The sequence below is a fragment of the Bicyclus anynana genome, chromosome 11 (assembly GCF_947172395.1).
Source record: "Bicyclus anynana chromosome 11, ilBicAnyn1.1, whole genome shotgun sequence".
NCBI classification, from domain to species: Eukaryota; Metazoa; Arthropoda; class Insecta; order Lepidoptera; family Nymphalidae; genus Bicyclus; species Bicyclus anynana.
The window spans coordinates 7,073,217-7,345,127 of record NC_069093.1 but is presented as its reverse complement, the minus strand read 5'-3'; the positions used below and the strand labels follow the sequence as shown (position 1 = coordinate 7,345,127).

Sequence of the window (271,911 nt, the reverse complement as noted above, 5' to 3'; positions counted from 1 at the left end):
TACTCTATATTTGTTATTTTGTTTATGGTCACTTTAATTTTTTTTTGATATAAGGCAAAGGTTTGATGAAGTACAGCATAATTATTAAGATTTTATAAAAAAAAATATTAATCTGTGATTATAAAAAAAATACATAATTTATTTGACATAATTTATTACGTTCACATAAAAAATACAATTTTTAGGGTTACGTGTAGGGTCCATAAGACTGTTTGTCCGTCCGTTACTGTAATTTTTTTTGAATCTACTAAACCGATTAGTTGAAATATGGTACATTGAATATGTTAGTGGATAAAGAAAAACTATTGAATGATGGATTAAAAGTCCAGTTTATTTCATGATTTATAACAGGTCTTTTTCTATAATCTTTCGTGAACTGAAAGCGAATTTTCTCTAAAAACGATTTGTAGATGAGCTGAACCAACTAATTTTACCAATTTAAACTATCTAACACTTTCGTAGTTTTGACATGATTAGAGTCCAAGCAACATAAATAATCGTAAGCTAAAAGACAGTTAGCAATTTGATTTCCTTAATTAAACATGAAATTTTAATTTCAAGTGAAAGTTTTAAGAGACATTGTTTTGAAGCAAACCCCACAGTCTGTTTAATCATGTTCGTGGTAGTTGTAGTTTTTTATCTTGTGACAAAAGTGATTGCTCAGGACCAATCTCTGAGCATGGCCACTCCACAACCAACTCTGCCTTTTCTTGATTTATTTACCGGTGCCTCAAATTATCCTGAACCCATAAGAAAGACGTACTCCGATAGCTATACATCGTGTTCAAAACATGATGCCTTGTCGTCATTGGCCAGCGTGTTAGGCAGCGTTGCAAAGATCATGCTGTCAGTGATGATTATTGTACTTTTGAAGATACTTGGTGGAAAACTTTTGTTGTTACCCATAACAGTGATGGTGCTTCTGAAAATGGGTTTGAAAGCGTTTTTGTTATGGCCGGTGATTTCTAAGATAGCGAAATATGTCAAGAAAAAGAAGAAAAATAAATCGAGAGCTATCACGGATTGTTCGGATAGACTTGCGTGTGTATTGCAGAGGTCTATGGATATCGGATGGGGAGGCAACTTTGGATCGGCTTTGACGTTGTCTATGGTAGATGACGTTGAAGACGGCTTTGTTGCTAAGGGTCTATTGAGCATCCTTGCTGGAGACAAGGTCGCGGAATGTATGTCACTGGATTGCAACTCGGGGAGTGGTATTAGCTGACATCGATAGTTCATGGCACTATAATCTTCGCCTGTGACTTCCGATTTTTTTTTATTTTAAAGTATTTAAGAATAGAACAGACGTACTATATTTTTTTCATTATAAGATTTAGGTCTTTTTAATTTTTTGTGATAGGTTATATAAAAGATTTTTTAATATAAACAAGTATACCATTTTTTTTAGGAAATCGATTTGGCTCTGGTTGTATTGATAAGATGTAATAGTGAGTTTGTTTGTAAACTGAAGGACAGCAAAACAAGAACATGTTTAAAGATTACTTATCGTACGTGTGTCAGTGTTTGCTAAGCACTTTTTTTGCAAACACCTCTATAAACACACAAATAATTTAAAGACACACACACATTTTGATATCTCTTTTCTATTGTGCTGACGTTCTCTTCGTTTACGTACACAAACTTCTTTGTGCTGTCATCTTCCTACTACATCCAAAGTTAAGCCGTGTTCTGAAAATACAATATCTATAATAATATATGTGATATTTTTTGCTCTGATTTTCCTTAAAACTAAAATTGTCATTTAAACAACTTCACAAGTGTGAAATTTTTATTCTCTTGCTAAGCTTGCTTGCTTATCGTGGTATGTACCCGTTTAAATAATATTCGAAGCATTTCAATCATTAAGAAAAAAAATAGTAATACAGACAGACGCATATCCGCATTTATTTATACTCTTAATGCGGATTCAATAACGACGAGAAATGTACGAAATATACGCAGCATTTCACAATATAATTGCACCATTGCAAACATTCTGTAAGCATTTTTCATGTAGGTCAATTAAAATTCTCGTACGTGCAAATTCATCAATCTCCCTTCTTACGTTGTACAAATAAATCAGATCATAATTAACTGTATCTTTATACAAGCAACATGAAAATATACAAGTTGCAAGTTATACTCATGTATTGTTATCTGTGCTTATATTTAAGCGCGGGAGACCCAGTTCTGTATCCGCCTTTTGAATTTCGAAGAGAGCCACGTGAAATGGGAGCGAATAAATTATCGTTTCCAAATTCAAATTTTCCTCCGCGCGCGTATCATGTGCCTCAGCAACAGATAATTCACACTGGCGCGATGCAATCACAACCGGTGCCAAATGCAGAAAAAGTTCAAACGGAAAATACCAGCTTCTCATACAATAGATTCCTCGATGCGGTGAACGATATTTCTGGCAAGAATGGAGAGGAATACCAAATGCGGTCGGCCAATCAAGTCGATGATGTTAGTAAGTATAAAATTCCGCCTACTGATGGTTATGCTCGACCAAATTTTGATTCCTGGGTGCCGACGATTCATGATACAGCTTCCATCTACACACCGATTCAACATCAATCAAGCAAAGCTTCGCCAAAATTCAGTTTATTGGAGCCCGTTTCAAAAATGTCAGGTAAAATGAGTGGGTTAATGGAGTTAATATTCGCACTGCTAGGTTCTAGTTCTAATAATTTACTAACGAAAGACTTTAAGGATATCCTCATTGAAGGTATAATAAAGCCGATGTTTGTGGTTAAAGGCGGTATTAAAGTATTGATTAGCAAGTTATCGATACCGCTGGTTGCATTGGTTTTGATTAATGTGGAGGTGTTGGTAACCGTCTGGTGGTTGTGGGACGACTGCCAGAAACAGCAACCACAACCGTATCAACCATATTATCCGCAACCAGTGACAGATAACTACAGTTATAATACTACTTATTAATAAATATGTTATACGATATTTTTGTTAGTGAAATCTAATGTAATTTTCACTTTCCAGTGTGAAAGTTCTTTCGTGGTGTTTAATTTTTTTATAAATGTTTATTATATAAATAGTTATCCAGTTTTATTCTGTCTAATTAATATTAATAAGTGTAATCATTGTAATTTTCAGAAAATTAGGTATATTAAAAATGTCGGTTTATGTAATAAAGATTGTTAATTGTGTGGTTTGCATTTTATTCCAAAATACCTATTTAATCGATAATTTAGATTATACATATACAAAGCAGAGGCGTTTGCCCATCAATGGTTTGGCATATTCATCATCATCATCATCATATCAGCCGATGGACGTCCACTGCAGGACATAGGCCTTTTGTAGGGACTTCCAAACATCACGATACTGAGCCGCCTGCATCCAGCGAATCCCTGCGACTCGCTTGATGTCGTCAGTCTACCTGGTGGGGGGTCGGCCAACACTGCGCTTAGCGGAATCTCTGCCGGAGATTCTTAACACCCCTTGCCCCGCCGTTACCGTAACCGCTGCCAGAGCCAGGAATAGCGGGGCTGCCGGGGACTAGGGGCTGTGCAGCGCCGGACCGAGGTAAATTTTAGAATGGAGCGAGATCCAATTATGGCGCCTTTCGCGCACGTAAATTCATCACATAAATTTCTTTTCGATCTTGTCTTTACCATTTCGGCGCCCCCTAGGGTTTGGCGCCTGGAGCGACCGCTCCGTTCGCCGTATGGACGGTCCGGCCCTGGGGCTGTGTTTTAGTTTGTTGGTCCATCTACAAAGGTTTGCCCGATACTGACCACGCTGGGCATGCGGGTTGGTCAGCGCAGGACCAGATTTCTCGCACCGGTGTCGCTGCTGCCCGACACCGGCCTGTGCCATTTGAAAATCTAGCCATTGTGAATGGATATACCGCCATTTGTCGGTCGCCAGAGCCTCGTCGGTCTCTGCAGGGTGCACCACGAGCAGGTGAGGTTGGCAGTTGGGGAGACTGATTGGTACTAGTCTCCCCCTTACACCCCTTTGGCATATTATTATCATCAAATTTTTTTTAACTCCAGGCTTCTGTTAAGATTTTTTTTTCAATCCCAATAACGTATTTTTGTTGGCTTGACCTGGGATTCGAACCCTCGACCTCATTATCCGTAGCTGAACCATCGAACCACAGGACAATGAGGCAGTTTGATCAGTAGTAAATAACTACTGTACCACGGTTGATATTTACTAATATTAATTTTCATTTCATTTTAAGGAGATAGAAACGCAAGAATTGGAAAATCATAAAGTTCATTTTGTTGGATTATATATTTTTATTGGCAATGGCGTGCATAAGGGGTTTCACAGGGGTAAGCACTAGTTTTACAGGTGATTTTAAATTGAAAATTCGTGCCGGTAGTCGATATATCTATAGTTATGAACATATAACATGAGTAAAATGAAGTTAAAAAAGGTCGGAAATAGCTAGATGAGGAAGGAAGCTGCTGCTGCTGCTTCTTTATTTATTTATACTTTATTGCACAAAACAAAAACAATAACAAGGAAAACATAGAAAACATGTATGTGCATAGGCGGTCTTATTGCTTATTGCAATATCTACCAGACAACCTTTGGATAAAGGAATTGATGAAATTAAATTCTTCTTCTTCTTCTACTTCTCTGCTGACGTAGATAATGATGACGATGATGATGTCATCATCATCATCATGATGTAAATAGGAAACTAGCCGACGACCCGCGGTTTCAACCGAGTAGATTAAATATAGACTTCACTCTCACAAATAACACGGCTTTCTAGTGGTAAAAAAAAATTAAAATAGGTTTAATAGATCCAGAGATTACCCCCTACAATATATTTCTTTTTTATAATCATCTAGTTCCCTCTTTACCTTTTTACCATAGAACTGCCAAGCATAGCAGAGGTCTGCATCCGTACGTAGTTGATGTCCCCTGAACGCGTACGAAGCGTTTCGGTTCTTCGTTCCTGATCCGCACTGCGAAATTATGGAATGCCCTTCCAGCTTCCGTTTTCCCTACCTACAACATGGGTATCAAGTCAAGAGTGAATAGGCATCTTCTAGGAAAGCGCGTTCCACCTTAGGCTGCATCATCGCATACTGTCAAGCATGATTGCCGCTAAACGCTAGCCTAACGTAAAAAAAATATATATAAATTATCACGTTCCTTCATCTACCTACTACTTTTCCTCCATAAAATATGTACTTTAAAAGTCGTGGCTCGTAGTATTTGGTATTTCCAATACAATATCACGGTTCAGCATCAAAGAAAGGAAATAAGGTGTAAATAGACGTAAGTTATGTTTCAATGAGATAAAGCCAAATTGAGCCAAAATAAAGGAATATCCTGTATTAGAGCAATGTGGATGGAAAATGCCAGGCGGAGAATTTTTTTTGTGGACACTTTTCACACCTTTTATCGTGAAAGGAAGGCGTAAAAATGTATTGATAATAAGCAATTGTTTGTTTTTTTCCTATATTTGTGGTATGATAGAAGCCATAGAACTTCAGTTCAATTTTCTTTTGGTAAACGATATTTTCATTTGCTTTATTCAATACTAGCGGATACCTGCGACTTCGTCCGCGTGGAAATCAATGTAAACTTTCAAACCCTATTTCACCAGTTTAGAATGTTAAAAATTTTTGAATTACATTATGGTTCGTATTTTTTTTATGATTTATGAACAAAATTTTAAACCTGTATCTTTTTTTTTATTTTTTACAAGTTAGCCTTTGATGATAAGCGATGACGTGATTAGCCTTGATGGTAAGTGACGATGCAATCTAAGGTGGAAGCTAAATTGATAGGAGGAGGATGAAAGTCCACACCCCTTTCGGTTTCTACACGACATCGTACCGGAACGCTAAATCGCTTGGCGGTACGTCTTTGTCGGTAGGGTGGTAACTAGCCACGGCCAAAGCCTCCCGCCAGCCAGACCTGGACCAATTAAAAAAATCTTAATCGGACCAGCTGGGGATCGAACCCAGGACCCCTGTTTTGTAAATCCACCGCGTATCTTTATATTGGTGAACGACTAACGGGCGCTCCGCGGTTTCACACGTGTCCCTTTCCCATGAGGACACTGGGTAAAAATAAAGCCTACGTTACTCGCAAATAATGTTGCCAATGGTGATATAGTTTTTATAATCGGTTTAGTGGTTTAGGCGTGAAAGCGTTACAATAAAACAAACGCACATTCGCATTAATTATGTTGTAGTATGTTTTACCACCTTTATAATATTAGTGTGATTAGTGTGAAGTGTGATTTCAAAATCAGTAGTAATCCAAAGATTACCCCCTAAAACCTCAGAAACATTACCTCTTTATAATATGTTACCATTTATTTAAACCAACTGCGTCAGAAAGGGTAATGTTTTTCTTATATTACCTAATCTGTGCAATTGTGCATTATTTAAACTTGGAATAGAGTGTGCAGACATGCATCCCCTTTGAAACCTACCCCCCTCTTCCAGCGTACCCCCATGGGTGTACGTAAATTTATTACCTCGCAAATGTTCTCGGTATTCTGCATTTGTTTATATTATCTGAAGTAGCACAACGTTCTTGGAACATGGTGTGCATTTGGTTAAATTTGATTTCGAAATGTGCACATTGCAAATGCAGTTGACCTTCTGGCGTGTTTGTAGTGCAGTGGTTCTTAACAGAGAGTTCTGGGTTCGATTCTCATGGTGTTCGGCCGAGGCTAGTTACCACTTAGTGGCAGCTAGTAGTTTGTTAGCTACTGGGAAATAATTCGAAATTTAATTTCGAAATGTGCACATCGCAATTGACCTCCTGGCGTGTTGGTAGTGCAGTGGTTCTTAACAGAGAAATTCTGGGTTCGATTCCCATGGTGTTAGGCTTCGGTCGAGGCTAGTTACCACTAGTTAGTTACCACTTAGTGGCAGCTAGTAGTTTGTTAGTTAGTTACTGGGAAAGACTTCGTTTAATTTCGAAGTGTGCATATTGCAAATGCAATTGACCTCCCGGGCTGTTGGTAGTGCAGTGGTTTTTAACAGAGAGTTCTGGGTTCGATTCTCATAGTGTTCGGCCGAGGCTAGTTACCACTTAGTGGCAGCTAGTAGTTTGTTAGTTACTGGGAAATAATTCGAAATTTAATTTCGAAATGTGCACATCGCAATTGACCTCCTGGCGTGTTGGTAGAGCAGTGGTTCTTAACAGAGAAATCCTGGGTTCGATTCCCATGGTGTTAGGCTTCGGCCGAGGCTAGTTACCACTAGTTAGTTACCACTTAGTGGCAGCTAGTAGTTTTTTAGTTACTGGGAAAGACTTCGAAATTTAATTTCGAAATGTGCACATTGCAAATGCAAATGACATCCCTGGCGCAGTCGGTAGTGCAGTGGTTCTTAACAGAGAGGTCCTGGGTTCAATTCCAATAATGTTAGGCTTCGGCCGAGGCTAGTTACCACTTAGTGGCAGCTAGTAATTTGTTAGTTAGTTACTGGGAAATACTTCGAAATTTGATTTTTAAAAATGCGCACATTGCAAATGCAGTTGACCTTCTGGCGTGTTGGTAGTGCAGTGGTTTTTAATGTTGAGGTTTTAGGTTCGATTTTCAGCACTGATCAGTTAAGGATATAATATTTTTTAAATTGGCTCTGTTTGGTTTGGTGTTAGGCTTCGGCCAAGGCTAAGTACCACTAGTTAGTTACCACTTAGTGGCAGTTAGTTTGTATTGTCCAAGTCAGTTCACTTCTATCTGAGACTGCATCGTCGCTTAATATCAGGTAAGTTCGCTGGCTATCTTGTAACTATTCGCACGAGAGTTTTTTTACCGGACATTAGAAAAGCTTTCATATAGTTATAGTGTGAATGATCTATCGTAACTATTTCCAATGCCCAAAATTGAAAATGCAATTGCACGTTGCCGTGTAAAATATATACTAGAGAATGCGTTTGTTGTATTTGAACGCTTTTTTAACGTCCGTTGAAAAAATTGTCGTGCGAACGGGGTCGAATTACAATGATACTGTTACATGTGTTGCTAGCGCATGAGAATTGAGGCGCTCAAAAGAGGAAATTTATACACAACTCAATGCTAGTTGTAAATAACAACGAACGTTATTTAAACAAATAATACCTAAATATTGTCTACAATGTCGAGTTGTGTGTTCAGGAAGTGTAAAATTATATATACATAAATATATAATGGAATTAAAGACAAAATTGTGCATGTGTGCGCTTAGTTTTGTATCCTATTATTCGGATCAGTTTTTGCGGTGATTTTGTAGAGACGTAACCGATCTATAGTATAAAATTATCATTGGCTAATTGAATAAAAAATATGTGTTTTATTTGAGTTTCTATGTTATTACTAGGCACTTATGATTCAATTAGTTATAGCATCTGCCTATGTTTCCTGTAAAAGCAATAGATACTCGTATCAAGTAATAGATATTTATATATATATTTTTATATTTTTTTATATTGTATAGGTATATTAGATATAGATATGCACCGTACCTTGCCTTAGCACTTACCGACTCATAATTTAATAATCTACTAACTAACTCCTAGGTATTGTACATGGTATTGATTGATTCGATTTTGTAATACAAAACGGTGGATTTACAAAACGGAGGTCCGGGGTTCGATACCCGGGTGGACCGATTAAGGTTTTCTTAATTTGTCCAGATCTGGATGGTAAGAGGCTTGGGCCATGGCTAGTTACCAATCTACCGGCAAAAACTACCTACCGCGTATATAGCGTTCCGGTACGACGTCCTAACAAGTTAGCCCGCTTCTATCTTAGATTGCAATAAAGAGCTAACTTGTAAAGAATAAAAAAAATGGATTGAAACAAATAATTGATAGTTATGGGTGAAAATCATCTACGAGGAAGCAAGTTATGGCATTTTGTTTTTAGACTATTTCGTCAAACACAAACACACTAACTGCAATTGTAACTTAGCAAATAAAAAACTAAGCTTTACTTAGGAAAAACAAAGTATAAATGTGAAAAAATTACCACAATATTAGTGGGAACAACGCTTAAGTACTTTTTTTGCTTTTTCTACCAACGAAGGCTGACCTATTTTACCTTAATTGAACAAAAGCAAATACAATTTTTAAACTGTGGCTATCAACCAAGACTTAAAATGAACAATAAATCTCGAGAGAATATTTTCATTTATACATCATACTTGTTTAAGTAGGTATTTATAGATTCTTTTTTTTTATCTACAAGTTAGCCCTTAACTACAATCTAACCTGATGGTAAGTAATGAAACGGAGGTGAATTAAAGATTAATAAAATGAAAAATCGAAAAACATACAAAAAAATTACAATAAATAACGAAAATTACCTAATTACAATATTCAGTCAGTTAAATAAATTATAATTTACATATATAGATAGGGGTGTGGGTTTTCATCCTACTCCTAAACAAGCCCGCTTCCATCTTAGATTGCATCATTACTTACCATCAGGTGAGATTGTAGTCAAGGGCTAAATTAAACATAATAAAAATACATCCCTGTATTTGGGTCACAAGAATTGATATGTGTACCAAATTTCAACTGAATTGGTCCAGTAAATTCGGAGAAAACAGACAGACATTAAAATGTGCGCGAGTGATATTATAAGGGTTCCGTTTTTGTACTACGTAGGTTCAGAACCCTAAAATACTATAAAAAAAGAAAACTGACTAGTAAAAAAAAAAAAATTTAATGTGTATAATAATAGTTCCATTAACGATTACCGTTTCATAATATTACCTATCTACGGATACGTTTATTTCAACAACTTTATAGTCCACAACTTTAGGTTTTTTACACAACAATAATACTACTCAAAAAGGTTCTTTTAAGCGACACTTTTCGTTTCGATTCACATACATTTTATTTTTAATAATAAGCTTTACGGCTCTGGGTTCTAGTCCTTTTGAGTCCGGATTCACATACAACAAATTAATTATCACGGACCAATTATAGAAAGACCTGCCCCGCAAGACGTTACCTCTCTGTCAAACAACCAACGATCTAACGCGTTATCGATTGTATCGATGTTTCATTGTTGTAATCGTTTTCGTCGTCTAAAAAGCTCCCTAATAATTCCGGTTTGTGTAGTAAGTAGTCAGTCAGTCAATGGCATGAAAAACGGTCAACAACTTCTAATTCACTAAAAGATGACATGACGTTTAATTTGAAAATATTTCTATTTTATTTTTGTTATTCTTTACTTGGTAGCCCTTGATTTCAGTCTCACTCAGTAACTGATGTTCAGTCAGTAACTGATGATGCAATCTAAGATCGAAGCGGGCTAACTTGTTAGGAGGAGGATGAAAATCCACACCCCTTTCAGTTTCTACACGACATCGTACCGGAACGCTAAATCGCTTGTCGGTACGCCTTCGCGGTCGAAGCCTTCTACCAGCCAGACCTGAACCAATTAAGAAAACCTCAATCGGCCCAGCCGGGAATCCAACCCAGGACCTCCGTCTTGTAAATCCACCGCGCATACCACTGCGCCACGGAGGTCGTCAAAAACATAATTATAATTAATAATAAATTAAAACAATATATAAAAGAAAAATCGATTCTATTCTTCTAACGGACGAACGAACAGCAAAACATTGATCCATTAATTGAATATTCTGTGTACAGATTATAATTATTATTTATTCTTGTTAAATTTTTTCGATGTGTGAGTTTACCTCGTCCCCCTCTAAAAACGACAGACAATTTTGTTGCTGCATTTGGGTGCGATGCATTTCCATGTCTAATTCCTCTATGTTAATTAAATAGAGTCTGCAGAAATACAACACAAACGACATAAAAAGAACCTTAAATACCCCAAGCAGACATGAGTCACATACCATTTTGAAAAACATAGATATTAAGATTTATGGGTATTAAATGTGCATTTATAAAATTAAATAATAACTTTAATAATTTTTATAAATGTCGTATTTTCATATCAAAAGAAGATGTTTTCTTTTATTTTAATGTGAATTTTACCTTTCATTTATTGCAGAAATACCCTATACTATGATTAATTTTTTGATTTTGTGTTATTAAGTGAAAGAAGATTTGACATTTCACACACACACACTTCACAGCACAAAACACTACTTTATTTGTTGTCTGTGACTAATACTCCTACCTCACAGTATTCGTTAACTAAATCCAGACTGTTGTGCGTATTTTCTTCCTTTGTAATTTTTATTATTTCGTTTTGTTCTCGTTTCATTGTTGTTGTTAATTATTGTTTATTTGTTGTTTGTTTTTCGCGCGTATCTTGTATGTATTATTTATTACCTCATATCTTCGAAACCGCTGAACGGATTTACGTAATTCAGATATACCTTAGATTTGTTTTAATAACCCAAGTGTTCTTAGATAGGTGAAATTAAAAAAAAACCAACAAGACGACTGTGAGATGCTATAGAATCGAGGTGATTTTTTTTTAATATTGCAACAAGGGAATCAAATTCAAGGGCTTTTTGTGAGAATTTCAAAATGGTATATAATGGCCAACAAAAAACTACAATTAGAAAAACTAAAAATTATGAAATAAAATAATTAAATAAACGAATAACCCGACTGCATAAATGATACAAAAACTGATTAAACTAAAGTGGGGACCTATTAAAAAATGTAGACGTAAATCATTATATTCAATATAATAGGTCCCGACTGTTTTCTAATTTTTTTCTACACTTCTGGACTGAGCTTGTTTTTTTTCTTTTCAGTTTTTGTATCATATAGGCAGTCGGGTTTTTTATTTGTTTAATTAATTAATTTATTAATTTTATTTAGTTTAGTACGAAAATGAGTGAAGCGGAGCCTGGTACTAGCCGGAGCAGTTATTCCGCATTGCTATCGTTTCCGTCACCAAAAAAGAAACGTACGAAGCTATCACCCTTATCGTCCTCCGAGAAAACCGTTTTGATTAATGTGTTTAAATATGTCGAGGATACCTTATGCTAGCTTATACATAATAAAAAACAAAACTATAAGGGTTCTTTATTGACTACGGAACCCTGAATATAAGTGAAACATTATCTGTTAGATAAATAACAGGATATAGGAATATAGAATAAAAAAAATATTGGTTATCAAAGGAAGTTTTATTTCATGACAATATTCGTAAATAATGCTGTAGTAAAATGTTGAGCACCCCTGAGTCAGCTGTTTTTGTTTATTTACATTGTTTAAAATACCTACCCGATCTGACTATAGTAACCATTACGCTATGCATACCTAAATGCAAAGTGCATACACAGTAGGTAGGTAAGGTATAACTGCTAAGTTAAGTGCAGTTGCTAAGTTTGCATGCGTTTGCAAATTATGTAGATGTGCTCCCAAATGGGTTTAAAGTAGGTACGTTGTGAACAATGGATACAACGAATACGTATTTTCATTTATTTTACTTCAAGTAAGATTTATTTTTGACGTGACAACGTCTTATCATTCGATGAAGCCAGGTGAAAACTTGAAAAAAGACGACGTCATGCGTCGTTCCCTCGCTCTAGGGTTGCCAATTTTTTTTACAAGAAATAAAGTATATTCTGGTCTATGAAGATTATTAAACAGTATTTTAGAAAAACAAACATTTTTTTTTAAATTGCAACCATACCATTAGTATTTTCTTATGACGTTGTCACGTTTAACTATCATCAGTAAACCGACTTTACAGACAACCGATTGTTTGTTTTGTTCAATGATACCTTATGGTCTAAGAGCCGGCATTAGAAATATGTATATACCCTCATCTGTTATTCATTAGTGATATGAAATAAAAAAGTAAATGATAGATAATGTTCACTATGACACATTGTAAATAGGTTGCCTAGTTAAATTGCGGCTAAACACATTTTTCATACTAAATCTAGGAAACCATGAAGTTAATACAATGTTAATACAGTTAAATCTATACTAATATTATAAAACTGAAGAGTTTGTTTGTTTGTTTGTTTGTTTGTTTGTTTGATTGATTGATCGCGCTAATCTCAGGAACTACTGGTACGATTTGAAAAATTCTTTCAGTGTTAGATAGCCCATTTATCGAGAAAGGCTATGGCTATATATTATCCCCGTATTCCTACGGGAACGGGAACCACGGAAGTAAAACCGCGCGGCGTCAGCTAGTTAATAAAGAGTTAAATAAGCTTTCATTTATGATATCATTAGGTATAGACGACATAATAAATGATGAGGGCAGCGCCGGACCGAGGTAAATTTTAGAATGGAGCGAGATCCAATTATGGCGCCTTTCCTGTTTGCTCCTAACATTATATACTAGGGACGTTTGAAAAGTTTGTAGCCTAATTTATATCGGAATGTCATACATTTTTAACCGACTTCAAAAAAAGGAGGAGGTTTCTCAATTCGACCGTTCGATTTCGATTCGATTCAAGCCGTTTAAATCATAAAGATTTTAACTGGATTTTCAGATACTTCTTTCAGATACGGCTTTAATTAACACAGCACTAATTTGGTACCGCCTTCAAACTGATCAGAAGGTAGCACATACGATGTTATGTTTCGCTTTTAATTTAATGGAAACTTTTTTATGATTTTAAGGTCGGTTGTTCTTTTTTATTATTTTTTTTTTAAACTACCCTCATGTTAAAGCTACATTATTCAATGTATAGCTATATTAATAGAATAAAATTTTATGCATTCATTTGCATTCGTTACGCGCGCGATCCCGTCAAACATTAAATAAAATTTTTAACATGAAAAAAAATCGAGTATCTTAATCTTAATAATAAACTTAATTACTGCAATGAAGAACTTGAAGAAGAAAGGTTTAGCAAAAAAAAAAAACAAATTAGCAATGTTTAGCAATGTTAAAAACTGAAGGTGAATTAGGGCCTTCGTATATATCGTGAACTTTATTCGGCCTTTGGCCGGTGTAGAATAAAGTAGGCCGGGGTAGAATAAAGTTCGCGGCCGAAGGCCGCGCGTTTTTTGCGCTTGGGTAAAATGCCCAGCCATAGCTACAGTCGAAAGCCCTATTACAAACCCCCAGCCGAAGGCCGGGGTAGAATAAAGTTCGCGCGTTTTTTGCGCTTAGGTAAAATGCGCAGCCATAGCTACAGTCGAAAGTCCTATTACAAACCCCCGGCCGAAGGCCGGTCCGATCTTAATGAAACAAAGCCTATATGTTGCCCTGGACTATGCTTAATCTATTGGTGAAAACCGCATCAAAATCCGTTCAGTAGAACCAGAGAATAGCGCGAACATACAGACAGAAGGACAGACAGACAGACAAGAAAATTAAAAAAAATGTTTTCGTATTCAATTGCTCATTTCTAATTGCCCTAACTTGATTTTAGTTAAATTTGGGAAAAGTACAGACACTCGATTTCTACTCTTTTATTATAGTAATAGATAGATAGATAGATAGATAGATTGACTTTTAGGAAGATAGCTGACACTATTGGCATCTCAACAGCAATTGGCAAACATCACATAATCGCCTTGGCTTCTTTGAGTTGAACAAATACGCGATCGACTGACGAATTTTCGCAACTGCTTGGAGTTGTTTGAGGCAGATATTTTTTTGTATATTTTGTGACCATGGTTAAAACCTGAGTATATTACTTTACTCCAGAAACAAAAGTACAGTCTAAAAAGTGGACACGACCAGGATCCAATGTTCCAAAAAGGCAGAAGCGGTTTTGCGTGTTGGAAAAGTAATAATAATAATACTTTTATTTCAAACTTCAATAGGCTCATAGTTATGTTAGTAAAAATACAATGTGTTAGTAACTTATGAACTACTTAAGTATAGTAATATAACTTATTCTATTTCTAGTACTCGTAATATGTGTGTCACTGCCGCTCCAACCCATTTGACATGGAACAGCAGTAATTCACATATTTACAGTCCAACCTGCTCGCAATCATTGCTAGAATGCTGTTGGTGCCGCCCCGCACCCTGCGCACCAAGGATCCACAACGTTTGCGCATTGTGGCGTAAAAACAGTCAACACGCGCATCCGCGAACATCCCCGATGCGCTACAAAAGCGGGGCAACCCCATCAGCACCCTGAATGCGTTGTTATATTGTACACGGAGAGCGTTATAAGATTTTTGAGAGTATTTGGCCCACAGGCTGCACGTGTAGAAACTAGTGCAGTATGCTCTGAACAACGTAATTTTAACGGCATATGAACACCGCGCAAACCTGCGAGCCAGCATATTTGCTCTTACTGATAACGCCCTCCGTTCTCTCTCGATGTCAGTGTCGTCTCTAAGGTCAGGGGTCAACATGTGTCCGAGGTACTTGACTTTATTCACTCTCTCTAATGCTACGCGATTCAGCGAGATAGGTGGAAGGGTTAGATTTTTAGATGTTTTACCCTCTGCCTCAAAGACCATCACTACACTCTTTTTAGTGTTATAGGCAAGACCGTGTTTCTCCACATAAGCCTCACATACAGCTATGAGCTTCCTGAGACCACAGATTGACGCACTCAACAGCACCATATCATCGGCGTAACTTATGTTATTTAAAGACACTCCATCTATGTAGCAGCCGGTTCTGGTGCTGCTGAGCTCGCCTAGCAAGTCATCCACGTACAGGTTGAATAGCGTAGGTGAGCTTAACCCCCCCTGCCTCACTCCGCACTCCAACCCATACGAGTCTGACAATGCGCCTGCCCACCGGACATTGTTGACCTGGTTTCTATACCAATATTTAAAAATGTTGGTGAGTTCTGGAGGTAGTTTTGCTTCCTCCATCTTTCGCCATAGGATGTCATAAGAAACCAGGTCAAATGCTTTAGACAAGTCCAGAAAACAGGCGTAAATCTGAGTCTTCCTCTTGGCATAGTTTTGACACCATTTTAAACGTGCTTTGAAAATTCTTCTGGCCTCAGTCATCTCCGTATAAAACGGCCCACCAGCTGGTTTACCGTATGATACCCACAACAAAAATTTTTGTCTTGCCTTCCCGTGTGCTTCAGCTACATGTTTATTCCAGCCTATCACTTTGTTTTTAATTTTCCTCTTTCTTGGCTTTCTACTCATTACAGACGCTTCTCGAAGGGCCTGGACGATGTCGCTGTACAACTTTGTAATAGCAACCGTATGTTCTGGATTACTACAAGTACGATCACAGCAATCACAAAGCTCGTGTGGAAAGTCTATTAGTCTTAACCTAGTATGACATTCTCTCTGGTATGTGTATATCTGCTCTTGATTTCTGTCCCCCCATGTGACTTCATTCAGCGAGGTGTTAATAGCAGGTTTCTTTGGTATTAACCCATTTAAGTTGCATTCCACAACCAGAGGGAAATGGTCAGACCACAACACATCATACAACACATAAACATTTTGTACGCAAGCTAAAACGGATTTAGTCACAACGCAATGGTCAAGCCACCGCTTGGAGCCATGAACTTCGCTCACAAACGTGTATGTATCAGACATCAAACCTAACATATCCGTATCAATACAAGTCCATTCTTGCTCTATACAGAACTGAGAAAGTTCGCTATAAAACATTTCAGTTGGATGTGCATTATAGTCCCCTAATATATACACACAACTTTCACTATGAGTGTCAATAATCGCACTTACCGAGCTTAGTGTATCAGTAAAATCCGTTAAATTTGCCACTGAATCCGTAGGCATGTAAACGCTCATAATTATACACGATTTCTCCGGTAACACTATTCTTATAGCACAAATACGCGGATTATGACACTGCACCACAGACACATTTTGAAACACACTACGCCTCCATAACAGCGCGACCCCGCCGTGCGGACGACCGCGTAGGATGCCTGCAGCGGTATCCACCGCCGACACTCCTGTCGAGCTGAAATCTTCACTCAACGTGTCGAGGTAGGGCAAGTCTTCCTGTAGCAGCCATGTTTCTTGTAGCGCTATTATATCTGACGTCAAACAAAGTTCGCGTATACACTGTGCAGAGCGCTTCACACTCTTACAATTAAAGGTCACAAATTTACATGTTAGGCCTTTATCCATTAACACTTAGTAATTCATTCGTCACCACCTCTGATACAGGTGTTTCATTCGGGCGCTTGAGCTTAAAATGCACAAACCGTCGGAAAATAATTCCCTGTGGCCATAAATTCACATCTAGGTACAACGACAGCTTGCTCTGTGATACAAACAGCTTATATGCGTTGTGTTCACACTTTCGTTTAATTACTATTTTCTCTAAGCGGACGTCTTCATTTGTTTTGCTCCTAATATAATTAATTATATCCGGCTCTGTCGTATTTTTACTCACGTTTGTTATGAACAGTGGTATTTTTCGGTCCGCCGCTCTAAATTTCTCCTCCGAATCTACCATTACATTGCCCGTTCTGCCTATGAAACGGTTTTTGGATTTTGGCGCCTTCCTTTGTACCACCGTCCACCCTTCATTTCGATTTTGATCCCTGGCGACACTCGCATAAGATTTATTTTCCGCTGTCCCCGCCGACTCGCCGGCCGACTCGCCGCTCGGCTCGGTAGGCAAACGCGATGACTCATACGTCACCCCGACCGTCGCTTCACCGTTGACGGAGTTGTTCCCGCTCGTGACGCATCGCTGCGATTTTACTGATGTATTCCGTCGAAACTCAGTACTACCCTCCACCTTATTTAAATCAATGCTCCTAAAATTCAGATTGTATTCTTTTGGGGGCGATACTTCACTGTTCGACGGATCCATACTGGCTGATATTATCGTTTCATCCAAGTGAGATAAGCCAAACGGACCACTATCCCTATATGCTCCCCTTTTCATGTTTACTTTTACAGCCGAGAAGGGCGGCGAGGATTGATTTACGTTTAAACATTTTCGTTTTAAATCTTCGACTTGTTCAACGGTTGCATACGAAGTTTTTATGTTTGTGATTTCAGACTGTATAATCATCAAATCTTTGAGCAACTTGGAGACATCGAGGTGGTCAAAAGTTATTGGTGGCAATTTTTCCAGGTCTCGAGCCACAAAAACTGGCAATGCGTCTGGATCGAAAACTTTGAAAATACTAATGATGTCATGTAGCATTCGGTTTTCCTTGCCTTTTCCTTTGCGAACCGTTCTTTCTGACGTTTGATCTTTCGGCAACGACTCGAGCAGTAATTTGTTTGCATTCTCAATCTGCTCAGGCGAAAAAGCAGACTTACATATTTGCACCAAACTTATCTCATCCGCGATCGAGATTTTATTTTGTATATAAGCTAAAAGCTCGTCAATCACTATATTGCAACTGTTACACTTTATAAACGTTGTCATTTTGAGAACCACTAAACGCTTCCGTCAAGAAACGTCCGACGTGCGTCGATGCGCGTGCGCGACTGATGACGTAATGGCCTTAGTTTTTTGAGATTCGCGGGATGTAATTACGGTGGATTACTAAAAAAAGGCGTAAATATAAACTCTGCTTAATAGTGAAATCTGCTGCGATGTTTCAGAGGACAAATTAAAGAAAAATGGCCATGGTCATTGAGAAGAAAAGTTTTGTTTCACCAGGATAATTTGCGAGTTTCTGCTATGCTTTTAACAAACGTGTGAAACGTTTGTTAAAAGCATAGCAGAAATTCACCAGTATAATTCAGAATTCTTACCTTACCACCATATTCATATGATCTAGTCTCGTCTCCATCAGACTTTTATCTATTTCCGTAGCTAGAAAAAGCATTTAGCGAGTTCAAAATTTTTATGAAAGTGGTCTATGCATTTTCTACGAGTTTAAAGAAAAAGAAATAGCTGGAATAGAAAAGTTTCCAGACCAACAAAATAAGTGTATTGAGCTCTAAATAAAGTTGAAAAATAAATTAACTAAACAATTATAGCTTTGTAGTTTCCTGGTTTACTTAGGCTACGAACTTATGTAACGCGAAGATTTTGACAATACTCAGACCAATTGAAAATCAGGCACAATAACGTCTCTCGATCACGAAGCGCCCGGGTGCAATCATCACCCTAGCGCCCCCTAGTACCTATAGAACCCGCGCGGAAAGTGGCGCTTGGGCGCCCCTAAGATCGCGGCACCCGGGTGTAACGCACCTCATGCACTACAGGTTAAGACTCTAGCTCACGTAGCGCCCGGGTGCAATCATCACCGTAGCGCCCCCTAGTACCTATAGAACCCGCACGGCGAGTGGCGCTTGGGCGCCCCTGAGATCGCGACACCCGGGTGTAACGCACCCCCTGCACTATAGGTAAAGATCTCTAGCTCACGCAGCGCCCGGGTGCAATCATCACCCGAGCGCCCTCTATTACCTGTATATACCCGGGTTAAAATCAACGCACTCCCTGCACCATAGGTAAAGAAAGACGCCTCTATTAGATATATCTAGTAAATTCGCGCACGTCGCGTTCATCTCTTCGCTTTAAATATAGACGATCGAAAAGAAATAAATTTCTTTTCGATCTTGTCTTTACCATTTCGGCGCCCCCTAGGATTTGGCGCCTGGAGCGACCGCTCCGTTCGCCGTATGGACGGTCCGGCCCTGGATGAGGGTATAGGTATAAATTACATTACTCAATTACAATTAATTTAGAGACGTGATAGCGCAGTGGATATGACCTCTGCCTTCGATTTGGAGGTTGTAGGTTCAAGTCCGGTCCGGGGTATATACCAGCAACTTTTCAGTTTTGTGCAATTTAAAAAATTAAATATTTAATTTCGATGTAAGAAAAACATTGTGAGGAAACCTGCATACCTGAGAATTTTTTCTAAATTCTCCAAGTGTGTGAAGTTTGCCAATCCGCATTAGGCAGACGTGGTGGACTAAGGCCTAAACCCTCTCAGTACTACTGTAAGGGCTGTATTAAAGAGGTCTAAGGGCGGACGAAGTCGCGGGCGTCCACTAGTTATTAATAATTATTTCTTTATTATTTCTTATTCTATTTAAAAAATATATATAAATTAAAATTTACTACACTAATCTTACACATAGTATACAGATAGTACTTACAGATAGTATAAAACTGAAACGCTTTATTGAAAACTTTATAAAAATAATATTATAGAGCTTAACAAAATATGTTTGGCAATAAAATACAGTTTTTACTACATGTAACTTGTAAATTTAACGGTTATCGTAACAGGGATTAAAAAAAAGTAAAATGGCTTTGTATCGCTGGGGTGATAAATATGTGTATTGAATATTTTAATTTTAATGTTTTGGGCGCTTACACTATGTACCTACTCGTAGGTAGTTTACTTATAAAATATAGTTTTGTATATAACATTTACATATAGAACACAGTTTGAAGAGCCGATGGACTTTGATGGTCCCAAGGTGCTGGAATGGCGACCCCGCACTAGTTAACGCAGTGTTGGTCGACCCCCACAAGGTGGACTGACGACATCAAGCGAGTCGCAGCGATTCGACTAAGAAAATTTTAATTAAAGATGGATATTGCCCGTGGATAACATTTACGATAAAATGTATGATAAAATTAAGAAACGAAAGTCATAAAAGATGTAAAGTGACTAAAAAAGATTCACATAAAACTTATTACAAGGATTTTAAAAAACTTGTCATTGAAGCTATGGAGGCTGAAAAACGTGCATACTATAAATATTTTATAAATCGCCACATTAAAGTTCCAAAGCTGATGTGGAAGAATTTTAAGAAACTTTTAGTAATTAATAAGAAAAAAGACGACGAAATTCCACCCGCATTATGTGATCCGGACATCATAAATAGACATTTTCTTGACATCCCTTTTAAAAGTTCTGCCACAATTTCCACCTATACTTATTTTGAATTCAATAGATTTGGACAAAACACGTTTAATCTGAGAACGGCCACTGAGACAGAAATTATGAAAATTATTCAAGGATTAAAGTCAAACGCGCTAGGGTCTGACCACATCTCGTTAGATATGTTAAAGTTAACACTTCCGCAGAGCCTAAGGTCTATAACAGAAATTATAAACGCATCAATTACATCCTCAACCTTTCCCGACTCTTGGAAAACCGCAATCGTCAGGCCTCTACCTAAAGTTAATACGCCTACTTCCTTGAAAGACCTAAGGCCCATTAGCATACTCCCCTGCCTATCCAAAATCTTGGAAAAGGTGGTGTGTAAGCAAGTAACTGAATACTTGGAGAAAAACAATATCTTACCGGCGATGCAGTCTGGCTTTCGTAAAAATCACAGCACGACTACAGCTATTATAGATGTAATTAATAACATTCTTACAGCTCAAGATCAAGGCATGGCTACAATACTGGTGCTGCTTGATTTTTCGAGAGCTTTCGACTCTATTAATACATCGCTACTCCTATCTAAGTTGTCGTATTATGGGTTTTCTTATAATACCGTGAAATGGTTCGATAGCTATTTTGCAAGTCGGAGTCAACTAGTCCAAATTAATCACACTGATGAGAGACATTTAATCTCTACAACTCTACCCGTTCTCAGGGGCGTTCCACAAGGCTCAATACTCAGTCCAATCCTTTTTGCTCTATTTTCAGCAGATATGGTCAAAAGCATTGAGAACTGCAAGTACCATTGTTACGCTGATGACGTCCAGCTCTACTACTCTTTCCGGCCTCAAGATACACCCGGGGCAGTAGCCAACGTATATCATGATCTAGAGAATATAGCCAAGTGGTCAGACATAAACTCACTTAATCTTAACCCTAAAAAATCTAAATTTATGGTATTAGGCACTAAGCACAAAATAAGGCAAGCTGAAGTCTTTAAACCCAGTTTACATATAAGAGGTGACGCCGTAGAAAGAGTGTATGAGGCACGGAATCTCGGCGTAATATTCGATGAACATTTACATTTCGAAAGCCATGTCAGAAATATAGTAAAACATTGTTTTTATAGGCTAAAACTGCTCTATAAAATGCGCCCCTACCTGAGTGTTGAAGTGCGTATACATTTATGTGAGACATTAGTGTTGTCTAACCTAAACTATGCAGATGCCGCGTATGGACCATGTTTGCTTGCTAGATCAGCCAAGCTTATTCAAAGGGTCCAAAACGCTTGTGCTAGATTCTGCTTTCCAGTGCCTCCCCGTTCCCATGTTAGCCCGTTTTTAAACAACGCTAACATACTGAAGATGGATGCGCGGAGAAAACTACATTTAGCCACTCTACTATTTGAAGTCATCTCCACTGGTAAACCATTATATCTGTGTTCACAAATAAAATGGGCCGGAGCGGGTAATATGTGTAGGACAAGAGGAGCACCCCGTATTTCATGTCCATTTCATAGGTCTGCCTCGTTTAAGGGGACTTTTAATTATGCAGCCTGCAAAATTTGGAATGATTTACCACCGCCAGTTCGATTATCCAAAACGTTATATGTTTTCAAAAAATTTATTAAAGTATATCTTTTAGAGCTACAAAAAAATTAAACCAATATTTTGCAATACATTTTTTTTTTTTTTTTTTTTCTTTATTAGTATCCCCCCCCCTCTAGTTATTATTTATTAATACTCCTAAACTTTTCTTTAAGCTTGGTGATGTAAGATTAATATGTACCTATTATTATTAATCGTATATTATTTTATATAATTTTATTATTTTATAATTATTGTTAGCGACGCCGCAAAAGTATGTCCGATCGGTCCGTGAGCTCACCCTGGGGTCATGCCTGAAAATCAGCACTACAGCTCTCAACTGTAGTATCGAGCTGAGGCAGCGCCCCATTCAGCTGAAATTCTTTATTATATTATTATTATATATTATACTACAGACAGAGGAACTTTGTAATTTAAGTAGGTATCTTTAAGTAGTTTGTAAGCTCTGTTAGTATTAGTTTGTAATTTCTTCTTTTTTTAATTTGTATTTTTTAGCTGAATAAAGGATTTTATTATTATTATTATTATTATTATTATTATTCGCTGGATGCAGGAAAAATGTATGGTCGCACCGAGAATTTCAAAGAAAACCCAAATTTGACTTATGATTAGATTTAATATTAGAAACTACAGCTAAGTTACAAGTAAGTGCCTGTTTACTCCAAAGTTGGGAGTAAAAGTGTTAACATAATTATTACATATTGTGAAAGAGTAGGTGACGCTCATACAAAGGAATGCGGCCGAACAATGGGTGCAATCTTGCACTTTTGGCAAGGGCTGCCTCACGTACTCGCTGCAGGGTTGCCTCGCGTAACACCTCCCCCCGTAGAACAGCGCCTGAACACCTTTGATGTGAAGGAAGCTGGGGGTTGATCAGGGTCAAACCTTGTTCTGACTTCAGGAACTACAATTTCCGTTGGTGCTTCTTTAATAGATTCTTGGATACGCCAGTATTTCTTATAAATCAGGAACGCAATAAGGGACACACCAATTCCCACGATTATGAGATATAGTGGTATGGTTGTGTGGTATATACTGCTTTCGGTTGCTTCTAACTTTATATTTATCGGATGCTGCGCAGAAACTTTTGTGTTGATCTCATGTAGATGATTAAGGTTGATGGTATTTAACTCTATTGAAGTTGGTGATTGCAGCTGCGGTGATTCCTCTGAAGTTATATCCATAATCTTTAGTACTTGGCCTTCAATGTGATCGTTCATATTTGAGATGACGAAGTCTGATGTAGTAATAGAGCAACTCTTCGGAATAGTCGCAAGGTAGCTTCCTTTCAATTCTTTGAAGAGATCCTGTCCGCAGGATACACGCACTTTTGAGGGTGTGGGAAAGTGCATAGTATAGTGTTTCTCGTCGAGCTCGTCATAAGCTGGGCGATGAATAGTTACTCGAGCCGCTTTGCATGTTGTTAGCTTCTGTTGCTCAGTGATGAGTTGATGGATGCAATCTTCAGTATCTCGGTTCTGCATTCCGCTGTTCTCGTTGCAGATGTACCACTTGCTGGTCTTCGGGCATTCAGCCTCTATGTACCTGAATTCTTTGCCGTATATTGCCAGGAATGGGGAAGGAGATATAAGGATTTCATTGAACTTATTAGGAATCATAGATAATCTAAACAAGGTATATATTTGAGAAAGAACTATTGGGAATTTAAGAACTATAATAATTTCATTATCTTTATAATAATAACCTACTCTAATTATTTCATAATATTCTCTCATATCAACCTCAATTATATTGTCGCTGTTATACAAACTTCGCAACTTGCTGAATATATTATTAAGCGATTTTCTCTGAATAATTGAATGATGTAAAGTCGACACTTTAATAAAGGCTAACACATTTTGCAATCTAAGTATCTCTTGCGAAATCGCATCGACGTTGTCGTCGATTATTAAGAATGTTTGTGCTAAATGTGCATATTTAACTAGGTTATAATCACGAGTAGCATCTGCCTGACTAATTTTGTAAATTAACTGTTCAATTTTTACCTGATTTTTAGTGATATTATCTATAATGTTCGAGTATTGAGTCATCCATTCCTTAGAGATGCTAACCTGATTATTCAATTCTGTTACTAACTGATTTTCGCTAGATTTAAGATCTTTAATCGCTTGATTATAATGCAATGCATCTGTTTGATCTAGGTTACCCGTTATACTCTTAACTATACTACCAAGTCCATCTACTAATCCTCGTTTTGTACGATGTATTTCGAAGCTTTGTAATTGTTCAAGCACACTATAAGCTTTGTTAGTTAAGTACTGAATATGGAGTGAAAATAGTGAGTTAGTTTTGTTACTAAGCACTGGTTCTATGGCATCTAGTTGGTTAATTACCGAATTAACTTTAGTCTCGATGTCTTGTAGGTTAATGGATTGGATGAATGAATGATAGTGTGATATGATTCTAGTAGGACCTAGTTTGAAAGGCAAAACACCAGGGCCTTCATCAAGGTTCTCAAGTTTTACTTCCTGCGTCCATACAGTTACTGGCAGGAGAAGTAGTAGTATTAGATGAGCCCTGTAACAATTGATTATTTTTAAGCACTCTTTTAAGTCGGGACTTAGCAACGGGTCCTCGGCTTTTCTTAGTGTAAATGTGTATCGGTAAATTGGCAGTGATTTCGTCACGCGTATAGCGTGGGGCCAATTTTTGTCTAGGAGCAATGGGATTTTTAATGTAAACCTGTTGCTCAGGGGAGTACTCTACTTCTGTTTCGCGATTACTATTGCGCTTATTAGTCATATCTGCTCGTTGTGAGGTACATGATTCATGAATAAGGTTATAGACTTTAGTCATTTTATATTTATGATCTGTCATGTATTGCTGTAAAAGATGAGATGAAAGGTCAATATCAAATGGATCTCGTGGGTCAAAGTGTCCAGTAATAATTTCTATTGGCTTACACTTAGTAAAGCTGTGTATAGTATTATTATATGCTAAAAGTGCGTAAGGTATGAGATTAGTAGTTGCTTCGCTCTTATGTTCAAGTTTTAGTATGCGTAAATGTTCTAGTAAAGTTGAATGAAATCTCTCAACGATACCGTTTTCGTTAGGTGTGTGAGGTGCCACTCTATGATGCTGAATTTTATGAAACTTAACAAATTCTGTTAAAAGTTGATTTACAAATTCGGGTCCGTTGTCAGTCACTATAGTGATAGGTAACGAATGATGTGTGCAATAGATAAGAAATGCTTGAATAACGCTAACAGCTGTTCCATCGCGTAAGTAATACGCTTGAGCATATTTTGAAAACGCGTCTACTATGGTTAAGAATTTATCACCCTGTATAGTTAGTATATCCATGTGAATTAACTCAAATGGTTTACCGGGTGGTGGTACGATTCGAAATTGTTGTTTTATGGGATTTCGATCATACTTTGCCTGTCCACAGATAGTACAACCACTAATAAATTTAGTGATATGCTCTCTCATTTTAGGCCAGTAGTATCTACGTGACAAGGCTAGAAAACACTCGTTAATACCGCGATGGTTAGTTTTACCATCATGATGCTTGTTAATAATCTCCTGTTGTTTAAGGTATTCTGGAACATTTTCTAACTCTTTCCTTACAAGAACCAAGTTCATGGCTGAACTTTTAAAGTTATTTTGTATGATAGCTGTTATTCTAGTCATAGCGTCAGAGGGATTGATGAGTAAACCTGTCTTTATCTTAGGATGTACATATTCTCTAATCGCATTAATAACGTCTTGCTCTAAGCTAGATTCGGATAACTGAATAGATGTTTTAGTATGTGTATCAAAAGGCTTACTAACTACATTCTTACCTTTGATATCACCCACGATATTAAAGATAATCTGCTTAGTGAACTTATTTAATGGTTCCTCTGAGATTGGTACTTCCAAGATGGGGTTTTCCGCATCAGTATGAACTGTGATGGTTCTAGAATCATCAGTGCCTTCAGAAGCCGTAAGGGTTCTGGAATCATCTGACCTTATGGAAGGGTTTACAGCTATTGAACTAATTTCTTCGACATTTAACTGAATTCGAGATAGAGCATCAGCGTTTGTGTTATATTTGCCCTGTTTATAGACAACTTCGAAGTCGTATTCAGTTAATTTCAAACGCCATCTTGTAAGTCTCGAATTTGGCTCTTTTAAACTCATCACCCATTGCAAGGGTTTATGATCTGTTAATATTTTAAATTTCCGACCAAATAAATAGGGTCTGAAATACTTGGTAGCCCATACGATGGCAAGAAGCTCCTTTTCTATTGTGCTGTAATTCAGCTCGCTAGAGTTCAGAGTTCTCGAGGCATAAGCGATAGGTTTATCTGAGCCAATAGTACCCTGGGATAACACAGCTCCAATAGCAACATTGGATGCATCAGTTGTTAGAATAAATTCCCTTGTAAAGTCTGGGTATTGAAGAATCGGGTCATTGGTCAGAAGTGTCTTGCAATGTTCAAAACACTTAACGTAGTTTTGGTCTAAGGTTATTTTAGAACCCTTTTTAAGGCATTGAGTTAGCGGTTTCGTAATACGTGCGAAATCGGGAATGAACTTTCTGTAATACCCTAAGAGACCTAAAAAGCGTTTTATTTCGGTAGGTGTTTTAGGAATAGGGTATTCCTTAATAGCCTTAATTTTATTAGGATTTGGCTTCACCCCGTCTCTGCATATGACGTGTCCTAGGAAATCGGTTTCCAACTTTAAGAATTCAGATTTATCCATCTGTATTTTAAAATTGGATTCGCGTAATCTATTAAATACTTTTTCGAGATTAACCATCATCTCTTGTAGTGACGTGCTAAAAACTATGATATCATCTAAGTAAACTAGGCAGATATTATTCTGCAGATCTCTTAGCACATTATCCATGACCCTTTGAAAGGTGGATGGGGAGTTTTTTAGCCCCATTGGCATTCTAAGGTACTCATAGTGTCCATTTTCAACATTAAATCCTGTTTTCGGGATGTCAGAGGGGTCCATTTCGACTTGATGAAACCCACTTGCTAAATCTAAAGTGGTAAAATACTGACATTTACCTAATTTATCTAATACGTCCGTTATGTTTGGGATCGGATATTTATCGTTAATAGTTTTTTCGTTAAGCTTCCTAAAATCTACAACTATTCGCCATTTAGTTTTACCAGACGCATCTGCTTTTTTGGGCACGACCCAGATAGGCGAACTCCATGCAGAATCGGACGGTCGAATAATATTCTGTTCTAGCATTTTTGCAATTTGTTCCTGTATTTCCTGTCGGTGGACATAAGGATAACGATAACTTTTGGTATATACAGGGACTTCATCCGTCGTTTTAATACGATGTTTTATCTTGTTGGTGAATGTTAATGGTTCACCATCTATGTAAAATATATCTGCATAACGTGAACACAATGCCTGAAGGTTAGCAAGTTCCTCAGGATTCAGATGGTCTGTTCTAAGCTTAGATAAAACTTCGGATACGCGCTCAGGAGAGTTTTGTACATAATTACTCTCAATGTTAAAGAATTCACCTTCAATCGGTCTATCCATAGAAAATATTATGTCATTATCAGAATTATTATGTACTTCGACCCAACCACGATTATTCTCTACCGCGGTTACGCAATCGGTAATAGTGCAGTTACACATGATTTCATCTTGTACTAAGACATCTCCATCTGGGATATTAATAGGTAATTTCATTAACTTAGACGATTGAGCAGGAATTATGTCTTCGTACAAGTTAACGTTACGAGAATCGTAAATTTGTAAAGGTATTTTTGCGTTTCTCGTTGTTAGTACTTTATTCTTAAGGTCTATGTTACAATCCCAAGCAGTTAGTAAATCTAAACCTAGTAACCCATCGAAGTACTTATGAAAATCGTACACGAATAAAGTCATGTCGCCTTGTTCCTTGTATTCATTAAAACAAGGTAACGTGATAGAATGATTATGTGAACTTGTAAAATTTGAATTTGTTACTTCGAATGGTTCATAGTTTAAAGGCCAATTATAGAAATAAGTTTGGACAGCTTGCGGGCTTATAAAGGATTGATTTGCACCCGTATCGATCAAGATTTTAAGAGGTGGATCTTTTATCTGAACATACATAAGCTGTCTTTGCGTTTGCAAATTTATTTCTATTTTTGCTTGTCTGTATTGGGACGCTTCTGAAAATCCTCCTGTGTAGAAAAAGGATCCTCTACTTCCTCTACTGTCATGCTATCAGTGTACTCGCAATCAGCTTCATAGTATTCAGGGTATTGCTCGCATGTATAGTAATAAGGTTCGTATTCGAGATAGGCGTTATCATAATCGTACAAATAACCTAGCTCGTTGAGATTTACATCGCGAGATTTGAAATAGTTAGACGGCGGCGGGTTGCCATGCTGTCTCCAATCGTGTCCAGTCATCGGCATTTGTCTCTGGACAAAAGGTGTTACACCACTCATAGGACGCGGGGAGTTATAATTGAATGTCTGATGCTGAGGTCTCGGAGGCATTCTGAACACATTACTTCCCGGTTTATAATTAGGTGGGGGTGCACGGAACATTTGTTGCGTACGTGTTGTACCCCTTGGTGGTGGTACCAGGCTCGGACCAGGTCTCCAGCCTTGCGAACCTTGGTTCGTCATGCCTTGCTGACGTGATGGTCCAGGCATGTTATTATAACCCGATGTCATTGGAGGGTTAAAAGATTTTACTGGTGGAACATTGTTAAAGTGATTAAAAGGAAGTCTAAAATTCATAGTAGGTGGTGGTAATTGTCTGTCTGTCCAGTCTTTCTTATGCGGTCCACCGTCATTGCGTTGTTGAATATAGAGGGTGTTCAATTCCTCCTGCACGAATTGAAGTGCTTTTTCCATAGAATTAGGTCGCATGCAACGAATCCTAGATCCTAGTGGGTCTTTTAGTCCTCGTAGGAAGGCTTGTAGCGTCAACTTGGAATACAATGCCCTTTTCGCCTCGACTGTAGTTGGTATGGTTTCATGCAGACTAATAAAGGTAATTATTGTACTGAACAAGTCTTGGCATCTTTCATAGAACTCTTGGGGACTACTATTGCCTTGACACTGAAGGGATAAATCATTATAAAGCGCGGTCTCATCGCGTTGATCAGCAAAATTATTAATTAGTGCATTGCGGATACCGTGCCAGTTATCTGGAACGCCATAGGAGTTTATAAGCCTAGCAGCCGGTCCTGTTACTTTATTAAGGATGCCGTTAAATAGGGCCAAATTGGATAAATCGTTACCAGGCTCCGATTTAAAATGCGTTAATACTAATTGATCACACAGATTGATAAATCGCGTCAGGACATGAGGATTACCATCAAATTCGGGCACTAATCTAAGCGACTTGAAAATAGTATCTGTATCGTTCGACATGTCTATATCTATATTTCTATTCTCGTCTATTGTACTATTCCTACTATTCCTATTTCTAACCCTAGTACGTTGTTTCCGTGAATGGAAAATCTTGTAAAACTAAAAATAATTATTAAATTTTAATTAATTAAAAATCGATAATTAAACGCGGAATTAATAAAGGATAGGAAATACTAAAAATAAGGATGGCAAATACTTTAAAGATTCAAAGTACTTACATTTGGTTTTTCTCTGATGAATCTATGTCCGGATTCTTCTCGGCTAACCACGATGTAGATTCGATGATCGCCGGGTCAGGTACTTCAGTTCCCTAATTCCCTAAGCGATCCTACCGACTGCGCCAAAAATGTATGGTCGCACCGAGAATTTCAAAGAAAACCCAAATTTGACTTATGATTAGATTTAATATTAGAAACTACAGCTAAGTTACAAGTAAGTGCCTGTTTACTCCAAAGTTGGGAGTAAAAGTGTTAACATAATTATTACATATTGTGAAAGAGTAGGTGACGCTCATACAAAGGAATGCGGCCGAACAATGGGTGCAATCTTGCACTTTTGGCAAGGGCTGCCTCACGTACTCGCTGCAGGGTTGCCTCGCGTAACACAGGTGGCTCAGTACCTTGATGTTTGGAAGTCCCTACAAAAGGCCTCTGTCTTGCAGTGGACGTCCATCGGCTGATATGATCATGATGATGATGACATAACATTTAATTTTATTTATGTCATCATTATCACCATGTATCCGTCCACTGCTGGACATAGGCCTTTCCGAGAGCGCGCCACCACACACGATCCACCACCTTCCTCAGCAACCCACTTTCTACTACCTTAATGTCGTCGGACAATCTAGCAGCTAGCTGTCCAACGACATAAAGGTGGAAAGCTAGATTCTAGAGGGGATAGCTAGAGGGCGTTCTTCACTGCGCTTGCTGGTACAAGTTACAAGGTTGCTAACATATGATATAGAGATAGTGTAATAACGTAGAGTGTAATACCGTTTTTTAGCAATATTTCTTTAATTTTAATTATAAATATAGTAACACTTAAATTTCTATCAGCTAATTTTTTTTTTAATTCGGTTGTCTGTAAAGAAAGAAAGAGAAGGTTTACTGACGATAGTTGAACGTGACAACGTCAGAAAATACTGATGGAATGTTTGCATTTTTCAAATTAATGGTCGTCTTTCTAATATTCTGTTTAATAATGTTCATAGACCAGAATATATATAATTTCTTGTAAAAAAAGTTAGCAACCCTAGAGCGAGGGAACGACGCATGACGTCATCTTTTTTCGAGTGTGCAAGCTCCATCGAATTATAAGACGTTGTTTTAAAAAACTACAAAAAATTACATCATCACTTACCATCAGTTGAGATTGTAGTCAAGGGCTAACTTGTAGCGAATAAAAAAAAAATAAAAAAAACTTACATTATTACGAGTAATAGAGGCTATTTAATTCCCATGTTTTCGAGGAAGAGGATACTATACCGGTGAACCTGCGAGGCGTCTTCTTGTAAATAATATACTCGTAAATATGTTTCTTCGGTGTGGTTTGATTTTCCTTTCTTAAGTCCTTGTAGACACTATGTAGAAATAGAATGTGAGAATAGATATTATTATGAAGCAAGCTTGGTCTCGCAATTCCCTAGATAGATCGCAGAATTCGAAAATAGTTTGCTTTCAACTTGTATGTGTGTTTGAAATCATACCTAGATACTACGTACTAACTCTCTCTTCATTCGTTGGTAACTAGGTCGTTATAAAATTTATGTGCCTATTTCTAAAAGTAAACAGAGTGTACAATGGGGATGATGACTAGGTTTGAATATATTGATTTTTATGATACATTCGGGTAAATAAGGTCAATGTTAACTAATAACATAACATAAAAAAGCAAAGATTGACTGGATATTTGCAAAATAAATAAGATTATAAAATTTCAAAATCTACTAAAAACATTTTATCGTAATTAGATGAAAATTCATACAGTTTTAGCTTCCTTACATTAAATGTGACATTTTTTAATATATGAACTATAAACATAAACGCAGAAATAACAAAGATATTAGTAATTTTGTTTAAACGCCCATACAAATCTAACGATCGTTACATTGCCTACGACGTCATAAGCTCGTACCATTTTGTATGGGGCGTTTTTCAGGGATTCGCGGCAGCGCCGCAAATCTGACCCTTTAAATCCCTGTAGCTCCGAAAGTAATGATCGCAGATACCTTGTTACTTTTACAAAATTGCTTTACTATTAGCGTACTCTTAATTTATATACAATTTAAAAAACTGTCATCATCCCTATTAAGGACCTGTGCTCACTACAGAGCTGATTTGTTGTTTGTATCGATATACCCGTTAGCATCGCGTTTGTAAAAGAAAAAAAATATTTCACACGTTACGTTAAAACTAATAATTCATGCATATTACAATATTTCTCAAAAAGTACGTGCCAATGTTAAACGAGGCGGGCGCAGGGTGTGGGTGTGGGACAATAAAGGAGACATAATGAGATCAGGCGACAGGTGCCTGCATTCGTTTGCCTGAACCCTGTTACATCTAATTGGGTAATGGTCCAAAAGATACCGTCGTACAATGTGCCGTGTTAGGAGCGATAGCAATTTCACGAGAAAAAGATGCCCTGATGTAGTGTGTCGAATTAATGGGCTGCGACAAGAATAAAACATTACTTGTTAGTTGTTTATTATTTCGTAGCTTGTACCCTCAGACCTGTATCGCACTCATACTCACGAACAAAATTGTCTGTCATTTTCTGAGGAAAACGAGCTTAGATTTGGTATTTAACTTATACTAAACTTAGAAGTTTTTGCCCGTTTTTTACACAATTAAATTCCACAAAAAGGTATTTTTACGGAGCTCTTTAACCGACGAACACGATTACAACTATTTGACATCGCTTCTATAGAGACAGTTTTTATAATATGATTAGACCGTTGATCATATACTTTGACAGAAAAGTAACGTCTAGCGAGGCAGGTCCTATACAATAATTGGTCTGAGCTTGTACCACAATGTTTTGCTCATGTGCTTAATCTTGAGAACATGAAATCTTGGCAATGAATTCTTTAGTTTTGGGTCTGGAAAACGCAGTGTTGGTCGACCCCTTACTAGGCGAAAGGGACGTAAAAGGGGTTGGAAGTACTAGACCGGGGGAGTAAGATCCCCCGCGGCTTACCCGGGCAAGGAATAAAAATCTTGAGCCTCGAGTCCCGGGTAAGATGCGGGGAATGCGATAGCTCGCTATCCTGGGGCGCTAACGACTGGGAGGACATGATCTGCCTGGCACCAATCAAACTTAAACCTAAAACTGAAAAGCACATCAAAATTGGATAAGCAGTTTTGTACATAAGTGGCGACATGTTTTGTACAAACCTGTCTTTGTTTAGGTCGCCTGAAAGATCGCTTGTTAGCGATAAGGTCTCCTGTTGTGCATTTTTAGTATTTATTGTATTGTATGTTTCGTTTTTCTTCTTGTATTTATTGTATGTTTCTTTGATAAGAGCCTCTTTGTTTGAAGAGCCGTGATAGCCTAGTGGATATGACCTCTGCCTCCGATTCTGGAGGGTGTGGGTTCGAATCCGGTTCGGGGCATGCACCTCCAACTTTTGAGTTGTGTGCATTTTAAGAAATTAAATATCATCATTCGTGCGGAAACCTGCATGCCAGAGTCAGTCGAAAAAAAAGGACATACGCCTAAATATATTTCCTACATATTATTCTTGTATAAAGTTATAATATTCTGCCAACATTCCTATAAAATATTACTCTTTTGCGATACATAATATAAAGATTGAAAATGGCAAAGTAGGTACGCTGGTTTAGTCAGTATGTAGGTCGAGTTACAATGTTCACACGATGTGGTTTACCCGAACGTTTTTCTTAAAACGGTTTTCATGGGCGCACAGAAACGAGTGAGCACGTTTATAAAATAAAAGGAATGCTTTCTGAAATATTATTTCAAGGCATATATGGTTAAGGTTAAATCTATATCTATACTTAATTCATATCTATCATCATCATTTCATGATTATCAACCCATATTTGGCCCACTGCTGAGTCTCCTCTCAGAATGAGAGGGTTTAGGCCAATATAGTCCACCACGCTGGCCCAATGCGGATTGGCAGACTTCAGACACGCAGTGAATTAAGAAAATTCTCTGGTATACAGGTTTCCTTACGATGTTTTTCCTTCACCGTTTGGAGACACGTGATATTTAAATTCTTTAAATGCACACAACTGAAAAAGTTGGAGGTGCATGCCCCTGACCAGATTCGAACCCACACCCTCCAGGATGGGAGCAGAGGTCATATCCACTGGGCTATCACAGCACACTATATCTATTCTTATATAAAATCTGTAGAGAGGTCAATTCTGTACATGAAATATATTTCTAAAATAACTATTAGGGGGTGATTAGTAATCGATACTGATGCCAAAAATGCAATCAGTAAAATTTTTGTCTGTCTGTCTGTATGTTCGTTATAAAAACAAAAACTACTAGAGGGATTTTAATAAATCTTGGTACAATTATTCTTCATACTCCTAGGAAGGTTATAGTATACTTTTCATCACGCTACAATCAATAGGAGCATATCAGTGACGAGAAATGTTGGGAAAACAGGAGAAGTTACTCCATTTTTACAGCGATAGGTACTACTATAAGGGCTGGATTAAAGAGGTCTAGGGCGGACGAAGTCGCGGGCGTCCGCTAGTTATTATAATAATTATTACATATCTGTATGTAATGTAATGGTGGTGTAATGGTGTAAATGTAATGGTGATGGTCAACAAAAGTTTTTGAAAAATTCGTTATTTTCACATTTATAAACTTCTCTGTCAGTATCAAATCTACATATAAACAATAGTTTACATATTAGGAGTATATTTAAAGTCGTATGACCAATTTTTTAGTTTAGTTTAGCGGTTTCGGATTTGTTTTGGCATTGATAAACATACAAAAAAATATCTTGTGCGCTAATCCAGGTTATACGAGCACGTAGATTGCCAATTTCACTACTAGAATATTTAATATTTTCTCTCAATGATAACCAGGACGATAATATTAATTGGTGCCTTACTAAAAATACTTTCTTCTTCTGAATTGATCGATATACGTTTACATTACAAGATAATATACCTACAATGTAGGTCCTACATAGACAACATTAGACTTTCGTTCTGGATTGATTGATATAGGTTATATAACACGATAACATAGATAGAAATAAGAACGTTTCTCGGAAATAACATTTCCAGGTCGTGAAAAAAGCTGAAAGTAATTTTTAGTTAAAATTCAGAGTGAGACGTAAATGGTTCACATGCCCTCCACGTTCATTAACTCTTATTTGATTGTAGTTCTCGAACCTGCAGCCTGCAAACGTTTGCTAGGTATTCAGTTTTCATTTGATTCAGAAAACGATGACAGTATGCGGAATTAGGTTTTTGCAATAGCTTCGTATGAGGCTGAAATTCGGAATATGCTGATATTCTTGTGCGCAGTCACTTATGCTCCTAAATAATAAATCTCACTCTCTCTCACTTTTAAATCTATGCTCAGATTAATTACATAAGGACTACTATCGCACCCATATTCACAAACAAAATTGATTGTCATTTTACGTGGAAATCGAGCTTAGATTATGATTATATCTTACTAGCGGATTCCCGCGACTTCGTCCGCGTAAAATTTAGTTTTCACAAATCCCTCGGGAACCATGGATTTTTCCGGGATAAAAAGTCTATGTGTTAATCCAGAGTGAAATCTATTTCCATTCCAAATTTCAGCCAAATCGCTTCAGTAGCCGCAGCGTTAAGGAGGAACAAACATACACACACACAAACTTTCGCCTTGATAATATTAGTGTGATAGCGCTTTTACTTATGTGCACTTCTAATAGTAGCGGCGATAAAGTGAATAATTTCTATAAAATATTTATTATCTCAAATAAATAACGAATGTGGGTATATATCGTACTTATGCTGGATCTCGTAATATAAGATTCATACCTAATTTTAACATCATAGTAAGTTTTTAACATGAGTAAAAATGATTTCTACTTTCATTTCCGATAAGTGCCTGCGTAGGTATGTTAGAAGGTTTAAAAGGGTAGATAATTAAATGAAACAGACATTAGAGAAGGAATTAAGTTTTATAGATACCCTCAATTTGCCTCTATCCTTCGTAGTGTTTAGTCATTCAGTTGAAAATGGTTTACAATAACTTGATATTCGCTTTGATTTCTAGCGATCTTATTGGGATTACAGTGTCTTTGAAATTTCGAGGCTTATAATTAAATGTTAATCTCAAGGCGACAAGGGATGTAGGGGATATTGCAAATAGCGTTCCCCCATTCAATTGGGGTAAATGACAGTATAATAATAGGTACAGCGAGCGTGCGTGATTGAACCAAACCCTGTTAGGGTTTACAAGCCTCTGGGGATATTTCATTTGGCTTTGATTCTCCGACAAAAATGTATCATTATACAAATAGTCGGCCTTTGTGTTCTTTCTGTTTACGGATAGACGGCTCATCAAGTAAGCTCAATTCGTCCTAATAATATTGAGTTAGTAGGAGGCAAAGATTTTGTACTATTAGATATGTTACGTGTCTACGTATTTTGACGGCCTCCGTGGCGCAGTGGTATGCGCGGTGGATTTGGCGAGGTCCTGGGTTCGATACCCGGCTAGGCCGATTGATATTTCTTAATTGATCCAGGTCTGGCTGGTGGGAGGCTTCGGCCGTCGGCCGTGGCTAGTTACCACCTTACCAGCAAAGACATACCGCCAAGCGATTTAGCCTTCCGGTACGGTGTAGAAACCGAAAGGAGTATGGGTTTTCATCCTCCTCCTGACAAGTTAGCCCGCTTCCATCTTAGATTGCATCATCACTTACCATCTGGTAAGATTGTAGTCAAGGGCTAACTTGTAAAGAATAAAAAAAAAAATCCCCGCAAAAAGTGATCCGAATTTTTAGCTACTCCACCGAGCACACATGCGCAGTTTTGTGTTTATTTACGTTATATATTTCATGTAATATCATGTTGTGTTTGTTTTTACACTTCGTGAAGACACAACTCGACATTATCTGTACCTAATAAATAATAAATCTGTAAAGACATCAATTCTGTACATGAAATATATTTCCAAAATAACTATCAACGGGTGATTAATGATCGATACTGATGCCAAACAAGTAAAATTTTCGTGTCTGTCTCTCTGTCTGTATGTTCGTAATAGGAACAAAAACTACTCGACGCATTAATTGTTCGATAGCTATGGTGCCACAGACAGAACAAACACGTCAAACTTATAACACCTCTCTTTTTGCGTCGGGGATTATAAATATATTCATAATATTAAGTCTATATATATCAGCCAATTTTTAAATAGTCTTATTTGATCAATAATAATTTATATTGTCATAATGAAGACGTGCGGTGAAAACATAAACCTAAGTACCTATATTTTTTTTATATTTGATTAAAAAGCTATAATACACATTCACTGAACTCGTAAGTTATAAAGTTGCGCTGACTGTACTACTACATACGAATTTACTTTTGGTCTGTGAAGATAAAAGTAGGGCTCGGCTCCTACTTGACCGAATTTTTTCTCGTCGTTTCCACGTAGCAGCTTGTTTTGTGTAAAGTATGGATTCTAAGAACATAACCGTCGACGAAGTGTTCAAATAGTGTTTAATATACAAATATGTAGTTCTTCAACTAATCGGACTTAATTTTAACGCATTTTTGCGTTTAAAATTTCAGCAGATGAGGGAAGATAACATGACGTGTCCCTGGGAGGCTTATTGGAAAATGTAGCATTCGAGTTGATACGAAGTGAAGGTAGCAGCGGGCGGCTCCGCGGCGTCGATACGCGCACCGGCCTGACGTCGCCGCAGGCCTCACGCGCGCGCACTGGCGGCGCTGCTGTTGTTCCTCGCGCGGCGCCTCGCGACGCATGTTCCTCGTCCTGTCGGTGACGAGCGACGACCCTCATATACGCGACGCGAAATCCTGATCGATCACCCTGCCCCCCGTCAAATGGACCATCGTTAAAGGATCTTTCAGTGTTCACAGATCTATTCTAAATAAAAGTTAGTGAAAACAAACATCGGAAAGTGATAATAGCGCAGGCGCGTCGCACGCGGACATGACGAGAGCGGCCATCTTGGTCGAGGACGCAGTTTTGCCTCGCCCCAGTGTGCAAATCTGATCGGAAAACCTTCAACCCGATCGTCGTCGAGGGGAGATGCGTCGCGGCTCGGGCTCCTCGGCGGAGGCCCTCTGAGAGCGCACCGCGTCGCCGCTATCGATCCGGCGGGGCGCGATGGCGCTCGCGGAGTGAATGCGGACATCGGGCCCGCGCCGCAGCCCCTGCGTGCCCGCGCGTCGGCCCTGTGAGCGCGCCCCGCACCGCGCGCGGCATGTGAGGCGGCGGCGGCGGCTGGGTGCCGCGCGCCATGGGCGAGGAGTACGCGCGCTCCCCGTGCGAGCGCTTCCCGGCGGTGGGCGCGTTCAGCGTGGCGCCGCCGGAGCGGCTCAGCCCGCCGCCGCCCGCGCCGCTGCCGGACCGGTTCTCGGCGTCGCCGCGGCGGGTGCGCCGCAGCGCGGAGGCGGAGCGCGCGCGGCGGCCGCGCTACGTGCCGCCCGCGGCGCACGTGCCCGTGGAGCGCTACGTGCCGCGGCCGCCGGCGCCCGTGCGCCCGCCGCCGCCGGTGTACTGCGGGCTGGCGTGCCGGCCGCCGCCGCCTGCGCGCAAGTGCTGCGGACCCGCGTGCCGCGAGGACATCGCCAGCTCGCCGCCACCGTCGCGCTACGTGGAGTACGTGGGCGCGGCGGCCGCCCGCCGGCTGGCCTGCACGCCGCCGCCGCCGCCGCCGCCCGCGCTGCAGCTGCCGTGCGAGCCGCAGGAGCCGCCGTGCTGCGTGCAGGCTCGCCGGCGCCCGCAACCTCCACATGATTGGTGAGTTTACATTTTTGTGCCATTTATGATGATGAACAAGAATGATTACAAAATCAGGTTTACCATCAAAATATTTACGTTTTGACACTTATACTATCGTTCATCTACGTATCTTAAACAAAATCACAATGTTTTGTATTACCGTTAAATTTGTTAATATCATAAAATGATGGCTAAGACCAAATCGATGATGTCAACTTTCTAAAAAAATTCTTATCATAATCGGTCTATTCGCTTAGACGCTACGAAGACTGGCACAGATACACGTCAATAGACGCGTTAATTTTTTTCCATTTGCGTCGGACGAAACTAAAAAGTTCAAGTGTATCATACTTGTGTCTACAACAATTTTTCGATTTAGAAAGATTATTTAAAAAGAATTTCCATATTGAATAATGTAATCGTTATAAAGATGAAAGGGTGTGAGGACGTTAGCCTCAAGGCGAGTTTTGTAATTTGCTAATATTTGGTGGAATTGATAACGTTTGATTGATGATAGCGCGGCTCCAGACGCGGTAATGACGGCGTCGTTACGGGTTTCTTTAACGATATTGAGGATTTACAAACTCTATCCTTTATATATTTACTTGGAGATGTTAGTAAGCTAATATGAAAACCATTTCCACTTCTGCAATCTATATTAACCCAATATTTACAAGAAAAATAATAAAAATAAAAAAAGAAGACAATAATCCGTGATAGCCCAGTGGATATGACCTCGGCCTCCGATTCCGGAGGTCGTAGGTTCGAATCAGGTCCGGGGCATGCACCTCAAATTATTCAGTCATATGCACTTTAAGAAATTAAATAAATTAAATTAAATATATTAAATGTCTCAAACGGTAAAGGAAAAAAATCGTGAGCAAACTTTCTTCAAACCTGAAAATTTTCTTAATTTTCTACGTGTGTTATGTCTGCCAATCCGCATTGGGCCAGCGTGGTGGACTATTGGCCTAACCTCGCTCCCTCTAAGGGGAGACTCGTGATCAGCAGTAAGCCGAATATGGGTTGATAATTATTGAATGAATAAATTTTTGAAAAATATTGTTGTGCATATAATTGTGCGAGAATAATATCATGATATTCTTTATTACTGTAAATTAATGAGTGTGTGTTTAAAAAAGAGATTTCAGTTAAAATTACCCAATTTATTCACTGCACATCATCGAAGCAGTACGAACACTATGCAAGAATTTTCATAAATATTTATTTGAAAATGATGGATTTCCTACAAAGTTTCATCTCTTTTTAACCCCATTTTATTTATATTTTCACGACGAAAGCCTATGTTCAACTCCGATGTTTAATCTATCTTTTTATCAAAAATCCTCAAAATCGCTTCAGCGACAGCCGTGAAAGTTATGACAGACAGACAGACTAATATATTTTTTTGACTAACTGATATATTTTTTTTATCGAATACTTCCACGAGAAAATTCATGTTACGCGGGTTACGAGGTACATCTAGTTCAACTATAGCAAAATAAAAGTATGAGTTTTCAATTTTTTTTAATAAAACAATGAGAACTCTAGAAGTGATAACATCTCAATGACTGTAATGTATATAATGTAGGTATTATCAACGCATTTTGCGTAAGCTAGCAACGCTTTTAACGGACTATCCATTAGCAAATTGTTTCGGCATTCAATCTTCCTTTCTTCGTGTCGATAGTTTAATGAAAAAAGTTTATTTTCTCAGTCACGGTAATGTAAAGTAGTTCAGGAGGTTGCATATTGTACCTACTTACTATAAATGTGCTGAGAGAGATATTTTATAAATGTGTTTTATACGCATTTTAATCGTTGTACAACAGTGTACAACTATCCAATGATATTATAAATAGTTATTATAATTATATTTTGACGGCCTCCGTGGCGCAGTGGTATGCGCGGTGGATTTACAAAACGGAGGCCCTGGGTTCGATCCCCGGCTGGGCAGATTGAGAATTGGTCCAGGTCAGGCTGGTGGGAGGCTTCGGCCGTGGCTTGTTACCGCCCTACCAGCAAAGACGTACCGACAAGCGATTTAACGTTCCGGTACGATGTCGTGTAGAAACCGAAAGGGATGTGGATTTTCATCCTCCTCCTAACAAGTTAGCCCGCTTCCAACTAAGACTACATCATCACTTACCATCAGGTGAGATTGTAGTCAAGGACTAACTTGTAATAAATTAAAAAAAAAATATCATTGCAACTATCTCTTATCTCAATTCTATGAAAATTTTGTCTCATCCTACTAATATTATAAACGTAAAAGTTTGTTTGGATGTTTGTTACTCTATAACGCCGCTACTAAAGTGATTTAGCACAAATTTGGAGTGGAAATAGATTTTAGTCTGGATTAAGACATAGGCTACTTTTACATCCCGGAAAAATGGCCATGGTCCATCCATCAAAGACGGAAACACACTTACGTCTCGGTTTCATACATTGGTTACATAATATGGTTAGAGACCTACTAGTATGCCGTGTCGTGTCACGTCCTGTTAAATGTATGCAAACGTACGATCCTGGCGCAGCATGACACACCACGCCACGTAGGTAAGTATATTTCCGCCTTAACAGCAACATTGTTTTTTTCCATGAAATCACATGAATCTGAGGCTTTTTAGATTGGTGTCCGCAAAGTTTGATTTTGAGAAAGACTTTTTAGAATAATAATAATTACTTAGTTAGAGAAAAGGTAATTACAAATTTTTTTATATGATGAATGACATCTCACCATAGTTTTCCTTAAACAAGTTGATTGAAAATGAATAATCACAAGTGAAACGATTTACAATATGGAAATCTTGAATTTTCGCGGAACCCCTGAGGGCCTTTCACAGAACCTCAGGGTTCCGCGGAACACCTTTGGGGAACCGCTGCTCTAGAGCACTGGAGGTTTAGATGTCCCTGATACGTTAAGTATGTACAAGCTTCATCATACAATATGTGCAATTTATCCGTCCGTCACGCAAACGGAGTTAAAATCAATAACCATGGAACAGTTTTTTAAATAACTAATTAATAAATAATATTAATAAGTAATTTCCATCGCGTTCGTGACGATAATTGAAAATAAAAGTTTTGTTTGTCGTGACTGTTACATAAAATGGTTCGAAAGGTTTGCACGCAGTGCTGTATTACTTAATGACAAGTTATTTTTCAAAAGTTTCCTGTTGGAATAACCCGCTGTGTCCCTCGGTTTCACCTGCTTTAATCTTACCATTCATTTTCATGATCAACCCATATTTGGCCCACTGCTGAGCTCGAGTCTCCTCTCACTGTTATGTATTATGTATTATACTGTTATTATCTACGCGGACTGTTATGTAGGATCACGATGTTTTCCTTAACCGTTTGAGACACGCGATATTTAACTTCTTAAAATGCACACAACTGAAAAGTTGGACGTGCATGCCCTGGACCGGATTCGAACCCACACCCAGAATCAGGCAGATATATCCACTGGGCTATCACAGCTCTTGACATCTTGGCATAATATATTATTATCGCACATGTACATTGCGCATGAGATATTAAAGTGCACATTTATTCGTAAACACAGGTGCACTTACTATTTCTTCACTGTCTTAGTCGGATGGAACGGTAATCTGACTGGAGAGATATCATACACAGAGCGGAAAAGACAGTATGATTTGCATAAGAATGTCTAACTAAGTGTCGTCTGAAATACGAGTACGTTTTATACGTAGCCCGCATGCTAGGCTATTCTGTAACGATATGTTTCTCACAACTGCGAGATTGGAATTAACCTTTATCTCTCTCTGTTAAACACGATACTATAAAATGAGAAAGATAGCGGTGAATTCTGAACTCGCAATTGCGAATTACAGAATCGTTAGAGAATAGCCGTGTTGATCTCTCGCCAAACTTTCACAAATTCAAACGTGTAGATGGTGTGTTTGACTTGGATTGCGTAGGTTTTCAAGAGATTTTAGCTGATCAGATCGAGTAATAGTGTTTTGGCGTAAATCTAAAGGAGTTTACCTTTTGTACGTCATGCCTGAAGCATAGAAATGTACCCTATTTTGTAAAATGCAAAGATTTTATACTATAAATTCGAATTCGTCCGCCCTTAGACCTTTTTAATCCGGCTCTACGTCTATACTAACTAAAAACTACCTCCCTGCCAAACTACATCTTTGTACGTCAAGTGGTTTTCGGTATTTGGTGACGAGTGATTTCGCTTTTATACATTTTTGTTTTATTCTTTACAAGTTAGTCCTTGATGACAATGTCAACCGCTCTTTCTTCGCAAGTTCTCTCGTCAGGGGTTGCCTGGTAGAGATTACTTTTAGTAATAAGGCCGCCTTTGCATGCTAAGTTTAATTTATCTTTTTATTGTTTTAATTTATAATTGTATTTTTGTGTGCAATAAAGTATTTCTTCTTCTTCTTCTTCTGATTGTAAGTGATGATGCAATCTAAGATGGTAGCTTGTTAGGAGGAGGATGAAAATTCATACCCCTTTTTTCTACACGACACGGTAGGGTGGTAACTAGCCAAGGCTGAAACCTCCCACCAGCCAGACCTGGCCCAATTAAGAAAACCTAATTCGGCCCAGCCGGGGATCGAACTCAGGACCTCCGTTTTGTAAATTCACCGCGCATACCACTGCGCCACGGAGACCGTCAGAATCCACAACTCTTTCGGTTTCTACGTATCGTACCGGAACGCTGAATCGCCCGATTGACAAACATATTCCGACCGTTTCACGGTAAATGTTATCAACGCGTTCACATAATTCTTATCATTGTTGTTATCAGTATTGTAAGGTGTAGATAAAGGACGGGTGTGTCTTGTCGGCTTAATATAAAAATACTATTGGTTTTTTTTAATAGTTTAATAATATGTGAGTGATTTAATTGTTGTGAGTGAATTAAGATATTGTTTTAAGTGAATAGTTAAAGAACTGTATACAAGTTGGCAGAGATATCGAATTACCACCTGCAGCGTTTTAATCTAGGTTATGGACGAAAAGTAAGTTTGTTACTCATATTTGACATTGACTCATCGTTCAACTGAAAATTGTTATTTAGCTATTATTTGTGTGATTGTACAATATAAATTCAAATTGCTCAATAATTATTTATTGAGAAAATGCTGATAATAAAATTGATTGCAATTGTGGTATTTTTTAATCAAGAAACTATTTTTAAAACACTTTTTTTTTTGAAGGAAAACCTTTTTTAATGATTGACGGGACTGCACTGACAAGTAGCTGATGTTTTAAGGAATAGTGTCCACGTTCATTGGCAGATAGCTTTTATTATAAGGATAAACATAGGCTATATTTTATTCCCGTATCATAATGGGTACGGGAACTTCACGGAAGCCTCACTAGCTCAGTGGTAAAGAGGCCGGATTCTTCACCGAGAGGTGGTGATTCGATCCCCGCCCCATTGGTTATTGTCGTTCCTACTGCTAACAGTCTTTCCGACTAAAAGGGTATTACTCATATCAATTTTATTAAAAACAATATTAATTTCTCATAGTACTTTCGTGAAGCAAGGGGTGGCAAGGGTCCGAAATATATCGATATTAATTAATAAAAGATAAGGATTTGTTATGGAACTAAATTTAAAAACGATGTATTTAAAAAAAAAATCCATACGTCAAAAACGCTGTCGTCCATTTTGTGACATCACAATGTTACTTGATGTAGGTACTAAACGTCAAACTAATTGTTTACTAATATTTTTGTCAAACGCTCCTTTTGTTAGGAATTTGTAATAATGACGTCATTAAACAGTTAAAATAAAGACCATCATGGCCGACAGCTCATATTGTCAAAAACAAATTTAAAAATAAAAACTAAAATTTTCTTATATTCGCATTAAAAAAAAAACAATTTATTAGAACGATAATGAACTCGTTATCAACCCATGTTCGGCTTACTGAGAGGTTAGCCCAATAGTCCACCACGTTGGCCTATATAATGCGGCTAGCGTGGTGGATATTTGATAATGAACTATTTAAGACCATTTAAAAGTGTCAACTAGCCTATTGGAGGGGAACGGAGGGCAATATTTATTGCTCATATTATAAAAAAACTACACGGGTGAATCCGCTACGATCCGCTAATATGATAAAACATTTCGTACTATCACCAGATACCCACCCAATACCCACCTGCAATATACCAATATTGCAGGTGGGTATTATGTTATAAGCCGTAATTTTTTATTGTTAAAAATCCAACAGTAAAAAGATTTTACGTGCTCGGGAATTTTCTCTTTGACGATGTCTAAAGGATTTAAAAATACGAAAGTTTTGAGACGGTTCACTAGTTTTTATCCCAAGTTAATATAAGTTATTTCAAAAGTTAGCTAAAGAATAATTTATAAAGTGTTCACCCGCTCAAAGGTTGCTACAACTTATAACCGGTTGTTATAACCTAATATAAAACCTTTTCTATTTATTTCTGAAATAACTTTATATTCGCTACGCGCTGCTTTCATGGCATACCGACGTTACTTTGCGTTCAACTTCAGTACGAGTATTTATAAACTAATATTATCTATATAGCGGTAAGATTAGATTTTTGTTTATTTGTTACGATTTAATTTAATAACAATTTAACTCGCAGATAAAGCATAATTTAAAAGGAGATGGTCCAAAATTGTATGGAGTCCAGGATCAGTCATTGTACCCTGGCGGAAATAAAAGAAATTTTTTTTTTGAATATACAAATCTACGAATAGACTTTAATTATTTCGAAATATTCATTCACTCCAATCAGGCTTGATTGTAGTCAAGCCTATTTAAAAACTTCCTTATAGCTGAAGTTTTGACGGCGCAGTGGTATGCGCGGTAGATTTACAAAACGGAGGTCCTGGGTTCGAGCAGATTGAGATTTTCTTAATTTGTCCAGGTCTGGCTGGTGGGAGGCTTCGGCCGTGGCTAGTTACCACCCTACCGGCAAAGATGTACCGCCAAGCGATTTAGCGTTCCGGTACGATGCCGTGTAGAAACCGAAAGGGGTATGGTTTTTCATCCTCCTCCTAACAAGTTAGCCCGCTTCCATCTTAGACTGCATCATCACTTACCATCAGGTGAGATTGTAGCCAAGGGCTAACTTGTAAAGAATAAAAAAAAAAAGAGTTGGTAAGGAGCTAAAACCCACCACACTGCTCTGCTGGCAATAGGGATAATACTTGGCTCTTGTAATAACTGATCGTAATAATAATAATAACGGCTTATCATGTTCTGAGGCACGGGGGTGCCACAGGGAAATATTTACCGAGTATTTCTAGTAGGTGAGAAAGAAAATTTCACAATTTCATTAGCCTGACCCAGAACTGAAGTGGCAATGGGCGGGGCACATACTTCGAAGAGCCGATGGACGTTGGGGTCCCAAAGTGCTGGAATGGTGACCCCGCACTAGAAAGCGAAGTTTTGGTCGACCCCCCACCAGGTGGACTGACGACATCGAGCGAATCGCTCGGTATCGTGATGTTTGAAAATCCCTATAAAAGTCCATCGGGTGATACGATGATGATGAAGATCCAGGACTCGAACCCAGGAACTCGTGATCTAAAGCCACAGGCTAACTACCGGGCTAAGCAGGCAGCTTCGGATGATATAAATAATGAAAGGACATTGTATAAAAGAATATTCAAAATGGCGTACCGATTTTTTACTTCACCTTTATCGCTTTAGTAACGACGATAACAATATTCCCTGTAAGCGTGATTTTCTGTAGAATTTTTATATTGAAGCAAGATGAATTGAACTTGTTTACCGGGTAGCGCCCTATTTATTATATGGGCTAAAGACCTGACAGAAGACTACTTTCTTTAGGTAGTTATGAAGCTAGTGCCAATTTTTTAGTAGTCATGTCTGTATCTTTCAATTTATTTACCTTAAATAATTTACTAGCAGCGGCTTGCGACTTTGTTCATGGGAAAATCAGTGGTCATCTCTGTGTGTCTAGTGGGAGTTTTCAATATTTTCATACTGTTACTATCACGTTGACGTTTTCGCAAATTTTATATGGAATTTAAACAGTTGTGCAGTAGTGCCACTAGATGGCGCTGTTTCAATTCCTCAGAAATTCGCGTTTACGTTACGTGACGGTAACAGTATCAAACTGCCACTAGGCCCACTTTTGTAGCTGCGCCTTCAACCTGCAGGCTAATTCACTGTCTTTGATAAATACGAAATGGAGATTCTATGTATCATCACATAATGACATCCGGTGCTTACTGGTGGATATCATACAGTATGTAGATGACATTTTGTAAAATGATTTGATGTTTATTTTAATAGGTTAATAATAAAGGCTAAAATATCGAATAGGTCAGCTGATTTGTAGATATAACACATACGATTGTACGAGTGTAGATTAGGTATAGGTACTATCATGTATTGTGAGTGCATCTTTGTATTTTTGTAAAGTCACTTGATTTGGTAAATAAAGGCAAAATTTATATTTCTATTTTTTTAGACAATTTAACAACACCTTTTAAACGCTTTTTGGGGTATAATTTTAGAGTTTCTTGAATGGAAATTCTATAAATAGACAGACAGATATTTTCGCATTTATAATATCAGTATCGATTTCTTTAATTAACAAAGTATATTAGCAATGCTGTTAAATCTGAGTAACATTTCTCATCATCCTTTAGATAAGCGTACCTACTTACTCTGTACGTCAATACAATAGACGGTAAACGAACCCTAGACATCTAGGATTGGAGTCCCTTCAATCGTAGAACTATTGAGGACATTTAGCCTTTATAATAAGATAAACAGAAGACCATTTGCATATCGAGCAAATAACCACTGCATAGGAGAAATAACAAAAACCGTTTTGCTCTGGGAGCCGTAAATATTTAAATAAAATTCTCATTTACATCGTGAAAACAACTAAGCTTTCCCCCGGATCGCTTAAAGCAAAAACCCGTCTTTGTTGGGTAATGGCAAGAGGTAACACAAATACCTAACTGTGAGGAAGCAACCTGCGTGATTTATTGATAAAAGTATTTGAAGCAAAACAAGCGAATAAGGAAGATAAATGAATTACTTCCATGAGGCCTATTTGTTAGATCCTACATGTATCCATTGAATTAAATGCCTGTAATGGTTTGTTTATAAAAAACTTCTGTAGTTTTCATGCCCTTTTATTACTATTACTAGCTGACGCCACGCGGTTTCACCCGCGTGGTTCTCGTACCTGTAGGAATACGGTGACAAGTGAATATTTGTTTTAGAATATAATTTGATTTAAATAGTTTGTGCAAAGTCTCGATAAACCAGCTTCAGACGTTGCTGGGCAGTTGTTAGCAATTAATCCAGTCGGGATTAGGCTCTCGAAATTGAATAAAGCTCTACTTTATTAAGGGGACTCAATTTCAGATAGGATTTATTTACTAATTGCTGTTCAAGCAGAGATTAGTATAAAGATTTTGTTGAATAAAAGAGTAATACTCGTCTCTATACTATGGAGGTTAGATGTGATGTAACCTTCATACAAAGACTAGCTGACGCCGCGCGGTTTCACCCGCGTGGTTCCCGTTCCCGTAAGAATACCGGGATAATATATAGCCTATAGTCTTCCTCGATAAATGGGCTATCTAACACAGAAAGAATTTTTCAAATCGGACCAGTAGTACCTGAGATTAGCGCGTTCAATCAAACAAACAAATAAACTCTTCAGCTTTATAATATTAATATAGATAATATAGACTAGCTGACGCCGCGCGATTGAATTTTTGTTACTCTTTAACCCCGCTACCACTGAAGCGATTTGGCTGAAATTTTGAATGGAACTAGATTTTACTCTAAATTTACACATGACTGCACGCGGAATTTAAAAAAAAAACTAATTTCTACGCGGACGAAGTCGCGGGTAGTCCGCTAAGCAAATATAATTAAGGAATAGCGTTATCGAAAAACAATTATTGTATTACGAAAATTACTGTTAAACCCTCAAGGGATGATGTTTTGAATGAAAAATAATTTCTTTTAAATCTCTTTCAAATGAAAATTCAACTTTTCTTGAACAAAAACATTTTGATTAGAAGTGACATTTCAGTTCGTAATAATTGTGACGGCACTTTTGTGTCGTGGAAAAGAAAACAATTTCATCAGTGCTCTTTCAGAATTTATATTAACAAAAAAAGGTCAAAAGGGTTGAGGGTGTACGTTTTTTCCAGCCATATTCTTTTCTCTGTCTAAAAACTCGCCGTTGGGTTCGTCGATGAAATATTTCTGTGTAGACCGAAGTAATTGTCATTTTCATCGTTGCGTCAGCGCTGAATGGAGTCAAACGCTTGTAATATAGATTTGTAATTAACCTATGAAGAGAGGGCAATGAGCTTGAGTAGGTAACAGGTGTTAGGTGCAAGTGTAATTGACTTTATTTTAAATTTGTTTAAAAATTTTAATTATGAACGTTGTGGCAGAAAATCTTCGAGGCAGACGTCATAAAGTCTGACACGTACCTAATCAAATTAAAAATATTTGACTTAATTAAATTCAAGTAAATTGGAGAAAACACTTTATTATAAGTCCGCCCGCGAATTCGTCTGCCTGGTATTCAGTTTTTCACAAATCCCACGGGAACCATAGATTTTTCCGGGATGAAAAGTAGCCTATGTGTTAGTCCAGAGTGAAATCTATTTCCTATATATATATATATCCTATAATATTGCAATATGGGTATCAAATTCAAGAGCTTTTTGTGAGGATTCTAAAATGGTATATCATGGCCATGTTAAAAAAGCTACAATTCGAAAAACGTTATTTATTAGTTGTCTATACAAAATACGCGAGGCGAGCAGGTTTGTGAAGTGAAGTTATAAAAAAGACTAAATTAAATATATTGATTATAAAAATCGGCTAGGTGCGAGTGCAAAGTGACAGGTCTTCCTAGAAAGAATAACAAGTCGCCCACAGATTTATCATGTACTATGTTTATCATTTCGTGGAACCAATTTTAATAGTTCTTTCTTGTTTGACCTCGGAATAAAATAAGCCAGCGAAAAGATTAAATGCTAATTAAAACAGCAATTATTTTCTTTTTTAGCTGAAATAAAATGATTACTTGTTTTCTCAGAACTAGTTTATAGGTATATCTTCTAACTAGCTGACGCCGCGCGGTTTCACCCGCATGGTTTCTGTTCCCGTAGGAATACGGGGATAAATAGCCTATAGCCTTTCTCGGTAAATGGGCTATTTAACACTGAAAGAATTTTTGAAATCGGACCAGTAGTTACTGAGATTAGCGCGTTCAATCAAACAAACTCTTCAGCTTTATAATATTAGTATTAAAATATTTAGTTCCGTTTTTTATATAATTATAAAGAGTGTCCCGTAAATAGCACGACATACTCTGCATTGTGATAGCTGACATCAAAGCCTACCAAAATAAGGAAATTTACAATGTTAGCCGAAGTTTTATGGTTTTTATTACATTTTTTTTTTCAACTAAATTTCTAAAACCAATTTAGTATACTTAGTGGCACATGTGTTGGAAAATTACATAAGCGATTTTGTTCTCGGGAATTATTTTTATCAAATAATTAACGAGTACAAAAACTTACTTATTTGTTTCTCCTAAAGACAAGCCTAATCAATTATTTTTGTTACTATGATTTTCATGTGTAATTTTACCGGTCACAGTGAATAAAATGTACCAGACAAAGTTGTACTTATAGTTTAATAATAATAATTAAAAAAAAAACATACATACAGCCGAACGTAGAACCTCCTCCTTTTTGGAAGTCAGTTAAAAATATACTCCGCTTCTATTATAAACTTCTATTATAAATAGAATATGGGGACAAAAATATGTGCTATTCGAAATCAATTTGGCAAATTTCATCCATGTTAATTCAGCCTTTCATTAAGAGTTATTTCTTATTTCCTTCAATACTACAACCTGTTTTGGGCCTTGGTCGCCTCAATAACTTTTCTTCATTCTGTAGTGTTATTCTGTAAAATTGCTTTGTGTTACTTGCAAGTGCTACCTTCGAATTCACCTCTATCTTTCTCATTCTATAGTATCGTGTTAGATAGAGTGATAGAGTTGAATTCGAAACTCGCCCTAGTGAGTTATATAACCATCGTTACAAAATAGCACTACAGTTGCGTTTTCACTTTTTGTTTCAAACAGATAATTTTCTCATTACTTTTAAGTCTCCTTTCACAATTTTATTTCCACCTTTCAGGTCTTCCTATTATTTCACTTTCTTTCTGTGCCTGTGGTATCCATTTTGTCTACACTTTTGGTCCTCTAGTATTCCAGTCTACGTTCCTTGTACGTAAAGGGCTTTAAAATGTTTAATTTTTAATAATATTTAGCCTTACACTGTATTTTCTAATTCGAAGTGTAATCTGTGGCGATAGGTTTCGTCTGTATTTCTAAGTGCAAATTAAAGAGTTAGTTAGAAAATATTGCGTAACTAACCTGACTTTGTTTTATATAATTTATAGATACTCGTATTTTCAGTCAGATCTGGGTGGAATATTCTTTTTTCATGAAGAATAGTAAAAGTTAATAAATTATTCCGTACTAAAAAAGTGTATCAAAGCATTTATAACTTATAGATACTAAGATTTTCTGTCGGATCTGGATTCGCGATTTTTCGAAGAGAATAGTAGGTAGTATAAATAAATAACCCGTATTTAAAAAAAAGAGGATTAGGTCACTATTACATGATAAAATAAAATGTTCATGTTTAAAATGTTCGTGTACGTACTGTTTTAAAATACGTAATGGTGCACGCAGTGGACATGGCTTGGACCTTTCGTGTATTATACAGCTTAATATGTGTCATATTTTGTTTAACTTTACTAAAAGTTTGGCGTGATCCCAAATCGCAGGGTGGTCGGGACAGCTGTCATTTAACGTTAATGATAACAGGGCCCTAATCTGTTGTTACTTTAATATTAAATATAATATATTTCGGTATAAACACAACGCATTTCATTAAACCTGACGCTGTTTATAGATCCTGTTAATATACAAGTAATAACGCACTTGAAAACAAAACGTTACCATAGTTCATGTCATAGATTTTCGCTAAAGAAGCTTATTTTTATTTTATTTTAAATTTTTAAGTTATGCTAAATTTTAAAACAAAAAACATGATTTTATAAAACTGTTATACAAAAAATATTTCTTTTGTATGGTATAAAATATTGTAGAAATAAAGATTTGTGTCAAAAATAATCAAAATGCTTATTCAAACGTTGTCAAAAGTTTTTATGTGTTTCTATGTTTTTCTCAAATTTTACTCAATTTGTATTCTCTACTTAGCTACTTAAACATATACTTAAACATATTATATAATGTCTGCCACGCGATGGACCCGGCACCCGCACGGTGAATTCATGGATTGCTAAGATATTCGGCTCTTAAACATTCTTTAATTCATAAAAAGCTACATTATCAACCAGTAACTTATGCTATATTTTATCTCCATATTTTTGCAGGAATAGAGTCTAGGGCGTCCATTAGCCTCAAAACATCAAGTCGAGTCAAATCTTGAATTCCTAATACGGTATAGAATAAATATACTTTTTTGCTATCGATATCATTTGATAATATCTATTTCTCACTGTTGATCATCGTTTATGTAGAACACAGCATCAATCTGAATAAAAAACGGTGCATTTAATTAATTTTCCACTCCAGCGACTCAAACAATTCAGTTTTAATTGTGATTTCATTCGCATTCGTTCCTGCTTTGTTTATATACGTTTTAATTTGTCTTATTTTTAATTCCAGCTAAATGGTTTGCGGAAACGGTTTGTCTAAATATAAATAGGTAAATAAAAAAATATTACAATTACATTATAGAATAAATTGTCTGTCTGTGAAAGCTAGTTTGGACGTCAGGGAACTACTTAATTATTGTTCAAAATTGTTTACTGTGTGTTGAAATAAATAAAATAATTAATTTTCTATATTCCCTTAACAGTAGCCCAGTCAAATAAGGATTTAGTCTTCGATTAAAACATAAACTGTAAACTGGTATATATATAACTGGTATTCTTAATTTTGGTAATGTCAAAATTTTCTGAAAAGTTTTTTAAAATTTCGTATTTGCATCGGAAGTTATTCAGGTTTTTTCCATGGATTACAATAAATCATCACCATTAACTAGCCCCTAAGTTGTTTTTTAGTCCGTTCATAATGGTCTACTGCAGGGCGCAGAAGCTTTACCAATAGGAGAGATTAGAGATAGGATAGAGAGAGATAGATTAGATCCATTGTGCAGACATTTTACTTAACAATATAATTACGAGTAGGTACTTCAAATATATTTTTGTGTAATTAACTAAATACTTTTTTTATTGTTAAGACTCATAGAAAATAGTGATTCGGTTTTAGCTTAAATTAACAAAGCTATATTAATATTTCTTGAAATAGCAATATTTCTTGGAAGAAAACTCAAAATAAGTGTTCCATATTTGTACCCCGTTGTTCCAGATAAGTACCATTTCCGTTGGTATGCGTAGGCGTCAAGATTTCCCTTGAAATCATACCCTTTCTAATTATTTATAGAAATAGACTTACACAGAAATTCGTAGGACGAAATACATCGAATTTATTGATGTACATATATCACTTTTTTTGCTTCTCTCTAAATTCGAAGATAATGAAGAAGAGTAATTCTAAGAGATATGTAGATAAGTTAAGTAACAAAAAAAAGTAATGGCTAAGTCCCAAAAGACGATATATTTCTTGCATTAATACAGTTCTTCATACAGTACTTAATTTCTTAATACAAAATAAGCATGACAGAACTAATTAGAACGGCTTTTACATTCAGACAAGTAGAATTAATTATTATATTGTAGGAAATAGTAGTCTGAGACGGATATGACGTCGCTCCATCTCGTGTTGGCTTGTGTCGACGCTAGGTGACGCGACTTGTTTCGTAAAGAGTAGGGATTTAGAGAGGGGTAGTGATCGGTTAGAGGGAACGACTTGCGATAAAAGGCGCTCGTCATATGACTTCAGTTTGCTCGTGGTGTAAGCCATCCACATTTCTTGTTGTGTAATTCTTTATGGGTTACTTGGGATAGGCGGGGAGAGTGACTTCAGTGGAGAAGGGGAGTGTTAGTTAACTGTCAAAGACGTCTTTAATCCTGCACACTACGTTTACAAGTGCGTGACTCCATTCAAGATCGTTCTCTGCCATTCTTCAGTCTTATTTTGGCTACAGTTTGGTTTGTTACTTAAGTTGTCCTGACAAATATTGTGAATCGTAACCTTAGTTCAACATTAGTTTTCTTTTTTTTTAATCCACTTTTAAAGCTTCTGCTAAAAATATGTATTGAAACATTACCACTTGCACTGTATATAACTTAAAAACCGTAAAATTTCGGCTAACATGTTGCGTTATTTTTTATGCCTTGATATCAGTTATCATCCTGTAGAGTATGTCGTTATATTTACGGGACAACCTGTATACAAAATTAGTCTAGATGATGTATGAACATGAACAAAAAGTATATATGTTATAATGTTGTGTTTAAAGTTATACTCTGGCGTATGGAATAATACTGCAACTGTTACGACACATTACACTTCAAATATAACATGTGGATGTTATTACTGTGCAAACATCAAGTGAATATTATATTCCCATTTGCGGCTATAAACGCTAAAAGCGAGAAAAAGTTTACTTCTGAGCAAATGGAAACTAACGACTGTATGAACGTATCTTAATGGCTTACAGATTCACTTGTTCTGTTGATGCACTTTTCATGAGTTGTTCACTCTTAAATACTTTAAAATACTCTGTCATGATAAAAGAGCGCTGTTCTGACTCGCATCTGGCCCTGCGAAATACTGTAATTATTCATATTTGTAAAGATAAATCGCTAAGTTCTTGTTGGTTATACGCGATAGGCATCAATATATTGCAACCCAATAGGAATTATGCATGTGTTTTTTAACCGACTTCAAAAAACCGTTTTTTTTTTATTCTTTACAAGTTAGCCCTTGATTACAATCTCACCTGATGGTAAGTGATGATGCAATCTAAGATGGAAGCGGGCTAACTTGTTAGGAGGAGGATGAAAATCCACACCCCGATCGGTTTCTACACGACATCGTACCGGAACGCTAAATGGCTTGGCGGTACGTCTTTGTCGGTAGGGTGGTAACTAGCCACGGCAGAAGCCTCCCACCAGCCAAAAATTTGTATTAATTTAAGACGATTCTAAAAGAATCACATGAAAGAACACTATCTGTAAACTATCTTTATGATATTCTTACATGGCTTAAATTAATACATCACCGGTTTAGCACCGCCTTCAAAGTGATCAGCAGGTAGAATATAATATGATGTTATTTTTCGCTTTTTAGTTTAGTTGGTATTTTTTATGTTTTTGAAGTCAATTTTATTTTTTTATTAATTTGTATTTTTAACCGTTTTCACGCATTGAAATAATGTGATAAAATTTAAATTACTTACTGCAAATAATTGATATTTTAATAAAATATACCATAAATGTCAAAAGACACTTTTCTATAGTTCGCTAAAGATTACACTTTTCTTTCTAATACAACACAGACCAATGCTATAATTTCAGGAAACCTCATAGGCTTGTTAATGATTGTTTGATCGTATAGCTTCCTCGCTATAAGTACCGTTGGATTAGTTACTAAACGTTTTAGCATCTCTATTACTAGATGCTCATTGCTCATATTGAGATCCAAAGGAGGATGGCGAAAGTGGGAGTCATACTCAGAAGTGTCGTACACTCGTACATTTGTATTAGATAAAACTATTATATTACAAGATATTTGTATAAAAAATATTGTAATTTTACAGAACGGGAATCTAGATTACTTCTATACTAGCATAGTAAAATTGTTCTACTTATTGCCTGAGCCCGAAGCGCCTTATCGTATTTATGAAGCAATCACGCAGTTGTATGTCAGCGGTGGTGTTTTCTATACTAATATTATAAAGCTGAAGAGTTTGTTTGTTTGTTTGTTTGATTGAACGCGCTATTCTCAGGAACTACTTGTCCGATTTGAAAAATTCGTTTAGTGTTAGATAGCCAATTTATCGAGGAAGGCTATATATTATCTCCGTATTCCTACGGGAACGGGAACCACGCGAGTGAAACCGCGCGGCGTCAGCTAGTTTAGTATAAAATTCACATTTAATCGTATGCGTCGATAGGGTAGCTTCTAATTTTAAGGTATATCTTTTTTCTCCCTGCTTTTCAAGATTGGTTACCATTTGCTTTTTTCTTATTTTAATCACGATTAACAACTATTAATGGGTTTCCATTATGTACGCTACTTCTATCTGCTAGTCCCAAAATACATGCAACCTCGCCATTCTCCTTTGTAATTCATTGGATGATTAACTCTATATAAATTGATAGTTTAAGAGTTAAAATTTCATGATACCGAAATATAAGTATTTTACAGTATAAAAATATATTAAGTTTTTCCCCCCTGTCGCCCGCATATCATGGGAGTGTTTTCAACGAACTTGTCAGACAATAGTGTGTCATGGATGCGTGAGCTAATGTGTGAGCTGGCTTGAATACAGCTCTCAACAGCAATACAGCAACAGACATCATGTCTTTGGCTGATGGGAGGCTTCGGCTGTGGCTAGTTACCACCCTATCGGCAAAGACGTACCGCTAAGCGATGTCGTGTAGAAACCGAAAAGGAGGAGGAGGATGAAAATCCACACCGATTTTCATCCTCCTCCTAACAAGTTAGCCCGCTTCCATCTTAGACTGCATCATCACTTACCATCAGGAGAGATTGAATTCAAAGGCTAATTTGTAAAAAAAAAATGCCTCTCTTCCAAGTCGTGTCTATACAACCGCTAAAAGTGAAAAACGTTTCAGTGTTGCTAACTTCGTACATTATTCCTTAGAGTCGCAGTTATTGAAATGGATGGCAGAACTTTGGGGACGAACTAAGAACTCTGAATAATAAGAACCTGAAATGGAACTATAGCGATTGTATTAAGTAAAATACCATCTAGTTGAAAGTTCTATGTAATAATAATATGTAACGATGTTGAGTTCATGAGGTTGAATGTTTAATTTTAGTCTTGTAACTTATTTATCTGTGTTGTTAGTTATCTATTGTTTTGTTAACCTACTTCAAAAAAAGGAGGAGGTTCTCAATTCGTCAAGTATTTTTTTTATGTTTGTTACCGCGTAACTTCGCCATTTCTTAATCAATTTTAAAAATAATTTTTTTGTTTGAAAGAGTATACTTCCAGATTCATCATCATCATCATCATTATCAACCCATGTTCAGCTCACTGCTGAGCTCGAGTCTCCTCCACCACGCTGGCCCAATGCGGATTGGCAGACTTCACACACGCAGAGAATTAAGAAAATTCTCTGGCATGCAGGTTTCCTCACGATGTTTTCCTTCACCGTTTGAGACACGTGATATTTAATTTCTTAAAATGCACACAACTGAAAAGTTGGAGGTGCATGGCCCGGACCGGATTCGAACCCACACCCTCCGGAATCGGAGGCAGAGGTCATAACCACTGGGCTATCACGGTGGATCCAGATTGGTCTCATTTATGGTCTCATTTATTTTCATGAAAATTAGTTCAAATGACACATTATGGGCCATTTCGTTGTTTTCATTTTAACGCAAAATTACTGAACTGATTTTTAAGAAAATTAAATACTACTACTACGCACTAAATCATAAAGCCGATTAAATCATAGACTTTTAGGATTCAAAGACAGTTCTTTCCCGTGGTTCTTCCAGAAACGGCTTTAGCTTACGCTTTTTAGTTTGTGTGTGTGTATGTTTGTTCCTTCTTTACGCTGCGGCTACTGAAGCGATTGGGCTGAAATTTGGAATGGAAATACATTTCACTCTGGATTAACACATAGGCTACTTTTCATCCCGGAAAAATCCATGGTTCCCGTGGGATTTGTGAAAAACTGAATTCCACGCGGATGAAGTCCGCTAGTAGAAATATAAAGAGAAAGTATCATTTTATAAGAACTCGTTGTGTACTTGACGGTTGTTCGACTTTGCAATTTTCGCCTTTTTCTCACCAAAATCACTGATGCGAACGAAAGTCATGCGAACGGGAATACATACGATGTGTTTTTGAAATGTGCACCTTATTTCTTGCGTGATAAGAACCAATTTCTGTCAGCGTCGTGTGCACAAGGCGCGCGTGGAGAGCACCAGTCGACCCAGTTGCCCGCTGCAACGTCGATATGTTGTCACATAATAAAATGTCTGCAGTTATACTACAGCTTGGCAAATTCGTTCGTAACACTCCCAATGGTCCGCGAGGGCCGGGGAGCGTGTAGCGATGAATGAAAAACCCACGACTCGCCTCTACCACCTCTTACCTACCCCTGCACCTTACTTCTCCGCACGCATGATTTCACACCCGAGCTGTCTTTCTCCCCGTCGCCCAAACAAACTTGCCAAGCTATCTGCATTGTAGGGACATTTTTTTTTTACTTTTAATAAAAAGACATGTGCAAGGGTAGGGTAGGGGTAATTGAAAGTTTACATCGAGTTTAACGCAGACGAAGTCGCGAGCGTCTGCTAGTATATTATAAATTATAATTTAAAAAACCTTTGATAAATGTATAAAAAAAATTGCCATGGTCTGTTAACTTTTCTAATTCAAAGTTATAAGAAACTTAAATGATAAACACAATTATAAAAGAAAAAGTTATACCACGGTAATTATTATTTAAAATAGTTTGTCCGGTAATTGTTGCGTTTTAACCGACTTCAAAAAAAGGAGGAGTATTTTTTTTATGTATGTTACCTGAATATGTTACTCGAAAACGCCTGGACCGATTTGAATAATTCTTTTTTTGTTCCAAAGGGTATGCTCCTGAGGTGGTCCCATTTTCATCATGTCAGGATCTGATGATGAGATCCTGGAGAAATAGAGGGGAAATTTCAAAAATCGTAAGAGTCCCGACATTTAATTAACCTTTTTAATGATGAACAGTAGCTATCTTGTGATTGGGCTTGATTAATTTGTATTGATGAGGATTTTTCACTTAGACTATTTATTATGTGACTGTCATTGGGGGTTTTAACACGACAACACAGAGCAACATACCTTGGGGGACTTTTTCTTACCTAGATCCAAATATATACTAATATTATAAAGCTGAAGAGTTTTTATGTTTTTTTAGTTAATTGAACGCGCTAATCTCAGGATCAGGTCAGGTCCGATTTGAAAAATTCTTTCAATGTTAGATAGCCCATTTATCGAGGAAGGCTATAGGCAATAAATTATCACGCTATGACCAATAGGAGCGGAGCACCAATGAAGAATGTTTCAAAATTATCACGCTAAGACCAATAGGAGCGGAGCACCAATGAAGAATGTTTCAAAATTATCACGCTAAGACCAATAGGAGCGGAGCACCAATGAAGAATGTTTCAAAATTATCACGCTAAGACCAATAGGAGCGGAGCACCAATGAAGAATGTTTCAAAATTACCACGCTAAGACCAATAGGAGCGGAGCACCAATGAAGAATGTTTCAAAATCGGGGGATTATTTCCTATTAGCTTACGCTGCGTGCGCTGCGTAAACGGTTAAAATTTCGCAAAAATCATGTATTTTCATTTCATTGTTCTTCTTTAAAAGTTCTCGCGGCAGTACTCGCGGGATTTGTGAAAAACTGATATCCACGCGGACGCTGTTTAGTAAGTCTAGAATTATATGTACTTCTTATATATTTTAGGTAGCTAATAATCGCCGATTACCAAAACCTTTTCTATTGCTTTAATGTCTTTGAGTGACATTAAGATCTTATCCTTATCTTGAATAGCTACATCAAATGAATAAAAGATTACATTGTCAGAGGAAACACAATCGTCCCAACTTCAGAGATAAAAATCATTTTCAGTTTTAACATGGCATTATTAAAAAAGTAGTTTCCAAAAGTTCGGGCAACGTTGGTATCTTAACTCCGATCTCGATAGGGACGTTTAGCGAAGGCACGTCTTGGCCGACGCCCAGCTTACTTGGCAGGGGAATTCGTTTTGAATTTATCAGATCCTGGTAAAATTGTTTTTATCTTATTGATTAAAACAATTTTATAAACACGGACTTAGATTTAAACCTTAATTTTCTTCAAAGTAAAATGGACTTAATCGCTACAGTTTAAAGTTGACTTCACTTTGAAGTTAATCGAGGTTTAAATCTTAATCCATGTTTAAAAATAACCAATAATAAATTGTTTTAAGGCTAAAGTTAAAGGTCCATAGAGGGGTGGGTTTCGACTATTGTCGTTCCTATTCTTAACATAGTCTTTTCTGACGAATTGGAAGGGAACAAGAATATTGATCATATTTAAAAACTAGCGGACGCCCGCGAATTCGTCCGCCCTTAGACCTCTTTAATACAGCCCTTACAGTAGTATCGCTGTACAAATGGAGTACATTTCCCTCTTTCCCAAAATTTCGCTACACTGCTCTGCTCCTATTGATCTTAGCGTGATGAAAAGTATACCTGCCCAGAAGTATGAAGAGTAATTGTATCAAGTTTCGTTAAAATCTGTCGAGTAGTTTTTGTTTCTATAACGAACATACAGACAATTTTACTGATTGCATTTTTGGCATCAATATTGATCACTAATCAGTAATCACCCACTGATCGTTATTTTGGAATTATATTTTATGTACAGAATTGACCTCTCTACAGATTGTCTAATATTCTCTTCAACAGATTGTCTAGTCCAGGGTGACACTTATTAATAAGAGCCTCAAAGTCTGCAAAGGTTAATCTTAGGAATTGCCCGGTGGCATCGTATATACTTACAAGAATGCAAACTTTTTTTTAACAATGTAGATAGGATTATTAAAAAGAAAAAAAGAAATCCAAGTACTAAAATGTATGCAGCTACAGATGTTGGCTTTACTATTCTAAATAAGACTCCTATAACTATTCGGTTTGCAGCAAAACTTTACATAAAGCAACGCTCCAGAAGCAATATAATTGCGAAGTTGCAGTCTTGTTTTTGTTGATTCACTAGAAATAGTTCTGTTTTTACCATTTCAAAGAATTTTAACATTAAAATAGTCAGATTTTTTTCGTTTTTATTGGTCTGTCCTCCGAGACTACTAAACGAATTTGCAAGCAGGTTTAGTCAGTAAGTATATTAAATACTATAGGCAATGTATATATGTAATGTACCTAACTTTAATTAAACGTACTCAAAAACCAAATTCCATGCGGATGAAGTGTATTTAAATGAAATTCATCATCATCATAATTGTCAGCCGATGGAAGTCTACTGGACATAGGCGTCTTGCATGGACCTCTAAGCACAACGGTCTCGAGCCACCAGCATCCAGTGACTTCCTGCAATCCGCTTGATTGGGGGGTCAACCAACATGTGATTTCCGGTGCGGGGTCGCCATTCCAGCACCTTAGGACCCCAACTTCCATGGCCTCTTCGAATTTTGTGGCCTAATCATTGCCTCTTCATATTTGTATATTAATATTTAAGGAAATTAATGTTTACTAATATACAGTGAACAAATACACAGTGTTCATAAAACATAAAGAGAATACGAAATATAGTGTGATTCAAAATTTTTTTAACTAAACCTTTAAAGTGGGGAAATAGGGCTTGAAAGTTAACATTGATTTCCACGCGGACGAAGTCGCGGGCGTCTGCTGGTTGACAATAAAAGTATTATATTTGCAGCCCAAGCCCTAATTGAAATGGTTATTACTCACGAGAAAGGCAGCCATTAGGTATAGTTATATTTACACAAGCTTACTTTGAACGCGTTCGTTTGCTTCCCGAGAAACCTATTTTCCGCCTTAAAAGAGGACAGAGAGTCCCACTGGGAATAACACGAGGAGCTAATCACGCTAATGTGTACAACTCTAAGTTATGTATCTAATGTAGCTTGTAGCTCACTAGGATGTTTATTAGATAGATTTCGTATAAGAAACAGGTAGTAGGTACTCGTATACTTTATAGCTTAAAGCTTTTGAAGTTTACGAATTATTATCTAATATTTAATAATAAGTTTACGAATTATTATTAAATATTAGCTTTATTTTTTTTTATGTTCTGTGATTGTAACTATAAATACACTTTTTAGGTAACAGATAATTCACAGTTGTAAAGTTATTCTATATTTTATAAAGAATTTATTAGAATGTTCGTTTGTCCATATTTTGGCAAAAGATACTTGTAGGTGTCCTGTAACATGTAACTTTATTCTTGGAAGCGACGTTTTATGTGAAAGAATTATTGTTATCGCAGAATATGAGCCCTAGTTTCTAGATTACAATGTATTTGATATTGTTACACGAATACCTACGTTTTAAAAATAATAATTGTAAACAGCAATGGCTGGACGATTATTTAAATTTCGTTTAACGTCTATTGAAACTAAAACTTTATCATGACTGGCATTTCTTATAAGTAGACTAAGAGCCCGTGAATTCCAGAGCTTTGTCATTTTATAAAAGCTGATAGTTTTTCAGCTCATCCTCCTACGATAAGTAAGTACGGTAGTCAATTATGGAGTTTAGACAATGGTTTTAAAGATCCAGACGCTCAACCGTCTAAGTATAAAGTGTAATTTTTCATGTTTTCCTCAGCATAATATGAGAAATTATATTCCCAGTCGCCAGTCACTTGGATTCGCGACAACCTTTCGGTAAACACTATTTAATATGAAACTTCAAGGGTCTCTAGCGAAGGGTTGCCTTGAAGCCAAATGTCTGGAAAGTACAAAAAATTACACTTTATACTGCGATGGTTGAGAGTCTGGAGCCTTAAAACCTGCTACCCAAGTGCTGTCACCACGGTCCAAACTCTCTAATTGGCTACCGTAATTACTTATGGTAGGAGCATGAGCTGACAAACTTTCAGCTTTTATAAAATCACGAATGTCTGGTTCACGGGCTCTCCGTTCATTACGATTTACACGAATTATTTTTGTAGTAAAACCGGTAAATAAGACGTTTCTTATCAAGAGGTGAAAGCGAAAAATTTCCAGCAACTACATTTTTATATTTCGTGACATCTTTGCCTATTACATACACCTACGAGTTTCTAATCTAGTTATCTGGAAAGACGATTTCGTTGAAATTTTTTGTGGGTCACGCAATAACGAAGCTTTTCGCAGAAAATTTATACACTTATTTATTTATTTTCTTAACTTACCACTAACCATACAGGGTACACTAATTTGCAAGCGTAGCACCATATAATAATTAATCTAACTTAATTTTATTAATTAACTAAACCTAATTAACTTGTAATAACAAAGTTTTTTTAAATTGGATGCTTACTATTTGAGGTTGAATGGATCTTGTTATTTCAACCAACTGATATCAATACGGGGTATACCTACATTCGACCGATTACCGATTTCAGAAAATCCAAGCCTCTGTCTCGTATCTTTCAAATCGCATAACATTTAATGGATTCCATGCAAGGTATGATATGATTTTCACTTGTACTCAATTAAATTGCAAAACGATCTGAGTGCCTAGTTGGAGTTTTCAATGTTTTCATACTGTGACGATCGCGTAAACGTAAAGTGAATTTCTAAGGAATTGAATAAATTGTGCAATAGTATTGTGTTTACGTTAACGCGATAGTAACCTTATCAAACTGCCACTAGGCCCTCTGATGTGTTTCGTGTGGCGGAAGTAAATTGTCAATTCACAAAACAGAAACACGACAAACTCCTTCAACTTGCAGGCGCAATTTTCGATCATGCAGGCACTAAAATCGAATTCGTCTAAACCATTTTTGGAGTTCTTCAATCTCCGAGTGTCAGACAAATTGCCCCGAGCCACCCCACCCTTTGTCTCGATGGAAAGTTCTTTCTTTCTTGGCGTTTCCTTTGAAAACGCGGGGGCGCCTTAAGCGCTTCGGTTCTTTGGTAAAACGTCAAATTAAAAATAACTTCGTATATTTATACTTTTTAGGGCACAGTGCCTCATAATATAAAAGCGAAACTCTTATAAGATCATGGGGATGGTTTGAATATATTGATTTATATGACACATTCGGGTAAATGAGGTCAATATTAACTTATTAATATGTAATAAATAAATTAATTAAACAAAAAAAAAAAAACCCCACTGCATAAAGTATACAAAAACTGAAAAGAAAAAAAAAGCTCAGTCCAGAAGTGTAGAAAGCAATTAGAAAATAGTCATTACATTAGCGTGTGAAAGTTACGAGTATGTATTTACGTCCCTGACTCTATTTGCCAATTATTCGTTTACGTAACAATATTTTATTATCTGTTGGATATCTATCCTTGAGTTTCAATTATCTTTTATGGCCTTTTAATGATTTGTAGGATAGATAAAAAAAACCGTTTTTGCAAAAATTCTAGAGAGATTCTTTCAATTTTATGTATAACAACCGCCCGCCCTTTGACCTCTTTAATCCGGCTCTACCGCAAAATCCGTTCTTGCCGGACACCTACTAACTATAAACTACCTCCCTGCTAAATTTTATCTTATACGTCAAGCGGTTTTCGAAATTTCGCATTTATATATCTATACTAATATTATAAAGCTGAAGAGTTTGTTAGTTTGTTTAATTGCACGCGTTAATCTTAGGAACTTCTGGTTCGATTTGAAAAATTCATTCGGTGTTAGATAGCCCATTTATCGAGGAAGGCTATAGGCTATATATTATCCTCACATTCCTACGGAAACGTGAACCACGCGGGTGAAACCGCGCGGCGTCAGCTAGTATTAAGATAATGCTTGTGTTTTACTGAATCAGTTATTTTACTGTGTCTATAACAATGTTGAAATAAAATAGATATAAGTAGTAATAAAAAGATATAGTTAATTGTACCTAAGTTTCTGTTAGGTTATAAATTTACAAAGATTTTTTGTCTTTATGAAGGCGGTAAGTAATAGTTTATTAATGAGGCTAGATCTGTCCTTTTTGCTTATGATTCTTTGTTATTTAAAGTTAAAATTACTCTACAGAATTGAGTCCTAGATATAATTGATAAGTTGCGTCCTTATCCACCAACCTGTTAGATATATTAGTTAATTAACATTCAACAGTATTTGTGTTAATGTAAAATAACAAGGCCAAAACTCGTAGCAATTACAGACGAATACATATCTGTACCTACATTTCTCGCTAAATGTAGGCGTCCACTGATTCGCATCGAACTGATTTTAACTACCGTAAAATAAAATAAAAATCCGTTTGATACGTACGATGCTGATAAGTGGACGCTTACCATAAGACGTACTCATACCTACCTAAAAGCATCAATCACCCGCCGGTAACCGCGTTACTTCGCCACTAATTGTGATCCCGCTCACGAAGGCTATCGGCATCTTAGCTATCGATCGCTCCCATTTCTTCAGCCGAACCCGTTTTAATTCCCAACCCTTTTTCCATCGAAGTGTGAGTACTCTCGTTCGGCAGCTACGAGGCTACAAACGCCGCAATAGTCAGGCTACAAGTTTGTCCCGTCGCGCGAGGGCTGAAAGGGACAAAAGTAGGTCGAAAAGCGACTCGAATAACTCCCTCATGACGCTTTCACTGGGTCCAACGCTCGGGAATAACCCTAATTTTATTGCGTCCCGTTCGATCGTCTTTTTCTGAAGATTACTCTCTTGATAAAAGGAAATGAGTGGTTTTATTAAATTAGATTACGTTGAATACTAAGTAGATACTTTTATTGACGAACAACGGGCCTTGTGGGATTGGACTATAAATATTCAAAAAAAATTGTTAATTTTTTTTAAACAAAATTGACATTTGCGTAATTACAATTCGGAGTATCTTACCTTGTCTTTTATCTATCTTGTCATCTATCCTAAAAGAATTAGGAGATAAAAATACTCGTAAAGTCATATAAATAAGTAATGTACTAGAGCAGCTTTATGGGTCAAAGTTTTAAAGCTGCAAATTCCTTCTTCTATATGGAAAGAGGCCACATAGGCTATTTAATATAGGCCTATTATAATTTTTAACGAATTTAGTTTTTAACAAATCCCTTGGAAGCCGGTGATTTTTTCCGGGATAATTAAATAGCCCGTGTGTTAATCCAGGCTATAATATATCTAAATACCAAATTTCAGCTAATTCGGTTCAGTAATCGAGTCGTGAAAGAGTAACAAACATTCATATCATCAAAATCATCAGTTTCCGCAAATCTCGGGAAACCATTGATATTTTCGGGATTTTTACATACAAACTTTCGCGTTTATAATATTAATAGGATACTCAGAAGTACTAAGGTTTTCGAAGTATTTTGGAGCTATATTGCAGCCAGCATGTTCCGGCATCAACTTTTGTACTAAACATTGCCATAAATCATTGTTTTTGACAAGGACACTTTAATTGTACGCGTTACTTAAAAAGGGTAGCTAGAGATTTATTTTTAACCCACGTCCTTTTTCAACGTTCTTTTTTTTCATTAAAACATGGTATTAAATAAAACCCTTTCAGGGTATAACGACGTACTAGGCCTAGGTAAATATTGTTTTAGATTAGTCCTATTATCATTCCTTAAAGTAAATTTAACGCTTTGATAGGGTCAATGAAATATAATTGGGTGTTTGACAATATTTTTCAATGTTCATATTATGTAGGTAGTAAAATAATCGTGTTGATACGATATACGCTTCGCGGTGGCCGTTATTTGTCAGTTCTAATAGGTGCTAACCGTGAATGTAGTGTTTCATCTATATATATAAAAGAAAGTCGTGTTTGTTACAACACATAACTCGAGACCTGCTGGACCGATTTTCATGGTTTTTGATTCGTTGGATTTGTTTCCGCAGAATACATCTTAAAAAAATAGCAGAATACATCTTAAAAACAATAAAAACTTGAAGAATAAATAATTATGAACGAAGAATAATTTTCCTTAAATGTTACTTTGTTTAGTACCTGTCAAACATTTGTTGTCCATCCTGTCGAATATTGCAATGATTGACATTTATACGTGCGTTCAGAAATACTTACAAATAATTAACATTTTCGCGTGCGATCATGAATTTATTTGTGTAAATTAAAGTTTCTATTTCCGAAAACAATTTCTAAGATTTATTCTGTGAAGTTTGCACAAAATCAGTTGTCATTTATCACATTTCAATTAGAATTCAAAAGTAGGGGTATGGTAGGGGTAGAGTATTGGGTAGGGGTATGATAGGGTAGGGGTAGGGTAGGGTAGTGATAGGGTAGGGGTAGGATAGGCTAATGATGTACGTAACCTTCTTGTCCAGAAAATCTCTAACGGATGGCGACTTAACGCGCATGTATTGTCATACCATTAAAAATGAAAAATGTTTCCTTTGCACAACTGCAGAAGCTATTAAATTTATACGAGACTATGACTGTTCCGATGGTCCATATAACACTGTAACGACTTCCTTTAATGTGTCCACTTGCATTCGCTACATTGTAATCGATGTAAAGCATAAAAGCGTTTCATCTTCAGGAAGAATATACGGACGAATAAAGAGGCTTTTAAGCGATTTTAAATATCTTTATGGTACAATTACAAAATGAAATTTTGCGATGATTTCGCTTAATGTTGTAATAGTACATTATGATATAAGTGCGGTAAGTTGAAAATTACAGCCGAGGCGATATTACAGCTCGAGCCAAAGAGCTATAGTAAGGAAGCAGATGCTGTAACTATCAAAGCGCATGTATGTCATACGACGTTTTGTAACACATTTGCACACATTTGCGAGGAAACACACTTTGAACACACTTTCTGAAAATTAATTTGCATCTTTGCCTATTTTCCTTGATGATATAAATAAAAAATATTATAGAGGGCATTGCTACACCATTAATACATCACTTCCTACCATCATTGACTTCATACCTATAATATTTAAGCGGGTGCTGGATGAAATTGAGTGTTAATAATAGGCTAGTTGACACTTTTTTTAAACTCTGTCGTCCATTTTGTGACGTCACAAAGTTACTTGATGTACTGAACGTCAAACTAATTGTTAACTAATATTTTGTTAATCGCTCCGTTTGTGAAGGATTTGTTATAGTGACGTCATAAAACAGTTGAAATATAGGCAGGCGTTTTGGCTCTTATTGTCAGAAACATATTTAAAAACTAAAATTTTCATGTCACCAAAAATATGATTTTTTTTTTCAATCTAGTAGAACGATAATGAAATATTTAAGATCATAATTAAAAAAAAATATCAACTAGACAATTATGAACACTCAATTTTATTCAGCACTATATAGGTATAGGTATGGTAGCACAGCCTCAGACTAATAAGATAAAGACCTGCCTTCTGTCAAAGTATATGATCAACGATCTTATGCGATTATAAACACTGTCTCTATAAAATCGATGTTTCATAGTTTACAATCGTGTCGGTCTGTTTAAAACCTCCGAAAAATACCATTTTGTGTAGTTAAATGGTGTAAAAAACGAACACAAACTGCTAGTTTAGTATAAGATATGTATGAAATCGAAGCTCGTTTTCCTTAGAAAATGGCAGAAAATTTTGTTCGTGAATTTCGATGCGATACAAGTCCTTATGTATTTAGTCTGAGAGCACAGCTTATATATAGGTATAGGTATGATGCCACTGATGGTATGAATCTTTTGAAAAATGTTGACGTGTAATTATTTTCACAACCCAGTTTCCGAACGTGGCCGAAACGCGTTTTACAAAAGTTTTTGTCACCCGACACATTTTATCCTGTTTTTGCTATAATTAATTTTCTTCTCTCGCGGCATCTTAATTATTATTAAATATTTGTTAGGGACGTTTTTGTCACCATTATTTTTTAGTACTATTCAGGTCATTGGTCCTGTGACATTAATTGGACAAAGCTTTTTAACTTAACGTATTAGGCTAAAAGTTGCGTGACCACAATTTCTTTATGCAATTTAAACATTTTATTTTTCTGACAATATTTTATATTTTTTATTTTAAAAATCATTCTAGTAATAGGTACTCAATTTAGGATTCCGTTCCTCGAAAGGAAAAACGGAATCCTTATCCTCTGTAGTCCATCTGTCTGACTGTCAAGTTTCTTTACGTTATCGAGCTGAAGTTTAAACCGTATACTCTGGTCTACGGTCACACGATGTTGTAAAATGAACTTCCAAGTTTACGCAAAAAAAAATCAGCCTAATAGCAAATACGCATATTTCGACGCTCTCAAGGGAATCAAAACTCATACTTCCCGTTGACACTGAACTATTTTATTTAGCAATTAACATCGTTATACACCACAGATACAAGAAAATATCTCAATACTATACTTATATTTGTAACCAAATTATAAAAAAGACTGCGCAATTCGATTCCTGAACTATTAAATAATGATCCTACCTACGGAACCCTCGGTGGGCGAATCCGACTCGCATTTGCCAGGTTTATTACTCGTATCTATGTATATACTAATCTATACTAATATATAAAGCTGAAGAGTTTGAAGTTTGATTGCGCTAATCTCAGGAACTACTGGTCCGATTTGAAAAATTCTTTCAGCGTTAGATAGCCCATTTATCGAGAAAGGCTATAGACTATATATTTTCTTCGTACTCTTACGGGAACGAGAACCACGCGGGTGAAACCGCGCAGCGTCAGCTAGTATATAGATATATTTTGGAAACTCGGAAGTGGATTTAATTGCAATCCAATCAAATCCAATGTGCAAAGGTTAAATTTACAATATGTGTCAGGATAACAATTCAAATCAAAATGTAACCAAAGCAGAACAGAGTAAAAAATAAAGGTAAAAAATGCAAGATTTATGCAGCAGTACTTTAGTATCACTCGTAGGGCGTGGCTAATAGGGTGTACTGGGAGAAAAACAAAAATAGGACGTTTGTGGCAACAATGCTGAAATAAAAATTATAATGTACGTTTGTGCCAACTCCGCAGACGCAATCTAAATTTTTGTTGTTTCCTTTTTCAGTTTTCAGGCAGCTTAAAAATATATATTATTTTCGTTATTACGTGTAATATTTAACTTAGTTTCATTTTGTGTTTTATTGAAATTATAGCACACGTATACATTTCGTATATGTGTGTTTCTTGTTGTAGAAAAACTTTTAGTATAACACATGTTGACAACAACTGCTGTTAGCAAATATGCAAAGTTAATGCGCCTGCAGCTTATGTACTAGCAGACGCAGAAAATAAATCTGACTTTCATAAATAACGTAGCTTTCTATTATTATGACAATTTTTATAATTGGTTCAGTAAATCTAGAGATTACAGCCTACAAACTCACAAACTTTACGTCTTTATAATATTAGTATGTTTAATAATTTACATATGTATTACATAAGTTCCTACTCGTCACAATTATTCCGAAATTACTACTCTTGACGATCTCATGAGACAGATTAATGTCTAATTGTATAAAATACATTTCTTGTAAAAAATATTTTATCTTTATGAATTTACTTAGTTTTTTAATGTCTCATATTGTTAAAAATGTAGTTGAAGAATCTTTACTTCTCTTGATAAATTTTAAATTCACTTACAGAAAAAACATACGCATCAAATTGAGAATCTCCTCCTTTTTTCAAGTCGGTTAAAAAGACATTACAATATTTATGTTAAGTGATGAAGATAAATATCTAAAGGATTGATATAGCAGTTAGATAGCAAAGTTCAAGGTGACTCCAAGGTGTGTTAAAAAAGCTCCCAAAACTTGAATATACACGAGTTTCTGTTCCAAATCATAAGCCGTTAAGAGGTCTGAGGCTTGAGGTATGTACTCGGCTTGAATACACCGCTGTGACGGCGTCTCGTGCTAACTTTTATAACGAGGTCAAGCTGTCTTTTTCAAGCTTTTATGTAAGACTTCTATCTAAGACTTAGCTTTAAGTTGAAGCCTTAAAAGTTCAGCGGTGACAGCGTTTTCTGCGTTCCAATAAATGTGGATTCGGACAGCAGCCATTACATTTACGAGAATGGAAACTTAATGGTCGTTCTACGTCATAAAATTCACAAAGTTTTAATTATGTTAATCATTATTCTATATTCTACTAGTTTTCAGTAAAAACTACTTAATAATGTTTATCTATTTTATGAAATTAAATATCACGTGTCTCAAACTGTGAAGGAAAAAAACACGAGGAAACCTGCATACCAGAGAGTTTTCTTAATTCTCTGCGTGTGTGAAGTTTGCCAATCCGCATTGGGCCAGCGTGGTGGACTATTGGCCTTACCCCTCTCATTCTGAGAGGAGACTCGAGCTCTGCAGTGAGGCGAATATAGCCGGTTAATAACGAACGAACTGTCGCCATATCTCACATATGAAATAAAAAATATCACACATCGATTAATTACATGCATAAAAATTAAAATATTACCTTGCTACATTGTAGCTTGAATGACAGACAAAATTCCTGGCTATATATTTGGCTCTGAGAATATTAGAGAATAGTTCGGCAGAGCAGTCGTTAGTCGTTAAAATAAAAGTTAATTATTAAAACTAACTGCGTCAGGCTCCGTCATCAGGGACGTCGGTTTCAACAGAGAGATGACGATTTTATGCATTTTACTACCTCAGTGACCATGAATACAGATAACACTAGTTATGTACACTAATATTATAAAGAGGTAAAGTTTGTGCAGTTGTAACCTATGGATCTCCTAACCGATTTCGAAAATTCATTTACTGATAGGTAGCCACATTATTTGTTAATGTCATAGGCTATTTTTTATCCCAGTATTCCCACGGGAACGGAAACTAAACAGAGGAAACCGCAGGACGTATGCTAGTAGCACAACGGAGGCGAAATTTTCGGTAACAATTTTGTTGAACGTAACAAAATGTCACCGATATCTAGTTGTCTTATTAGAGGGATGTAGTTGTTTTTCAAAGGGTCGTCAGGGACGGTAGGGTACGGAGGGCGTCGACCCAGCGAGGGGGAGGGGGAACTTGAATACAGAACTGTTCTCACAGAACTCTATCGCGCGAATATGAAGATGCCATGTAGATGTACTTACTCGTAGATTGTAATTAGGTTTTATTGCAGTTAGTTAGAGTGCGCTGATGCTAAGTAGTCCCACTTTTAACGAGATTCCTTTTTAACAGATTATACTGAAGCTAGGATATGCAATTGTGTAAAACTGACTTCATAAAGATATTAAATTTCGGGTTTCAACAATGTAGGTATATCTGTAATCTGTATGCATGTCTGAGATTTTCTAGATTTTGTTATAGTAATAATTGACGGACCAAGAAAATCACGTTAGGTATAGTAAGTAAAGTTTTTATCAAATCGTATAACATAATGTAGGGATATATCTATCACCTGCTATATTATTGCTGATAGTGTTCTAGCCACGTTACAAAAATTGAAACTGTAAATCGAATCCAGGTCTCCTGTTTAATAAAGAAACGCTAAAATAAATACGAAAAGTAGATCTTAAAATTCACTGCAATTTTATTCGGAACAAACCTGCACTTGTAACCAAGTGGCCTGTCGATTCTCTTTCTAAGATCGCAAACGCTTGAAAACTAGAAAAATGTATGGGAATGACATTTGCTATCGACAGGTCACGTGATCAAGATCTGTCATTCCCATACATTTTTGTAGTTTTCTAAGCGTTTGCGATCGTAGAAAGAGAATCTTCGTGCCACTTGACTACAGGGGCTGTTTACAGATCAGATTCACATCACACAAAATATCCTAAACGAATATAATATCATCATATGGAAAATGGTATATTACTATCCCCGGCTGGACCGATTGAGGTTTTCTTAATTGGTTCAGGTCTGGCTAGTGGAGGCTTTGGCCGTGGCTAGTTACCACCCTACCGACAAAGACGTACCGCCAAGCGATTTAGCGTTCCAGTACGACATCGTGTAGAAACCGAAAAGGGTGTGGATTTTCATCCTCCTCCTAACAAGTTAGCCCGATTCCATCTAATATTGCATCATTACTTACCATCAGGTGAGATTGTAATCAAGGGCTAACTTGTAAAGAATAATAAAAAAAATAAAAAAAAACTATATAAAACAACGCTTAAATAAATGCCACAAATAGTATCGTCAAATTCCAGCAAAATTTCCAAAGTAAACACATCTTCATTAGTAGACAGATAATAATCAAACGTAATATCATAATATGGAAAATGGAACGTAACCTAAAAAAACTGGCTCCAAATCCTCCGAATCCATTGTGATCTAAGATTCAATTGATGTTATTAAGATATGTGAGGGGGACGAGACAGCACGACGACTTAGTGTTCTCGTAACTCGTGAGGGACCAAGGCCTTTGGCAAATTACCTCTTTCGTAAATTCGTCACGTGTAACAGAACGTTTCTATGGGAAAATTGGGGTATTGTTCTAATATATTTGCTTTTTTAGATTCCGAATCTACCTTAGAATAGTCTAGAAAGTTCCTATATAGGTAACTAGCTGATGCCACGCGGTTTCACTCGCGTGGTTCCCGTTTCCTTAGGAATACGGGGATAATATATAGCCTTTCTCGATAAATGAGCTATCTAACACTGAAAGAATTTTTCAAATCGGACCAGCAGTTCCTGAGATTAGCGCGTTTAAACAAACAAACTCTTCAGCTTTATAATATTAGTATAGATTTGTAGGAAGAATTTTGAATGGTCATAATCTATAGGTATTTAAAGGATGTTAGTTTTTAATTGGTTGCGTAAATCTTTATCATACAACCTAGACAACACAATTGTTGTGCACTAGCGGACGCCCGCGACTTCGTCCGCGTGGAAATCAATGTAAACTTTCAAGCCCTATTTCACCACTTTAGAAATTTTGAATTTTATTATATTTCGTATTTTTTTTTCATGATTTATGAACAAATTATTAAAACTGTAACTCTAAAAATGAAGGACTTTCCATACAAATTTTCAACCCCTATTTCACCCCCTTCTTATTTTATTTTCGCAATAAAAAGTATCCTAGCAAAAGTTTTATTTGAATTCATTCAGCGTGATTCCCGAATAACAATAAAACACAGACAGACATACAGACTAAAAATCGAAAAATATTTTTAGCTTCAGTATATTATTATATAATGCCCCCCGACAAAAATTTTCAAAATATCTGCAATGTACAGAATGTACAAAATGTACAGAATTCGTATAGTATAGATTCTAGATGGCGCTAGTAGTACTCTATGCCACGACAACGTTTGTGTTACAAATGGTATAAGTAAAATCTCAAATTGCCCATATCTGTATAGAATTTGACCAGTCTTATTATAAGTATAGATAGATATAGATATAGAAGATATAGATCCTGAAAATGTCTAAAGTAAATAAAAATAGGGTATTAAAATAACTGTATCACGTAGTATCTTTTTTTGGCACGTTCATAAAAGTTAGTTTCGGAAATGAAAAAAGTTACAAGCACACTTGTTATTTATGTTGAAACTTGACTACTGTTTGTATCAAAATATTTTAATTACCACTGAAACTATTGTTTGATTACCATTTTGAGATAGTAATAACACAGCCTTAGTACGAATCAACAAACTGAAACTGATTTAGGTCAGCAATAACTTACGAAGAAGTATATATTTTCTTTTGATCACAAGCAATTTGAATTACTAACGGCAAATAGTCCACTATAAATAAAAATGTATCATCCCAAAACGAAAAGAAAATGATGTCAACCCCATTTCTCCGAAAGCTCGCATAGAGTACCTAACGTATAAAGATTTTACCTAAAGGTATAACTGAAATTTAATATATGTAAGGTATAACTGAATTTTAGACGCTGACCTACTCTCAATTATGTATTTCGGTGTACGATTGAAAGCATGAGCGACTACGGCGTTTTTCGTCGTAATTTCGTTTTGGCGATCATCTAACAATGTTTTTTCAACTAAAGGAGATGGTTCAAAATAGTATGGAGCCCAGGATCAGTCATTGTACCAATGCAGTAATCGATTTGACGTTTGTTGTCAATTGTCATGTCATAGTTGCTATACGGGCGCCATCTTGATATAGTTGCTATACGCGAGAACTTGGGTTTTATTTTATTTGTTTCTTTTTATTTAGTTAGATTTATTTATTCACTTTAATAAATTTTAATGAAATCCTTGTATTTTTTAAATTTTAATGATACGGGGAACAAGAGTGGACCTGAAATGGACCATCTCCTGTACATAATTATCGTCATTCTATGTAAAGTGGCATTAGTTTAACTAGTAGTTAGTAGAAGTAGTAGTCAAACCTTTAATTAACTTAATTTCAATAATAAAAAAAAAAGTGTGTGTCAGCTCCGACGCACGGATGGAGTTTACTCTTTTCAATAGCAACGCCTGAAAAGTGAAAGGTGCGCAAGCGAGGTGCAGCGCTGCGTGCGCGCCCACCAACAGCGTGCACGTGCGTGCGGACGCGCTAGGCATGTGAACGCTGTTGGCGGCAGCGCACGGTGAAAGGTGCGCAGAATAGGTTGCGCACAAAAAAGGTAACGCTATGCGTTCATCGAATTTTACTGCCCATATTTTTTTCATAACGGAGGCTATATATGAAAAATCTATTCTTAAGGAGTGAACTCCAATAAGTTATGAAATGACATGCGTTACGTTTTTTGTGCGCAACCTATTCTGCGCACCTTTCACCGTGCGCTGCCGCCAACAGCGTGCACATACGTGCGCACCTCTGTGCACGCTGTAGGTGGGCGCGCACGCCGCGGCCTGCTGCACCTCGGTTGCGCACCTTTCACTTTTAAGGCGCGAGTATTGAGACGTGCTTCGGGGTAACTTTTTGTTTCTTTTTAACATGCACACTTTTTTTGTTGGTAAACAGTGCACATCGAGTAGGGCTTTAGTAATGCTTATGTTAAAGAAGACTAAATTTATAGAATTGTAAAATAACTAATAGACTTTATAATATACTTCACATTATATATTTTACTCTTACAATGATATAATCATTAAAATAAATTAGAAAGTTGCGCTCTAAAGGTGCGCACCAAAAACGTGACACTTTTTCGTTAGTTCAGTTGGTTTTACCCCACGGATTTTTCTCATACCGGGCGCCTTATATATAAAAAATCGATTCTTAAGGAGTAAACTCCAAAAAACATATATTAGGTGTTAAAGGACACCCGGAAGGAACGAAGATCTCAATCACAATCGCAATCGCCATCGTTTTAGCTATCGTCGTTAGCCTGGAGCTCACCAGCTGTCTTCAGGTCACGGCGTCACAACTATTGCAAAAAGTGTCGTTACAACTTTTTGGTTTTAATGTTCTCCGTCTTTCGCAACGAGCGATAAGGAAATTCGTTCCAATAAATAATCATGTTAGATGATCGTAGAAACAATACGCCACTGCCACTTGTAAAATATCGTTGTCAAGGCCATTTCGTTGAAATGTGTGTCTGTCGGTGACACCGTAAGTCTCAAACGGGTATAGGTTTGAATTATTGGAGTTTCAGGAAGGATCCCTAATTTTCCGAAAATATAATATTGGCTATGGCCTTCCTCAAGAAATGAAAGATTTTTTTTAATTAGACCAGTAGTTCCTGAGATTAACGCGTTCAATCAAACAAACAAACAAACTTTTAAGCTGTGTAACATTAGTATATATTGACACATATTGTCTCGCGCTTCAGTTGAAAAATAATCATTATTATTGATAATTGTTATAAAGACTAACCTATTACGTGTATTTTATTACGAGATTTCTAATCTGTGTTTTCTCTATACCCTTTTTGTGTCATTAAGCTGGTTGTTAACCGAAGAAATGTTTGCGCGTAAAGTTTTTTATGTGCGCTAATAAAACTGAAATACGAACGGTTTAATTATTATGACATATATGTCAACGGTACCTTTTGCGTGTATAGTACCTAACTACCTAGTCTGTTTAATTATATTTAATTTTTCAGTAGTAGTAAAGCCTTTTTCAATTTCAATTACATTTATCTTTTATTTTAATTCATCACTTGTACCTGAGAAGTTCCATTCACTCGCGTTCTTACCACTGTACCATTCAGAAATGACGGAATAGTGCTCAGAGTTATTTTCTGATATAGTAACAGCCTTCTAAGCGTTATTCACGTTGGTTCATTTCACAGGTAATTTTTGTTCAACGACTGGTTTCCTCACGATGTTTTTCCTTTACTGTGTGAGACACGTCATATTTAATTTCGTAAAATGCATGCAACTGAAAAGTTGGAGGTGCATGCCCCGGATCGGATTCGAACCCACACCTGGTTCAATTAATCTTCGAAAATAAAATAGCTATGAAATTACATATGCGAATACGAGAACTGGAATTATAATTTGCGTTCCTCGAGGATACATTATGTGACTGTATAATAATGTCAACCCTTTTTCTGCAAAGAATGCTAAAAGATATTAATGTATTTGATGTTACGGAAAACTATTTGATCGTAAATTCCCATTTGAGATAAATCTTTTAGTTGGTCTAAGGGAAAATGATAATTTTATCTAATAATATAAAAAGCTTTAATCTGATCTGTTTAAAAAACTAAATGAAAAACTGACTTTTGTAACTAGTATTTTTTTTTATTTTTTTATTCTGTACAAGTTAGCCCTTGTCTACAATCTCACCTGATGGTAAGTGATGATGCAATCTAAGATGGAAGCGGGTAAATCGCTTGGCGGTACGTCTTTGTCGGTAGGGTGGTAACTGGCCACGGCCGAAGCCTCCCACCAGCCAGACCTGGACCTGTACAAGTAGCTACGTATCTTAGTCACAGAACTTAATTTTAAAACTTTCATCTATAAAGTAGGTTAATAAAGGTCAAATGAAAGTTTGAATAAATTGACGTAAAGTTATTCTTATTCATGAAATTTCCTAAAGTATTGGTATAAATTGTATAGTTTGTATCTATATATTGTCAAGCGAGATTGAGCTTTGTAGAGAAAATCATCAAGTTTTAGCCTTGTTTATATTGTACTAGCCGACGCCCGCGACTTCGTCCGCGTGAAACTCGATGTAAACTTTCAACTACCCCTATTATACCCCTACTCTACCCCTAGCCTACCCCTAGCCTACCCCTACCCCTACCCTACTCCTACCTACCCCTACCTTACTTTTCTGGTTGATTTTTTACACCTTGTGTTCGAAAAATTCAAATACCTTACGAAACCTTATTTTTTTCCAAAATAAAATTTAGCCTATGTTACTTGTGGATAATGTAGCTTTCGAATGGGGAAAGAATTTTTAAAATCGGTCCAGTGATTTTTTAGCCTATTCATTACAATCAAACAAACACACATACAAACAAAGTTTTCCTCTTTATAATATTAGTATAGATTAAGTATTCTTCTTTGTCAGTCAGTTTGATTTGAAAAATGAGTCGTCCTAATAGTGGACTGAGTTCTTGTTCTAAAATTACAATGTTAGTATGTAGTGATGAAGATTTACGACTTAGGCTGTGGTCCCTTCGGTTATCAGCGAAGTTAGGCCATGATTTAGGACGTTTTTTGGTCGTAAAAATGATAATAATATGTAAGTGGAGGGCCATTTTTCCTGAATTTGCAAATTTATAGGGTAAGTACTTTTACGCGTCTTTTGTAGCATATTTGGTTTAACAAAATGCACAGTTTTATGTCCTGTTGAAGCCGTAAACCGGCTCGTTGGTGCAATTGTTAGCCCTTGTTGCTTCGTTTACGAGGTTCTAGATTCGAGTCTTGGGTCGGGATAGGAATGTTGAGCTTTCCCTTATTCCAAGAACTTATCAGTTAAAATTCTCATCCTGGAATTACGAGAGGCGACCTTACACCTTAGGCGTCGGTTACAAGCATTAATCATTTAAATCTGATCAGTGGCGTGCACAAGGTTTTTAACTAGGGTATGCACTATAGGTACAAATTGTACAAAATGGAAAATTCCTCCTCCAATACAGGTACCTAATGAATTCTCAGGGTATGCATTGTTTATGCATCTATGAAGTGCACGACACTGTATCTGATAGTAATCGTTACGGAATCGAACATTATCACTGTAAGCCCGCCAACCCGCATTAGAACAGTGTGGTGGGTCTAAGCTCCGTACTCTCGTCTCGGCTCTCCTATTATAAAAAGAAGAAGACCAGGCTCTGTAGTGGACCGTTAAAAAAAAATATATCCGGTCGAATTGAAAAACCTCCTCCTTTTTTTGAAGTCGGTTAAAAATACCCTAATGAGATACCCTACTCATTCTTAGTTTATTACAGTTTATTGGACAATAACTTAGATGGATTGTCTTAATACTGGTCTTTTCTTTGAGAATACCGCATTGCTTGACATTTTGTGACGAAGATTTATGACGTCTTTGACTTAAGATGAGGGCTCTTCCGTTATCGATAAACTTTCGGCCACGATTTAGAAGTTTTTTTGGTCGTGAAATGATACACAAGGGTCGGGCCATTTTTGCCGAGCTCGCTAATTTGTAGGACATGCTTAGAATATTTTAGGATTACTGACTGAGGCGTATGGTTTTCGTAATACCTACTACTTTAGTATGACTATATTTTTTCAAAAAAAAAAAGGACTGGTTCAATATTTTGACGGTTATTTTCATCTAGTCCGTTCAACTTGTTTTACCTCCAAATTAACCGGAACCTAGATTTTCATTTGGGCAATCTAAGCATTTTCTTATTACTCGTACGTCATGAAATCATCATTATCAACCCATATTCGGCTCACTGCTGAGCTCGAGTCTCCTCTCAGAATGAGAGGGTTTAGGCCAATAGTCCACCACGCTGGCCCATTGCGGATTGGCAGACTCCACACACGCAGAGAATTAGGAAAATTCTCTGGTATGCAGGTTTCCTCACGATGCTTATCCTTTACAGGTTTGAGACATATATTCGCCATGAAATCACTTATTGAAAAAATATTTTTGTATAGCCAATAACTGTGCAGAAAATATTACAACTATTAGGTTATATTCTGAACATTTAATATAGGATTAAGCATCGATCGTAGACCGTTAGATGGGCCCCAAAGCGTCGCGGAATTGTCATTGGTTTCGCAAATACTTACGAATAATAAAATAAAATAAAATAAAAATAAAAAAATAAAAAAGCCTTTTATTTCCAGTACAAACATTCATATACAATTTTGTGAGAATTACCTACTTTTAAAAATTAATATGTAACTAATCTATGGTATTTATTTAAAAAAAAAAAAAAAAAAAAAAAAAAAAAAACTATATTTTGCTGGAACCCCCCTCAGGTAAAGGCCTCCTCCAAAGATTTCCATTTTTCCCGGTCTATAGCGATTTGAAGCCATTGTGGGCCTGCAATTTTTTTAATATCATCGTCCCATCTAGAGTATGGTCTACCTCTGTAGCGTTTGCCCGCTGGACCTTTCCATGATGTCACGGTTTTGGTCCATCTTTTGTCTTTGAGTCTGGCTATATGCCCAGCCCATTTCCATTTTAATTTTTGGCTGTGTGTTACAGCATCTATAGATTTGATCGCAGATCTTAATTTAGTGTGATTTATTTTTTGTATTTTTTTAATGTTAAGCATACTGCGTTCCATTCCACGTTGACATGTAGTTAGTTTATTTTTTATTTTATTTGTAAACTTCCATGTTTGGCACGCATATGTTAAGCTGGGTATAAGGCATGAATCCAATACCTTTTTCTTTAATTTAATGGGCATTTCGCTTTTAAAAACCTCCTTGTAACCCCAGTATTTTTTCCAAGTGCTTTTGACTCTTCGCTCTACCTCTTGTTCATTGCTATCTCTGTTGAAACCAATTTGTTTACCCAAGTATATATATTGGTCTACATATTCTAATGGATTATTCTCAATTGTTATATTTGACTTAGTGTAGTTAGTCATAACCTTGGTTTTGTTAATATTCATCTCTAAGCCCACTTGTCTACTTGCCGTGTGTAAAGTGTCTAACATATATTGTAGTTGCGTGTATGTTTCGGACAACAATACCAGGTCGTCTGCAAATCTCAAGTGGCTTAGATAATTGCCCTGGATGTATAAACCACGATTTTCCAGTCTAATTTACTTATGACAGATTCTAATATTGCAATAAAAATTTTTGGGGATAAGGGGTCGCCTTGTCTCAGTCCTCTCTTGACTGGAAAACTCGGGCCTACAGTTTCTAGTTTGACTCTACTTGAGCTATTTCTATATATATGTTTGAGTATTTCTATGTATTTTGGTTCTACTTTTTGGCTTCTTAGAGTCTCCCATATACTTTCGTGTGAAACTGTATCAAAGGCTTTTTGGTAGTCAATAAATGTAATGTAGAGCGGCCTCTGTTGTTCCTGGTATTTTTCAATTATCAGCTCTAATGTATGTATGTGATCGATAGTTGAAAAACTCTTTCTAAAACCAGCTTGTTCAATTGGTTGATTTCGTTCTAGCGTTGGATTTATTCTTTGGTTTATTATTGTAGAGAAAAGTTTATATATACATGGCAAAAGACTTATAGGCCGGTAGTTGCTGATGTCATTTGGGTCTCCTTTCTTGTATAATAATATAATGTCCGATTCCGACCATTGTGAAGGTGTGACACCAGTTTCGAATATCAAATTAAATAGGGTTGTTAATGGTTCAGCTAGTATAAAGCAAGCTGTTTTTATGGCCTCATTCGTGATATTATCTGTTCCTGGGCTTTTGTCTGTTTTCAGTCTCTTTATTGTCTCTATAAGTTCCGAGGACTCTATTGGTTTTATGTAGAGTTTCTCAACCTCCGTAGCAATTCTCAGACGGTTAGTGTCTCTAGTTTCGTTAGTTAGATCACTATATAATTTTTTGTAAAAACTAGTTGCTATGTTTATAATGTCTTTTCGACTGTAAGCCATTTCCCCGGAGTCTTTCAAACTATTGATCCATGTCTTACTTGTTAAAAGTTCTTTATAGCTCTTTTTCAGACTTCCTTGTTGTTCTAGATATTTTTGAATTGTATTAAATCTATAGAGCTTGTAGTCTCTTTTTATATATTTACTTATTAATTTGTATAGTGCTTTGAGTTCATTTTTCATTGATCGTGTTTTGTTTTTGGTTCTTTGTAGTTCTTGTCGTCGTTTTAGAAGTCTTACAGTATTATCTGTCAGTGCACGACGAGTCTTTGTCGAGTTGGAAGTTCCTGCAATTTGTAGACTATTTGTAATATAATTTATAAGTTTGTCGTGATATTCTTGTACAGACTCTACTGGCTCTATGTTGAGTTGAGATAATTGAGTTTTTAAATTTTCTTTATATATTTCTATTTCTACTTCGTTTTTAAGTGCACTGTTTTTCTTATTAACAAATCTAGTTCTTCTTTTTATTTGCTTAGCGAGTGATATTTTGGCTCTAAGCGGTCTATGGTCTGATGCAAAATTTACACTTAGAGTCTCTATGTCTTGAAATAAGTCAGGGAAATTTGATAGTATGAAGTCTATTTCATTTTTATGTTTTCCGTTTGGGGATCGCCAAGTCCACCTCCTTTTTGCTTTTTTCTTGTAAAAAGTATTAATAATAGCTAGCTTATTTTGGATGGCGAAATCAACGAGTCTTTGTCCTCTTTCGTTTCTTGTTCCGTACCCGTACTGTTTCATTACTAAGAGTTCATCTTTTTGTGGCATACCAATTTTAGCATTGAAGTCCCCCATCAAAATTAAATCTTTGTGTGCCTTGTCAATTGCTTCATACACGGTTTCATAGAAAGTGTTTATCTCTTCTTCGTCTGCTGCTTCTGTTGGGGCGTATACTTGTATGATTGTAAACTTTTTTTCTGATATTTTTAAATTTAGCATAGCAACCCGTTTAGACATACCTACATAGCTTTCCATGTATTGTTTAAGATGCTTTTGTATTATAAATCCAACTCCGAATTTCCCTTGTGTTTTACCAGTATAGCAAAGAATAAATTTTGGGTATTCTTCTATGGCACTTCCGACGCGCCGAACTTCTGATAAGCCTATTATATCGTATTTTATGTGCGCTAATGCATTTTCCATTTCTAATATTTTATCATAAGACGAAAGAGTTCTAACATTGTAGGTTAATATGTAGAGCTGATTATTTTTTCTTTCAAATATTTTAAGTTGATCTGATGATAGTATCTTTGGAGGGTTGTAGTCGTACTCTTCCTCGGTGACCAGCCGGCTTGGAAGATGATGTGATGTGTTTTTTGTCTGATTTTTGTAATTATTATTAATTACTTACGAATAAAAAGTAACAACTTTCTCATTATATTCATGTTGCGGCTTGTGTTTTTACACTTCCAAAATGAACATGAAGGCATAATTAAGGGATTAAACGAGAAAAAAGCAGTAAAATATTTTTTAAGTCACAAGTAATGATGTGCGTGCACTTTGAGTAATGACATAACATTGTGCGTTCTTTAATATGTAGGGGCCCATCTAACGATTTATATCGATGGGATTAAGGCCGTTCCAAATGATAGGAGCACTTTGATTCATTTAAATCTAGAGCCTGAGATATTCATCATTGCTTACATAAGCCCATTATATTTTCTGAACATAAACAAGTCAACACGTGACCTTAAAACCACAAAGAGCTGAGTACATTCGTACTTAATAATGTCAAAGGTCAAGTCTGCTCTAATGTGTACAAAGAATAAAGCTACTTTAAAACATAAACTCTACGTTTTATAACGCAGTTCAAGTTTCATAAACTGGTAGAGGGTAAATTTTAACTTTTGACGGCCTTAGTGGCGCATGGATTTACAAGATGGAAGTCCTGGGTTCGATTCCAGGCTTCTGACATGCATAATATGATTTTTGCGTTGCTTGAAGCTTAGCAATGGAATATTTTTCCGTTTTTAGGGCTCTGTAGTCCACAAGGAAACCTTATAGTTTCGCTATGTCCGTCTGCCCGTCCGTCCGTCTGCGGTTTAGCGCAGAGACTATTACTACTAGAGAGCTGTAAGATAGCATGATTATGAACATTAAAAATGTAAACATAGTTATAAAATAAAAATATCGAAAAAACTTTTTTTAGGGTACCTCCTTTAAATGTAAAGTAGGTAGGATTTCTTTATACTTTTTTATCTCATAGTGGGGTTATGGAGTTATAGTCGAACAACTTAAAAAACGTACTAACATATTTGATCGTTGCGGCAGCAGCTGCTCGGAGTACGAAAATTGTATACAAATTCCGTTGTCAATTATTTAGATAAAGTTGTTGGTAAGATAACTCTAAAACTAAGTCTTACAACTAGAAAGCCGAAATTTGGCATCATATTAAACACGTATAAAATGGTAAAGAAAATTTGAAAAAGAAATTGGTGTTTTTACATGTAAAGTGATTTTTGAAGATTTAAAAAATTCATCGTTGCTTTAGTGATAGTAATAGTTACTGGTACGTTACCGGTATATTTGCAATAAAAGTGTTTACTCGTAAAGTGCTCATTTAATCTACGGAACCCTACACTGCGCGTGGCCCGACACGCACTTGCCGGTTTTTCATTATAATGATAGCACGCGGGAAAGTTGCAACTTTGTAACTCGATATCCTTGTATATCGTCATCTCGTACACGAAGCTCACAAAGTGTGTTGAAACTTAATCGCGCATACGAAACTGTCGCTAAATCCACACTAACATTATAATTGCTGAGGTGAGTTTGTTTGTTTGTAACGGCCAAAAAATCGATCAAACATGAACCGGTGGATAGTTGCATTGTCAGCATTGTCAGCATTGTCAGCGAGCACTTAAAATAGGCTATATATAAATCCTAGTATTTCTACTGGCTGACTGAAACAGAGCCGCGATAGCCCAGTGGATATGACATCTGCCTCCGATTCCGAAGGGTGAGGGTGATGAATCTGGTCCGGGGCATGCACTTCCAATTTTTCAGTTGTGTGCATTTTAAGAAATTATTAAATATCACGTGTCTCAAACGGTGAAGGAAAACATCGTGAGGAAACCTGCATCCTAGAGAATTTGCTTAATTCTCTGTGTAACCGTAGAGATTTAAAAAATTCTCAGGTTTCCTTGTTGTTCGATGTTTTTCCTTCACCGTTTAAGACACGTGATATTTAATTTCTCAAAACTGCACATAACTGAAAAGTTGGAGGTGCATGCTCCGGACCGGATTCGAAACTACAACGAATCGAAGGCAGAAGTCATATCCACTAGGCTGTCATGGCTGGGATTAAGTGTACTTGCGTATAACGGTAAGTACTTGTTTTGTTTTAGTTTCAAAAAGTTATTATCATACTACATAGATGTAACGAGATCGCTGCACTCCACGCGGGAGTGTCGACCGCGGCTTGAATAACATTAAGAATTCGTGAAATTGCCTAATGACGTCCTTGGCTATGCGAAAATAGTGAACCAGCTTTACATTTTTTTTTAAAAAGGATTATATTGTATACAATATAATAAAAACATATTTTTTTATGGATTGTTGTTGAGGATTATTAAATTTTATACAGGCTATGTTTTGTGTGAGATCCCCAAGACCCAAGACTGTGATGGACTTGCGAATGCACAACTTTAAACAATGTGTTAAAAAACATTTACTTAGCCGAGGTTACTACACTATTGATGAGTTCCTTAACGATAAAGGTGTTTGGAGGCCTTCGGATCAGCTTCCACCTTCACACAGGAAGTAAAACTATAAGAAATTGTAATTGTTATCAATTGTAAATTATAATACTGTATGACTTTTTCATTTCAAAAGAGCAACTGTTGAGTGTCTTGCTGGTATCTTTTCAGCAGAACCTGCCTTCCGAACCGGTGGTAGAATCTTTACAAATAGTTAACTGACGTGTCAAAAGTGCTTGTAAATTGAGCCTACTTGAAATAAATTAATTTTGATTTTGAGCGTACTTAGCAGAGAGCATTATTTATTTATTTATTATTTGGACCACCAACAAACTTATATGTATACAGAATTAAAAAACTTAATAACTATGGTATTGAAACACATATAACTTTATTTAAAGGTAACCACACCATGCATAAAGTGTAGGTCGCACTAACAATTAAAAATTAAGTGTTAAAAAAAAAATTAAAAAAAAAATTACTACGTATTACTACATATTACTGCTAGCAAGTGGACAACAAGTCAATTGACAAAGTGTAATCTACTTATTATGTTATCCACCAGTAAGCACCGGATGACATTTGTAATTTGTATCATAGTATGTAGATAACATGTCAATCGATCTGTTTTTTTAAAGTTTCCACGGATGGCACTCGGCAGCAGTTTTAAAAAATATATGAGCTTGAATACGTCGTTAATCTCCAAAGGTCACCACCACACGGCATGGCCTTGCCTTTTCGGACTTTAAATAATCATACGCATACGAAGGACACCTGCAAGGCCGTCCCTGGGCAAAAAGACGCGGCCTCGATCCCACGCTCGGGTGACCTAGTCGCTGGTCAGTCGATATTACCACGTAAAGGCCCTTTCACACGGGTGAATTTGACCGGTTGGTATCGGAACTGAAAAATTTAACTATCTGAATAGGCTAGTTGACACTTTTTTTTAAATGGTCTTAACTTATCTATCTACTAACTATCGTTCTACTAGATTGTAGTTGTTGTTAAAAAATTCTCTTCAAACTACTTCTAAACCTTAACTTGCCCACTAAACTAAAAAGCGAAAAATAACATCCTAATATTGTTATATTCTAACCGCTGATCAGTATGAAGGCGGTACTAAGCCGGTGTTATATTAATTTCCATTTTTAGTGCTTCGTCTTTATCACCAGACGCCAGATCCAGACTGTCAAGTCAAAACCCATTTAGGTGGACAGTTCTCATCAATACAAATTAATTTAGGAGGAAAGTTCTCATCAATACAAATTAATCAAGCCCAAACACAATGTATCTACTGCAAACCGTTATGGAGTTCCCTTAAGTGAATTTTGTCTTCATCACCAGACCCTCATTTAGATAGAAAGTATAAATGAATCAAGTGCAAACTAAAGTTAGCCTTAATAGCTCAACGGTAAGAGCGGTCAGACTCATCACAGAGGGTGGTGGTGCGATCCCCGCCCGTTGGTCTATTGCCGTACGCACTCCTAAAAAAAAGGTATGGCGAAAATTTCTTTTTTTTTTTAAAACACAAGAGGGTGCTGTAAGTTGCAAAGTCTGTTAGTTTTATAATGTGCAATGTTTTGAACAACCTATAATTTGTTGGATAGTAGTGGTACAGCAAATCCACAATTTAAATACAAGAAGTTCTGTTTATTTACAACTTTCCATTTTTCCAAGAAAATGAAATAAGTAAGTAAGTATTGTTTTTGTTCAAAACCTTATTACACTTTCCACTTTGCAACGAAACCGCTTTTCTCTAAGAGTAGACATAAAACCGAGAAAAGTGTTCATCATCTTCTGAAAATGTCATGTGAACAAAAGTGATTAAACTGAGCTATGTTCGTTGTATTTTTGCGTAATTATGTTATTATGAAAAGATTTCTATTTGTATTTTTGCGTAATTATGTCATTATGAAAAAATCATATAAAAAAAATTAATAAAAAAAAATTCAACCGACTACAAAAACGTAAAACACTAAGAAGCAAAAAAGTAATATCGTTCTAAGTTCTATACATCATTATATGTACTAACTGATGATCAGTTTGAAGGCGGTGCTAGCCCGATTATGTATTTATTCAAGCCATGTATCATGAATCATGAAGATTTAGGTTTTTCAGCCTGTGTTCTTTCATGTAGTTCTTTAGTTCCGTTCAGAAACGGCTTAAATTAACACAACACCGGCTTAGCACATACAAAAAAAAAAACGTCGCATTGAGAACCTTCTCCTTTTTTTTGAAGTCGGTTAAAATAAAAAGTTAATACCAAACTAAAACCCGACTAATCAAAAACGCGATCTACAAAGTATGAAACAGGAAAAACTTCTGACAAAATCGTCTACTAAATAAACAACTTATAAGTTATTAATACATATTATTATCTGAATTTTTATATAAAAGGCAACCGTTATTGACTAATCAACATACAGCTCAAACCACTGAAAAGATTTCTCTGAAATTTGGCTCAGTAGTTTTTATGAAAGTATTTTCCAAAATTCATCTTGTAAGGGAAGTTTCAGCGAAAAAATAATATTCCACACGGTCATAATATAGTTCATTCATTATACAGGGTGCTCGGGAGTGTTTCTCATAACTACAAGTCCACTTATAGGAGCCGAACTGCATAATCATTTTTATTTAACAAATGTAAGACAAACTTTTTATGTTTCACATAAAGTAATTCAAATAATTCCGACTATCCATGCAATGCACGCCTATATCTATCCTTGCATTTTAAAATACGTAATCGTAGTGTTAAGACTGTCGATATCGACGAGATATTGCAACTGGCACTTCACTAGTAATCTACTTCATGATATTTATCAATAAATTAGTTTAGTTAGGTCATAATATAAGGACGTGATATAAGAGACACATTTAAGAGATCTACTTACAAAAGAAATGTTTTTAACTCCAAAAATATTCATTTTAAGAAGACATGTTCCTTAGACATTTTTAATTATTTTCTTAAAGAATATAACAATAGAGTTATGGAAATACTCCTGAGCACCCTGTTTATGTTGACGGTCATATGCCATATGATTTCATACGTAGGTGGTATGAGTATGTAGTAGTTAAAAGTTATGAGGGTACAGATAAGTACATCAAGTTACTGTAGTCAAAACTTCGTAGTCGACTTAAAAATAGGTCCTATTATAATGGACTTTGTTACTGTCATTTTTCATCTGTAAAGAAACGGCAGAGTTTCAGGCATGTGTCGACCGCAGTAGGTATATACCTAACCAAGAATATATGAATATTGTAAGCTTTCAGCAAATGTTTTAATAATGTTCCTGGATTTGCTGAGAGTTCCTTAATATTCATATGCTTTATTACTTCATACATATTTGATCGCTACATCATTTAAATTTTTAAGTAAGATTTTTTTTCTCGTTGCTTATTTCTTATAATGTTTGTGTTTTCGTGTCAACTTTTCTCCTCAGTAGAATCTACATAACATTGTTGTTTAAATGTAATGAATAGTCTCTATTGGATCGATTTTAAACATTCTTTTACTTTCTTTCTGTCTGTCTGTCTGTATTTTGTTGACCGGACATCACGCTGAAACTACTGAATGCATTCAAATGAAACTTGACACTATTTAAGACCATAATACAATTGAAGATTATAGGATACATTTCATCGCGTTAATTAAAACTAGAAGGGGATGAAGCAGTGGTTGAAAGTTCGAATAGAAAGTCCTTTGTTTAACAAGTTACCATTCAAAAATTGGTATGTGAACTACCAGAAAAATATTAAAAATAACGTCATTCAAGATTTTTTATAATTCTATCCCATAAGAGTTAAAAAGGGGTTGAAGATTTTTAATATAAATCATTCATGTTTCGAGTTATCTTTTTGTAAAATGGTTAGTGTGTATAAAACATGCCAAAACTCATCGTAGGTAGAAGGGGTGAAAAAGGGGTTGAAAGTTTACGTCTATTTGCCGCTAGTGTTGTAGTAATTATTATGTAAATTGTTTATTTATCGTGGACTTTTAATGATTGTAAATCGTTTGTTGTTTCAGGTATGTACGAATATATGATTATTAGGTTAATCAAACCATTGGTATGTATACCGCTTTACTTTTAATATGTATTAGCTTTTCTTTTTCTCGCGGATTAATTTGGATCCTACTACTATGTCTAGACCTACTATAAAATTGTCTTTAGTCAAGAAGAAGGTCGCAACGTTGCGGCTTAACAAAGTGATATTAGTGCATCGAATTATCGAAAATAGACCTTTTACTCAGGGGCGTAGCTACCACCGCATCAATAATACGGGTCCCCGGACTACAAGGGCCCCTTACGTGTCAAGGCAAAAATTTGTTAAAACTAATCTACAATATTTTTTAATTTGGGTTGTGCTTCCAGAAAAAAAAACATACGAAAAACTGCAGAAATGACAAAAGAAAAAAAAGCAATACTTTATGGTAGAGTAAATCAAAAACTTTTTTTTCGGAATTTGCCGCTCGTCTATTGATACAGGGCTCCTCTAAGACACGCTACGCCACTGCTTTTACTTAAAAAATTTAAAACTTTCGAGATTTCGAAACTTACATAAAATACACAAAATAGATTTGATCAAATAAATCTACGTATACAATCGTTGGTTTAATATCTTAAAATCCCTAACTAAACAAAATAGATTTAATTTAACTGAAGTTAAATTGTGTATTTATTTTGTTTATCTTTCACAAAGTGAAAGTCTTTTATCTCTCTTTTATCTTCATAACGTAATGAAATTGATCAGCAGAAAAAGACTCTTTTAATAAAACATTCCTAGAAAAGTCATGTTATTTGTTGTTTGAAACAGATTTTGTGAACGGTCAGTTAGTCACACCGAGAACGATCCAAATGGATCCACTCCGGTCCTAATGTAATAAAAAATTAACGGGATCTCATAAAACTGCGCACGATAAAATATAGATGCTTGCAATTGGAAATGAATATTTTATATATCATTTCGCAGTCCAAAGAATTCATCTCGTTCGAAAGATTTATACCGGGCGAAATCTCTAGTTACGGCTGTGCACTTAAATATCTTGGATCTTGATATTGCACGGAAATTGAGCTGGCAAATATTAATAGTAACTAGGCAAACGGATTTATGCAATTTAATATATTTTTTTGGAGTTTATTGGAGTTTAATCCTTAAGAATGAAAAAAATATGGGCAGTAAAATTCGATGAACGAATGACAGCGCAACCTATTCTGCGCACCTTTCAAATAGGGATATTTAGACAGACGATTTGAAATGCCTAGTTCGGACTACTTTAGTATTTTAGTCGAGCTAAAATACTAAAGTAGTCCGAACTAGGCCAAAGAGTAAACTCCTTTTGTGCGTCGGAGCTGACACATACTTTTTTCAATATGTTTGTGTTATTCCCATTTAAACCTTGATCGATGTGTGCTTGGCTCCAGGAACAAAACACTTATTCATGACCATACAGCTCAAATGTGTAAGTAAGGTATGTGATATTCTGAATATCACAGAATATCATATTCATGGTGAATAGGACGAAATGGATAATGTTACTAGGTACGCAAAATCAGTTGAAACTTCGTTACATTAGAGCTTTTATATATACAGATACACTAGTTTTTGTTTTATTTAAAAATACCACATATTTATGATTTTACATGCATTCAAAGTTCGCATAAGTATCGACTCACGCTAACAGTCGTGATATTGTACGTGACGTCATCATTACATTTGCCCACCTGTTTTAGGCAATTTCGTACTTCTGCCTTACCTACTGACGAAGTAATGGTTAAAATTGTTTTTTTTTTATGTTGAAAAGCCCATTTATCGAGCCCGTATTCCTACGGGAACGGGAACCACGCGGCTGAAACCGCGCGGCGTCTGCTAGTATCTAGGTATATACAATTCTAACTAAATACTCAACGACACCTCATACGTTGAAATCTGTAGAGCGTGCTAAAGAAATGGACATACATACACACATACATACGCTCGTAAAACATAACCCTCCTTCTTACGCAGTCGGGCAAAAAGTGAGTGAATGTATAGTTTTATGTACTAGAACGTGGTGTATATCATACAAATAAGATACGCTAGTACAAATTATATACATGAGTGCTACGAACCTTGTATTTGTAGTGAGTGAGCGTATTTATCGTTGCGAATTCAAGGATATCGTTGCTCTAAATCGGATGAGTGATTTCTATCAAATAGAACTGGATTTAGTTTTAAGGGAATTGGCTCGATGGATATATTATTTTAGGGAAGTTGATATAGTTACTTAACGACCAATTGAACAAGCTTACTTTTGATTAAAGTTTTACAAGTAAAGGGGAATGCCTATCTTAACCACACGGCAATCTACTGATTTCTAAAAAAACCTTGGTAACCTTGCTACAAGGTTTCATGACATTGTTAATTTTATCTTTAATTTGTCCACAACGGGGACAAGTTAAGATCGTTGACACACAGCCTGAGTTTTACGATATTTTTGAAGACTTAGTACCTATTGATTTGTTTGTTAAACTTGTTGATAACAGAAAAAATTAACAGCTTCAAAGGTTACTTCGCCGCTTTGGTACACTGGCGATAATTTTTCCCTAGGAGAGTGATATAAAAATGTATTTTTCTTCCAGAAACATACTTTTACCAAGTCAATTATTTAACGAAATCCTTATTTATGCATCATATTATTATCTGCATATACTTTTAAACGGGGGGTTTTTTAACGCTTTATACCTGGGTTCCCCGGGCCGACGTTATAATTATGCCGATGGGCATTCCCCTTTCATGTTATTAAAAAATACTTTGGACTTTTCTCTTTACTGAATATAGCATACTACACCTTCACCCGCCTAGTTACCGTTCCCGTAGGAATGCGGGGATAAAATATAGCCTATAACACCCAGGGATAGTGTAACTCCCTAGCAGTGAAAGAATTTTTCAAATCGGTTTAGTAGTTTCAGAGCCTATTCGTTGCAAACAAACAAACAATCTATTCGTTCCTCTTTATAATATAAGCGTAGATAAATCTATACTCATACAGTATAGCTGGAAACCCACGTTATGTGTGAGTTCTCAACGGAATAAAGTGAAAAGGACAAAATAAAGTGGTCGACTACTTTTAAGAATTTTAATTGTTCATTCGCAGATTGTTCCCCTTAGTATGATTTGGGTACAAAATATGTGCTTCTATTATTTGAAATATGAGATCTGCAAATTCCACAGCACCTATTCAAACGCAAATTCGCAGAATATAACATGAAATCCTTTGACGAGCGGCGCTGGCCTTTGATGGTTAGAGTTCAAAACTTACATACAAATGTTAATAACACAATGTTGCTGATGCTCTAAGATCTTTTATGTTTTCATTGTTATTGTTTAGTATTATAATATGGTTTCTTTTTATTCGTTGGCAAATCTACTCTCGGTTCAAGGGAATTATGCTGACTTCGAGTATAAAGTCACGACAAGTCACTACACGAGTATATGTATGTAACGTTTTTACCAAATTAGTTTAGGTATTCAAAAGGAGTGATTGATTAAACTGTGTTAAGGTACACATGCTCTAAAATAGCATGCTAAAAACGTGCTAAAGTATGCTCCATACGAGCATGCTTTATTATCAGTTTACATTTGCTAGCAATAAGCATGCTATTTTAAAGTATGATCCTGAATAAGCATGCTCAAAGAAAACTTTCCAATTCGTGTTAGACAGGGAGAGACGAAGGTGAAGAGAATACAGAATAGCAATGCTGGTCGACTAGCATACTCAATAAGTAAGCCTGTTCAGACGCGCTAAAAGCACGCCCCTTTCCACCCGCGCAGCAAGTAGCATGCTCATAAATCGCACGACTGTTGATTCTTGAGCAAGCTCGAAATAAGCATGCTCATTATTAGCAATGTTGCGATTAACATTCTAATAAGTAACAACTGTCGTCAATTTATATTCGTAATTGATAGAAGTATACTTGATTTTATCAAAGTCAATTTATAATTGTTTAGTCAACGAAACGCCTCAATCGTTAGCCCCTCAAGTAGTTAACCCTACGAGTTATGCTACGATTAAGAAAGCCCAATTAACCATGAGCTTCCGATCGCGTAACGATTGGCTATTACTAAAATGAGCGTAAGGTTCAAGTTAAATGGGAAGTATCAGGCCGTGTGTCTGTTTTGTAATTCAGGCATTCGCACAGAATTCTGCGGCGCTCACAGTGCTATCGATTTTCCGCAGTCGGGTCGAGGGGTGTGAGGCGCGGGGTGGGGCAGGGGTACTCAGCTGGGCGCCCTCTCCCCTTGTAAACATAAACACAGACTCCACACTTCACAGGATCGGCAGCCGAGGTGAAATAACGACACTGAATATTTATGGAAACCTCGTATCGCGGATTAAGACTTGACTTTTGTAGGTCATACGATTTTATGTTATTAATTGTTTGTATCATCCGTTTACAAACAAACTTCGGTCTTAATAGGGCGAGGTCTCACTTAAAGTTGAGAGATTTTTTCATTTTATTTGGTAGGTAGTCACAACATGCTTATTTTAACTATTATTAATTTAACTCTGAGAAGTAGTGAAGAGTGACGTTATCACTCTTCCAAAGAATAAATCTGCCTCTCTACTAGTAGTCGCGGAGCCTGGGATGCTAAATTTGCAGTTATTAAAGCATCATGGGAATTGATTAGATTTGGTAGATTATGACAGAAAGAATTAATTGGTTATATACGTCTTTCACTTTCAGCCGTAGGTAAAAAAAACTACAGACTTTAAAAAAAAATTGATTACTTTGGCTTACTGGAATCGTCAGAAAATATGAGCGATTATTCAGGAGATTATTTCATTTAAAATAAGTAAAAAAAATTACCGCGCTCGTGGCTCGATAACAGAAATACAAGGGATTTATTTTGTAACTTTGAAACACTCCTATTCCATTACGTTACGCTCAAATAGGTTTTCTAAATACACATCTATTAGCTATCAACTCACCTACGTTATCTTAATCTGACGTGCTGGTTGAGTATTACTGAAGTTAGTTATTTTTTGGTTGCCCTAAACGTGCCCACCAATATTAAGGGCTCATACTTGGTGGAGGTACTGAACAACGGGCAAGGTATACTCTCTTATGTTCATCTGCCGTGCTCGAGTAACTGCAAAGTCCCCTCTCCGACTCTCCTACTATAGGTACATCACTGTCTCAGAATGACATTTAATTTATGACATGTATTTTTTGTATAATGGAAATGTAACTTAAATGAATAAACGAAATGAAATTAATGAAATAAGTGGAATTTTTGTAAGCAAACTTTTTGATTCTAGAGGAATTTTGGAACATTGGAGAATTAATTATTAGTTTTTATTGATGACGAGGGTAATGACTTTATAATATTCTTCGAAACGTAATATTAACATATATATGAAAATTACATTTTGAATGAATGTAATTAAATATATTACTATTAGTACACGATTTTAGTAGCAAAATATCATAAATTTATCGTAAATTGTAAATTGAAATGCCACAGACAGTAATAGGTTTAAAATAATGATATCAGAATTAAATGGAATACAGTTTGTGTATCAGTATCAAATCATATTAAATAAATTGTATCTCTATATCAAATTATTATTAGCTCAACAAACCAAGCCAACTGTGTATATAGGATAGGAAGCCTATGAGTATGTTTAGCAGTGGACGTCTATTGACATGATGATGATGATGATGATGATGATGATGACGATGACGATGACGATGATGATGATGACGGTTGAAATGGAATGTTATAATAATCATAGAACCTGAACCTTGCTACGCTACTGTAATGTGCAGCTTAATATGATAATAATATAACTAAAGTAATGATTATTATCCGCATTATTAATTAGGCAGGCAATAAATTAACTGCCGGTAGCGTTAGCTTAATGTGCTTTATGAAGCTCGAACGAATTGTAGCTGATATTTTTTTTAAATGCTTATTTCATTGGCAAGTTACGCCCAACCCGGCGAGTAACAATGCGTATAGATTCTGGGTCCATGAGAGTGCCAGTATTGAGTGAGAGATATGCATGCAACCAGGGGCATGACTCTGGTCTAGAGAATACAAGGAGCCTCGCCCAGTCCCTGCCAAAAAATCGGTTGTTTGTAAAGACGGTTTACTGACGATAGTTGAACGTGAAAACGTCAGAAAATACTGATGAAATGGTTGCTTTTTTCAAAAGAAAATTTCAATTAAAGTATTTAAAACATTAAAAAAATACTGTTCGTTTTTCTAAAATACTGTTTAATAATCATCATAGACTAGAACATATTTTATTTATTGTAAATAAGTTGGCAACCTTATAGCGAGATAATTTTATTTCTTGTAAAAAAAGTTGGCAACCCTAAAGCGAGGGAACGACGCATGACGTCATCTTTTTTCGAGTTTGCATGTGGCTTCATTAAATTATAAGACTTTGTCACGTCAAAAAAAATGTTTTGGTCGGATCGGGAAATTTTGATTCAGTCAACCTAGCCAGGCATTCTTGGCCCTGTCCAGCATGCGATTTCTCATCATAATATCACATTACACTATCACACTTCACACTAATATCACACTATCCCACTAGTCTCACTCATAAAGGCGAAAGTTTGTGTATGTGTAAGTATGTTTGTTCCTCCTTTACGCTGCAGCTACTAAAGCGATTTGGCTGAAATTTGGAATGGAAATAGGTTTTACTCTAGATTAACACATAAGCGGGATTTGTGAAAAACTGAACTCCACGCGGACGAAATTAAGGGCGCCCGCTATTCTCACCATATTACGAGTACCTATATAGATCTTAACCGAAGAGGCTTTGAGTATTTTACTTGCGAGATCAGAGGTGCTATGGTTTGACGTCAAGAATGCTGACAGAGTTGTACTGGACATTTTGCGGAAAAAATCTATACTAATATTATAAAGCTGAAGAGTTTGTTTGTTTGAACGTTAACCTCAGGAACTACTGATCCAATTTGAAAAATTCTTTCAGTGTTAGATAGCTCGTTAATCGAGGAAGGCCTAGGCGCGTGGAACCCTCGTAACTTTAATTTTAAGTTTTCGATTTTAATTACCACCATTTTTTTTTTTACATTATCTAAATTAAATCATGACATAACTTGACGTTTAAAAAGTGTTTGTAAACTTAGCCTAAATGAAATAAATGAGTTCTGATTTTTTTTCAATTTAACACTTTTTTATTTGGTCGTGTAAGTATATAAAAGCTTTATGAAAATAATGATTCTTTTAAAAGTATTTACGTTATAAGGCGAGCAGCCTTATGCCTGTAACCACGCGGGTCAGCTAGTGTATTATATCATTGTAATAAAAGTTGTGGAATCCACGTGTTCACGTTAGTGTATACTTTCGAAATTAATAAAGCTTAGCAGTCCCGGAGTTGCGCCGTAAATTATACGTATTACGTCGTTATTAACGCGCGAGCCTATACATGCCTATTGTTTTCGTTACGACGTTGTATAAAATGAATTATTAAACACATCCACGTACAACGTGTAATAATAAATGGCGTGGGCCTTAATTACGTAATCAAATTGTCGGGAAATGATCCTTTTTCTTTTATGTTCGATAAAAGTTTACCGAAAATGGCAACGCGACTTCCTGGTCATAGAATAATCTATATCCTGATGTAGTGCTATAAAACTAGCTAATTATTTTTACCAGACTCAGAAAAGAATACAAAAATAAGTAAACTAAATATAAAAATATAAGAAAATCAATGTCGAACCCAGGTTATCCACCACATTTGTCAGGACAACTTAATTAACAAATCGAACTGTAACCAAAATAAGACCCAAGAATGGCAAAGAATGACCTTGAGTGAAGTCACACACTTGTGAACGTTGTGTGTAGAGTTAAAGAATCCTTTTTCCACTCAAGTCACTCTCCCCGCCTATCCCAAGTAACCCATAAAGAATTACACAACAAGAGATGTGCACGGCTCAAACGCCACGAGCACACTGAAGCCGTCCGTACCGCAAGTCGTTGCAACGCGGCGATAACATTATATGTATCGGAGAGGGGAAATGGAGCTTAGACCTACCACGCTGCTCCAATGCGGATTGGTGGGCTTAAGGTGATTTTTCATGATGTTTGACTGTATCGATCACTATCTGATTTTAATTATAATGATCGAGACGGACGGCTTAATGTGCTCACTAAAACACGGGAGTGAAAGAGCACCAACTTAATTCTGGAATGTGAATTTTTACTAAAAATTACAGTTCGGACCCGTGACCCAGACCCATGACCTCGTGGTCCGAAACCACATGGGCTAACTACTATACTTACTAGGACGTTTTATGAAATCCTTACTTCGACCCTGCCGCAAAATCCTAATAATAATTCTTAGCGGACACCTACCAAATAATATAAACTACCCCTGCCAACTTTCATACGTCAAGCGATTTTTGAGTTTTCGTGATTATGAGTGACTTTTCGCTTTTTACATGCTTTATAATTATTAGCTTTACTTGTAACTATGTATGTAAGAAAATTTTGGAATATTCATTTACCCACTTCCCGGTCTTGGATTAGCATGAAATTTTGCACACGCTCTCTGAGTTCTGATGACAATACATGACCAGCTAAGAAACGTCATTACAAATCCAATATCCTCCCCTATCACTTTAACTATGTAGGAAAGACGAATCTGGGAATCTTAATTTGACCCACTTAAAATATCACGTGACCTACATCCAATTGTTATTTTTAGTGCGTGCTAAAAACGTGTTTTTTAGCTTTTTAAACTATTTTCAAGTTAAATATATTTAGATAGTTTAAAATTTTAAAAGTCACTAGCGGACGCCCGCGACTTCGTCCGCGTGGAACTCGATGTAAACTTTCAACTACCCCTACCTTACCCCCTACCCTACCCCTACCCTACCCTACCCCTACCCCTTCCCTACCCTACCCCTACCCTACCCTACCTTACTCCTACCCTACCCCTACCTTTTCCTGAATTTTCTTTGCTATAAACCTCACGGAGCCCGAGATCTTTCCAACGAATGCAAAACCGTGGAAATCGGTTCGTGCGTTCTAGAGTTATAGCGTCAGAAAGGAAAACCCGACTTATTTTTATATAGTAGAGAAGATTAACTTTACTTATAACCCTGTTGTAAATACCCATACCCTTGGTACTCAAGGACAGATTTCCTTACAGGCAGGTGTTCAAATGAACCAATCGCATTTGTCATTCCAATGTAAACCCATCTCCCAAAGGGCTGGCGCCGTCAAACCTTTGAGTGATCTCGGAGGTGTGAAACTCGACATTAACCTGCGGAGCATTGATTAATCCCACGATTTGGGAGTTACTGAAATTGTAATCAATATCAGTATATATAAACTTGATTGCCTTATTGCTGTGATTGACACCTTCAATAGAGGAGGGGAGATAAGATAAATATTATATTCACAGAATATAAAGCTCTGAAGCTACGCTATACCGGTAAAACCAGGTGTTTTTACATTGTATCATCACACTTAATATTTTTTTTTCGTGTTCAGTTATATCTATTAGTGATCAGTGATTGTTGATTAGTGATTAGTGATTAGTGATATAAACTGAATTTTTCATATACACACACATAGGGGTACCTACTTATCATCTCGGAAAGAAACACGGTTCCCGCGGGATTTGTGAACAACTGAATTCCACGCGGACGAAGTTTGAATTATTGAATAGACAATAAAAGAAGTCTAACTAAAAAACAAAATAGTGTCGAAATAAAAGTGTAAAGTTATAATGATAGTAGATACGAGTATTCATACCTGTATTTAGCTACCAATAAGAATTGCTTTATTTTATCTGTGCAGAATAGGTTCGCTTTGTTATGTCAAATCTAACAAATTTATAGGTCACCACGCGTAATATCATAAAAGTAGTTTGTGAGAAATCCACTCAGGTTTACTGTCTAGATAATATAAATATGTTGTAGTTATTCAGATTTACAAATCCACATTACAGAACTCCTAGAACCTCGTTATAAAAGGAAATGTATTTTTTTTAATATGCGTAACGCAATCACAGTTTCATAAGGCCTCATTCGCACGAGAGTTAAATAAGCGATGCGTTAAAACCCAACGTTGGCGGACGTAGCGTGTAATATGAAGTTTTAAACGCAAAACATTTAAAATGCAACACTGCTCGATAAAAACGCTGTTGTGTTAACATATACTTGGGAATGCATTTGTTGTATTTGAACGCTTTTTTAACGTCCGTTAAAAATACCCTCGTGCGAATGAGGGTTCCATATTTGTTGCGCAAAGAGCCGCGGGATAGATGGGCGCTGTCGTACCCGCGGAGTGAATAGTGGAGTATATAATGACGTCATTTCACAGCACAAAAACCTGCACAAGTAGTTTTGTTTGAAACAGCGGGGCTGTAAACTATAATAGTCGCAAAAAGCTGGCCTTTTTTGTCCTACATACCTTTTAAAACGCCGTTACACTTTTCATTCTCACGCATTAAATGTGATTTAAAAGGTTACCGAAGCGTTTGCTGGTGAAATGTAAAAGGTCGTATCTTTTTTATAACGGGGATCGTAACTGTTATAGTATGGCACTTCGGCATGTCGCGAACGTTGTACAATGTTGTATTGTTACTTACATTCACAATTTTCCTTATTTTAACCACATCATTTTAAGTTGAAGTAGTTCTAGAGCTTTTTGTTTTTCGAAGAAACTTAAGAATTTTTTTACTAAAGCGACCAAAGAAATTTGAGGATTGTGCGGTGGATATATCATGATACTACTTATGAAATTTTAACACATCTATACCAATCTATACTAATATATAAAGCTGAAGAGTTTATTTGTTTGTTTAATTGAATGCGCTAATCTCAGGAATTACTGGTCCGATTTGAAAAAATCTTTCAGTGTTAGATTTTCAGAGTTAGTTTAACGGCCTCTGTGGCGCAGTGGTATGCGCGGTGGATTTTACAAGAGGTAAAATCCACCACTACCATGATGGAGGTGTATGCCCCGGATTTGAATCAACACCATCCGGATATGACTAATGTATGAATAAATATTTGGAGTACATAAACATGTAGAATTGTAGATACAATATATCGGTATGTATTGCCAGTAGAATGAAGTCATTCGAGAAATCGTCTCGATAACTAGCGTTGATCGAAGGACACTTCCGTCAAAGGAAATGCCTGCATCGGAGTTAAATCTAAACCGCTATCTATATACATACAACACATTTATTCATTCAAACATCCATACAAACTTTCGCGTTTATAATATTAGTAGGATTAAAACTTCGACATAAACTCAAGCTTGGTTCAATCAGCGCCATTTCAACAAGCGTTTTTATATCAAACTTCGTATTGCTTTCTTTGTTTCATCCGACAGAAATTTCAAAATGTCCGCCATTTCAAGTGGTAGGTTGAAATAGGAATAAGACAAATGGTTTTCCGATGAAAGCAATTATCGAAATAATGGCGATACAAATTGATACAGCATTCGGAGTGGAATGTGCAGCGGTTAAGTAAATGTTTTTTTTTTCGTTACTTCTCCCTTAATTTCGCTTTGGAATATGATGAACGACGTTCCTCTTAAAATTTTATTAAACCATTGTTCAATTATCGATGAAACTGAAATTGAATTTTTAAAAATACAGCAATTAGGAACCTAACCTTATACTATGTTACTTTATTTTTTTTGAAGCTCAACAGTTTTAGCCTAACTAAAGGAGATTTATGTCGAAAATTTCTTTGACCACAATAGAAAAATTTGTATCCAATGGTCGGCATTGACTTGATATTATTAGGAGTAGTTAAAGAATTTCAGTTTATCGAACATTTTGAGTATTGATCCAAGAGTATTGAACCGTCTGCACACTCGAAAAAAGATGACGTCATGCGTCGTTCCCTAGCTCTAGGGTTGCCAAATTCTGGTCTATGAAGATTATTAAACAGTATTTTAGAAAAAAGAACATTTTCTTTTGTAAAATGCATCCATTCCATTAGTATTTTCATTTGTTGTCACGTTTAACTATCGTCAGTAAACCGACTTTACAGACAACCGATTTTTAACTAGCGTAGGCACTATGCTTACAGTTTCGTAATGATTCATCAGGGTAGGCGTTGCATTTTTTTGATTAAAAATCGACTTTCTGTTAAGAAAAATCGCATCCAAATTCGTACATTCGTTTTGGAGTTTTAATGCCAAAGACATGCACATGCACACAGATGCTTTATGCGTCGAATAAAATGAGGTTGTCCATGAAATATACGAAACAATTGTAAATAATAAAGTTCAAAAAGACCACACTTTCTGGCTGTTCAACTTTTTAACAAGGAGACTTTATGCCGACGTGACGAGCTTACCTATAAAGACTTACACAATAATGTTGACAAACGAGAATATGTGAATAAGGAAATTATTCAGTTGTCAGCGAAGATTAACTTTTATACTTATGCAATATGAGCAGTGATATTCGGATCACTGTTGTGCACGAGTCTCCTCTCAGAATGAGACAGTTAAGGCCTTACCACTTTGGCCAAATGCGGATTGCCAGACTTCACACACGTAGCCCTTTCCATAGCTCGCTGAGCGACTTTAAATTTGTGGATAAGGCCAATAGTCAGTGTCCACGTTTCCGCTCCATACGTCATAACAGGCAAGACACACTCATTAAAGACTTTTGTCTTCAGGCTTTGGGGTATTGACGAATTGAAGACCCGACGCAATTTCCCAAATGCTGCCCAACCAAGCTGAATTCTTCTGTCAGCTTCCTTGTCGAAGTTATTCCTACCTAGTTGTATCATTTGACCGAGGTAGTTGTATTCCTGAACAACTTCGATGCTGGCATTATCGATAATTATGGGCATCGTGATGACGTGCTCATTGAGCATGATTTTAGTTTTATCCATGTTCATCACTAAACCCACTTGTCTGGAAGAATGGCTAAGGTCGGTCAGCATTTTCTCAAGATCTTGCAGCGATTCTGCCAATATTACTATGTCGTCCGCAAAACGCAAGTGTGAAATGTATTCTCCGTTTATGTTGACGCCCCGACTTTTCCAGTCCAAAACCTTGAACACGTCTTCGAGAGCACAAGTAAAGAGTTTCGGGGATATAACATCACCCTGTCTTACTCCTCTTCGGATTGGTATTGGATGTGTTCGACGGTCTTGAACTTGGACAGTCATTGTTGCCGCGTCATACAAACACTTCAACACTTGTATGTAGCGCCAATCGATTTGGCAGCGCTGCAATGAATCGAGAACTGCCCAGGTTTCGATAGAGTCAAAAGCTTTTTCGTAATCCACAAACGCTAAGCAGAGAGGAGCATTGTATTCCTGCGTTTTCTGTATAATCTGTCTTAACGTGTGAATGTGGTCCACGGTGCTGTATCTTTTTCGAAACCCGGCTTGTTCTGGTGGTTGAAAATCGTCGAATCTTGTGGAGAGGCGATTGGTAATCACCCTCGAAAACAACTTGTAGATGTGGCTCAGAAGTGATATGGGTCTGTAATTTTTCAGTAAGGTTTTATCTCCTTTTTTGAAAAAGAGTACAGTAACACTCTTGCTCCACTCTTTTGGTATCGTACCAGTTGTAACTACGATATTAAAAAGGCGTGTGAGTTCCTTTATAATAGGAGTTCCTCCTGCTCGCAAAAGCTCTACAGTAATACCGTCGTCACCTGGTGTTTTGTTATTCCGCAGCTGTTCAAGGGCTACGCCAATCTCACTTTCGTCGATATCTGGGAGGTCATCGGTGTAGTGGCGTACTAATATCGCTCGCTTGTCACTCGCGATTTGGTAAGGCACGGGTTTTGAAGCATGGGCTGAATAGAGCTGCTTATAAAAGTTCTCAATTTCAACTAGCATCTCTGTTTGAGAAGTGATGATTCTGTTGTCTGATGTCCTCCTCAACTTTGTGAGGTGACTCCTACCAAGATTTTTAGCGAATATTTTTGCTCCTTTATTACGTTCGATCGCCTCTTTAATTTCGCGCGTATTTGAAGAACGTATATCAAAACGTATTCGCTTCTTAACAAGCTTGTTCAGAGCTTCACTATCTGTCCCTGTAGAGGAGTTTTCTCTTCTTTGTTTCATTAAATCCAGAGTCGCGCTAGAAATCTTGGATGTGGAACTTTTCCCGCCTTTTTTACAATATTTTCTCCCACCTCGCGAATGATATTAACCATATCAGAATATTCCTGATCAACATCGTTTGTGGTTTCCAACAAATCAAATCGATTCCTTAGTTCTAATTGGAATTGTGACATGGCCCAAGGTTGGAGTGTTTTTGGACGAAGAGTAGACCCTACCATACGTCGCCTTATTACCTGAAGGTCTATATTTAGAGATCCTCTTATAAGACGGTGATCACTTCCAGTATTAAACCTATTGATCACAGAGACATCCCTAAATATATCCTTTCGATCGGTTATAATAAAGTCTATTTCGTTCCTGGTCTTCTTATCAGGGCTCTGCCATGTCCATTTTCTGTGGGGTTAAATCCGTAGGAGAACGAAAATAATTGATGTAGCCCAAAGAATTAGCAAACTGAAGTGGCAGTGGGCGGGCCATATCTGTCGTAGAACAGATGGCCGCTGGGGCAGACGTGTTCTGGAGTGGAGACCGCGTACTAGCAAACGCAGTGTAGGGCGCCCTCCAGCTAGATGGTCCGACGACATCAAGAAGGTAGTGGGAAGTGGCTGGATGAGGAAGGCGGAGGATCGTGTGTGGTGGCGCGCTCTCGGAAAGGCCTATGTCCAGCAGTGGACGAATACAGGCTGTTGATTGATTGATTGATTGACACACGTAGAGAAATAAGAAAATACTCTGGTATGTAGATTTCCTCACGACGTTTTCCCTTCACCGTAAGAGACATGTGATATTTAATTTCTTAAAATGCACATAACTGAAAAATTACAGGTGCATGCCCCTGACCGGATTTGAAACTACACCCTCCGAATCGAAGGCAGAGGTCGTATCTACAAGGCTATTACGTCTATCAAGGGTACGTGAGTTAAATAACTCGTACATCTAGTATTACGTAAGCGAAGTCTTCACTAAAGGCATTCGGGTTATTCACACAGAATATATTGACCTTTGCAACATAAAGGCAGACCTGTATAAGGCGGGATTGTTAGTCTAATGATCCGTTAGTTAATATGCTGACTAATAGAATGACAAGCTCTACGTGGGCGTCAAATCTATATTTACTTATAAACTGGTCGAATTCTATAAATTTGAGATTTTACTTATACCATTTGTAACACCTAACGTTACCGTGGCATATCGGACGCCAGCGCCATCTATACTTATAATACGAACTCTGTACATTGCAGATATTTTGAAAATGTTTGTTGGGGGCATTGTATAATCGATACTGAAGCTAAAAATATGTTTTTTCGATTTTTTGTCCGTCTGTCTGTCCGTTTTTTTTTGTAATTCGGTTATCACGCTAAAACTACTGAATAAATTGAAATGAAACTTGGTACGGTTTAATACCATAATACGGAGAAGGTTATAGGATACTTTTTATTGCGAAAATAAAATAAGAAGGGGGTGAAATAGGCTTAGTATAGTAGTTAAATAGCTTGAAAGTTTACATTGATTTTCACGGGTGTCCGCTAGTGTGTATATAAATAAAACTAGTTTATTATTAAACCCCGCGGTTTCACCCCCGTAGTTCCCGTTAGAATACGGGGGTAAAACGTAACGTAATGCCCATGACACGAAAACGTGACTTTTTAGTGGTAAAAGAATTTCAAAATCGATTTAGTAAATCCAGAGATTACTCCCTACAATACCACAAACTTTACTTCTATATAATTTTAGTTATTTAGGTAATCTATATATCTATATATATAATTCAATAGTAATATTTTAAAGAGCCGTGATAGCCCAGTGGATATGACCTCTACCTCCGATTCCGGAGGTTGTGGGTTCGAATCCGGTCCGGGGCATGCACCTCCAACTTTGCAGTTATGTGCATTTTAAGAAATTAAATATCACGAGTCTCAAACGGTGAAGGAAAACATCGTGAGGAAACCTGCATACCAGAGAATTTCTTAATTCTCTGCGTGCGTGAAGTCTGCCAATCCGCATTGGGCCAGCGTGGTGGACTATTGGCCTAGCCCCTCTCAGTCAGAGTCTGAGAGGAGACTCGAGCTCAGCAGAGAGCCGAATATGGGTTGATAATGATGATGATGAATGAATATTTTAAAGAAGGAGGGAAATAATTTTTTTGTTTGTTTCTATTATTTTTAACGCAAGTATGAAGGAAAAATTTTCGAGGTTTATTTAAAGCTTAGCATTAAGCAGTGACGTGGAGGCTAAAATAGTACAGAAAAGTCATAAATTAAGTTCTACCGTCCTACGAAAATACAAGTTTAATTTGCCGTAACTCGACCTTACGAAAACATGGACTTAATAAAATACATGCTAATCCCGCCCTGTCATCTCTTTCTTTGTAGGCTTAGGAATGGCAAAGTAAGTATAGGGTAAACGGCTTCAAAGGTTCCTACGCGTACTACATATAGGAGTAATCTCGAGGGATATAGGGAGGCACTGTAATGAACTGAGATATTTTTATGTAAACTAAACAATGTTATGGAATTTTCACTATAGTAAGGCTGGTTAATTGAGTAGGTAATTGCCTTTTGATTCAGTGGTTAGCCTATTTGATTTAAAATTATGAGACACAGGGTCGAGTCTTGGTGCAGATAATGATAATCAAGTTTTTTGATCTTTCAAGAAATTCTAAATAGTAGCATAGAGCTGAGAAGTTGGCTTTAGAACCCTGTGTCTCAGAAAGCACAAACCCTTCACGAGAGAACCTTAAAGTTTGATCTATAACAGTTATTCTCTCGGTCTCGGTGCAGTGTCTTTTTTTTATTCTTTACAAGTTAGCCCTTGACTACAATCTCACCTGATGGTAAGTGATGATGCAGTCTAAGATGGAAGCGGGCTAACTTGTTAGGAGGAGGATGAAAATCCGCACCCCTTTCGGTTTCTACACGGCATCGTACCGGAACGCTAAATCGCTTGGCGGTACGTCTTTGCCAGTAGGGTGGTAACTAGCCACGGCCGAAGCCTCCCACCAGTTAAAAGTGTCTGGTGAAAGGGGTCATGATATTTCATATTATAGAATATATAAGTATAAATACGCTATAAACTTGGGTAGGTTTGGATCTTACAATTTTGCTACCTGCCGAAACCACTACGCCAAACACCATAATTGCCTACAGTCGGTACTAAAGTTTATGACACGAGGTCTTCTCGGGCCAAGGCGCTCATGCCTTGGTCCGAAAAGAGCCCACAATAAACTTAGCCAAGGATTTTTTGTTGTTTACCACCATACGAACGAACTTATAAGAGCCGTGATAGCCCAGTGGATATGACCTCTGCCTCCGATTCCGGAGGGTGTGGGTTCGAATCCGGTCCGGGGCATGCACCTCCAACTTTTCAGTTGTGTGCATTTTAAGAAATTAAATATCACGTGTCTCAATCGGTGAAGGAAAACATCGTGAGGAAACCTGCATACCAGAGAATTATCTTTATTCTCTGCGTGTGTGAAGTCTGCCAATCCGCATTGGGCCAGCGTGGTGGACTATTGGCCTAACCCCTCTCATTCTGAGAGGAGACTCGAGCTCAGCAGTGACCCGAATATGGGTTGATGACGAACCAACTTATCTAGAATTAAGTACGCAATCGTATAGTGCAGTTCAACACCAAATGTTTTTAGTTCATATAGCAAAATGTTAGGTCAAAGAATATGTAAATAAATGCATACAGTATCACGTAGGTAAATGCAAACGTTGCATTATGTCCGGACTTTGTAATTGTACTAAAAGCTGGCTTCCAACGTCGCTGGTTCCCCATCTCCAATTTGTATGTTAATCCTTTGCGCTGTGAGGACTTCACAAAAACATCAACTAATGTTTATGCTATGGGGTCATGTACATATTTGTAGAAACAAAAGAAATGGTATTAGTACAGCTGGTGGCGTGCACTTCATAGATTCAAAATTACACTGCCTACATTGCATTGCACCCTGTGTTGAAGAAGGAATCTGCTATTTTTAGAAAGAAAGAAAGAAAGAAAATAAATTTATTCATTTTTTAGTGTCACAAACAGTACATCCTATCTTAGATATTATATGATTGTCTGTGACACCAAACAGAAAGGGTTTACAGCTCAGCATTAGCCGTTCATCGCAGAAAAGCAATGCCCAGCGCCAGCCCAGCAAATTTACAATGTTTCGTATATATATGTGTGTGCATACCCCAGTTAAAAACCTTGTGCAATCCACAGATTACAGTCAGGGGAACATTTGCCTCGTTGGTCCAATGATTCGCCTATATGGCTTCGGCTCACAAAGTCCCGGATTCAATTCGTGGGTTGAGCTATAAAATATTGAACTTTCCTTTCTTCCGATAAATTCACAGCCCTGAAGAGTTATGAAGTAGGTAGTTTTACTTACCCCTAGCCTCGGACAGCATGTGAAGCCTAAGTTTCAGACAATTTTTTTTATTTTTCATTTAATGACAAGTATATGAAACTTATTGATGGCCAGCGGAAGCACGTGACTTCGTCCACCCTGATGATGTCCTTATACCGGTCCTCTCGCAGAATCCGTTCTTAGCGTCTGTTCTTACGTCTACTAACTGTAAACTACCTCCCTGCCAGGTTTCACCTTTGTACGTCAAGTGGCTTTCAAGATGACGAAAACCTTTCGCTTTCGCTCAAAGTCCAATTTCGAGAAGGAGGTAGACCACCGAATCCAACCCAGTTGGGCAGCGTTCGGGAAACTTCGCGACATCTTTTTGTCCTCAGTGCTTAAAGACGAAAGCCTGTGATGACCTAGGATCTGAGACTTGGTCGCCAACTATAAGCTTTTTATGGGAGCTCAGAATCACTCAACGGGCGATGGAGCGAGCTATGCTTGGAGATGTTAGGTCACCGACATAGCTAAGCGAGTCGCAAAGTTGAACTGGCAATGGTCAGGGCACATAGTTCTAACCTTAGTAGGGAACCAATGTGTAAGAATGGCGATGCCGCACGGGAAAGCTGGGCTTGGTTGACCTCCCCTAGATGGACTGAGGACTTCAAACGAGTTGCAGGGAGCCGCTGGATGCTGACGGCACGAGACCATGATGTTTGGAAGTCTATAAAAGAGGCCTATGTCCAAAAGTGGACGCCCAACGGCTGATAATGATGATGGTGATGAATAAAGCTAGTGAAAAAGCTTTACACTTTTGCCGTAGTTAAGCTATCTCAATATAAGCCGAACAACAGTTACCGTTAATTTATAGTCCATATCGCGAGCGCCCCTCGGAATATATAGTGTTGTAAACATTATGTAGATATACTTATTTGCATCGGCCAGGGTTTCATATAATCCTCTCACCATGTAATCGGACTGAAAGCTGGCCACCTCACAGGTTTCCTAACTGCGATTTGTATGATAATTTCGTATTAGATAATGCAATAATGAAAGTACCATCGGTTGTTTGTACTAAGTATTGATTGTTTTGTTTCTTTAGTTTGCTAGTGTTATTTTTAACAGACTTCAAAAAAAGGAGGAGTTTTGTTACCTTATAAGTTTGTCATTTCTTAACCAGTATTGTTTTTTTTTGTTTGAAAGAATATAATTCCAGATTGGTCCCATTTAATTTTCATGAAAATCACTTCAGTAATTATGTGTTAAAATGAAAATATTGGCCGCCGTAAATGAAGGCGCCACAGTACTTTCATTTACTATGCTAGGACATACTAAAAACAGAAAAATAAAATATTTTCACAAAAAATAGAACTGACTCCAAAATCACAAAGTAAACTAAAAAGCGAAAAAGACAATCGTATGTTCTGATCACTTTGAAGACGGTGCCAAGCCAGTGACGTATTAAATAAAGCCGTTTTTTAAAGAACCACGGGAAAGAAGTCTTTAAATCCTAAAACTTTATGATTTAATCGACTTTAGTTTGAATTGAATTGAAATTGAAAAAGTATAGTTCCAAATTAACTATACTTTTTCAAACAATAAAGAATTTTTAAAATTGGTTAAGAAGTGGCGAAAATACGAGGTAAAAAACATAAAAAAACATACGCGTCGAATTGAGAACCTCCTCCTTTCTTTGAAGTCGGTTAAAAATTAAATATATTCAAGTACCAAAAAATATATTAAATTTTTCAATCTAGTAGAATGCTAATGAACAATCTATTAACCTTTTAAAGAAGTGTCAACTAGCCTATTGCTCGAAATTTTGCATACGTGTATAATTTTAAATCGTTATCCAAAAAAAGATAAATAAGAAGGACCTACCTTTTTTTGGATTATGAATAATTGTTTTTTGTGTGGATTTAAAAAAAAAACTTCTAAACACGATCGATGCCACGAGCAATATTTAGTGTAATTATAAATATAAGTATTTTACTTATATTTATAATTACACTAAATATAATTATATATATAATTAATTATTTTTTTTGAGATTTGTTCATATACAACTTTCTTAAAGCCACATTGACTCGCTTATTGTATCTAAGACAGAATAATGAATTTCTTAAGCGAAATATCTAGAAAACTCCTTTTCATCCTGCTTACAATTTCTCTGTAAAAAGTAGCAAACTCGGTGCAAGTCACTGAGTTTATTGTTTGAGTGAATTAAGGTTGAGTCTAACCTTCCCGCGTTCAAAGATAAATCAAAGTCCTCCTACAAAATAGTTCTAAACATTGGGGTTGTTATTTTTTCGTCTATTCAAGTTTTATATAACTTTGTCTTAAAATAGACTTACAGTAAATCTATGTTTTGAATGCTAAAATCTCTTTAATGAAAAACAAGAATTGGAATTTTCAACTTCTTCTTCTTCTTAAAGTGTCTCTCCATTACTGAAGGTTGGCTTTCTAAACTTTTCCTTGTCCATGGCTATAGGCGAAAAAGTTCTTCGAATGTCTTTATGCCAGTCTACTCCGTTATGTTTCTTAGGACTTCTTCCTTCTTCCTACTCCTCTTTTGCTTGCAATCTTGCCCATCAAAGGTTTGAAGCAAACGGTTTCTATCGTGTCGCAAAGTATGCCCCAGGTACAAGATCTTCCGCTGCTTGATGGTTCTTCTCTCTGCCTCTGCACAATTCAAGAATCGCATTCTGCTTACAGAGTTGAACTCAGAAAATCATGCAGACTACGATTCTGCATGTTGCCAGGAGGTTAGTTGGTCTATTATTTTGTTATACACTACCCGGTTGGTGTCGATGGTGCTTATGAACTGAACTATCACCCCCCTCTATGTTCATTTTTTTTATTTTTATTCTTTACAAGTTAGCCCTTGACTACAATCTCACCTGATGGTAAGTGATGATGTAATCTAAGATGGAAGCGGGCTAACTTGTTAGGAGGAGAATGAAAATCCACACTCCTTTCGGTTTCTACACGACATCGTACCGGAACGCTAAATCGCTTGGCGGTATGTCTTTGTCGGTAGGGTGGTAACTAGCCACGGCCGAAGCCTCCCACCAGCTAAAATTGCGACATGAAGAATTTTTGACCTCCACCGTAGTATGAACTCAAATCGTACTAAGTTTAAGTTGAATTCATACAGATATTTTGGAGTTATAAGTTTTTAATATCCTCGTGTTTTTTTTTCTAATATATTAGCTATTAGTGTGCTAATGTCATGATAAAAAATTGGATTATCTTAATGAAACAAGCAATAAAACTGATACAAACTATTTGTTCAGTACATACTTTCGACGCCAAAGGGGGTACTGTACATAACGAAATAATGGACCAAAAAACCTCCTGACAATATACAGAATCGTAATCTGCATGGTTTTCTGCGTACAAAATTGTAAACAGAAATCTTTCCTCCAATTATGTATCCTCACAGCGCCTGGTCTATACATACACAGTAGACCAATACAGACTGTCACCTTATAAAAATACAAATACTTATTCTAATAATTTAATATAAGGTATGCCTGTCGTACAACTGAGCCAACTGTTTAAAATTAATTCAGCAAAGGAGACTGAGGTCGGAGTTTCGACACTTTGGTACCTACTACTAGTTCCTATTGTATCTATACAAAGGATATAATAGTTATTTCAATGCATTAGCCAAGCTTCTCGCATTGCGGCAATTGCAGTAAATTATGGCAGCGGCTGAGATGAGTCAGTTATGTGCGGACGCTTATTTAAGTTGCGCCATAGTCCACAAATGTCACTATAAAGGGTGGAATATAAAGTGCACACTAGTGCTGTGTTTGTATACTATTCTCTCTAACTAAATTGCTAGTTCAAAATATTTAGATGTGACTTTATTTTCATTAAAATAAATACATAAATATTAAACCGAAAAGTAAGCGTGACTTGTGCTGAAATAGCTGACGAATAAAAATTGAATAAACTATGGCGGAGTTGACTCTATTTTACTTACTGGAGGATAGTGTCAACTAAGCTTGATTGATACGTAGTACATTGCAACTTTATTGAGCGACTATGTTATATATAATATATTAACCATATCTAATCGTTCTAAGCTTATTAATCAAATTTATTTTCATTGAGGAACACGTTAATTATAATTATTATTAGGTGTAAAATGACTAGTGAATTTATACCCTCATTTTGAATTTGTTTTTTGGTAAACAGTACTGATCAAGAAAGGCTGTAGAATAACTACTATTTTTTTTAGCATAGGGATTTGTTTATAATCCAAAGTTTGTTTTGTTTATAAAAGTTATATATTATATAGTTTTTTTTTAGTTGTAATATATTATGTAATACATATCTAAATTTTAATATTATTTTTACGTATATATTATATTATATTATATTTATTTAATTATTTATATATATATAATTACATATAATGTATTGCACCTTCCCGCTCTTTCTTCGCAAGTTTTCTCATCAGGGGTTGCCTGGTAGAGATTACTTTTAGTAATAAGGCCGCCTTTGTATTTTTGTGTGCAATAAAGTATTTCTTCTTCTTCTTCGCTTCGCTTCTTAAGTGCTATTTTGTGTATAATATACAGTTAACAAATTAATATCGAACAGAATAATATTATTCTTTCTCGTCTAATTGAAAATTATAATACTATTTCGGCTTCGAACCAATCAGACAGAACTAATTTAGCAAAGTAATTTAGAAAGTTTCGACACTCTGCTAAGACAAGTTCCCATTGTAGCCTGACAAAGGGTCTTTCAATGTTATATGAATCAGTTATCTAAGCTTATCGTATTGCCGCTATGCCCATAAATAGGACTTAGAACTAGAATAGATAGAGAAGAACTGAACTAAAGTCACTTAGAAGTATGGTTTTACATCCTCAAAGCATTATTTATGTTGTACAGAAGACAAACAGTGCTAAATTTCTTTTTGTTATAATTTAGTCAAATTATTGACTGTAATCATGCCCATCTTGCTTTATGAATTTCTTTCATTCAGAATATTACAATTGAGTGGAGGTAAGTGACAGAAAAATACCCATTTGCAGATACCGACATATTATACTGATACCTACCAAACACAAAAAAATATTAAAATTGGTCGAGCCATTTCGGAGGTTTTTGGCTTCGGCCTGGCTAGTTACCACCCTACCGACAAAGACGTACCGCCAAGTGATTTAGCGTTCCGGTATGATGTTGTGTAGATACCGAAAGGGGTTAATTTTCATCCTCCTCCTAACAAGTTAGCCCGCTTCCATCTTAGATTGCACTATTACTTACCAGGTGAGATTGTAGTCAAGGAATAACTTGTAAAGAATGATAATAAGCAAGCAAGATTTTATAGCTATATTTAGATTCTTTATTCTTTGAAGTAGGTACCTTATAGTACCAAGTATTAATAGTAAAAAACCGTTTTGACCTACAAAAAACCTTAATATCAACTGCGGTAGGTCTAGATTAAAATATTACTCGTAAGAGATTACAATGAAACATCGCAAAACTTTCTGCTGTACCTGTAACCGTAATAAAATTACCCACGCATTCCCGACAATCACGTTCTACAAGAGTATCTAATTAGGATTTACGAAAGAACAACAGGAAATAACGCAGTTTTTCTTTTCCGCATGAATATTGTATACGAAACGGAGTCAGGCCAATCGCGCAGAATTAATTTAGCAAAGTAATCCGGAAAGTTTCGTCACTCGGGCAAGACAAGCTGTAAGAATGAACTATTGTATCTATACAAAGCAGGGAAATGGCTTATGACAACCATATAAATGGAAATTGTCGCGATTTAAGTTTTCCGAGCTCCTCTCATATTGTGGAGCCGGAAATGGCAGTAAAGTGACACAGTGGCTGAGAATTCTCGGTTACACGCCGTTCGTTGATATATTTTCTCCATGTTATTTGTATAAACAAACGCTCGTTAATCTATACTAATATTATAAAGCTGAAGAGTTTGTTTGTTTGATTGATTGAACGCGCTAATCTTAGGAATTACTGGAACGATTTGAAAAATTCTTTTAGTGTTAGATAGCCCATTTATCCAAGAAGGCTATAGGCTATATATTAGCCCCGTATTTCTACGGGAACGGGAACCAAGCGGATGATACCGCGCGGCGCCAACTAGTCTTTTAATACTCAGCCTAGTTTCACGGTTAAGACGCCGCCTTTTAATTCTAAAGATCTTTGGTTCGATTCCTATTCGTAAGATCTTGGGGAGGCCGCCATATTGGATTTGTTATGACTTTTCTCAGCTAGTCATGTATTGTCATCAGAACTCAAAGCGTGTGAAAAATTTCATCCTAATCGAAGCCCGGGAAGTGGGTCAAATTGGGATTCCAAAATTTTCTTACACACATAGTTAGTTACAAGTGAAGTTTATATAAGTGTGTTAAAAAAAATGTGAGCCGTCACGAGACACCTGGCAGATGTGAAAAAAAATGTGAGCCGTCACGAGACACCTGGCAGATGTGAAAAAAAATGTGAGCCGTCACGAGACACCTGGCAGATGTGAAAAAAAATGTGAGCCGTCACGAGACACCTGGCAGATGTGAAACGTAATATGCAGAAAAGAACAGTGAGAGAGAATCCCACAGTCGATTGCGCATGACGACACGTCACCACACCGTACACTACTGCATATAGACTGTATATATCCATATACCATCATAGAGCATGGCGACGCGTCGCCACGCCAGAAATCGGTTTTACGTGCGGCTATAGATGTTTCACATCAAAAAATTGTAAGCGTAGATGCGGCGTAGCACTCGTAGCACCGAGTGATCGTATACCAAAGTGCACTATACGAGTAGTTTGTAAAAAGAACGCTTACAGTTTTAATGTGCATCGCATAATCGGCGATTTACAAGTGACACATCCAGTACACATTTTCAGACAACGAATAATGAATTTCAGTCACAAAGAATACACATTTTCAGTCACAACGAATACAAATATTCAGTCACAAAGAATACAAATTACCAGGCACAAAAACACATTTTCAGGCATAACAAATATACGTTTTACGCATAAAAATACCTATAAATTTAATTTCATTTTTCATTACATTGTTTTTTGGCAATGTTACACAATTTCAGTCGCACATTTTGACCCGATCGACATATTTTTTTTAATTTGAAAGCGTTGCTACGTACTGTATTATCAAAATGAGGAGTATGTTGAAAAATAGTGAAGTTTCACAAAAAAGCGTGGAAAAAAGGTTGGGCTAAATAAACAGAGCGTGCATGGAGGATGAAGGCTCGACCACTGCATTTCAGTTCATAAAATAAAAAAGTTCGGAAAAGTTGCGTGTTACAGCTACGTAGTTAATAAGGGGTTAAGAGAAAACCGATAGCTATGTTTCCTTTCTTCGGCGGGGATATTACAACCAGCCTCGGAAACGTACATTTCCGGTCTTGCTTATAAATAGTGCCCATTTCTTGTGGTATCTATAGCTTTAGTGGACAAAGGTTTGGATAAATGTTTTAGGGATGGAGAAATATCCTAAATTAGTTTCATGTTCTGTTTGTTGCATGTGCAAGTAAAGGGATAGAGTAGAGGTAGGGTAGGCGTAGGAGTAAGGGTAGTGTAAGGTAGGTAAGGGATAGGGAAGAAGTGCACATAAGTCAAAGCGAAGCTTGATCGGGTCTGCTAGTTTGATTAAAATTTCGCACATCTTTTAAAACCCTTTGTATCGTTCAAAGTTCATGACAGTAAGAACATGCCACTGCAATCTCATGTGCAAGAAAGGAAATATACTTATTTTACTTATATACTCGTATATAAGAACACAACAACCTTGAGAACACTAAAAGGTCAAAATGTAAACGCTTGAACTGTTACCCAATTACTGTAACTTATATTGCAACAACATTACAGAGTTTGCGGGCGAAAAGTCAATAATTTGCACATGGCTTTGGCGCAACGAACTTTCGACCTCCGGCAAAAGTACTTGCATTATTTATACCAATCTCGGACTCACGCCAGCCATGGAACCAGACAATGGAGCACATAATGCTTACAATAGCAAGGTTTATTGTCTGCCAACTTGTGTTTGCTACCATCACAAATATTGCCTGCGGTCTCACTCTACTTACGTTAAGAGTTCAGAGTTGTGTAAGTTTCTAGACATGGTTGCGTAATTTTTCACCGACTTGTAAAGTTTATATACCTACATAACATATCAGTCAGAGAATGGTATAAGGTATATGAATTTACGTAGTTACTGCAAGGCACAGTAAAACTTAAATGAACTATTTATACTACAGCCTTTCTTCATGAGTACTGTTTACCAACAAAGAAATTAGAAATGAAGGTAGAAGACGCATGTCATTTCATAGGTCATTTATTTTAAGTTATGTATGGTTTGTTTATAAAATGTTATGTATAATATATTAACCATATTTAATTATTCTAAGCTTATTAATCAAATTTATTTTCATTAATTTAATAACTAGTTAATTATAATTATTATTAGATGTGAAATGACTGTTTGTAAACATTACTTAATATTTTATCAATTCCACGTATGTACCATATGACCAATTTTGAAATATGATAAATACCTAATTCTTAAAATATATTTTGATAGTCATGAGAGTGGACTATTATTACCAAATTAATGATGGGCGGGTCATTCAGGCGATCGCAATTAATTTTTATTAGACTTAAAATATGAGCCACTATAACAAGTGTTATTTTTAACCGACTTCAAAAAGGAGGAGATTCTCAATTCGGTCGGTATTTTTTTTTTTATGTATGTACACTGATTACTCGAAGACGCCTGTACCGATTTCAAAAATTCTTTTTTTGTTTAAAACGGTATAGTCCCCATTTGGTCTCATTCCCAACATGTCAAGATCTGATGATGGAATCCTGGACAAATTGAGGGGAACTTTCGAAAATTATATGGGTGTCTAGTGTTTGTGAACTGTTCCATTTAGTACTTTTAAGCACTACAATTTCATGAAGGTTTAAAATCGATCTGATGATGGAGCCATAAAACAGACGAGGGAACTCCTCGGCGATTTACAGCAGTTACCTTGTGTTTGGGCTTGATTAATTTGTATTAATGAGAACTTTCCACATAGATAGGTTGTGACTGTCATTTAGGGGTCTGATGATGAAGACCAAGGTCAATTAAGGGAACCCCTTAACGGTTTATGGTAGCTACCTTGTGCTTGGGCTTGATTAATTTGTATTGCTGTGAATTTTGTACCAAGATGGGTTGTGACTGTCATTGGGGTCTGATGTATTCGTTTGAGATGAAATTTTACACTAAAAATGGAAAAATAATAAAAATTTTAATAAAAAAATACAACCGACTTTAAAACCTAAAAACGTACCCACTAAACTAAAAAGCGAAAAATAACATCATAATTTAGTAGAAATAACCATTTAAAGATCGACGTATCTCACATGTCAGGGTAATAAACACCTAAAGTAAAAAACCCAACTGCATAAATTATACAAAAACTGAAAAGAAAAAAAACAAGCTCAGACCAGAAGTGTAAAAAGTAATTGCCATGATATATCATTTTGTAATCCTCTCAAAAAGCCCTTGAATTTGATTTCCATGTTGCAATATTAAAAAAAAAATTTCATTCTAGGGCTCTCACAGTCGTCTTGTTAGTTATTTTCTAACTTCACCTATTTAAAGAACACTTGGGTTATTAAAAAAATCTAACGATATCTTAATTACGTAAATCTGTCCAGCGGTTGGGAATACATGAGGTAATAAAGAGTATTACATACATACATACAAGATAAGCGCGAAAAACATAACCCTTCTAACAGTCGGATAATAAACATTTAAAGTAATATATCTATGGAACTAAAACACATAGATAAAGCTCGGGCTCGAGCAGTCGAGACTCATTAAACTGGCAGACATCAATTTCCTTAAAACTAAGCATAGAAAGGAAACTCCAGTTTCCACGAGGACGGCGGATAAATTTCAAACAGGCGCCTCATTTACATCAAGAATCGCTTATGCTCACTGACCGTAGAGCGACATTCCCTCGAGTGCCCATTTGCATGTAATACCAATTACTTTTTACAAGTTCACTAATTTTGCCTTTTTAAGATAAATTAAACCGATGTCCGTTTGCTTTAGACAAGCTTCTTGAACGGTATTATGCAGGTTTTCATTTGGCGAGCTCGTGAAACGAGAGCTTATTAGTTGCTAACTAGTTTGCACTGAATATATTGAAATTCCGCGAAGCAATTTCAACCTGTTGAATTGCTGGCTCTGTTTTTGACGTAACAACGTCTTATAATTCGATGGAGCCGACTGCACACTCGAAAAAAGATGACGTCATGCGTCGTTTCCTCGCTCTAGGGTTGCTAACTTTTTCTGGTCTATGGCGATTATTAAACAGTAGGTATTTTAAAAAACGAACATTTTCTTTTGAAAAATGCAACCATTACATCAGTATTTGCTTATGACGTTGTCACGTTTAACTATCGTCAGTAAACCGACTTTACAGACAACCGATTTTATTTTTGGAAGTGAATCTTTTCTTTTATATTCTTTGCAAGTTAGCCCTTGACTACAATCTCACCTGATGGTAAGTATTGATGCAACCTAAGATGGAAGCGGACTAAGTTGTTAGACGTAGAATGAAAATTCACACCCATTCCGGTTTCTACACGACATCGTACGACAACGCTAACTCGCTTAGTGGTACTTCTTTCTTCTTCTTTGGTAGGGAAGATAGCCACGACCAAAGCCTCCCACCAGCTAGATCTGGACCAATTAAGAAAAACTCAATCGGCCTAGCCGGGGATAGAACCCAGGAGCCTTGTAAGTCCACCGCGCCCTCCACTGCACCACAGAGGCCATCAAAATCATGAAAAGAAAATATAAGGATAAAGAGATATATGAGCTGGCGAGAGAAGGAGAATGCTACATTTCGTAGTATTTTATATTTTAGGTTTCTTCATTGTGCCATGCTTCATAGCTTTCTAAAGTTTAACTTCTCCCGACTGCCGTGTGTGAATTCTACTTGTGTGTAGTTTTTTTGACGACTTCTTTGGCACAGTTGGTAGTGTTCGGTAGCGTGGTTCTCAACAGTGAGGTTAGTAATAAAGCAGTTTACGCTAGTTTACTTATAAAATTCAAATATTAACACACGAGCTTTTATAGTACTAAATTAGACCATTATAATATCCTCATTGATAATGTTGTCCTTATTAGATATCAAGATCCACCTAGGGCGTTGCTTTTATGCGGTCATTGACTTCTCGAGCCGAACGTGGTGTCTTATCGGCGTCCTCAATAAGAGGCGAGCTATCTATTAGACCCTTCTCATTATAAGCCTAGGAATTAGAGGCTAAAAGCATTTTTGTCGGAACTCCGACCTACAAGAAACTGGCGTATACAATAAATTCTGTGTATTTCTTTCGCTTTTTGTACAAGAATGTAACGTTTGAAATAGGAAGTTTATTCTATATCCTGTATGTTGTTCTAGACATATTTCTGCGATACATACATTGCACAGCACAGCACAAGACATTTATACGCTATACATTATGAATATTCAATTTTAGCACAAAGATAGTCTGGTTTAGCACATACTTTACTCGTAGTCTAGTTTAGCATATATTCGTAAGATGCTTTTAGCTCCGATATTCCCATGTTGTACCCAAGTACCATTTGGGGTCCCAAAGTGCTGGAATGGCGACCCCGCACTAGTAAACGCAGTGTTGGTTGACTCCCTACCAGGTGGACTGACGACATCAAGCGAGTCGCAGGGATTCGCTGGATGCAGGTGGCTCAGTATCGTGATGTTTAGAAGTCCCTACAACAGGCCTATGTCCAACAGTGGACGTCCATCGGCTGCTATGATGATGATGATGATGACCCAAGTACAACGTGGGTGAAATCGCGGGGCAGAGCCAGTAATTAATAAAAAACTTCGAAGCATTAAAACGACGACAAACTTTCGTTTCTTCGAAAGTTAATAAAAACTTTACAAAGGCATTTAAATGCCTACGCATGTTTTGAAGTTCAATAAAACCGAGTTAATTTAGATAAAAGTCAAAGGCAATTTGTCGTTTGATAATTTCAGGTAGGCGACCTAATATTACCCTACTTTTATAACCTGCTTTAAATGGGTCGCTCGGGTCAAACTGTGAAATAGTTCACTGTTCATTAAAACGTTAAATATTTGTAAAGGTGAAAAATATATGATTTCCAGAAATGAAAACCTGGTTTGACGCAGCGTGTATTGATGAAAAGGCTCTTGTGTTTTTCATGTATAATTTGGAAAGCTTTTTGTCGAGTTTTTGTTTAGAGTATCAGACATCTATACTAATATTATAAAGCTGAAGTTTGTTTGTTTGGTTGAACGCACTAATCTCAGGAACTACTGGTCTGATTTGAAAAGTTCTTTCACTGTTAGATAGCCCACTTATCGAGGAAGGCTATAGGTTACATATGTATTCCTATATTCCTACGGGAACGGGAACCACGCGGGTAAAACCGCGCGGCGTCAGCTAGTATCTTGAATATAATATATATCGAGCCGGGCGACGTGTAGCGATGAAGGAAAACCCCACGATTGATGCACCTCACTTTCTCGCGCGCACGATTTCACACCCGCCCAGTCTTTTCGCCGTCCCCCGCATATCATGCGAGTGTCACCAACGAACTTGCCAGACTATAACACACTACTCAAATGCAGGTTGTCGGGCTTCATTGATCATAGTATTTGACTCTTTAGACTTGAGAGCCATTCATTTTCCTATTTTATAATGTCAGTAAGGATTTCCTGTATGTTAATTCCTTCGTATTTACTGTAGTGAGTCGATACAAGTATTATTTTATCGGTAGGACTTTTCATTGATTTGAATAAAATATACACATTTTAAATCAAATTCCTAAGTTTAAAAAAATACTCATTTCGCGCGAGGAATGTGGGCTTGGTGCATAACACATATGCAGTACCTTTAGGTATTTTGTACCTATATTAATATTACGTCGGTAAAAATGTGGTTTTTGCGGCACTTGTATCATTTACATTATTTAAAATTTCAATATATTATGTTGTGATTATCCCTGAAAAGCCTGGATATATAAAATCTTTTCAGTATAAATAGCATGTTAAGCCCCATTTGCCTGTCATTTTACCGGAAACCTTCGATTCGGAACAAAGCAAAGCTGCTTAGCATCAGAAAGAAGTATAGAGGTAGATAGTACTTTTCCAGACGAGCTCTACTAGCTCTAATTCCCAATAAGATCGTAGGATTTGAAGCCATAAGAGTTCCTTGTGGGTTAGTACTCTTACTTTATCAAATATAAAGCCACATTAGATAAACCGTAAACTCAGGGCGGTCTGAAAGTTGGACTATTACCTTCTTTATTGTTATTAACACAGTCTTACCATTGGACTTGTATCCACTCAAATTCATCAACAAAATTGTCTGTCGTTATTTCAGAGGGACGAGGTATACTCACACATCGAAAATATTTAACATTAATAAATATATCCTGTGGCTTGACACAACACACAACTTTACTCTGACACAACTATTACACGTTTCATTCACTTGTAACTATGTATGTAAGAAAATCTTGGAAGCTTAATTTGATCCACTTCCCGGTCTTCGATTAGGATAATATTTTGCACACGCTCTGAGTTTTGATGACAATACATGACTAGCTAAGAAACGTCATTAAAAATCTAATATGGCGGCTTCCCCAAGATGGCGAATTGACTGTTTGAAATGTTGAGGGTATTAAATGAAAGGGTTTGCTGAATGGGATACAAAAAAAATTATTACGTGACCTAAATCCAATTGTTATTTTTAGTGCGTGCTAAAAGCGTGTTTTTTAGTTTTTTTTAACTTATTTCAAGTTATTTTACACCGTAATACACTCGCGTGTAGTTTTAACACAATGAAACAACGATTCTATAGACGTATAAAGACGTTAGATCGTGATGATATACTTTTGACTTTTTGGGGTAACGTCTAGCGAGGCAGGTCCATGATAATTGGTCTGAGATTGAAAATAATTTACTGACTATAATTCTACGTGTGTGCGGGGACCTTATATGTAGTAATAACGATTATTGATGAATAATAAAGTCAGGAGCGAAAGCTTTCTCGTGTAGTTGTAGATATGCGGGAACGATGTCAAGAAATCTTATAACATTTTGTACTTACGCATTTATTGCCAAGTTTCTTGATGAGGGCGTCACTGGAGACGAGGCCCACGGAGTTTGATAAAAGTTTCCGAGCACTTCGAGATATATCCCTCCTTATTTAGGTTAATGTGGGAGCAAAATATTTTATTAGGCGTTGGAGTATTATCTGAACTCGCAAGTGGAGTTTTCTGTTGTGCTAATGCTGATTATGGGACGGCCTATTTACGTAATTTTTTTCAAAACTTTTTGGCAAAATGTATTCAGTATTCATAAATTAAATATTTGAAAAACCCTGTGTCACTGTGAACCGCCAACACGAGGTTTCTAAGCGTCGTTATTTCCGGAAAACGGTCAATGGATTTCAATTGAATTTTCTGAATGTGTCAACCGTATACGTTCACAAAATTTTTACTTTGAAAAATGGGGTAGTTGTTTGCGGCGCAAATTATTTATTATTGTATATATTTTAAGAGAAAAATCCGACGGTATTTTTGTAACTATATAAACTGGCCGGGTAACTAACGGAACGTATATTATCGGGAAAATTTAATTTTTCTGCCATTTAGCCCATTACGAATTTTCCAACTGTCAATATTTATTGTTACGATATATTCCCCGAAACTTAACCCGGTTTCGAAACAATAGTAATCACTATGTAGTACTTTCTAACGCGTTATTAGGAGGCTCATAATATCATTCGTTTCAAAACCTTTTAAAAACTAATTAGCCCTGAGTATAACAATCTATGTCAGATTTTTGTATAAGTTATTCATTTACTAAGTACAAATTCCACGGTTGGTGATCACGATCGAGTATGGCCAGTCTATTGAATGTCCGTACGTATTAAGTACTAATAATATTATTGCATAACTTGCGCGGGACGTATCAATGCGTGTCATGCATCTCAGATACTATCTTGTCATTGATGAGATGCGGACTGCGGTTTACTTGGAACGTGTATTGATAATAATTATTATTAACTTATGTATAGAGAATATACAGGATATATCATAGGGGTGGATTTCAAACAGCCAGTCCGCCATCTTGGGGAGACCGCTATATTGGATTTGTAATGACGTTTCTTAGCTAGTCACGTATTTTAATCAGAACTCAGAGCGTGTGCAAAATTTCATTCTAATCGAAAACCGGGAAGTTGGTCAAATTAAGATTCCAAGATTTTCTTACATACATAGTTACAAGTGAAGCTAAATAAAGAGTGTGAAAATGTAATAACAAGGAAAAAAATAGACTAAAATGATTTTACCTGTCAGTGAAATGCGTGTTGAGTCAGTTTTCCGCGAGAGGTCAGTACCTAACCAACTGCGGTATATCGGTCAAGGTATATTTTTGTCAGAAAGCATTTTTTTTAGTAAAGCGCTACCATTTCCCGTTTCCTCTTTGTCGGGCTGTTGTCGCACTGAATTTTCAAATGGCCGCTATCTAGTTTTTGCTACAAAGCTATTTTCCACGGGGCCAGTCACACGTGTAGGTAGCTACGCAAAATAAATCGCCTGCGTCACAAAAAGTACGCCATTTTGTACGTTTTGTCAATCGAGAAAGGCGTGTACAAATTTATCGCGACCCATTTCATAAATTTTAACGTAAAACGATACGCAAAGAATTAAAATGTTTTCTATTTTTTTGTTGGAATTTCAGATAATTTGTACTGTAATTTTATTCGGAATTTATATATTTTAGCCTAAGAGCTTCAATAATAACTATTCAAAAACCAAAAACTTGATTGTGTGAAACTTTGTGAACTTATAATTTAAACTGAAGTACGTAATCAATAAAACAACTGAAAATGTAGAAAACAATTATGTTTTACTATTTCATTATTTTTTCTAAATTACAGTCATTTAAATATTATAATAAGCTAAATATTCGTAATCACCTTTAAAAATATAACTTACTGTTTAAAATTCTGCATCATATCCGTGAAAGGTAAATGACCTCTCGCAGATATGATAGTGTTAATGTTATGATCATAGATTTACGAGTCGGCACAAGTGAATGTTTGTTACTCGTTCAGAACTGCGAAAGATTATAGCCTGGATTAATACATAGGCTACTTTTTATCTCGAAAAAAATGCTTTTTATTCGCGGGTAACACTGCAGGGCGCAGCACTGCTAAAGGATTAAATCTTGTACGTATTTGATGTTCATGATTAAACTTTACAAGGGATGTTAACATCTTTAAAATTAACGTAGCGTTCCATCTGAAGTATTTTCTGCGCTTTTATTGAAACCTTTGGTTAACCTGCGGCTTTCTAGGTCACCGGTTTATTGTGCCCAACATTTTAGATAAGAAACTTTAACAATATTATACGTTTCTTATCAACTTTATAACCTACTCAGTAGTCCCTAAAGCCTAGTTCGGACTACTTTAGCATTTTAATCGAGCGTACTAAATATCAGCTCTCCGCATTAGACTCAGTTGATCGTCGTGCTAGACGTATCATTGGTGATGAATCTCAAACTGGTTTGGATTGGTCCAAGTCTGGCTGTTGGAAGGCTTCTGTCGTGGCTAGCTACCACCCTACCAACAAAGACATACCACCAAGCGATTTGGCGTTCCGGTAAGATGTCGTGTAGAAACCGAAATGGGTGTGGGTTTTCATCCTACGCCTAACAAGTTAGCCCGTTCATCTTAGATTGGAACATCATTATCATCAGGTGTAAAAATGTAATAACAAGGAAAAAAAATAGACTAAAATGATTTTACCTGTCAGTGAAATGCGTGTTGAGTCAGTTTTCCGCGAGAGGTCAGTACCTAACCAACTGCGGTATATCGGTCAAGGTATATTTTTGTCAGAAAGCATTTTTTTTAGTAAAGCGCTACCATTTCCCGTTTCCTCTTTGTCGGGCTGTTGTCGCACTGAATTTTCAAATGGCCGCTATCTAGTTTTTGCTACAAAGCTATTTTCCACGGGGCCAGTCACACGTGTAGGTAGCTACGCAAAATAAATCGCCTGCGTCACAAAAAGTACGCCATTTTGTACGTTTTGTCAATCGAGAAAGGCGTGTACAAATTTATCGCGACCCATTTCATAAATTTTAACGTAAAACGATACGCAAAGAATTAAAATGTTTTATTTTTTTTTTGTTGGAATTTCTGATAATTTGTACTGTAATTTCATTTGGAATATATATTTTAGCTTCAATAGTTATGAATTGGGTAGTATTATTAAAAAACAAAAACTCGATTGTGTGAAAATTTGTGAACCTAAAATTTAAACTGAAGTACGTAACCAATAAAGGAACTGAAAATGTAGAAAACAATTATGTTTTACTATTTCATTATTTTTTCTAAATTACAGTTATTTAAATATTATAATAAGCTAAATATTCGTAATCACCTTTAAAAATATAACTTACTGTTTAAAATTCTGCATCATATCTGTGAAAGGTAAATGACCTCTCGCAAATGTGATAGTGTGAATGTTATGATCATAGATTTACGAGTCAGTACAAGTGAATGTTTGTCACTCGTTCAGAACTGCAAAAGATTATAGCCTGGATTAACATATAGGCTACTTTTTATCCCAAAAAAAAAAACTTTTTATTCGCGGGTAACACTGCAGGGCGCAGCTAGTAAAGGATCAAATCTTCTGCGTATTTGATATTCATGATTAAACTTTACAAGGGATGTTAACATCTTTAAAATTAACGTAGCGTTCCATCTGAAGTATTTCCTGCGCTTTTATTGAAACCTTTGGTTAACCTGCGGCTTTCTAGGTCACCGGTTTATTGTGCCCAACATTTTAGATAAGAAACTTTAACAATATTATACGTTTCTTATCAACTTTATAACCTACTCAGTAGTCCCTAAAGCCTTTAGTTCGGACTACTTTAGCATTTTAGTCGAGCGTACTAAATATCAGCTCTCCGCATTAGACTCAGTTGATCGTCGTGCTAGACGTATCATTGGTGATGAATCTCTGACTGGAAAGAATCTGCAAAGACTTCAACACCGACGTAACGTTGCCTGTCTTTCGGTTTTTTACCGAATATATTTCGCAGAGTGCAGGATCAGGATCTTTTCAATCTACTCCCTCCAGCCCCATTCTACCACAGAACAGCGAGACACCGTTCAAATGGCATCCTTTTGTTGTCGAGGTCCAGTCGACTCGCACAAAACGATTTGCATCGACGTTTCTAATAAGAACAGCGAAGATGTGGAATACCCTTTCGGGTTCTGTGTTTCCTAACACTTATTGATTTGCACACCTTCAAGACAAGAGTGAATAGGCATTTTTTCTAGGCAAGCGCGCTTTAACCTAGACCTCATCATAGCTTTCACCAGGCATGATTGTAGTCAAGCGCAAGTCTATTAAGAATAAAAATAAACTCAGTGGCTATATTAAAAGAAGTGATAAGGAAATTTGTGTGATTAATAATAAGAAGCTATGGGTACAGAAATGGACGACGAATTGTTTTTTCGCTCCAAAAAACTTCATTTAATGATTTTAGGAGAAACTAATGAACTCGACTAATTCGCCAGTTTCGGACTTGTTTAGCCGGTGAACCAGTGAACTTGGACGCGTGGTGGTAGGCGCCACCTGCCCTAAAATAGAGTGAAATGTATTGACTCGACTAATCTATATACTAACCTACTCGACTAAATTTTTGGTGTTCAGACACATTTAGCAGCTAAATTTAACGCTACTCGACTAAACTGCTAAAGTAGTCCAAACAAGCCTTTAGTGATAGAGCTCGTCCGAGAAAGTAGCCATGTTTAATTTTGTGAATTGGATCATTGTTGTGCTATGCGATACGTAACACAAAAGGTACCTTTTTTACGTGGGGAAATCCTTGTGGATTTACATGACAGAGGTCCTGGGTTTGATCCCCGGCTGGGCCGGGGATCAAACCCCACTCTACCTACAAAGACATACCACCAAGCGATTTGGCGTTCCGGTAAGATGTCGTGTAGAAACCGAAATGGGTGTGGATTTCATCCTGCGCCTAACAAGTCAGCCCGTTCATCTTAGATTGCATCATCACTTACCATCAGGTGAGATTGCTGTCAAGGGCTAACACGGTGGTCCGTCTCGTCGCCTGATGACGGAGCCATGGAAACGTTTCGTAAGCTACCATAACCCAGCCTGCGGCTAACGTTACACAAAAGTTATCTTGCCTAGCTAAGACTAAGAGTATCTCTATACAAAAGGCGTTACATGAGGCCTTCTAACTTTTTAGGCGTCGAAAGTACTTATTGAAAAAGTTAGTTTGATGTGTCGGTTTTTCTAGGTCATCGATGTACATAGCATAATACATTTTAGTAGTTAAACTTTGTTCCAACAATTTGAATAAAACATTATTATGTTTTAGTTTTTTCCAAAAAATAGTTGCGCCCGCGATTTCATTGTAATTTTATCGCGTGGGTTATGTAATCTAAGTAAGCTATGTATCTGGTGATTAGGATTCTCACATTATCCAGAAGAAATAAAAAAAAATACATGGACACAAATACAGAATACAAAGGATAGAGTCTAGGCCTTTAAAACCTGCTACTTCAAGAAGCCACTATGGTTAACTTCAAAGTTTAGATGCCCACTGTTCTTACCTGTGGTAAGAACATAGGCTGACCGTCTTACAGAATATGTAAAATGACGATCTGGCTATAATAGGAACTTAGGCCATATTATAAAAACGGCAAATACAGAAGATATCTAAATAAATAAAGAAATATGACATTTATATGAGTTATCATTTGGTTTGATTATCAACATTGATGTGCATTTTTTTCTATTGTATTTTCACTACAAAATTTATTTAAATTTATTGTTTATTTCTGTTTTTCATTTTTTTTTTCATAAAAAGAATATTTGCCATATCTTTTTAAATATGATGAATATTCCCATTCCCCTCCAATTAGTCGGGAAGACTGTGTTAGGAGTGAATACGACAATAGACCAACGGGGCGGGGATCGAACCTCTACCCCTTGATGATGAGTCCGACCGCTCTTACCGTTGAGTTATTGAGGCTCTCTAGACTCTATCTAATTAAATTGATTGATTGATTAAGTTGTTGTTTCACCATCTTTATGAAATGTTAGTAATAATGTCTGGGACCGAAATCTTAACGTGATTAGGTAAAAGGATTAAACCTAATTTCATTTGAGCGAAGTCACGTTTAGAAACTCAATTACGAGTACTGTCTACTTTTACTTATACCATTTGTAACACCAAACGTTACCGTGGCATAACTGACGCCAGCGCCATCTAGAAACTATACTTATAATACGAATTCTGTATTGTTCGAAATTGTACAGAATGTACAAAATGTACAGAATTCGTATGTACATTGAAGATATTTTGAAAATTTTTATTGGGATTATGTAATCGATACTGAAGCTAAAACTGTTTTTTTTTTATTTTTGTCTGTCTGTCTGTCCGTGTTTTTTTGTTATTCGGGCATCACGCTTCAACTACTGAATGAATTCAAATGAAACTTGGCACGATTCAAGACCATAATACGGAGAAGGTTATAGAATACTTTTTATTGCGAAAACAAAATGAGAAGGGGGTGAAATAGGGGTTTAAAAATTAATATGGAAAGTCCTTCGTTTTTAAAGTTACAGCTTTAAAAATTTGTTCATAAATCATAGAATAAATACGAAATATAATATAATTCAAAAATTTTTAAAATTTAAACTCAGTAGTGGTGAAATAGGGCTTGAAAGTTTACATTGATTTCCACGCGGGCGAAGTCGCGGGCGTCCGCTAGTACTTTCTCTCTCTCCCTACTCCGCTACTACTAAAACACAGAACAGCTAGCTCGTAGTTTTAACTATTAAGTAGATAAGCTTCAGGTGTAAAGGTTTTCTAGTTCTATTTCTCCGCTTCACAACTTTACAACGATGAAAGGTGGACAAAGTGTTTTTGTTTTGACAATGGTTTGTGTAATTAATATTGCCTTGTCATTGATACAATCAGAGTTTCTTGTTTAATTCCCCTAATCTGCAAAAAGCGTTACAAACAGGCAAACATCCTAATTAATGGGTTTTTGAGCCCCGGTACTTTGAGGAGACCTTTTAGCTTTGTGGGATCAAATAAACATTTGGTATAATGTTATTTAAATATTTAAATTTTGGAACACGATGTAAAGCATTTTAAATTTATGATGATGGTTTTTTTTTTATTCTATACAAGTTAGCCCTTGACTACAATCTCACCTGATGGTAAGAGATGATGCAATCTAAGATGGAAGCGGGCTAACTTGGTAGGAGTAGGATGAAATCCACACTCCTTTCGGTTTCTACACGACATCGTACTGGAACGCTAAATCGCTTGGTGGTACGACTTTGTCGGTAGGGTGGTGACTAGCCACGGCCGAAACCTCCCAACAGACAATTTTAAGTTTTATTTGTTTACTATGTTGGTTAAAAAGTGAAATAGTTAAGCAAGTTTAGATCATCATCAATACATTTTAATGACTTACCTCAAGGCAAGGCCCTCTCTCCTCCCTCCTTACAAGAGGAGGAGTTATGTGTAACCTACCTTTACTTTACGTTAGGTACTCTAAAGCGGGTTAAATAATTATCAGATCAGCAGTGGTGTGCACTTCATAGATGCCAACATTCACTGTTTACCCTAAAGTCCCAATACAAACCTATTTTGGACCACAGAATACATAGTTGGACAAAAAAATTTCAAATTTTTACTTATAGTGGATACCCTACTTTAAAACCTTATGCACGCCACGTTTTTTCATAGTGCCTACAGTTTAGTTTGTTGAAAGTTCTTACAGTAAACCATCTTACCGATGTAGAGAAATTTATTAACTGTCTAAGTGGGTTGCTTTTAGTTCAGAATTATCGAATGGGATAAAGTTTAAAGAGACTTTAAATTGCTTCTCAAGGAACCGATAAATTCCGCTGCCTCATTGTCAGATCGCAAGTGTCAGTTGTGTTTTTTTCATCAGACTTAGGAAGAACAAAGTTAGTTTAGAAAATGAAAGATTTTTCAATGCAATATGGCGGACAGAATAGCTGTATTTTTGAAGGAATGTTTCTTGAAAAATACAGCTGCCTTTACCTAATTATTATTCTTGAAGTTACTTAAAATAAAAGTAATAGTTAGGTAGGTATAGGTAGGTTAGGTTAGGCAGTAACCTACACGTTTATATAACAGTGATATATTTTTTGAAAGGTTTAATTCAATTTCGATATAACGCACACTACTCACAGTTGAAACAAACTAACAACACTACACATAAAAATTCAAAATACACATTTGAAATAGAAACAATATAAAACAACACTTCCTATTCATATATTTTATCTGAATACCCAGAATTCTCGAGGCGCTAAGGAGGAGCATAATATTTTTACGATTTCACCGCGTGTATTGAATAACCAAAACAAATAGGATTTTTATTATTAAAAGATAAAGGTTAACATTGAGTTTTGAATAATTTATGTTTTAAGTAAGTGTTTCTGAAAAGAGTTAATCTCGGTCTTCTGTTGAACATTAGTTACAATGTGCTTCGATAAATTCTCAAGAGCTGATTTAAATAAACATGGGGACACCATGAAATGTCCATCGATCTAAAATGTGTGCAAAAAGTTTAATGCAAGTTCAAAGTTTAGTTTTCTATTTTTTTTTTTTCAAAAATTTACCTAACATGTTTTTCCTGACGTTAAGCATTTTTCCGAAATCTGACATAATTTCTACAAACTCTTACAAAAGATAAGCGAGGAGTCTAAATAACCCGATTCCTAGCGGAAAAATTCATACATACTACAACTCGAAAGTATCATAATTATAATTTATTTTATACCCTCGAAATAGGTGTATATTACCACTTTTACAATCTTTACAATTGATGATCGGGTTACCTACCTAAAGAAACATTTCAGCCTCCGCTACTGGTACCTATATCTAGAGAAAACATTTTCCAATACTAGAAAATGCTTTCTGTAGATATAGGTAAAGTGTGTATAAAATTAAGAAGTGTCAAAGTTTGACTCTTGCCACAAATAAAGTGTGTGTGTAAGTGTAGGTACGCTACTGAAGCGATTTGGCTGAAATTTGGAATGGAAATAGATTTTACTCTGGATTAACTAATAGGCTACTTAGCATCCCGGAAAAATCCATGGTTCCCGCTGGATTTGTGAAAAACTAAATTCCACGCGGACGAAGCCGCGGGTGTCTGCTAGTCGAAATATAAAAGTAGCGTAAAGCTCTATCGCTATCGGATAAATATAAAAGCCTTGAATTCTTGAGGAGTTTAAGGCGATCGTAAACTTGAAATACCGTCTCGATACGCCAGTATTTATTGTGAATAAATTAAGCACACAACAAATAAAACGAATACGTACTCTTAAATAAAGCGAAGTAGAGCTTACTGTGCCGTGGGAGACAAACATTCCGAAGGACCACAGTTTAAAAGTGAATAAATATTATGACCTAACAAATGAACTAATTAAAAATGGCTATGTAGTTAGTCTGTACGACGTAGAAGTAGGTGCGAGAGGATTACCAGCAAAATCTCTCTATAACTTGCTTAAAGACCTTGGCCTTTCTAGAAGTGCAGCTAGTTCTATATTAGAACGAGTATCCAAAGCTGCTCTAATAGGGTCTTACCAAATTTGAATAGGTAGGGAGAACAACCGAGCAGAGAAGGGGAGTGTTGATCGATCTTCAAGGAATTCCTTAACCCTACATCCAGTAGTCACAAGTCCTGGACTTTGCTTGGTGTTTTTTTCTTTATCACGCGATGGACCCGGCACCTGCACGGTGAATCCATGGAATGCTAAGATATTCGTCTCAATAAATTCTATATGTATGTCGGGATATAAAGCAACAGTACTTCACCACCAAAATATTTAGCTTTAGATAAGTTTGATTTTTTTCATCTTGTCTTATTATACGTGTTCACTGTTCATAACAAGTTTTTACAATACATATAGCAGATGTCCGCGACTCCGTTGGCGCTAAATTTTGTTTTTAATAAGTCCCACGTGGATTTTTTCTAAATAAAAAGTAGCTCATGCTGTGCTCCCAGGTCCAATTTATCTCTATGCCAAATTTAATCCAAATCGGTTAAGTGGTTTAGCGGTGAAAAGGTAACAGTCAGACAGACTTATTTCGCATTTATATTATTACTACGGATAGGGTTATCTAAGAGTTGTTCACACTCTTATTTTCACATATCGAAGTGTGTGTTTGTTATCTATGATAAGAGCTTACAATTTTCTTACAAGGCACGGGCTTTCGGTTTCAACTTTTGTATAAAGACGCAGGTCTGGCAATTACAGGCGCTCATACTATTCAGTGAGTCACACAAGTCTAGCTAATGTTTACTAACTAAACGACATGGAAATGGTGTAACTAAACTGTGTGCCCATCAATCCGTGAATAATGTGTTAAAAAGCTCCGGAATGTTATAGTCTAGGAGCCGGGGAGCATTTTTACAATTGATTACTATCAAGTTAATTTTCCGTGAGCAGCTTCATCTTGATGAGACGCTCAACTTTCAAGTTGTAATTTGAACTGTTAAGTTGTATAATTATTAATTAAGCAATATTTATATAACAGCTGGTAGAACCTTGAATAACCACGTTATTTATACAAGTTCGGAAGAATGGTCCTCCCAATAACAAGGTCGCCAATAATAATTAATTGTTACTCACCATCTGTATTCATTTACTGTTGCTTTTGTATAATTAATAGTTATACAACTTAACAGCCACATTGTCCTACAAATTACGTAGTGCGTCAAGCTCAGAAATTTTCATTACCTAGTAACCCTGTTAGCTACCAGATGATGAATGATTTTCGTATATTTTATAAGTTCAGCGTCTCATCAAGATGAGGCTACTCAAGAAAATTAACTTAATTCAAAATTTATTTTAAGTAGTTAGTTTACAAGCACTTTTTAAACGTCAAATTTGACAATTTGTAAAGACTACCACTTGATAATATTAGATTGTAAAACTACTCGCCGGCTCCTGGACTATTAGTGTGACGCTCGATATAAATCATCGACGCGACTGAAACAGTTGATTTCTGTGTTTGATTGCGAACATAAATCAAGCAAACCGTTTGTTACACTAGTGAATTGTCAAGTGACAGCTGTTTATACTTAGCAAATCATGTCAATTGACTGTTTATGTAATATTTAGTAGGTACTCGCAGATTAATGCTACTTAAACTTACTACATAGTTTAATAGGCTAATACATATACTTCATTTTATGAAGGCTAATGTTTGTCATACTAGCTCTCAGACCAATTATAGAAGGACCTGTATCGCACTCTTAGTTACGAACAAAATTGTCTGTCATTTTCTGAGGAAAACGAGCTTATATTTGGTATATATCTTATACTAAACTAGTAGTTTTTGTCCGTTTTTTACACAATTCAATTACACAAAAAGGTATTTTTACGGAGCTCTTTAACTGACGAACACGATTACAACTATTTAACACCGATACTACAGAGATAGTTTTTATAATCGCATTAGATCGTTGATCATATACTTTGACAGAAAAGTTACGTCTAGCGAGGCAGGTCCTATACAATAATTGGTCTGAGTACTAGCTATACATGTTATGCCACCGTTTATGCAGTATTTGGCTACAATATCGCCGGATGGTGGTAATGCAATCTAAGATGGAAGCGGGCTAATTTTCAGCAGAAAAAGTTAGTCCAATGTTAACTGTGACATCTACTAAAACACCCATAACTTTAGTTTCAAGTCATCATCATCACCTATCAGCTGATGGATATCCACTACAGGATATAGTCCTTTTGTAGAGACTCACGATCCTAAGCCGCCATCCTGCGAATCCCTGCGGCTCGCTTGACGTCGTCAATCCACCTGGTTGACCAAACCTGCGCTTTTTAGTGCGGGGACGCCATTCCAACACCTTGGGACCTTAACGTCCATCGGCATTTTTATGTTTTCATACAAATAGTTCAAGTAATTTCGGCTATTCATATAACAGACGCCTTTATCTATCCTTGGATTTTAAAATACGTAAAACTTGGCTACGTCAAAAATATACCCCTAGAGTTACGGGAAATACTCCCGAGTACCCTGTATACCTAACATATAAATATTATTATATCTAACAAAACTTTAGGTTTGTTGTGAGTGACATCAAAAAGTTTACCGAGTCGCGCGTCGATCGGTTAAATTACTTTTAAAGTATTCAATGAAAGTTTCCATAACTTTGGCAGCATCCCGACCTGCGACAGTGCGAGCATGTGTTATAACCTTTTAATGCTATAAATGTAAAAGTTAGGTATTTGTTATATAAGTTATCTATAATCTATCTATATCTATCTATACTTTTAATAGAACTGGTCGAATTCGATACATTTATTCGCAATTTGAGTTTTTACTTATACCATTTGTAACACCAAACGTTATCGTGGCATAAAGGACGCCAGCGCCATCTAGAATCTATATCAACTTATAACACGAATTCTGTACATTTTTTACATTCCGTACTTTAAAGATATTTTGAAAATTTTTGTTGGGGGGCATTATATAATCGATACTGAAGCTAAAAATATTTTTTTTAGATTTTTGTCTGTTTGTCTGTCTGCCTGTCTGTCCGTGTTTTTTTGTTATTCGGGCATCACTCTAAAACTACTGAATGAATTCAAATGAAACTGGGCACGGTTTAAGACCATGATAAGGAGTAAATTATAGGATACTTTTTATCTATACTTATAATAAATCTGTAGAGAGGTCAATTCTGTACATGAAATATATTTCCAAAATAACTATCAGGGGGTGATTAGTGATCGATACTGATGCCAAAAATTCAATCAGTAAAATTTTTGTCTGTCTGTCTGTCTGTCTGTCTGTCTGTATGTTCTTTATAGAAACAAAAACTACTGGACGAATTTTAACGAAACTTGGTACAATTATTCTACATACTCCTGGGCAGGTTATAGTATACTTTTCATTACGCTACGATCAATAGCAGCAGAGCAGTGAAGAGAAATGTTGAGAAAACGGGAGAAGTTACTCAATTTTTTAAGCTTCCGTCGCGTGTACAGCCTTAATGGTTAAAGCTACATAGACATCATGTATGACGGAAATGTTTTCCTTAAAATGATCTATAAAACACAACAGCATATATATGTCTATCTTTTATGGTTGACTTACAATAACACGTGTAACTCCCGATAGCTTAGCAGTTCGGAGCTTTCTAATTATATTTGTCTACTCTTATGTTTATAACACTCATCACTTATCCTTAATAAGAAAGTTAACATTATTACCTATTCAATAAAAAAAGAATCATAAAAATTGGTAAAGAAAGACCAAAGTTATAAATGAAATACGCTAAGCCATCGCGCGTGAATACTAATTCATGCTTTAAGGATTATTTTTGTGTAACGGTTGCCGCGCTTCTAGCGACTCGCGGTGGGAGGAATAAATAAAGAAGTGCAGCCTTAATGAGTAGGATAGGGGTAGGGTAGGGTAGGGTAGGGTAGGGGTAAGGTAGGGGTAAGGTAGGGGTAGTGTAGGGTAGGTGTAGGGCAGGGGTAGGGTAGGGGTAGGGTAGTGGTAGGATAGGGGTAGGGTTGGGATAGGGTAGGGTAGGGGTAGGGTAGAGGTAGGTTAGGGTAGGGTATGATAGGGGTAGTTGAAAGTTTACAACAACTTTCACGCAGACGAAGTCGCGGGCGTCCGCTAGTTTCAAAATAAAATAAGAAGGGGGTGAAGTAAGGGTTGAAAATTTGTATGGAAAGGTGTTCATTCTTAGAGTTAGAGTTTAAAAATTTGTTTATAAATCATAAATAAATACGAAATATAATGGAATTCAAAAATTTTTTAAATTCAACCTCTAAAGTGGTGAAATAGGGTTTGAAAGTTTACATTGATTTCCACGCGGATGAAGTCGCGGGTGTCCGCTAGTATTTTTTTAAGGTCTATATATTTAACAAAATTGTAAGGAAGCCATTACATTTTATTCCAAACGGACAAATTTATAAATTAATAGTATGTATTTGTTTTGTTAACTAAACACAATCAAGTAATGTACATTATTATTACGTACACACCACCTACAGTTGTCCTAATAAGTTCCTAAGCCTAAGGTTGACTGGAAGAGATCGCTACTAAGCGATAAGGCCGCCTTTTGTATTCTACTTTTTCTTATGTTTCTGTTTTGCTTGTTTTCTTTTATTTTTTTGTGGTGTACAAATAAAGAGTATTAAAATAAAATAAATAAATAAAATAAAGTAAGTGAAATTAGAAAAAAAAACGAATATCAGGCGGTCGAAGTCACAATAAAACCTTATAATAATTTAATAAGTACCTTTTAAAAATTTCCAAGTACCCATTGGTATTTTCTTATTCATAATGTTCAGGTAGTTAAAAGTATTCGCCAAGTTTAAGCACGCGACGTCATATTTTCACCTTTTTATATTTTTCCACTTCGTCCTTAAAGGAAACCTTTTATAATTTTATTTTCTCCGATATTATAAAGAAAGCTCAATGCCAACTTTTAATTTTCTTTCTTTAAAGTATTGGACTCTTTTACTTGAAGTAATAAATCACAATAACATAAAGCCAACATAAAGGTTGATCATTATCACTAATCTATAGGTAGTAATTAATTAATAGCATACTACTCATAATATTAAAAAGCTGAATAGTTTGTTTGTTTGTTTATTTGAACGCGCTAATCTCAAGAACTACTGGTCTGATTTTAAAAATTCTTTCAATATTAGATAGCCCATTTATCGAGGAAGGCTATATATTATCCCCATATTCCTACGGGACCGGGAACCACGCGGGTGAAACCGCGGGGCGTCAGCTAGTCTATACTAATAAAATATAGCTGAAAGAAGAGTTTGTTTGTTTGATTGAACGCGCTATACTCAGGAACTACTGGTCTGATTTGAAAAATTCTTTCAATGTTAGATAGCCCATTTAACGATGGAGGTTATAGGTTATATTTTATCCCCGTAATCCTACGGAAACGGGAACCACGCGGGTGAAACCGCGGGGCGTCAGCTAGTTTTTAATAAAGCGACACAAGTAAATGCGCGAATGAAGTTGGCAAAGAGGGAATAAAGAAAGGTAATATGCGTTCAAAATGGCGAGCTCCGTTTCTAATTCACGTGCCTCCATGCTACGTTTAATAAGGATTCGTAATTTGTTTTTATGATTTCCCCCAATCCGTCGACTACGTAACACGCGAAGTCCAACATTTATGCTTTTTCCGTAGAGATCTCAATTTTTTACTCGACCGCCTTTTAAGGCCGAGACCTTGGCCTATTTAAATCCAGTTGCTTAGCGTAATATGATCCTAATATCCTATCCTAAATTATAAACGCGAAACTTTTTTTTTTTTTTTTTTATTCTTTACAAGTTAGCCCTTGACTACAATCTCACCTGATGGTAAGTGATGATGCAGTCTAAGATGGAAGCGGGCTAACTTGTTAGGAGGAGGATGAAAATCCAGACCCCTTTCGGTTTCTACACGGCATCGTACCGGAACGCTAAATCGCTTGGCGGTACGTCTTTGCCGGTAGGGTGGTAACTAGCCACGGCCGAAGCCTCCCACCAGCCAGACCTGGACAAATTAAGAAAATCTCAATCTGCCCAGCCGGGGATCGAACCCAGGACCTCCGTCTAGTAAATCCACCGCGCATACCACTGCGCCACGGAGGCCGTCAACGGAGGTTTTTATAGATGTATGTTTGTTTGGATGTTTGTTACTCTTTAACGCCGCTACTCCTGAAGCGATTTGGCTGAAATTTAGAATGGAAATAGATTTTACTCTGGATTAACACATGTCCGGGGCATGCACCTCCAACATTTCAGTTGTGTGCATTTTAAGCAATTAAATATCACGTGTCTCAAACGGCGAAGGAAAACATCGTGAGGAAAACCTGCATACCAGAGATTTTTCTTAATTCTCTGCGTGTGTGAAGTCTGCCAATCCGCATTGGGCCAGCGTGGTGGACTATTGGCCTTACCCCCCTCATTTTGAGAGGAGACTCGAGCTCAGCAGCGAGCCGATTATAGGTTAATATTGATGATGAATGATTCAATTTAAAGCTCAATAGACGTTCTTTGGACATTTGACACAAATCATCAACTTGAGCGAAACAGTTGATTTCTGTGTTTGATTGCGAACATAAATCAAGTGCGTCGTTTATTTCGGTGTATGGCTCTATGACGTCAGCATTTTGCTAATGAATCGACGTAATTATATTAGCGTTAAATTCAAATGAAACTATAACAATATGAAGTAATACAGCAATAAAGTTGAAAGTTTGTCATCTAGACGGAGATCCTGGGTTCAATCCAGCTGGGCTGATTGACCTTTTCTTAATTGGTACAGGTCTAGCTGGTGGGAATCTTCGGCCGTGGCTAGTTACTACCCCACCGGCAAAGACGTACCTCCAAGCGATTTAGCCTTCTGGTACGATGTCGTGCAGAAACCCAAAGTGTGTGTGGATTTCATGCTACTCCTAACAAGTTTGCCCGCTTCTATCTTAGATTGCATCAGGTGAGATTGTAGTCAAGGGCTTACTTGTAGAGATTAAAAAAAAATTGAAGGTTTGTCAGTCTATGGTCTTACGCTAAATGTAGATTTACTCAAGCGCCGCCGAAAACTGTTAGATTCGCTAGATTAAGAGCAAATTATTATGTAACATTTTATCAACATCAAGCTGACGAAGTAGCGGGCATTTCCTAGTCTATACTAATAGATATGATAAAGAGGAAGTTTTTAAGTTTGTGGTTGTGAGATTATAGGGGATAATCTCTGGATCTACTGAACCTGAAAATTATTTTACAAATAGGCAACCACATTGTCAGCGAGTAAAATAGGCTATATTTTAATCTCGTTATCCACTACTCGTTTATCACATGTACAGGAGCTACGCGGGTGAAATCGCGGGTCATTCTCTAGTCACATCACACTTATAAATAAATGCGAAAGTTTATATGTAACTGTGTGTCTACGTGTGTATGTTTGTTCCTCCTTCGTGTAGCGTAGCGGCTATTGAAACAATTTGGAATGGAAATAGATTTTACTCTGGATTAACACATAGGCTACTTTTCATCCCGGTGAAATCAAGTTTCCGCGGGATTTGTGAAAAACTGAATTCCACGCGGACGAAATCGCTAGCGTGCGCTAGTATATAATAAATTAACAAACTTTGAAAGCTCGTGAAAAATCCAGCTCAAAGGACCAATGTTGAGTCCTAAAGGGACATGAAAATGGACTATATTTCAGGGATTTTACATTAAAAAATGTAATATCTTCGTCCTCCGACGTATAAAATGAACGTTCACCTTTCACGTAAGTCGGTCACTGTTTTAATTTCGTAGAAAGCTTACCGAACGAAAATTGAAATTATATTTCGCATGTGCGAATTGAACGAATTAATTTGCAAGATTAAATCTCGACAAGCGGCCAAGGTGTAATTGTGTGTGACCTAGTTTATCTCGACGGCACAACAACCTCGGGGGTTGACGATGAATCGACTGTTATACTTATAGTTTTTACAGTATTAGAGCGATGCCCCATTAGAGCTGCGTCGCAACTTCGACGTTGCATCGTTTTCCATGCTAGCGGACGCCCGCGACTTCTTCCGCGTGGAATTCAGTTTTTCATAAATCCCGCGGGGACCATGGATTTTTCCGGGATGAAAGTAGCCTATGTGTTAATCCAGAGTAAATTCTATTTCCATTCCAAATTTCAGCCAAATCGCTTCAGTAGCCGCAGCGTAAAAGAGGAACAAACATATTGACACACTTATACACTTTCACACTTATACACTTTCACACTTACAAACTTACAACAAATTATCAGTGTGATAAAGTGATATGCCACATCAAATCGTAGCGTCCGTTCCGTTGCTACGATGGATATTGTATCACTTGTTTTGATTTATTCCTGATACTGACTGGGTGCGTGTGTAGTCTTTATTCATTGCAATTTCGTGCGTCATCGTATAGCAGAGGTGCGATTCTGCTATTTTTGCTTGACACGACTTATTTGAATTTGAAATTTAAAATAAATATACTACGAAATTGCCATGGAAACGAACGATGTCACAGTAATCTTACAGAATAAAGAGTTGGTATGGCATACAGTATGTTGATCTGTTGCAACGATGCAACGTAACGCACTACTGAGACATCTGACTTACTAGCGGACCCGTAATTCAGTTTTTCACAAATCCAGCGGGAACTTTGAATAAGTAGTCTATGTGTTTATTTATAAGAAGGGCATATTATATACTTCGACAATTTATGATATGGAGCCTTGATATCTGCTACATTCTACAGCCTCAACGTGCCAAACTTCTTATTTGGCTATTGTATTTACCTAAGGTAGCAGGATGGGCTTTCTGACAACCAGCGTTTAGAAGATAGGAGGCGTATTTAGCTGGTAGGAGTGCGACACTACCAAACACGGGTGTCCGTGAGGATTTTCCCCCCTAAAAAAAAAAAAATCTGTTGTCTGTAAAGTTGGTTTACTGAGAATAGTTGACACGTGACAACATCATAAGAAAATACTGATAGAATGGTTGCATTTTTAAAAAGAAAATGTTCGTTTTTCTAAAATACTGTTTAATAATCTTCATAGACCAGAATATACTTTATTTCTTGTAATAAAAGTTGGCAACCCTAGAGCGAGGGAAAAACGCATGACGTCAACTTTTTTCGAGCGTGCAGCTGGCTTTATCGAATTATTAGACATTGTCACGTCAAAAAGGTTCTTATAGGTAGGTATTAAGGTATGTCTTTTGCAATACTAATGCTATTCTCTTTGAATAAAACTCAAACAAAGTCACGGGATTCCTCAAGTATCGTGTAAACAGCCTCTATAATGACGTGGAACAATTAACCTCGGCTTAGATACGTTCTTGGCCTACTTTTTCTTTCTCTTTTGAACACAACTTTTTCTCGGAGCAGAAATTTTAATCGCGATAGCTTCAGGTCTTACTTTTAATGTTATTTTATTAAACCATCGGAGCTTCGCACAATGGCTAAAACGTTTTATCATTAACTAAGACAACCTCGCGGTTTCACCCGCGTAGTTTGCTTGTGGGAATACGAATCGAATATATCGATTTAGTTGTTTTGTAAAAAACACACAAAGAAATCCTAGTTCTATTAATATTAGATGTAAATTTAATCTAAATGAAGGCCTCAAAAGCAGAATTTAAAACCACCATGTCATTCGTGATCATGGGTTCATTCCTGCTCGCTGGATTGTTGTAAGCAAACAGACCACGTGAGAACTTTTAAAATAAGTTAAAACAAAATTAAATGGTAGGTACCGAAAGTGGAATTGAAATGAAAATACTCGATTTAATTGTTTGTTTGCATTGAATAGGCTCCGAAACTAATAAACCGATTTGAAAAATTCATTGTTGAGAAACTACACTACCCCGGGTGGTATAGGCTATATTTTATGCCCGTTTTCCTTCGAGAACGGGAACTACTATTAATTATAGGTAGTTGCTTTTGGTAGTCACTTACACCCCCTACTCACGATTGAAATAAATGCAACGAACATTATGTAAGCACTAGCTGACGCCGCGCGGTTTCACCCTCGTGATTTCTGTTCCCGTAGGAATACGGGGATAATATATAGCCTATAGCCTTCCACGATAAATGGGCTATCTAACACTGCAAAAAAAATTCAAATCGGCCCAGTAGTTCCTGAGATTAGCGCGTTCAATCAAACAAACAAACTCTTCAGCTTTATAATATTAGTATAGATTTATTCTGCCCTTTTAAAAAGCACACACAAACTCATCTAAGTAGGTTGTGTAAGTTACTGAGTGATGGTAGACAAACTTATAAAATGTACTTGGAAAAGTAGAGATATTATCATAATTTCCTAGAACATAACTTAGAACTTGGTGTATTGTAATAACTTTTTATTTTAATTGTAAAATTTAATAAAACTTCTGCAAGCGGTCCGAGATATTATTTTTTCTAACGTCTTGTCTTGTGAAGTCAGATTTATTACACCGTCGTCCGTCGGTTTTTATTATAACTCTTTTTAACTTGCAACCCCCAACGTAAAAATAAGAGATGTTATAAGTTTGCTCTGTCTGTGGTATCGGAGCTTAAACTAATTAACTGATTATGATGCTTTTTTGTTGTTGTATGTAAGCTTTATGATGAGAATATAAAAAGGGGTCCAATATAATGACCTAAAATATTAATTAGCATTTTTTTATTAAATTGGAAAAAATATTTGACATAATATTATAATCCATACTTATAAAAAATCTGCAGAGAGGTCAATTCTGTAAGTATTTGAAATATATTTATAAAATAAAAATATCTTAAATAGTTTTTGAGTTATAAGTCAAAAACCGAACCCCTTTTTTTATTTATTTGGTTAATTGTTTATAACTTTAAAATTTTTTTCAAGCGGGCCTCTATTTTTTAAAAAACTATCTACATTCAATTCCGAATCGAATGACACCTCAACCTTTTTCCAATAATAAATCATTATTTTTTTTTTATTTATGAAATTATCTACATGTACCATATTTATCATATTTTGCCGTAGTTATAAAAACAATTACAAAAATAATCCCACATCTTTCTTGCATAGTTTGCTTGAAATATATCAACCACCATGCTTGTATTACTCTCAAGCCTCATTAATTAATGAATAATGAATTATGCGAAAAATAACGATTAACTTATACAGTTATATAATGAACATAGCAATACCGTTAAGAATATAATAATTGAGTTGGCCTGAAGACTTCATTACAGGAATTTATTTCTCATTAACTTATTTAGGAACAAAGAAATTTGTACCTACCTTCGCTGTATACAAAATTATTACGTCTGGAATTCGTTAATTACAGAGTTCTTTAATTACAACGTTTACTTGTTACTTATTGATATATTGTTTTATCTTGATTATTATGTTTCGTTAACTCAAACGCTGTTTATAAAATCGCACCGAACAGTGAAATAAGGCAAAATTAAAAAATATATAACATTCTAGAAAACAATTTAGATTTTGCTTGCAAAGTTAAGATTTTAGTCGTTAAAAAATTCACTTACAAAATGAGACAATAATTTCAATTCAATCCTTTCCTTATCATTATTATCAACCCATAATTTGTTGTCACTGCTGAGCTTGGGTTTCCTCTCAGAATGACAGGGGTTAGGCCAATAGTCCACCACGCTGGCCCAATGCGGATTGGCAGACTTCACACACGCAGAGAATTAAGAAAATTTGCTTGTATGCAGGTTTCCTCACGATGTTAATTTTTCACCGATTGTGATACATAATTTCCAGCATATATACGTATATCATAAGAGTCATATATATTTGATTCCTTATATGTATGACTCCTTATGATATACGTATATCATAAGGAGTACATATATCATATGTATGACTCGTTATGATATACAAGTATGAACTGGATGTGCGGGATTATTTCGCTGGCACTGCTAAAACATATTTTGAATAATACACCGGGTATTTTATGAAGCTGCATTTAATTCAGTGAAGTCAGCGGCACCCTATGTATAGGGTTTAATGAAATAAGTCATAATTATTAAAATGGGCGTTCTCCTAGGCTCTTGGCATAGAGCCGAGGCAAATCGTACTCTCGCAATCTTAAAGTAATTGTTCGAGCCGAGCCTCTCACTGTTAATTAATTTATAATTTGTTCGCCAACTTTCAACTTTCCGGCTAACGTTTTATTTCTGTTTTAAAAATTTCTGAGCTCCCGCGGAGGGTATTCGGAAATAGTATTTATTGTTTTCCTTTATTCCAAGCTTCATTTGCGAGTCCATTTTATAATTAACGTGCACTGAACTATGGTTGCGTATTTTGTAAAATTACAAGCTAGGTTAGCGAATTTTTTGTACCGTGTCTCAAGGACTTCCTCGTTAGACGACCAGTTGAATTATGTTGTTGAGTTGATATTTGTCCAGGGATTTTATGGTCCTTTGTTTGAGTCAAGTCAGGCTACAAAAACTAAAACTATTGGGCATTTTTTTTTGATGATGCAATCTAAGATGGAAGCGGGCTAACTTGTTGGGAATTAGATGAAAATCCACGCCCCTTCTTTCTAAACAAATATTTATAGCATGGAGTTGGAAAACATTACAGAATGATTGCTTATATAGGTATTATACTCGTAATATAGTCTTTCAGTAATAGCTTTTTTTTTTCAAAGTAATACAGCAGTATAAGAGCCAGTTACAGACTTTTTGATATTATTGTAGAGTTTTCATATTTTATTTCTTGGAATACGCGATTGCTTATTCTTTTACAGCGTGTGTTTTAAGTATAAACTTGGATATAAAACTGACGATAATACTTGCTCTTTTATTATATTATTAAACTAGCTTTTGATATAAGGCAGTGTCAAGTTTGGATTATAACATTTTATAAAGGAGAAAAAAAAGGGTAATAATATATTAAAATTAATTTCCATCAATTGGTATGGTTAAAGACGAAAACTACTATGACTATTTTTTTCGTTTTGCTCTTAAATAGGTCATTAATAAAAATAAGGTATGATCCAGCGAAAATCTCATTAATCCCTAGTACTTAATTTTGATTGGAAACGCTCTATTATATAGTACGAAGTTTACGGGTTCAACTAGTAGTCTGTTATATTTTTACAATTAGTTGAAAGTTGACTAAACGAGTAGAAGAAATAAATAGATATTTTTTACATATAATAATTAGATACTACAAATTAAAATTAAACGTAAAATTAACTTGTTAGAAAAAGAAAGAAAGAAAAAAACATTTATTTAAAAAATTGTGCCATACGCCACAATGCCTAAGTAAGCACTATTGTTGTGTCTGATGCTTCAACCACCTGATCAATTGAAAATCAAAACTAAAGTAGTTGAAGCATCAAAAACCACTTCGTTATGTTTGGCACAACCTTGAAAAAAGGTAACAGCTCAGCATTGTGCCGCATAAACTTGTGTTAGTAACCAATTGTAAAAATGCTCCCTGAATCTTGGACTAGATTGTTCAATGAATTATATATTTCCAAGTATAAAATACAAAAACTTTAATTTCGCATCCATTCGCAATAAATCCAGCCTGATCGGTAAAAATTTAGATGGAAGTATTACGGAAACGATGACGCGAAATGGAAATCAAAATTGCCCATTTAGGTATGTAATTTTGCAGCCGCGGGTCCGCGAAAAGCTTTTAAATATAATTTAATGACAGATGGACTTTAAAGCGATAAATTCAGAGGGTGAAATGGGGCTGGCCAATAAAAGACCATGGCATTCAGTAAATTGGGATTCATTGGTAAAGCTTATATTTAATTTTTTTATTCTTTCACGGGTGAACGCGCGCACGAAATTACGCGTCGTTAAGTGATAACCACATCCTTTGGACGTTTGCGTCATCTGATATAAGAATCTTTATATCAAGCCAGTGGATATGTGGATACTACCTCTATACTATGGATATGATACCACTGCCTCCGATTCCGGAGAGTGTGAATTTGAATCCGGTTCAGTGGATGCACCTCCAACTTTTCAATTGTGTGCATTTTAATAAATTAAATATCACTGTCTCAAACGGTGAGGGAAAAACATCGTGAGGAAACCTGCATACCAGAGAATTTTCTTGATTCTTGTGTGTGTGAAGTCTGCAAATCCGCATTGGGCCAGCGTGGTGGACTATCGGCCTAACCCCTCTTATGTGAGCCAAGTGAGTGAGCCGAATATGAGTTGATAATGATTATAGCAATATTGTAAAGAGGTAAAGTGTGTTGTGTTGTAGGGGGTAATGTCTGGATCTACTGTACCGATTATGAACATTCTTTTATCACTAGAAAGCCACGTTATTTGTGAGTGTCACAGGCTATATTTTATTCCCGTATTTTTACGGGAACGCAGTTGAAACCGTGGGGCGACGGCTAGTAGATGGTGTAATTTCTATAATCATAAATTCTAGTGAAGCCCTGTGAAGTGTACTTAGATCAGTTTAAGCGATGATTTTCGATTATTTAGATAGAATATCTGTTGGTCCGTCAATTGGTACTAAACAAAAACATCGCAATAAATTATTATAATATATTGAAAAAGAAATTCATTTCGCTTCTAGCGAATAAATTTGTTACCCGACGTGTGCTACTGAAATGATCGTACAAGCATTTTTTTAGTTGCCGCATGGATTTTTGCAGCTTTTCGCAGAAATACCTAAATAAAGGACATGTCCCAATTTTGTATGGAGGCTGGGCCTTTATTCTGAGTATCAAGTAAGCAAAACAAATTATTTTTATCTTAGAAGAACATAAAATATAGGCCTTAAAACCTAAAATTAATAATATTTGGGAACCCGCATTCTTTTAATTAATTGTATAAAATGTATTTTTTGCAGTAGGTGACATTAATTTGGATTTTTTATCATGGCAACATGCTCGTAACTCATACCCTGACAGATTGTCAGTGATCTTCGCCTAACCGCATTCATGTAAGGCGTTTTTAAAGCAATATAAGGAACTGTTTTATTTCATGCTTCTCTGTCTACGATTTAATGTTTTTTTTTAACTTGTGTCACATTTGACAATATTACGTGACATTGACAGGTTACACCGGATATGGATTCAATTCCAATTATTATATTGGCTATATTGAACAGTTTCAGTGTAATTTGTAGACAAGGAAGTAAAACAATAAAAATATTTTTTAATTATTGCGGGTTCCAAAAATTCTGATAATTATTTTCTAAATAACAATTTGTTTCTTCTATCTATAAAAAATACTATCGATCTGCTTATAAATTACTAGCTGACGCCGCGCGGTTTCACCCGCGTGGTTCCCGTTCCCGTAGGAATACGGGGATAATATCCTATACCCTTCCTCAATAAATGGTCTATCTAACACTGAAAGAATCTTTCAAATCGGACTGGTAGTTCCTGAGATTAGCGCGTTCAAACAAACAAACTCTTCAGCTTTATAATATTAGTATAGATAAAATAATGAAGGCCCATTTTGGGACATGTCCTTTGTTATTTATTGTACTTAAAAATATATTTATTTGTATCGTAAGCGTCAGATTAAGTGAATGTACTTTGTGGTTAGGGACGGAGTTATTTAAATTTTATAGCTCTAAAGGAAATTGGCAATTAAGTGTTTCCTCGGGAAATTGCGAAAATTCCATTGTAGTTAATATTGTGATAATATTTTCGCTAAAGCCTCCGTAGCTCACTTTTATTTGGAACAATCAAAATTAATTATTGGTTATTTAAATTTGAGAAGTAAGCCTATATTATATGGATTCAGATCGTGTGGTTCGACTCCTGGGAAATACTCAGTAAAAATATAAACTTGGGAAAGAATTGGCAGTGTTACCTACCAGAAATTACATACCTAACAGTGTGTAAAAAGTACATAATCATTTATATTTCCTATCATCTAATCTAGCAAATCTAATCGGTCCCCATGACGCGGCAGTAACTGCAAATTTAGCATCCAATGCTCTCCTACCATTAAGTCAAGCCATTGTTCTCAGTCATTATCATTAAAGTCTGATCGACTATGAATAAAAAAAGTGTGTGTCAGCTCCGTCGTACGAATGGAGTTTACTCTTTCAGATCGTTTCATTACCCACGCCTGAAAAGAGAAAGGTGCGCAACCCAGGTACAGCAAGCCGCAGCGTGCGCGCCTGACAACAGCGTGTATATGCACGCATATGCACGCTGTTGGCGGCAGCGCACGGTGAAAGGTGCGTAGATTCTTAAGGAGTAAACTCCAATATTATCACCTAAGCCCGTTAACTCTCAATGGAGCAGCGTTGTGGGCCTGAACTCCATATTCCATCTGCTATAAGAAGGCCTGCTTTTTAGTGACCCGCTAAAAATAGGCTGATGGTGATGAATGTAGATTGTAGAGCATAAATTGCAAATACTAAGTAACGTAACTTATTCCACCTCTCTGTTACCAAACCGCTACCAGGCTTTATAGTACTTTTCAGTTTTATGATGCATATAAAGCCTAAAAGGGCGCTATTGTTGCAACTTCCCCGAGCAGCCTCACATAAAAACTTAAGGAAAGTCGCAAAGCCAACCTAGCTATTACATTCATACCCATGGGTTACGTTCATGTATGGCAATCCCTTTCTAATTTGTCGTAAAAGAAAAAAGTAATAAATGCCAACGTATAAAGGGTTGATGTAGAAACTTGCTTGTTCTTAGCAAATAGAGCTATTTATGCTCTATGGTTATGGAGCCAAACCTAAGCCTGAAAGTAATACCTACTTTTAGCACAACCCTGATGATTAATTTTATCACATCACACGATAGTGTGTTATCGTCGTCGTTATCAACCCATATACGGCTCACTGCTGAGCTCGAGTCTCCTCTCAGAGTGAGAAGGGTTAGGCCAATAGTCCACAACGCAAGTGTGATAACACTTCACACTAATATTATAAAGTCGATGTATGTTTGTTCCTCCTTTACGCTGCGGCTACTGAAGCAATTTAAATGAAATTTTGAATTGAAATAGATTTTACTCTGGATTAACACATAGGCTACTTTTCATCCCGAAAACATCCATGGATTCCCGAGATTTGCGAAAAACTGATGAGCTTGATGGTATGAATGTTTGTTTCTTTCACACCTCGGTTACTGAAACGAATAACTTGAAATTTAAAGTAGAGATAGGTTATAGTCTGGATTAACATATAGGCTACTTTTTAGCGAGTACAGGCCAGTAGAAACAAATTAAAAATGTAAACATTTTAGCAAATAACAAAAAGGTATAATTATATACCTATATCTACATTACTAAGTGTACACGTAGTTTGGTTTATTAAGTAGATACGTAATTAGTTATAGACAAATCATTACATAACTCAATTAATTCGTGTATTTAGCGATCAGTGATCGCGATTAATCGTTTATAATGCCACCATGATCAATAAATATACCGAGCATTATCGATACAAAGCGTGTTTGTGCTTTGGTGTGTGACTATCGCTCGCAATCGATTACAGTCAAATCGCTGATTGCTAAAACCGTCCGACGTTTGATCATTACGGGCTAATCGTCGATAACGCTTCTATTTGATCCACTCCACAACGTGTCACTATCAATACAGCTTCGTGACAAACTCCATAGCTATTATTCCAATTTGCATGTACTAATATTACCATACGTACCTACTGGTTATTCGGCATAAATTAGTGAGGGTCGATGCTAATGTAATTTGTCGATATAATGATGGGTAGCGATGTTGTGTGGCATATGATTAATATGAAATGAAAACGGACGTGAGTTTAGATAAAATCTAAATACATTTATACATTATGTATTATTGACGACCTATCAGGTGCAATTGTATGTTTAATATAGGACTAAGTGAATGATGAAATTGGGGTAACCACAGAAAAAAAAAAGTCACCGACATGGCTCGGTGAGTCGCGATTGGCAATGAGCAGAGAAATAGCTAGGCGAGTCGCGAAGTTGAAGTGGCAATGAGCAGGGCACATAGTTCGAAGAGCTGATGGACGTTGTGGCCCAAGGTGCTGGAATGACGACCCCGTAGGTCAACCCCCCGATGAACGACGAGATGGATCGTGGACGCGGGTTCCTGTATCCAGCGGGTTGCAGGAACCCACTGGATGCTGGCGGCTTGAGACCGTGGTTTTAGGAAGTCCATAGACCTGTGTCCATGAAGCTGTGGACGTCCATCGGCTGATAATGATGAATGTAAAACCATCGTCTTTAAACAGAGAAAATCTTCCGAGTTCTTCCCAGAAGTAGGTGTTAAGACTTCGTGTTTCAGTGTTTAAGTTTACTCCGTGTTTAAGTTTTAGACGGACTCCGAGGCGCAGTGGTATGCGCGGTGGATGTACAAGACGGAGGTCCTGGGTTCGATTCCCAGCTGGACTGATTGATTTTGTCTGAATTGGTCCAGGTCTGGCTGGTGGGAGGCTTCGGCCGTGGCTAGCTACCACCTTACCGGCAAAGACGTACAACCAAGCGTTCCGGTACGATGTACTATAACCACTTACCGAATACACTAGATTAACAAGATAATAAATAATAATAACTGGCGAGCTGCTATTAAAAGATATTATTATATGAACAGGACATATGAATAGCGTCGGGATGTTACATGGCAGGCTGTCATTAGCAACGTAGGGACATGTCACTGATGTAATTGGGGTTGGAAGTCCGTTTATCTAAGGTTAGGGCCCTTACAGATAAATATAGGTTGATTTTTGTATGTAACACCTTACTAGTCATCATTATCAGCCTATTTTAACGGCCTACTCAATAATCAAGCCTCTTTTTATAGGAAAAATATGGAGCTTTGGCCCACTACGCTCTTCCAATGCGGGTTTGAGGACTACAATACAATACAGTACAATCCTGTATTTAGTATCTAGGGGGGGCAGCTGTACTTAAAGTGAATATCTTACATTAAACTTATTGATACTGTTCGACCAAGCCGGTTTTCCGGCCGAAACCGAAACCGAATTTTAGCTTCAGCCTCAGTTTCGGTTTCGGCCGTTTTTCAGCCGAAACGATTATTTTTTAAGTAACCGACCGCCCAGACCACCCGCCCATAGGTTTCATTCAATATTCAATATTGTCTTTTTCTTTCTTTCTTTAAACTAATAAGCTAAAAGTTATCCTTACGAGTTAAAGTCAACTTTTTATTTATAAGTTGATAATGATATTTCATCATTAACAACCCATACTCGGCTCACCGCTGAACACGAGTCTCCTATCGAAGACTTAGGGGGCTTAGGGGAGAATTAGAGGGCTTAGGTTAATAGTCCACCTCGCTGGCTAAATGGGGATTGGCAGACTTCACACACGTAGAGAACTAAGCAAATTTTCAGGTTTCCTGACGATGTTTTTCCTTCACTGTTTGAGACACGCGATATTTAAATTTAAATGCACAAGCATATACAATTACCTAACTGAAAAATTGAAGGTGAATGCCCCGGACCGGATTCGGAATTTCGCCCTCCGAAATAAAGGCAGAGGTCATATCCAGTAGGCCACGTATTCAATGATATTCATCGTGTGTTAAAAATACAATTAAATTAATCTCATATTGCTGTAAAAAATTTCTGAAACTACTCATATTATCGGATATGAGATTTAACAATCGAAATTTATCGGATCGATGCACTTATTGTAAGCGTATGTCATGGTTTAAGAGTCTTTTTCATCCGATGCCAATCCATTCGGGCGTTTAAACGGTTATTTTCCATAATTACGTCATTAAATTATCGCTAATGGCCGTTTGGCATTTTCCAATAATTTTTACAACCAATTTTGTTTCGTGGACACTTTATACACAATCTCATTAATGTTTATTATTTAATATTTTATTAATCTATAGCCCCATAGTCAGAAAATTATTAAATCCACATTTCAATGGTATTTTAAGCGGTATCTAACAAGGAAACACTATCTTACTTGACGTGTCAAAAGTGCTTGTAAACTGAGCCTACTTGAAATAAATGAATTTTGAATTTTGAATTTTGAATTTTACTTAGTGGCGAATGAAGCTAAATAAAGCTCGCTTTATACTGTAACGTAACTTGTTTTATCTCGGAAAAGACGAGAAAACGAGATTATTTGGAGTTATTGTAAAACAACTTTATTTTCGAAATTAGGTTCATACCATCTTTTAAATCTATGCTTCATACAAAGGCAAATCAGAATGTTTTTAAGTTAGTAAGTATGTATTATTGTGTCATTTCAGTATCCTCTCCATCCAAATTTATATCTAAACCTTGCTTTGCCTATTATCTTTAAAAGAATCGTAAATGTCATGGTGCATGGAATTTATGACCGGTAGTAAAATATTGCTGGTATATAGAGAACTGAGCAGGATAGAGTGATGCTCCGTACTATGTATTGAATAACAAAGAAATCGATACTGCACACACGAATGCCTTCTGTGACGTATATTTTGTCTTCTATATCTATCTATATATCTTCTATATCTATACTTCTTCTATATATATCTATCTATACTTCTATACTTATAATAGAACTGCACAAATTCTAAAAAAACTACACATTAATTCGCAATTTGAAATTTTACTTATACCATTTGTAACACCAAACAGTTACCGTGGCTTAACTAGCGCCATCTATCTAAATACATCTAAAACTGTAACAGGTATTCTGAACATTCTGTACATTGAAGCTATTTTGAATTTTTTTTGTTGGGGGACATTATTTATTAGATACTGAAGCTAAAAATATTTTTTTTCGATTTTTGTCTGTCTGTCTCTCCACGCCGCCGTGTCACCCGCGCAGTTCCTGTTCCTGTGAGAACACGGAGATATATTATAGCCTGTAACACTCACAAATAACGTGGCTTTCTAACAAATTACCTCTTTATAATATTAGTAAAGATTGCTTACGGAATAAACGAATTTTGAATTTTTGAATTATGAGACACGGATATGAATGTTCGCCTGACGCCTCAGTTGATAAAGCCTTTATTAATATATGGATATACCAATGACCAAGACGTGATAGCCCAGTGGATATGACCTCTGCCTCCAATTCCGGAGGGTGTGGGTTCGAATTCGGTCCGGGGCATGCACCCTCAACTTTTCAGTTGTGTGCATTTTAAGAAATTAAATATCACGTGTCTCAAACGGTGAAGGAAAACATCGTGAGGAAACCTGCACGCTAGAGAATTTTTTAATTCTCTGCTTGTGTGAAGTCTGCCAATCCGCATTTTGCCAGCGTGGTGGACTATTGGCCTAACCCCTCTCATTCTGAGAGGAGACTCGAGCTCAGCAGTGAGCCGTTTATGGGTTGATAACGACGACCAATGACCACACCTTTCTAACAATACTTTAACAATAGGCAAAATAAATTAACCCTTTAATTAATTATTGCTTTTTGTAACGAATAGCGTGAATGTTTTCTTTAGAAGATAATTTTATGAAATGATAAAGACGCGACGAGTACCGCAATTTTCCAGCCATAGTGGTTGAATATAACAGGAATGCCTTTGTTTCACGAGGCTATTGCGGTTTGTCGTGGAACGTAGTTGTATGATTAATATATTTTGTCTAAAATACGATCTTTGTACCCGACTGTTAGTCTGTATGCCGTAGAAGTAGGTGCGAGAGGATTACCAGCAAAATCTCTCTGTAACTTAAAGACCTTGGCCTCTCTAGAAGTGCAGCTAGTTCTATATTAGAACGAGTATCCAAAGCTGCTCTAATGGGACCTTACCAAATTTGGCTAGGCAGGGAGAACAACACGAGCTGAGAACGGGAAGTGCTGATCGATCTTCAAGGAATTCCTTAACCCTACATCCTGTAGTCACAAGTTCAGGATTCTGCTCGGAGTTTTTCTCTCTACCACGCGATGGACCTGGCACCCGCACGGTGAATCCATGGAATGATAAGATATTCGTCTCAGGGTTATGTTTTTCGCTTATTACACCAATTTCAATATTGTAATGTATCTCATTACGCACAAGTGCCGTAATGTACAGTAAAATGCACACGTGCCGTAATGTAAAACGTAAAATCTTTATCATCCGTCTAAACTAACGGTACTTTTTTTAAATCTTGGCAAAGAGTTTTTATGTCAGAAAAGTGCTCAAAATTTTATGAATAAAATTAACTACCTATGTGAGATAAAATATAATAAAAAGCCATTAAATTTTTTAATTTTAATAATTTTGACAATAAATGTCAACAATTTATCTGTATCAGAAACACGAAAATATTAATTTACTTTATTAGTAATACTGGCTGTTTTTGGTGCCTTTGTCTAAAAAAAAAAACAAATGGGTTGGTTTATGGTTGGTATATGGTTGCCCACGTTATATCTGTGCAAAAATGACAAGCATATCAAAATGTCATCTTATGGAAAACAGGCAAAGATGCAAATTAGTTTTCAGAAAGTGTGTTAAAAGTGTGTTTCCTCGCAAATGTGTAATAAAACGTCATATGACATACGTGCGCTTTGATAATTACAGCCTCCGCTTCCTTCGCCTTTGGCTTGAGCTTGCAATATCGCCTCGGCTGTAATTTTCAACTTACCGCACTTATATCATAATGTACTATTATAACCTATCTTCCTAACCGCTGAACGGATCTACGTAGGTATTTTAGATATGAGAAACATAGTTTTTATAAAATCACGAAAATCCGATAATCACAGCCACTCAATCTATTATTTCATCGTAATAAAGAGCGATTGAAATAATCTTTAGTGTACTGAACTAATAAACATACATTGTAGTTATTAGAATTTCAGCATGTGACCCAATTCGCAAGATCCTCGTAAATTCTTAAGTAACGATACTATAACACATTAATAACATCATAACACTATCCCATAACTTGTCGTTTACATGTGATGTAGCGTTATTAATTGTGACTTATGGACATTGCTTGATATACAAAATTGTACGCATAATTTATTTAGAAACAAACAAAGCTATAAATGAAATTGAATTTTAAATGTTCAATCGAAGATCTTAAAGATTATACTTGCAACTAGCGGACGCCCGCGTCTTCGACAATGTGAAATTAAATTTTTTACAAAGCTTGCGGGAAGGACAGATTTTTTCAGGATAAAAAGTACCAACCAATAGCAACTTGAATTTTTAAAATAAACAAAAACATTGTTTAAAAATCAAGAGCCCAGATCTCTAACTGTGCTATAATAGTAAAAAAGTTATATTATGTCACACTTTTCATACAAAGAACAGTGTTAAAATGTATTTTTTTTATTTATTTATGGTATGCACGTGAATAATCTATGCCATTATAATATATTTGATTGGATTGAAATTATTGGATCAGCTTCCACCTTCACACAGGAAGTAAAACTATAAGAAATTGTAATTGTTATCAATTGTAAATTATAGTACTGTATGACTTTCATTTCAAAAGAGCAACTGTTGAGTTTCTTGCCGGTATCTTCTCAGCAGAACCTGCCTTCCGAACCAGTGGTAGAATCATTACAAATAGTCAACTGACGTGTCAAAAGTGCTTGTAAATTGAGCCTACTTGAAATAAATGAATTTTGATTTTGATTTTATATTTTTTAATTTCATAATTGGAGTACTATGACACGAGATTAGATAAATGGTGAACTAGAAGAAAAAAGTTTCACTACGTACTTACCTGACCCTAAAGATTTTTTCATTTGGTTAATTTTCGAAAAAAAGTCGAAAAGAGGTAGACGCACATTTTTCTTCACCGTGGTACATCCATTACATTCTGTCAGGTATTCCCCGAGCTGGAATATTCCAATTTCAAATGATACAACTTGAAAGTTCCCGACGGATTCCCTTTTGGACATTCGAATGATAACTCGGGCCATTATTGGAATTGGATAGTTCTGGACTTATCAAACGTTTTAACCCTTTGTTACATATATATTGCCAGAGCCTGAGTTATGTAGATAAGGGAATTATTTAACTACAGCCGAACGCCTCGCGGTTTCACCCGCGTAGTTCCCGTTCTCGTGAGACTACGGGGACATAGCCTATGGTATAATAAAAATAAAGTGACGTTCCAGTGGTAAAATAATTTTCAAAATCAGTTCAGGAGATCCAAAGAAAGATTTTTAATGTTATTAATTATTTACTACACTTACTTATCTTTGTGTAAACACATCCGTATTAGTATCAATATGTAGACAACTCCAAGAAGGTTAAAGAGATCTGAAGGAATATTAGCCGATAGTGGGAGTTTTCAATTTTCATACTGTTACTATCGTGTTAACGTAAACGCGAATTTATATGGAATTGAAACAGTTGTGCAGTAGTGCCACTAGACGGCGCTGTTTCGATTCCTTAGAAATTCGCGTCTACGTTAACGCGATAGCAACAGTATCAAACTGCCACTAGGCCCTCAGATAGGTAGGATAGAATATCATTAGGTACTCGTATCTATAGTTTTGGTCTATTCAGTCTACTTTTTATTACGATATTTTTGCGACAATGGAAACTTCAAATGAAAAATGAAATATTTGTAGAAAACAAATCAATATGAGATTTACCGGACCAGGCGCTGTAAGGTATTGAATGTGCATAATTCGTGGTCTTTAAGGTTTTTTAAAATATTTTTATAAATTTTACAATATTGCTGGTAAGCAATATTTTCAAATATTTCAAAATAATAACATGTCGTACCTACACGAGATAGGTGTCCCAGATATAAGATTAAGTTTTTTCTGGATATGTGTAACATCTATATAATTAATGTTACATACAGACAAAACTTACTACTAATATTATAAACGCGAAAGTTTGTATGGATGTTTGTTTCATGTATGTTTGGATGTTTAATTTTTAATACTTTAACGCCACAAGTACAGAACTGATTAGGCTAAAATAAAAACAAAGATAGATAATACCCGGGATCAACATAATAGGCTACCTTCTATCCCGAAAAAAACCATGTTTTTGCGAGATTTGCGTAAAACTGAATTCCACGCGGATGAAGTCGCGGGCGTCCACTAGTTAATTACCTATATAGATTCTAAAATAGTGATGTAATAGAAATCCTATTTAAGTTAAACAGTATGAGGGTTAAGACTTAAAAGCAGAAAATATTCGGACTGAAGATAGAATCGTTCAATTTCATATGGGTTTAACTTTATAGAGCTGACTGGACAAGGACTGGTTTCGACGTTCCATATACTTATCTGTGAAAAGAAAATCGATTTATGAAAAGTTGAATGAAAGTTTTACCGAGTGGAAAGGTTATACATACTTAGGTACGCATATATAAGGTACACGGAGATTTCGTAGACTCGTACCACCCGTGATGAAGAATATCGGTTATCATATGTATAAAACAAATTATTTTAACACTTTTGTACAATAGATAAATATCTTGTAAAATTATATAAAGGAGATGGTCCATAATTGTATGTAGCCCAGGTCCAGTCATTGTACCCTAGCGGAAATAAAAGAAAATATTTTTTTTAACTATTTTTGATTATACAAATCTACGAATTTACTTTAATTATTTCGAAATAATATTCAGTATCTCCCAAGATATGCAACACTAATATGAGTAACTAGCGGACGCCCGCGACTTCGTCCGCGTGAAACTCGATGTAAACTTTCAACTACCCCGACCCTACCCCTACCCTACCCCTACCCTACCCTACCCCTACCCTACCTTTACCCTACCCCTACCCTACCGCTAGCCTACCCTTAACCTACCCCTACCCTACGTTGAAATTTTTCCTGAATTTTCTTTGCTATAAACCTCACGGAGCCCGATACCTTTCCAACGAATGCAAAATCGTGGAAATCGGTTCGTGCGTTCTGGAGTTATAGCGTCAGGAAGGAAAACCCGACTTATTTTTATATAGTAGAGAGAAGAGATAATGGCGGATCGATGACGTTGTCAATGGAGTAATCGATTTGACGTTTGCTGTCAATTGTTATGTCATAGTTGCTTTAAGGGTGCCATCTTGATATAACTCAAAAACTTGGGTTTTAATTTAATTTTTCTTTTTATTTAGTTACATTTATTCACTTTAATAAATTTTAATAAGATCCCTTTATTTTTTAAATTTTAATGATACGAGGTACAAGAGTGGACCTGAAATGGACCATCTCCTTTTATTATAAGCTCCCAATGGTTGCCTATGGAGAAGGAGTTTTTATAAAATAACGAATTTTATCTATTACAGGTTCTCGCAGTTGTCTCTACTCGTATTACTCTACTGTAGACCAGTTGGTATAATTATGTTACCGTTAAATTGTAAAATACATTAGTTTATAAACTCACTCGTGATATTATAATCTGCCGTCATATTGTGAACTGAAAATGCTCCCAATGGTTGCCTATGGAGAAGAAGTTTTAATAAAATAACGAATTTTACCTATTACAGGTTCTCGCAGTTCTCTCTACCAACTCGTATTACTCTACTGTTATAGTCCAGTTGGTATAATTATGTTACCGTTAAGTTGTAAAATACGTAAGTTTATAAACTCACTCGTGATATTATAATCTGCCGTCATATTGTGAACTGAAAACACTGATTACAATTTAACTTGTTTAATTTTTCGGTATATTATAATTTATCGGATGTGAAACCGTTAAATTGTCAATCATCAGGATAATATAAAACTTTTCGCGAAGTCGCGGATGTCCGCTAGTGACATTACTAGCAGACATCCCGGACTTCGTCCGCGTGAAATCAGTAACCATGGATTTTTCCGGGATGAAAAGTAGCCTTTGTGAAAATCTATTAGCCCAGAGTAAAATCTATTTCCATTCCAATGAATGTAGCGTAATGAAAAGTATACTATAACCTGCCCGGATTTTAACGAAACTTGGTACTATACTTCAAACTCATAAGAAGAATAATTGTAGCAAGTTTCAATAAAATCCGTCGTATAAGTAGTTTTTGTTTCTATAACGAACATACAGACAGACAGACATACAAAAATTTTACTGATTGCAGTTTTGCATTTGCATCAGTATCGATCACTAATCACCCCCTTATTTTGAAAATATATTTCATGTACAAAACTCACCTCTCTACAGATTTATTATAAATATCAGTAGCGAAGGCTGAAACTTTTTCGCAGGTAACCCGTTCATGTGGTTTTTGAGTATACGTTAATAATTTAACGTATACTACCCACGAGTTTTACGTCCGTAAAACTCGTGGGTTTTTAAAAGGTAACCCGATAGGAACCGGATTGTTAGGAACCATGGCCCCTGGTACTTATAGATTAGTATAGATTATTTCAACAGGATTTATTACTTTTAATTATATCACTTTTTAGTGCAGAAATATTTATTTTTATTTATTTATTATTTATAATTATGTCACTGTTGCCATGTGCACATTTGGATGATTTAACCATTAATATAATATTCAATTGCGTAATGAGCCGTGTGTAAGCATACCTACTCAATAATAATAGTTGACTGCATATTAAATTGAACGTTGCGGTTGTGGTACAGTTGGTTAAGCAGCGATGAGTCAACGTCAAAGCCTAACTTTGGTGGTGGCCTAGTACTCAAAGCAATATGTACATCGAATTATTTAAGCCGTAAATTGCTAGCTGACTGTAAAAAGTTGAATTACTCAGTTCATACATCTTGAGTAGTAGACAAGAGGTCCTGGGTTCGATCCCGGCTGGGCCAATTGCGATTTTCTTAATTGATCCCGGTCTACCACCGTCCAGGTAAAGACGTACTACGAACTACGAAGCGATTTAGCTTTCCGGTACAATATCGTGTAGAAACCGAAAGGAGTGTGGATTTTCATCCTACCCCTAACAAGTTAGCCCGCTTCTATCTTAGATTGCATCATCACTTACCATCGGGTGATAAGGGCTAACTTGTAAGGTATATGATCGAATCAGCTAATTGGTACCCATAACTCAGCTGAATTATCAGCTTATTTTACGATTTAATTTTTTGTTTTTCAGTAAACTATGTGTTGGAAAAAAAGTCCCATTTTTTCAATTTATAGGTACTAATATTATAAGGCTGAAGAGTTTGTTTGTTTGTTTGATTGAACGCGCTAATCTCAGGAACTACTGATCCGATTTGAAAAATTCTTTCTGTGTTAGATAGCCCATTTATCGAGGAAGGCTATAAGCTATATATTATCTATATATTCCTACGGGAACGGGAACCACATGGGTAAAATAGCGCGGCGTCAGCTAGTTTGAAATATTTTTTTTATTTTAAACTTAAGAATTCAGAGTTCAGAGTTAAATAATTTTTTTTTTGAAATAGTAAAATTTGATAAACTTAATTTAATCGTATATATTTTATACAACGTATGCAAACAAAACAATTTTGTGTCAGCACAAATACGAATCAATAAGTCCCGACATATTTGTTTATAAACTAATTCCGTTCAATTGTAAGCCTTATCGCATAGGAATAGAGCTTAAAATTATTATAATCCGTTGCTTCGGGTATTTACAACAATGCAATGGATTGCATATTCCACCGCTGATATAATTAGAGTCGCCAGCTGCAGTGGCATGGCATTGTCGCATATACATAATGGCATGGGATGCCATTTTGTATATGCGACAATACTTGTTAATTTTACAGTAATTGATGCCTATTTGGTGGGCATTTTCGTTGTTGATAATGTTATTGTCTTTGTATAAATTAATTTCCAATTTTAATGAAATTTAATTATTATCTCGTAATTAATGGACTGTTGACACGAATAAAAATGATGTCTGGAAATTAATTTTATAATTAAAAGTGTGGTTGTTCATACTTTTAACTCGTGAAGCGGAAATTGTTATGGAATTATTTATGACTAGTCGACGGTTTTAGCGTAGTAGTTCTCGTTCCTGAGAGAATACAGGGATAAATTATAATAGTCTGTGACACACACAAATAACGTGACTTTCTAGAGGTAAAAAAATACTTTACTAACTCGCTTAGTAGCTGTAGTAAATAGAAAACTACAGCCTGTACAAAAAAATCGGTTGTCTGTAAAGTCGGTTTACTGACGATAGTTAAACATGACAACGTCATAAGAAAATACTGATGGAATGGTTGCATTTTTCACAAGAAAATGTTCGTTTTTCTAAAATACTGTTTAATTTTCTTCATAGCCCAGAATATACTTTATTTCTCTACTCTTACTCAAAACGTTATTAATATTTTTCATCTCTAGTATATTTATGAGATCAAGTGATAGTCCAAGTTTGCGTGTACTTGTAGATAAAGCTGACTTTGAAGCAGGATTTAGGCCTCGTTTTATTGAAATGGGATGTAAAAGAAATTGCTATTAATTCTATGTTGATGAAGAGCGAGTTTGCTGGACTAGAGTAGTACCATTACTAGGTATATCATAAAATTTAAATCAAAATTCAAATTTCATCGAGGGCGAATGGTAATCTAAACCTAACCTTGCATTACGTTGTTAGCATAAAATTTTCATAATATTGACATTTATAAGTATAAACTTTACAAAACTATGAAAGTTTGTTTTCGTTTTGTCAAAGTTTCCCAAAGTTTCGGGTTCTCAGATGTCACGTGTAGTTTCGTACTATCAACAACTTTAACTTATGCCAACAAGATTCCAAACTGAAGATTGAAAGCGTATGAGATCATGCAAACTTATTCGGGAAGTTTTTAAAAAATAATCGTAGTAAAAGTCAATACTGAATAATTCGCGATATACTTTAAAACCAACCAGAAGATGGAGTTAGAGCGGTTTACAGCTCCAATGTGGATAAGCGATCACGCCATAACCAAAAAAAAAATCAGGTAAATTGCGTGGAAATGAACAAAATCGAAAAATATTCCACTGTTATTGGAACGAAGTTCCTTATAGCGTTGGAAAAGGGGGCTAGACGGAAAAAAATAATACCAAAAAGTTGTTTCGATACTTTTTACCCGACTGTGTAAGAGGGCCAGGGTCCCCAAAGGGCCTCCCGACCTCAAAAATCCCCCCCGACACCAAAAGACCCACCAACTCCAAAAAGCCTCCCGACCTCGAAATTCCCCCTAACATCAAAGACCCCCCGATCCCAAAAGGCCTCCCGACCTCAAAAAACTCCCAACACCAAAAGACCCCCCGACCCCAAAAGGCCCACCGACCTCAAAAATCCCCCCGACACCAAAAGACACCCCAACTCCAAAAAGGCCCCAACGACCTCTAAAACCCCCTAACCCCTAACCCCAAAAGACCCCCCGACGCCAAAAGACACCCCTACCTCAAAAGACACCCTTTACCTCAAAAGACACCCCCCCGATTCTTGGAAAGAAGTTTTATAGGTTTTTAATATCCCGCGCTTGACAGTTCGCACAATTAATGAATTGATTTGAGCAGGTAGGTTAGGTGTTCCTTAGGGCCAAACGGATAGTTAAAAAATCCTAAATTTACGTAGATGAAGTAGCGAGCATCGGCTTGTATAATATAAGTGGGGCTTCATCAAAATAAGTTTGTAAATTTCTAATTTCCCCGCGGACGAAGTCTGTGCTGACCGCGTAAACAACAACTACTCATATCTCAAATTTAAACAACTAAATGAGTAGTTTCGTTATTATTTAGAACTAGCGGATGCCCGCGACTTCGTCCGCGTGGAATTCAGTTTTTTACAAATCCCGCGGGAACTATTAATTTTTCCGAGATGAAAAGTTGCTTACTTATGTGTTGTGTTAATCCAGGCTAAAATCTATTTCCATACCAAATTTCATTCAAACCGCTTCAGTAGTCGCAGCAGAAAGGAGGTACAAACATACACACAAACTTAGCCTTTATAATATTAACTGTTAAGTGTGGTATGAATTTGCTTAGTATTGAATAATAGATGTTTCTTTAATAGCTAATTTCTATACTAGAAGACTACATTTTAATAATATATTATGTATTTATTGCATATAGATTTTTATGAGAAATTCAGGATAATTAAGTTATTAAATGAAATGAAATGAAATTTTATTTGCCTAATACACGTATACAAATGGTGTTTTACAAGTATAATTAGTCACAGTGTCACCATTAACATGGTATGCAAATTTTACAATTTTAAGTAAGTAATGAATAAATTCATAAAAAATATTGTCGGGATGTTTGTAAAATAGACAAGGTTCTAATATATCAATTATTTACTTTTTAATAATTACAACATTATCAATATTTATAACACAAAACATTATTACACAAAATCACTAACGCGACTGGCAGCATGACGGTGTCCACGCTGCCTAACAAACAACTGAGCTCAAATCATCAAATGCATTCTTATTTATACCAAAACTAAAACCTCCCTGCTCCACAATAACATAAATAATGAATACCACCCGTAATCGAGGAACTCGTAACATATTGTAAACAAAACGAAAATTATATAGCTTTCTATGTTAAGCACGAGTAGGTAGGTATAGATATCCTAGATATATAGGTATGAAGTCTGAGGATCTACTTACAGAGTAGAAATATTTTTCTCACATGCCTTGGGTTCAACTGATTTCATTTTAAAACTTCATTGGAACAAAATATTGGAAAATAGTATCAAGAATTATAGTCTGGATGGATATATTCTTTATGACATTTGGGATTCTGCGGCAGAAATAAGAGGTGAATTGAGTTTTACAAAGTAAACTTACAAAAAATCATGACTTGTTGTATTTCTCCAGACAATTTATATCTGTCTAAATTCTACCAATTATATTATAACCCATTGCAAGAAAGTTCAATATTAACAAATTCTTTAGGTTTAAGGCACTTTTGAATTAAATTATTACTGTTTTCTTAAATTATTCCGATGTTATAAACACGAATGTGTTAGTAGTCATCTAATCAATCTAACGATGATAGTAAGTATTTTTTTTAATAACTAAATCTTTAGACATCACTGTCCAAGAACATATAAATGAGCACTTTACAATCACGCCTAATAAGCGATGCTTAAGTAATCACTTATTTATTAAGTGATGACTTAAACAGCGATAGCCTAATGGATATGACCTCTGCTTCCGATTCCGGAGGGTGTGGGATCGAATCCGGTCCGAGGCATGCACCTCCAACTTTTCATATGTGTGCATTTTAAGAAATTAAATATCACGTGTCTCAAACGGTGAAGGAAAAGTATCGTGAAGATACCAAACCAAAGAATTTTCTCAATTCTCTGTGTGTGAAGTGTGTGAAGTCTACCAATCCGCATTAGGCCAGCGTGGTGGATTATTGGCCTAACCCCTCTCATTTTGAGAGAAGATTCGAGCTCAGCGGTGAGCCTAATAAAGGTTGAGGTATAAGTAAGCGATGATTTAGCCAATTATTCAGCTTGTGAGTGTGTATATTTTGTTATTTACAAGTATTTACATATACATAGAATTTTAGTAGTATGAAGGCACGTGGACCTCTATTTGATTATTATATCACTCAATATGAATACGACACGAACTCTATGTATATTTTACTTCGCAGTATCCTATATAAACACGTCAAGCTTACTCCACACTAAAGTGGGTAGCCCTCAATATGCAAACACATTCGCGGTGGCCACTTTCTTGCAAACAGTTGTGGAAGTACTTGATAATGCAAACAAGGGTAACGTAAATTAAAGACCAGCTGAGATTATAGTATTCTTTAAAGTACTATAATCTCAGCCAATCTTTAATTTACGTTATAGTCGGAGTTCCGTATCTAGAACATTTTCTACAACTGATTACTATAACCACCACATTAAACCACTGGCATGTCTCTCAAGAAGTTCAAAGTTTTTATTAAACGTAAGCTTATAGAAAAGTCGTATTATAGTGTCAATGATTACGTAAACGATAAAATTGCTTGGAAATAAAATGTATTACATGACAGGCTACTTATTAATTGTTAAATGGTGATAAACTAAAAAAGGATAAACCTGGCTGAGTTTGTTGAGGGTTCTTCTCGGATCAAGGTGCTTTGGAACCCTCGTAACTTTAATTTTAAGTTTTCGAATAATTATTATCACCATTATCTTAAGTTTAATATTATTACCTGACGTTTCGAAAGAGCTTGTAAACTAAGCCTATTTGAAATAAATGAATTTTGACTTTTGACTTATAAATTAAATTCGTGAGTAGCTTCATCTCGATGAGAAGACCAACTTTTTTTATTTACGAAAATTCTCGATTCTAGTAGCTACCTGAATTACCAGGAAATAAAAAATTCTTAGAGTCGGAACGAGATAATGCACCACGCAATCTGTAGGACATTGAGGCTGATAACTTTTGATAAACTACCCTCATAACGAGGTTATTAAAAGTTGTTACTAACCAGCTTTTTTTACTGTTGCTTAATTAATAGTTATACAACTTATCAGCCATAATGTCCTACAAATTCTGTAATTATGAATATACCTAAAGCTAAAGTTAGTAGCGTTGTCCAGTGTGCTGTGTTTTAGGCTGTTTAGACAGATAAATGTACAACAAAATGATCCTTTAAGGGTTCCGTTTGTTTCCTTTTTAAGTACAGAACCCTAGAAAGTAAAAATTATTTACATAATAAACTATGTATTATCATAGATAAGTAGTAACAGATGTTGAGAACGGCATAAAGAGCACATAGAGTGCTCGCGTCTTTTGCTGAATTATTTATGTACTTCGAGATGGCGATATTTCACGACATTCGCACGTTCAACCCATAAGCGCATAGAATCATGGATTTAGGAACTATTTCCAGGAATATACGAGGGAAATAGTATACTAGTATATCCTTCTGCCATTGGATGGCAATATTACGAATTCTTGACTTTGTCGTAAGGATTATTTACAGTCTCGAAGTAGAATAGAGTAGAAAAGCTATTCTGACATCTGCTAGGCTATTCTGTAACGATATTTTTATAACTCGCAAGTGCGAGTTTATAATTCACCTCTGTCTCTCTCTGTTTAACGCGATACTATAGAATGAGAATGAACGGTGAATTCGAAACTCGCAGTTGCGAGTTATACAAAACATCGTTAGAGAATAACCGTGCTGAAGATGATTTTCAAATGAATTTTGTGGATGCTGTTTCAGTTTGCACATAATTTTCATGTACTTACCTACTTATTCACACGAGTAGGTACATAAATACAGGTAATACATTAATTCCTTAATCCAAAGGCTGTGACAGCTTTTGGATAAAGGAATTAAAGTATTAAAATGCGGGATTGTAAAAAAAAATACTAAAAAAAGATATTGTTTTAAGCAATAAGACCGCCTTTGCACATACTTGTTTACTATGTTTTCTTTTGTTTTTCTATCCTATTCCTACTAATACAATAAACGATAATGTTTGTATATTTGGATGTTTCTTAGGTACTCCTTAACACTACCTCTGAAGCGATTTGGCTGAAATTTACTCTGAATTAACACATAATTATGCTACTTTTTATCCCGGAAAAATCCATGGTTCCCACGGGATTTGTGAAAAACTGAATTCCACGCGGACGAACTCGCAGACTTCGGCTAGTTGTTAATACATTTTTTAGCAAAATAAGGGGAAGGGTTTCAAAAGCTACGACAATTTCTGTTATTTTCTGTTAGCGAGACAATAGCTGTGCCTGTATCGTTTTCCGTTGCGGAAACGATGGCTCGATAAGCGATGCCCGCTGTTATATTACTGCCTATCACGCACCCCGCGAGTGGAATTCTCAAAGAGCTCTCAAGGAAATTTGTTAAAGTCCGTACTTTGTAAAACATTTCACTCTGTATTCTATTAGTTTTCTGCTTAGTGCTTTTCATACTTAGTAATATTTATCGTTTTGAGTTTTTCTTCCTTCCATGATATTCGCAATAGTAGAACTGGAAAGTGGTTGCGTTATAATTTAAGCCTTGGAAAGCACGCTAAGCTGATCGCAAAATACGCTAACTATAAAACATAGGTAATTGGACTATTTTAGACGATTACCTGAACCAAATATTTTAAAATTAATATCATTAAAATCTTAACTTACGATCTTACCCTTGCGAAATTATATGATCGATTTCAAAGAAAATCGTCAGCCTTTTGTGGTAAGTAAGATTTTGCATTTAATGACTAAAATTACACTATTTCGTTTAAATGCACATTATCTTAATAAAAAATTACGCCCCACAAAAATAAAACAAGAATTTACTAGACTTCAAAGCTTCTTTGACCGAAGTTTTAAAACTTATCCAATTATACAATATTCGTTACACTGGGTTTTAAACTAAAATTATCATCTAAATTGATCGTGCACTGTGATATTATACTGTTAAGTATTGCTGTCAAAGAACAGTATGAGTTTATTATTCGTCTATATCTTTTTCAATCTGTAGTATCGTGTTAGACAGAGAGACATACAATTCGAAACTCATACTTCTTCTTCTTCTTAGCATGGTCCCACTATGTGGGATCCGCTTTCCGACTTAATCTCGCCCACTTTGCCCGATCTTGGGCATCCGACTTCTTGAGTTTGTAGGCTCTAAAGTCCGCGTGTACGATGTCAAGCCTAAGCCAGCAATTTTTCGGGCGGCCTCGGGCTAAATTCGAAACTCATACTGGCGAGTTATAAAACATCGTTACAAAATAGCGCTACAGAGTACTGGTATTTTTTCTCTACTACACTGTATTCCCACTCGGTGCTTCATACGTGAGCGAACTGCGAATCAACATTATGATCTAATAGATGTATTTATGAACTTCGTGCCGTAATGTGGCGTGTTTGTTATTGATATTTCCTAGAAGTTACAGTTTGTCAAACAAGCCACTGAACTAGGACATTACAATGTATGTATTGCAATGTTGTTTGTGATTTGTATAAATTGTGGTCGTTTTGAAACGTTATTTCATTAGTACAATTGAATATTTGTACAATTAAGTTCGTTAAAGTCTCAGCTCCAGAATGGGAAATTGGAGTTTGGGCTACATTGTTCATTATAATTACCTTATAGTGATCGTTGCAAACTAGAAATATATTATCACAATAATCCCGCCAACCCGCATTGAAGCAGCGTGGTAGGTTGAAACTCCATATCCCCTCTCCTAGAGAGGGAAGGATGGCCTTGTAGTAATTCTATACTTATAATAAATCTGTAGAGAGGTCAATTCTATACATGAAATATATTTCTAAAATAACTATCAACGGGTGATTAGCGATCGATACTTATGCCAAAAATGCAATCAGTAAAATTTGGTCTGTCTGTCTGTATGTTCGTTATAGAATCGAAAAAGAAAGAAAGTAAAAAGTTAAAGAGGTCTCAGGACGGACGAAGTCGCGGGAGAACGCTAGTCATTAACATAAGCTGATAATAATAAAGAAATATCTATTTACTACTAATGTTTTTAAAGTTCAATCTTGTATCTTTACTTTAATATGAATTACAATTACCAATAGGTAGTTATCATAAAACAGTCTGACTTACATACAAGATGTATGTAAGTTACGTTACGTTTAAGAATATTTTTTGTTAATTAACGTATGTCTACAAACGTCCTAACATTTCTTATTACTTAATAACAATGCTACCAGGGCCTAGGCCTTGCAGGCCAGGGCAACTTTGCTTTTGTTTCCCCAAGGAACTCCAAAAAGAGATTCACGCAAAACCAGTTTTGATAATCCAATATTTTTTCTCACAGTATTTGTATTCCACTACGCCTCGCTCGCCCCTCTTACGGCTGACGTGAGAAAATTGAGAATCAACGTTATAATCCAATCGATCTATTTGCCAACATTCTAACATGGATCCTTTGTTGATACTCGCATATCGTGGCCGTTGTATCGAACGATTTACTTTGCACTAGCAGACGTAGCGCGGTTTTACGCGCGCAGTTTCCGTTTCCTTGGGAATATAGCCCAGTGGATATGACCTCTGCTTTCATGATTCCGGAAGGTGTGAGTTCAAATCCTGTTCAGGGCATCTACCTCCAACCTTTCAGTTGTGTTCTTTTTAAATTATTAAATATCAATTTTGCTGGATGAAAGAAAAAGATTTCACAGCCCAAGGTGACGGTTTAACTTGCTCTTCAAAGGGTACACACAAATATTTGATAATTTTGCTCAAAGAAAAAAGAAAAAAGTGTGTGTCAGCTCCGACGCACGAATGGAGTTTACTCTTTTAGATCGACTGTCTAATTATGTGTATGTAGCCTCACAGCATACACTATATACGTCTCAATACTGGCTCCTGAAGAGTGAAGGGTGCGCAGATTAGGTTGCGCACAAAAAACGTAACGCTGTCATTCGTTCATCGAATTTTACGGCTCATATTTTTTTATACCGGGGGCTATATAAGAAAAATCGATTCTTAAGGAGGTAACTCCAAAAAAAAATTTCAATGCCCGGCCCATTCGAATTCAAAACCTTGTATTTATAATAATTAACTAATGGACCAACAAGGCAGTTTCTATATTTCTATAAAAAATCGTTATTAAATATAAACTTTAAACCTTTAAATCGTTTTTGAACGCTCAATCCTTAATGTTATAAACGCGAAAGTTTGTATGGATGTTTGAATGTATGTTTGGATGTTTGTTACTCTTTAACGCCGCTATTACAGAAGCAATTTAACTTAAATTTGTAATGGATTTTACTCAGGATTAACACATAGGCTACTTTTTATCCCGAAAAAATCCATGGTTTTCCGAGATTTTCGAAAACTGATGATTTTGATGATATAAATGTTTGTTACTCTTTCACGCCTCGACTACTGCACCGAATTAGCTGAAATTTGGTATTGAGATATATTATAGCCTGGATTAACCCATAGGCTACTTTTTATCCCGAAAAATTCATTGTTCCCGAGGGATTTATGAATAACTTCGCTCCGCTAGTAACTAAAATATATACTGAAAGCTTCGCATAAATGTTTACCTAATTTATTAAGTGCGTGGTCTATACGCTTTACGTGTCTATAGTTTGATATAATTTCCTTGACGTGAGTAAACAGCGAAACAAGGCTATAATCCATTCCATCTATTTAATAATACACAATTTACCGTATGGAGAGTTACGCAACATCAGGCCTCGTCTTATCTAATTAATTATCTACTAATGAAATAGGCAGTTGACGGTTATGTAGCTTTATTGTGTTACGAGAAAGCGCGAGGGAGTTCTTCGGCTTTCTAAACCGTTGTATATAACGAACATGCTTCTCATTTGGTATTCTTTCTTTGGTTTAAGTGTTTAGTGGATATTATCACCTATTTTTGTGTGATGGTTTGCCGGATTTATAGTACAGAGTTCGTTATTGTAAGGGGTTAAAATAATTAAAAAACCCTACAGTATTCTAGGCTGTCTTAACTGGTTTGAAGTTCAACAAACTTTAAACTTTTAGAGCAAAGGTACTATGCACTTTATTTTTCACATAAATTACATAGTTTAGTTATGCACAAACACATTTTTATTGCAACGGTGAGTCGTCTCCATAATACCTCTCATAATCATAATACCTATCTCAGAACATGCATCAATCAAACCCAATCCTATAACTGAAAACTGTATCAAAATCGGACTATTAGTTTTGGAAATAGCCCAATAACAAAGAAAGAGTGCAAAATATCAGTATGCCTAGTGAGAGTTTTCAATATTTTCATACTGTTACAATCGCATTAGCGTATACGCGAATTTATATGGAATTGAAACTACTAGATGGCGCTGTTTCAATTTCTTAGAAATTCGCGTTTACGTTAACGCGATAGTAACAGTATGGAACTGCCGATGCCGCTAGGCCCTCGGTTCAATATAAAATACTGTAGTCATAACATTATAAGTAAGAGGATAGGTAGGTACTGTTTGCTGGTATTTTGAAGAGTTTGCACTATTTATGAAAAAAAAAATCTTAGTATCAACAAAAAACATTTTCATGTAATGGAAAACACTCTAAAATATTGCTTCTACTTGTTGCCATTAACAAACCGAATAACTTAACACAAAAAACATTTCTTCTATAAAAAGAGTGTATCAATGGCGCAACATTTTATATGGAAACCGAGCTCAATATCCATACACCTAATGCGGGCTGCAGATATGCGAGGCACAAAGAAAAACGCCGGGTCAAGGCTTACACTGTTCCAACTCGTGGAGGGAAAATCGCGAGGTTCGCTTTTCAAAAGAATTAACGAGACCTCGGGCTGAATTTGAGACGTTATCTAAGACAAGACTTTAATAAGTTACTTTTGAAATACTTTCAGAACATAACTGAATCGAGAGCTTACGTAACTCGTTTAATAGAGGAGATAGTACCTATAGGGTGTTTATAATTGCTTTAGTTGTTGAAGTTACTTTGTTTTATACTTATAATTTAATAAAAAACATTTGGTAAATCCTATTAATGTTTTAAGCGCGAAAGTTTGTATGATGTATGTTACTCTTTAACGCCGCAACTACTTAACCGATTTGGCTGAAATTTAAAACAAAGATAGATAGATAACACCCTGGATTAACATATTATAGGCTATTTTTCATCCCGGAAAAGTCTGTGGTTCCCGCGGAATTTGTGAAAAACTGAATTCCACGCATACAAAGTCGCGCGTCCGCTAGTGATGTAATAAAAAAAAATTTGAGAGGTGTCAACCCGCATAGAAGAAGTTCTCTATAGCTATCGTCGCTATCGCTATCGCTATAGATATCGTTATCGCTATAGATATCGTTATCGCTATAGATATCGTTATCGCTATCGAGATCGCTTCCCATCCCATCCCATCAAATCTTCGAACATTCATCAAAAGGAACTTCGTTCCAAGGGGCCTTTTGGGGTCGGGGTGGTCTTTTGGGTTTTGGGGGTAAATGGGGTCGGGGGGCCTTTTGGAGTCGCGGAGGTCTTTTGGGTTTTGGGGGTATTTTGGGGTCTTTAGACCTGGAGCTCACCAAGTCTAAAGGTCACAGCTTACAACTATAGCAAAAACATTACCACCCTTCTTACGCAGTCTGGTAAAAAGTGTCGTTACAACTTTTTGGTCTTAATTTTTTCCGTCTAGCCCTCTTTCGCAACTCGCGCGCTTCGTTTCAAAATTAGTACTAAAAAAATGACAAATTTTAATACATACTGGAACTTATTATTTATGTCGCGATTAACTCGAAACTACCTAGCGGATTTTAAGCGATTTTCACCGATAGATAAATTGGTTCACGAGGAAGGTAGGTTAGGTACCCCGTATCTAGTAGGTCAAGGTTTTGTGTAATTGGTTGAAATAGGACGCTAGTTTATAGAAGACAGACCGTCTGGGAGCTTTTATCGTAAATACTGCCTGATGCCTTTGAGATATAATAAATTGTGCATGGGATTTTAATTTTTTTATTACCTAGCTTTGTAGCTAGTTTAGTACTTTGGCTGTGAGAGGCTTCAGCTGTGGCTGTTCAGTTACCAACCAACCGGCAAAGACGTTTTGCCAAGCGATTTAGCGTCCCAGTACGATTTCGGGTAGAAACCGAATGGTGTGTGGATTTTCATCCTCCTAATAAATTCTAAAACAATCCTGTGATCTTAGGCAAGGGCTAACTTGTAAAGAATAAAAAAAGCTTTAAAAAATGTTTGCGATACCTTTTTTAGGAATAGCTTTTAAAAAATGGTCAACGTATGCGATAGAAAAAGAATTCGATCTAAGAAAGTCCGTTATTTAAAGTTAGATTAAGGGTAAAAGATAGTCGCGGGTATTTACTAGTTAAATGTTTAATGTAATAAAATCATTAAAATGGGCTGATAATGATTAAACAACACGAATTTTGGTTTGAAGTTTTCGCTAAGTAACTCCCATTTGCATACGTGTGGGAAACCTTAATCCATTATTCAGGCAGAGCGCCTCTTTTACGGCACAATAATAAGGAATATTTATCAAAAGCATTGCTTACATACCTATAGTTATATCATGATTTACGTGGATCGTTTGGTGCTGCGTGCGAATTATTGCCAGTTTACTAGGGGCACCTGCGACTCGAATAGTAGGTTAATACACCTCTTATCCGCACACATTAGTTAATGTAAGAGTATGTTTATATCTTGGATATAATATTCCCTCTGAGATGTTACAATGTTGCTTAAGATTCTATTTAAAAAAAAATACAACCGACTTCAAAACCTAAAAACGTACCCACTAAACTAAAAAGTGAAAAATAACTTCATCATATGTTCTACCTGCTGATCAGTATGAAGGCGGTGCTAAGCCGGTGATGTATTAATTCAAGATGGACATCAGATCTTGACATGATGTCAATGGGACCAAATGGGAACTATACCGTTTCAAACAAAAAAAGAATTTTTGAAATCGATCCAGGCGTCTTTGAGTAATCGGTGTACATACATAAAAAAAAAATATCGACCGAATTGAGAACCTCCTCCTTTTTGAAGTCGCTTAATGACATTATCAACTGCCTGTATTCGTCCACTGCTGGACATATGCCTTTCCGAGAGCGCGCCACCACACACGATTCTCCGCCTTCCTCATCCAGCCACTTCCCACTACCTTTTTGATGTCGTCGGACCATCTAGCTGGAGGGCGTCCTACACTGCGCTTGCTGGTACGTGGTCTTCACTCCAGAACACGTCTGCCCCAGCGGCCATCTGTTCTACGACAGATATGGCCCGCCCACTGCCACTTCAGTTTGCTAATTCTTGAATAAATAATAAATGACATATGTAGATTTATTTTGATCCCGTTTTTCTTCTGTCGCAGTTTGTAATGCTGTTGTTTGAATAGCTGGGTACAATTCCCTGATTGGTTACAATTTTATATTTTCTACATGTTATCGCCGCGTTGCAACGACTTGCGGTACGGACGGCTTCAGTGTGCTCGTGGCGTTCGAGCCGTCCAGTTCTCTTGTTGTGTAATTTTTTATGGGTTACTTGGAATAGGCGGAGAGAGTGACTTGAGTGGAAAAGGGGAATGTTAGATATTTGTCAAAGGCGCCTTTAACCCTACACACAACATCGTCATTCTCTGCCATTTTATGGTCTTATTTTGGTTACAGTTTGATTTGTTAATTAAGTTGTCCAGACAAATGTTGTGAATGTTAATTTTCTTATTTTTCTAATATTTTCTGAGTCTGCTAAAATTGTGTTGTGTGGCATAATTCTTTAATAAAGCTTTTTTCTTTCTTTCTTTCTTTCTAAAATACATTTTCTTAGAACCTAGTCATGTAGTAGGCGTCAGCCGTGGATACAGGCAAAAACGTTAAAGCAAGTAAGCGGTCTAGTATGATTTCGCATAGAAACCTGCTATAGATAGAATTTTGCACCTCTTATATGTGAACCCACCATGGCATCATTAAGAACAATAAATACGATCCAACATTTTTGACAAACTTGGCAAATTATGAAATAAACGAATTTTTGAAAATCATTAATGAATAGCCTTCAAGGTCTAAAGCAGATACAAAAAGCCCGTATTATGTCGGTTTCCTTGTATACAAATCCTTCGAAGTACGATTAGATCCAATTATTGATGTCCAATTATAGCAAATTGATTCGGCGACGGAATTGCAGTCGGAAATACCAAATCAGTCCGAACAATTTCACGATGACGCTCGACGCTATAACGGGCCCTATAACGAGCTCGATAAAAATTGATTTACTTAGGTATACCTACTTACTTCTTAGTGTTCATTTACACGAGCGGCAGATGCTACTGACGACTGCAGTCGTGTGCCGTTGGCTGCTGCTGAGACGTCGCCGACTGCAGTCGACTGTCGTTGGCTGTCGTTGAGACGTCGCCGACTGCAGTCGACTGCAGTCATCGGTACAGTTGCCGCTCGTGTAAATGAATCCTTAGTATAGTGGACTAAATAAAATCTAGTTTATAGGCTAGGAATCCTATCTACGAGACTGGTTCGTTGCCCGCCCATTGGACTCTTTTCTGCCATGCAGCATTACTGTATTCCGGTATAAACGTTATTGTTTCCGTTGTGGTGTAGATGAACTATTTTGGATTATAATCAATTTGCTAAAAAATCCAAAGAACCTATTTAGAAATAACTTGATTATTTATTTATCTAGGTAAAAGATATTGATATGACAAATTGAACAGTGAAGATCGTAAAATTCAGAACATAATCATCATCATTATCAGCCGATGGACGTCCACAGGTGGACATGCGCCTCTTGCATGGACTTCCAAATGTCATGGTCTCGATCCGCCATCATCCAGCAGATCCCTACAATCCGCTTGATATCTTCGGCCTACCTAGTAGTGGGTCGACTAACACTGCGCTTTCCAGTGAGAGTGGCCGCTCCAGCACCTTGGGAGCCTAACCATCGGCTCTTCGAACTTTGATAGCCTGTCCATTTTCCATCCTCCATGTTTCTCTGAGACCCATCGCCCGCTGAGTGTTTTTGAGCCTTCTTAGCCCTTCTTTGACCCATAGTTAGCAGCCAAATCTCGAATCTGTAAGTCATTACTGACAACACGTACTGTTCTGTTCAGAACAGAAGTAATCGATTACAGTATACCCAAACATATTATATCATAAAGGAGCTCATGTTATGCCATTCAAAACCGGTTATTCTTTCGTATACACTGAATAACAAAACATAACAGTAAATTTTGTAATAGTTGTCAGAATTCTATAGGATTTAAGGATGTGAATGTCCCCTTATTATTTCATAGCCAACATAAAACCTCCTAATGGATCAATTGCATGTTCTCTCTCCGTATTCAAACATGCTTCAGAGTCGTGCTCGAAATGTTGAGGTTAGTTTGTTGTTGCTGTCTCTAGCGCTTGACACTTTCAAGGAGAATTAAATAGCAGTTTTTGTTAACAGAGCATTGCAGCAGTGTGGGTAACACTGCAAAGAAGATGGTCCATTTGAGGTCCACTCTTGTACCCCGTATCATAAAAATTTTAAAAAATACAAGGATTTTATTATCTAAATAAGCGAATAAATGTAACTAAATAAAAAGAAATAAATAAAATTAATACCCAAGTTTTTGACTTATATCAAGATGGCGCCCTTAAAGAAACTATTGACATGCCAATTGACAGCAAACGTCAAATCAACTACTTCATTGAAAACGTCATCAATCCGCCATTAGTACGCATAATAGTGTTGCATTTCTTGGGAGAGAAAAAATATTATATCGAAAGAATTAGAGTAAATTCGTAGATTTGTATAATCAAAAATCTTCAATCAAAATAGTTTCAAAAAGTATTTTTTTTATTTTCGCCAGGGTACAATGACTGATCCTGGGCTCCATACAATTTTAGACCATCTCCTTTGCTGAAATCTCCACCGTTTAAAGTTCTGGTTGCTCTAGACCGTTGTGATTGGAAGTCCATGCAAGATGCCCATGTCCAATAACATTGGACGGATCGGCTGTTTTGATTGCTGCATTATGATGATGATGACTTCTTCTTCTTCTTCTTGATGTAGCGGCTCTGCAGGTCTTCTCGAGGTCCCTGTATGGTCGAGGTCAACGTGACCGTTACAGATCTATTGTGATCGCCACTGACTAGATTCCCCCTCCAATACTGGTTGCCGCCAGGTACAGCAGCAGTTTAAACATGATGATGACTGCAAAAAATTTAATTTGTACGAATACGAATTTGTTTTGAAAAAGAATATGAATACAGTAAGAATCATAGGGTAATGCCTAATAATTATACAAATCGTGCCCAAATAGAATGGTAGCAAGAATACTGGCTGTATTAAATATTATAATTATGATAGAGATAAGAAAAACTACGATGTAGTTTTATAATTAAAAAATAATTTTATTAAGTTACGCGACATAATTCACATGGTTATTAGTTTTATTCGGTGCGCACATAATTCTTTTACCCTTTTTGAAGTAAAATTAAGTTACGCCCGCTTGACTTGGGGAAGCTGGTGAGTGCGTTACGAAAAATGTAATCGAACGAGGTGAACAGACGTTGAGAGGAAGGGATCTACGTTTTACTTCAGTCGTGTGGTAGCACAGTCGTTTTTATAGCGAGACAGATCACCAGATGCCAAGTGATTACCACCGTCCGTATTACATTCGCCCCGCGATTTTACCCGCGTCGTTCCCGTTCCAGTGGGAATACGAAGATAAAACAAGCCTATGACACTTGCAAATAACGTGACTTTCTATTAGTAAAAGAATTTTCAAAATCGGTTTACTAGATCCAGAGATTATTTACCTCCTACAACCTCACAAACTTTACCTCTTCATAATATAAGAATAGATCAATGAGGTAAACAAGCGCCTTAAAGAATTATACTACAAGCTGACGCTGCCGAATGTGGGGATAATATATAGCCTAGAGACTTCCTCGATAAATGAGCTATCTAACACTGAAAGAAATTTTCAAATTGGACCAGTAACTCTTGAGATTAGCGCGTTCAAACAAAGAAACTCTTCAGCTTTATAATATTAGTATACATTATTATGTATTCTTCAATAGTATTTAGTCCTTTTAAATGGATTTTGATATAATTTTGAATTAATCTTCACCTTTTCATTGTTACAGGCGTTCGAGCGCAGGTCTGCTGGCGCCGCAGCTCACCTGCCAGAGCTCACCAGGTCCACCAGCGCCAGCACCAACCATCCCCCCACCATCATCACCACCGAGAATAGTCTCCGCGCCGTCGCAACCCCAACCTCCCCCCGAGTCAATACCACCCGCGCAAGAAGACGACGTGAGATTGCGAAGGGCGCACACGATCGCTGTGAGGGATTATTTGAAAAGGGAGACGCAGACGTTCTTTGGGGTCCAGAGGGACAATGAGCGGGAACAGAGGAGGCTGTGGTTCGAGAGGCGGAGGAGGCACGCGGCGCGGGCGCTCGGCGACCTCCGGCCGGACCTGCCTCCTGACCACCACCCTGACGACGATGATATTAGGTGAGTATTGTTAGGCTTCGTGTCTTAGACCATTTAAATAGCAGGTCCTGCCTCGCTAACCGTTACCCCTCTGGCAAAGATTAAAAATCTATGATCTAACGCGTTTATAAAAACTGTTGCTATAGAATCGATGTTTCATTGTTGTAATTGTTTTCGTCGTGTAAAGAGTTTCCTAAAAATGCCGGTTTGTGTAGTTAAATGGCATAAAAAACGGTCAAAAACTTGTAGTTTAGTAAAAGATGGAGTAACGTTTCATTTGAAAGTATTTAAACCTTAATTATATCAAATTTGTAATAAAAAGAATTTCTTTTGACGAAACAGCCAAACATCAATCAGTAATCGAATATTCTATGTATTTAATCTGTGGATAGTCTATGTGTTTGTTAGTCTGTGTAAAAATTACGCGTCTGTATTGCGAGTCAATTTTATAGTTGTGTGTAGTGTAAATTACTTTTAATACTACTTTACTTTAACCGTATCAACTACAGACGTAACTTAATAAATTATAACAATAAAGTACATTTATATCTGGACCGGAGCGAGCTATCAAATAAAAATTCTTATTAACGAAGTATTGAACTTAGAAATCGTTTTCTGTTTTATGTTCTCGCAAGGAGATCAAATAACTTTAAGTAATACGCTCAGACAATGTTTTCATCGAATGGCAGTTTATTCGGCTTTTTTTGCGTATCAGATTCCAAATCAGAAATAAAATGATACCGTTTTTCGTGTTTACCTACAATCGATATTAGTATCCTAGGAATTATTATAGGACTCAAAAGTGATTACAAATATAAGGAAACTAATGTCGAACAAAGGTTATGATTCACAACACTTGTCAGGATAACTTAATTAACAAATTAAACTGTAACCAAAATAAGACCCTAGAATGGCAGAGAATGACATTGAGTGAAGTCACGTACTTGTGAACGATGTGTGTAGGGTTAAAGGTACCTTTGACTGTATACAAACACTCCCCTTTTCCACTCAAGTCACTCTCCCCGCCTATTCTAAGTAACCCATAAAGAATTACACAACAAGAGATGTAGACGCCTTGAACGCCACGCGCACACTGAAGCCGTCCGTACCGCAATTCGTTGCTACGCGGCAATAACAGAATGAATTGTAAAAATATCACAACTTTTATTTTAGAATGGCGTATATTTTTGAGAGATATAGACAGTAGATTTCCCGATCACTAGTGAAAAAATCACTAGGTAGGTAGATCTCAAAGAATGTATTTTCGGCGACAGCCCTTGTATGATTTATCAAAACTAAACCGAATGAAGTCATTGCTCGGAGAAATAGAAAACCGAATGAATATGAAATGCAGGGATGGAATATGGAATAGACGATAGTGCTACGCTACTCCAATTCTATTCCATAATTCCAGACAAAGACTTCCAGGCATCGCACTAGCAAGATGGAACGGGTCGTAATTTTTGGCTTCTCTTGCGATTAGGGGATTAGGGCAACTTGCCTTAGTACATATTACCGCCATATTGTGTGGAAGAGTCAAGCAGGCATTGCACATGGGAAATATTGCCGAGCTCTTCTAGAAAACCCCGTAGCCTCACACATATGTGAATCGAGGTTAGCAACGGGCTTTCTAGTGTTTGAACACAAGTCTCACGATTTTCTCCCCTCGAGACTACAAACTCGAGACGAGAGAGATTACACTCTCGAAAAAAGGTTATTATGATATCACATTATGAGTTAATGTTGAGAGAGATTGTTAGTAACTTTTCTCCAAACGTGACTTTAATAAATAGACTGAGAGATAGCGATAACCAGATCTACTTCAGCTTAGGAAATCTGACATTTTGTCAGCCTCGTACCAAACTACTAAAATAACCTCTAAACTGTACCAAATTCCTAATAAACGCATCAAATTATGAATTTAAGTCTGTGACTTTGGAAGATAGCAGGATTCAAGAGTCCAGCCTACAACCGTTCGAATATGAAGCCTATTGTTTAATATTTTCCTCGGCTTAGTATAAGAAATCATGTCCCCATCCTCCAGTCATTTAGCACGCGGCAACCCTTCAAATGATACTGTTAAAAAAAATTCAGGGGAATTTTAAAGATTTCTAATGACGGGTTGCCACGAAGCTAACGGTCTGGCAACTGGAGACATGATTCCTTAAATCTTATACTCGTTACTTATGATTTCTTCCTGTCGAAAATATAAAAAAAGTTTAACTTTTGGACAATTGAAGATCTGCAGACTAATTCACTAACTTTGACGTATGTTAGTTGACATAAACGAACCGGTGCTCATCAACCCTTAGTGGATATCATACAGTAGGTAGGTGACATTTGTCAGTTGAATTGATGTTTATTTTAATAAGATAAGGACGAAACCTGAGAAAGCTACCATGGCCCAAGCAAACTCCATAATTGGCTACTGTACTACCGTAATTTATGGTAAAAGCATAGGCTGAAAAACTCTCAGCCTAAAATGAGTTATGTCTGGATATAGCAGGCTCTCGGTCTACAAAAGCAGTACATAGCCTGGCAAATGTGAGCTTAATATTTAATACCAACCTGACCTGCATTTTAGACGAACGAAATGAGGCCGCGCGAATTATAGAACAGGTTAATAGGCGTTAAAGAAAAATGTAAAATGTGAATTTTAATAAACGGTTGTTTATAGAATTTAATAGGGGTGTCAGATATTCACCAAGCTTACATTTTGGTCACTGATGAATATATCGAATCGTTTTGTGAATAAAAACTCCATCGGAATATTTGTGCAGGTAGAAGTGTGTGGTTTGCAAGTTTAACACTCGTATGATGCTTTTATTAACATTTTATTTACTATTTATTCGTGCATTTATTTATGTTTGCTTAAAAAATATAGGTTGATTTTATACGGATACACATAACTGAAAATGTACTTTCAATTTGGATGTTTTTTATTTTTACATGTTTGTGTGCTAATAGTTGGAAACATTTTATCACTATCCAACTACTTTCGATGTTCGAAGAGATGGCTTCGGCCGTGGCTAGTTACCACTCTACCGACAAAGACGTACCGCTATGCGATTTAGCGTTTCGGTACAATGTCGTGTAGAAACCGAAAGGAGTGTGGATTTTATCCTATTCCTAACAAGTTAGCCCGCTTCTATTGGGATAATATATAGCCTATAGCCTTAATCGATAAATGGGCTGTCTAACACTGAAGAATTTTTCAAATCAGAACAGTAGTTCCTGAGATAAGCGCGTTCAATCAAATAAACAAACTCTTCAGCTTTATAATATTAGTATAGATTACCTAATAACCCTGTTAGCTACCAGAATCAAGAGTTTTTGTAGATAAAAAAGTTGACCGTCTCATCAAGATGAAGTGACTCACTTTACTTGTTAGTAATCAATTGTAAAAATGCTCCAGGACTAAAGAATATTGGTTTCTTTTATATAAAAAAAAGTCTCTATGTCACTAGCATGCTCCAGGCACCTTTCCGTAGCGCATTACACGTGTGTCTCACAGGGAAATTCTGCATATTCGGAATACCAAGTGAATTCTTTATCCCAGCGTTGTAGAACTCCAATATTCTTTCGTGTTTCTACCAAACTTTTTGGGATACTGTATCTGTTTTCTATTTTTCGTCTTATTTGTCATGTACTTTCTACGTCTTTGTTCTAGTTTGGAACATTCACTAATACGGCGGAATATTCATTCAGAGATTGCAATAAATAAGAACAAAAACAATTTATTTAGCGTTCGGAATCTCGCGGAAAACTAATAGCGTTGTCTTTATATTTTCATTCTCTTACTTCTTTATTCAAATTAATGTAATGTTCTAGCAAGTATTAACACAATTACATATTTTTTGGAAACTTATATTTGCTCGTTTATCTAGTTTGTTATTGTAAATTAGGTGTGAATTACGTGGTAGACGTGGCGATTAAAAAGTAAATGAAGAAAACATTTAAAATTAATGCTTGTGTATGCAAGACAATTTTAAATGTTTTTTTTTATTTGTATTGGACGGGTCCATATCCATCCATCAATGAGTGCCTAAAAATTGTAATCATCATCATAACTAATAGCCGATGGACGTCAACTTCTGGACATACTCGTAGGCCTCTTGTATCATTGTATGGACTTCAAAATACAACGTTCTGGGGCCGCCAGCATCCAGCGACTCCCGGCAACCCGGGACTCCCGCTTGATGTTGTCGGTCCTAAAAATTGTACTGTATCTACCTAAAATAACAATGTATTTTATTTCCCAGTATGTACGGAGCATCGGGTGCGGCACCAAGAGAGGCGCGGGGGCAAACGAGGGAGCGGCCCGACGTGCTACCAGCGCCGGCGCCGCTCGAGCCTCCCCCGCCTGTGCCGCCCCGCCCGGGGAAGGACAGTGTCGCGAGGCTCACACTCACCGGACTCTCTTATGTTGTTACTGTAAGTGATCTGTACTCACAATATTAACAAACGAGGGAGCGGCCCGGGAATAAAATATAGCCTATGTTACTTCCTGATAGTGTAACTTTGTCTTGGCGAAAGATTTTTTCAAATCGATCCAGTAGTTACATTAGGTTTATTCGTTACATACAAAAATACAAATCTTTCCCCTATATTATAATAACATATGTTCCGTAAAAGACTCTGCTACAGACACTAACCTGAATCTAGTGGAGTGTACCGTGGAACCAGGCCTGGTCCGTCGTCTTCTCGGCAGAAGTAGGTCGCTGATATGTTGGTTTTCTTCACAATATGTCACCTCACAATAGATACGTTGATAGCACAACGAAGATTAGTAATAGTATGTCCTTTTATCGCGATATGGTTATTTTAACGGGAATGCGTTGTTAGCCGCTCGACTGGTTGTGGGTAACTGAATATATTGTTCAAATGGAACGATTCCTTTACTATAGGTCGTGCCCACAGTAATTAGTCATATAAGAATTATAAAAAATAATGACATTTGAAACTTCCTCAAGGTTGGTTATAGATGATACTTTATTTTTATTGTGTTCCAGTACGGAACAACATAATACAGATAAATAACAATAGGCAGAAGATATTGCTTACATCCGCCTTGTCAATATATATCGCATTAGGACTTTTGATATCGAATTAAAAAATAAATTCTTGTTCATATAGGTAATATAAAGCATCTTAATAATTTAAATCTTATTCAAATGAAATTGATTGAAATTTTAAAATCAAAATTATTTTGATTTAATTTTGATTACTTATCATAAATAAATTTTTTCAATTTATAAAAAAAAAAAAATATTTTAGTCAAGAACACACTTTTAAATTTATTTTGTTGCTGAAGATGCCTTGTTTCAAGTAGGTAGGTACTCACCTCCTTGCGAACTTTATTTTATGAATTTATTATTAAAATCTGTTGAGTCATTAAAAAGTAAATTAATATTATGTGCTCGCGGGTAGCGAACAAAGGTATCGAGTTCTCATTAAAGCCAAATTCGGAAAACAAAATTATGCTAACGAATTTATAAAATTTTGCTTATTCCATTTGTATTTAAACGAACAAATTATTTTGTTCTACCTTTTATACCGATTAAGTATTTACGTACACGAAGATACGTTTCATAATTATTATTTATCATAGTATTTTTAAAATGAAATGTTTATCTTTACTAATATTATAAAGAAGTTAAGTTTGTGAGGTTGTAGGTAGGTACCCCACCTACTGAACCGATTTTGATAATTCTATTACCAACAGCAAGTCACGTTATTTATCAGTATCATAGGTATATTTCATCCCCGTATTCCACGGAACCGGATGCAGGTTGGGGTGGGTGTCTGCTACTTCAAATTCTTTAACGACGTACATGTTATTTAATAAAAGTTTTTTTTTATTCTTTACAAGTTAGCCCTTGACTACAATCTCACCTGATGGTAAGTGATGATGCAGTCTAAGATGGAAGCGGGCTAATTTGTTAGGAGGAGTATGAGAATCCACACTCCTTTCAGTTTCTACACGACATCAACTACTCTGCTCAAGTATCAGCCACGGATTGCCTACTAAAGTGATCCTTGCTTTATTACCCTATGCTGATGTTCGCGATTTCGATATCGGGGAAAATAGTGGTTAACTATAATTACCTAAATCTTCCTTATTTATGAGGCGAAATATCTTAGCATTCCATGGATTCACTGTGCGGGTGCCAGGACCATCGTGTGGCACAGAGAAAAACTCCCGGACTTGTGACCGATGCTGTAGGGTTAAGAACGTCCTTGACAGTTAACTAACACTCCCCTTTTTTGCTCGTGTTGTTCTCCCTGCCTAGTCAAATTTAGTAAGATCCAACTAGACTAGCTTTGGATACTTCTGATCTTATATAAAACTTGCTGCAGTTCTTGTGAGGTTTTTAAGCAAGTTATAGAGAGATTTTGCTGGTAATCCTCTTGCACCTACTTCTACGTCGTCCAAACTGACCAAATAGCCATTTTTTGTGAGTTTGTTTGTTCTGTAAATCCGTGGCGTAGTTTATAGATCTAAGCGTACAGACGGTCGGATGATATTTTAAGGTTGAAAAGCTTTCAGTAAAACTGAAGGTATGGTACGTAATATGCGTGGTCCGCTCCACTGGAATGAAGTTGTTTGTAAGTTGTAAGAGCTCTAGTACTCCATAAATTGCTTTAATGTAGCAAAATAAACGTGCACTTGCTGGCTACAGGTGCCTCATTTAGCTCTTAACCTACTTTCTGGTAGATTTACATAAAGAGCTAGTCAACTAGGACTCTGTAAGGGTATTATTTACCAAATATATAAGATTTTCATCAGGATTTTAATACGAGGAGATGGCAAATGATGGTTGCTGTCTTTGGTAAAACGTGATTGACTGGAAGGCGCTTATTACGTATACTCTTGACTTGAAGACACCTACGTCGTATAAAACAGAAGCTAGATGGGATACCAGACTTGGTATGTAGTATAAGTCTACAAAAAGTCAAACTTGACGTTTAAAGGTGCTTGTAAACTAAGCCTACTTGATATAAATGAATTTTGAATATTTTTGAACCTGCGTATTTATTTATTTATTTTTTTATTTTAATGAAAACTGAAAAGCGAAAACTTTTTTATTTTGTTCTTTATTATATGATTTAAAGTTATAGTTGTAAAGTGCTTTACAAAGGCGATTGCATCGAACCGTTATCAACCCATATACGGCTCACTGCTGAGCTCGAGTCTCCTCTCAGAATGAGAGGGGTTAGGCCAATAGTCCACCACGCTGGCCCAATGCGGATTGGCAGACTTCACACACGCAGAGAATTAAGAAATTCTCCGGTATGCAGGTTTCCTCACGACGTTTTCCTTCACCGTTTGAGACACGTGATATTTAATTTCTTAAAATGCACACAACTGAAAAGGTGAAGGTGCATGCCCCGTACCGGATTCGAACCCACACCCTCCGGAATCGGAGGCAGAGGTCATATAAACTGGGCTATCACGACTCTTCGATCGAACCGTTATTAGAATAAAAAATTCAACTGCATAATTGTATTATCAAAGGAAAAACCGTTAGTATGTATCGCAAGCAACATTATGACGTAATTTTCCAAGAACCTAATTAGAATACTTGCTATGAAATTGTTTTTTTTTTCAAACATTTTGTTCGTAAACATTTTCTATATTACGTTAATGTTTTCTCTTGTGTGTTGGAAATTGAGTAAGAACATTTAATATTATAATTCTGAATATGCTAATGTGCATACTTCGAGATCATGCGAATTAACTATAACACACGTGTAACTCAAAGCCTCAAACGACTTACAAGATGGAGTTCCTGGGTTCGATCCCCGGCAGGGCCGATTGGGGTTTTCTTAATTGGTTCAGGTGTAGCTGGTGGAAAGCATCGGCCTCGACACGTTACTAGTACCATGTCTTTTGCTGCCTCTAGGCTTCGCTCACGCTTGTCTGAAGGGTATGGTTACATTCAAATGAGGCTTAACTGCCGTGTCTCAGGTTCAAGGGTACGCGATAACGCAATGTAGGACATGTTCTTTTCTTGTGTCTTTTTTAAACTACAAGTGGGGATTTGTTATATATTGAAGTTATGAAACAGTTGAAATATAGACCGTCACTGGCCCACAGATGTTTAGGCTCGCACTGTCCTAATACACATTTAAAAACTATAATTTTCGTGTGGTTTTCATTTAAACGTCTCAAAAAATACGAAAAAAATAAGTTTCAATCTAGTAGAGCGATAATGAACTATTTAAGACGATTAAATAAAAAATGTCAACTAGCCTATTGTACATTAGTTTTTAAGTTCATCCTTGCTATTATTTATTTTTGGTATACAATAAAGTATATTTCATTCATTCACGGAGCTATATAACCTCCAATAATGATACCACTTTCTAAAAATAAATTCCCTACCTTATTCTATTTTACGGTTTTCCTCTTACTTACAAGAGCGGCAAACACAAGGTGTGTAGTTTACTCGTTCGAGCTTCTATTCGATTTCTGGAACAATGTTATGATAATGCTGCGAGTGTCGGAATCTAAATTGAGGTAATGTCTTTTGTAAGAGCGTTGAACTCCTTACAAACTACTGGAGAATTCCAATTCGCTTGAGCGTTTCTTTATGTAATGCTAGTGATATCGATCTAAGTGAGATCTGGATTTAATTCGTTACAGAATGCGAGATAGCGTTTAAAAGAATGTGATTTGATATAAACCTGTAGGTTAGTTACATATTAAGTAAGTAAGTAAGTAGGAAATAATATTAAAGTACCTAATTGAATGAATAATATTCTAATTGCAATAATAATAATTATAATGAAGCTTCCGCTAAACTGTTGGATCAAGGGTCGGATACAGAAGCCAGTAATTCTTGAGACGGCGCGTATTGTGAGGAGGTTCCTCACTCTGGAATCCTGACCACGGGTTGCTTGGGCACTCAAATGTCCCGCAACTGTTTTTTTATTTTGTATTTTATTTATATTAAAAAAGGATAAATAAATAAATAAGAGATAAATATTGTAATGTAATTAATGATTTTTTAGTATTTTTTTTCGGAATTCGTATTTATTATCATCAATTATCAAGAAAGAAAATTTTGGAAACGTGCCGGATGATTTGGATTTTTAACTACATATCTAATTACTTTTTATTTTTATATTAGGTATTTTAATTGTTATATTAGGTAGGTACTTTTAAGTATATGATCTACTGACGAAACCTCAAAACTTTACGTAAATAAAGAGTAACTTTATCTTACACATAAACAACATTAGAGATAAATTTTGATACGGTTGAGTTTAATCTATGCCTGTTTAAATAATTAATGCTTTATTATCTTTTGTGAATAGCCCATTACAACTAGACACTGACAACACAAATCATAGGAATTCTGCTCGTACCAAGTTGCGCCAAATTGCATAAATATCAGGAAAACAAAAGGGGTGCACCGCATACGTCGCCCCCCGAACACACCCCCTAATAATTTCTCATTTTAGTGGTCTCCAAAATATGCGACAGACGAATTAGGCTACCATATTTCCGTGCTATAAATTATAAAAGCGATGTCTTTAGGGATCGAGTCGAGCGTTATGGCATCGTAAATAACATAGTCCGTGGTCGTGGCAATATCCCAGAAAGGAACTGTGGGAAATACAGCCCCTTTTCTTAAGAGCGGTAAGCCTTAAAAATGGATTTACGGGGAGTAACTACATGAATGCTTATATTAATTTACGGCTTTTATACTCGTGCGGGAATGTTCTGCAATGGAGTGTGATGTAAATTTGTCTGCGCAAAAATATACCAGTACTGTTTTGTTATGAATTGCAAAAACGTTTTTATGTTATCATTTGTATGCATTTGGAGTTATGGAATATTGGGTTTTGTTGTTATTTATACTTAAACAAATATACTTAAACAATACACATCACTATCTAGCCCCAAAGTAAGCATACAGAGCAACTTGTGTTATGGGTACTAAGATAGTTGATATTATAATATTCATATACATTTATATACTACTTATAAATACTTATATAATGTATAAATACACACAGACACTGGAAAAAACCCATGTTCATCACACAAATATTTTCCAGTTGTGGGAATCGAACCCACGGCCGTGGATGCAGAAAACAGGGTCACTACCCACTGCGCCACACGGCCGTCCGTTTATAAACATACAATTCGAAAATAGAATAAAATAAAATAAAAAAAAACCAAAACTATAACTAATACTAACTTAGTGAGTCTTTTACTCTGTAATACTAACGTTTTAGTACAACATTAACGATTAAGTATAAGTTTAACTATACGTACCTACCTATATTATGGACTAAGATTTACCTAACTATACTCTTTTATGGTAGAAGTGCGTGTGAGGTATTGGAATTTAGCCTAGCCGCTTTGTACCTGTCCTAGGAATGGTGCGTTATACTTATGAATTCGCCATATTGGATTTAGAATGACGTCACTTAGCTTACTTTACAGACTCTAAGTTTGGCACACTGTATACCACATTCTAATGCTATTAAAGAATGATTTAATTATGTAATAGCGGTATCTAAGTTGAAAATTACAACCGTTTCTATTACAGATAAATGGTTGTCATTTATTGTCAAAATTCTTAAATTAAAATAATTAAATTTTTTTTTTATATTTTATCTCACAAAATTAATTTTATTCATAAAATGTTGAGCACTTTTCTGACATAAAAACTTTTTGCTAAGGTTTAAAAACGTGTCGTTCGTTTTTAGACGAATGATAAAGGTTATCTACATTTTAGCACATGTGCATTTTACTTTACAATTTACATTACGGCACATGTGCGTAATAAGATACATTACAATATTGAAATGGTTGAAATAACAGATACTTTACTAGAAAATGTAAATTCTTTATCCAACAGGCGGTTACAAGACGGTCGCGTCAGTCGACGTCGGCGCAGTGGTCCCGTTCGTTTCGATCGTCGCCGAGCGCTGCGCACGACGAAGCCGACGTCGACGACGTTTTCTTCGGCCCCCAGCCGCTGGCGTCGCCCCTCAACCAGCACCTAGACGACGTGGACACTGTCGATGGAACCAAAGGGTAAGTTATGAAAAAAAAAAGATACAACTTACTAGCGGAGCTGTTTTTTATAATTCTCAGGTAAAAGTTGGCGGTGTTACACCTCTGTGTCTGAGAGCACATTAGGCGTTTGTTCCCTCTGATTCTTCTTCTTCTGCTTTGTCGTTACACGCTTGACGAAGTGGTCGTGGTCGTCATTTGGGTGCGGTGGCAAGCCTCACTATACGTCGCCATTCCTCCCGGAGTGTGGCTCTCCTAGCACATTCGTGGAGCGATCCATGGAGAGCGGTTTTTACTTGGTCTGTCCAGTTCCTTCTGATAGTGACCGCTATATAGGATTAATCCCCTCAACCCGCTTAGGAGTAGCGTGGTGGGTCTAAGCTCCATGTCCCCCCTTCTTTATTGAGGGAGGTCTGTCACTGTGGTGGTTCGTTAATACAGGCTGATAATAAAAATTAAATTATTAATAGCGGACGCCCTGCGATTGCACCCGTGTAGTTCCCGTTCCATTGGGAATATGGGGATATAATTATAACCTTTTTTACTCGCTGATAATGTCGCTTGCAATTGATGAAAGAATATTTAAAGTTTAGTGGTGTAGGCTTGAAAGCGTAACAAGCAAAATCACTTACGCATTTATAATAATTATAAAAGTGTGGATTACTGTTAGCAGATTAAAGTTTTTAGCTCACTAGAGCAACCCGGCACACAACTAAGACAACCTAATCTTGTGGACAGCTTTCGTAGAGGCGATCAATGTGGAGCTGAATTTGTCAACTTACAGAAATCCTATAACAATAACTAGCGGACGCCCGCGACTTCGACCGCGTGGAATTCAGTTTTCCACAAATCCCGCGGGAACCTTGGATTTTTCTGGGATGAAAAATTATCTATCTTCGTTTTAAAACAGCCAAATCGGTTCAGTACTTGCGGCGTTAAAGAGTAACAAATATCCATACAAACTTTATAATATTAGTAGAATTCTAACCGCACAATGTAAAACTTTTTTGTTTTGAAAACAATAGCCTTATTTTTATAATCTTTTTACAGATATTTTTTTTTAATTACTCTATATTAGTACAAAATTCTTCAATTAATAATATAAGTGTTATAATAATACCTATTAACAAGACAAAACCTTGACCCCTCGAACAAATAGATATTTAGAAAAAAAAATCACAAGTAATTTTGAAATACCATGATTTACATGTTTTATATTTAGGACGTTTACGGTAAAATCAACCATCTATATTAATTTAATATCAGGGGAAGAATTACGGTGTAATGTGCCATAAAGTTTTTGGTAAAGGTTAAAGACTTCTATTAATTATACTACCCCAAGGCTTAGACGATAGAATTTATTGCAATATCATCCCTTATCAGGGGCGAACTATCGATAAGTAGCTTTATTGGGGAGGATTAGCGTAAAACTAGTAAAAGTCCTTAAGGAATTTTTAATATATGTAATTAGATCTATTATAGTCCAGTCTAATTAATCCTTAAAATAGAAGTAAGGTTACAATAATTCCCATTAAGCTAAAAATTGGTATGAATGTTCAGAATACAATTATTACACAAAAAAGTGGATAGATTTTTTTGTAGAGAATGGAATGATCTACAATTTTTGTATAAAGTATTTTTGCTGTAAAACTCACCGTTTATCTGAAAAACGGGAAAACCTATTTTTGCAAACTTTCGCCATCAATATTTTTTACAAGCGGATTGATGTGGACTCTTCACAATTCATTAAAAATAGTATTCTGAATACTCATACTAATTTTTAGCTCTATGGGAATTGTAACCTTCAAAGTATTATTTGACCAAATTATTAGTAGGTAAATCTGTCAATGAGCAGATTATTTTAGTTTTGGAATATTTTGACGTTACATCGAATTTTGAGATTATAGATCCTTATCTTGAAAAATGTTTAACAGGAAGTTAAACATTTTTATTGTTTATAAAAATGTTTGCATAAGGCTAAACAATATTTTTACTTCGAGCCATATTTCAGGATTCTAGTCATCGGGTAGAAACGTATAAGATATTGTTTTCTTTGTAAGTATCAAAATGCGTGATAATCACGAAATGAAAATAGTTATTTTGTTACGTTTTGAACCAAACTTTTGTTTGATTTTTTCACAGCTTTAGGAGATAGGTATCACACTTTATTTAAGGGCTGTGATAGCCTAGTGGATTTAACGTTTGCCTTCGATTCGGAGGGCGTAGGTTCGAATTGGGTGCGATGCATGCACCTTTTTGACGGCCTCCGTGGCGCAGTGGTATGCGTGGTGGATTTACAAGACGGAGGTCCTGGGTTCGATCCCCGGCTGGGCAGATTGAGATTTTCTTAATTTGTCCAGGTCTGGCTGGTGGGAGGCTTCGCCGTGGCTAGTTACCACCCTACCGGCAAAGACGTACCGTCAAGTGATTTAGCGTTCCGGTACGATGCCGTGTAGAAACCGAAAGGGGTGTGGATTTTCATCCTCCTCCTAACAAGTTAGCTCGTTTCCATCTTAGACTGCATCAACTGTTTTAATTCTTTCTCTACGTGACTGAAGTCTCCCAATCCGCTTTTGACGAACGTGGTGGACTAAGGTCTAACCCCTCTCATTCTGAGACTCGTGCTCAACAGTGAGCCGAATAAGGGTTGTTAATGATGATAACACTTTATTTGGTAATCTCCATAAATAAATAAATAAAAATAAAAAATGAATTTTGATATAAAGACAGACAAACACTTTGTGTTGTTTCCTATATTTGCATTGACAGACGTACAGACAGACGGACAACTAAGTAAAGGGTTCCGTTTTTATTTCTAGGTGCGGAACTCTAAAAACAAGACTCGTATATATACAAACCGAGCTCAGTGTTATAACAGACTTGAGAAGACTTTATCGCCGTATTTTTAATTAAAAATCTTCAATCTTCAACTTATAAACCTTTGTAAAATTAAAGTTTTTCATCTCTGTGAATATAGAGATTTATTTCTGGCGTTTCGTTTATGTCTTTGATAAAACAGTGAGCAAGATATTTGTTTGTTTTAAAGAAATATAACTACAAACAATTTTAACTTTTTTACTTCCATATCGTATTTTTTATATTAAAAAAATTACATTATTTATTGTGTTTTTAATAATACGATAGATTTTAAATAAGTAAATTATTTAATGCGAATTAGTTTATTGGGGTTCACCTCGTATGTCCAAGTGATATTAACTTGTGTTTGGATGACAAGGTCCAAGTTCTGGGTTGACAGCATAAATCTCATTATCAGTGAGCTAAGAATTTTTTGGAAGAAAAAATTCAATATTTCATATCACTTTCCTGGATTCGAATCCGTAACCTCTTAATACAAAGCTTTATAGGCTAACCAATTATAATAAAAGCACATTGGCGGTTCAGATCGTACTATTTATTTTGACATTGACAGTTTGACATTTTAACAATTATACTTTGACAATGACATAAAAGTTTAGAAACAATTAATATTTTTGATATCATCTGTAACACCCCCACTATATCAAAAAATACAAAATCTTAAATTATCTCAAGACCAGATATTAATTATAATTTAACAATCCCAAGCTTTTGCATGAACTCATAATGTTTTACTCCCGACAACCCCTTAGTCAATATATCAGCAGGCATACAAGCAGTTGATAGGTATTTAGTTTCTAATATATTACTACTAATCAAATCTTTTATAAAATTATACCTAACATCAATATGTTTTGAGCGTTTATGCAATTGATAATTGCTCGCCAACTTCAACGCACCCTGATTATCATTATACAATATCATTTTGTAACTACAACCTGTTATTTCACTCTCTAAATTCTGTAAGTAAATGGCTTCTCTACATGCTTCAGATAAAGCCATATACTCAGCCTCACAACTACTTAGTGCTACTGTTCTTTGTTTTTTGCTTTCCCAAGAAATAGCAGAACCACATTTTATGAAACAAAATCCAGTATATGAGCGTCTGTCAACAGTATTACTGGCCCAATCTGCATCTACATAACCTTCTAATTGTGGTTTTCCTTGAGAATATCTTAAACAATAATTTTTAGTTTTATACAAATATTTTAAAATTCTCTTAGCATAATTCCAATGTAAATGTGAATAACAATTATTAAACTGGCTTAAATAGCTGACAGCAAAAGCTATGTCTGGACGTGTCATAACAGCTAGGTACATTAAACTACCTATTAACCTCTGATATGGCAATCCCTCTTTCTCACAAATATTAGATTTTTCCAAACTTAACTTTGGCTCTATGGGTGTATAAGATGTATTACAGTTCAACATATCAAACTTTTTTAACAACTGTTCAATATAATGTTCTTGATCTAATGTAATAGTATTGGAATTCTTATCAACCTTAATGTTCATCCCTAAATACTGCTTAACTTGACCTAAGTTTTTCAATTTAAATTTTTGACTCAAAGCTTTTATAAGGGACTCAGACTCAGTTCTATAATTTGAAAATATGATGAAATCATCGACATAAATCCCAATAATAGTTTTCTTATTGTTACTATGATTTTTAATAAATACACAAGGTTCTAATTTGCTTTTGTTATAACCTAAGCTGCACAACGTTTCTTCTACTCTATGATACCAAGCTAGTGATGACTGTTTTAAGCCATATACAGCCTTTTTTAACTTTAACACTTTATTTGAATTGTTATGACTCGGAAAACCTTCTGGCAAATACATAAAAATGTTTTCCTTTAAATATCCATTAAGAAAAGCTGTGGTAACATCCAAATGAGTAATGTTCATATCTAATTGTACACTTAAAGCAAACAATAATCTTAAAGTAGAATGCCTAATCACTGGTGAAAAAGTTTCTTGATAGTCTATACCAGCCTTTTGTGTAAAACCTTTAGCGACTAGCCTAGCCCGATATCTCACTTTATTATCACAATCAAATTTCTTTCTCAAGACCCATCTACACTGCACTACACTCTCACTATCTGGAGTATCGACAATCTCCCACACTTGATTGTCTTCAAATGACTGCAACTCTTCTGCTATTGCCTGTAACCACTCTTGTTTCTCAGGACCATTAATAGCCTCTGCATAAGTCAACTCCTCTTCTCCTATGTACGTAGTACATATACTAGCATAGCCATACCTTGATGGTTTCTTTCTGGCCCGTCTCTCTGAATTCTCAAAATCCATTGCTGCTTGTGAAGTGCCAGCTGTATTCGTGCTTTCTTTATCTGAAGATATGTGTTTGGGCTCCTCATCTTTAAAACTATGTGTGTTATCATCTAGGCCATCCATATATTCAGACTCGCTTGAACTAGACTGATTTAGTAATTCAGACTTCACCACTGATTCCTCTATAGATTCCCCCACTGAATCTGTGGTTTCTACAGGTATGGTGACTGTCTCACACTTTTTAGGTTTCTCTAGTATTACCACATCTCTACTGCTTGTCACAGAATTTTTTACAGGATCATAAATTCTATAACCTTTTATATTATCACAAAATCCAACTAATATGTGCTTCTTTGATTTTCTGTCCCATTTAGTCCTTTTCTCCTTCGGGACATGCACCATTACAGGACTCCCAAATATGCGAATATGTGCCAAATTCGGTTTTTTACCAGTCCATAATTCATATGGAGTCTTTTCAATACCTGAAGCTACTGATCTGTTCTTTAAATAGACAGCTGTGTTTGCAGCTTCTGCCCAAAACTTCTTTTCAAGGTCAGCTTCGAAAAGTAAGCATCTCGCTCTCTCCACTATGGTTCTATTTGACCTCTCGCTAAGCCCATTCTGTTCCGGAGTATACGGATTTGTTTTTTGATGAATTATTCCTTCTTTTTTTAAGAAATCTTCAAAATTATTACTGCAGTATTCACTGCCATTATCTGATCTTAGTATTTTTATTTTTTTATTTTGATAGTTCTCCACCAATGACTTGAATTCTATAAAATGATTTAACACATCACTTTTTGTCTTCAAAAAATATATAAAGGTCATTCTAGTGTAATCATCGATAAATAAAAGAAAATATCTTGCTCCACCTATAGACTTAGTCTCCATGGGACCACATATGTCAGAGTGAATAATCTGTAATATATCTGTGGCACGTGAGCCTGTGGGGAATGGTAGCCGTGATTGTTTTCCCTCGCAACATATTTCACAACTTGACTTAGTTATTGTAAATACACCCGGGTATTCTAAACCATCCACTAATCCACCACGTTTCATCTTATTCATATCATTGCTGTTTATATGTCCAAGTCGCCTGTGCCATGTATCACCATTCACTGTAGTTGAAGCGATTAAACAATTCTGTGTTTTCAATTTCACTTTGTAAACACCATCAATTAGTTCTGCTTTAGCAACTAATTTGCCTAATTTATTCCTTATTAGACATTCGTTGGATACAAAATCAACACTGTTTCCATTTTTTATCAACTCACTGACTGATAATAGGTTAGTTGTCAGACTAGGAACACATAACATATTTTTCACTGTTATGCTATAGTTATAACTTGTAATTATATCCACATCCCCTGAGCATAAAACTGGAACTTTTGATTTATTAGCCACTATCACTTCTGGTAAACTTGAAGAATAAATTGGATTCTTCAACCAGCTTTCATTAGCGGTCATGTGCATGCTTGCACCTGAATCGATATAAAAATCACTCTTACTGAATCCTCCACTAAGAAAAACAACATTAAAAGCGTTGCTCTGCTTTTTATTCTCTGTATTCTTCTTCAAAAGTGGACACTGAGTACGAAAATGCCCATTTTCCTTACATCGGTAACAAATAATTGTTTTTGTGTTTTGAGTCGATTTCAACGTGTTCGAATTCGAGCCGACGCCATATTTGCTAGTGCTGCCACCATCGTAACTCGATTTCTTGTTCTTGTGCCATTTTGCTGCCAACGCCGCGTTTCTTTCAGTTTCGTTACTGTCTGACGTTTCCATGTCAAGTAACTTAGACTTAATTGAATCGGCTGTTATTTGAATGCCTGAATGTTCAATTGCCATAATCATAGGCATAAAGCGCTCTGGTAATCCGGCTAACAATAATGAACCGACCCATTCGTCGTTGATGGCGAATCCGGTGCCGCTCAAACGTTGAGAAGTTTCCACTATTTGAGTCACATAATTCGTCATATTTTCACTATTTTCTAATCTTATAGAAATCAAATGACGTAACAAAGTAATCCTCCGCGAAAATCCTGAATCGTCGAACAATGAACGTAACTTTGCCCACAATTCCTTCGTGGTCTTTGTTTCTTTTATATGCACAAATAATGATGAATCGATCGTTAAAATCATTTTTGCTCGTGCTTTTGCATCTGCCGATATATCTACAGCATCAGTTCCCTCCGTTTTCAGGAACTTGTCCGCGCCTTCCAACACTAATAGGTTTTCAACTGCGAACGCCCAATCGTCGAAATTCTCACGCCCTTTTAGCTTAGGTACGTTAGTGAGATAACTGGAACTCATTTTTAACTCGCAAAACACAAAATATTAACACTTTATACTGTAATATTGGAAAATTTTACGCGCTGCCCATAACCTATAATAAAAGCACATTGGCGGTTCAGATCGTACTATTTATTTTGACATTGACAGTTTGACATTTTAACAATTATACTTTGACAATGACATAAAAGTTTAGAAACAATTAATATTTTTGATATCATCTGTAACACCAATCCAACAACGAAAAAACCGAAAGACGCCTAACAAGGCCTCATTCGCACGAGAGTTATAAATGCGATGCGTTAAACCCCAGCGTTGGCGGGCGTAGCGTATACTCGTAGTATGAAGTTGAATAAAGGTCTATTTCCTAAAAAAAATTAACCTTGGCTGAGTTTGTTGTGGGCTCTTCTTGGATCAGGGCGCGTTTGGAACCCTTATAACTTTAATTTTAAGCTTTCGACTATTATTACCACCATTACATTTAAATAAATTATGACATAATCCTGACCTAATGACTGAATAGTGCTTGTACACTAAGCCTGATTGAAATAAATTAATTTTGAATTTTACAATTTTTTTCCCAAAATACAAAATGCAACACACCTCGAAAAAAGGCGTCCTGTTTTAAAAACGCTGTCGCGTGAACAAATACTTGGGAATGCGTTTGATGTATTTGAACGCGTTTTTAACGTCCGATAAAAAACTCTCGTGCGAATGAGGACTAAATGCTCATTTATTGAGACAATGACGAGAATTCGAATCGCAGGAAACAGCGCCATTATCTCATTAATGTAGATCTAATAACGGTTTTAGGAACTTGTAGCGTTCGTCAAGAGAACTTGTTTCGATATTGAATTTGTCTCTCTCCAATTGAATTTAACAATAATAAAGTCTTATTGCTTAACGATAAAAAAGGGCAGACAGGTCTGAATTTGTTACGACTTCTACTTTAGGGTTATAAAATTTTAAGTAGGTAGGTAGCTGGTTGAACGGTCGAGTGTTTTTCACCTTTCAAGGACTCTGAACAGCATTATTCCAAGTGTGTCCCACAATTAATTCATGAGGGTTGTTCATACTTTATATATATGAAGGCTTCACTACTACTTCAATCTATATTACTTTAAATTTTTAGTTAGGCAACGATACTTGGTCGCTAACTATGGGCCTCATAAGAAGGCTCAGAGTCACATAGCGAGCGATGGAGCGGATGGAGCGATGCTATGTTAGGTGTATCTCTGCGTGATCGAATCATACATGAGGAGATCCGCAGAAGAACCAAAGTCACTGGCATAGCTCAACGAGTTGCGAAGCTGAAGTGGCAATGGGCGGGGCACATAGTTCGAAGAGCCGATGGACGTTGGGGTCCCAAAGTGCTGGAATGGCGACCCCGCACTAGTAAGCCCAGTGTTGGTCGACCCACCACCAGGTCGACTGACGACTTCAAGCGAGTCGCAGGGATTCGCTGAATGCAGGTGGCTCAGTATCGTGGAAGTCCCTACAAAAGGTCTATGTCCTGCAATGGACGTCCATCGGCTGATTTGATGACGATGATGATGAGGCAACGATAAATGCAGATAAAATAGTAAATTAATATTGCAGATAGCTTTATAACATATCTAACGACTTGCCCCGGCTTCGTACGGATGATAGGTAGGTACAAATATGATTAGTCTGTACTAATGTAGATATTTATTGCACACCCCATGTCCTACGACCGCTATCAACCGGGACGAAACGTACGACCCGCCAGCCATTGTGCCTCCGTTCTGTACTTCAATATGTATGTACATGATATACATATAAACTTTCCTCTTGAGTAACTTTATCTATTGCTGAAATCGGCATTTTTATTATTATTATTATTTTTAAAGAATATTTGCCATATTTTTTTATAATAATATGACAATATTCCCATTCCCCTCCAACTAGTCGGTAAAGACTGTGCCAGGAGTGGGTACGACAATAGACCAACGGGGCGGGAATTAAATCACCACCCCTCAGTGGTGAGTCCGACCGCTGTTATCGTTGAGCTATTGAGGCATTATAATCCCTTGAATAGTTTTAAAGCTCTAAGCGAACGAACAATGGAAGTGACTTCATTTTAGAGACTAAATATTTTACATTTACTTGGTTTTCATAATATTTTTTCATAGATAAAAGTGTAGCGAGTATTGCTGTATTTCAAACAGTATTTATACTCGTAAAATTAGATAGGTTGATTTTCAGTCGTAGCTACATATAGAAAACTAATTTCCCTTAAGGAGTATATTTAAGGTATTCAAACCGAATTAATTTAGAGATAACAAAAACTGTGACCAATACTTGTTCCGAAATTCAACTTTATTTGATATCTATGTTCGCTGAATTAACCTGAATTAACGCTGAATTTGAAGAGAATGTTTACCAACGTTCTACGAGGCAAATTACTTCGTGGAAAGCAATGAAATCGTGTTGCTATTTTATACTAAATCCATTCACGAAAAAACCCGCTCATGAATGTCTAATTTATCGAATAGCGTCTTTGTACCGCAGTGAAATGCCTGATACAAATAAAACGAACTATAAGGTAATTAAAGATAGTCACTCAATTAACCTGGTACATTGAAATGGAAAGCGGAAATTGAAGAATAGAAAGTATCGAGATCGTCATGGCGTATCAAAATGTAGGTTGAAATAGTAAGAGACAAAGAAAATTTGATATTTAAAATCATTTTACTTCTTCACAATTAGTTTTATAGTAAAAGATAAACTTTTCACGACCTCTTTGGCACAGAAACTGAGAAACCCATGATTTTATCGAATGTCGTTTATCTATCTGGGCTGGTTAGTTTTGAGCGGTCGTCGTTATCAACCCATATTCGGCTCACTGCTGAGCTCGAGTTTCCTCTCAGAATGAGATTGGTTAGGCCAATAGTCCACCACGCTGGCCCAATGCGGATTGGCAGACTTCACACACACAGAGAGTTAAGAAAATTCTCTGGTATGCAGGTTTCCTCACGATGTTTTTCCTTCACCGTTTGAGACACGTTATATTTAATTTCTTAAAATGCACACAACTGAAAAGCTGGAGGTGCATGCCCCGGACTGGATTCGAATCCACGCCCTCTGGAATCGGAGGCAGAGATCATATCCACTGGACTATCACGACTCGCCTTTGAGGGGTAGTCGGTTGTAAAATGAAATATATCTGGATCTTATGCGTATATAGTCGTAGTGGCATACCTAACTACGATGTTATTTACTATACAATATTATTTACATTGCTTACGCTACGAATATACCTAATTGAATGCTAGAACTGCTGAATGCTGTGTGTCTACTAAAAATGTATGCGATGTCACTCTACATTTTTTTTCGTTGTAGGATGAGAAGCAATAAAATACAGGAGAGTGAGCTAAGCTGAAAATAAAACTGGACAAAGAGGAATTTGGCGCTGACTTTAATTTAAATCTCTACCAAGTCGTAGCATGTCTGACAGATATATCAGTTTACCCAAATCTTTGTGACAAGGGTCTGTGAATAGTAGATTAAATCGGGCCAACTAACGTATGCATTACGCCAGGAATTACTCGTCTATGAAACCTATTCATATTATATTGTTGACTATGCTTTAGTTACATGAATTATGTAATATTGTAGGGTATGATATAATAAACTTGCTGTAACCTACATACATTTTAGTACAATTCAGCAAAACTTTAAATTTGCAAGCTGCATTTATAGCTAACAGAATTTCTCGACCCACACCAAAATCTTTGTATTTCGAACTACAATATATTATTATTTTCCTGTTATTCCGTGTCGTAAGATTTTATCAATTCCAGCTAATTCTGTCTAAGCCCAATTTACAAATGTGATTTTTTATCAATTATAAAAATACCTAATATTATTAAAGAAACATCTAAACATAAATGCCGTTTATAGGACTTTGCCGCATTATCTGTATGTCTTTAGGTACCTTTAGCCGAGGGTAGACAAAGCCTATGCTTCTGATAAATTGAATTGGATGGCTTTGTGCGTCCGTACCGTAACCACAGAATCTATACTAATATTATAAAGCTGAAGAGTTTGTTTGATTGAACGCGCTAACCTGAGGAACTACTGGTCCGATTTGAAAAATTATTTCAGTGTTAGATAGCCCACTTATCGAGGAAGGATATATATATCCCCATATTCCTACGGGAACGGGAACCATGCGGGTAAAACCGCGCGGTGTCAGCTGGTAGTTAATAATAGTACTACGTTCTGTAATTCATAAGCTATTGTTAGGTTTAATACGAGTTTATTTGGTGAAGTAGCTTGGCATACTTTTAACGTATGAGTTAATAGGTATCATAACAAAGAATAACGTGTATCTTATTATCTATAGTATAGAAAATACGTAAAAAGACTTTTTAACACATTTGCTAGCAAAGTATCGCTTATTTCACCTATTTCAATGTCGTAATGTATCTCATTACGCACATGTGGGTGTCATGTAGGGTGTCTACTGAACCGATTTCAAAAATTCTTTTACCACTATATACTATTGGCGCTGTAGCATGGTGCGGGTGACAGTTGCCTGTATGACGTTCATAATACGTACTATTATCGTGAATCGCGGCAAACTTTCAAGAGTGAAGCGAACTGTCACCCGCACCATGCTACGAACTGTAGAAAGGCACATTATTTACGAGTGCCATAGGCTTTATTTTATCTCCGTATTCTCACTAGAACTACGCGGATGAAACCGCGAGGTGTCGGCTAGTTATCTAATATAGTGAGAAGGGAAGAATAGAGAGAATAGTAAGATAATTGTGATTTTATAAAAGCTGGAAGATTGAGATAGCATAGTTCTTGGTAGGAGCATAGACTGCCTTGTTAATCTATTGCTTAGCTTATGTAATTTAGGATCACGAGGTCCTTGACTCTAATCCTGGATCTAGAATTTTCTTTGTTTTCTTTATTGTGAGAAATTTTCAGTTACATTCTCAGCCCGGAGTTGGGAAGTTGGGGTTAAGCCAATGTTCCACCACGCTGGCCCAATGCGGATTGGCAGACTTCACACACGCAGAGAAATTTCTTAATGCTCTGCGTGTGTGAAGGTTTCCTCACGATGTTTTCCTTCACCGTTTGAGACATGTGATGTTTAATTTCATAAAATGCACATAACTCCCACCTCCTCGAACCCACACCCTCTGGAATCGGAGACAGAGGTCTGGGCTATCACGGCTATGCCAATTATATTATTGTATTGGTATTTTATACATGAATACACAATATGGAATTAATATAATGGTGTGGTGTAACAACATCATTAATTAATTGTATTTTAATTATTGATGCAAAGAAATAATTGTATAGTTTGTTCGCGTATTTGAACGTCTGATGATGGTTTATTTTATTGTTGTCAGGTTCGACTTTTTAGATAATAATATTGTTGAATTAATGGATTTTCATCCTCCTTCTAACAAGTTAGCCCACTACCATCTTAGACTGCATCATCACTCACCATCAGGTGAGATTGTAGTCAAGGGCTAACTTGTAAAGAATAAAAAAAATTGAGTGCCCAAGCAACTGGCGGTGGTCAGGGCTCCAGAATGAGGAACCTCCTCACAATACGCGCCGTCTCAAGAATCACTGCCTTCTGTATCCGACTCTTGATCCAACAGTTAAGCGAAAGCTTCTTAAGATGTTGGACAATTTATTTAATAAACGTTGTTTGATTTAATTTTCTGTTTCCAGAGCCCGGTCGCCTGTTGGGACTTCTAGCGTGGAGTATAGAAGACCGGACAGAAGCGTGTCTTGGGGAGCTGGAGGCATTCGTATCCACACACCAATGTTAGAACCTTTAGCAGACAATTCAAATAGAAGGCAGTTTGGAATGGGGGTTGTTGGAAGATTTTTCAGGTAAACAATTTTTTTTATTTTTATTCTTTAAGAGCGCGCAGCACGTCGGTACGATATGGATAAAATTCGAAGCGCAAGCGAGACGCCGAATTATGACTTTAACGTGAGTGAAAAGCACGGAGCGATTAACGTGCGACGAAAATTTTATGACATGAGCGCCAAAACCATTTTTACCTAATTGCAAGTAAATTAAACAACATAACGAAAAACAAAATGACCATGTTCAAGATATATACCTAATTTTCTATACAAAACAAAAATTTAAGAAAATAAGTTTACTTTTCCTGAGATTGAAAGCAAAATGTGAGCAAAACATATATTTTTCAAAAAAAATAAACTATCGAGAAAAGTTTTACAAATTGTGTATTTTGTATAGTCATAACGAAGCTAACACTTTGAAATATCATTTACCCAAATATCAGGCTCCTAACTTTTCCAGAATCTGAGATCCAGAACCATTTGTAACCACCAAATTACATATCGCACACTCTTAAAAGTTAGCCCTTGACTACAGTGTTACCTTATGGTAAGTTATGATACAACGGGGTAACTTGTTGAAGTCGGTGCGAAGCTGGTGTGTTGTTGATTTTAGTCGTTACTGAAAACACCACAATATGAAAGTAAAAAAAAATATAGGTGGTACCATAGGTGTAGGTACGTGTGCCGATGTACACTCAAACTCGTCACGGAGAGATTCTTTTGGCCTGAAATGAACATTGAAGTCAGAGAGTTAGCGAAGAACTGCATTCAATGTCAACGATGCAAGGTACAACGCCACACGAAGAGCAGCCCATCAACATTCTCACCGAGCGACAGGTTCGAGCACGTGAATTTGGACTGTCTGGGCCCTCTAGAGACGTGCCCCGAAGGATATCGATATCTCGTCACCATGATCGATCAACGAGATGTCCCGAAGCTGTACCTACCGACAACACCTCTACAGAATCAGTTGCGAAGATATTCTACGAGCACTAGATATGTATAAGAGCTGTGATAGCCCAGTGGATATGACCTCTGCTTCCGATTCCGGAGGGTGTGGGTTCGAATCCGGTCCGGGGCATGCACCTCCAACTTTTCAGTTGTGTGCATTTTAAGAAATTAAATATCACGTGTCTCAATCGGTGAAGGAAAACATCGTGAGGAAACCTGCATATGAGAGAATTATCTCAATTCTCTGCGTGTGTGAAGTCTGCCAATCCGCATTGGGCCAGCGTGGTGGACTATTGGCCTAACCCCTCTCATTCTGAGAGGAGACTCGAGCTCAGCAGTGAGCCGAATATGGGTTGATGACGTACGTACTAGATATGTCAATACCCTGATCAGTAGTGAAGAAACTCGGTGTACCATACCAAGCTACGTCACTACAGATCAGGGTAGAAACTTCACCAGCAACCTGTTCACGAAGCTGCTGAGAACTATGGGCATACAACATACCCGTACATCGCCATACCATCCGCAAGCAAACGGAATTGTTGAACGATGGCACCGCTCGCTCAAGACATCACTGAAAGCCCGTCTATCGCAACATACTACGTGGATCGACGAGCTACCTACAGTACAAACCTGCGAATACGTCTTTTTAGGAAACGATGCAGTGACAAAACCCCTTCAGGCAACATATTATGAAGGTCCATTCAAGGTGCTAGAACGAGACAGACAACAACAACACCTTCAAGCTACAGTTGCCAGAGAGACGTTCTGCAGTCATATCAATTGACACACTCAAGCCTGCATACACGATCAACACAGACGATTCCGAGCAGTATACGAAGCGCACAGAGCAGGAAGCTACAACTTCGAAGCCCGAACCATCAGTGAAGACGCAAGATTCAAGCAGCCTCCAGCATCGTGCAAACAGATCAAGCCGATTTTGAAAACAACAAGATCCGGGCGAGTGTCTGGACTGCCTGTACGTTTTCACTAGGGGATGAGTCCTGTAGCTACCTGCCTACATACGTGCCAATATGCCAAGCATGCAACCACGCACTGCGCCGAGCTGCAGCATACTGAGGCCGCGCGTGAAATGCTCCGATATATACATACACACATAGTGCTTACCTATACATAAGTGCATACCAATTCATGCATACGACTGCTCGCTGCGAAGAGAGTGAATTGACTGAGGCTGGCAGCGAAGGCGCGAGATATTTATGTGCGTCCTACTTCCACCGCTGGATCAACGAGCGACATACTAGCGTGAACTACGAGTTTTACACTGCTCCACGAAGCTTTCTTTAAATGCCGTTTAGCTCCCTGTGGAACCACTACGACGTCACCGGTGGGGTTCCACGAACTGAACGGCATATTTATATGACGCTGATTCAATCAAGATTTGCGTGATTGGAGGTCCACACCATCTGCACTACTGTGCGTTCCTAGTTTTGTAAGATTGATTGTGTAAATATAAGTAATACGTTTTTGACTGAATTTATTCGATACATTCGATACAATTCGATACAAATCGAGTCTTATAGGGATGATGACAGTTTTTTAAATTGTATATAAATTAAGAGGACGCTAATAGTCAAGCAATTTTTTAAAAGTAGGTAACAAGATATCTGCGATCATTACTTTCGGAGCTACAGGGATTTAAAGGGTCAGATTTGCGGCGCTGCCGCGGATCCCTGAAAAACGCCCCATACAAAATGGTACGAATTTATGACATCGTAGGCAATTAATGATCGTTAGATTTGTATGGGCGTTTAAACAAAATTACCAATATTTTTGTTATTTCTGCGTTTATGTTTATAGTTAATTTATTAAAAAATGTCACATTTAATGTAAGGAAGCTAAAACTGTATGAATTTTCATCTAATTACGATAAAATATTTTTTAATTTGATTTTGAAATATTATAATCCTATTTATTTTGCAAATATCTTTGCTTTTTATGTATAAATTAGTTAACATTGACCTTATTTAACCGAATGTATCACAAAAATCAATATATTCAAACCTAGTCATCATCCCCCCAGGATTATCATGCACGGTAACAACGTGTTAAATGAATAAAAATAGTAACAAGTATTGATTTTTGATGTGGATATGTATGGTTGTATGCAGCCAGGTCATTTGGTATGCTACCTACTTAGTCGCAAGCCACTTAAGCGATTGCATGATCACGAATCTAAATTGCAAGTTAATTATGCAATCAATGTTCCAAAGCATAATTTCATTTAACCATTTTCGAAACTTCAATACCTACTAGGAAACTGTTGTGAATAATGTATTAATGTATTACCTACACGTTAAAAGCACATTTCTATATAAATAGATAGCGGACGCTCGCGACTTCGTCCGCGTGAAATTTAGTTTTGTCACAAATCCCGCGGGAACCATGGATTTTTCCGGGATGAAAAGTAGCCTATATGTTAATCCAGAGTAGAATCTGTTTCTATTCCAAATTTCAGCAAAATCACTTCAGTGGTAGCGGCGTTATAGTGTAACAAACATCCAAACAAACATACATCCGTAAAAACTTTCGCGTTTATAATATTAGTAGGATGTTAAAAGCACATTTCTATATAACTAGCGGACGCCCACGACTTCGTCCGCGTGTTTATTTAGTTTTTTACAAATCCCGCAGGAACCATGGATTTTTCCGGAATGAAAAGTAGCCTGTGTTAACCCAGGGTAGAATCACATCCATAAAAAAATTTAATAAAAAAAATACAACCAACTTCAAAACCTAAAAACGTACCCACTAAACTAAAAAGCGAAAAATAACATCATAATATGTTCTACCTGCTGATCAGTATGAAGGCGGTGCTAAGCCGGTGATGTATTAATTCAAGCCATGTGAGAATATCTTATAGATTTAGATTTTGCAGACAGTGTTATTTCATGTGGTCCTGTCAGAAATGGCTATACAGTTTCAAACAAAAAAAGAATTTTTGAAATCGGCCCAGGCGTTTTTGAGTAATCGGTGTACATACATAAAAAAAAAATACCGACCGAATTGAGAACCTCCTCCTTTTTGAAGTCGGTTAAAAACTTTCGCGTTTATAATATTAGTAGGAAATATCTGTACTAATCATAGAATTATAATGTACTTGTACCGAATCGTAAGTCTATGGTACTAATGGTATAAATTCCAAAGAAAGTCTGTCTAATTTAAAATGTTATAAATGCCAAAGAAATTTTGTATGAAAACAATATGCATCTTGGAGCAGAACATTAGCTACTTTTTATCCCGAAAAAAGTCATGGTACCCACGGGGTTTGTGAATACAGAATTTCACGCAAATAGAGTCGCGGGCGTGCGCTAATTATATAATAAAGTCTTCCACGCGTCTGTCTGTCTATCTGTTTGCGATAATCTCGAAACTACTGAACAGATACTCGTGTGGTTTTAACCAATAGATAGTTGAGTGATGGAGCAAGTTTTGGTATATAATTTTGTAGACTTTGTGCTGTGTACATTGGTTATAATATGGCTATAATACTTTGAAGTGTCGAAAAAAATCACGGTAATTCTACACGGCATCGTACCGGAACGCTAAATCGCTTGGCGGTACGTCTTTGCCGGTAGGGTGGTAACTAGCCACGGCCGAAGCCTCCCACCAGCCAGACCTGGACAAATTAAGAAAATCTCAATCTGCCCAGCCGGGGATCGAATCCAGGACCTCCATTTTGTAAATCCACCGCGCATACCACTGCGCCACGGAGGCCGTCAAAAACGCCTATTGCTGTTGTGACTTTAGTAATAAAAAAGACACAGGTGCGAAAAACAACAGGATAATAAATAACAATTTATAAGCTGTCGTCATCAACCCATACTCGGCTCACAGCTGAGCTCGAGTCTCCTCTCAGAATAAGAGGGGTTAGGCCAATAGTCCACCACGCTTGCCCAATGCGGATTGGCAGACTTCACACACGCAGAGAATTAAGATAATTCTCTGGTATGCAGGTTTCCTCACGATGTTTTCCTTCACCGATTGAGACACGTGATATTTAATTTCTTAAAATGCACACAACTGAAAAGTTGGAGGTGCATGCCCCGAATCGGATTCGAACTCACACCCTCCGGAATCGGAGGCAGAGGTCATATCCACTGGGCTATCACGGCTTTTTATTTTTATAAGCTGTATTTCTTTTAAATTTTTATTCAGGAAGTATTCAGCGATATCTAAAAGAATTATAATAAGAATACAAAAATCTGTTTTAAATTTCATAATCGTTTTCTTTGTGGCGCGGAAGATATTGTAATATATTCTTTGTACACGGAAAACTTTGGTTGTTATTTGGGAAATTTTATAAATAATGAAAAGTTTAGAATGCAAGTAGTATTTTTTTATAGGTGGGTGTATTTATGTGAATAGCTTTATTTTATCTACTAGCGGATGTCCGAGACTTCGTCCTCCCTTAGACCTCTTTAATCCAACCCTTATAGTAGTATCGCTGTAAAAATTAAGTAACTTCTCCTGTTTTCCCAACAAATCCCTTCACTGCTCTTTCATCACGCTATGATCAATAGGATCGTAGCGTGATGAAAAGTATACGGACGTAAATTTTGACGGCCTCCGTAGCACAGTGGTATGCGCGGTGGATTTACAAGACGGAAGGCCTGGGTTCGAACCCTGGCTGGGCAGATTGAGATTTTCTTAATATATATAGGTCTGGCTGGTGGGAGGCTTCGGCCGTGGCTAGTTACCACCCTACCGGCAAAGACATACCGCCAAGCGATTTAGCGTTCCGGTACGATGCCGTGTAGAAACCGAAAGGGGTGTGGAAGTTCATCCTCCTCCTAACAAGTTAGCCCGATTCCATCTTAGACTGCATCATCACTTACCATCAGGTAAGATTGTAGTCAAGGGCTTACTTGTAAAGAATAAAAAAAAATACTATAGCCTGCCCAGTTTCGTTACAATCCGTCTAGTAGTTTTTGTTTCTATAACGATCATAGACAGTCAGACAGAAAGACAGGTAGATAGACAGACAGACAGACAGATCGACAGACAGGCAAAAATTTTACTGTTTGCATCTTTGGCATCAGTATCGATCACTAATCACCCTTTGACAGTTATTTTGGAAATATATTTCATGTACAGAATTGACCTCTCTACAGATTTATTATAAGTATAGATTATATTGAGTGTAGGTTACACTTAGAGAGTGGAAAAGATTCCATTACCCAAGTTCCACCACTCAAACTCAAAACCCACTCACTACTCAAAAAATTAAGACTTTCCACTTTTAAGACAGGAAAGCTTTTCGCGTAGCTATTGACCGCGACCTTTGGTTCTGGGGATTGCACCGAGTGGTGGTGATAGTAGTTAAGACCTCAAAGCTTATCAAACCATTTTCTTTTTTGCACGGATGTTAAAAACGGCAAGAATAAACCGTTCTTTAATAATAATAATAATTGTTTATTTGCAAGAATTATTGTTTTTTACAACATTCAACTAAATTAATAGTGTGCAAATATTATACATGGTGAAAAAAAAAATCTAAAACTAAGCCGATATTCTAACTAATTGGTAGTTAGGATAACGGCCTTAGGAAAATAACTTCCTTTGATACGAACAGATTCCTAAAGAACGGTTTACTCTTGCCTTTTTTCACATCCGTTCGCGCATTCAATGTTTGACAAACTCCTCGTAAATAAAAACCCGACTACAGTCTACATTGTTCCACTGGAAACTACCTTTTGAAAAAGTAAAAAGTGCTCAGTCTGCGGTGGGCGAATCATTTTCAGGATTACTCGTCGGACGTCGACTCGCTCTATCGATCCGAGTCGTAATTATAAAAGAGCGCCTACAAAGCACTTCGTCTATAGAAATCACCTGCCATCTGCATAATATTCCACTTTATAATATTTCGAAGATATCTCAAATAGATAATTTAAAAAAAATCTGTGTATCCCACAAAAAAGTTTCATACTAACATTATTGAGAGCCGTAAGAGCCGGGATAGCTCAGTGGATATGACCTCTGCTTTCGTTTCCGGGTGGGTTTGAATCTAGTCCGAGGCATGCACCTCCAACTTTTCAGTTGTCTGCATTTTAAGAAATTAAATATCACGTGTCTCAAACGGTGAAGGAAAACATCGTGAGGAAACCGGCAACAAATAAAATTACGAACTTAACTTGTTTAGTAATATTTCTTGGAAAAACTAGTTGTTATAAAGTCGCTGAAAATTTTCCTTTTTATTGCTTTTTATGTAGATAAGAGTAGATTTTGACTAGTGAGCTTTTTTTAATTTTTTTTTTATTTACTCTCGCTCTTTTAGACAACAACGCTACAATTTCTTGTATTTTTGATTGAAAAAAAATTTTTGACCCTCCTTTCTCTCACCCTCCATTTATTAATAGAGATTTGAGTATTTTTGTATGAAATAAATTTATATGAAGAACAACGTTTGCCGGGTTAGCTAGTATTTAATAATTTTTGAAGGAAATTAAATTTTCATAAAAAGAAGCATCGATGCGTAACTTTAAGTTTCATATCGATAGAAATAAGAATAAAACTTTTTTAGATATTTAAGTTTTATTCTTATTTCTAGAAATCATACAGTTAGCACTAGATAGGTCTTATATGTAGATTTTATAACTTAATTTTGCTTTCTTTTTTCTTCATAATTAATATTGATATTTGTCCTAATGTTATATTTATTATACAATAATACTAATAATAATTAAATAATAAAATAACTTCGAACCGCACATTATTCACCTGTCTCAATTTATTACCCTGCTTACCAGAAATTCCAATTTTAACTTGCTGTAATGGGTTTTTAAATTAATACCTCGTGGACATGGCATCGGGTGTTATTTATGAGACATTTCGCGATTTTCTCTCTTTGACTTTTATTTATTTACAGTTATCTGGCTTATATTCATTCACTTGGTTTATACTGACAATTATTTATATATCGCTTGGTTTTAAAAGATAATATTAATAATATTTTTATAGATCTATCTCCATAAATGCAGTGTTGTAATAATGATACCACGGTAACTAGAGGGCGCCACCCTCTAGTTACCGTGGTAGTACAGGTTGGTAAAATGCTACGGGTATTACGGCCAAAAGGGTGTGAGCTCAAATAGTAATGTGAATTCAATGGGGATGATGACTAGGTTTGAATATATTGATTTTTGATACATTCGGGTTAATAAGGTCAATGTTAACTAATTTATACATTAAAAGCAAAGATTGTCTGGATATTTGCAAAATAAATGAGATTATAAAATCTCAAAATCTATTAATTTTTTTTTATCGTAATTAGATGAAAATTCATACAGTTTTAGCTTCCTTACATTAAATGTGACATTTTTTAATACGTGAACTATAAACATAAACGCACAAATAACAAAGATATTAGTAATTTTGTTTGAACGCACATACAAATCTAACGATCATTACATTACCTACGACGTCATTAGTTCGTGCCATTTTGTATGGGGCGTTTTTCAGCGCCGCAAATCTGACCCTTAAAATCCCTTTAGCTCCGAAAGTAAGTAATGATCGCAGATACCCTGTTCCTTTTAGAAAATTGCCTTACTATTATTATACTCTTAATTTATATACAATTTAAAAAACTGTCATAATCCCTTTATGCATTTTCTGGTTCATTCTTTTGAATTCACTTCCGACGCTGTAATTACGGTATTGCTATATTTGGGGCGCTTAATTAAATATTTTTTCTGACTTAAATCCGTGGAGCAGACACAATGATCCTTTTCTCGAAACCATTTGCGACATTTTCAATCCCTACCTGTAACTACTTTGTAGGTTACCTAGACGCCTAGATTTGTGATTAAGAGAGCTAACATTACTTGGTTATTAAATTCAGTGAGCTCGCTCTCAGATCTAGGATTTTTTGAATTTAAACAGAAAATTAAGCGCCCGTTCTCTTCAGTCCTTAAAAAAGTTACAACTGTTCCTTAAAAAAAGTAAACAACGGGTGGCATTTGATAAACACAAAATAAAAAATAATGGGAACGTCCCAATGAAGCACATGAAGAAACTTTAATATTTAGGTCTCATATTTTCATCTCTCTCTAAACTTGCTCCATACCTATTTACCTAGGTACATGGCGTGCTTTATTATATAAGTAGCTTTAGTTATTACCAGCGGATTCCCGCGACTTCGTCTAACGAGGTCTATAGACCTCTTTAATCCAGCCCTTACCTACAGTAGTATCGCTGTAAAAATTGAGTAACTTCTCCCGTTTTCCCAACATTTCCCTTCACTGCTCTGCTCCAATTGATCGTAGCGCGATGAAAGCATACTATAGCCTGACCAGGAGTATGAAGAATAATTGTACCAAGTTTCGTTAAAATCCGTCGAGCAGTTTTTGTTTTCTTATCGAACATACATAAAGATACATAAAGACAGATAGACAGACAGACAGACAGACAGACAGACAGACAGACAGACAGACAGACGGACGGACGGACGGACGGATAGACAGACAAAAATCTTACTGATTGAATTTTTGCCATCAGTATCGATCACTATTCACCCCCGGATCGTTATTTTGGAAATATATTTCACTAGCTTCGCGCGCGAGGTTTCACCCGCGTGGTTTCCGTTCCCGTTGAAATACGGGGATAAATTAGCATATAAATAGCCTTCCTCAATAAATGGGCTATCTAACAATGAAAGAATTTTTCATATCGGTCCAGTAGTTCCTGAGATTAGCGCGTTCAATCAAACAAGCAAACAAACTCTTCAGCTTTATAATATGAGTATAGATGTACAGAATTGATCTCTTTACAGATTTAATAAAAATATAGATGTAGGTATCTATAGTTATTATGATAACGCTACACGAGGCAAGTGCTGTTTGTCCAAACCCCTTCACCTCCTTAAAGCCGAAGGTGGTGCTTTTTGTGCTGATTTTTAAATCTATATGTCGACATTTTTACAGGCGATCCCTTCGCAAATCTGTGACAAACCAAGAGGAGGTGTCTCGGCAGTTGGACGAGATGACAGACTACAGGCCGTACTTCACGTGGTGGGTGAGCACGGTGCAGACCCTGGTTCTGCTACTGTCCCTACTGTGCTACGGCTTCGGACCAGTCGGCTTCGGAAGGCATACGCATTCTGGACAAGTGCTGGTGAAAAGTCTTAGTTTACAGCAGGTAAGATCTTGAATAATAGGGTAGTTGACTCATATCAAAAATATAAAACAATAATATCAAAAATATAAAAATATAAACTATGTTCGTATTTTGGGTTAATGATCCGAAATATATCGATAATTATTATTAATAAAAATTATATCATTGATAATTGAAACGCTGTCGTCCATTTTGTGATGTTTGATGTCACGATGTTACTTGATGTCACTTATAGGCCGTACAGAGTCGAGTAGGTACGAACAATTTTTGGATTTACCGCCCAAAAATCGTTCATAGGTACGCGACTAAAATACTAAAGTAGTCCGAACTAGGCCTAAAGGAATAAACCGTAAACATCAAATAGCTGTTATTTTTGACAAACACTAAGCCGGGCTTACGTGATGTCATGAAACAGATAAAATATAGACGTGACATGAAACAGACAAAATATAGTTTACCTACCTAAAAATTACAATTTTTATGTATCAAAAAATCTGATAATTTTATCAATGTAACGATGATGAATTCAAACCCTTTTAAGAAAGTGTAAACTAGCCTATTGCATCGTTGGTCAAGTGGTTAGCTATTATGCTCTCGAATCATGAAGTCCTAGATATTGCTATGATATACTGACTTTTTTTATTTCAAGAAATTATCAATAAGAAACCCAAAGTTGGAAAGTTAGTAGTGTCATACCCATGGAGTGCAAGATGGCTTCGGAGAGTACGTTACACCGTCGGTCGCTCACATTATCATTTACATCTGATAGTGATCATTATTCAGTCAAACACCATAATGTATCATCTTAAGTCCACATTGAGGCTTCGCAATTCGCATTGGTGGTTGGTGGCTTAGCGCCAAATCCCTGACACATATGGGGCAAACAACATTAGGTATTTTTTTGTAGACGGACAATAAAAGGCTGGACAAAATACGAGTAATGTGTTTTGTGAGTTTAAAATCGTTAAATTGATATTTACAAAATTACACCACAATATGTTCTATGGTACATCAACTTCTAGTTTTATAATAAAAAGGTATCTACGTTACTTGTATGCGCCGCTCCCGTGGGTGCAGTAACACCGCAACTCAGACCTCCTTTCTTAGTATAGTTTTAAATAGCGCACGTTGACAACGTAAAGCTTTTAGGCGAAACACATTACAGCATTTAATGTGGCAACACCTGGGAAGGAGACTGGATGTTACGTAAATTAAATATGTAACATTAGTTGTGCCTCGAATACACATTTTTTATTAAAATGTTTTACAAGTTCCTCGGAACACTCGGAAAATTGCTAAAGATATTCAATATCTTTAGCAATTTTTGCTCACACTGGCTGCGTTAGCTTTAAGGCCTAGTTCGGACTATTTTAGTATTTTAGTCGAGTACGAACAATTTTTGAATTTACCGCCCAACAATCGTTCGTACTCGACTAAAATACTAAAGTAGTCCGAAATAGGCATCAGCGCTGTCTATTCTTTGTGCTATAGTAACCTCGAGCCGGGCTAAACATTGAAACAAAACAAAATTGTGCTCTATTTTATACTTAAATAAGGTAGAGTTAAAAAGTCAAAATAATACTCCACAACTCCCCTACATTCTTCAGTCTACTGAAGAATGTAGGGGAGTTGTGGAGTATTATTTTGACGTACATTAAAGAAACATTTATAATATTCTGTCTTATTATATCTACTGTCATTCTGTGGTCGTAAGATCGTTTTGAAGTTTGACTTTGAGTCTTTGATGATTGACCTTGTCAATGTCACTTGTCAGTTGTCAGTTTGAAGTTTCATAATTGGTATTGGTAAACAAACAAAGATAGTTGAATTTAAAAACTTTTTTAGAATATTTCTATAGTTGTACCTACTAAATTCTTTTTTTTTCTAGAAAATGTGTGCTTTAAAATGGTGTATAGATATTTTAATGGTTTGTGTACTTTCGAAGTTGATTTTGTAAAATTAAATGGGTAAGTTCTAAAAATCACTATGCGTGTTTAGCTAAATTGTTTAAATAAATTATTTTATGTAGATATCCGTCGGCGGTGCATATTTATAGATAAGTTTATTCCCTATACTCTCATATCCAAGTTTGTAATTTTATCAACCGGCTCAAAATCGTGTTGTTTGGAGGTCCTTGAAACAGGCCTACTATGTTCAGCAGTGGACGTCCAGCGGACGGACAGCTGATGATGATGATATTATTCTATGAGTCGACTATACCCTTATTATTATAATTTTGTTGATATCTTTACCACCATATTTTGTCCACAATTATCACTTTTTAGATTGACACTCTAGTGAACTCAATAAACGTATTTTCTAAACAGCTCTGCTGGCCTTTTCTTTCTTCTGGGCCGTTTCCGCACTTGGCCATGTGATTGGCCGTTGTATGTGGCTCAGCTGGCGTATTCATTAATTTGGTCTTTATTAACAACCTATTAAAATAAATATGATGAGCTGTAGCCCAGTGGATATAACCTCTATCTCCGAGTCCGGAGGGTGTGGGATCAAATCCGGTCCAGCGCATGCACCTCCAACATTTCAGTTGTGTACATTTTAAGAAATTAAATATCATGTGTCTCAAACAGTGAAGGAAAAACATTGTGAGGAAACCTGCATACCAGAGAATTTTTTTAATTCTCTGCGTTTGTGAAGTCTGCCACTCCGCATTAGGCCAGCGTGGTGGACTATTGGCCTAACCCCTCTCATTCTGATAAGAGACTCGAGCTCAGTAGTGAGCGGAATATGGGGGAATATAATGATGAAAATAAATATCAAATCAAATGAGAAATCATATACCTACCTGTACAATAACCACAAAGGGTTGTCAGTAGGCACCAGATGACATAGAACATTTGTTACATAGAATCTCAATTTAATATAATGTCAAGTAAATATTTTAAATACATTAAAGTAAGTGAATTAGTCTGAAGGGCTTAGTTTAGGTACAGTTAAAAATTCCAGCTAAGTTTAATAAAAACAAAGTAAACATTAATTTTAGAATATAATGTACCTTTGCAATGAAAATTAGTTACAAAATTGTAATTCACTATCTCACAAAATGTAATTAATTAGAACTAGAGTGACTCTTTTTTAATCACTCAGGCACATTGTACTCGTAGTATGACTGTTGATCGTACCTTAACTATTAATAGTATCAATTGTAATCAATTCAGGTTGACTTGTTAATGGACGAATCAACCATCTAGCTTTAAAACATCTTTAGCTGTTTTAAACATTAATGGATATGTATCAAATATAATAATATGTATAGAAAATGATAGCAATAAAACCTTAATTTGGCATATGTTTTTATGTATGAAACACATATATCATGTACTTAGTTAATTTAATTTAACGCAGGAACAATAATAATTTATGGCAACAATAAGCTAGTTGACACTTTTTTAAATGGTATTAAATTGCTCTCAATATAGTCTGTGCAATGATAATCATTGCACATACTATATTGAGAAAAAGTCATCATATTTTTTTGAGACGACCACGTCTAGCAAGTAAATTTGAAATGAATGAAAAGTGTTTTTCATGTTTCCACAGGTTGAATGGGAAGAACCAGCGTCGTTCTGGTTGGGACCACGGGCGGCAGACCTCATACATTTAGGAGCTAAGTTTGCGCCATGCATGCGGAAGGACGCGAGGATAGCGAGGGCGATAGCTGCTTCGGCTAGAAGAGAACGGGACACGGCGTGTTGCATACGGAACGATGACTCGGGCTGTGTGCAGTCATCCAAGGCTGATTGTTCGGTAAGCTTAGCTTAGGTTAGCTTGAGCAATTCATTCGAGAACTAGGGCATCGCCAAAAGAGAGTAAAAGAGTCTGATTAATATATAATAGAAAATTTTGAAAAACCCTCCAAGGGAATGAAATTATTAATCAATCGATCAAGTCATCAATATTCTCTTTCAGGGCATTTTCATTTGAGACCCCACTGGAGTATATTTGCAGACATTCGGTTATTCTTCCCACTTTCAACCCCCAGAACTTTAAAACGGCTCAAGTTCAACCGATTTTCGTCAAACATATCTAAGAACACTCGCCCATAAGTCACCTTTCATACAAAAAAAACTAAATTGAAATCGCTTCATCCAAGATTAGTATCGTTTGGGAGGTATGGTGCCACAGACGTACTGACAGACACGTCAAACTTATAATACCCCTCTTTTTGCGTCGGTATTCTACAACTATTCTATTGTTGAGTCATGCTTCATTTGTTCCATCCCTCAATCCATGTCTGTCTATTCCTTAGAGGGTTTCAGCTAACCTTATTTTTACTGCAATTTACAGAAAGTCTGTATTCACAGTTTTGAGTAATGAAGGTTAATATTTAATAGTATTTACACAGTAGTTTCTTACAATAAAATAAATGTTTAACATGCAATTTAAATGAAAATTTATTAATGGTGCCTACCACATAAAAGATATTTACTACAGTAGTAAAAAAAAAAAATTATATTTGTACATTAAAATTTAAAATTTTTTACATGCAAACAACAGATTAGAGGATTAGTATCAAAGGTAAGCCCTTTATAAATTAAAGCGTTTGCGGTCAAATTATAAAAATGTAAATTAAAATTTGTACCTCAATTAAGCTTAGTTATATTAATCTTGTTTTTTCTATGTGGCTTATGTTTTTCAAAATGCTTACGTACGCATTTCAGAACACTATATCAACGTGGAAGAAATGGTCTTCAGGTGAATCCGGTCCAGGAGGTCGAATATCTGGTTCAGTCTGTGGATTAGATCCTAAGTGAGTAACAATATCAAATAACCAATTTTAACTATTTTAGAACTACAATATAGTAGGTATTTTATTATGAACTTTGTGTAATATTAACTTTCATATAATAAAAAGAATTATGTCTCTAACAAATGGTCATGTTAGAGACGTGGTTGCACCGACTGTGTACGGTTTAATGTGATTATGCCAGGAACACTTCTATTTTAAACATAGCTACTCGTACATATTGTTAGGTAGGTATATAATGGGTGCGACCACGGCTATACCATGACCATCTTTGGTCCTACGCATGTCTCTATTTAGATCTGAAATATTTTCTTGTTTCGTTCTTTTTAGACCCCTTTTTACGTAATCGGGTTATAGTTTCTGGACGTCCCAAAGAATTTGCCAAAATATTAATAAGAATTTTAGTTAGATTTAACAGGCGCCATTGAACAGGCGGGTTTTCGTAAAGACTATTCGGTGATCGACCATATACACGTAGTACGCCAAGTCTTAGAAAAGTATGATGAATATCAGTGTACATACTACATTGCATTCGTCGATTACAGCAAAGCATTCGATTCCTTGTTTCATGCAAACATATGGGAGACCCTAAAGCAACAAGGAATTGAACATAAATATATTCGTTTAATAAAAAATGTATATAATCAAAGTACTGCGAAAATACAACTGGAAAAAAAAGGCGAACAGATAAGAGTAGAAAAAGGTGTCAGACAAGGTGACCCTCTTTCTCCAAAACTATTCTCCGCTGTACTAGAATCGATATTTAGACGTCTCCATTGGGAAAATTTAGGAATTAATATCAACGGTACCTCACTAACGCATTTGAGATTTGCAGACGATGTAGTGTTATTTGCTAATACATCAGAAGACATAACAAGAATGATTACCGAACTGGCAAATGAAAGTGAGAAAGTAGGGTTGAATTTGAATCCAGAGAAAACAAGAGTAGTAACTAATGGAGAGAAAACCACTATAATCTCAGGGAAAACGGAAATCGATTACACAGATGAATACATATACCTAGGACAGCTAATGACCCAAAAAGATTCTGTAGGCAAAGAAGTAGAAAGAAGAATAACCAACGGCTGGAAGAGATACTGGAGTTTTAAGGAAATCATGAAAGATAGAACGCTTCATATAAACATGAAAAGTAAACTTTTTGATACATGTGTACTACCTGTCCTTATGTATGGCAGCCAAACTTGGGCGTTAACAAAACATACACTAAGCAAACTCGCGACCTGCCAACATGCAATGGAAAGGAGCATGTTAAATATAAAAAAGTCAGACAGAGTGAAAAAATCTGTCATAAGAAACAAAACCAAAACCATAGATATAACAAACAAAATCAAAAGGCTCAAATGGCGGTGGGCAGGGCACACAATAAGAGGAAAAGACAAATGGAGCAAATTTGTGACACAATGGTACCCCAGAGAAGGAAAAAGAAGAAGAGGTAGACCACAAAAAAGATGGGACGACGACATCAGACAAGTAGCAGGCGTGACGTGGAATAGAGTGGCTGAAGATAGACAGGAATGGAAGAGGTTGGAGGAGGCCTTTGCCGATTGGCAAACAGATTTCCAAAAAATAACCAAGAAACAGCTACTACACTCATAAATCTTTCGTTTATGTTTTTAGTTTGTAAAAATTAATAATCTGAATAAAAGGCTATTATTATTATTATTATTAGTTAGATTCGATAAAGTACCTCTTGTCGACAAACACGCTGTTAACTTACAGGTCTAAATCAATTAAGTGCTACTTTGCGTCCTACATATGACTGCAAAATTTATAGTGAGTTGACTACAATGTTGTTCTTGAGAACAACATGACAAAAAATGCATATATAGATATCCACTTAAGCAGAATTAAATTCCTTCTTCCTCCTCCTGTGATCCAAGCACTTGCCTAGAAGTCCTGGCTACGAAACATAAAGTCTGGCATAAGGACAGTCTAAGAACTTTTCCGCCTAGCCATGGACAAGGAACTGACCGCTGACCTTCAGTTATGGAGAGGCACTCTAAGAAGAAGACAATTCTTATTTGGGACTTCTAAGTAAACCTCTTATTTTAATAAATTACAGATTTTGCGAAGCGCCGCGGTCGATAGCACCACACGAATGGCCGGACGACATAACAAAATGGCCGATCTGCCGCAAGTCAGTCATCGACGGGTCGGCGGCGGCGGGCCGCGCGGGGCACGCCGCGGAGCACATGGCCTGCGAAGTGATCGGCCACCCGTGCTGTATAGGGGTCCACGGGCAGTGTGTTATCACTACGAGGGAGCACTGCGATTTTGTTAAGGGTTATTTTCACGAAGAAGCTTCGTTATGTTCACAAGTAAGTTGAAACTACTCCATTTCTTTTAACTGAATATGTGATAATTTTTAAAAAGAAAAATGATTTGGTGAGTACACTCAAAACGTCACTAATTGTCTACTGTACCTAATTCCATGAGCAGAGATTCAACGCTGATTTTCAGACAGGCATTCTTAAGGCTCTATCAATTTGTGCAGAACTTCATGATGTAACACTCACGTTTAAAATACACATTAGTTGTACCAATATAAAATAGGCTCGTCCTTAAACACTTAAGTTTAGATGTAACCAAACCATAAGATGCATATTCTTATTTGAAGATGCCTAGATGTAGGAAACAGGACCCATACAATTCAGGAGGGAATGCCAGATATTATCTTCGTGTAATGTAAATTACGTCAAATTCTAACTTTCTAACAGTGCCTTAAGTGAATTCTAATTCCTAACATTAATGTTACTATGTGAATGCCTTCATTAACTTTGACTAATGTGATGATTACAGGTGTCTTGTCTAGACGACGTCTGCGGAATGTTACCGTTTATGCGCCGGCGTCGTCCCGACCAACTGTATCGTGCCTGGACGTCGTTGTTCGTTCACGCCGGCCTCTTGCACCTAGCGGCCACGTTGGCTCTCCAGTGGCTCTTCATGAGGGACCTAGAGAAGATGGCGGGCCCATTGAGGATAGCGTCTATATACCTCGGCAGCGGCGTCGCTGGCAACATGGCTTCTTCGCTCTTCGAACCGTATAGAGCTGAGGTAATTATAATTTTTATGGTAGAGTGGAATAGAATCTTGCATAATACACAGTTTAGCCTAAATTGTATTTGCATTCCCTTGATCCGATAATTACTACTGTAAACAAAATATTTTGTTCATATATGAAGTAATTGTAAAATATGGCACTTGAGAATGCCTGATTTGAGACTAGTTACCCTAGAAACTTTAACCGTTGTTCTATGATCAATAACGAGAAAGATAAGAAATTTTGATTTACTAACCAAAGATTTGTGTTGATTTCAGGTCGGACCAGCGGGATCTCACTTCGGTTTGTTAGCATGTTTAATAGTAGAAGTCATCGGCGCCTGGCCGCTGCTGAGGCACCCGCGACGAGCGCTGCTAAAACTCATAGGAATCGCGATAGCGCTGTTCCTACTGGGCCTTCTGCCTTGGATCGACAATTTCGCCCATGTGTTCGGTTTCGTGTTCGGATTCCTGCTCTCGTACGCGTTGCTCCCGTTCATAAGTTTCGGTACATACGAGAGGCGGCGGAAGATTGTGCTAGTGTGGATATGTTTGGTGTCGGCCGCGGCGATGATGTGCGCGTTGATTGCGTTGTTCTACGCGGCGCCGGCGTACGAGTGCGCGGCGTGTGCGTACTTCACGTGCTTGCCGTTCGCGCCGGACATGTGCGCGTCGCAGGACGTGCGCGTGCGGCAGCTGGATGGCGTATGACGGCGCGCGGCCCGGGCGCCCCCGCCGCCGCCGCGTCCCCACCCCGCGCCCCTCGCGCGCCCCGCGCCATCCCAGGCCTGCCGCCGCCGAGTGCAATGAAGCGTTAACCAATCGCGGGAACTTTGCTCGTCACAACACTCCTACGCGATTTTTAAACTAAGGAACTACATTGGTCTAAGGGTTCATTTACACGACCAGCAACTGCTACCGACGAGTAGTCGCCAGCTGCCGTTGGCAACGTGCTGCTAGTCTGTGATTGACAGTACGCCATATTAGAAAAGGTGAAAGTTTATCAGCCCATGCTCATACTATAGGTAAGAAACTGGAATTTATGCCGTGGTAGATTTGGGAGGTTTTCGAGAGAAGGGATTTTGCTTTTAAAAATGACGGTTTAAGGTTACATGCTAGCTCTTCTTTAGTATTTTAGTCAATTGCGAACGATTTTAAAATTAAAATACTAAAGTAGTCCGAACTAGGCATAATGGGTACCTATGTTCAGGGTAGGAACATGAGCTATAAAACTTTCAGCTTTTATAGGACGAGGAATGTCAGACCCAAAGAGATTTACTCTGTGGGCAGTCTGATTGATGTATTTAACTCTGAGACTTGACTGTCAGTCTGTTTTATAGTTCCTTGTTTACAAATCGCGTGGGTATTATTGCGACCTGCGCCCGCAAAACGCGCTGAAGCCTTAAGCCGCATTAGATCAGTTTTGTCTTCAAACGGTCGAGCACTGACGCACTGATACCTCGTTCTTATAATAATTTTAAGTACAAAACTTCGACTGTTATCGTTGACAATTGACTAGTTCGAAATTGTAAATTCTGTGTCAAAATTAGTTTGTTTATAGTGTGGTGGGAAATGTTAATATTTTAATGTGAGGGCAAAACTGATTGGTGATCGCGGCTAGATACATTCACTGCCATTGCCGTCGTCTTGTGACCTCACAGTATTATAACACACAGTAGCGCTACTCTACAGGGTGCTCGGGAGTGTTTCCCATAACTCTAGGGTTATATTCTTTAAGGCAAATTAATTACATATTTTTTATTTTCGGAGTAAAAAAATATTCCTTTATTAAATAGATCTTAAATTGTGTCCCTTATATCGATCCTTATTAGCCAAACTTATTCATTGATAAATATCATGAAGTAGCTTACGAAGAAAGTGTGGAGTGCCAGTTGCAATATCTCGTCGATATTGACAATCTTACCACTACGATGACGTATTTTAAAATGCAAGGATAGATAAAGGCGTGTGTTACATACATGTATAGTCGAAATTATTTGAATTACTTTGTATGAAAACATAAAAAGTATTTTTTTAGTTATAAAAAAATGTGGTATTGTCAATACCATGAAATTATGGGAAATAGTCCCGAGCACTCTGTATATCTCTGTTTTTATAACTCGACATTATGAGACTCGAAGTTGTCTCTCTCTATAGTATTGTGTTAGACAGAGAGAGAGACAAATTCAAAACTCAGACAGTCGAGTTATAAAAACGTATTTAGAGAATAGCGCTACAGTCCGCGATCGATGCTCAAACAATGTTGTTCGGCTGCAATAATTAGGACTTACGAGATATATCATGTCTTTATCACGCAAGGCGGTTGGTCTCGTGATTTATGTTTTATTGTAACTTTTTGGCGTATTATATTTATTGCGTTATCTATTTTATAGTACGATTCTTAGTAAACGTATGTGGTGGAAAGAGTTCGATTGAAAGCATTAAAATCAAACGATTTTGGTGCTTTTAGTTGGATGCCATCTAACCAACCATTAAAATGTGATAAAAATACACACGGAATGAATAATCCGTAATTTGATGCGTAATGTTATTTGTACATACTATGTAAAGTATATCTACTTTAGCATGATCCCAAGTAAGATGTATTTATATACAAAATTGCGTTTCTTCTACCTGCCTTCTACGGGAATATATGCCATTGACAAATTAAAATGAGAGTGTTATACATAATTTTTGGTAGTTAACGATTTATAATTAATTTAATTAATTTCACGATGTATCCAATATTTATGTTTGTAAATTGAGAAACAAAATGAATATTAAATATTTTGTGTAAAGACAATGAATTTTGGCTGTGGTCTTAACTATGACGCATAGAATGAAGTGGCATTTCCCGTAAAAAGGCTTATTACCTATAAAAATTTAGTATATTACTAAATAATGTAAATAGCGTAAACGAATATTTGGTAAAATGTATTCGCTATTATTTCCATTCATTGATAAATTACTCCAGTGTAATCTTTAAGTCTCACATATGAATTTTAGTTACGTCAATTTATATAGTTGTATGATGAAGTCTGCGTAGGTTAAAATGGTTAATTTGTAACGTATGCTAGTATATTTCTAACTATGTATCATTAGGACCGATTTATTTTATTAAGAAGTATTTCATATCGATCGAGCAATAATCGTAGAGCGTAAGATTTCAAGTAATTAAACGTCGCATTAACGTTATACTCAGTGGCGTTAAGAAGGGTGGGCACTATGTGAACAAATTGTACAAAAGGGAAAATTCCTTTTCCAATACAGTTTCGTTCTGAGTCTTCAGGATAGTTATTGCAACTGCGAAGTTGAGTTGATTGAGGGTCTATGACCTTCGTGATTTTATGAAGTTTGACAACCTATGCCTTTACCACTGGTAAGTAAGTACGGTAGGTGACTGTGGAGTTTGCAGAATAAAAAATCAAGTTATATGAGTCTCTAGCGAATGGTTACTTTATAGGTACGTGTCCATCGAGTAAGGAAATTATTTTTCAGGATTCTTCGTAGAAAAAAATAAAAATAAAATTTGCTACCAATCAAAGTCTATACGATCCATACATCTTAGTAGAAGCATGTGCACATAATTTTTCAGCTTTTATAAAATGACGAAGACATCACAGGCTCTTAGACAATTATCTTAGTTGTATGATTAACCAAACATTATGGTTTTAGATAAGACCAAGGCAAACTCTTTGTTATAGAGCGTAATGTTTGCCATGCTAATTTCTTGCAGGCATTGCCTTATATCTGCTTTCATAAAAAAAAAGTCACGGGGCGTCATTTTAAAACGATATTAATTTTTAAAACTCGACAATGTGAGTTTCGAATTCGTGTCTATATCTCTATCTAAAGTATTATAACCAATAGAAGTTGAGATGCAATTGGAACTCTTATTGTCAAGTAATAAGAACATCGTTACAGAATAGCGCTACTGATTCTCAACCTGTCACAATATCGGTTTTAATCTAAGACGAAGTCCAGGAAAATACATTAAAGGAGTAATGAAACAAACTCCATTGTTAATAAATTAATGTAACGCTGTTGTCACGTTTTTAAACTTGAAAATTTACACTCGAGGCTCGGAACGATAGAAGAAAAGGTTAAGATTGTTGCAAGTGTCAAGTATGTATAGATTGGGAATGATTTATACCGAATTTATAAATAAACTAGTCATGCACTTTCATTTTAAATTAGATATAGTTTTGCAGAGACAATTTGTAACTTACGAAATTTGTTTAAAGCACAAACATTTTTGAAATATTTTTCCTTTCGTTTATACTGTAACGGTGTAGCTGATAGGTATCTGATTTTATTTTATGTAAATATTACAATTAACGTCAAACAAGGGAACTGAATGTGTATTGAAAAAAAAGACGCGAAATAGTATTCGATCCAATAGTTTAATTTTGCGCTTCTTCGTTGACCGCATCCAGTCTAACTTTGTTAACATCTTAATGTCTTGATATATGAGATTGTTGAGAGCTATTATGTAGACAGATGGATTCACACTTCACTATGCCTTATTGGGTGTCTGGCAAGTTCGTTGATGACACTCCCATGATATGCGGGCGACGGGGGGAAAGAATGCGCGGGTGTGAAATCAAGCGTGCGGGGTAGTGAGGTCCATCAGTCATGGATTTTTCATTCATCGCCAATTCACCACACGCCCCCCGGCCCGCGCGGACCATCAGGAGTGTTACGAACGAATTTGCCAAGCTATAGTTGAGATCTATTGGTAATATTATCTAAGAATTTTCTTATTTAAGTGCCATTTCTTCAATAGGTCTTGACACTATTGTGGCTAACCTAACTTTAAAGGCGGCAGGCAGCTCGAAACAACGATCTTGTAAACTCACCTTACCACTACCTAACCTTAACTTTCGGAGACTTTAGAACCAGAAGTAACGTCGTTTGTCAGGTCATTGGCTTCATTGGGTTTTGCCCAATGAAAATACCAATTGGTATATTATTCGCGATCATCCAATACTTGTTCACGCGCAATGTGTATCTGACATGCTGAAGTTTGTTCTAGATTGTATCTGTACATATGAATATGTTCAGATACAATCTAACCCTGTTGATTTCTGTACGGTGTAGCTAAAATGTCGAAGTTATTGATCCATGATCTACAATACCTACTTAATATATGATCAAACGAACTTCTCAAGTGAAGTTCGATAATTATTATATGAATCGCTTCATTTGAATATATAATCCCTCCCATAGCAGCAGTTTGCTAACCCTAATATGAAAAGTTTTTCTATGTACACTCTAAAAATAATGAGCAATGGTGACGCGCCCCACCACAAGTCAGTGGTGGTAGGGGTGGTAGGGCGGTTACAAATAAACTTCAGTTGAGTCAGTTAACCTGTAAGTTAAGGGGAATACCTGGTGAATATTTATATCTGAAAAATGAAGCAATGAAATATAATTTAAGTTGTTAAACAAACTATGAAAACAGTATGATTGTGCAGTTTATTGCGTTTTGATAATATTATTTATTACAACGAGTAGAAGAGTTATGAGTTTTATTATCTCAGTCAAATGTTCAAACTATTCTTACCAATTTTCTTTAGCGCACAAAAAATACGAATAAGATTTTTGATTAACGCATGTAAAAGGAACTTTAGCTCAAATTTTATAACAAAAGAAGATATTATTTAACAACAACAATAAATAATTACATCTAAACACTAATCAACGATTAATAAATTGTATTTGATGGTTGGTAAAATGATGAACGATGAAGATTGAAATTCGAATAATTCGAATTGTTTTGAATACCCGTACAAAAGTGCATGTGGGGTAGATGAAAAAAAAAGAAAGTCCCATACAGCTAGGCTACTCTGTAACGATATTTTTATAACTCGCAAGTGCGAGTTTCAAATTCACCTCTATCTCTCTCAGTTTAACACTATACTATAGAATGAGAAAGATAGCGGTGAACTCGAAACTCGCACTTGCGAGTTATAAAAACATCGTTAGAGAATAGCCGCGATGAACTGATCGTGCAACTGAAGCTGTTTCCAATGTTGTACACATTTCTGCTTTATTTTTATGTAATTTGTTTTATATCTTACATCTATCTGTATTGGCTAAACCATATTTTATAGAATTTCGTTACAATACACAACTAACCAATTTACAAACCAAAACGAGATTTTAAAATTTAGAAAAAGTATCACAGCTTTGAATTGACTTCTTTACTCATGAGTATGATCTCAAAAGCGTCCTGGAAAATAAATGTGCTTTATCGAAAATATTTATCGAAGATATTTTACATGTATGTTTGAGTACTTTCTTTCTAATGATCTATTGTGATTTGGTCAGTACTTTTAAAATATTAAACTTAAGCCCCCATTCGCACGAGCGTTTTTTTTTAACGGGTGTTAAAAAAGCGTTCAAAAGTTAAATGAAAATCTACGACTATTTCCCTCGCCCAAAATAATTGAAAATGCAACACAGCTTAAAAGCGTCGCGTTTTTAAAACGTTGACGTGTGAACATAAACTTGGGAATGCATTTGTTCTATTTGAATGCTTTCGTCGTCGCGTCCGTTAAAAAGCGTTCGTGCGAATGAGGGCTAATCAGATGCAGCTATCAAAGAAATAATGAACTGATTGACTAAAGATATCTGTAATTTATTAGCACCGGCGCTGAAGGTTGATTTACCAAAAATGCACGAAACTTTAGAAGTTGCTTAGCATGAGAGACACGTTAATCTTAGGTACATGAATCTTTTTTTTTAATAATATTTGCCATATTTTTTATAATATGACCAATATTCCCATTCCCCTCTAACTAGTCGGGAAAGACTGTGCTGTGTGTGACTGTGTGTAGTGTTGGTCTATTGTCGTACCCATTCCTAGTGGGTACGACAATAGACCAACGGGGCGGGGATCGAACCAGCACCCCTCGGTGATGAGTCCAACCGCTCTTACAGAACTTTAGTTGACCAGTCCTTTTAATTTTCTAGGTTTTTATTCTAGTGATTATTTGTGTATTGTACAAATTCTCTTACCACTAATAATAATAATTAATTAGAGAAATATTGTACTTTTATTTGCATAAAATATGTACTTTAAACGAATTTTGCGATTATTCCATAGTAACTGTAAGTGCCACAATCTTTATAATTATCTATGATTGTTACCAATTATTTAAGTAGTCGATATTTAATTATAGATATTTTGTAAAAGGCGTTCGAATTCTTTCTATCAGAAGTACCTACTTGCGAATAAAATAATTCACATGTACCTATTTCAAAATGTTGCGGTTTAAAAAAATAATGTTGTAAATGTGCGTATTTTTATACTAAAGAATAAAAAAAAGCAATGAAACAAAATGTGTCGTGTTCGCGTGATGTGTGTTTTGAATAAAGTTATTTTTTTTTAATTTTTTTTTAATATAATTTCAGCGATGTTATCTCAAAGTGCCCTTGCGGTCGGCGGCCCGGCGGACTGTTTTCAGAATTTAACTTTAAGATGAACATTAGTAGATTGAGAGCTTGTGGTGGCCAGACCTTTGCGATTTTATAAAAGTTGAAAGTTTGCCTGCCCATGCTGCTAACACAGATAAGTATAGTAGACAACTATGGAGTTTAGATCGTGGTAGCATTAGCTGGTAGCAGTATTCAAAGTACGCACCAGAATCTCAATTGTCAAAATAAAGCGTATTTTTTATATTTTCCTCTTCATGATATTATGTCAAGTTGCCAGTCACTAAGCATCGTAGCAGCGATACGAAAAACCCTGTTAAAGAATAAACTTTAAGGATAAGTACTTAAGGGTTGCCATGAAGCGTCGGGTGAATGTGGCCATGATTTTTCATCACATGCGAAAAAAATTAGTTTCATTTATTTATTTTTGTTATTTTATTTAAATTAATAATAACATATAATGATACAAGTAAAAGGTACATAGATAAACTTTTCTGTTTTTCTGCGCCCTACTCTGCGCCGTTAACAATGTTAAATCTACTACATAAAAATAATGAAAACAAACTAATTTTTCAATAAAAAATCATAAAAACACTGTAAAACATATTAGAACAATAGTTAAAAAAACTAAAACAGAAACGGTGGGTAAGTATGAAGTGAATGACATCGGAGTGATACTTTGACAATTGAAAGTCTGGACCCTTGGTTTTAGGGTTACCTAACCACGCCCTCACGATCCAACATCACAGTTGCATTATACTTACGTATGTTATGAGCATGAGCTGAGAAACTTTTAGCTTTTATAAAACGTCGATGGTCTGGCCACCTCAGGATCTTAGTCCATAATGGCATTTGACATCTTCTGATCGACAAAAGTTCAACAGACTATTTGTATTGAATAGCCTAGTAATGTAAAATTTGTTTTTTTATTATTTTTTTAACACTCTCATTGATAAGATCAACTAACTTTTGTTAGTTATACATCTGAGGAACTTGGTCCGTTCGAGAGATGTGAAATGCCACGTTTAAAAATAAATACTGTACATTGTGAACATACAAGTAATTGATATTCTAATACATAAGGAAATGGTAAAGTAATCTTATTGTAAACTAGCATTAATCGAACAAGAAACCTTATTATCATAATACGTTTGTGTTTTATTTGTGCAAGTATTTTTTGTTACCCCTTATTCATGGCATATTTAGACGAGCAGATGCCCCGCGGTTTCAGCCGCGTAGTTCCCGTTCCCATGACAATAAGGGGATAAAATAGCCTATGACACTCACAATTAAATGCTTTCTAGTGGTAAAAGAATTTTCGAAATCGCTTCGGTAGATTCAAAAATTTCCCCCTACAATAACATCTTCTAAAAAGCGACGAATGAAACTAAAGAGTACTGCAGGGTTGTTATGTAACGATGTTTTCATAACTACATTGGGTGTCGATTACGTCTCTATCTCTTTCAGACAGAGATACTAAAGATAGAGAGAGTAAAACTCACACTGTCGAGTTACAAAAACATCGTAACAGGATAGCGTACTCACAGTAGGTATGTAATATAATGATACCAACATACTGGAAAATTAAGGGACCCTTGATATCTCATTATCAACCCATATTCGGCTCAATGCTGAGCTCGAGTCTCCTTTCAGAATGAGAGGGGTTCGGCCAATAGTCCACCATGCTGACCCAATGCGGTTTGGACACACACGCATAAAATTTAGAAAATTCTCTGGTATGCAGGCAGGTTCCTCACGATGTTTTTCCTTCACCGTTTGAGACACGTGATATTTAATTTCATAAAATGCACACACCCTCCGAAATCAGAGGCATTTCCACTGAGCTATCACGGCTCAATACTTTGCCTTTTAAAGGCAAAGCAACGGTCCTAATTCCAGAGTCGGTTACCATACTTACCTAAGGTAGGAGCATAGGCTGAAAAATTTCGCTTTCATAAAGTATGTCTGGCTATCGCAGGCCTTATACATTTCTGGTGAGGTCTGATCAAATAATTGACTGGGCACTTGCGTAATATTACAGAATGGACTGTAATCTGCATGAGTTGACGCCACGTATAACTGCAAGTAAGTATGAAACTGGGTCAGTGAGTTATCTATTGTGTCAAATTTACTGCCGGTATCACACCTGTAACATGCACCGCAAAAATACTCAACGATAGTCTGTTTGAAACACGTTCTTAATATTGTAAGAAAATGAATATTTTTATAATAATAGATAGCCATGTTCTTTAGACAGGAACAGCAAAGCTTGGTGGCAGAAATAAGCATGACGTAGTATATCCCCGGATTAAAACCTTTTTACAGCTTTATTACAAAAATGTCTAAGTACTCACAAATTTCTATGAATTGTGGCTTAAGCATAGAAACTACAAATAAACAAACTTACAATGATTATAATATGAGAAAAGTAATTAAAAAATCACATTTTTTTAACCGAGTTCGAATTTACATGAATATTTTTTATTTATTTATTTATTTAATTATATATAATAATTACATGATAAAAATTAAAAGGTGCAGACATAAACTTGTTAAAGGTTTTCTGCGCACTCTTGCCGTCGACAATACTGTAATTAAATCTACTACTATATAATACTCTTATACTAATCTTCTATGAACTTAAAAATAATTAAAAGTTAGAAAGTAGAATCTAATAACATAATAATAACATGATCTAACGTTCTATGTAGGTTCTTACAATCTAATCAACCAACTACACTTTATGGAGGATATTACGGTTTACTTACTAACTTTGTCGAAAATCTATACCTACCTGCTTATAATAAATCTGGAGAGAGGTCAATTTTGTACATGAAATATATTTCCAAAATAACTATCAGGGGGTGATTAGTGATCGATACTGATGCCAAAAATGCAATCAGTAAATTTTTCGTCTGTCTGTCTGCATGTTTGAGAAACAAAAACTACTGGACGGATTTTAACGAAACTTGGTACAATTATTCTTCACACTTCTGGGCAGTAGGTATAGTATACTTTCATCACGCTACGATCAATATGAGCAGAGCAGTGAAGGGAAATGTTGGGAAAACGGGAGAAGTTACTCCATTTTTACAGCGATACTACTGTAATGGCTGGATTAAAGAGGTCTAAAGTCGCCGGCTACCGCTAGTAAACAACAATATTTTAATTCGAAACGAAAACACATTGCATGTCAACTAGTCACCTGGTGCATCGTAACTTGTAAGTTTGCTTCCAACATTATACGATGTTTTGTGCTCACGTTTTTCCATATTAACCGTGACTTTGTTACATATTTTGATAATAATAAAACTCTATTATTATGTAAATAGGCTTTTTTCAATTCGACACTAACTTCTAGCATTATGTTATGATAGAGTGTTTATTTTAGAAAATTTCAAGTTGATAATACCACAATAATACCTAAATACTCGTATTAGGTTATTTTGCAGAGACGAAGTTCTAAATGGTTTTATTCAACTATATCTTAACATGCTTCTCAGTAGGTAGGTATACATACAGGTATATAATTATTATGTAGATTTGACGGCCTCCGTGGCGCAGTGGTGTGCGTGGTGGATTTACAAGTCGGAGGTCCTTGGCTCGATCCCCGACTGGGCCGATTGACATTTTCATAAATGGTCCATTTCTGGCTGGTGGGACTATGGGAGGCTTCGGGCTTGGCTAGTTACCATCCTACCGCCAAAGACGTACCGCGAAGCGATTTAGCGTTCCGGTACGATGCCGCGTAGAAACAGTCTGAGATAGTTGGGGATGGGGAGAATGAACTTGTACCTACCTCTTATGCTCGCTTCTATCTTATTACCGTCACCGGATCGTAGTATCACCTGTGGTAGTATTCTTTGATGCGCCCGATACGTACGACGTGGATGTGTGGACGCTTACCATTAATAAATAATAGTTTGCATTGTCACTTCGATCAGGTGCTATCGTAGTCAAGGGCTTGTCACTTGTCATTGAGTAAAAAACAAGTTTACATTACGTGAGCAATCTGTTTGTGCCGTCAACTATTACATCAAATCCAAGTCCACTCTTACAATAACACGCTTGATACCTATATCATAGGGGTGCATTTTAAATAGCCTGTCCGCTATTTTGGACGTCCGCCATATTGAATTTAAGTCACGTGACTATTTTTTTCGTATTACTGACTAGTCTAGACTAGCTAGTTCGCCATCTAGGGGAGGCCGCCATATTGGATTCCTAATGACGATTCTTAGCTAGTCATATATTGTCATCAAAACTCAGAGCGTGTGCAAAATTTAATCCTAATCGAAAACCGGGAAGTGGGTCAAATTAAGCTTCCAAGATTTTCAGATTACAGAAGCGTGTGAATAAGGGAGGTTTTGCTCTGCAGTGGGGTATTCAAATAGGCTGACGAAGGTATGAATCAACAAAGTGTCAAAAATAGATTAGTGTAATATGGCCTCGGGTTAAGCGAATTAGAGCATCCAATCTGCGTGCATTATCATATTAGAGCTTAGAACAGTCATTCCCAAACCTTCTTTAATCACGTGATTCAAAAGCATTTGTTCTGTTTTTAATAGAAACTCAAATTTTTATATATATTAGTTATTTTTGTATATATTAGTAGAGTTATCATAGTTTTTGTGATACAGGTTGGACCGAAATTCATCATAAACAGACTTATTCGCGGTTCACCCGGTTCTTATTTTAGTAAGGATACAAAGTTTGTATGGAAAGTCCTTTATTTTTCTAGGTAAAATGATTAGTGGACTGTTTAATAAATATACGTATACGTTTAATAAGTATTTAATAAGTATAATATTTATACGCGGACGAAGTCGCGGGCGTCCGCTATTAGTACATAAAACAATTGCTACTCTAGTATTTTTATAAAAATAATCTTAATAGATAGACAGAGAATAGTTACAGTTGGTAGATTGAATAGAACATTTAAAACGCAGATAGGCACAGTGCCTTCATCTCACGTGCGTAATATTTAAACTTGACTTTATTTTGACTCCGTTTGGGAATTGCTAGAACACTTTGGGAATTGCTAGTCAGCTATAACTATAAGGACTTCCGCATTACAGTGGTGCAATATCGTCGAGACAACATTAGTAACTGACCTCTTAGATATAATTAGTACCTACTTAAATAAGCGTAATAAACCAGTATGAAGCGAATAGTAGTAGAAACAAGAAGTTGTTAAAGTCATCATCATCATTATTACTACTGGACACATGCATGGACTTCCAAAACCAACGGTCTCAAGCCGCCACCATCCAACGGCTCCCTGCAACCCGCTTGATGTTTTCAGTCCACCTAGTGGGTGGTCGACCAACACTGCGCTTTCCGGTGCGGGGTCGCCATCCCAGCACCTTGGGACCCCAACGTCCATCGGCTATCTGAACTATGTGGCCTGCCCATTGCCACTGACTTCGCGACTCGCTGAGCAATGCCAGTGACTTTGGTTCGTCTGCGTCTCATTTCTGATCCGATCACGCAGAAAAACTCCAAGCATAGCTCGCTCCATGAGTGATTTTAAGCTTTTGGATCCGTATGTCATCACTGGCAACATGCACTATTCGAAGACTTTCGTTTTCAGGCACTGAGGAATTTAGAACGCAAAGTTGTTGTTAAAGTATCTAACCATATATGTATTCAAACATACGAGTACCTTTTGCGTGTGTCATAGTATAAGCGTCTTTGTCTCATCCTTCTGCTTATTTATGTTAGTTAAAAAATAAAATACATTTTTAGGGAAAATTATGAAAACAATCTATAGGTAAACATTATGTTTATGAACACACGGTTTTAAATATGTTAAATATTAAACAATTTAAGTTCTAAGAGAAGATTACTATGTGATTGATGAATTCCTTAATGACAAAGATGCTTGAAGGCAATCGGATCTTTACGCGAAAAGTACGTAATTATAATAAAAACATTGTAGATGATAATTACTGTAAGTATTTATATGATGTTTGATTTGCAATGAGCAACCACTAAGTTTCTTACCGGCTTTATAGGTTCTGTCTTTCGACAATATAGTGTAAGAGGGCAGATAGTCAAAGAGAATAGAGAGCAAAGAGTGCTATGCCCGTCTGAAAGAAATGATTTTGGATTAGAATAAAAAATCGGTTGTCGGTAAAGTCGGTTTACTGACGATAGTTGAAGTGACAACGTCATGCAAATACTGATGGAATGGTTGCATTTTTCACATAAAAAAGTTAGTTTTTCTAAAATACTGTTTAATAATCTTCATAGACCAGAATTTCTTGTAAAAAAAAGTTGGCAACCCTAGAGCCAGGGAACGACGCATGACGTCATCTTTTTTCAAGTGTGCAGCCGGCTCCAACGAATTATAATACCACATCAAAAATTGTTCCGATAATCATTTCTGATACGGAACCGAACTATCTTATTTTTTAAATATGCGTCTTAAATGAGTTAAAGCAATTGTCTTATATACTAGGGATCCCAATGTAAGCTGATAACGTCAATCATACGTAACGATAATAAAAGGCATAGGAATAATGCAAAACGCTATTTCGCTACTAGATCGTTTGAGTTTAGTGCCGGCTCGCATTTCCCAAGATATCATATAAATTATTAGAACAACGAAAAATATATAGTGTTAGGTAAGTTTTATTATTTTTTGGAAGTAAAATATCTTTTTTCAATGGTTTTATAAAATATTTTGTGAAAAATAGTTCATTAGTATATTTTTAATTCAATTTAAAATATTAAAGCATAATATTCACTTATATGGTTTTACAAATATTCGTGACGATGGAAAATATGTACTTAGATTAATAATAATCATTGGTCTAACTCCGAAAATAAAGAGAAGTAGGTAATAATTATAAAAATTTTAGTGTATGAAATAAGTGTTTCATCCAAAAAAACATAATTATTATTAAAATCATTTCATACATACTATACTTAAAAATAAATTTATGTAGTATTTTAAATTAATAGGTAAATTTTAAAATTTTTAAAAATCGATTTCACTAAAAATAGGAAACAAAAATCGTATTGTTAAAAATCTAAAGTGAGTATATCTACACATAAAAATAACAAATACTTTACTATACAAATAATAATCTAACAATTAGGTACGTTAATTTCAACGGGAGATAAGTGAAAACCCTAAAGGGTTAGAAATTATGCAACATGGCATAATTCTGCAGTTTAGCAGTTACCATAACAAGAGGCCGACATTCAGTTTCATCGCCGATTTGTTCAAACGTTTCGTAACAATTTCGGTTTGAATACACTTTTATATCGACAATGGACATCTATTTCAGAAGAATGTGTTTTATCACAAAGCAATAACTAGTTTTCGTAATAAATTTGGTTCAAGTTCAAGTAAAAAACCTAGTTACTTCAAAATATCTAATTTATCGCGTGTTAAAACTAAAATGCGCCTTTGTTAGACTAATATAATGATAAGATATTAACGATTAGTTCAGTTAAATATTTACTATTACAAATATTACGAAACGTGATGACTCTATACTTTGAAATTTTCGAAACTCCTGCAGGGTAATTATGATTAGTAGTATCTCGGTGTTCCAAAAAAAAGTTAAAATCGAACTCCTCAGTAAAAAGTTACAAGTGTTCAATATATAAAAAAGTATGAACGTCGAAATGTTAACATTTTCTCTGTTTTCGTCGGTTGAAAACTTATGTAAAATGACGTTATAAATGTTATTTCGTTGAAATTGTCATGTTAATGAAAGCAAAAACAAAATCGCTGCCTGTTCATGTAGCGGCTAAAGTTTTGATTCATACACCGTGGTATATACCTACCTAGCTGATAAGCCTTGGGATGAGGAGAAATTAGTAACAAGCCATTTTGTACAATAAAATTTAAAAATCATAATTTTAACGTTTTTTCACTAAAATTTAATTAGATATTGCAGTACATCTCAATAATAAATTTTGAAGTTAACCAATTTTTGTTTTAAAGTACTAAATTACTAGCATTAATTAATAATTTAATTTTTTCAATTGAAACTAAATTGAATCAAAATGATTTGTATATATGCTTAAAGTTTTTCAACCATATTCCTATTATAGGCAAATACGATAGGTAACTAAAGAGTTTGAACCATGGTGGATTTTGGAGGCTGGATGAACTTAAAGTTAGTCTAAATCGTATGAAGCATAATTCATTTTTATAAATAACAACCCCCCTAGCCAAGTGGCACATCGATTCCCTTTCTACGATAGCTAACGCTTCGAAAATTAGAAAAATGTATGGGTATGACAGATCTTGATCACGTGACCTGTCGATAGTAAATGTTATTCCCATACATCTTTCTAGTTTTCGAAGCGTTAGCGATCGTAGAATCGACGTGTCACTTGGCTAGGGGGGCAGGAATAATAAATCGTCTCTTCAGATACACATTATCATCATCATCAGTTTCATGGTAATCCTTCGTCAAGAATCTTAGTCAAGAAGAGACAAGAGACAAGAGTCTAAGGACCGAGGACATGACTTGCGCAGTACAAATATTAATGATAGCTGACGTCGCGCAGTTTCACCCGCGTGGTTCCCGTTCCCGTAGAAATATGGGGATGATATATAGCTTATAGCCTTCCTCGATAAATGGGATATCTAACACTGAAAGAATTTTTCAAATCGGACCAGTAGTTCCTGAGATTAGCGCGTTCAATCAAACAAACAAACAAAGAAACTCTTCAGCTTTATAATATTAGTATAGACTAGCTGACCCCCCGCGGATTTGCCTGCGTATTTTCAGAGAGAATACTGGGATGAAATATGGACTGTGACCATCATTATTAACGTGCCTATTACAAAAAGATTTTTCAAAATCGGTTCACTAGATACATTACCCTCTACAAGCCTACAAATTTAACCTAATTATGTATCAGTATTAGTATACAAAAAAGGTTAGGAACTATACTTATATAGGAAAATGGGTTAACATATTTCCAGCTATTATAAAAAACGATGGTCAAATCAGCGTATTCTCTTAGACCATAATACGTATCTGCACTTGAGAACATATTATGACTAATTTTTATCTGACATTTTCAAAACTATATCTTGTTAGTTTATATTTGTAGATACTTTTCCTGTTACCATAATCTTTCTACTTCATATTTTATGAAAAAAATTGCAATCAGTCAGAATGATCTCAATACTATCTCATGACACGTGAGAATACTGGTATATTATCGTTACGTATTTTTTGTTTGACATTTTGAAAACTTTATCTAGATATGAAGTAGTTTGTATTATATCATCAGATACTACCTTCTTGAAGTTAGATTACCATAATCCCATACTTTAAGATTTTCTTATTTCACGATGATAACAGATTAAAATGGAGAATATAATTTGTGTCATTGTGTACAACTAGAAAAAAATTAAAGACAGTTTAGGAAGGATATAATTATAATAATATTATAATTTATAGTGAAGGTAGGAAGGAAGCCCTTTAAATGTAGCGTTATAATAGATGTGGACTTTTTGATTTTAAGTAACTTTAAAACAGTGAAAAAATATAAGCTCTGAAAACCGTAGGTACTATTTGCATTTTTTTGAGATGCTCTGTAGGTTATTTATGCATAAATTAGGTGCTTCACTGTAATAAAACAAAGTAAACATAAGTTATAATTATATGCAGGTGTTTTTATTTGATTAAATAGATTAGTAATATATTTTTTGGCTTTTCCTTTTCATTAAAAATCGTTTTCTAGTAATATACATAAGCATTTTTTATTTTTATTTAGAAACGTATCACGGTGTTTATCGTTAATTTTCTTACGAACTTAACTTCTTAGAGAAATAATATTTTATTGAAGAAAATTTCCGTGTAGGAAGGGTCCGTAAATGTCCTTGAAGGTAATGCTAATGGAAATTGCGATGGCATATCTAATTACCAACTTACTTTAACTGTATTGTTTACAATAGATGCGTCCTTAAGGAAAAGCATCAATGACTATAATAGCGTGTCCAATTTATTTTTTTCGGATGTATAATTTGTGAGTTGTCGCAGCATTTGGTGTACTTTTCCTGATTAGCTTTGCTGTCAAATAGTCGTGCCAAAGAAACTGAGCGCAGTGCTCGTTATTTTGTACTCTTAAGTTTTCTTTATTTACGTTCGGTATGGTGGTCGGTGTTAAAGTTGGTTTTGTTGGTTCTAGCGGGAGATACGAGATGTTGTCGGGATGGAGGTTGGCTTTATCAAAACGTACGTATTAGATATACATTTTTTCTCTCTTATTTATTTATTTATCTTTTTTTTAATTTTTAACAATGTTATACATACAAAATATACAAAAGTTATAAAAAAATTTAACCCTCCCGCTGCGGGGGATTCGAGTGCCGAAGCAATTATCATCAAAAATAATAATATAAATTATATTATTATTTTTGATAATAGTTTTTAAAAATAGTGAATATAAATTGACTTCGACGTGTGAAGCTAACAGTACTTTATTGTTTACACAATTGTTGCACTTTGTTGTGTGGCAAGAAATTTCTCTATCTCCGAATACGTCTAATATATATATTTATTGATATTCATGGTATATATGGATATATAATATTTTAATTGTGACTTTTACAATTATTTAGGACATTTTTAGAATATATTCAATAGTTAGCAGTTCTAGAACCGCGATCAATATTGCAGTTTAAGTTGAAAATTAATAACATTTTATAATGCAAAGTATGTGTTACTTCTATCTTCATTTCTTACCTGACCTTTCTTGTACCGTATGGTAACATGAAAGTACCTTGTGTTTAATTTGATAACAATGCAAAAATTAACTACCTATTACAAATACTAGTAATATTAAGGACCAATTTCACCACCTTCTGATGTGCCAGATTTTTTGTAAGATTTGTCTATGTCATTTGATATAAACAAAAAAGTGACTTAACCTACTGTTTGCCTAAACGAAACTAAACAGGAAGTGGTGAAACTGGTCCTGAATTTTTTTATTCTAGAAATAGATATAGACATATTCTGCTCTGTTTCGTTGGTCCAATGTTATATATGGTATGCATATATGGTTTCGTATCACGATGTCCTGGGTTTGAATTTGGTTGATACAGAGTTCTCTTTCTTCTAAGAAATTTTCAGTTCAAAATTCAGAGGTAAAAATAAATATTGTTACACCCCCGTGCATCGGAGAGCACGTTAAGCCGTCGCTCCCGGTCATTATTATTATCATCTGACAGTTAATGAATTTAACATTATCACCCTAAACCTGTAAACCCGCAATGGAGCAGCGTGGTGGGTATAAGCTCCATATATCCTCACCTGTAAGGAGCCCTGGCCCTGTAGGAGGCCGTTAAAATAATGATAATTAGTTTACAAGCACTTTTATAACACTAAATTTTATTTATTATTTACACGCCTGCGACTTCATCCGCGTGAAAATCGATGTAAATTTCCAACTATCCCTACCCTACCCTACCCCTACCCTACCCATTAAGCCTGCACACGCGACAGAAGCTTAAATAATGGAGTAACTTCTCCCGTTTTCCCAACATTTTCCTTCACTGCTCTGCTCCTATTGATCCTAGCGTGATGAAAGTATACTATAACCTGCCCAGGAGTATGAAGAACAATTCGGGTCGCGTAATTTTTGTGTCTATAACGAACATACAGACAGACAGACAAACATTTTTTGATTGCATTTTTGGCATCAGTATCGATCACTAATCACCCCCTGATAGTTATTTTGGAAATATATTTCATGTACAGAATTGACCTCTCTACAAACTTATTATAAGTATAGATTTACAAGACGGAGGTCCTGAGTTCGATCCCCGACTGGGCCGATTGAGGTTTTCTTAATTGGTCCAGGTCTGGCTGGTGGGAGGCTTTGGCCGTGGCTAGTTACCACTCTACCGCCAAAGACGTACCACCAAGCCATTTAGCGTTCCGGTACGATGTCCTGTAGAAACAGAAAGGACTGTGGATTTCATTTTACTCCTAACAAGTTAGTCCGCTTCTATCTTAAATTGCATCGTCATTTACCATCAAGTGAAATTGTGGTCAAGGGTAACTTGTAGAGAATAAAAAAAAAGTTCGTTTGTTTGTAGTAACTTTCTAAATTCATGAAACTGTATATTGTAAGTAGATGTATTTATAATTTAAAAAAACATTATTGGATATTTGAATTCATTTATTATATATTTATTAATTATAAGACTTTTGAACACGTTAATAAATTATTAGACTTCTTTAGATTAATTATTTTTTTCTGCAGCGTAAGGTCGGTATTGTATCACTTTTCCTGTCAATAATAATTGATATTAATTATTGTGTTACCTTCATTCCTTCATATCGACATCTGTAATTGGAAATAGTGATTTGATTAGTGTATTTATTTTTATTGATTTATAATTGGAATTATTAGTGAGATAATTAATATTTTACTTCAGAACATTATAAATGAAAAATGCATGGTGATAAATGTAGTATTAAGTTCCCGTTCCTGTAGGAATACGGGGATAAAATATAGCCTATAGCAGTCGGGAATAGTGCAGCTTCCAACTGTGAAGTTCTGTAGTTATAGAGCCTTTTCAAAATGTAAACAAACAAACAAACAATGAAATCTTTCCTTCTCTAAAATATTTGTATAGAATGTACCTATAACATTTCCTCATCACTGTAAAGTCTGTATTTTTTTTTATTCTTTACAAGTTAGCCCTTGATTACAATCTCACCTGATGTTAAGTGATGATGCAATCTAAGATGGAAGCGGGCTAACTTGTTAGGAGGAAGATGAAAATCCACACCCCTATCGGTTTCTACACGACATCGTACCGGAACGCTTAATCGCTTAGCGGTACGTCTTTGTCGGTAGGGTGGCAACTAGCCACGGCCGAAGCCTCCCAACAGCCAGACCTGGGCCAATTAAGAAAACCTCAATCGGCCCAGCCGGGGATCGAACCCAGGACCTCCGTCTTGTAAATCCACCGCGCGTACCACTGCGCCTGTAACAGTGAAAGATGTTTTCGATCACCCACATTATTATTATGAAACTAGCGGACGCCCGCGACTTCGTCCGCCCTTAGACCTCTTTAATCCAGACCTTACAATTGTATCGCTGTAAAAATGGAATAACTTCTCCCGTTTTCCCAAAATATCCCTTCACTGTTCTGCCCCTATTGGTCGTAGCGTGATGAAAAGTATATTATAACCTGCCCAGGTGTATGAAAAATAATTGTACCAAGTTTCGTTAAAATCCGTCGAGAAGTTTTTGTTTCTATGACGAACGTACAGACAGACATCTAATTAGTGCTTACCTTAATCAAACCTAGTGTACACCATAAAGATACCTAATAATAGAAATCCAGTTTTAAATAATTTAATTTGAACAAAGAAATACCTACTTCGCTAAGTGTTCATATTGTGAAACAATTTAAATGTAGATATTATTCGTATCAATTATGTTAAATATGCATTGAACCAAATTTTATGAACAATTTTTAATGCTATATATAGAAATTTTAAAGTATTTAAATATTATAAAATGTAAATTCAAACAGTATAAGGCATCGGCTAGACAAGGCCAGAGATTTAATTTTACTGTCAAGTAAATTCTTTTAAATATGCTAGAGGAGGTAATGACAACGAATTTAATTTAACAACCCCAATAGCCCAACGGTAAGAGCGGTTGACTCATCACCGAGGGGTGGTGGTTCGATCCCCGCCCCATTGGTCGTACCCATTCCTAGCACATTCTTTCCCGACTAGTTGGAATATTGGTCATATTTAAAAGATAATTATGGCAAATATTCTTTAAAAAAAAAATCTAACGCTTATAATAACACACGCGACAGAAGCTTAAATAATGGAGTAACTTCTCCCGTTTTCCCAACATTTTCCTTCACTGCTCTGCTCCTATTGATCGTAGCGTGATGAAAGTATACTATAACCTGCCCAGGAGTATGAAGAACAATTCGGGTCGCGTAATTTTTGTGTCTATAACGAACATACAGACAGACAGACAAACATTTTTTGATTGCATTTTTGGCATCAGTATCGATCACTAATCACCCCCTGATAGTTATTTTGGAAATATATTTCATGTACAGAATTGACCTCTCTACAAACTTATTATAAGTATAGATTTACAAGACGGAGGTCCTGAGTTCGATCCCCGACTGGGCCGATTGAGGTTTTCTTAATTGGTCCAGGTCTGGCTGGTGGGAGGCTTTGGCCGTGGCTAGTTACCACTCTACCGCCAAAGACGTACCACCAAGCCATTTAGCGTTCCGGTACGATGTCCTGTACAAACAGAAAGGACTGTGGATTTCATTCTACTCCTAACAAGTTAGTCCGCTTCTATCTTAAATTGCATCGTCATTTACCATCAAGTGAAATTGTGGTCAAGGGTAACTTGTAGAGAATAAAAAAAAAGTTCGTTTGTTTGTAGTAACTTTCTAAATTCATGAAACTGTATATTGTAAGTAGATGTATTTATAATTTAAAAAAACATTATTGGATATTTGAATTCTTTCATAACATGTGCACGAAATGAAAGGGCCAGTGTTTTAAAGAGTTTCATAAAAAAATTAGTACAGAAAAATCAGAAATTAAAAAAGATTTTTTATATTAAAAACATAAAGGGCCAGTGTTTTAAAGTTTCATAAAAAAATTAGTACAGAAAGATAAGAAATAAAAAAAGATTTTTATATTAAAAACATACCGGTCAACTTGAGAACCTCCTCCTTTTTGAAGTCGGTTAAAATTAAAATTTAAATTCATAAATAAAATTATACAAATACATACAATAACATCGCTCAGGTGTTTAAATTATGTTAGTATTATTTCCCATTACAATGTTATGTTTTAAATGCATTAATATGATCTATTTAAGCGTTATATTTATGTACAACTATATATATTGTAGGATCTAATATTTGATAAAACGTTTTATTAATTATAAGACTTTTCAACACGTTAATAAATTATTAGACTTCTTTAGATTAATTATTTTTTTCTGCAGCGTAAGTAAGGTCGGTATTGTATCATTTTTCCTGTCAATAATAATTGATATTAATTATTGTGTTACCTTCATTCCTTCATATCGACATCTGTAATTGGAAATAGTGATTTGATTAGTGTATTTATTTTTATTGATTTATAATTGGAATTATTAGTGAGATAATTAATATTTTACTTCAGAAAATTATAAATGAAAAATGCATGGTGATAAATGTAGTATTAAGTTCCCGTTCCTGTAGGAATACGGGGATAAAATATAGCCTATAGCAGTCAGGAATAGTGCAGCTTCCCCATACAGTGAAGTTCTGTAGTTATAGAGCCTTTTCATAATGTAAACAAACAAACAAACAATGAAATCTTTCCTTCTCTAAAATATTTGTATAGAATGTATCTATAAGATTTCCTCATCACTGTAAAGTCTGTATATTTAATTTAACAGTGAACGATATTTTCGACCACCCACATTATTATTATGAAACTAGCGGACGCCCGCGAGTTCGTCCACCCTTAGACCTTATCCAGCCCTTACAGTAGTATCGTTGTAAAACTGGAATAACTTCTCCCGTTTTCCCAAAATATCCCTTCACTGTTCTGCTCCTATTGGTCGTAGCGTGATGAAAAGTATACTATTACCTGCTTAGGTGTATGAAAAATAATTGTACCAAGTTTCGTTAAAATCCGTAGAGTAGTTTTTGTTTCTATGACGAACGTACAGACAGACAGACAGACATCTAATTAGTGCTTACCTTAATCAAACCTAGTGTACACCATAAAGATACCTAATAACAGAAATCCAGTTTTTAAATAATTTAATTTGAACAAAGAAATACCTACTTCGCTAAGTGTTCATATTGTGAAACAATTTAAATGTAGATATTATTCGTATCAATTATGTTAAATATGCATTGAAACAAATTTTATGGACAATTTTTAATGCTATATATAGAAATTTTAAAGTATTTAAATATTATAAAATGTAAATTCAAACGCTATAAGGCATCGGCTAGACAAGGCCAGAGATTTAATTTTACTGTCGAGTAAATTCTTTTGAATATACCAGAGGAGGTAATGACAACGAATTTAATTTAACAACCCCAATAGCTCAACGGTAAGAGCGGTGGACTCATCACCGAAGGGTGGTGGTTCGATCCCCGCCCCATTGGTCGTACCCACTCCTAGCACATTCTTTCCCGACTAGTTGGAATATTGGTCATATTTAAAAGATAATTATGGCAAATTTTCTTAAAAAAAAATCTAACGCTTATAATAAATAACCAGAGGACGCCTTCCTTTTTTTATTTTTTAAGTTAACCCTTGCAATCTCACCTGATGGTAAGTAATGATGCGATCTAAATTGGAAGCAGGCTAACTTGTAAGGAGTAGGATGAAAATTTACATGCCGACATCGTACCGAAACTCTAAATCGCTTGGCGGTGCGTCTTTACCGGTAGAATGGTAACTAGCCACGGCCGAAGCTCTATACCTGTATCAATTGAAAAAATCTCAATCGGCCCAGTCGGGGATCAAACCCAGGACTTCGTTCTTGTAAATCCATCGCGCATTCCACTAAGTTCGTCTTCGTTCACGTGAAATTCAGTTTTTCATCTCGCAGGAACATTCTTACATTTTTCGGAATAAAAAGTAGTCTATGTTTTATGTTTCGAGATCTAGACCAGACATTTTCCCTTTTTCCAAACAAACTAAACTTAAAGTACTTGTAGAGTACTTTGCCGTGGAAGACTAAAATTCTTAAGGATTACAATATAAAAGTGAATAAATAGACCAAACAAATGAACTAAATGAAATGGCTTTGTGGTTAGTTTGTACGCGGTAGTAGTTGGTGCGAGAGGATTACCAGCAAAATCTTTTTATAACTTGCATAAAGACCTTGGCCTCTCTAGAACGGGAGTAAGTTCTATTATTCTTTATTATACATTTGCTCGTAAAGTATCTCTCATTTCACCAATTTCAATGTTGTAATATATCTCATTACGCACATGTGCCGTAATGTAAAGTAAAGTGCTCATATTTTATGAATAAAATTAACTTTGTTAGATAAAATATAATAAAAAACCTTTAATTCATTTTAATAATTTTAACAATAAATGACAACCATTTAAATCTGTAACAGAAACACGAAAATATCAATTTACTTTATAAGTACCTAATACTGGCTGTTTTTGGCGCATTTTCCTAAAAAAAACCGCACAAACTTCGCTATCTGTTCAAAAATGACAAGCGTGTCAAAATGTCATCATATGGAAAACAGGCAAAGATGCAAATTCATTTTCAGAAAGTGTGTTCAAAGTGTATTTCCTCGCAACTGTGTTATAAAACGTCGTATGATATACGTGCGTACTTTTAAAAATTACAGCCTCTGCTTCCTTACTATAGGTCTCGCCTGCGGCTCGAGTTTTCAATATCGGCTCGGCAGTAATTTTCAACTTATCGCACTTATAATTATCATAATGTACTATTATGTTCTTAATGAATTTATGACGATAAAAAAATTAATACATTTATACCTATTACAGTATTCGTAATACCACAAAGGTATGTGTTCTCAATAATGGCGCTGTTGGCTGTAGCCAACGCGTACACGATGCGTGTATGCCTCAACTTGGCAATCACGCAGATGGTGAAGAAGACGGTAGCGGTTGAGGGGGACGCGAACTGGGACCCCGACGCTTGTCCAGACCCGAGCGCCGCGGCTAACGAGACTATGAGACTGTCGGATTACTTGTTGAGGCAAACTGGCGTAAGTACCTATTGATTAATTGACAAAGATTTATGTAGTCATCCTCATTATCATCATATCAGCCGATGGATGTCCACGGCATGACACAGACCTTTTGTAAGGACTTCCAAAATACCACGATCCTGAGCCGCCTGCATCCAGCGAATTCCTGCGACTCGCTTGATGTTGTCAGTTTACTTGTCAACCGTGTTTTCCACTGCGGGGTCGCCATTCTAGCACCTTGGGGCTCTTTGAAGTATCTGTCCCGTTGCTACTTCAGCTTCACAAGTCGTTGAGCTATGTCGGTTACTTTGGTTCTGATTCCATCATGCAGAAATACTCTGAGCATAGCTTGCCCGCTATGTGACTCTGAATCTTCATAAGAGACCAATAGTGACCTATGGTTCCAAGGAACCATACGTCATCACTGGCAACGCACTGTCCGAAGTTTCGATTTCTGAATCGTCAAAAGAAAAAGACTTTTTAGACCAATAGTGCTAAACCGGAAGTAAAGCTATCTCGTACGTACGCAATGAAAGAGAGAGCGATATTTTCGGATCGGAGCTATTGCTATTGGTCTACAATTTGTCAATAATTCTTCACGAGGTATGTCTTAGCGCGCATCTTTGGGTTCCTGCAGTTCATTCGATTAAAATACGTTCTAAAGTAGTTTATTGGTTATCTGTAGCTTAAGCATTAGATGCAACTTCCGTCAACATAAAAGAGAATAAAACAAATTCTAGTGGCTATGAACCTTGCGCTTAATAAAATATAAAAGATAATTATATAAAAACATATAAATTAGGACAAGAACACAGCAATACGTTCTTGTCAACACAGTTTTATGTTTTTACCTCAATTCGAGTTATTATCTCGTAGCCATCCAAGGACGTGACAGGTTGAAGAGAAATAAGGAAGAAATGTTAATACATTTCCGGGTACATTTTTATACCGCATCTCTATTTTATTACTCTTGCGGGATAAATAATACGTACAGTAACTATTTTAACCGACTTTACAAAGGTTTTGTGTTCTATTCATAAATGAAGGTATGTTTTGAAGTTTGCGATTTTTTTCCAAAACTAATTTTGATTGGGATTGAGATTTAGTTATTTAAATGCATATTTTAAGGGAAGGTTTTTAGTATTTACTCGTAAAATAATTTCAAGGCGATTGAATTTCCGGTTTTTTTTAATGCAGTCTGGTATGTTTTGCACATGTTTCATGAAAGTACAATATAAACTACGAAAATTTTTAATTGTTTTAAAAGAACATTGATGATTTATAGTTAAAACGTATTGCCGTGGGATTTGTTGATTTTTTGTACCTAAAAGAAACGTTTGTTATTAATTTTATTGCATTTATTTACTTTAATAACTAATCTTTAGAAACACTAGACGTTGTAAACTTACTAGTAAGTGCAGATGTTTTAATAGGGTAAGCATTAAACAAATATATGGAGCTCAGTTTCTTAACAGTTCAGTAGCATTATATATATGTGTCGCCATCATTCCTACGTAAGCCATTTTAATACTATTCCAAACATGGAGACAAAGACATCGGAGATAAAAATTGTAATTGACGTTTACTCTCCGTCTAAAGCCCCTCGTGTGTGTAATCACGCTTAAGAAGATCGATTTTGAAAAACCTGTGTGTGGATCAAGCTTCTAAAGATTGATTTCATACTCATATCATTTTGACCTTTTTTTTGTTGTTTTAACCTATTCTTGTCACACTCTAACTTATTTCACATGTAGTAAAAAGAACAAGGATGGCATATAATCACTCATAACCTGTACAAAACACGTCTGTGATTAGTACTGACAGTTTTTAAAACCGCGCTCTAAAAGCGCGGTCTACAGACGAGGATTTCAAAATCATATTTTTTTTTAATCTTTGTACATTAGGAGTGTTTTATTCTTTGGTAGAGTAAAATAATGTATAGAAAAAGTAAAAAACCAAAGACAATCTAGAAATAAAGGTAAAAATCTAAGTTCGTTTTCAATCTACGAAAAATTGAGAAAAGGTTCGACGTGTATATTTTTTGTTATGTTAGCCCACGCGTAACTTTTTAATGAGTGGTCCGATTTCGATATATTTTTTTTTCTATTCTAATATAATTTCTAATTCTAAGAGTAGGAAAACAGGAAATTGATTGTATACACATTGCAAAGAAAAACTACGATTAACTTTTTATAGTGTTGTCCGATTTCGATAACTACTTAGATAGGGCCTTAAAATTAGCACCATATTAATTTTAAAAAAGTTTCTTGCCTAAAGGTGGGAAAGTAGGGATGACACCAGGAGATTTGCAACTGTCTCAGACTACTATTTTCTACAATATCTATATTATATAGCTGAAGAGTTTGTTTGTTTGTTTGATTAAACGCGCTAATCTCAGGAACTACTGGTCCGATTTGAAAAATTCTTTCAGTGTTAGATAGCCCATTTATCGAGAAAGGCTATTCTTTATCCCCATATTCCTGCGGATACGCAGGTGAAACCGCGCGACGGCTACTAGTATTATTATTAAAGACGAAACTTCGTTTGATGCATTAAATGTGCTGTGTAAATACTTACCAAAGAAGTGGAATATTCATTGTTAAACACAGTATACTGTATTTACAACTATCTACTTTATCTAAATCTCTATTTGTAGTGCCATTAAAACCATCATGTATTGCTATATCACACCGTGGTACTGTAAAGCTATAAACCTACTGCACGAGGGTGCTATAAAATATCGAGTGTTTCTAAATAGGTAACATAAAGTATTGTGTATAGTTTAATACGATTATCTATGGCGCAATACTTATTATATCAATATTAGATAAGCCCCAATAACTAACCACGGTTACGGGCTGAGACTTATGGTTCTTACCTCCTGGCTTATGTGCCCTCTTGTTGTAGATACTATTGTCGAGCCAACTCTTAAAGATTTTCGCCTAGTTGATGGGGAAAGGGGGATATTAGTACGATGAAAAATTCCTGAAGAGCTTTTTACCCGACTGCAAGAAGGGTTTTGTTTTTCGCGCGTAACTTGTATGTATGTATGTATGTATGTAATATTCTTTATTACCTCATATCTTCCAAACCACTGAATGGATTTACGTAATTAGGATATCGTTAGATTTGTCTCAATAACCCAAGTGTTCTTAGATAGGTGAAACTAAAAAAAATAACAAAACGACTGTGAGACGATATACCATTATGAATCCTTACAAAAAGCTCTTGAATTTGATACCCATATTGCAATATTAAAAAAAAAAAATTATCTCGAGTCTATAGCATCTCACAGTCGTCTTGTTACTTCTTTTTAAATTTCACCTATCTAAGAACACTTGAGTTATTGAGACAAATCTAACGATATCCTAATTACGTAAATCCGTTCAGTGATTTGGAAGACATGAGGTAATAAAGAATATTACATACATACATACAAGATACGCACGAAAAACATAACCCTTCTTGCAGTCGGGTAAATACTATTTTAAATTCTTGAGCTTTATAAAAGTATAAAGTAAAACTTTATAACACTTGATGTTTGTAGGTGAAATTTGTCAAGTGAAATTGATGGCCTCGATCGGTTATCCCTTTGATCGCGGTAATATACCACTTATAGTTTGATAAACTACAGTGTCATTTATTGATAAAGTACAAGACACGTGTCTCTATGCATTTATCAGCTTTAATTTTGATTATTTTCACTTGTAATATAAACAAGGTAAAATATTCAGATTTATTTGGCTTTTGTGTGCTTTTGTATGAAAACATAATTGGATTTTGTATGTAAACATAATTGGATTTTATATGAAAACATAATATATAAGCTTAAAATGCGAAAGAACAACAACTCGTTCTTCCGCATAATATCATCAGTGTTTTTGAATATGTAGGTATTTCTAGCCAAAATTTATCATAAACGGGGGTGCATAAGGTATATTTATGAAACGTTTCATTGTAGGGTAGGGATAGCGTAGGGGTAGCGTAGGGTAGGGTAGGGGTAGATTAGCGATAGGGTAGGGGTAGATTAGCGGTAAGGTAAGGGTAGGGGTAGGGTAGGGTTAGAGTAGGACGAAGTCGCGGGCGTCGGCTAGTTTATCATAAAAAAGATGCAGATGTTTTTTCAATTATTGTCTTATACATTTAATATATATTTGGTTATTCTTCCCCACTTTCACCCCACAAAACTTTAAAACCGCTGAACAGATTTTCATCAAACATGTCTAAAAACACTCGCACATAAGTCACCTTTCATACAAATTAAACTAAATTAAAATCGTTTCATTTGTTCGGGAGCTATGATGACACAGACAGACAGACACGTCAAACTCATAACACCCCTCTTTATATTAGAGGGCTATAGTCGTCATCAACCCATATTCGGCTCACTGCTGAGCTCGAGTCTCCTCTCACAATGAGAGGGGTTAGGCTAATAGCCACGCTGGTCCAATGCGGATTAGCAGACTTCACACACGCAGAAAATTAAGATAATTTTCTGGTATGCAGGTTTCCTCACGATGTTTTCCTTCACCGATTGAGACACGTGATATTTAATTTCTTAAAATGCACGCAACTGAAAAGTTGGAGGTGCATGCCCCGGACCGGATTCGAACCCCACACCCTCCGGAATCGGAGGCAGAGGTCATATCCACTGGGCTATCACGGCTCGTATACTAACGCTCGGCTACAACTATGATGATAAGATAATATTTTTTTACAGCCTGTGCTTTTTGAATGGAGCGAAGCAACTCAAGGTCTCATACTAAGTTCGTTTTACTACGGCTACGTCATAACGCATATTCCCGGCGGGATGTTTGCTGAACGATATGGTGGGAAGTGGGTGCTTGGGGGTGGGTTGTTATCGACAGCTGTTTGCACATTCATCACCCCGTATGCTGTCAAAACTGGTGGCGCGACCGCGTTGTTTATTCTACGTGTTATTGAAGGTTTTGGTGAGGTAATAACACTTTGTTTCTACTTTCATTTTAGTTAAATTTAATATAAACAATATTAATTTTGTGTAGTACATGGAATGAGGGTCTGAAATATATAGATTAATTAATAAAAGTTAAGGATGTCTTAAAAATCATAATATAAAGATCATGTATTTTTTTCAAATTTTCCAAACGTCAAAAACGCTGTCGTCCATTTTGTGACGTCACAGTGTTACTTGATGTACTAAAGGTCAAGCTAATTGTTTACTAATATTTTTGTCAAATGCTCCGTTTGTAAAGGATGTATTATCGAGACGTCATGAAACAGTTGAAATATAGACCATCATGGCCAACAGGTGTTTTCTGACGTCACAATGTTACTTGATGATCAAATTTAATATAAACAATATTAATTTTGTGGGTCTGAAATATATCGATTAATTAATAAAAGTTAAGGATGTCTTAAAAATCATAATATAAAGATCATGTATTTTTTTCAAATTTTCCAAACGTCAAAAACGCTGTCGTCCATTTTGTGACGTCACAGTGTTACTTGATGTACTAAAGGTCAAGCTTATTGTTAACTAATATTTTTGGCAAACGCTCCGTTTGTAAAGGATTTGTTAGCGGGACGTCATGAAACAGTTGAAATATAGACCATCATGGCCAACAGGTGTTTTCTGACGTCACAATGTTACTTGATGTACTAAACGTCAAGCTTATTGTTAACTAATATTTTTGGCAAACGCTCCGTTTGTAAAGGATTTGTTAGCGGGACGTCATGAAACAGTTGAAATATAGACCATCATAGCTGAATGGATGGATGGAAAAATATATAATAATTAAAATTTTCATGTTTGCGATCATGTTTCAAAAAAATATGATAATTTGTTTTCAATCTATATAGTAGAACGATAATAAACAATAACAAAAAGTGACAACTAGCTTAATATAATACACTTTATTGTACCAAAAGTATGTACAACATGACAATTTTTGACGACAATTCTCTATATCTATAGAAGTAGTTTTATGATATAACATTTCGCAGAACACTTGGAACGCCGCGTCATTTGAAAAACTTTCAAACTTCGATTTAAAAAAAAATGTGTACGAAGTTAAGTTTACGTTTATGTAAATTTTCAGTACCTATAATGGTAGATATATATAAAATATAAGTGTTAGGTACCTAAATAAAGGGATAATTTGACCGGAAAAAGTTGAATAGTCCTAGCATTTAGTTTAGAGTTAGAAATTACATGCACTTTTTTGTTTCAGGGCCCAACTATGCCGGCACTGATGGCCATGATATCTAAATGGGCGCCAAAAGCCGAAAGGGCACGTATGGGTGCAATAGTATTTGGTGGTGCCCAGATCGGTAATATCGCTGGGTCGTATTTCTCAGGCCTCATAATGCATGCGGGAACATGGGAAAACGTGTTTTACATGTTCGGTGGTCTTGGTCTTGCATGGTTTGCGTTATGGGTAAATGCTTTTATAATAACTTATATCTAATCTTAACTACTATCTAATATACAGGATGCTCGTGAGTATTTCCCATACCTATGGTGATAAATTCTTTATGGGAAAATGCAAATAGATCTTGAAATGAATCCTTATCCATCCTTCTAGTCCATCCTTATAGTAATGACGTAGCAACTTATTCATTGATAAATATCACGATGTAGCTAAATAGTAAAGTGCGGAATGCAGAGTGCCAGTTGCAACTATGTCGTCGCTCTTATTAAAAATGACTCGTTTACATCATGAATCGTGATGACAGTATAACACTACTTTTGTACTGTCATCACGATTTTAAATTGTCACTGAATAAAAAAATATTAAATTATTATATAATTTTACCTAAAAGCGTGTGTTTCATGGATAGTCGGAGTTATTTGAATTACTTTGTATGAAAACATAAAAAGTTTTTTTTAGTTAAAAAATTTAGTTATGCAGTTCGGCTCCTATAAGTGGACTCGTCAACACCTTGAAGTTATGGGAAATACTCCCGAGCATCCTGTATATATAAAATTGAAGTGTCTGTAGGCAATTTCGAAATAACTGTGTTTTATCAAGTACCTACATACAGTTTTTTAATACGATACTGAAACAAGCAAATTTTTTTTAAATTTTTGTCTGATTAATGATTTATAGTGGTATGTACCCGTTTAAATAACATTCATAATTTTGTCTGATTGTTTGTTCGGCCTAATCCCTGGATTTAATCCGGTCTGGTTGGTGGATTTTAATAAGATTTTCACTATAAGTTAGAAGAGGCTAAACAGCAACAAAAGCAAAAGCACGAAAATTTTTATCCCGTAAAAACCTATAACGTAAGGCACACTGAAATAAGATATATTCTATAGTTATAGTGTAGTTTGAATTTTAATGTGTGCCTACTTTTATTTTTTAAATTATTGTAATGTATTTGTTAACAACTGTATATATTTCGGGAAATAAAAGGCTTTATTATTATTATTATAAAAACCTATGGATCCCGCGGGATTTGGGAAAATTTAAACCCAGAAATTGCGGGCATCCGCTAATCACACTAATATTATATAAGCGAAAGTTTGTGTGTAAGTGTGTATGTTTGTTCCTACGTTGTGTTGCGGCTACTAAAGCGATTTGGCTGAAATTTTGAATGGAAATATATTTTACTCTGGATTAACACATAAGCTACTATTTATCCCGGAAAAATCTATGGTTCCCGCGTGATTTGTTAAAAACTGAATTCCACGCGGACGAAATCGCGGGCGTCCTGTTCATGGATTTTTCCATGGTTCTAGTTAGGTTAGGTTAGGTTAGGTTAAGAGGAGAGCTTGATTAAGAGTGCTTAATTACGCTGGCTGGGTTGCGATAGTTTATGAAATGTTCCCGTGGCTCAGTCATCAGGCGGCGAGTCGGGACACCGTGGGGTTTTAGTCGGTTGAAGTCTGACATAACCTTCTTGCCTCCCCGTGGTGAGAAGGTATCCATAAGGATTTCCCCACGTTAAAAAAAAAAGGTTAGGTTTGGTTAGTAGTCTAGTAGATGAAAAGTAAGTTAATCCAGAGTAAAATTTGGTTCCATTCCAAAAATCAGCAGTGTGAGAACAGCAAAATAATGCATGTTACTAACTCGTCCTTACAATGTGTAAAATATGCTATATTATCTGCTTATTTTAATGGTTAACGATAATGACCGAGACATAGCGCGTTGTCCGAGGCACGATTGTGTAGATACCACCTGTGAATTTGCCCTGAAAGAAAGAAAATTCTTGTATAATATTGGTATTATATTTGAGGCTTGGGCCGTGGCTAGTTACCATCCTGCTTTAGACGGCATAGACGTACCGCCAAGCGATTTAGCGTATTGATACGATCTCGTATAGAAACCGAAAGGGGTGTGGATTTTCATCCTACTTCTACCAACTTAGCTCGTTTCCATCTTAGGTTGCTTCTTCACTCACCATCAGGTGAGATTGTGGTTAACTTGTAGATGAAAAAAAAGAAATTCGTAGCCCGACTTTGGAATTAACCCAGGACCTAGAAGCCACACGCGCTAACCTAACTAAGGAATGTTATCGCCGCGTTGCAACGACTTGCGGTACGGACGACTTCAGTGTGCTCGTGGCGTTCGAGCCGTCCACATCTCTTGTTGTATTCTTTATGGGTTACTTGGGATAGGCGGGGAGAGTGACTTAAGTGGAAAAGGGGAGTGTTTGTTAACAGTCAAAGGATCCTTTAACCCTACACACAATGTTCACAAGTGCGTGACATCACTCAAGGTCATTCTCTGCCATTCTAGTCTTATTTTGGTTACAGTTTGATTTGTTAATTAAGTTGTCCTGACAAATCTTGTGAACCTAATATATACATACATAACCTTTGTTCGACATTAGTTTTCTTATTTTTGTAATCACTTCTGAGTCTGCTAAAAGGAATATTAAAACAACTGCATCGTTCGATCTTCAGTACCTTGTAATAAATATCTACAGTGTGATTTATCAATGGTGTTTTTGAATACCTACCATTGTTATTGAAGAAATTCGCCACGCGGAAATAATGGTTCAATATTCCGTCACCATTGATCCAATAGACGGTAGATCAATTGAGTAATTGACCCTTTGGTGCAAATAAATAACACGAATTGTTTTCAAATATGACGTCTTTAGAGGCCTTAATAAATACGCCGTAATAACTCATTACGCATTACATTGTCATACGTATACAAGTTATACAATAACATAACATACTTGGCAACTTCGTTCGTAACACTCCCGATGTTGCGCGCGAGCCGGAAGCGTTTAGTGATGAATGAAAAACCCACGACTGATGCACGACACTTCCTCGCAAGCACGATTTCACACCTGCGCAGTCTTTCCCCATGTCGCCCGCATATCATGGTAGTGTTATCAACGAACTTGCCAGACTATAACAAGCATTTTAGGATGTTAAATTAAAGTAAATAAGATATGCTAGTTAAAGAATAAGATTATTTATTGGACGATGTATTGATTCTTATTACCTATAGGTACCTACAACAATATTTTCTTAAAAGTTAAATAATTTGTCATGAAAGTATTTTTTTTGTAATTAATTATTAAGTAGGTACTTGCAATAGTTAGTAATTAGTATTATTGATTTTATGCAATAATAATTAATTTTAAACTTCAGAACTAAAAAAAAGAATAATTATCACAGGTACTTTTAATGTAAAATAGATACAGTGAATATTGAAATTATTTACTTAACTATAAATCATCATCATCATCATCATCATCATCATCATTATTAGTCGAATGACGTCCAGCTGGGCATTGGACGTCATTGGTCCCTGCAACCCTCTAGATGCTAGACTGCTCTTTTCAGAGCGGGGGCGCCATTCCAGCACCTTGGAGCCCCAACGTCCATGGGCTCTTATATTTGCGTATATAATGTATTACCAAATAACATATTGTTTTTATTATACTTAAGTAAGTTGTTATTCGCAGAAATATATTTCATTAAATAAAAGAAGCTACATGACGTGATCATAGGCTTATATTAAATCCACAAGACTGTTTTTAACAACTATGAATTTGTAATTAGGCAAGAGAATATTTTTAGATCCTTAACTAATCATGACTTATTGTTTCCTTGTAGAATGACAGTAAACAACGCTTTTGTAATTTTTATAATAGTTAGTCTTTATTTATAGAGAAACATTTTTAAATATTTTTTTTATTTTTTGGTTTTCAGTGCATCCTTTGTTATAGTACACCGAACACACATCCATACATATCTGACAGTGAGAAAAAGTTCTTGAATGAAAACGTTCAAGCGTTAATTCATAGTGAAAAACAAATATTGGATCCTGTACCGTGGAAGGCGTTACTTAGATCTGTTCCTCTTTGGTCCCTTATTATTGCTGGTGTAAGTATCTTCTTTCTATCATAGTGGTGGATTTATACATAAAGGAAAAGCTGGCGACATGACATGGGCCCAGGGTTGAAAGGGGCCTCAAGCCGTATGGCCGTGAGCTTAGAATTATGTTTAAAAATAAATTAGGTATTGTGATGATAATATGGGGTTTTCTGGGGGCATCAACCGATGAATTCGTCACGGGTTTTAGATGATATAATACGCCACTGGATCTATTTATTTATTTAGATCACGTTTTGTTTCTCAATATCGCGACCATGACAAAAAAAGCGGGGTTAATATACTTCTAGATTACTTTTTTGCAACAGACTGCGTACAAATATTATCTGCCATGTTTTGAAGCAAATATTTTCGTTTACCTAGAGTTTCTTTAGTAACTTTACAAATATATATTTTGATTTAATTTTTGCTAAATATTTTTATGTTTTTGAAACTGTAGTATTTTTTATATTTATTATGTTAAAGATTTTAAAGAATTTGGTAACTTTAAAAAATACTTTTTCAAGATTTAAATTTTGGTAACGATTTGTATGAATTTGAAATATACGATTTTCACTTTTCAGATAGGGCATGACTGGGGCTACTTTACAATGGTGACAGATTTACCCAAATACATGACAGATGTACTGAAATTCAACATCAAATCCGCTGGTCTGCTGTCAGCAATACCGTACGTCGCTATGTGGATTGCCTCATTCTTCTTCGGGCTTCTTTGCGATTTCTGCATCAAGAGAAAGTTTCATAGTATACAAAATGCAAGGAAGATTTATACTACTATAGGTAAGATCTCATTAAATTTAATTAGATCTCCAGATATTTGATACATTAAATACTGAATTAGCAGAATCTCGTGGGAATACGGGAATAAAATATAGCATATGTTACTCCCTGATAGTGAAGCCTTTTATCGGTGAAAGAATTTTTCAAATCGGTTCAATAGTTTGTTAGTTTATTGTTTATCGTTACTTACAAGAATACAAATCTTTCTACTTTATGTATATATCTTAGTGTAAATTACACAAACTAGCAATCGTGGTTGCAGACCTAAAATTCAAAAATGCCAAATTATACTGGTCAATCGTATTCTTCGATACTCTAATATATAGATTAAGAATATGCTCCAATGGAGTGAGACCCGTCCTTGACTGATGCTCTAAAACTGTCTTCTAAAAAGAAAGTTGATAAATGTCTTCTTCCTAAAATAATTATTACATAGATACTATACTACAGCCCTTCTTGATGAGTACTGTTTACCGACAAACAAATTAAAAATGAGGGTATAAATCACTAGTCATTTCATCTACTATATAAAAATAAGTCGGGTTTTCCTTCCTGACGCTATAACTCCAGAACGCACGAACCGATTTCCACGGTTTTGCATTCGTTGGAAAGGTCTCAGGCTCCGTGAGGTTTATAGCAAAGAAAATTCAGGAAAAATTTCAACGTAAGGTAGAGGTAGGGTAGAGTACGGGTAGGGTAGGGGTAGGGTAGGGGTAGGGTAGGGGTAGGGTAGGGGTAGGGTAGGGGTAGGGTAGGGGTAGGGTAGGGGTAGGGTAGGGGTAGGGTAGGGGTAGGGTAGGGGTAGGGGTAGGGTAGGGGTAGGGTAGGGTAGGGGTAGGGTAGGGGTAGGGTAGGGGTAGGGTAGGGGTAGGGTAGGGGTAGGGGTAGGGTAGGGTAGGGGTAGGGTAGGGGTAGGGTAGGGGTAGGGTAGGGGTAGGGTAGGGATAGGGTAGGGGTAGGGTAGGGGTAGGGTAGGAGTAGGGTAGGGGTAGGGTAGGGGTAGGGGTAGGGTAGGGTAGGGGAGGGGTAGGGTAGGGGTAAGGTATGGGTATGGTAGTGGTAGGGTAGGGGTAGGGTAGGGGTAGAGTAGGGGTAGGGTAGGGGTAGGATAGGGGTAGGGTAGGGGTAGGGTAGGGGTAGGGTAGGTATTTGAAAGTTTACATCGAGTTTCACGCGAACGAAGTCGCGGGCATCCGCTAGTACCTAATAATAATTATAATTAATTTATAAATAAATTTGATTAATAAGCTTAGAACAATTAAAAATGGTTAATATATTTTATATAACATTTTATAAACAAACCATACATAATTTAAAATAAATAAGTTATGATATGACATGCGTTTTCTACCATCATTCGTAATTTATTTGTTGGTAAACAGTTTCATCAAGAAAGGCTATACATATTTCTTTTTTATTCAAGGTTAATTTATTCAAGGTTAAAATTTATTTATTTGATTTCAGCGGCCACTGGTCCAGGAATTTGTATCATCCTTGCTTCGTATTCAGGATGTGACACAACATTAGCAGTATTTTGGTTTATAGCCGCCATGACTCTCATGGGTGCGTACTACAGCGGCATGAAGATCAATGCTCTTGACATAACACCCAACTACGCTGGCACTACCACTGCTATGGTGAATGGTATTGCCGCAATTTCTGGCATCATTACGCCATATCTGATTGGTCTACTTACTCCAAACGTAAGTGTGATTTTTCAAACTTTGTAAAAATATTTTAAGTTTTATAAAATGTCTATCTGTTTATGAATTATGTATACTTTTATTAACCGACTTCTCAAATTGGTTAGTGAAAATCTCATCTTTACAAATTGTATTTTTTTGGGATAAAAAATAACATAGGTTCTGTTACAAGGTCCAATTTGTCATTGTAAAAAAATCTAAATCGTTTCAGCGGTTTAGCCGTAAAAATGTAAGAAATAGACACACAAACTTGCTTTCGCACTTTAATACATATTTGTATTAAGATTTAAAATTGAAAAGCTTATTTTCTATATTCTATATTTTAATTTACTATCCGTCTCTTGGGGTTTTTTTGTTCACAAGCTGAACACTTGCTAACAATAACTCGGTGATATAGCAAAATTATGGTAGATAATAATGAGCTGTGATCTTCGGGTTGTGATATTAGTAATAGTAATTTATTTGTTTTGATGCTCCATATGGTAAAACATTAGTTTAGAAGCTTGTTTTCATATTTTTGTTAAACTAAGTTATTTAAGGGCCAGTTTCATCACCTTCGTACTATACGTGTAGGATAACTCTCCAATTTTGTCTTTGTTATTTGACATATAGTAAGAAAGTGACTAAATAAAACTTATGGTTAGACTATACGACACTTAAAACTGGTAAATCTCTCACATTATCTACCTGTGTCATTGTTATTCTTTAATCTAGCCCTGACAAGTGGTCGGAAATAGTTCAAAAGAATAACACCGTACACACTTATTGTCTGTTCAGGGGGCTGATAACAAGCTCTTATCAGAAAAATTACTCGACAGTTTTTCAATCTTATTATTTGCAGGATGATAATTTTTGATCTTATCAGACAGGCTGCATTTTAACATAATCTTTAGTGTAGAAAACGTGTTTGTTTCAACTGACACGTAAACAAAAAAATAATCGTCGTTATCAACCCACCTACGGCTCACTGCTGAGCTCGAGTCTCCTCTCAGAATGAGAGGGGTTAGGCAAATAGTCCACCACGCTGGCCCAATGCGGATTGGCAGACTTCACACACGCAGAGAATTGAGAAATTCTCTGGTGTGCAGGTTTCCTCACGATGTTTTCCTTCACCAATTGAGACACGTGATATTTAATTTCTTAAAATGCACACAACTGAAAAGTTGGAGGTACATGCTCCGGGCCGGATTCGAACCCACAGCCTCCGAAATCGGAGGTAGAGGTCATATCCACTGGGCTATCACGGCGGTCAAAAAAATAATACCGATGAATAATTAATTATTTATTTTATATTTTGTATTTTAAGCAGATATTAGGGAAAGTAGGAGCAATATTGTACCAAACGAGAACCATACATTGTTGAGACATGCTATCATTCATCATCATCATTAATAGTCGATAGACGTCCACTGCTAGACATAGGCCTCTTGCATGGACTTCCAAACAACAGGGTCTTGAGCTGCCAGCATCCAGCGGACCCCTGCAACCCGTTTGATGTCCTCAGTCCACCTTATTATGAATTTTTTGTCTTTTTTTTTTATTCTTTACAAGTAAGCCCTTGAATACAATCTCACCTGATGGTAAGTGATGATGTAGTCTTAGATGGAAGCGGGCTAACTTGTTAGGAGGAGGATGAAAATCCACACCCCTTTCGGTTTCTACACGGCATCGTACCGGAACGCTAAATGGCTTGGCGGTACATCTTTGCCGGTAGGGTGGTAACTAGCCACGGCCGAAGCCTCCCACCAGCCAGACCTGGACCAATTAAGAAAATCTCAATCTGCCCAGCTGGGGATCGAACCCAGGAGCTCCGTTTTGTAAATCCACCGCGCATACCACTGCGCCACGGAGGCCGTCAAAAATGTCTTTAATAAATGACGTTATATTTATTTTGTTTACAGTCAACCTTAAAGGAGTGGCGAGTGGCGTTTTGGGTGTGTCTTGGTGTACTAGTCATCACAAACATTGTGTACCTCATATTTGCGAAGGGCGAACAGCTGTGGTGGGATGACGTCAAGAGGCATGGCTACCCAGTTGCATGGAAACATGGACCGTTGCCATTACGAACAAATGATTCCGAAAAGGATGAAAACGAACAAACGAAAGACAAACAATAACCTCTAACAAGAAGCTTTAAGTAAATTTAACTTTAGTTTTAAGTTTGTAATTTATTGTACAAAAAAATTGTTTTATTTTTTCATATCTGGTTTCATTTATAAAAACCCTTTTATTTTTTATTAAACGTCTGGGAAATAAAGTTAAAAATTAGGAAAAAAATCACAAAAACCCGAAATTGAAGTGGTTTCGGAGATCAAAGTGTTCAATTAGAAAGATATTGGGATAAAACTATCCTAGATGTGGTATTTTTAGTAATAAACTATCTGAGTGTCAAATATCGTTTAAATCTCTGCCATCATAGGTTCTACAATGGGCTACATTATCGCTTTCCATTAAGCGTGATTGCAAACAAACTAACTTATCATCATCATAATATCTTATGATGAACGTCTACTGAAGGACATAGGCCTTTTGTAGGGACTTCTAAATATAACGATCCTGAGCCGCCTGCATCCAGCGAATCCTCGCGACTTGCTTGATGTCATCAGTCCACCTGGTGAGAGGTCGACCAACAGTGCGTTTTCCAGTGTGGGGTCGCCATTACAGCATATTGGGATCCCAACGTACGTCAGCTCTTCGAATTATGTACCCCGCCCATTGCCAGCTTTGCGACTAATTGAGCTATGCCAGTGACTTTGGTCCTTATGCGGATCTCCTCATTTCTGATTCGAACTAAATTATACCTAGGTACCTATAACCAAAACGAAAATTTAGTTGACTAAGCAATAAAGAGTAGGAGCGTTACCCTGCTTATAAGATCGAGAGGCTGCGATAGCCAGAGATAACTAATTATCAAAAGTTTCTCTGCATATCCTCCTACCATATATTTACCTATATGGTAGTATATTAAAATTATATCCTTACATATAATTTAAATATACTAAATTAATTTATATATACTCGCACATGATTACATAAATAATTTTTACAAGACCTAAAAATGCTCAGAAATACTGGTTCTGGCTGAAAAGGCTGAAAGTTTCTCTGCACATCCCTCTACCATATATTTCCCTATTTGTTAGTATATAAAAATTATATCCTTACATATAATTTAAATATACTAAATTAATTTTTATATACTAGCAAACAATTACATAAATAATTTTTTCAAGACCTAAAAATGCTGCGAAATACTGGTTCTGTTTTGACTAAATAAATAACTACCATTTCTCAAAATTAATGTTTTTTGTTTTATCAACAGTAGCAAAAAATGCCTGTTTCAAGGCTGAATCGTAATAATAGGCATCGTTACGATATACTTTACCTAAATGTGCCAAAGTGAATTAACGTCTGCTAATTATCGTGAAACTCGATGGTGGTAATGTGAATAAATTGAATTGTTATATATTATATTATGAAAATTCTTAGTGATGGCCAGGAGTAGGTGGTGTAATCCCTGCCTGCAGCATTATAAGACTGCCTCGGGTATTGATTCTACTAATAGTATAAACTTACTTACTCTTTAACGCCGCTACTACTAAAGCGATTTGGTTGAAATTTGGAAAGAACTTTTCATCCCGGAAAAATCCATAGTTCCCGCGGGATTTGTAAAAAACTGAATTCCACGTGGACGAAGTCATATGAAAGTCATTACAGAATACATATTATAGCCCACTGATCGTTGTGAAGTGGCTGTAAGTTCTCATTTCATATAGAAGGTATGACCACTGCGATAGGAAAATAATAATATTGATGCGTGAACGTGAAATGGTTTGACGGTCTTAGCCCAGTGGTTTTCAATTGAGAGGTCATAGGTTTCCCTTTCTTCTCATTCCCATCTCGAGTTAATTTTGGATTTTATATTATTAACTATAGTCTGGCAAGTTCGTTGTTGACTCCCATGATATGCGGGTGACGGAGGGAAAGACTGCGCGGGTTTAAAATCGTGCCTACGGGAAAGTGAGGTGCATCAGTCGTGGGGTTTTCATTCATCGCTACACGCCCCCCCGGCTCGCGCGGATTGTCGGGAGTGTTACGAACGAAGTTGCCAATATATAAAACGATTTAAGCCTGGTCTGGTGGTAAGTGGGTGGTAAGAATCGGCTAAGACTTCATCCTACTGACAAAGACGTACCGCCAAGCGCTTTAGCGTTCCTGTATGATGTCGCTTAAAACTGTTAGAGGTATGGGTTATATAAAACTAGTGCCTCTTCCAAATAATTTCGCTTCCATTTAACTGCATCTTCATTAACATCAGGTGCGATCGCAGTTAAGGGGTAACTTGTCATTAAATAAAAAGAAATCCTTCAAACAGCAACTATATTCAGTAAAATAACAAATTTTGAAAAACCCCCGAATGTCATGAAAATTTTAATTACACTCTCGATCAAGTCATCAATATTCTCTTTCAGTGCGCTTTCATTTGAGACCCAACGTTTCATTCGAGTATAATATTTGCAGACATAAATTTATCCTTAACCACATTCACCCCCCCACAACTTTTGAACGGCTTAACCGATTTTCATCAAACATGTCTAAAAACACTCGCACAGAAGTCACCTTTAATAAAAAAGAAATAAAATTGAAATCGCGACATCCGTTCGGGAGCTATGGTGCCACAAACAGACAGACATGTCAATCTTATAACATCTCTTTTTTTGCGTCGAGTTATAAAAAAGACACTCTTCTTTTAAAGTCCTTATTATGTTTATTATTCCTACAAACACATTCTAAACAAAAATCTCTTATTATCAGATCTAGTGTTTTGTCATTGACACGTGAGATTACTCTCCATATCACTGATAGTGTCATCTCAACGCGTTTCAATGTTCAGCACACTTCAATACACTCAATGATGTTTAGATAACTGAACGACAGCTACGAGTAGAAAGTGGGGTAAAACTAAAATGATAAAATATTTTTGATAAATTTCGTACCCACCTACTTATTTTTGAGTGGAAGATAAGCTATGTTGGTTGGTGGTTACAATTGCAAAGTGTTTTTAAAGTACATTACGTTTTTGTTAGCAAACTAATTAATGGTTAAGGAAAACTGCATTCTTGTATAAGTGCTTATTCAGTGTACAATGGCACTAACCGGATGGCGCCGAATACTAAACAAAGGTAAGATTTAATTTTTCACGAATTATGTTTCGCGCAACCTTACGGGACTTTTCGTACGTCATTAAACAATCCATATTCGGCTCACTGCTGAGCTCTCAGAATGAGGGGGGTTAGGCCAATAGTCCACCACGCTGGCCCAATGCGGATTGGCAGACTTCACACACGCAGAGAATTAAGAAGACATGTTTGAGACATGTGATATTTAATTTCTTAAAATACACACAACTGAAAAATTGGAGGTGCATGCCCCGGATCGGATTGAACCCACACCCTCCGGAATCAGAGGCAGAGGTCATATCCACTGGGCTATCACGAAGAGAGAAGGTAGAGCGTTGCTTTACCTAACATAAAATGTATGAAATTTATTTTACTCTCTCTTTGTATTGCTATTTATTGAGATTGAAGTAGGTAACTTTAACAGCAGATGCTTTTAAATTTAAATTTTTGCATTATATGTGCGTCAACAGGGATTTATTTTCATGCGCAGTTCTTTAGTTTGACGGTAATCAAATCGGTAGAGGTCAGGGGTGCGTTTGGCTAAAATGTCTATTCATTGCTTTGATCATATCTAAGTTATACACGGCACGAACCACCAACGCCGGAAGGGCATTCCTTGGGCGCTCCACACCTTGGAATTCGTGATTGAAATCGCGAATTGATACTGATAGGATGAAAAGCAAAATTTCTTCTTAAATTTGATTTTTTGCTGGCTTGCTTGAAATTTTTTTTTATTTTTTGTAGGACGAGATCATCTTTATTATTATTGAATCTTTATCTAACATATTGGCGAGACACGAGTCTATTCTTTTTTTGTTTATTTTGGGGTTATACCAATGGATACTACACCTCAGGGTGCGGCTTACTCTTACCAACTAAACTTTTTAAACACCACGAAGTCACATCATATCATCAAATTCAGTCCTGCAGTTTTGGAGTTCTTAGACCTAAACTTGCATACGTATACACATACAGATACATAGATGGTTAATTTGTTATAAAAAAACATACATACAGCCGAACGTAGAACCTACTCCTTTTTGGAAGTCGGTTAAAAATAAACGGTCATCTATATATTTTGTACTAATATTATAAAGAGGTACAGTTTGTGGTATTACGGGGGTCACTGAATCTACTTAACCGATTTTAAAAATTGTTTTATTACTAGTAAACGACATTATTTGAGAATGTCTATACTATGATTTATCCCCGTACTTTCACGGAAACGGGAACTACACAGGTAGAACCGCAGGGCGTCGGCTAGTTAAGTTATAATTTAACAATTCACACCGAGACGAGAACGCAACGTTGATTTATAGCTGAATTCAAAGCAACGGTATTGTTGAATTTCAAAGCAACGGTATTGTTGAATTATATTTTCATTTTTAAATCATTTTTTCTTTTTAGTAATATTCATACCGCAGCGGTATGTGTTTGGTTTGCTGGGGTTGTTTGCGTTAGCCAACTCATTCACAATGCGTGTTTGTCTGAGTATAACAATTGTTACAATGGTGAAGAAATTACCTTCAGCGTCGCATATTGTTGGCGAAACCTGCCCTACGGTTGGAAGTACGTCGTCCACTAACTCTTCTGTAATTTTCGAGGTCAGTATAATATTTTATTCTAGTTTTATATCTAGTATAGATATTAAGCTTTATAATAGCTCTTAAGCTTTATAATATTATAAAGCTTAAGAGTTTGTTTGTTTGCTTGAACGTGCTAATCTATGGAACTACTGGTCCGATTTGGGAAATTCTTTCAGAGTTAGATAGCCCATTTATTGAGAAATGCTATAAGCCATATATTATCCTCGTATTCTTACGGGAACGGGAAACAGGCGGGTGAAACCGCGCAGCGTCAGATAGTGTACTATAAATAATTAATTAACTACTACTATTGCTATTTATTTAATTACTAGCGGACGCCCGCGACTTTGTCCGCGTGGAATTCAGTTTTTCACAAATCCCGCTCGAATCATGTATTTTCCGGGATGAAAAGTAGCCCAGTTAATTCAGAGTAAAATCTATTTTCATTCCAAATTTCAGCCAAATCGCTTCAGTAGCCGCAGCACATAAATTATTATACTCAAGTATTCAATAAATTAATTACTTTTACGACACTCATGAATTCTAAGTTGAAAATCGTTAATAAATCGACTAATTTTATAGTTTTCATTCATTCATCATTGAACCCTTTCGAACCTTTTACAGTTTAAATCGAAGGGTACTTCCGAACTAAATTAGAACATTAACCCAATCGTTGGGTTAGCCTATTTGCTTAACCCTGATAAACGACTATTTCTATCGATTCAAGGCACTATTGACGGGATAAAACGAACAGTGATATATAGGCAATCTAAAAACTCACTTTTATCTGGTAATGTCAATATAGATATCTAAAGTATGGATAATCATAATTATAAGTCTATAGGTTCAGTTTGTTATAAACTTACACATTGTATGGCATTTTAGCTTCCAGATTATTTAAATACAAATAGAATAAAAAAGTGCGTGTCAGCTCCGACGCACAAATAGAGATTACTCTTTCATATCGACCGTCTAACTAGGTGTATGTTGCCCTGCAGTATACACTATGTACGTCACAATACTTACGCCTGAAAAGTGAAAGGTGCGCAACCGAGGAGTAGCAGGCCGCGACGTACGCGCCCGCACGCATGTGCACGCTGTTGGCGGCAACGCACGGTGAAAGGTGCGCAGAATAGGTTGCGCACAAAAAACGCAACGCTGTCATTCGTTCATCGAATTTTACCCGGGGGCTATATATAAAAGAACGATTCATAAGGAGTAAACTCCAATAAATCTTATAACTAAAATTGCTAGATTTAATTTGAGATAGTTTGTTTTTCACGCAATTTTTTACGTAATTTTCAGGGATACTGCAAACAGACATAACATAACACATTGAAACTACATAAAAATGCAAAGGCATGAACGCTTAACATAAATAAGATTCTTCTAATTTTCTAACACCTGACCTAACCTGTACTGTATCATGAAAAATATGTTTAAAGATATAATGATCATAAATCATATAAATATTTATTGTTAGTTTAAAAAAGCACTATTTATTTTGTTATTGTGATCTCTATTTCCAACTACCTACTACTAGATACTGTAGGAAATGAAAATATCTGATTCCATGTAAATTTATTAAAGCAGCTAATTTATGAATCGTCTGTAATGTGATGCAAATTTATTTTACAGGGCAGAGAAAAATACGACTGGGACGAAAGCACCCAAGGACTTTTGCTCAGCGCATTTTACTACGGATACGTGATAACACATTTACCTGGAGGTCTCCTTGCTGAAAAGTTCGGTGGAAAATGGACGCTGGGTCTAAGTTTGTTGTGCACTTCCGTGTCAACAGCTCTGACGCCACTCGCAGTTGGAGTCGGAGGAGCTGTTGGACTTTTTATCATGAGGGTTGTTTGCGGCCTTGGAGAGGTGAGCCAATTGGCGTCATCATCATCGTCATATCAGCCGATGGACGTCCACTGCAGGACATAGGCCTTTTGTAGGGACTTCCAGACATCACGATACTGTACCGCCTGCATCCAGCGAATCCCTGCGACTCGCTTGATGTCGCCAGTTCACCTGGTGGGGGAACGGCGAACACTACGCTTACTAGTGCGGGGTCGCCAATTCAGCACTTTGGGACCCCAACGACTTTGGTTCTTCTGCGGATCTCCTCATTTCTGATTCGCAATTGGCGTACTAGTATTATTTCCTAGGGTAAGTCTGCCCCTGGCAGCCGCTGAGGGTAGTTTGTGGACGCAGACCTCTGAAACGGGTCTATTGATTAGATAAATTGTTTTTTTTTTGTATATTTTGTATTTTGGCGTCCATCGTAAATTTTACTGGACCTTATTAGGGTGCCCACTTGCCTAATATACCTAAATGTGCATTGTTTTATATAATTATAATAAGTACAATTTTGTCGGCCTCCGTGGCACTACGGGGTGAATTTACAAGACGGAGGTCCTGGGTTCGATCTTCGGCTGGGCCGATTAATGTTTTTCTAAATGGTCCAGGTCTGGCCGGCGGAAGGCTATGGCCGAGGCTAGTTACCACCCTACCGGTAAAGATGTACCTCCAAGCGATTTCCGGTGCGATGTCGTGCAGTAACTGAAAGGGGTGTGGATTTTCATCCTCCTCCTAACAAGTTAGCCCGCTTCTGTCTGAGATTGCATCATCACTTACATCAGGTAAGATTGTAGTCTAACTTGTAAAGAATAAAAAAAATAGGCAAAAGTCTTAATATATTTCCACATACATAGTATGTGGAAATATATAAAGACTTCTGCCTATACTAGTATACTTTTGTTTAAAACATACGTCAATCCTATAAATAGCGAAATTAGACTAAATGTTTGATATTTATTTTGCATAAATTACAGAGAGACCAAAACTTGTTTATTATTTGGAACGTCTATTGTTATTCAGGTTTATTGTATTTCCAACAATATTAGCCACTGAATAACTATTGCTAAAGGATTACCAATTAGTTTTATCTGTCTAATTATGTTGTAAATGACACTAAAAACTAGTCTCGGTCATCATCATCATCATTAGCAACCCATTTTCGGCTCACTATTGAACTATTGATTGGCCTAATCCCTCTCAGAATGAGAGCAATTTGGCCAATAGTCCATCACGTCGGCCCAATGCGGATTGGCAGACTTCACACACGTAGAGAATTAAGAAAATTCTCAGGTATGCAGGTTTCCTTATGAAGTTTACCTTCGCCGTTTGAGACTTTGAATACAATCTCACCTGATGGTAAGTGATGATGCAGTCTAAGATCGAAGCGGGTTAACACACACTCCTTTCGGTTTCTATATGACATCGGACCCGAACGCTAAATCGCTTGGCGGTACGTCTTTGCCGGTAGGGCGGTAACTAGCCACGGCCGAAGCTTGCCACCAGCCAGACCTGGACCAATTAAGAAAATCTCAATCTGCCCAGCTGGGGATCGAACCCAGGACCTCCGTTTTGTAAATCCACCGCGAATACCACTGCGCCACGGAGGCCGTCAAAAAAAATCTTCCTAATTCTACTTTAATTAACGTAGGTAATATAAATTATTTTAACCACATGAGCTATAAACTGTAACGGTCATTCAAATTGTGTATGAAGTTCTTAATCACGAATTCAACGTTTTTTCTTTTTGACGTGACAGCGTCTTATAATTCGATGAAGCCGGTTGCACACTCGAAAAAGATGACGTCATCCGTCGTTCCCTCGCTCTAGGGTTGCCAACTTTTTTTACAAGAAATAAAGTATATTCTGGTCTATAAAGATTATTATAAACATTATTTTAGAAAAACGAACATTTTCTTTTGAAAAATGCAACCATTCCATCAGTATTTTCTTATGACGTTATCACGTTCAACTATCTTTAGTAAATCTTCACAGACAACCGTTTTTTTTACTAACTTCTTGAATTAAATTCTTAAACGCGTAATTTTTTCGTGCAAACATTAATTAATTCATTAAAATTTAAATGAATGTTTCAGGGGCCAGTGACACCAGCGTTTGTTTTACTAATGGCCCGCTGGGTGCCGCCGGCGGAGCGGTCTCGCTTCGGCGCAATGATATTCGGGGGCGCGCAAATAGGCAATATCGCTGGCCCGTATATTTCGGGGTTGCTCCTAGCGAATGGCGGTGACTGGGCGAATGTTTTCTACGTATTTGGTAGCCTTGGCGTTTTATGGTTTTTGTTCTTTGTAAGTATATTTGTTTTTTTATTATTTACTAGCAGACGCCCGCGACTTCGTCCGCGTGAAGGTAGATGTAAACTTTTAACTACCCCTACCCTGCCCTACCCTACTCCTTCCCTACCCTACCCTACCCTTCCCCTAACCTACTTATTACTTATACACGCGACGGAAGCTTAAAAAATGAAGTAACTTCTCCCGTTTCCCCAACATTTTCCTTCACTGCCCTGCTCCTATTGATCGTAGCGTGATGAAAAGTATACTATAATCTGCCCAGGAGTATGAAAAATAAATGTACTAAGTTTCGTTAAAATCCGTCGAGTAGTTTTTGTTTCTATAAAGAACAAACAGACAGACAGACAGACAGACAAAAATTTTACTAATTGCATTTTTGGCATCAGTATCGACCACTCCCTGATAGTTCTTTTGGAAATATATTTCATGTACAGAATTGACCTCTCTACAGATTTATTATAAGTATAGATGCTGAGCTTGAATCTCCTCTCAGTATGAGAGGGGTTAGGCCTTAGTCCACCACGCTGGCCCAATGCGGATTGACAGACTTCACACACGCAGGAAATTAGGAAAATTCTTTGGTATGCAGGTTTCCTCACGATGTATTTCCTGCACCGTTTGAGACGAGTGATATTTAATTTTTTAAAATGCATATAACTGAAAAGTTGGAGGTGCATGAGCGAATTCGAACCAACGCCCTCCGAATCGAAGGCAGCGGTCAGATCCACTGAGCTATCACGTCTCTAATCCGTGATGTGGAGCAGTTATTGAGTTAGGTTTAATGAAGGGCGCATACCACGTCAGAATAATTCATAGCTTTTATGTTATCATAGTTTTAATATTCAAACAAGATCTTTCATTTGATGTATCACACGATGAAGTTTGTAAGAGTTTTTTTTTCAACTTTTCGTCTTACCTATTCACGATACATCCCTGTATTTGGGTCACAAAAATTGATATGTGTACCAAATTTTAACTGGATTACTCTAGTAGGTACATTCGAAGAAAACAGACAGACATCAAAATGTGCACGAGTGATATTTTAAGGGTTCCGTTTATGTACTACGTACATTCGGAATTATTATAATTTTTTCATAAATTTTCAGACGGTTCTCTGCTACAGTACACCTAACTCCCATCCGTTTATATCCGACGAAGAACGTGACTACCTAAACGCTAATATAACTGCTTCAGGACTGCACAAGAAACTGGACCCTGTGCCATTTAAGGCCATACTCCGTTCACCGCAACTGTGGGTGCTTGTAGTAGCTGCTGTAAGTATAAATTGTGTAAATTTTCTATATGGCAAAGGATTTTTAGGAGAGAGCAACTGACTGCTATAAAGTTATTCTTTGGAATATACATAACATTTAATAAGTTTTTCCTTATTAGGTACTTAAAGAAATACACACCATGTAATTGTTCACCCAGAGGCAAGGTATCCAATACGCTGACGCTATAACCCCTCTGGATGGCAAGGCTTAAGCTTTGGGCCAAATAAGCGCCAGCCCTTAGGTCACCTGACGCATGGATCAGTTTGTCAGACATAACATTGACAATTTTTTTGGTTTTTGTTGACCATGGGCCTAAGTCGCCGCAAATACATAGTCATTCGATATGACCGAGTATTTACAACGTTTACAAAATTAAGCATATCCAGCAGCTGCGCCAGGCGTTTGGGACGTGCGTGAGTGATGAAACGCTACCAACGTATCTACGCAGGTTGCATCCCATACTAAGGCACGCCCCATAGACCACGCACTATTGTCATATCTTCGGGCCTATTGCCGTCATCCATGAATTACGCTTGAGCTGTGATAGCCCAGTGGATATGACCTCTGCCTCCGATTCCGGAGGGTATGGGTTCGAATCCGGTCCGGGGCATGCACCTCCAACTTTTCAGTTGTGTGCATTTTAAGAAATATATCACGTGTCTCAATCGGTGAAGGAAAACATCGTGAGGAAACCTGCATACCAGAGAATTATCTTAACTCTCTGCGTGTGTGAAGTCTGTCAATCCGCATTGGGCCAGCGTGGTGGACTACTGGCCTAACCCCTCTCATTCTGAGAGGAGACTCGAGCTCAGCAGTGAGCCGAATATGGGTTGATGAATTAACCAGGAGGTTATAATTGCGCAGGGTTGGCGGCAGTGGCCAGTTTAACAAGTTGAACAAACTGTCTATTACAAACTATTCGATTATCTTAAAGTTCTATGTTTAGTCAGAAGTTAATTTCACAGTTATTGCTTAAGGACAACGCCCACATTGCTAGATAAAATCTCCAAGGTGAACTAAAGATAAGACTTAGAAATAGAAGACTACTAAACTATGTACAACCATTATAGTTAGCAAACACTGCCCCGTTTTCCTTTAATACAACTTTAATAGACTTGGCTTTAAGTAATTGCCTATTAAGGCTCCCGGAACTAGCAATCCCTGAACGCTTAGAATTGTCTGTCCTTTCTTTAGACAATTAAAGTTTAAATCTTCGGTACAATCCTGTTGCTGATACGGCATCCGTAGAATACGATGAATTCTTGGAATGCTGAGATATTCATCTCATCTTCCTTTGACGTCATCGAATATAAGACGACCTTCACCAACCTGTCTACTGGTTAAAAAGTATTTTATATCAAATGAAATATTATATCAATAAATTAGTATATTGCCAATTGGTGGTCTAAAAAATTCAGGCCTGGATATGATTTTTCGTAGACAACCCTATACCATCGTATTTGTAATGAAAAACTTAACTTTAATTCATTACTCAGACCAGTGCTAGTAAGTAGTATCGATTTACCTATTTATTATACCTAGCCAAGAGTTGTGACGGGAAAAAATTAGTCAACCTAACGTTTGTATACTAAATATTCTATAGGCTTGCTTGATTGATATGGAATTTGTCTATTAACCAAACCAGTTAAAAATATGTTTGTTAATCATATTCTGAACTGAAATTTTTTAGACAATCCATTGGCAAAATATTTACTGATTATATTTAAATTGATATAAAAATCTTTTCATCCGGTGAATGAACGTTTGGAAGGAAGAAAGAAGAAAAGTTCTTAGACGATAATATTTTTTTGCAGATTGGTCATGACTGGGGATACTTTACGATGATTACAGATTTACCCAAATATTTCTCTGACGTACTCAAATTTAATATTAAGGATACTGGACTGATGTCAGCCCTGCCATACATTGCTATGTACATTTGTTCCTTTATTTTTGCCGGTTTCTGCGACTTCTGCATTAGAAGAAAATGGCATAGCATTACGACGGGCAGAAAAATATATACTACTGTATGTAAGTAACTGGATGTTATATATTAGTTCTTGTATACTCATAGATAATAGCGTACGATGGCGTTTTATTGTGAACTACATTTTGGACTTGGAAACTTATTTAGGTATTTGGACCTGTTTTACTTCTAGACAGCAATTATTGTACTTACTGTGATTTTCAACAAAGAAATTCTAGTTGTAAACTAAAAGAATACCAAATTCTAATACAAAATGTTACTTGCAGTTAATGAAGTTTCCATTAGGGACAGAATTTTTCAAATTTGGTCCATTATTTATAGAGCCTATTTATTCAATGCAAACAAACAGACAATCAAATCTTTCCTCTTTACAATATTAGTATACATATTAGTTTAAACAAAATATAGCCTTCATTTAATCACGCTCACGGAAGAATATTTTCCCCTAGCATCAACAATACCCGCCATCTTTATTATTCTGGCGTCATACTCCGGCTGCGACCGAGTAAAGGCTGTGGGATTTTTCATAGCCTCAATGGCCTTCATGGCGGGTTTCTATAGCAGTGTCAAGATCAATGCAATGGACATCGCCCCGAACTATGCGGGGACGTGCTCTGCGTTTGTGAATGGACTTGCCGCGGTGTCGGGGATGATCACGCCTTATATGGTTG

At 36.4% G+C, this 271,911-nt stretch overlaps 4 protein-coding genes across 4 annotated transcripts in view; all 4 read left to right on the top strand.

Annotated features, from left to right (window-relative positions):
* Nucleotides 1–2,058: 2,058 nt before the first annotated feature.
* On the top strand, nt 2,059–3,000 carry LOC112049689 (uncharacterized). The gene has a single exon (XM_024087686.2). The coding sequence runs from the start codon at nt 2,116–2,118 to the stop codon at nt 2,941–2,943; it is 828 nt and encodes a 275-aa protein (XP_023943454.2). The 5' UTR covers nt 2,059–2,115; the 3' UTR covers nt 2,944–3,000.
* A 35,086-nt stretch (nt 3,001–38,086) lies between these two features.
* LOC112049692 (inactive rhomboid protein 1) lies at nt 38,087–227,637 on the top strand. The gene is made up of 12 exons (XM_052884435.1): nt 38,087–38,589; nt 176,418–176,789; nt 181,031–181,202; nt 187,649–187,827; nt 200,995–201,159; nt 211,032–211,245; nt 214,783–214,989; nt 215,740–215,760; nt 215,904–215,992; nt 218,073–218,328; nt 218,810–219,064; nt 219,329–227,637. Exons 1-12 carry the CDS (start codon nt 38,087–38,089, stop codon nt 219,758–219,760), a joined length of 2,865 nt encoding a protein of 954 aa, XP_052740395.1. The 3' UTR covers nt 219,761–227,637.
* Nucleotides 227,638–236,566: 8,929 nt separating this feature from the next.
* LOC112049680 (putative inorganic phosphate cotransporter) lies at nt 236,567–259,250 on the top strand. The gene is made up of 8 exons (XM_052884513.1): nt 236,567–236,706; nt 244,020–244,243; nt 248,946–249,182; nt 250,438–250,644; nt 254,385–254,558; nt 255,131–255,347; nt 256,812–257,050; nt 258,952–259,250. The coding sequence occupies exons 1-8, from the start codon at nt 236,622–236,624 to the stop codon at nt 259,165–259,167; spliced, it is 1,599 nt and encodes a 532-aa protein (XP_052740473.1). The 5' UTR covers nt 236,567–236,621; the 3' UTR covers nt 259,168–259,250.
* Nucleotides 259,251–260,410: 1,160 nt separating this feature from the next.
* The window catches only part of LOC112049679 (putative inorganic phosphate cotransporter), a 14,331-nt gene continuing 2,830 nt past the window's right edge, over nt 260,411–271,911 (top strand). Inside the window, exons 1-8 of the mRNA XM_024087674.2 lie at nt 260,411–260,486; nt 261,971–262,230; nt 263,635–263,831; nt 265,452–265,691; nt 267,764–267,973; nt 269,086–269,253; nt 271,068–271,284; nt 271,690–271,911. The exon at nt 271,690–271,911 is cut by the window's right edge and continues 17 nt beyond it. Of these exons, the coding sequence (XP_023943442.2) occupies nt 262,194–262,230; nt 263,635–263,831; nt 265,452–265,691; nt 267,764–267,973; nt 269,086–269,253; nt 271,068–271,284; nt 271,690–271,911 (1,291 nt within the window). The 5' untranslated portion in view covers nt 260,411–260,486; nt 261,971–262,193. The remainder of the gene's footprint in view (nt 260,487–261,970; nt 262,231–263,634; nt 263,832–265,451; nt 265,692–267,763; nt 267,974–269,085; nt 269,254–271,067; nt 271,285–271,689) is intronic.

Coding starts and splice junctions, on each gene's coding strand:
- LOC112049680 (XM_052884513.1), top strand. CDS start 236,622: ATGGTGGTCGGTGTTAAAGTTGGTTTTGTTGGTTCTAGCGGGAGATAC. Junction 255,348..256,811: donor GAAGATTTATACTACTATAG/GTAAGATCTCAT, acceptor ATTTGATTTCAG/CGGCCACTGGTCCAGGAATT. Junction 257,051..258,951: donor TTGGTCTACTTACTCCAAAC/GTAAGTGTGATT, acceptor TTTTGTTTACAG/TCAACCTTAAAGGAGTGGCG.
- LOC112049689 (XM_024087686.2), top strand. CDS start 2,116: ATGAAAATATACAAGTTGCAAGTTATACTCATGTATTGTTATCTGTGC.
- LOC112049692 (XM_052884435.1), top strand. CDS start 38,087: ATGGGCGAGGAGTACGCGCGCTCCCCGTGCGAGCGCTTCCCGGCGGTG. Junction 176,790..181,030: donor CCTGACGACGATGATATTAG/GTGAGTATTGTT, acceptor TTTATTTCCCAG/TATGTACGGAGCATCGGGTG. Junction 201,160..211,031: donor GTTGTTGGAAGATTTTTCAG/GTAAACAATTTT, acceptor ACATTTTTACAG/GCGATCCCTTCGCAAATCTG.